The 288,358-nt window shown below is 38.5% G+C and overlaps 12 protein-coding genes and 8 pseudogenes across 35 annotated transcripts in view; 5 read left to right on the forward strand and 15 right to left on the reverse strand.

The window, feature by feature from the left end:
• Nucleotides 1-6,241: 6,241 nt before the first annotated feature.
• On the reverse strand, nt 6,242-26,475 carry parp6a (poly (ADP-ribose) polymerase family, member 6a). 7 transcript variants are annotated; one of them, XM_076877745.1, is made up of 24 exons: nt 26,413-26,475; nt 24,102-24,195; nt 22,673-22,745; nt 22,076-22,153; nt 20,328-20,437; nt 20,023-20,083; nt 19,766-19,856; nt 19,517-19,583; nt 19,165-19,314; nt 17,883-18,033; nt 17,293-17,424; nt 16,807-16,902; nt 16,435-16,527; nt 16,070-16,195; nt 15,741-15,806; nt 15,289-15,356; nt 15,002-15,050; nt 14,752-14,864; nt 13,126-13,198; nt 11,381-11,450; nt 10,482-10,561; nt 10,134-10,197; nt 9,568-9,652; nt 6,242-8,551 (listed from the first exon to the last, which is right to left on the reverse strand). In XM_076877745.1, exons 3-24 carry the CDS (start codon nt 22,673-22,675, stop codon nt 8,449-8,451), a joined length of 1,929 nt encoding a protein of 642 aa, XP_076733860.1. In that variant the 5' UTR covers nt 22,676-22,745; nt 24,102-24,195; nt 26,413-26,475; the 3' UTR covers nt 6,242-8,448. The 7 variants fall into 7 exon arrangements, with proteins under 7 accessions (XP_076733860.1, XP_004539709.1, XP_076733943.1 ...); XM_004539652.4 differs by lacking the exon at nt 26,413-26,475 and having other exon boundaries at nt 17,293-17,346; nt 20,328-20,422; nt 24,102-24,396; XM_076877828.1 differs by lacking the exon at nt 26,413-26,475 and having other exon boundaries at nt 15,741-15,803; nt 20,328-20,422; nt 24,102-24,396.
• Nucleotides 26,393-42,876, forward strand: pkma (pyruvate kinase M1/2a). Of its 5 annotated transcripts, none has more exons than XM_004539645.5 (11): nt 26,393-26,536; nt 33,431-33,612; nt 33,993-34,084; nt 35,791-35,922; nt 36,023-36,209; nt 36,315-36,585; nt 36,800-36,950; nt 37,097-37,249; nt 38,745-38,911; nt 41,316-41,497; nt 41,615-42,876. In XM_004539645.5, the coding sequence occupies exons 1-11, from the start codon at nt 26,496-26,498 to the stop codon at nt 41,719-41,721; spliced, it is 1,665 nt and encodes a 554-aa protein (XP_004539702.3). In that variant the 5' UTR covers nt 26,393-26,495; the 3' UTR covers nt 41,722-42,876. The 5 variants fall into 5 exon arrangements, with proteins under 5 accessions (XP_004539702.3, XP_004539703.3, XP_004539704.3 ...); XM_004539646.3 differs by lacking the exon at nt 26,393-26,536 and adding an exon at nt 27,954-28,087; XM_004539647.4 differs by lacking the exon at nt 26,393-26,536 and adding an exon at nt 28,040-28,160.
• A 79-nt stretch (nt 42,877-42,955) lies between these two features.
• On the reverse strand, nt 42,956-47,427 carry dhdh.2 (dihydrodiol dehydrogenase, tandem duplicate 2). Its single transcript, XM_004539642.5, has 7 exons — nt 47,272-47,427; nt 45,433-45,544; nt 45,122-45,285; nt 44,625-44,880; nt 43,915-44,039; nt 43,582-43,729; nt 42,956-43,395 (listed from the first exon to the last, which is right to left on the reverse strand). Exons 1-7 carry the CDS (start codon nt 47,359-47,361, stop codon nt 43,286-43,288), a joined length of 1,005 nt encoding a protein of 334 aa, XP_004539699.2. The 5' UTR covers nt 47,362-47,427; the 3' UTR covers nt 42,956-43,285.
• A 3,027-nt stretch (nt 47,428-50,454) lies between these two features.
• On the reverse strand, nt 50,455-54,089 carry LOC112429773 (trans-1,2-dihydrobenzene-1,2-diol dehydrogenase-like; annotated as a pseudogene).
• Nucleotides 54,090-57,103: 3,014 nt separating this feature from the next.
• On the reverse strand, nt 57,104-60,365 carry LOC101466378 (trans-1,2-dihydrobenzene-1,2-diol dehydrogenase-like; annotated as a pseudogene).
• A 14,636-nt stretch (nt 60,366-75,001) lies between these two features.
• Nucleotides 75,002-161,037, reverse strand: hcn4 (hyperpolarization activated cyclic nucleotide-gated potassium channel 4). The gene is made up of 8 exons (XM_004539641.4): nt 159,808-161,037; nt 140,079-140,502; nt 127,035-127,196; nt 123,365-123,583; nt 106,109-106,255; nt 105,501-105,741; nt 89,637-89,801; nt 75,002-87,422 (listed from the first exon to the last, which is right to left on the reverse strand). The coding sequence occupies exons 1-8, from the start codon at nt 160,497-160,499 to the stop codon at nt 85,156-85,158; spliced, it is 4,317 nt and encodes a 1,438-aa protein (XP_004539698.2). The 5' UTR covers nt 160,500-161,037; the 3' UTR covers nt 75,002-85,155.
• A 3,729-nt stretch (nt 161,038-164,766) lies between these two features.
• rec114 (REC114 meiotic recombination protein) lies at nt 164,767-174,836 on the forward strand. The gene is made up of 6 exons (XM_004539880.3): nt 164,767-165,042; nt 169,315-169,404; nt 172,471-172,554; nt 172,879-173,052; nt 174,097-174,171; nt 174,387-174,836. The coding sequence occupies exons 1-6, from the start codon at nt 164,959-164,961 to the stop codon at nt 174,549-174,551; spliced, it is 672 nt and encodes a 223-aa protein (XP_004539937.1). The 5' UTR covers nt 164,767-164,958; the 3' UTR covers nt 174,552-174,836.
• A 2-nt stretch (nt 174,837-174,838) lies between these two features.
• Nucleotides 174,839-200,944, reverse strand: nptnb (neuroplastin b). 2 transcript variants are annotated; one of them, XM_004539639.3, is made up of 9 exons: nt 200,347-200,944; nt 189,671-190,018; nt 185,066-185,240; nt 183,913-184,007; nt 181,047-181,180; nt 180,400-180,673; nt 176,374-176,395; nt 176,192-176,265; nt 174,839-176,099 (listed from the first exon to the last, which is right to left on the reverse strand). In XM_004539639.3, exons 1-8 carry the CDS (start codon nt 200,420-200,422, stop codon nt 176,205-176,207), a joined length of 1,185 nt encoding a protein of 394 aa, XP_004539696.1. In that variant the 5' UTR covers nt 200,423-200,944; the 3' UTR covers nt 174,839-176,099; nt 176,192-176,204. The 2 variants fall into 2 exon arrangements, with proteins under 2 accessions (XP_004539696.1, XP_076734301.1); XM_076878186.1 differs by lacking the exon at nt 189,671-190,018.
• Nucleotides 200,945-205,233: 4,289 nt separating this feature from the next.
• LOC101465312 (UDP-glucuronosyltransferase 2B17-like) lies at nt 205,234-207,654 on the reverse strand (annotated as a pseudogene). The gene is made up of 2 exons (XR_013094788.1): nt 207,577-207,654; nt 205,234-207,176 (listed from the first exon to the last, which is right to left on the reverse strand). The product of XR_013094788.1 is annotated as a UDP-glucuronosyltransferase 2B17-like (transcript).
• A 186-nt stretch (nt 207,655-207,840) lies between these two features.
• On the reverse strand, nt 207,841-212,735 carry LOC101465026 (UDP-glucuronosyltransferase 2C1 pseudogene; annotated as a pseudogene). Of its 2 annotated transcripts, none has more exons than XR_013094779.1 (2): nt 212,598-212,735; nt 207,841-210,078 (listed from the first exon to the last, which is right to left on the reverse strand). The product of XR_013094779.1 is annotated as a UDP-glucuronosyltransferase 2C1 pseudogene, transcript variant X2 (transcript). The 2 variants fall into 2 exon arrangements; XR_013094772.1 differs by lacking the exon at nt 212,598-212,735 and adding an exon at nt 211,274-211,429.
• An 815-nt stretch (nt 212,736-213,550) lies between these two features.
• Nucleotides 213,551-216,125, reverse strand: LOC101479754 (UDP-glucuronosyltransferase 2C1 pseudogene; annotated as a pseudogene). Its single transcript, XR_013094750.1, has 2 exons — nt 216,058-216,125; nt 213,551-215,281 (listed from the first exon to the last, which is right to left on the reverse strand). The product of XR_013094750.1 is annotated as a UDP-glucuronosyltransferase 2C1 pseudogene (transcript).
• A 1,357-nt stretch (nt 216,126-217,482) lies between these two features.
• LOC101463769 (UDP-glucuronosyltransferase 2C1 pseudogene) lies at nt 217,483-226,821 on the reverse strand (annotated as a pseudogene). 3 transcript variants are annotated; one of them, XR_013094871.1, is made up of 2 exons: nt 226,765-226,821; nt 217,483-219,815 (listed from the first exon to the last, which is right to left on the reverse strand). The product of XR_013094871.1 is annotated as a UDP-glucuronosyltransferase 2C1 pseudogene, transcript variant X3 (transcript). The 3 variants fall into 3 exon arrangements; XR_013094840.1 differs by lacking the exon at nt 226,765-226,821 and adding an exon at nt 221,049-221,179; XR_013094859.1 differs by lacking the exon at nt 226,765-226,821 and adding an exon at nt 220,295-220,591.
• LOC106676553 (GTPase IMAP family member 2) lies at nt 221,121-224,226 on the forward strand. Of its 3 annotated transcripts, XR_003021936.2 has the most exons (4): nt 221,121-221,255; nt 222,492-222,595; nt 222,775-223,402; nt 223,518-224,226. XR_003021936.2 is itself a non-coding variant. In XM_014413462.3 (3 exons), exons 1-3 carry the CDS (start codon nt 221,173-221,175, stop codon nt 222,987-222,989), a joined length of 402 nt encoding a protein of 133 aa, XP_014268948.2. In that variant the 5' UTR covers nt 221,121-221,172; the 3' UTR covers nt 222,990-224,226. The 3 variants fall into 3 exon arrangements, 2 of the variants coding, with proteins under 2 accessions (XP_014268948.2, XP_076734767.1); XM_014413462.3 differs by having other exon boundaries at nt 222,775-224,226; XM_076878652.1 differs by having other exon boundaries at nt 222,492-222,559; nt 222,775-224,226.
• A 2,111-nt stretch (nt 226,822-228,932) lies between the features above and the next one.
• LOC106675051 (UDP-glucuronosyltransferase 2A2 pseudogene) lies at nt 228,933-242,558 on the reverse strand (annotated as a pseudogene). 2 transcript variants are annotated; one of them, XR_001341729.4, is made up of 6 exons: nt 242,384-242,558; nt 241,334-241,438; nt 232,100-232,156; nt 231,920-231,974; nt 231,755-231,835; nt 228,933-231,427 (listed from the first exon to the last, which is right to left on the reverse strand). The product of XR_001341729.4 is annotated as a UDP-glucuronosyltransferase 2A2 pseudogene, transcript variant X2 (transcript). The 2 variants fall into 2 exon arrangements; XR_013094809.1 differs by lacking the exons at nt 228,933-231,427; nt 231,755-231,835; nt 231,920-231,974; nt 232,100-232,156 and having other exon boundaries at nt 239,700-241,438.
• An 854-nt stretch (nt 242,559-243,412) lies between these two features.
• On the forward strand, nt 243,413-252,471 carry chrna5 (cholinergic receptor, nicotinic, alpha 5). 2 transcript variants are annotated; one of them, XM_004539636.3, is made up of 8 exons: nt 243,413-243,916; nt 244,252-244,386; nt 246,834-246,985; nt 247,193-247,237; nt 249,215-249,324; nt 249,550-249,727; nt 249,814-250,509; nt 250,673-252,471. In XM_004539636.3, exons 2-8 carry the CDS (start codon nt 244,302-244,304, stop codon nt 250,829-250,831), a joined length of 1,425 nt encoding a protein of 474 aa, XP_004539693.1. In that variant the 5' UTR covers nt 243,413-243,916; nt 244,252-244,301; the 3' UTR covers nt 250,832-252,471. The 2 variants fall into 2 exon arrangements, with proteins under 2 accessions (XP_004539693.1, XP_004539694.1); XM_004539637.3 differs by lacking the exon at nt 247,193-247,237.
• A 1,810-nt stretch (nt 252,472-254,281) lies between these two features.
• LOC101479477 (UDP-glucuronosyltransferase 2A1 pseudogene) lies at nt 254,282-255,463 on the forward strand (annotated as a pseudogene).
• Nucleotides 255,464-255,787: 324 nt separating this feature from the next.
• On the reverse strand, nt 255,788-259,102 carry LOC101488055 (uncharacterized). Its single transcript, XM_004539633.3, has 10 exons — nt 259,022-259,102; nt 258,889-258,924; nt 258,485-258,784; nt 258,090-258,410; nt 257,879-257,971; nt 257,697-257,721; nt 257,455-257,522; nt 257,087-257,123; nt 256,908-256,978; nt 255,788-256,305 (listed from the first exon to the last, which is right to left on the reverse strand). Exons 1-10 carry the CDS (start codon nt 259,044-259,046, stop codon nt 256,187-256,189), a joined length of 1,095 nt encoding a protein of 364 aa, XP_004539690.3. The 5' UTR covers nt 259,047-259,102; the 3' UTR covers nt 255,788-256,186.
• A 7,613-nt stretch (nt 259,103-266,715) lies between these two features.
• LOC106675111 (uncharacterized) lies at nt 266,716-267,991 on the reverse strand. The gene is made up of 4 exons (XM_076887804.1): nt 267,924-267,991; nt 267,791-267,826; nt 267,387-267,686; nt 266,716-267,312 (listed from the first exon to the last, which is right to left on the reverse strand). Exons 1-4 carry the CDS (start codon nt 267,946-267,948, stop codon nt 266,978-266,980), a joined length of 696 nt encoding a protein of 231 aa, XP_076743919.1. The 5' UTR covers nt 267,949-267,991; the 3' UTR covers nt 266,716-266,977.
• A 6,405-nt stretch (nt 267,992-274,396) lies between these two features.
• Nucleotides 274,397-281,085, reverse strand: chrna3 (cholinergic receptor, nicotinic, alpha 3). The gene is made up of 6 exons (XM_004539632.3): nt 280,897-281,085; nt 280,321-280,460; nt 278,396-278,440; nt 276,902-277,011; nt 275,381-276,581; nt 274,397-275,268 (listed from the first exon to the last, which is right to left on the reverse strand). The coding sequence occupies exons 1-6, from the start codon at nt 280,955-280,957 to the stop codon at nt 275,140-275,142; spliced, it is 1,686 nt and encodes a 561-aa protein (XP_004539689.1). The 5' UTR covers nt 280,958-281,085; the 3' UTR covers nt 274,397-275,139.
• A 631-nt stretch (nt 281,086-281,716) lies between these two features.
• chrnb4 (cholinergic receptor, nicotinic, beta 4 (neuronal)) overlaps nt 281,717-288,358 on the reverse strand; it is a 10,585-nt gene continuing 3,943 nt past the window's right edge. Inside the window, exons 2-6 of the mRNA XM_004539631.3 lie at nt 288,009-288,154; nt 287,074-287,118; nt 286,738-286,847; nt 285,211-286,264; nt 281,717-283,062 (exon numbers count right to left, since the gene is read on the reverse strand). Of these exons, the coding sequence (XP_004539688.1) occupies nt 282,898-283,062; nt 285,211-286,264; nt 286,738-286,847; nt 287,074-287,118; nt 288,009-288,154 (1,520 nt within the window). The 3' untranslated portion in view covers nt 281,717-282,897. The remainder of the gene's footprint in view (nt 283,063-285,210; nt 286,265-286,737; nt 286,848-287,073; nt 287,119-288,008; nt 288,155-288,358) is intronic.

Genomic DNA, 288,358 nt, shown 5'->3' on the forward strand with positions numbered 1-288,358 from the left:
TGCCTGACAAGAGCACTGCAATCTGCACACTTTGTGGTCTGGTCATTTAATGCTCCTGCACTGCAAGTTAAATTATTTATGACTATAGGACTGAATACAAATTAAGTGACTTATTAAAATGGGCATTTTTACAGTGTGCACGCACACATAAACACATCCTCTAATATGCATCAGCATGCATCCACAGCTGTCAAATCCACACTCTCATCAAGACTTGGTTCAGTCCAACTCCACAGAGAAGTGGAACCAAGTGAAACAAAATTGAGGGTTTTCAATTCTCACCCACCTCTCTTTGAAAGACCCAATGCATGGCAAAATAGCCAAGTCATTTTAATTAGATTCAAAGTGCACCCCATGCTTTGGTCCCTGACTCCAACACATTAAAAAGAAAAATCCCACTCCCTGTAGTGACAGTGGAGAGATGGGAGTATCTGCCAAAGCAACAAACATGGCAAAACATTGGCATTCACTGTATCACTACAGAATTACATTTTTTACATCATGCTGCACTGATTGTCAGAAGAGGAACACCCATCAACTGATTTTCTGTCTGTATTCTCCTATTTATTTATTTATTCATTCAGTCATTTATTTATTTCTCCTGTGTTTTTGGTAACCTTGTGGAAAAACTGGTAATAAAGGGAACGTGATGCAGGGCGGAGCGGCTAGAAGACTGGAAAGCACAACAGATGCAGAAGAAGAGGAGAACAAGCGGAGATGCTACAGCGTTACTAGAGTGACATGGGTGTCTTTGAAGGGGGCAGGGTGCTCAGCAGAAAGAGGAGAGGTGGGAGCGATAACCAGGTCCCATCCAACAACCTGCTCTTCTGTCTCTCTACCCGTGCCAATTTTATCCCAGGGGCGCGATGAAGGTCTTTGAAGGCATCCCAGCAGGAGCTATGTGATTGTGTGTGAGCATGTGTGGTTGTACATTTCATATGCGAATAACATCATCAGTACAGATATATATGAATGTTAGAGTACAGGTGTGTGTATGTATGTATGCACAGTTCTGTTCCTGTATATGTTTGTGCTTCTGTCCCGGCATGTGCAATGGTAGAGCAATCTGCTACAGTACATCTCACTCTGAGTAGTGGAGAGCCAGAGCTAGAGAGACAGGCAACTCTTCCCTCCACACATCTCTGTTCAAAGGCGCCATCAAAGTCTGGCAGAAATGTCAGTGCTGCAGGCAGGGGACCGGCCTCTGAATGTCAGTCCTTCTCAGGTCAACACCGAGAGCCAGCCTGCCTCACACAGACGTGGTGGGGTGGGAGGGGGTAAGAGCAGATGAAGATGAAAAGGAAAAAGCACGAGGACATTGATTACGGGAACATGATAAAATGAAGAAGAAAAACAGAGGGAAGAAAGTGATAAGAGACGAGACAGAGATTGGAGGACAAAGACAATAATGGAGAGGATAAGAGAACAAAATGTTGGGTTTGGTCATTTGTGGCAAGACTGAGTCTCTTCTGATCTATCAGTGTGTGTTTTTCTGGGTGCAGCAGGATGTCAAGAGACTTTAGGCCTGAGATTTAAGGGAGGCATTGAATGGGAGAAGTAATAGGGAAAGAAACAGAAAAGCAGTGCATACAACACAAAAACCATCCTTGCTTCTGCATGCATCCAAAATGCAGGAATGCCCTCAAAGAGACAGACATAATAGCAGACACACACACACACACACACACACACACACACCAAATACAATAGAGGGAGAGAGAAAGAAAGAGAGAGAAGTGCACTTATATAAAAGACATGCACAGTCATACACGCACACACTAGTGATTGTCCCAGTGCAGGCCATGAGGAGCCTGTCAGATTACAGGAGGGTAATTGAATGGTAACGGAGCAGACAACACATCTAGCACAGCCGGACTCCAGAGGCAGCCGCCACCATACCAGAGCTCAGGGGAAATTCAGGGCCCACTTAATAGTGAATTGGAGATGGGGCATTGTGTGTGTGTGTGTGTGTGAGAGAGAGAGAGAGAGGGAGAGAGAGAGAGAGAGAGAGAGAGAGAGAGAGAGAGAGAGCGAGAGTGAATGAGAGGGTGTTCTTAGTAGATGTGGCATAAAGGGAAAACACCCATGGCAGTGGTGGAAATGGTCAAAGAAAATTTGTAGAAGGCAGATTGAAGAAATTATACATGACATGCAAAAAGAAATCAAGCCAGAGAAAGAAAGAAAGAAAGAACAAAAACCTGAGTGCCCTCTTGCCATTGACCATTTCAAAAAGAAAAGAAATCGACAAGTGAGCGTTGTGACCGAATCAAAGAGGAGCATGTGCAGCATGAAGGTGTATGTGTGTGTGTGTGTGTGTGTGTGTGTGTGTGTGTGTGTGTGTGTGTGTGTGTGTGTGTGTGTGTGTGTGTGTGTGTGTGTAAGAGCGAGACAAGCAGGTGACTTCTGTTGGTTGCCTCTCTCTATAGAGCCAGCCGCTGAGTAGAAACTAACAAGTAACTTCACTCTAGTGAGAAACACCATACAGGGAAGGACACGGAGAAGCAGATAGAAAGAATCAAAATGAAGAGCGAGATGCGTATGAACAAAAGGTAGAGAGAGAGAAAATTAAAGCATGGTGGAAGTGAGAAAGTAGACAGGAAAAGAGGAGAGAAAACAAGAAGGTCTGCTGGGTGTAAAGTTTCCCCTGGATATGATATGTGGATATGGAGATGTCATCAAGCCTGTGAAGTGGAAATAATAAAGAATTAGGATTGTCTCTGAAGACAGGGGAATTAATCCAAAATGAATTATGAAGGGGTGTTGGGGGGCAGGGGGAAAAAAATCAACATCAGCTATTTCCTTTTCCTCTGCTTCGAGGCAGATAGGGGGCGGTTTGCGCAAGTACTGTGAATCCCATAAAAATTAAATTAATAACAAAGGGAAAAAACACACACACACACACACACACACACACAAATAGAGGCGGAAAAATTAGTAGTACGGGGGTGGAGAGAGATAGTCGTACAGAGAGCAAGGGTACAGATGGAAAAAAAAAAGACGAGAGAGATTTGAGGGAACTGAGGGTGGGCACTGTTGCTGCCAGATTGCACTGCTCTTTTGTTTCCCCCCATCTTTCTGGAAAGGGCTGCCAGTGTTAAAGAGGAGATGCTGCAGAGGCCATTGTAATAAATGCCACTTGTAAATTGCGGAGTGGAATTATACAGCGTGCAGATGGATCCATACGCCTGAACAAAACGTGGCCAAAAAACCGGGAGCGATAATTAAGACTTAGGGGGTGAATGACAGAGCCATTTGTGACGACGGAATATGGCGTCTCCTAGCTCTCTGGGAAACAGAAGGGCTCGGAGAGGCTTGGTGTCACAAAACATTACCCACACAGCTGTTGGCTTTATGAGCAGCAATGGTGTGCTCCTTTCCTCCCCTCTCCCTCTCCCACTCATCCTCATCTACACTCTATCTCTTTCTAATGCCACCCTCCCACCCACCCAACATGCTCGCACACCCTTCTCCCATTGGTGACCACACAGTGGTGCTAGTGTTTTACATTTTGTGATATAAATCCCCCCCCCCCCCAAAAGGGAAAAAGACAGGGACAGTCACCATGCCATCAGCTTTTCATCCATTGTCACTCTGTTCTTCTTCTTCACCTCACACCACCATCCTTGTATCTATGTGAGACCAGACTTGTACCCCATCATTCATTCCCAGGCAAGAAGTAGAGAAGGCACTCCACAATGCACACAAATATAGAGTAACACCCAGGCTGAAAATTCGATAAAAAGCACTGACACTGACAGTGCTTGGTACTCTTTTGAATGGGAGTTTGGGTTTACTGGGGCTCTGGGCTGACTGTAAAGTAGGAAAATCGAATTCTGTTGTTTTTCTTCTTTCTCTTTGTGTTTAAAAAAAAAGTGTTTGTATGCAATCCCTGCATTCACAGCATCCACACAAGTCCGTGCATGCTGTGCTGCTTGTAATGTACAAGAATCATATCCAGGCTTTGTTCATACTGTGGCTGATGCAATTCTCTTCAAAATCATTAAATACTGACTCTCTTGCAGTTCTGGGAACTCTCCACACCTGCTCAACAAGTGCAACCACACTGTCATGTGCTCAAATACCTCTTTTGCTTTGTGTCACTGCAAAAAAATGTTGCCATGTCTCTGCAAGAACACGACCAAGAGAAATTCCTGCACATTTATCCTACTTGGCCAATAAAGCGATTCTGATTCTGATGTGTCCCCCAAACTCTGCCCTCTAGTCTCTCTCTCCCTCGATCTTAAGTCTATCTATCTCTCTGCCTGGCTGGCCATCCTGTCTTCTGGTCTAGTCTACCTCTTTGTCTCTGTCCCAGGGGCCTCCACAGCGTGCAAAGTAGCCTGCGAAGTCTTAACTCAAACGAGACCCCTTCGCGCCCCGTTAAACCACCGACCTTCTCTGTCACTCCTGTCGCCCGCTGCTGCCGACGACGGGAGCCTGAGCTGCAAGCTAAGAGACCCCGAGCTCAATAAAAGTGTGGGTGATTAAACAACTCCCTTTAATTGCTCCTTTTGTGCAGGAATCAAACGGTCACACTTATTACTGAGGCAAGAGAAAGGGAGGCTGGGAGCAGTCGTTTCCACTGAGGGCCAGACACCCTCAGTGACCCGCTGCCCTCCCGTCACTACTCCTTTATCTGACCAAACAACGACTGCGTAGTGTGTGTTTACCTATGTGTACGTGTGTGTGTGTGTATGTGTGCGCGTGTGCTAATGCCCTATGTGTATTTACCCGTGTGTAAATTAAGTATGCAAAGAAACCTGCTGAAACAAAGGGAGAGCAGAATAGCACCAGAGCTCCCCTCAGTGGTCAAAGCTTAAACTACACACCAAATCCCCTCGGTTGGATCGAAGGGATTTGGAGTTGTGTGCCATCAGCCAGCTGGCTTTGGTAATGGGGGAGAAAGCCAAACCAGAGGACCATGTCCAACATGAGGGCCGGGTTTCAGAGATCATAGTAACACATGAACCATACACATCATCTGCAAGTCACACACATATATACAAATATCAGTACAAGGGCCCAACCACAGGCCCTGTCAAATGGGTCAGCTTACCAAGGGGAGGGGCCCAATTACCTTAGCCACAAATACACACATAAAGTGCCTTTCAAGGGTCCATGAGTGCTTCAGCTTCCCTATGATTATACCCACTTTCTACACACCCAGCACTTGTCGTACACATACAGCACATCCAGAGCCAAAACAGCCATCAGACTGGACTTTTGCAGCAAAGTAGCAATGTGCTGTTTTCAACTGGTTTGAAAGTAAAGAGCTTTCTGTGGTCAGACAGAGCAAGCGAGACAGAGAGAGGGAGAACAGAGTGAGCATTTGGCTGATCAACAAATATTAGTGATCCTCTCTGAGAGGGAGGCATACCCTGCAATATTTCGAGGAGGAGAGATTAAATTTAAAAGAAATCAATAGCAACTTGAATGAATTTATGATGCCCTGAATTGTAAACATTTAGATGTTGTAAGTACTTTTGCACCGGCATGTCTGTATACTGGTATATTGCACTACTATTTAAAAAAAACTAAATCCATTGTTTTTAAGAAGCAAAGTTAGTTTCAATGGTGGTGTTTAAGGTCAAAGACTTTGTTTCTAACGAAAAAGAAACATAACACGAAATTTAAGGAACGGGATCGCACCGGTAGGCCTATGGCGCGAGATTCTGCAAAATATATGCCACTCAAGTGCCTATTCACTTCTGTTGTTTTTATATCAGCATAGCGATGTGTGATGTAGTTTGCAACTGTATGCTAATTCATCACCTATATTTTTATTTATTTGCAGTTGTCGAGTTTGGTCTTCCTGTAACTGCATAAAAACGGCAAAAGTAAATGTCATACAAACATCTCTTTTGTGTTTCTTTAGGTACAGTTTAGTATATGTTGATTCGATGGCTTCAAGCTTCTCTTTTTTGCAGCATTCTTGCTTTTTACACGATAATCATCAAAGACTGACACATTAATGACTCGGTTTTCTCAAATACGAAACCTCATTTCTCTTTGACATGTCAGTTTTTTTATATTTAGCATACTGCCTTACCTTTATATACACGTGAGCGCGAATACACAGGAAAACATGTTGATCACCAACACAGGATTGAAAAAGAACGGAGGACTCGAGCAGTCTAAGCGGTGGTGGAGTAATAGTGCCCCCTTCTGCTTAAAATGCCGCACAAAAGCTCAGCAACAATAGACATTTCAACACATATAATAAACAAAACGACGCCGAGAATAAGACTGTGCAAAACCAGGCTTTATTTTTTATTTTTTTGTCTGCATCGCCCCCTTTCATCTCGATCATAATCACCATCACTGTCATAACATCATCGTCAAAAACATTACTCACCAGTTACAGTCAGCGAGAGAAACGACTCTCAGAGACACTCAGTGTCTTGGCAAAAACAGGCATCAGCTGTTAGAAGAGTCCCAAGTCCCACAGTGGGTCAGCTGTATGTGTCCATCTTTTTCTGGGCAATACATTTCAACAAGCTCTCCAGTGTCCTTATGTACAATCTGTTTTGTTTTTGTGCCCCACAAGTCCATTCAGTGGTCAGTTTCAGAAGACAAAATCCATCTTAGTACAAACACAGTTAAGATGTTGGATATTTTAGTCTTGCTGATTCCATTAACATTTATTTTATCATATCTTTTTCACCACTTCCCGTCTACTGCAGGCCCATGGACAGTCAAATTGTCCAGTTTAGGCGAACGCTGAGTAAGTGCAATGTCTATTATAATGTCAAGAAAATACAAAGCCACACATACATACATACAGTACATGACTAACTGATAAACTTGTTTAGCTATACAACATTGCCATTCTCCAACGTGAAACCAAAGAGTTGCACATTCATGCACCTCTATATAATATCCAGTCTCAATTGCGTTAGGGGTGAGAAGGACTTGAGCTCACCTGGACTAGATAATGTTTGTAGTTAGAAAACTGTCCATGATTTTTTGTACAGGTGATTTTGTTTGTGGATCCACTGGTCAGTGTAGTTCATACACAAAAATATTCATTTTAAATTGAGATATTCATTGATGTTTAAGTAGTAAAGACTACTTAAAAAGGGGTATATGACAGACTGTGGTAGTTTTTGAACAGAAAACAAACTTCAAGTAGTTGATGTAACATGTTATATGACATCTGATCAACATTCTTTTCCATCAAGTGAGACAAGAGTAATGTGTATAATTTCACCTATATATTTTGCTGCATATTGCTGTTTTTGAAGGTCAAACCTGACAACCAAAGTCACCCCACTGGGTTTTTAAATGCTTGAAATAACTGTTTGTGTTGAAGAACTACAAATCCCATTATTCTTCAAAACAGGAACAAAGACAAAACCTTGATGGGGCGGTAAGTCATCACAACAAAACACTGTCCACTTTATCATAATTGTGAAATGAAAGGAAGAGAAACAGATCTTTACCAAAACAATAAACTGAATTCATTTAAAATGAGCAAAAACAGTGCCAATGTCTTAATTTCATAAAAATATTAACAGCAAATTTTTCAATATATGAATCCTTGAGGAAATTTTATTACATTTGTCCTTTTTGTCACTAATTTTTCCAGAGAGAACAAAGCTTTTTTTTTTTTTAGAGCTCTGACATTTGGGGGTTCTAAAGATTTAAAGTGCATCCTTAATCAAAACTGTCTTAATTGTTCTGTGAAAAATTCTAATCATGGTAAACCCCCACATCAAAAGCAAAGTGCTTAATGTGTATGTGATCTGAGTATAAACCACACCAACACCTCGTGTTTTGGATTCTGGGAAATTCATTGAGTATGCGGGGATGAAACGACAGAGCAATACTTGCTGCTCAGGGGCTAAACATATCACACACAATAATTCATACCATTACTGAAAGAACACTGTATAATAAGAAAAGGGATAAAGACTTTGCAAACACAAAAATAAAAAAATAAAAAATTCCATGTGTATGTAAATCCATCACTTACTCGTTTGCCACAAAGGGAACAATTATCATTTGGAATGGTTATTTGTTTTACTATATATTCACAGAGAGAAATAAATAAATAAATGGAGATGAAGAGTTCAAAGGATCAGTAAAAATGCAGCAAAAAAGAAACCAAGGTCAGAAGAGTGTGTGTTGATAATATATCCGATGACTACTGCCATTTTTCTTCACTTGTTTTAATGATATGAACTGAGAAAAGAAGACATTACCCCAATTAAGCCTAACTGTAGATTAAATGACCATGTAAGGTGTAACAATTTGGAAAAAGGGGGAAAAAGAAAACAAGGAGACCAGAACAAAGCAACTTCTGAAATAATGTGCTTAAGAGCTCCCTCATCCTTCATTATCAAGCCTGAGGACAGCCCAGCTGAAAACATTCGCTAAAACTGTCTGCCTGCCTGTGTGCCTTCCACAGAGAAACGTATGGATCCAAACACTGCTGGTGAACCTCCATTAGCTCGAGTAGATCTGGGTCCCAATCACACGCATGATCTCCTTCTGCACCTTAGGCTCTTGGGTGTTGATGTTAGCATCTCCTACTTGGCCATCCTCATATCTGCGCATAGAGAGAATACTTTATATTTCTGCTTAACACCTGGTCTTGATAACGTCCCTGCCCTTTCTACTCCACTTTATTTTGGATATAACTGCCCAACTTAATGGTGCTTAAGCGCAGCTTTAATAAGGAAGACCTGTATTCATTCTTCTGCCTGCAGGGCTGCTCGTCTATTTACATCACTTCCGCATTCCCACGCTGTCAAATTAAATTCTGTTGTCATCAATCAGGCCTAATATTTTTCTTTCCCTCCTTCTGCAAGCCACTTTTACATACACTTCAAATCTTAGTGAGTTTCTGTCATTCTGCCTTTCAGACTTAGATTCATGCAATCCACTTCCTCTTCATCTTCACCTGGCCAGAGCTGCTTATCCAAGTCTCCACCTGCTTCATCTCTACCATCACTAGTGTCTAGACTCCAGGGTGTCCTGCCCTACCAGACTCTTATCCCCAAATAATTAAAAACTAAAACTCTGTATTTCATTAAATCATGTTCAGTTTTTCCAAATATAGTTTACCTTATTTCATTTTAAGATTAAGATTTAATCGAGGTGTTAAGAAAATAGGCCTTTAAAGGGAACAACTGAGGTTTGGCTTGATGCTCCTGTCTGGGGAGCAAGGAAAAATGATTTTAGGAGTTCTGACATCTTTCTGTTTTTATTCTAACCACACTCTCCATTCTGGAAATAAGAATAAGCACACACATAGCACAAGAGTTCATTTATGTTTAGCTGTCATTTGAGTTAGACTGTAAGAAATCTAAAAATTATTTTCTAACTCAGAAAACAGAGAACATATTGATAAAATCTGCTATTTGATCCGATCTTTAAATCACCTGCATCTTTACGCAGTGTAGCAGATTAAAAAACGAGAAAAAACAAAACAACATAAAAACACCAACGATGCATTCAAGAGTGACAATGACAAAATTAGATGGGTATGCCAACTCGATTTTGTAATAATTCCAAGAATTCAGTTGAAATTATAAAGGCGCTGAAAGTTACTGAAATACTTACACAAAAAAGAAGCGAGTACAGACATGGTCAGAAACCGGACACACCCAGATGTTTCCATGCTTCTGCAGATCCTTTGATGTGATAACTGTTAAAATCAGAGAACTGTGTTTTATCAAAGGAACGTTATTAGAAATTGTAAACTATAACAACAGTGCTTCTTGTTCTGCTTTGATTGTAGTGTTGCTGTTGTTTTGGAATTATCTGATACAGCATAAAATGTATTATAGCCTAAGTGCTAAATGGCCTTATTATTCTAAGTGATGCAATCTAAATCTTTATTTTTATTGTCTCCTTTAATAATAGCAGTGATCATATTGCCATGACTTCATAGCAAGAGCAATTGCATTATAATATCTTTTAGTCTGTAATAGGACTCTATTTGTATTTTACTTTATCAAGGTTTGTGAAGTTTGAAAAGGGTTGAGTAGAAAATATCAAAAATGTGTGTATTAGTTGTTACATCATGTCACATTTAGTCTGTAGTTAATTTATTTCTTAAAAGCTATAATGATGTGACTCAGTTTAACCCATCTACCAATAATATTACGCCTCCTACATAATATTACCTTCACAAAGAGCAATACAGTTCAAGTTTCGACTCTGAAGAAACCTTGACTGGATAGGACGGCTCTGTTGAAAAGCAAACATCACTCAATTAGTTGTTACAGAAAAGGCGATGATGTAACTGAAGCATCCAAAAGACAAATAATTAATGTTTAGAAATACTGAAATTATATGGTTCGCCACAGGCAGGTTCAAGGTGACGATACAAGTGTTTAAAGCATGAAAAACGTCAAAAAATGCAAACTGCCTTTTGGAAACCAACTCTCATCTAACCATCAATGTTATTTTAAAAAGAAATCGGATCTTTTAAGAGATCAGTATAATAAAACTGACTCTTCACTGTCCCTCACCTGTGGTATAGTGTTCATGCGGTTGTAACGCTGCACTAGTTCATCTTTGGTGGGCATGCGGTGCTGTCCTTTCCCCATTCCTGCAAGAAGCAGCACACAACAAATAAAAACAGTCAGAACAACTTTACCTCAACTCAACCAATATGTGGGGAAAAAAAGAAACAAAAAACTTTCTCTGGTGAACTTTTGATGTCCTTGTCAACAGGTCCGACTTTAATATAAAATTCACTGCCCTAAATGGTACCAAATACATGCTACATGGAAAACAAGTAAAAAAACAAATATTCATTTTCAGTATTGATAAACAGTTCAAACAGTACTTGTTTTAGACTGTGCCTATAATTTAAAAAAAAGATTTGTACTTAGAAAATTAGCTGGGAAAATAAAACCAAGTAGATGTAATGTCAAAAACTGTAACATCTGTTAAGCGTTTTGCTTTCTTTTAAGAATTCCACATCCATTCTCCAAGTTAGCATATGTTAATAGCTGGCCCCCACTAGGAACACACTGTGCTGAAGTCCTTATTATTGCCAGCAAAATCTATAAGCCTTGAAACATCTTTGCAACCCTCAACTGACAAAGGCAAAGCCAGATGAAAACCAAAAAATGTGAAAACACACAAATCCAATGACAAACCTATTTTTATACAGCCACAACATGAAGCATGGCATGGCAGGTGGCACAGAAGCTCAGAGGCCCGAGACCCAGCACCCAAAAATGGAAACACAGTACAGCACAACAGGATAACATGGCAGGCACCCACAAGTGAAAATGGAGTGTTCCACGATGTCAATTAGGCCATGTGGCAAACACAAAGGCTACTCGGTGAACATGGTGGAAAAAGCAAGGGGGGTGGGGGTGGGGGCACAGGGGTCTGAATGGTGATGAACCGTTCCTACCTGAGTATCCAAAAGATATGCTGGAGATGGGGCTCAGATAGATGCCCTTTCCGTACGCTGCCCCATGCAGCTTGGGTTTGAAAAGAGCAGGAAGGAAGGGTCACTGAGCATGTGCACAGGACAGCCTTACACACACATATGTACACTTGGAAATGCTAACACATACAGTGAAATTCATCTCAGATCAACTGTACTCAAAATAGCCTGTGAATGTCAATGATTTTAAAATGGATGTGACAGTTCCCCTCAACAACCAAGCATACTAAATACACCCACACATGCAAAGTGCAAATCCAAATTCTGCAAAGAAGAAAGCGTCAAAGAGAGAGATTGTTCCAGGAATCTGAAGCAATTCATATACAGTTACACCTGCTAACTTCTTTCAACATTATGCATTAGAGATCAAGTGATACTCTTGATTTTTGTGCTTTGAATTTTTGCATAAGCGTCCAGGTATTCAAATAATACTTGCATGAAACTTGAAATGTAGACATAAATGGAAAGATGGCAAAGTACAAAGATAACTGATTATAAGGTGAGCCTTCTCTCTGCAATGTCTGCCGGGAGGAAAACAGAAGGGCCACATGTGTAACGACTGAGAGTCAAATTAAGAGGAAGAACAAAGAGCCACTTGACTGGGAATGCATGAGGGAGACAGCAGTCAGGACATTGCACATCTGGAAGAAATGAAAAGGAACAAGAGACAAGAGATTTTGTGTGATGGCTGGAGCTAAAGGCAGATTCAGTCATCCTCCTCCTCCTGCTGTGAAACACAATGACAGAGGAAGAGTGTCAATGCTCAAGGTGAAATAGAGAGAAGGGGGAGGCAGACGAGCACCAAAGCAAGATCAAAGATGAAGACTTCAAAAAGTTGGAGAATAAAGAAGGCATAAATGAAACACATCAGCACGATAGAGCAATCATGGCTGAAAGATCCTTGAGATTTCAGATTTAATTGTGTTTAATCTATTTTCAGGACAAGCCTGAGTCTCTCCCGAGCAGCAGTCTTTATCAGCTGTATTGTGCAAATGAGACAGTCTGTTCTCTCTGAAGATCAAATCTTTTCCCTTGTATTATTTAAGAATTATCTATGAAAGACCAGATTGATTACAACTACAACAAAATAAAAGTGAGAACAAATGTGGAAATTAATAAGAATTTAAAAAAAAATCACAAATATAATTGGGATAGGTGGTATGCCCTTCTTTCCTGGGAAACTCTATAGTTCTTATATGGTCATTTGTTCCACTTTGGTATTAACAAGTTTTCTATAAACATTTGAATGATTTATATAAAATATTTTTGAGTATATAAAGAGTAGTGACAGTTACTAACCTTTCAAAAGAGATCCCTATTCACTCTGTTGAAGGCTGTACTCACTGCCACAGAACTTGTCCTCTGCGTCCTTTAAATACAGATCTAACCTACTCAGTGCTCTAGATGGTTGACCCCAACAGGGCACACAGGCTCTCAGCTGACACCACAGCCCATTTCCTTTGTCCCACAACAGGAAGGGACATGCTGTCTGCTGTTGCCAGCAGAGAAGGCAGAAAGAGGCTGACGCTGGCAAGGAAAATCTCCTAGTGTGCCCTGCTTGCTAAAATGCCAATTGCAAAGCTGATGAAAAGGAAGCTGGCATCCATTAACTGTGAAAATGAATCAGCCGGACAGCGAGCCTGCTTTGTGCAAGGGCAGGTTTGCTGTCCGATAGGAGATGCTTCCAGCTAACTGCCAGGGTTACATACCTGCAGTTTGGTATAAGAGGCATTGACTAGTCCATTTCTCAGAACAGAGTGCCAGTTCTCTATATGGGAACCACTAGAGCAAGTGTAGAGAGGGAGAGATAAGAAGATAAAACAAATACCATGTGAATATAACAGTGTAATAGCGTGGAATCGCTTTTCTTTTTCGAATTGGCTAGATATTTTTTTCTGTTCAACACTGGAAAAAAATTAACAAAAATAAATATTTTGTTATCTTTTCATAAAGATCTTTGTAAAATATGTTATCACAAAATATTTAATCTTATAGTTTTTCTATTTTAAAATTCATCATTTTTCATGAACTGGGTAATTGAAGGTTATTACTGGCAAGAGAGAGCAGCAACAGGGATGAGCAACTGGATGCTGAATATACTTGCATTTATCACCATGTAAATTACTGCATAAGAGGATTTTTTTTTTTTAATTTTAAAAAGAAAGAGTTAAACAAGCTATAAATCTTTTGGTTTTTAATAATTTAACATTCTACAAAATCTACAACTTAATTCGTTAAAAGAAAAGATAACATCACAATCTTCCAGATTTATATTGGTTAATTAAGCCTTAAAACACGGGCAAGTAGTTTTTTTTAAATATTTTTAACTAATCAGCCTTTGAGCATAATTAAAAGAACAGTTCACCCCCAAATCAAATCTCTGTGTTTTTGAGCTGACTAGTGGTGCTGTTTATCCATCTGGATTGTTTTGGTGTTAGTTGATAAGTTTTGCAAATATCAGCTGTACGGATTTCACTTGAATATGATGAAGCCAGATTCTGCTGCTCAAAACACCAAAATACACGAATCTCAGCAACAACATCTATTTTCAGTAATCATGACCCAGTATAAGGTTACTTTTCTACTGATTTTTTTCAAATATATTATTTGGTGATTTGAGAACCATTAGGCAAGTGCCATTTAATTCCTTTATATGTGAGATGGTCTCTCTTTTTTTTTTTTCAAAAAGTCATGTTTCTATTTATATCAATCTAAAAAAAATTTGCAGTCAGGCTAAATTAAGCATTTGGCATTTATTGTTATCTGATTATTAAATTTCTAGTAGGAACCATCATGCAGAAAGACTGTAAGCCCTGTTGGTGAATCAGTTGTACCCTGCACGTGCCCAGATGGGTTGTGAGTATCTAAAATATTCAGCACAGCCCCATCTGCTACAGTACAAATCTGTATCTCATAGATATTGCTGGCTCCATGTGCTGGCTAAGAAAGGTGGTTTCTCAGTCCAGGAGAATGACCATTGCTCTGTGCTGTTATTTGTTATGGTTCCATAAAAATCTGCTAAAGTGGCCCCTTTCAGCAAATGCATAATGACCAGGTGTTACACTGAGACATATTCATGTTTGCAAAGTATAGCGCTCCAAAGCTAAAGTATGCATTCATTTTAGCAGCTATGCTTGATTTGACATCAATTATTAAAAGAATTTGATTCCTCAGAAAATATTTCCCACCAGCCACACGCTTATAAATATAATAACCACTAAGTGTTTTCTGATACTTCAGCACAGCCTAAATGGTTTTACTTCTTAAGCATTAAAGGCTTTAAAATTTTAAATTCATTTACTGACAACATGTTAAATAATGGAAATGTAACTCACTGGAAGGCAAAAGTGCTGCCGTATAACTTCTTGGCAGTGCGAAAACGAGCTTCCTTGGCTGGGGGGCTGCTGAGCAGGAGGAACTGGTGGGAGGTGTGCATGAATTTCAGTTGCTGTTACGGTGAGATCATTGAGACGAGAGAATGTCAGAGACAAGTGGACAGGGAATGAGTACGTATCAAATTACACAATATAGCATTCAAAAATGTTTATAGAAGGGACATAAGGCAATATTGCTCTGGTTTCCTACCCTACTGAGAGGCAGCTTGACGATATGAGATCTGTTACTGGAAATAATCCTGTAGAAACATAGAGAAGAGATTCAAATATGTATATAAACTATATCGTATCATAATAGCATCGTGTTAATACTACTCACAGCAGACATCTTGACTTGTCAAAGTAAAAACAACACACCACTGAAGATGCTTCCTTTTTTTTCAAGTGTCCAAGTATCCCATGGCAATATGACAGTGAGGTGATGTAGATAATACCAGAAGGTGAAAACACACAGCACAACGGATTGTCTTTACTCACCACTGTAGCAGGGGATGGGCCAAAGGGTCTAGTTTGTCCATCTGTTTCTTAATCTCCAGATATGAACCCTGGAAAAAATGCCAAAACAAATGAGTAAGCTTTTACTTGTGATGTGAATATTAGATAAGGATATCATCTTATAGATGCAGTCCAACCACAGTAGGTAACAAGTGGGTAAACAAATGTAGCATGGAGAAGACCATGCTACCACTTTGATTAACAAAACTGCATCCATGAAGATTAAACAGCACAGTTCCTTAAATTAAAATAAAATGTGAACGGACATTGTCAGTAATCTCGATACAAAAGCCTACTTCCAAAGACATTGGGATGCTATTTTTATCTGCATTTCTTTTTCTTTTTTCTTTTTTTACATGCCTTTCAACCCATTTAAAAAAAAAAAGCTGCTCTACTATTATGGCCTTTCTTTCCCGCCCACCTCCTTCTTGTACCTGGGTCATTTCCCGAATGGACATTACACTATCCAGTGCTTTTTGTAGTCTTTCATAATTCTTCTTCTGTGTTCACCGGTTGAGCCAAACATCCATTGTATGCAGTAAGAGAGAGAACAACATACAGAAATCTAAAATCACTGGAGACATACAGGTCTTAGGTTTAATCATTAGTTTGAAATATATGATATAGAAAAATGAATTGTAACAATAATTTTAGTTTGTTCTGATGGCAGAAGTTTGTTTTTAAGCATGCAGTATGTCTTTTTCAAATTAAATGTCATGATGGAATTAAATATGATCTTTAGAAATGCAGTGAGGATGCTGACCTTTGGATTAAAGGCAAGAGTCTTGGGGTCGTTGGGATCAACAACTGAAGGGTAAGGTTCAAATATGATGCTCTTACGAGGAGACTCCAGGGCAGCTCGACACATAGCTACAAGAAGGTCCACGACCTGGGAAGAGATGGATTATATATTTATATTTTGTGCCTTCAGTTTATGCTGATGAGTGAAATTGTGTTTTTTCCAATAACACATATTAGCTACAGGTAATCAGAATTGGATCAAAATGTTGACATTGGTATTTTTGTTCTTATCTATATTTCAGCACTTTTATCTAATATCTAAAGGAATGGACTATAAAATCCAAATAATGTGCATTATTTGATATACTGTCGAAGTGTTGTGGTCACCTCTGCCCCGGTGGCCACTTCCTCTGCGGCTCCAGACATTACACCCAGAGTGTAGAAAGAGAACACACACAGCTCCCTTGTGCACACAGCAGGCTGCATGAATAAACAAAGTTTAAACTACACCTATTTCGAAATCTACTACCCATACACAAAAAGGTACATTGACTCACACAATCTTCCCATTTGCTTACTCTAGTATTAAGTAAGCAAGAAAATCTTCAACCAGAAATATGCATATGTATATTACTGACAGAAAAAAAAAATCATAGATCATGTTTCAAGTTACTGATATTTTTTCCACTTATATGAGGGTTCATATTTCTGCATCTCTTACTTATACATCTATGTGTTTCTCTTATTTGCCTCTGGTACCTTCAGCATGGATCCATTCTGAAAGACATGCTGTTCGTCACAAACCACGCAGTACTCATTAAGTGTGGGGATCCTCTGTTCTGAGTACTTCATTATCTGTTTGGGGGGAAAAGCAGTTTAATTCTGAATTAATTGTCACCTTCAGCACTGCCATTCAAAGGAATGCTATTTTGGCAAAGTTGTTACAATGCCATGGTTTTGGGTCCTAGAATAACATTACATTTTAGAGCTCAACAATCATTTGCACAATACTAGGAGCTAATAGAATCTACAGACTGTATGGTGTGGGTTCACACCTAACAATGATGAAATCCCCAGAAGCCATTTATAGATTACTCACCAGGTATTATTTTTTATTTTTAAGTCATTCAAACAACATGTGGTATTTTAATGCTCAGGTAATTAGTTTACTTTCTTCTTAGCTATGACTGAGACAAAATGTAGAAGTGGCTTTGTAAGTGGAATGACATCTTTTTGAGCTCTAACCTGCACTAAGAAGCCATACTCCAAGGTAGGAATGTTCTTGCAGTGGCCGCCCGCCTGGGATGAGAAAAACAATTCAATCAGCTGCCTCGTGGTAATCTGCGCTGGGGCCCTGGCCGCTGGGACAGCCACAGTCTGATGAGTCAAGTGAAGACAAAGCATTATGGGAAAGGGCGCACCAGCCATGTTACGGTAAGGGTAGGGAAAGACTCAGGTGGGTACAGTGCAGGTGGCGGGTGACTGAGAAGGGGGTCAGAGTGAATCACAGCGGATTAAGACATAAAAACAAAAACAAAAAAAACTTAAATTTCTTAATAACAGCATTTCACCACATACAATTTCCAGAATTACAGTACTTAAAATATTAACTTCAAACATTACGGGTTTCTACAACAGAACTTTTCTGAGTGGAAAGAAAGTAAAGTTAAGAGCCTCAGAGTTGTGGGTTAAACACTGCAACCAAAACTTGACATGTGACAGTTAAAATATATATTTACTGAGAAAGAGGGAAAGGAGTAAAATTTACACAAGTCAGCATTTTAACTGAAAGGTATTTCACATTTGGGTGTTGATTTATCGAGACTTGCTCTGACCTGGCTATTTGGTGGATAGCTGAATAGCTCTCCTTTAGGGTTCTTCATGGTACAGGAGATCGAGCGGTTCATTAAGCGCGTCACCCTCAGCTCAGGGACACTCAGCTTCCCTTTTAAAACTGTGTCTTGAATCAGAGGAAAACTTGGAGACCTGACAGAGACCAAAATACAAAGAAAGCTGTCATTCAGAGTTTCAAAGGGGATATGATTCAGAGCACAAAGGATTTAGATTTTAAGGTTAAAGAACACATTTTGGTATTACTATGATGCTGCTAACAACAAAATCTTAATTTTGAGTAATCTCATTTTAAATATCATATTATCTATAATAATATATGATCTAGACTGTAATATACTTGTCGACTATAGGCTTGGACAATTTTATAGTGACATCTTCTAAAGAAGTACACACTCTGCTCTAGTGATTCACATGTACTAACAGGTAATACTAGCTCTGACAACTGAAATCTGGCAGCAGCTCAAGTCACTAACTGTTACCTGCAAGAGCCAGTGTTGACTTCTACCATTGCTCTCAGTATATAATCAATGAACCACCTTGACGTGAGACTTGTCAAGTTTTGAGGATGTCAAGACAGGCTAGTAGTTAGAGGAGCTGACCTCCACTGAGTGGGCTGGGATTTAATCCCTATGCACCAATAACTGTCAAAGAATGTCTGAGGAAGTCAGAAGCCAAAAATTGTAGTTACCCAAAGGGGAATTTGGTTGTGCTTGTCAAAGCTTGAATTTCAGTCAGTCTTCACAATGCTGAGTCAGAGCTACCATTCCTGTTTGTCTTTTTTGCTATAGTTCACCTAATAGTTTGTAGTATTTATATGGTGTATTTATCCTGTTTATGAACGTAGGTAGAGAATGAATCATTAAACTTTAGGTGCGCACAGTATTTTATATCATGAAACCTTAAGTTGCATATGATTTATGATTTGTGCTTTCAGCTTTGTTTTTATTTTGGCAGATATGCTTATTTCCTACTGCCTAAGACTGATAACTAACTTTGATAATTAACTGGAGAAACATAGCATATTAGCACTTGCCACTACAGTCTGAATCAGCTTTGACATGTTCTCAAAAAAGTCAATGTCTTCCATCACTATGCCTATATTATGTCAGTAAATAACAAAAGTACAAACAGACTACACAGAAAGCAAACATGCATTTGTGTTGAATGAAAAAAAAAAAAAGACAGAAATCAGAAATTAAATCTTACTCGGGATTCCAGTGTCATTTACCAATGGTGAAGCTAAAGTGTGAGAGAGATACCTACTTTGGGATGGGGGAGAAGATGCTGAGCCCGGCACGGAACTTCTTGATGGTCCCTCCGGCTTTGAACCAGCTGTGCCTCTTCTCCTGCTGGGCCTTGAGAAACTCATTACTAAGGTGCTTCCACTGCTGTGAGGTGAATGTGCTCAGGATCCTGTGATAATATGACAGTGAGGAAGGAAGACGCTAATTTTCTCTTTCAATCGGCGCCAAATATACCTTCTCATAAACTAAATATTACTATTACGTTAAACTAAGCTACTGAAACTAACTGAAATGTTTCTGCAGCTCTTGCTCACAATGGTACAGGTATAGATGTTTTTTAGGTCCCAAATTTAAGAGATGACATCACTTACTTTTTAAGTTGCAGGCCCAAGCTGAAACCTTCTTTATTTGACGGCTGGAACACTTCTACTGACGGCTCTAAATAAAGATGACTAATATTATTACACATAGTGTACAGATAGACACAAACTGTGTTTGTTTTTTCCCCCCATTCTCCCTCTTGTACGGCGCACAATGTACTCATCTCTCACACTCATTGAGTAGCACAAATACAAAGTCCCTTCCAGAAAACCAACATCCACAGTGACATCTTTACTCACCGGGTCCATCGAGATACTGAGAAAGAGAAAAGCGAAGTCTCAGAATAATTGGTTCTGTTCTGATAACTTTCCATGCCGTCGCAACTTCCTCCTGAGTCGGGCACAGACACACAAATATGCAGAGTTAGCATCCTAATTAAAGACATTTCTTGTAATATAAATAGATTATGATTTTATGATGCATTTTACTTTGCAAACTGTCAATATTAGAATAGTAATAGGCAAAATCAGAGGAGGTGTTTCCAGTGAAGACTCACATCTAAGAAACTGATGTTAATATGAAGATCGATGTCTACATCATCAATGGTTCCATACTCCCTGTTCATAAACACAACAACATGTAGAGTTAATTTATCATGAGTAATCAAAGTTATACTCAAACCAATTCACGTGGTTATACCCTGAGGGTGGTTGTTTTTTTTCTCTTTTGGCCCAGCTAGTTATAACAGAGTGCAAGCATGTTTAATCTTATCTCTACTTAGTTATTTCTTTCAAAACTAGTCAAAATTTAAGCAGCTTGATTGCATATGTGTGTGTGTGTGCCTTACTATCTATGCTGTACCTGACAGAGATAGCACTGTCAGTGTAGATGTCTTTTACAGCCTCAATGTCTGCATCCAGTTGAGGGTGTCGATACAGGTCAGCAGCACAACTCCCCTGCAATAAGCAGCACTGGTCACAGTTATAGCAGGGAATGAATTCTCAGTGGTTCCTAATCTTATTTTCTTTTTTAATCAAACATATCCCCACACACCCCACAGTCCCATCAGATAAAATCCAAGTACACGTTACTGTTGTGTTTCAAAACAGTTTAAGTTTTCAAATTAAGCCTTAAATTAGAGATTGCTTATCAAAATGAATGATCTAACATTTGATATTGCTACAGTTTGCACACAATTGTTTATTCACTGTTTGTGTTAGTTTGCATTTGTACCAGCTTAAGGTTTCAACTAGCTGCTCATTACTTTCATACACTTATTTTAACTAATCATCCACAGTATGATTTACTATGACCTTGCAAAGCTCTGACTCAAAAATAAAATCTTTATAACAAAGCAATTTTTTATATGAAACTATAGTTAATAACTTATATGGGATATCTGAACAATATGATATGGAGTGGTATTTAATCTTTATATTACAAAAATTAAAAAGCCTAAATAAAATGTACTATGTCTGTCATATATGTTCCTGATATCTAGAGTTGATATCTCTTCCCTTCAGCTGAGTGTGTAGAATAGATCACACAGTTTTGTTCTTATCTTCACTACACTGCTTTCATGTTCTCTGACTGCACTGAAACGAGCGTTAAGTCCCAGACTGGATTTACATTTCAATCAAAAGACTTGCAAGATAACCACAAAAAGGATAACTAACAGATTAAGGTCTTATATGAGAGTGAAGCAATGAACTTTGTGAGATGAGATGACACATTAAATATTTGCATCAGAAATGAATTTGACTGAGGTACTTGGGATTACTTGGGCTGTTTGGGGTTATGTAAGGTGTAAATAGTAAATGAAAATACTATGATCCTAATTTGAATAAAAACACAACATTCCCAGATCGTCACATATGGTAATATAAACACTTACACAACTTCACAAAACACAGCATCACATTCTGTAATTAATTAAAAATACATTTGGATTTTTTCCAGCACAGCATTAGAATGCAAATGTCAGTCATTTGGCCCATCGGAGAGAAACATGTCAAAAATGATTTACCACAATGCCGTGACATTTGGTCTGAATATTTACAGTTCCCAAGAGAATCACCCCAAATGATTCTGCTGACCTCTGACTTATTGTCTGCAGTTACTATTGGGTCAAAAATTCCTCCTGACATAAACTTAGCATACTGAAAAGTAGAGCTCTCTGCTCATGCATGTTAAATTGTTAAAAGATTACCTTTGTATCAACTGGGCTATAATATTACACAAAAGCACTGTACCAAAGATATGAGGCTTACTTTTTCCTTCATAACACTCTCTGTTATTACTGCTGAGGATTTAATAATGACAGAAGGCTTAAAATAAACACCATACATGTTTTTGACTTACCAACATTATCCTAACGTGAGGTGAAATTAACAAGTAATATATATTTCAAAACCTGTAAATTAACTGTGGTTTTGTTTGTGTCAATGTATTATAACATTGGGAAAAACTTTTTTTTTTTTTTTAGAAAAACACATACTTTTAAATAACTAGAAATAACCACAAATAAGCACAAGTAGTAAAAACACAATGCCAATCTCCTGACAACAGATTCAACAGAGATTTTGCGATGGTAATAGTGTTTGCTGTACCTGAATGCCATATAGGAATTGTTCTGATTCGTTCTCCCCATCTGACTCCTCGTCTGTCCAACACTGTCCTTTGATGTCCTGTGGGCCCACACATTGTGAAAAAGCTATTATAGTGCAGTAGGACGAAAAAGCAACCTCTTTCTATCATCCTTTCATCTCCCACTTCCCTATTTAGACTTCCTTCGTGTGCTTCAAAATACTGCTTAAATAGCATTGCAAAGAGAGAGATGAAGGGACACGATTTATTCCCGACAGGATATTCTCTCAGTTCAACCCTTTTTAAACGAATCCTCAAATGACAATGAAAAAGGATGACTTTACAAAAATAGGATTTTATAAATAAAATGAACTCTGTTTCTTATCGTTTCCAGCAAAGCCTGAAACCCAGAGGTCCAACAGAATAAACCAGAAGAATATGTTATATTTAATACTTAGATCTAGGTTATTTAATGTTTAAATGCCTATTGAAATTATTTATTTTGTCACGTCAATATAATTTAATTTAAAGCTTTTTATATCATTAACAAAGCCAAACATTTTTTTACACCATTTTAATGATAAGTAATGATTACGCCAATAGGTTCCCAGTTGTCTTACCATTGGGTCTGCTGTTATGGCTCTCTCAGACAGGTTTGGGCCTTTGATTAGTGCCAACCATGTCAGCCTGTTTCTAGGTGGAAGGAGTGAGAACACAAAAGCTTTGATTGACAGTCTCACATTACTCCTCAGTATCACAACCTCGAAAAATACAAATATAAAATTAAAAACAAACAAAACAAAACAAAAAAATAATAAAACAAGAAACAAAGAGGCCACTGCAAGTGACGCCATGCTTTGTAAACGGTGCCCTCCTCCTCTTTTCTTTAAATCTTCTGCACTTCACCTTGCCATGTATCCTAGCAACAGCCATCTCTGCCTTCTTTCAGAGTGGCATTAATCACTGCAGAGAGAATGTGTGGGAGATATGTGCAGTACGTTCAGTTCCAAGGATGTTTCCATTTTTTTGTTTGTTTGTTTTTTTTTCCAGGAATTTAACCTAAAAATATGAAAGCAGCAGAGGTTTTTATAGACCTTACCTGTTGTAGACACAAGGCTAAAGCAGCACATTTACTTATCTCACTGCACCGTTAGACTGCGATTTATTGTTATGAGTGTGAGGAACAAATGTGAAAAAAAATATTTTTTCTGAGCTAATTTCCCCCGAGCACTAGAGTTTTAAGTAATTTTTAACGCAAGAAAACAATAGCTGCCTCAAAAGAAACAACAGTCACAATGATTGCCAAAAATATCGAAATGATCCAGTCGCTCCCTTCTGTTAGATATGTAAATAATGCACTGCTGAAAATTACAATTTACATAGTCCAGCCCACATCAAACAATAAAATGAATGAAAAAATTAACAAAATAGAAAATGATCTAGGAGGGGTGTAAAATACGGCAAGGTGACAACATAGCTTAGCAGTACGAGACTGAATGCCTTGAAAAAGACAAAGACAAAAAAGAACAGACATACACAAAGCCATTCATGGGATATATAGGTCAGTATAGTAAAAAGGATACCAATTTTTCATGTCTTCTTTGACAAGGCCTATTTCAGTATGTCTACATGAAAATTATGGGTATCTGTTTTTGTGAGTCTGTCATGATCATGCTCTTCTCATTGTTGTAAAACACCCTTTCTTACAACAATAGCACACAAGTAAATTCTCATTAAACATTGCTACTCTCAAAACCATATCTTCTTCTTTAGCTTCTTCTCTTTTCTCTATATGCCTGCTGCCTTGCTGTTCTCAACCGTGCTAGCATCTACATCCTCCCAGCTCCCTAACCGCCATTCCTGGAGCCTCTGTCGTCTCACATGCCAATAGTTACTGACACAGCGCCCACCCCCACACAAACACACATTTAGCCGTCCCCATTCCTCCTTTTGATAACTATTTAGCTTAAACACAGAGGCAGTCAGGCGTATTTTCCCCTCCCCCCATGCTCTGGAACCCCCCCACCTACCCCATCCATCCACACTTACCTCCACAGAGGATGGAGACTGGGATGCTGTCCTTGCCTCAGCTTTTCTCCCTCTTAAAGGGCACACCTGCCTCTCTCTCGGCGGCTGCTTTCCACTGAAATGATAGATGACAATAAGTCCTTTCAAATAAAACCAAACCAGAGCCACAATCCTAAATTCTGAAGTGTCTATTTCTCAATGCTTGTGGTGTGAGTCCGTAGGCAAGCCAGCTAGTGTGTGTGTGTGTGTGTGTAAGAGCCTATGTGTTTATCTATTACAGATCTCTGCTCTTACTGCTCTCTTATATTTTGCCTGACAACACTGAGGTGTCTGAGCATGCTCAGTGAGACTAGGCAAGCCAGTCATGTGACCTGCAGCTGACTGCACTGCTGCTGAGAAATAAGGGGGAAAAATGGCTCTGCATGTGTATGCATCTGCATGTGTGTTTGCATGTGGTGTGCGGTTGCATAAGTCAGTGTCCATTAGTGTGCTCTTTTACTTTGGAGGCAGCTTTTGGTTGATATTTTAATGCTTCACGACTTGTTTAAATCTATTTAACATAAAAATAGTATAATTATACCACAAGCTACATTTGCAATGTATACTACATAGCATGCAGTTACATGCAATAAATATTTCATGCAACATAATATACTAACACTCCAATTATGTTTTAAAAAGTGACTTATATTATATTAACATTATAAGAAAATAATTGTTCCCATCTCCAAAATAGACTCACTTGCATGTGTGAGACAATGGCCCTTCAGCTAATCAGTCTTTAACCTCTTTATCTCCAGGTATCTATTTAAGAACTGACCTGAAGAATGGGAAGATTAATGGACAGGTGTCCATCCACTTGCCTGTTGTGAGGCTGTAGTCTGGACAGACATGCTTGGGACAGCCCCTTACCCACCCAATTGCTAGGTATTGGATAAGATAAAGGCAGATGCACAGATGATCTGCTGAAAGAGTGTGATTGTTTACACCTGAGTTTGCTGAGTGTCTTGGAAAGCTGCTTTTTGATTGGTATTTATCCTCATTTTAGTTTTTTTATTAGTGTATTCTTGTTTTTTCCCGATTACTGCACTATAGAGGCTGGTTAAAAACAATATTTTGTTTCAACCTGTGCATTTCTGTAAATACCATGTGAAATGACAATAAACTTGAATCTTGATCTGCTGTGGTGACCTCTAAAGGAACCAGCTGCCAGAAGAAGAAAATAAGACATTTATTTGTCCCACAATAATGCAAACTAAAGGGCACTGACTCCAATGAAACACTATAAATATGGGTTTTGATGTCATTCACAGTGATTTCATCAGCTTACAGAGTTTAGACTTTTTTGTACTTTATTTGTGAAGCTAAGAAGTCAATCTAAATATTCTAAATTACATATGCAGACTTATTTAGACAAGAGGTTGCCAAATTAAGGGAATCGCTTTTGATTAAAGTCTACAAAAGAAAACTGCACATATGAACCCTTTGTCTGTTTGTACATTTTTCTAATATTTCAGTTTAGGGTGGAAGTTTCTGTTGGTTTTTTTAAAAACAAGCTTTCTAACCCTTACTGAGCAGCCATTTTCCAGACAGCAGCTATATTTTTCTTCATTAGCGTTTAGTCTGCTATGATGACTAGTACAGAGGAGTCCAAATTCATCCGTCTGATCTTATTCTAAAGAGCTATATCACAGTGGACGAAGGAAATGAACAGAAGTTTGTCAAGCTTGTCAACCTAGTTGCCTGCACAAAAGGTTACCAGGTTACCAACAGCTAACACTGGGCAATAGGCCACACTTTGAAAACTCCGTCTTTAGTCTAGGTCATTATCTTTACTCCATTTTCAGCATAATCAGATTGCTAAAACTGTGACCACACCATCACTATTCTATTTGGGGTTAGGAGAAAAAAGACACAATACCATGTTTTGGTGATGGATATATGTATGTATTCACTTCCATACATGTATACGTATATATAGATATGTGTTTGTAATAACATAATGTAAAACATGTTGTTGTTTTTTTCATTTTGTAAATGAGCTCAATATTTTAAAGCAAATAATATTAAACAGTATCAACTGATTTTTATCTGTGGTTCCAAGTACTTCACATTCTGTTTTATTTTGGTAGCACTGGTGGAGGCAGTTTTACTAGAGCAGTATTAGCAGCATTAAGGTGTTCTATCTGCTCATCTCTGAGACTTATCTGAGCATATTCTCATACTGTCTTACTGTACAACATGGCACAGGCTTTAGCAGCAATTAATGCTGACTGACAGCCAAGAGCTTGGGCAGTGAACAAAGAGACTGAACAGCAGGTCTGTTCCTCACCTGGAAAGGTGTGTCAACTGGCCTTGGACGCTGGAGTAGATGGGGTCCAAGTAAAGGAAGTCAGCAATCAGAGGGACAGCAACATGGGCAGTGGGAGTAGCAGTGCTACCACAACTGTTAACAGGTGAGTTAAATATGTAACATGGTAAAAGGGGGTACACCTGCAGTGGGAAGTGCAGGCTTTTGTAGCAGTGCAAAAAAATAGCATCTGTGTTTTATTGTTGTTGTAAACTACATGTTTAGGATTATCTGCAGGTTTTGTTGCAGAGCTTAAACATTTTGTTCACTGCAGTTAAAATGTATTCGCGCCTGTGTCAAGGATTTACTTTCGGCAACCAGATAATTAATCACTGTGGCAAGCATTTTTTTTTCATAGTTATGTACTGTATGCAAGGCACAAATCCGTGTTATGTGTATTTATTGCCAAGTGGTAAAACGTAAATGTATACCCCCCCCAAAAAAGTTTACATTCTCTCTTTCTCTCTAACACAGGAAGGTTTTTAATGTAGTCCAGTGGCTTTTAAAAGTTTTATGACATTCACAACTTCAGAAGCAGTTTATGCCTAACACATTCTATCAACTTTTACCAATTAAAAATCAATCCAATTTGAATGTTATTATTTTCTTTCCTTATTTCTCCAAAAAATGTTTTTTATCTTAATTTTATGTCATATATTTACCTTGGTCATCGTTACCCCACCTGCTTCAACCGTGGGGGACAAGCCACTGTTTGGGGATGCCTGCTACGGATATGATTTAAAGTTAAAAATAATAATTTAAATAAGGCGCAAATAATATTTACATAACATAACAAATAATCGAAGTTAATGTTTATATTTTAAGAGAACGTATTTTGACAATATTCAATATTAAGTAACAAAATGCACATACTTATATAACTGACCATAACCAGACTGCTGTATCGTTTTTTATCGCTAGATGGAGTTAGAGTCTATAAAGAATTTCCGAGGCCCACGTTAGATTTTTCTGTCTACTGCTGAATGATTGGGAACTTACAAAATACAGCAGGGGCACTAAAAAGCATTTGGGTCTCTTTTTTCTTTCTTTCTATTAACAGTCTTTCATCAACTAAGTTTAACATAAAAAATATATGATGACAGCACACAAGTCGGTTACCGTATACAGCACGTCTAATGATGCTTCCCATGTTACACTAAGCAGCAGATGGTTAGCACGTCCAGGCACTAATGAAGCCAAAAGACAACAAGTAATATTTAATTCATTTAAATACTACGGGGCCTGTAAACGGAGACTGAATGCCGATGTTAAGCAAACTATTGCATTTTTCATCTTCCTCACTTTTATTCGGGAAAGCCACACATAGTCACATGTCCAGGTCCTCACGCGTCCCAACCACTACCATACGCATCTCTGTATCCTTCCGCGCTTTTTTTTATTTACCACTTCCTGGCTTTCAAAAGGCGTAAACCCGATATAAAAGTGAAATAAATCTTCCTTTTTCGTGTTCTTGATGCTATAATGGTCGCAGCGATTGATATAAGACTCTAAAGACCCCCTTTCCCTTTTTACACGTTCTCTCGGATGGATATCGTAGCATCCCTAGAAAGTAGTGCCATAGCTTGAGGTTCTAAAGAGATCACCTTGAGCTGAGCTCAGTGATACGCCAGTCACATCGGTTCAACAGCTACTAAAGGTGGGTATCCTCAACAGGGGGTTCAGCTGCATTGTCTGTCGATCCATCGGACGTGTCACAGCTTTTAAAACCTGTAAGACTTTTATTTTCAGTAGCTATTTTTTACACTCTGGTAAGATTACCGAGTAACTCTGCGTGTTGCTCACCGACATGTGGTTTCCTGTCTTTCTCATTTACCGGTATTTTAATTGATTACTATTTTAAAGCCTCAAAATGTAACAGTGTTAATACAGCTAGATGAATACAGTCGACTTAGATCAGCCATTTTAAACCCCTCATATGCGGACTTAGAATGCTTTTAACAGCCTTGTGGCAGTGCATTTAATAAACGGATAAACCGAGGGAATGTATGTGTAAATTGAGCAGCTGCTTATATTACAAACTCTCAAAAAGTAGCAGTATTGTTTTTGTAGCCAACCCAGAAAATGTATGCATACCAGTAACATTTTATTTCATTCGCGTGAAACGTTGTAGAATCGCTTCCTGTTGCCTCTTGAAGTGGGTGTGGCCCCTCCGTCTTTTCGGCTTCCCATTGGTCAATCTCCGTGATGCGTCTAGCTCAGGAAAATGTGACGCAGGATGAGAACGTGACCTTTAGCGCATCGTCTTTACTATAACTTGATGCATTTTTATAAAACACTGAAGCTTTATAGCTGATGTAGCTTTTAAATAATGAAAAAAATCTAGTTAATTTCATTGTTGGTAATGTAATGATACTTAATTAAAGAATTGCGTGGTATGTGTTCTCCTTTTCCTCCGTGTGCCCGTTACTGCTAAGCTAAACTCATCACGATGCGCATCTTCATCCTTTAATTCATCAGTCTTTCCTCTCTTAAGTAAATGCCGGCCACGTTAGATGTTGTGTATGGCATGACCGTCCTGTAGATCTAGTTTGAAATATGGGTTTTGTTTGACTACAGTAATTTTCCGCAGTGGTGGAAGGCCTTATTGACACTAGATACATAGGAATGAAGGCAGGTCTCATTCTGCCAGGTATGTGAACACTTCTTTTTTTTTCCACAAAAAGAAGTCTTTTAGCTGAATTTTTAAACTGCAGTTTGATATCCTTAATAATTGTGAAATACACCTCGTGCATATGCTTTATTTTCTGAAATGCAGTTATTTGTATAACACTAATTGTCATTGATATGACCTTCCTGGGCAAATGAGCTGTTTACAAAATGAAGTCTCATTTAGTCTGTGAAGGTTCTCAGTCATCCAGGTCATCGTAGTCAAAGGAGCTTGCAAAGAAAAGCGTCTGGACTTCTTTAGTCTCAAGTCTCATTTACAAGAGCCCAACCAAATCAGTTTGTCAGGCAACTGACTGAGTTCTGTTGAAGTGATTAACTCCACAAGAGAACCTTGAGTGTCTTTGCCACTTAAAGCTAGACTGAAAGCACAGAACTCTAGAGGCACTGTTGTAATTATTTTCTCCCATAAAGGCAGAGTAACCCAAGTTAAATTGAGCCTGTGAACTTAAACTTCAGACTCTAGAACTTTTTTTTTATTTTTTATCAACAAATACCTCAACAGAAGGTTCTGTGTGACAAACATCTGGGTCATCACTTAGTAATTTTCTGCTTTTGAAAGCATTGTAAAGGGCACCTGTTTACCAAGACCAGTGTGAGTCGTGGATGCCACCTGCTGCTACAGTTAATGAATAAAACTACAATTTCCTCTTCTAGTAGGAACTCCTGTCCTTGACCTGCTGTTTTGATAAGAAAGTTTAGCTTTAGCAAAGCTGGTGGTCAGTGTATTAATCTGGACCAAACAGCTGTTGGTCTCTCTACTGTAGATGTATGTTTGCTAATGCCGCATGGAGCCAACTCCACCATTATGAGTATTCCTCTGCCACCACCTGACAAAATGGTCACTCTAAAGGTACACACTACCCTAAATAAAGTTTGTAATAATCTGTAGATTCTAACAACCATCATGTATTCTGAGGATTAGCTTTCTGCCACTTGACTTGCCATGTTGTGTTATTATTAGCCAAAAATCCATTTTTAAACTCGGGGCTACCCTAGCCTGGTAGCAACACTGGTGTCAGAATACTCCTGTATTCTGACACCAGAAGTCAGAATACAGAATACTTCCTCACAGAAGTCTCATGTATGTCGGTTGTATTAGATCGTGGTGACTGTCTAGTCACTGTGGGTGCTCTTCATATCCTTTATCCTCATTGAATGGATTTACTCTTGAGCTCCTGGGAATGTTGCACACATGCACGCACGTTGCTGCCGCACTCAGTTCTGCTGTAGCAAGGAGAAGTTTGTTCGCTGGCATTGGAAGCTCAAGTACACTGGGGTGGCTATGGAGGTCATTTGTGTTAACATGCTTTGTCCCCAAGAAGAACAGGAAGATCTACTGGGGGTATGTAGTGTAACCTGCAAATGGTGCCTTGGTTGAGAGAGTGTGGAGGATTGAAACCATTCAAGAGCCACCTTGGATTAGCCCAGTGTTACATCACATGCTTAGCAGGTCATACAAAATGTTATGTCGCCCTGGCAGGAATGCTACTGTAACTGCTTATGATTGCACAGCTGTTTTCATAGATAAGTTGGATAAGAAATGGTTTAGAAAGACGTGATAAGATGGTGAGACAATATGTTACAAAAGTATATGTCTTACAAAATGATTATCAGCACTCTGCTCTTAGCTGGTCCTGTATCTGTGTCAGGGTTGCTGTAGCTGCTGCTGGTCTGTGACTACTGTCCACTAGGTATCCGGGGTTCAGAGATGCCTCTTTATGTAGTCATTGTGTTTCTCTATAACAACAAGGAGCATGCAAGCTGGAACAATGCATGTTCTTTGGCCAGTCTCATTCCTTCTGGTCCAAAAATAACACTTCACTTGAGGATACAGGCAGTATGTGAGTGTGAGAGGACATTTCTCCTGAACTGCAAAAGACACATGCAGATAATTCTGTGTATTTGCAGAAGAAAATCTTATCAGATCCCTATTTTATGACAGTAATGATGAGACATTCAGCACATTTTTGGTTGATGCACATTTGAAATCCCCAACCTCAACAAGCAAGGGTAAGCTAGCAATTCTGTCACTAGAAGCAAGCCTGTAGTTTTATTACTATTCCTACTCCTAGATACAGCTATGTGTGGTTTTTTTTTTTTTTTTTTTTTTTTTTTGCCAACTATGACTGTTTGTGTGTCCTGGAGACACATTATGTAGTGGGAACTACAGCAACAGGGCTTTTGAGCACTTTGGCAAGGGTCAGTATATCTGTCTGTGGAAAGCTTTTTAACACAGTAGCTTTCCAGAGATGCAAGGAACAGCCTAGTAAATATAGAAGGCTTTACATGTGTGCCCACGTGTAGCACCAAGACTGGCTGTATGGTGCAGAGAGGCCTATGGGCCTGCCCAGCTTGACGTTTCTGTCACAGTTCTAAATTTTTTATTTTATTTTTTAATGCATCTCTTTTCAAGTGAATTCTCTCTATCTGTTGTATAAATACAGAATTTTCCTTTTTTGGGGGGGGAGTTGGTTTTGGACATATTTGTAGTCGTCTAACAAACATCTTCTGTAGGAAGTTGCATAAAACTTCATTTCCACATTTCCTTCTAAATGTCTTTAAAGTTCAATACAGTCCAACATTGCAAAACTGAAGAGGTTTAACGTTAAAGATGTAACATTCAAATTAGACTGTAGAAAAGAGTGACAATGATGGCTTTGCATCTAGATGTTGCATTTTTCTCAGATGTTTTGATTGTCTGATTGTCATCGGCTGTGTTTGTTCGACATCATGCTATTGTACTATTTAATCCATTTTGTTAAAGTCGTTTTATTGCTTTTTGGGTCACACCAGGAAATCATTTAAAAACAGCATGCTGCAGTAGCTAGCATGATTACAGGCTCCTTTTGCCCCCTGAGATTTTTCCTTGTGGTTCAGCCCACTGAAGGGTTGAGTGTGCTGCAGTAGTGTGACTGAGCTCACGTACAACATTAGTCTGCCTCATTGATGGAAATGTTACATCACCAGTTAGCAGGCTGCTGGCAGTGAGGTTCTGTCTGGAATCCCCCACCATGATGCATTTGCATTTAGGATGTTATGAGTAAGAGAAAGTCAGACCACTACCACGTGTCTGCAGTAAATCTTCCACTGAGAAATTACCACAAAGATGGCTTTGGCTTCAGTTGTAGCTGCAGCATCTAAAAATTGTCTGTGTTTTCCAGATTTTTTATTTTTTATTTTTTTGCATTAGCCTTTGTATCCTGTTCTGTGTATATTGGTAGGGAATTAAGACTGGTACTAAAGGTGGCTTTTAGTGACTTGTCAGCCTGTTGCTTTGATTTAAAAAAAAAAAAACATAAAATAAACCCTTCAAATCTACTTAGAAGTGAAGTTAATCAAATCTGATTAATTTTGCTGTCTGTAAAACCAGCCTATTAAATGAAATATTTGTTTTAGTTGTGTAACCACAGCAACCAGAGCCCTAAAAGAAGCTGCACTCATAATCACTATAGATAAGTAATGTTACACCCTGCTGAGACATGCCTACCTTGTTGGATTAAGCATGATACAATGCTCATTGATACAGTACCTCTCATAACTCTGATTCGTAGGCTGAAAGGAAGGGAGTGTCCCAGCCACACATAAAAGTTCCCTGTGTGCAACTGACTATATTGAGTCACTTCCCACTGCACAGGATTTTAGGTAATCTCTGTTCTATACAGCCTTGTGTTTTACAACTAGAAAAGAGTGATGGTTTCATGTTGAAAGTACAGAAATTCCAACCTTCTAGTTGAGATGTGACTGTTGGCATCGGTGACTCAGCAAGAAGGGTGGGTGGTCTAGCAGCTCAATGGGCTGTACTACTCTGTATAAGCCTTAGCATGTCCTCTAGCGCTACAGATCAACGTTAATATATTTCCTGTTCGTTTTTAAGCTGTTCCAAAGAGGTTGGAGTTATTTTCCTTAATTATTGAAGCGTGAAACATTCATATCCTCAAATTCAAGATAGTCTTGTGCAAATTCTGTGCTCACAATAACCCAGTGCAATATTTAGATTTCATAAGGTGAGTGAGTGAGCTGTCCGTCTGTCTTAGCACTACCATGGTTCAGTTTTCCCCTTATGGCAAACTGAGCCATGACTTGTGTATATCATGACACATTTTGTTGGACTTGCGCAGTCTAATACAAAGGTATACAAAAAGGGCTTAGACTGTTAACAGTCTTACTGTTACTCTATGATATAAACTAGCCTACTAATAGCTATCCTGTTTTACAACACAAATGCAGGTATGTGGATGATGCTTTCAGTGGAATCCAACAACCTCAGTAATAGATTAATTTTATATATATTTTTTTTCTCTTTCCTGTTTAGGACTTCTCCAGTTGCACCAGGAATCACCATGCCTCAGTTAAAAGGAGATATGGGCTCGGCCTTCATCCAGACACAGCAGCTCTATGCTGCTACAGCCGACACTTTCCTGGAACACATGTGCCTGCTGGATATCGACTCAGAGCCCATCACTGCGCGCAACACCGGAATTATCTGCACCATTGGTTGGTCCAACCTACCTTTTTTTTTTTTTTTTTTTTCTTTTAACTTGTACTCACACAATAATAGATGTGGAACGAAGCTCTTTGTACATTTAAAAGAGAACATCTGTTTTTAAAGCCGCTGTTGTAGGGGCAGCTTAAAAGCTAAGACACTGCATTTCTGGAGATTTAGTTTTTGGTTTTGTGGTGCAAACGTTGCAACGTTTGGTTAAGTTTTCTGTTCACACCATTGAGTCTTCATACAGTACCGTATCTTTTAACAAAATAAGATCTGTTTGGAATTTTACATTTTGGACTTTAGTTTGTACACAATGACTTGTTCCTCCCTGCTAGTAAACGGTATCAAAATCCTAAATGTTAGAATTTTCAATAACTCTGTGCAGGGCCAGCCTCTCGATCTGTGGACATGCTGAAGGAGATGATCAAGTCTGGAATGAACATTGCTCGCTTAAACTTCTCCCATGGCACACATGAGGTGGGTCTTCCTACAACTCGGTCCGCTATGTAAATGTCTTGGGCAATGGCAGTTTACATTTCAGACAGTTAAATCAAATTTTATCTGAGCTGATGGTTTCTTCAAATATAGTTCTTTGTTTGTTTTTAAAGGTGTTGCAGATTCTGAAAATTCAGTGTAGAAATCATTAATAATTTTCTTTGAAATTTTTTTTTTTAACATACTTGACTTTAATATATTCTTGGACTGAGTAGATCTAGCTGTTTCACAAAGAATCAATGTAACTGTAGATTTGAAAATGGAAAACGAAATCAAAGCTTTGCTGTTTTGCAGTGCTAGAAAAGCAAGCAGCAACACCTGGCTTTGTTTTGGGTTTTTTTTTTTTTTCCAGCTGGCAAAACCATAATGGTTTTCTCATAGTGGTTGTGGTGTAACGCTGAAAGTCAGCCAATGTGATTACCTGCCACTTAAGTTATTATTGAAAGCTCCGGTTACCCAGGTAGGCAGCATAAGCCGTGGGCAGGCAGTAGCTGTTTATAAAACCACAAACGATACACTGCTAGTTAATTAGCATGCACTAAGGTGCAAAGCTGGATGTGTTTAATTTTCTTATAGCATTTCCCACAGCTCTGTAGCAAATGTTGGCCAGCATTGAGAAGTAGCAAGATTTCTGGGGGAAAAAGTGCACCTACATTCTTTATCTTCCTTTAAGATATAACAATGTATTTTAGTTTGTTTGCACTCCTGCTTGTGCTAGGATTTAGTTTCATTATTGGCGTACTACTTTTCATCATCTACTTGACTGAGGAATTTCCTTTTGAGAAACGCTACACTCAAACTTATCATACATGGCACAGTATCAGAAGGTGTCTGTCATAATCAAGTGTAACCTGTGTTTAAGGACGCACACAGTGGCATGTCACCCGTCCAGTTATTAACCGTGACAGCTTTATAGCCAAATACACACTTAAAAATGCAAGCCCATGTCAGTCCATGCTTCATGAACTCCTGTCTCAGGAAAACGAGACAGGAGGACGGTGCACCCCGCCCACCATCCGTTTGACCCACTGCCCTCTGACGGCGCGTCAGGTCAATCAGTTCCCACACTTCCATATTCACAAAGGGCTTCTTCCTCTGAGCCATTTGGACTGTAAACAAGCATCCCCCCTTCCCCAACCAACACACACCCCACTCCTGCCCACCCACTTTACTAATCTGAGCCATGGATTGAGTAACCCCCATCCCTCAGGCCACTCATTTAAAAATAAATAAGTTTTTTTTTTTTTTTTCTCCACTACTTCCAAGCACTTTGCAACTTGGTAGTATACATTTCTCCTGTTTGCTATTTATTCATGCTACCAACTATTTATATTTTATTCCACCACAGTGGAGCTCCCAAAATTTCGTTGTACGTGTACAATGACAATAAAGGGCTATTCTATTCTAACCCCATGATGATAACGTATAATTATGACCCAGTTTATAGTCATGTGAGTTGTATTTTTATCTGTTAATTGTCTGGCGTTACTTTTATGTCTGCTTTGTAAAACCTTTATCTGAGAATAAATGCATAAAGTAGTATTGCTCTTTAACATGTTTGCAGTCCAAGATGGAATAGAAAGAGGTTGTTAGGGACAGTTTTGACTGAAAGAAATAGTTGGGGTTGACATCTGGGGAAGAGTATTTACTGGAAATATTAACATATTGACTTCTTCCTTGCTTTACAGTATCATGCACAAACAATCAAGAACGTTCGTGAGGCATGTGAGAGCTTTGAGCCTGGCAGCATCCAGTACAGGCCTATTGGCATTGCTCTGGACACCAAGGGCCCAGAGATCAGGACTGGCCTCATTAAGGGAGTGAGTTCAGCTCCACTTGTTCTTTACGAAGCTTCAGTAGAATAAAACCCAACCAGAAAGAACAATAACTTATGTGATGATTGTGTTAATGATTTGACAGAGTGGTACTGCTGAGGTGGAGCTGGTCAAAGGCAACATGATCAAGCTTACCTTAGATGATGCTTACCAGGAGAACTGCAGTGAGGACATTCTCTGGCTTGATTACAAGAACATTACCAAAGTTGTTGAAGTTGGCAGCAAGGTCTACATTGACGATGGACTCATATCCCTGCAAGTCAAGGAGATTGGTGAGTAAAAGCCAGGCCATGATAAATGAGGCCAGCCTCAAAGTCTCTTCTTCTGATCTATTATAATATTTAAAAAATACTTGTGTTTATTTTTCACCTCCAAAGGCACTGATTTCCTCAGTTGTGAGATCGAGAATGGTGGCACCTTGGGAAGTAAGAAGGGAGTGAACCTCCCCGGTGCTGCTGTAGACCTGCCAGCTGTTTCTGATAAGGACATCCAAGACCTGCAGTTTGGTGTGCAGCAGGGAGTCGACATGGTCTTTGCCTCTTTCATTCGCAAAGCGGATGATGTGCATGCTGTCCGCGCAGTGCTAGGAGAGAAGGGCAAAAACATTAAGATCATCAGCAAGCTTGAGAACCATGAAGGTGTACGCAGGTGTGTGGAAATGGCTTGCTATATCAACATCTTTTATTTAAATGATGGTGTATTGTAGAGAAGAAATAAAAGATTAAGCTGAAACCTTTTTTTTAAAGGGCTTTAAAGTGGTCTTTATGAGTGTATGTTTATGCCATAGTCCTGACAATATATCATAACAAATGGTTGCACTTGATGAATTTGATAAGCTGGAATTTTTGTACCCGTTTTGCAGATTTGATGAGATCATGGAGGCCAGCGACGGTATCATGGTTGCCCGAGGTGACCTGGGTATTGAGATCCCCACAGAAAAGGTCTTCCTTGCCCAGAAAATGATGATCGGTCGCTGCAACAAAGCTGGCAAGCCAATCACCTGTGCCACTCAGGTCAGACAACAGTAAAGAAAATGTTGCATTTCCTCCTAGCACATCTAGTTTGCTGAGTACTCGGTGTACTAATCATCCTGTCGGCCTAAATGTGTTCAGCTACGTAAATTTTAACCAGACTGGTTTTATTTTCCTAAATTATTCAGATGTTGGAGAGCATGATCAAGAAGCCTAGACCCACTCGTGCTGAGGGCAGTGATGTAGCCAACGCAGTGCTGGATGGAGCCGACTGCATTATGCTCAGTGGAGAGACTGCCAAGGGAGACTATCCTCTGGAGGCAGTGCGCACACAGCACATGGTGAGTTAATGTATAATAACAATATCAAAAGATGGGGAAAATATCTCAAATTAGGCCATAAAGAACTGTAATTTAAAGTAATGATTTTGTGATTTGATTGCATGAATTACAATTATAAATTGGAAAAGATTATAGCTACTGGGTGGTTATGCTTTCATTCTTTCCCTTTTTTCCCCTTTCAATTTTTTTTTGTGTTCACTTTCATGCCCATTGGCATAAACTTTTTACTTTGTCACTTGGCTGACATCTTAAAGTTTCACCGACATCATCAATATATAAATGAACCATGTTAAAATTCTCAGTTGGGATAATTGACAAAATCCCAGTGATAATTCCGTCTGTGTTTGGCATTTTAAATAACTCTGACATTGCATGATTTCCAAATCATAATGCATGTTGCCTGAACCCCTTCATCTAACACATTGGCTGTTACTGCTATTGTTTACTAGTTACTAAAGTTGCTATGATTTCAGGGAAATCTGTGGAACTTTGGTAGCTGTTAAATAATTCATAGTGCAAATCACTTGTATTCCAGAAAGAGAGAAAAAAAGTGGCTGCTGGAAAAGGGAACAGAAAAAGCATTTTTAAATGATGCTACACTCAATGACCTGATTAACAAAGGACTGTGGAGATTCCTTAAAATTTGCACACTGTATACCCACATTTGTGTTGTTTAGTTAGGGACAGTCTGAATGAAGTACAATAAAAGTAAAGCACCTTTGATGAAGTCTTAGACCCCATAGAAATTTGCTCTAAAGTATGCACTTAATGCTGTGTTCATTGTTCATGCCTTTTTTTTGGCTTACTGCAACTGTTCACAGCTACTCTGCAATAGAGATGCAGTGACTCAGCAGTCCTGCAGATCTTAGTTTTGAACTTGCTGCCCCCACAGTGAAGTTGGAAGGAATGCTTTAGAATCTTATGTACAGTACAGCCTCTTAATAGCCTCTGTTTATTTAAATAAAACACTTATTTAGTAAGGAAAAGGAAAATAAAACTAACCTCTTCTAAGCCTCTGTTAAAAGTTATTTCTGTATGGTTCCTCTTTATTCCACCTGGCTGCCCTTAAGTTTCTTCAGCTTTTTGTGCAGTTTGTTTTGACTCAGTGTTTGTCATTTGTTTTTTAACCCAGTAGCTTCTTTAGGACATATTTGTGATTTAATGTTTTAGATAATTTAATTTAAAATTAATATGCAGTTCACTGTATGTCATATTTGATATCATGTAAAAGTTTTTGTAATTTAATCTTGACATTCCCCTTTTTCCCCACTTACTGCACACCTAAATTCTTATATTGCCTTTCATTTCTTTTCTTTTCTTTTTTTTTTTTTTTTTTTTTTTTTTTAAACCTCCTTCACTAACTTTTTTTTTTTTTTTTTTTCCCCCTGTTTTTCATCTTCCTTTGTTTTCCTTTTCTTGTCACTTATTCTTGCTTTACAACTGTTTGCCTGGTTTGAAAACTTTCTTCGATGCATCTTGCCCTCACTTGTGCCAGATTGCTCGTGAAGCCGAGGCAGCCATGTTCCATCGGCAGGTGTTTGAGGACCTGCGTCGTTCCACACCGCACTGCAAAGACCCTGCTGAGGCCATTGCAATCGGTGCTGTGGAGGCCTCCTTTAAGAGCTTGGCCTCTGCGATCATTGTGCTCACAGGCTCTGGAAGGTAGGCAGGTTATCTGGTCTGCCAGTTGGTGGAGGTCACTAATAACTGTATTTAAGGAGTCTGAGAGGCAGCGTAGGGCCAGGCAGGGACTTTCCAAGGGAACAACTGGGAGAGCTGGCAAACATAACTAGACTCATGGTTGGATGTTAAGAAGTTCTATAGAAGCAGTTAAATGCTTGTGTGGGGACCCTAAAGAAAAAAGACAACATATCCCCAACCCTATTACTCAATGTTCTTCTTCACTGATTTGTGTGTGTGTGTGTGTGTGTGTGTGTGTGTGTGTGTGTGAACATCTTCATTGGCTACATTAGCCATCCTTGTTTAACCAGGAGTCTAGCTACACATTTGCCAGTTAATCCCATTGGTGTGAGTAGCTCATTATATAGTGTGTGATTGAGAGTAACCCCTCCCCAACCCTTCCCTTCGGGGTTCAGATAGCACGAGAGGCCGAGGCAGCCACCTTCCACAGAAAGCTGTTTGTGGAGCTGAGGAGACACTCGCAGCTGACCAGAGATCCTACAGAAGCAGTAGCTGTTGGAGCTGTTGAGTCATCCTTCAAATGCTGTGCTAGTGCCATTATTGTTCTCACTAAGACTGGAAGGTAAGGAAAAGTGGAATAGAGGTGACATGATTCGGGTCCGCAGGTAAGGTGTCGCCAAACGTGTGCTCGCCCATTTAACCCAGCTCCTCCGTCTTCCTCAAACACCTAATGTACTTGTGAAAATCCCCATCCTTCTAGTGTGAGTGTGTGTGTGTGTGTGTGAGTGTGTGTGATAACAGTAACTAATTTTATAAAAAATGAGACGGTTATGTCATTAGCCCAGGTGCCCATCTTTTAGACTCTTGTCATTTATAGTTTTGTGAAATTTTAGTTTGGATTGTTGTATTGGCTCAAAATGTTTGAGAACTTGTGACAAAAATATTATTTTAAAACCATAACTTATTTACACACTATGGTGTAAATATGCAGATTTTAAAAAATTGCCAGCATTTTTCTCTTATCATTATTAGCTGTACAGCAGCTGGTTTATTCAGAGAACGCCAAGTTCATGTTTAACAAAGTGATCCTTTAACAGTCTTTGCTATTAGAGGATCACTTGGTCTTTAACCGTGGACATCTTGGGCTACTGACAGTGACTTTAAACCTCTGCATATCGATGCTAAAACATAAGTGTTGTCACTTATTTTGGGCTACTCTGACCACTCACTATGGAAATGTTAGAGACTCTGGTTGCTTCCCTTGCCTCTCATACCTGTTGGGAGCAGAACACTGAGAAATAGAAATGAGCCAGACTATCTGAGAACACTTGTGTGTGGGTGGTGGATTATTAATTGCACTGAATTGCTTCTTTCAGGAAACCATCAGTATGGAGATAATTTGCATATATTAAGTTGTTAGTTTCTTACTTATTGCTGAAAATCACTAAGTATTATGAGTTAAATGCTTGGATATGTCTGCTTGGTTAAATGTTTTGTACTTTTTGGAAAAAAAAAATCTAATTAAAACCTCATTGTTCTGCACAACCTTTAACTACTAATTTACAAAACATTGGGATTCTCACCCATGTTAAATGGATCACTGAAACATTGAGTGTATTTTGGAAGTAGTATGTTAACCCCTAATGATATCAAGTATAACAACTGGAATCAGAAATGAAGGAAGAGTTCCATTAATGAAACGTGACTGGAGGGCTTTATAATAGGAAAACTTTCAGCCATTTTACAAGAGGAATTTGCTAATGTGAAATCGTGTTCCAAAAAGAAGTCTGCCTTGCAATCAAAAAGCACTGAATACCATAAAGCTGTAAAGAAGTTCAAAGTCTTTTACAAAAGTTAGATAAGAAAAAATGATTTAATACTGTGGCTGTGTCCTTGACCGAGATGAGCGAAGCTTTTAGCTGTCTGTTAAAAGATGAGTTGGGTAAAGTCGCTGTTCACAGGTGTACCATATGCTAATCATGGGACACATCAATTGGTACAGTAGCACAGAGCTGGGATAACAATACACTCCACAAATAAACATCGTAAAACACTGTTTAATTCCCTTTTTTTTTTTGCTGATGAAACTTTAAATTAAGGTTACTCCATAATGAAGCAAAAAAGATGGTAGCTACAATAGGACAGATGGATATAAAATTAAACATGCTCATTAAAGACCCCATATTGCAATTATTTGCCTAAGAACATGTGGTTATCTTTACTTGATCATTTTAACTTTGAGACTTGGGCTATGATTGGACCAATCAATACAAATTTTTGGGCAGTTGTAATGGGTTCACCTGCTCAGTATGCATTAAAATCCATCCATTTCCTTTTTGGAATCTCTTCAGTAAACTTGTACTACTGCAGTCTTTACATCAATGAAATATGGATGAAGTGTTTAGTTTCCTCTGTGTCCGTGCAGGTCTGCCCACCTGATCTCCAGGTACAGGCCCCGTGCCCCCATCCTCGCTGTGACCCGTAATGCTCAAACGGCTCGTCAGGCCCACCTGTACCGCGGCATCTTCCCTGTCCTCTACACCAAGCCCTCAAACGAAGTGTGGGCAGAGGATGTAGACCTGCGTGTCAACTTTGCTATGGAAATGGGTAAGCAGCTGTTACCTTTAATACCCTGTATACTGTAAACCTAATTTAATACATCAAATAACCACTGCTTCATTTATTGTTTCATAATGATTTTTTTTCTTTCTTTTTTTTGTTTAGGCAAGGCCAGAGGCTTCTTCAAAGAGGGTGACGTTGTCATCGTGTTGACTGGCTGGCGTCCGGGCTCTGGTTACACCAACACCATGCGTGTGGTTCTGGTGGCCTGAACAGCCAGGAGGGCAGCTCTGCTTTCTCCTTTTTCTTTTTTTCCCCTTTCATCTATCTTTCATAGCGTTCCAACACCACACCTCACTCCTGCTCACAGCCTTTGGAATCCAGACACTGGGGCTCACATGCTCTACCATTCAACAACTTAGCATTTAGGAAATGATGCAAAGGATTTTTGAAAAGGTACAACCCTCATGGTCGAGGTTTTGAGTGTGAGTGGAGTGTGTTTTTCGCACAGTTCTACCTATGTTCCATTCCTTTCAATTACCTAAATCAAACCAGTCTTCAGGGCCTCAGTAACACACCCTGACCAGAAACTGCTGTATTTATTCACTCAGAACACTTGTATAACTTTAAAAGTTGAATTTTATGAGTGACTGCTTCCTGGTCTGTGTGCATGTGCGTACTGACTCATGTTTAGGTGGGGTTGGTGGTGGAGCCAGCTGACCTTACCAGAGCCCCTTGAGTCTGTAAGGGCATACTAAAAACACTCCTCAGCTGGTTAATTGAACAAAGTAGTGGCATTCTCTGGGCTCCCCGCACAGTGGCTCCACCACTCCACCCAAACAAATCCTGCTCTAGTGCTGTCTATATGAAGTGTCCTCATTCGCCAGCTTTCACTGTACAACAGTGTATATGTAAGTGTTGCACTCCTAATTTACTCCAATGTTACATTCAATATTATACTTGACTCTTGTGAGTGGTGAACTTTTGTTTTGGGACATCCAATACTACTTATATTTTGACTGTCTATAGAAAGCTAGTTTTGGATGTCTAATTCAGAGGTAGTTACTGTGTTTGTGTGTTTAGTTGTGTCAAAGCCTTTACATTTCTTTGCGTTTAGATGATATCAAAGCTGGCACCTATGGAAAAATGTGTGGTTCACTAAAGATGACTTGTGTGATTGAGTATAGGACTGATGTAAAGATATGAAGCCCTGACCCTCTAAGTCAATGGTGGTGATGGGTAGGATCCCAGATTTTCTATCTCTGTTGGTGACCCGCTGTAACTGTCTCCACGTGTGTAACATGCTTTTGATTGTAATGCTAGAGTGTAAGAACTAACAAAATGTAAAGGAGTATTATAATGCTTAGCTGGTGTACTGAGCTGTCCAACAAGACTTGAGTTCCATCAATAAAAGAGATGAGCACCTATCTGAATGTTGTGATGCGTTTGAATCATTGTTTGTGGGTATATTCAATTTCCGTGCACAAAGTAAAGGAGTGAGACTAGTGAGACTTGACTCCTTTATTAAAATTTATTTAAATGTGTTCTAATCACCAAAAGGTTTCACAGTGGTACAGGGTATTGCTAGACGCAACAGTATCCAGGAATGTAAGAACTTACAAGTACAGTTTGGCAAAGTGTTGTTTTTCCATATATGACCATTAATGACAATATTTTTAACATCTTCTGTAGTGGCTGGGTTTGGCTGAAGGATAGTCTTTATCCTTACAACTTGATGTGTTCCTTGCAGTGGTGTAGGAATAAAGGTTAATTTTGAACCAATAAAAGAAAATTATCTGGCTCCCGTTAATCACAGCATGGGTACGTGTTTAACATTTACTGGCAGTCCTGGCTGTACACCACCCCCACCTGCCTGCGGATCTCATCCTCCAATTCAGCCAGCAGGAGAGAGTCTGCATGGGACATGACAGTACTTTCCTTCAGCCCTGGGGGGAAGAAAGAATGTTAGGCTTGCTTATGTTTTTAAGTAGAGTTTCTGATGCCACCTTGTGTTAAAGGTGTGAATTACAAGTCAGCCAATAGCCAAAATATTTGGACCATTAATGATTTTTTTTTTTTTTTTTTTTTCCCCTTAGTGTGGATGCAGACTAATAATCTAAAAGTCTTAGTACCTTTGAGCAAACACTGTCGAACCTCTTCTGCTTCATAACGCATTCCTGTACTATTGATGAAGTTGAGAGGCAAATAGGGTTCTGGAACTGGGTACTCAATCTCCTTCTCATTCACCACTAATGATGTGGGGCACCACATAGCAGGGACCTAAGAAATAAATAGATTTAAATAAATAATATTAAAAAAATATAGATAGCGATATATATATATAGATATTTGATTCAGAAATTACCTTGGTTGACTTTGAAATGATTTGTATGATGTATATCCTTAATGATTAACAAAAAAAGGTTTGCTCAAACTAATAAAATTTAATTTAACCTTTGACCTACCCGAACTGTGCCCTTTGTTCCCATAATAATGGCATCATTGGGCAGTTTTACACCTGAGGAGCAGGTAATCACTGCCATTCTGTTCTTGGAGTACTTCAGAATGGCGACCACGGTCTCATCCACTCCTATAATAACAATATAATTTATATTATATATATATATATTGTTATATATTTGTTATTATATACTATAATAGCAAAGAAAGTACATTTGGTAAAGACACATTAGGATGAAGGAATATGGAGACATGGTTGGCTGAAAATATTGGACCATAAATAACTGCTGCAGTTCAACCTTTATTGTGCCTCATAAAGGCAACAATAGATAAAGACTTAAAAGAGGAATGCTGTAAAAGAAAAAAAATCTGAGTTCACACTCAGCAGATGTCATGGTGTCACTAAAGCTGGAACATTAACTTTACAACTTGAGCTTTTTTCAGATTTCAGTTCCCTATAATGTTATCACATGACAAGCTGCAACTGAAAACAGCTTTGTCACTGTCAGCTCTGTTGTGGACCACAATAATACATTTTAGTGACTAAAATGTCAACAAAGATTGTTTTTTCATTGTTTTTAAGCGAGCAACAGAAAAAAAGAACGAGTCAGCTATTCCACCATTGCCATTTGACTCAGGACAGTAGTATAAACAGCATTATCGTGTAAGTACAAAACTACATGTTAATAAGTGACACGGCTTTAAAAGTCATTACCAGTCTCCACGTGCACTACTCCACTAGCTTGGATGCTCTCTGGCTTCTCTCCATTATACACCATGGATACAAACTGCAAGCAGTAGATCCCAATGTCTAGTAATGCTCCTCCACCTAGCTCCTTCTGCATTGCTCTCGGTACATGCATCAATGGCAAACCAAACTCTGATCTGACCATCTTCACTTCGCCCAGCTCCCCCTGGGCCAGCAATCGTCTGATCTCAACTGAGACTGGGAAAAAGCGGGTCCAAACAGCCTGGAACAAAAACACAGTAGATATTTCATACACTCACATATACGTACTTGGTTCTGAGTAAATTACATAGAATCAGCTAAAAATTAACTAAATGTTTTTACATTCTCTTATTTACATGAGGGTTTGACACTTTGACGTGCACCAAAATTGAAATAAAGAAACACTTATGACTAATAGTGAAGGTGAAAAATAACACCAAGAGGAGAATTTCCTTTTTCTTTATGGTTTTCTGTACTTGTACCTCCATGAGAAAGACACCATTCTTTTTGGCTGAGGCCAGAATCTGCTGCACCTCCTTGGTGTTCATAGCCAGTGGCTTCTCACACAGCACATTCTTCTTGGCATTTGTAAAGAGCAAACAAGTGTTCAGATGGTACGGGTGGATTACTCCGATGTACACCACATCTGCAAATACATAAAGATGCCGACCAGAGAGAGCACCATAACAAGAATGATTATGGAGTCTAACAAACATCTAAGTCCTAACCGGAGCAGGAGCTTTAAATCATCAGCGAAGCAAACCGAATCAGCAAACTTTTGGCAGAAACTGACCAATGTCACGATCTCTGGCCAGCTCCTCATAACTGCCATACGCTTTGGAGATGCTGTGTTTTTTGGCAAATTCCTGTGCATCCTCCAGCTTGCGTGCTGCCACAGCCACAACCTGTAATACAGTCACAGATGAGTTCCTCCTGTCAATAACTAAGTAAGCAGGCAGTTTCTTGTTGAGTCTTGTCTTGTTTCCCGTTCCAGTTTATATAAATCTTCTGGATATATAACAATTAGGTAAGATTTTTATCTTTTGTTAGTATACAGGCTCCCTCAGTGCCACCACAAGGTCATCAGTTAAGTGTGATATGTGTTGGGAAAGTTACTTTTAAAATGTATTCCATTACAGAATACAGAATACATGCCCCAAAATGTATTCTGTAACGTATTCCGTTACGTTACTCAATGACAGTAACGTATTCTGAATACTTTGGATTACTTAATATATTATCATGCTTTTTACAACAACGTGAATGTACTATTGCTGTGTGATTTGTTACTATTACTGAAGGTCCGCGACTCCGAACTGTAGTAAAGGGACCTCTGAGTAATACGGCGGGGTCCCTGTCGGCTCGTAGCCGAAAAATAGCTTTACTTTGTTGTGTGGGTCAATTTTTCTTGCGAGAGACAGAGAGAGGCGTAGAAAGGCTGCTCCAACGGAACTTATTGTTTTCGGAGGAAAACACGAACACGGTGTACAGTCGAGTCTTAATAGCTTACTTACAACTGGGCTCGTCAGGCACTCTTCTTGGCTGCAGTGGTTATTATTATATTTACATGCTTCCAGCTCCAGTTTTTCCTCGATGACAACTCGTACCTTTCCACTCCCCTTTTTCTCCCTCCTCGCGCTCACAGACACATAACGTGTATGGCAGTCCATTCTCCCTGCAACACGGACTATACTGCCCATGATGCTACATTCTTTAGAGCTATGCTTGTAGCGTTCTGCCTGTTAGCTTAGCACAACAACAACAACAACGAAAAGGCGCTCTCTCACCCAGGAAACACACAGTCGCAGAGAGAGAGAGAGAGCGTCGCCCTGTAACCATGGCAACCATAACGCTGCCGCCTGGAACAACAGAACGTAGCTGTCAAACAAAACTCAAACAGTCCTGACCCGCGACAAAATGAAACAGGAAAGTACCGCAGTGTAATCCATTTATTTCAACAAAGTAACTGTATTCTAAATACCACCTTTTTAAACGGTAACTGTAACGGAATACAGTTACTCGTATTTTGTATTTTAAATACGTAACGGCGGTACATGTATTCCGTTACTCCCCAACACTGGATATGACACACACACACACACACACACACACACACACACACACACACACACACACACACACACACACACAGAATCTTTAACTCTCAAGGCCATTTTGTATTCACAAACCAGGAAAAGTCAGTCTCAAGTTGCTGTTTCTTTGTAAACTTCGTTGCAAATAAAACGGAAGTTTTAGGGAAACTTATAGATATTTATGTACCATAACTGTTGATTTGTGGAGTGCCAAGAATTTGAAATACCCATTTATTGCGTTATTTACGGTAAACATGTAAGGCATACATGTGACGCAACATACTGCAAACTGTAACTTGCAGTTTTCGCAAGTTCACGGCCGGAGTCACTTGTATCGGCCTTTGTTAAAGACACAAACTGCAAATATACAACATTGCGTCAATCGAATGTTGTAAGAAACTGATTTCAAAAGCACTTCTAATCAGTAGAAACTGAGCGGCAGTCAGCACGGCTACAGGAAACCACGCTGAGTGATAAGGAGAAGGTTTATGTTTGATCACTGGGTAGATTTGTGAACAGTAGTTCGCTAACAGAAATACCTGATGTTCTTCAAGTGGAAGAGTTTTCAGGGCCACGGTGAAGTCATGACTGATCTTCCCGGCGCTGCAGATTCCCCACCTGGTTGCCATATTGGACACGGCGGACTGAGACAGATTCGAAGCAGCAGTTGCTGTTCTCGGCCTCAGAGTGGCGACACAGCATGCAATGTGGACTTTCAGACACAAGTTGCATTTTCCTACATGCGTTGTAGCTTCATGTAAAGACAAATGCATATAATCTGCAAGCAGTGAAAATAAATGTAAACTAAAACAGGGAGAGCAAAGAATAAAGAAATGCATTTAAAAATATGTAAAAACATACTTTGTTCTTTAGCTATTTAAATACAAACAACCGAAATTAGGAACTAAACAGACGATTATCAGACTACTGTTACAGAAAGTCACGTTTTCATGAAATTAAAAAAATCAGAAAATAGCAGCTAGATTTTTTCCAGGTTTCCCAGAGGTGCTGCCAGCATTTCAGACACAGCACGTGGAAATTCATTGCATGCGTGAAATAAAGACAATACTATGCTGACGATGTGGTTTTTAAAACTACTGCGTCGTAACTGTGACCATAAAGGAAGAACTAAAAACGCTTTTTTTCTTCTAATTTCTTATTCCATCTGCCCCCACTAAGGGGAGCTCTTTTCCTTTAATCTTTGTAATAATAACCCCCACATTGTTTTAACTTTGATTTCCTCTTTTACAGTGTGTATACTGCTTACTTATTTTGTTAATTACTATTAATTTATTTGCCTATTATATATTTATCTTTAAAAAAAAAACAGTCTGTTATAACCTGATTCCACTACAGTCACCAAATTTTATGTGCCTTTTTTTTCGCTGACTGATTCTGTTGTGTTTTCCTCTTTATTTTTTGTCAATTATAATTTAGCTGTATATCCTGGAGTCTTAACTTTGTCCTAGGGAATGATAGGGCGTGGAACACGACCTAACTAGGCACAGTTTTTGAATGAATTCACTTGTTTGTTTGTTTTTAGGACATAAATCACATGACATGTTAGAGCAGAGCTGATATTTACTTTGTTTAAAGCTGCACAGTCCTTTTATTTAACCTGCCCATTAAATAGCATAAAGGTTTTTAGTATAAACACAGCAGATGTATAGAAAGATATATCTATGATTAAATTACCCAAAATCAAATAATAAAAATATGTCATTTTGAAGCCATGGGATAAATTCTGTATGTATGTATACATAAATGTGTGTTTTTATATATATTTAGACATGGCCCTACTATATATAATTCTATATATCCTTCAGGTTTTTATCAGTCCTGCAAATCCCAACGGTTGAAATTAAAAGTAAAAATATTAAATAAGCCATACCCTTCCCTGACTGAAAAAGCCTTTCTTAAGTCCTAACCTTGAAAATCAGACAGTACAACCTATTTTTGAATTTGTTTCTATACCAGTGCAATAGTCAGACACAACAGAACACTTCAACATGTGCCACTTGAAGTTGCTTCTTCTCTCCAGTGGATGATATTTCAAATGAACATGGCTTTCACAATTAGTCCTTTATTGAGTTAATCAATCAAACACCTCACAGTGACAGCTGTTGGTTTTTTTTCATTAAATGACTAGGACTCCATCACAGGATGGTGACACAAAAGGCAGAAGCTCTATCTGTTTACACTGCGATTTGTTTGATTTAAATCTTTTTCTTCTGTGTAATAAAAACATTGTCAATGTTTTTCAAGAAGTTTGCTGTATTTAAATGGTAGCTCTGGGGTATGATAATTATAATTTGCTCTGTCATGGCTCTATCATGAAGCTAAAAAGACTATAAAGATCAAACTCCCTAATAATGCAACCAAAATTTACATGTTCCAAAAATTTGATGACTCTTTAATTTGGTGGTTAATCATAGTCACTGTTCCCATACTTTGTCATGTGGTGCTCTGATAGATCTGCTCGTTTCAATTGCCTCACGCAGAGGGGTGGACTATGAAGCAAGATTAATGGGGTAACAATATATTAGGTTGAACTTAAAACTCAGCCCGACCGGTCAGCTATGTATAATGTATTAATTTGTGTTTGTAAATTCAGTTTAAAATCATCTGGAAGAACCATTTTTTCTCTGATTATTTTATTTATAATACATTTTAAATGCAATATAGATTCTCTATTGTTAAAAGATCTTTTTAATGAGCAACTTTTAAGTCATATCTTACAACAAAAAGCCCCTAAAAAACCTTGCAATAAGGTTACATAGACAGACAGACAGACAGATAGATAGATAGACAGACAGACAGACAGACAGACAGACAGACAGACAGACAGACAGACAGACAGACAGACAGATAGATAGATAGATAGATAGATAGATAGATAGATAGATAGATAGATAGATAGATAGATAGATAGATAGATAGATAGATAGATACTTTACAGATATTTCATCTTGTTTGATTCTATTTACAGAAAGGAAGTTGTCAAATTTTATTCACAATAGAACACAGAAGAAAAACCATATGATAACAAGCTGGATGTTACCTCCCTTCTCTAGTCTGAAGGATATGATGTTCATGTTTTGTAATAATAATTTTGAAATTCTATTAATCTGACCATAGAGCAGTTTTGCACTTTGCTTCAGTCCATTTTGATGAACTTAGCCAAAGGAAAATGTCAGCATTTCTTCTTCTATTTCTGGATCATATGGCTTCTTTACCTGATAGAGCTTATAGAGCAGCAAACTGTGTTTACATAAAGTGATTTAGAAAAGTTTCTGAGCCCATGAAGTGACACTAATGAAAGAATCATGCTCATTAAAAAAAAAAAAAAAATCCTGTCCTGCCTGGCAGCTTTTGCAATCAGAATTATGATCTGTAGGCACTGTTGTGCCAAACATGTAATAATAACGATAGAGTACAAATGCACAACGTATTGCCAACTGCCGCACCTGTAAGAAAAACAAATATACAAAACCTGGAACACAAACATTAAAAAACGCACAGGTACATAAATCAACAACCTTCTTGTGGAGTGTGTGAGTGTGAGAAAGATAAAGAGAGAGAGTGTCGAGTTTGAGTGTGCCTTTGTCACAAAATGTACTTGAAAATGGGGTAGGAAGCTGTCATAACACCCCCTGCCTGGTACCCGGCAGAAGATAGAGAAGGAATCAGTTATAGGGATAATTTCATATAGAAAAAAGTCATCTGTTGCTAAACCTGTCCTTTTCATGTGAATGTGAAGCAGAAAGCTTAGCTTAGCAGAGAAAGCTGTTAAACACTGTTGTGATATGCATTTTCTCTGGGTTTTAGATTTTAGGTTTTGTCAAACCACCCATTGCAAAATAAACCTGGCTATGTTGAACTTCCTTCATAGTACATCCCACTGCTTCTTCTGTTACATCTTAGTAGGATTTGGTCTGAAACAGCTCTGCTTGACAGTGGCTTCACTGGCTGTCTTGGTTAAAGACAACTCCCACTTGTTTCCTGATTTCAGCCATGATCTCTGACAGCAAGACAGAATCTGCCAGAGGCATCCGTGGGCTCTAATTAAGTCCTGCAAATGAAGAGAAGTTTTATCCAAATTCTGGCTTATGGACAGATGTTATATTTTATTTAATAAGTGTAACTTATGTACATATCCATAATGAACTGCAATTTATGACAAGGCAGGAATATAAAGATTGTGTAAATTATTATTAGAAGTAAAAGTAACAGTACTGTAATATTCTGTGAGCTAAAGGACATTCCAAGCACTCATTACATTCAGTCATAATCTGATGAGTATAATTGGTGTATACTTCTACATTTTCATTTGTCGCCCTGAGAATGCAAGTGATTGTCTAAACCGCAGTGTCCTTCTTACAAACTCAGCTTTCCTTTGAAGCAGTGGTTTAGGCTGTCTCTTCAGAGAGAAATACACACATTTCCTTTTATCATGACCTACCTTTAAGCAGGCGCTGCCTCACTTCTCCTGCCTCATAGCGCAGCCCGGCGCTGTTGGTAAAATTCAGAGGGAGACACGGCTCAGGCAGAGGGTACTCTGTTTCCTTGTCATTCACCACCAGTTTGGTGGGGCAGTGCATGGGGCCAAGAACCTGTACAGTGAAAAGGAAGCAAACTTTTGTTTCAGTCCCTCAATTTGCAAATTCATCAAATACAGTGAGATCTATGTCTGAATATATTGGTTTAATTAAATGTGAAATTAATCATCAGTCAGCACAGTCTTTGCATGTCCCTGTAATTTCTTAATGAACTCAAATAGTCCTGCAAAGGACCAGCATAGCATACTTTAATGGACCCTTAGTGCCCGCAATGACAGCGTCATTTGGTAGTCGGGCTGCAATTGAAAAGGCACACAAGGCCATCCTCTTCCTGGAGAATTTCATCGTCACAACCACTGATTCATCCACTCCTGTTAAACATTCAAAAACATGAAATTATTGAAAGCATCAAACAAATTAGCATTAAAATGTTGTTTTAGACCTCTGCAGATGCAAATCTTTTTATTATATATTTAAACTGAGTTTGGAATTAGGTTTATTTATTAGTTTTTTTAAGAAGATAGTATACACAATGAAAGAAACTATTTTTTATTATTCAATAAATTGCCAAATGCCTTCCATGAAGAAAAGAAAATGCTTAATACATATATTATATGATGGTTTTGCACTAAGATATCCTTCAGTGAGACATGCAGTTACATATTCTCCTGCCAGTTTTACCGTATTACTGTATTCTCTGGGGGGATTTGGATTAGTGTGACATTTTAATGATAAGTCTTGGATTTTCTGTGTGAAATTCTGTCCTGGGGTGTTTACATTTTAGGCAATTCATTTAAAAGTGATTCCTCTGTATCACACAAAGTGTGCTTCTCTTCCTCTATTTGTTTTTTTATGGCAAGGCTCAAGCGTGCGTTTGTGATCGCTGAAGCACGCCCTGTGGTAAATGATACTAACACACATCCTATTTCTCCCACATGATCTGTATCATACCTGAGTCAAGCAGCACCCCTGTGGCTTGGATGGACTCTGGCCTTTCACCATTGAACACCATCAACACAAACTGCAGGCAGTACATCCAGCAGAGCTCCTCCACCCAGCTCCTTCTGCTCTGAGCGAGGCACTTTGAGCCGAGGGGAGCCAAAGTAGGCTTTTACCAGCTTCACATCCCCAACCGCCTCCTCTGCCAGCAGCCTGCGCACCTCAGCATACACAGGGAAACAGCGGGACCAGATGGCCTATGAGGAAAAGGGCAGATCCAGATATTTTGATCCAGTCTCGCTACAGAACTAAACAGTTGAAACTGAAGTTTCACCTGAGCAGGCATTTATTATAAAGCTCCTCAGTTATATGACTGTTGTGGCAAATCTGTACTGTGAACAATAATTTTTCCTGTCAATAATGTAAAATAATAGGAATGGCAATTTCTTACAATCCATGTATATAATTTGACCATTGGGTTTCTTAGTGGTGTAAGCCAAAAACAAATACACAGTTGCATTTTATGTAGCTAACAGTTAATTTAGAAGAAGCAAGAACAGAAAAACATTGAAAGCTGCAGGTGTATTGTGCACGAAATGGGAATTAAAATGTGATCATCAAGCCAGGTGCAGATGTGTCTGGCTGTGGCCACAGGTTGCAATAGCAACCTGAATCCCATTCCATCTGAGCACAGATAATGTTAACTGCATGCCTGTGAGGCTGATAACCCTCAAATAATAATAAAAACAATAACATTTTCCAAACTGATTATTAACTTTTGCTGTGTTTTGGAAAGGCATTAGTTTAGTGACTTATATTTTCTTATTGCTGTTTTTACAACAGCTGCATGCATGACAATAATTCCTCTTTCAATTCAATTCAATTCAATTTTATTTATCACAACAACACTTGACTCAAAGTGCTTTCAATTGTAAGGCAAAGACCCTACAATAGTAGAGAAAAAAAACCCACCAATCATTTTACCCCCTATGAGCCATCTGCCATGTCCATGTCCAGACCATGTTGATCTGCATATTTGGAATTTTTTGTTGTAAAATTGAAAAATTATTGTACCTTTTTCCACTTTCTTAGTAAATTGTAAAAAAAAAAAAGAGAGATTTAGAAGATTTAAGATAATTGCCTTCGGTTTCCTCCTGAAATGGACAATTCTTTCCTTATTCTGTGGCACTGTAAAAACTGACCCTTAAGTTACCACTACTGTTAGCAAGTGTCCTCAGGGCAAAGCTATAAATGACAGCACTTCATCCCTTCAGCCTTACCACCATCAGGAAGACATGGTTTTTCTTAGCTGTGGCAACGAGGTCTTTAACCTTTCTGGAGTTCATAGCAAAGGGTTTTTCACACAGCACATTTTTCCCAGCCTTGAGGAACAGCATGCCAACTCTCCAGTGTTCTGTATGCAGCATTCCCAGATATACAATGTCTGTGGGAACACAAGTTTTTCATCCAAACAATAAAACCGTCACACCCTTATCTCTAATTGTGCAGTCAGATTATTACCAATTTTTGGGTTATTGGCCAGCCCCTCATAGCTGCCATAGGCCTTAGGAATACAATGTTTCTGGGCAAAATCTTTGGCACGGTCAATACTCCTCGATGCAATGACTGCAATCTATGCATAACATTAGAAAAGGAAAGAAAAAGAACAACAAAACAAACTCAAACAAACGCACACACTGCACACCTGTTCAGTGTATAGGGGACACTCTGTGTGACAATGTTGTACCGAACTTCCTTTAATTGAGTACCCGATGATCTCCCGGAGGCAGAGTCTTAATGGCCACACTAAAATCATGGCTGATCTTTCCAGCTCCACAGAGTCCCCATCGAGTTGCCATGTTGACAAGTGACAAATGAGTAGGCTATAGTGTTGCTTCAGAGAAAAAAAAGCCTGCGCTATGACCTCTTGGAAATCCTGCAAATCGGGAGAAGACACCTACTAAACGAGACTGCCCTGTAAAAATAACTGCCTCTTAGCTTGTTAGCACAAGTCCATTTTTAGAAACAATACATACTTTTTGATATTAAGCGACTTCTAGCGGTGGTGCAAGAAAGGGGGTGGGAATAACGTGGAAAAAACCAAACATGGATTTCATCTGACCTGTCTTTTTAAAACTCTCGGCCATTGCAAAGTATAGTTTTTTTTCACGTAGGAAAGATTCTCGCAATATTCATTAACAGTTTATTTTTGCTTCACATTATTGGGCGTATTGATATTTTTCTTAAAATCTTAAAACTGACGATAGATGTGTACTAAGACAGCAACGGTTACGCAACAGAACTTGCCCAGGATTCCGCTCATTTTTAAGATTTCATCACTATTAATGTAATCCCATGATATATATCAGCATATCACCACAAGAAACTGATATTAATTATTTTAGCGCATTAACCTTTTCAAAAATATATAAACAGTGTACAGAGTAGCGTGTCTCACTGTATCCATGGTAACATTATACTTACTGTTTCTTGTACGTGACATCTAAATCACGCCCATGAAATTCTAATATTCTTCTAATATTATTCTAATTCAATGTCATATGTCATAAATGAAATCAGGTATTATTATTATTGTTCATTTCCCCCCCAAGTAAAATAGCCTATGGTATATCATACGAGTGACCATAACGTGACCGATTACGCATGCGTAGCTGATGGGAGTTTCGGAACTTTCTTACCATACTTTGCGGATTTCTTGTCGTGTTACTCCAGATATACAACACTGTGTCAATAAAATGATGTAAGAAACTGATTTCAACAGCACGTCTAACCGCTGAATGATGAGGGAAATTTTTATGTTTGAATGACTGGGTAGATTTGTGAACAGTGGTTTGATAAAAGACATATCTGTTGTTCAGCAAATGGAAGTTTTCAGGGCCACCGTAAGGTCATGAGTTTCCCCACCTGGTTGCCATATTGGACACCGCTGATTGCGAGATTAAGTTCAACTCAGCAGCTACTGTACTCGGCCTCAGAGTGGCGACACAGCATACATGTGGACTTTATGACGTAACTTTTTAAGTTTGCCAGTATTTTTGCATCACAGTGGAGATATATGGAGATACGGGCATTGCAGTGTTATATAATATAGCTTTGAATCAATGAAAAGAAACAAAATGCTACAAAAGAAAAAAAAAGAAGGAATAAATAAATAAATATTAAAAACATTCATAAAAACAGTTTAAATGTTTTAGGATTACAAAAATGCAAAATCACCACATGAAGGTATTTAAAATACATTTGAAATAAAGGCAAAAGCTAAAAATGCAACAGCTATCTAAATTTTGAAGCCATATTGTTGCAGTATTGTTGAACGATACAGCGGATTGCTTCTGTTACATTTTTAGCAGCCATCCAGATATTTTCCAGAAAGTGCTGCCAACATTGGAACCAATAATGTGTCTTCTTAAAATTTATTGCATTTGTGGAATAAAAATAACACCATGCAGACGGAGTGGTATTAAAAACCGAATTCTAATATTAGCCATGAAAGGAGAGCATTTAAACCAATGTGCTTTTTTGTTCCAATTTCTTATCTCGTCTTACCCCACTAAGGGGAGCTCTTTGCCTTCAATCGATGTGTAATAACACTACATTGACTTTTATTTCCTTGCTTTATGTTTTGTGCTGACTAATGTTAAAAATTTGTCTTAATCAAGCTGCACTGGCATTTTTATTTTCCTTTGGATTGATAAAGTACCTATGATAATACTTGCAATATTTTTAATTTGTCTGTTATGTGTTTAGTTTGATGTAACTTTATTCTACTACAATTACATCAGTTGTAAATTAGTTGTATATTTTGCAGTCTAAACGTTGGTTCATGGCATAATAACTGCTCTAGTTATATCTTGAGCTACTGTTGATTTTAAAATGGAAAGCATCATTTATTTGTTTGTACGACATAAATCACTTGAGCTCACTTGTTTCTCAAAAAACAGGGGACATGTTAGAGCTGATATTTCTTACTACCTTGTTTAAAGCTGCATGTCACATTTATTTAGCCTATTTTAACTAAGACACACAGCACAGGATGTATAGAGAGATATGTATATAATTATATTATCCATTAATCAAATAATCAAAATCTATCATTTTGAATTTAAGGGGTAAATTTTATATCAGTGAAACATTCTTCAGTTTTTATCAGTCATGTGAGCCTATAAGGTTGAGACGAAGTATTAAATGAGCCATAAAAACCTTTCTAAGTCTTAACCTTGAAAATCAGACAGTGCAACCTATTTTTGAATCTATTTGTACACCGCTGCAAGGGTCAGACATGACAGAACACTTTGATTCAAATGTGCTACTCGAAGTCTCTTCTTCTCTCCAGCGGATGATATTTGAAATGAAACATGGCTTTCACAATCAGCCCTTTATTGGATTCATCAATCACACACCTCACAGTGACAGCTGAGTTTATCTTTAAAGGACTAGGACTTCATTACAGGATGGTGACACACAAGGCAGTTGCTCTATCTGTTTGCGTTGCGATTCATCTGGTTTAAATCATATTTTCAATCTCTCTGCTTAATCTGTGTAATACAAAATTTGGCAATGTTTCTCATGTAGTGTATTTCACGGTATTTACATGGTAGATCTGGGGTAGGATAACTATGTTTTGAGCTATCATGGGTCTATATTGAAGCTAAAAAGACTACACGGAGAGCAAACTGCCTAATAATGCAACCAACATTTACCTATTCCAAAAATTTACTGAGTCCTTCACAGCTGCCATGCTTTGTCACGTGGTGCTCTGATTGATCGGCTCATTCCAGCTGCCTCAAGCAACTCCTTCTGTTACATCTTAGTAGGATTTGGTCAGGTGAAACAGCTCTGCTTGACAGTGGCTTCACTGGCTGTCTTGGTTAAAGACAACTCCCACTTGTTTCCTGATTTCAGCCATGATCTCTGTCAGCAAGACAGAATCTGCCAGAGGCATCCGTGGGCTCTAATTAAGTCCTGCAAATGAAGAGAAGTTTTATCCAAATTCTGGCTCATGGACAGATGTTAAATTATAATAAGTATAAATTATGTACATATTTAGAATGAACTGTAATTTATGAGAAGGCAGGAATATAAAGATTGTGTAAATTATTATTAGAAGTAAAAGTAACAGTACTGTAATATTCTGTGAGCTAAAGGACATTCCAAGCACTCATTACATTCAGTCATAATCTGATGAGTATAATTGGTGTATACTTCTACATTTTCATTTGTCGCCCTGAGAATGCAAGTGATTGTCTAAACTGCAGTGTCCTTCTTACAAACTCAGCTTTCCTTTGAAGCAGTGGTTTAGGCTGTCTCTTCAGAGAGAAATACACACATTTCCTTTTATCATGACCTACCTTTAAGCAGGCGCTGCCTCACTTCTCCTGCCTCATAGTGCAGCCCGGCGCAGTTGGTAATATTCAGAGGGAGACACGGCTCAGGCAGAGGGTACTCTGTTTCCTTGTCATTCACCACCAGTTTGGTGGGGCAGTGCATGGGGCCAAGAACCTGTACAGTGAAAAGGAAGCAAACTTTTGTTTCAGTCCCTCAATTTGCAAATTCATCAAATACAGTGAAATCTATGTCTGAATATATTGGTTTAATTAAATGTGAAATTAATCATCAGTCAGCACAGTCTTTGCATGTCCCTGTAATTTCTTAATGAACTCAAATGGTCCTGCAAAGGACGAGCATAGCATACTTTAATGGACCCTTAGTGCCCGCAATGACAGCGTCATTTGGTAGTCGGGCTGCAATTGAAAAGGCACACAAGGCCATCCTCTTCCTGGAGAATTTCATCGTCACAACCACTGATTCATCCACTCCTGTTAAACATTCAAAAACATTAAATTATTGAAAGCATCAAATAAATTAGCATTAAAATGTTGTTTTAGACCTCTGCAGCTTATTTACAGTGTCATCTTTATATATTTTATATATATAAGTAAAAAAAAATCATATATTCAAAAAAATTGCTTACATTAAACTAAAAAAAAAAAAAGCTTTTTATATTATTATAGATAGCTTTTGGGGAGACATGCAGTTACATATTCTCCTGCCAGTTTTACCGTATTACTGTATTCTCTGGGGGGATTTGGATTAGTGTGACATTTTAATGATAAGTCTTGGATTTTCTGTGTGAAATTCTGTCCTGGGGTGTTTACATTTTAGACAATTCATTTAAAAGTGATTCCTCTGTATCACACAAAGTGTGCTTCTCTTCCTCTATTAGATTTTTTATGACAAGGCTCAAGTGTGCGTTTGTGATCGCTGAAGCACGCCCTGTGGTAAATGATACGAACATACATCCTATTTCTCCCACATGATCTGAATCATACCTGAGTCAAGCAGCACCCCTGTGGCTTGGATGGACTCTGGCCTTTCACCATTGAACACCATCAAAACAAACTGCAGGCAGTACACTCCGATATCCAGCAGAGCTCCTCCACCCAGCTCCTTCTGCACTGATCGGGGAATGTCGAGCTGAGGGGAGCCAAAGTAGGCTTTTACCAGCTTCACATCCCCAACCGCCTCCTCTGCCAGCAGCCTGCGCACCTCAGCATACACAGGGAAACAGCGGGACCAGATGGCCTATGAGGAAAAGGGCAGATGATCCAGTCTCGCTACAGAACTAAACATTTGAACCTCAAGTTTCACCATGAAGTACCATGAACCATCATTTTTGCTAGTTTTGCTTCTTATATGAGTCTTGTGAGCATCAAATTTGTATTGTCGTGGCAGTAATATTCAACTAATCTGCAGTGGAGAGTAAATGTAAACTCATTTATTTTTGTGCCACATTAAGCAGAGATTAAATAGTAATATTATATTTATTTATATTTAATACCTGTATTTTTTCACCTTATAGGAAATGTTTAAGATATTGAAAAATATGATTGTCTGCTATTTTCCTTTGAGTTAGATGAGAACATCATGAGCAGTGGTCTGTCTGTTAGGATGCCTAATTATGAAGCTACAGTCAGCAAACTGCTTGCTTTGCATAGACTGGATACAGCTATCCTCAATCTGTCTTAAGATAACAAAACACAATTATTAGCTCCATTAAAGTGTATTAATTTACACTTTGTATCTTGTGTTTTGTTCATCCTTTTTATAATCTGTTTTAGACATTTTATACCCTTCAGAACAATTTGCTATTTCATAAATGGTTTTGCACTGGAGTATTGCACTGACATGCCTACAAGATATAACATAAAGAAAATATAATATCCTGAACTAGCTCACAGTAGATACATTTTCAACTTTTTTACAGATCTAAGGAAGCCATTCCTCTCCATTTATAGTGTTTTTATTGTGCTAAAATAAGCTGCTTTATTTAATTTTTAACCATTCGTACATCAGTATATACTGACACAAGTCCAACTGTATCCTGAAATGTTACATTTTTGCTACATAACATTTAAAATGATTACTTTTATTTTTCATCCTGAAACAAATATTTTCTTTTGTTGTGGTAGCTTCAAAACAGCACCTTCAATTACCCCTACTATTAGCAAGTGACACCAGAGCAAAGCTGTACAGAGACCACTGCATCCCTTCAACCTTACCTCCATCAGGAAGACATGGTTTTTCTTGGCTGTGGCAACGAGGTCTTTCACCTCTCTGGAGTTCATAGCAAAGGGTTTTTCACACAGCACATTTTTCCCAGCCTTGAGGAACAGCATGCCAACTCTCCAATGTTCTGTATGTAGCATTCCCAGATATACAATGTCTGTGGGAACACAAGTTTTTTTTCCCAAACAATAAAACCGTCACACCCTTATCTCCATTTGTGCAGTCAGATTATTCCCAATTTACCAATTTCTGGGTCATTGGCCAGCTCCTCATACCTTAGCCTTAGGAATACCTTCCTTCGGGGCAAAATCTTTGGCACGATCAATACTCCTTGATGCAATGACTGCAATCTGTGCATAACAAGAAAAAAATGCACACACACCTTGCAGATCTATTTAGTTGAAAGGACATATCCTGTGTGACAGCGCAGCTGCACTGAGCTTGTTTATATTGCGTACCTGATGATCTCCAGGAGGCAGAGTCTTAATGGCCACACTGAAGTCATGGCTGATCTTTCCAGCTCCACAGAGTCCCCATCGAGTTGCCATGTTGAATTATATGGTAAGTGACAAATGAGTAGTGTGTTGCTTCAGTAAAGATCTCAGCTGCTGGCGAGATGTAACCTTGGAAAGTTTGCACGTTCAGAGGAAGGATCCCACTAAACTATTGTGCCTTTGTGATAGCAGATAGAAGGCTCCTGCATTACATGCTGGAGAGGTAGTGACTGTAACACACACATGCACACACACATACACGTATGCACACACACACACACACACACACACACACATACACGTATGCACACACACGCACGCACGCACGCACGCACGCACGCACACACACACACACACACACACACACACGTATGCACACACACGCACACACACACACACACGCACGCACGCACGCACGCACGCACGCACACACGCACGCACACACACACACCTTGCTGTTTTGCTACATTGTTGCTGATACAGGTCTTTCAATCCAGGTTGAAGTTGTTTGAACCGGTTGTGTCCAACAATCTGTAACATGGGGATCACCGGGGCCCATCATTAACATGAAGTAGTGCAGAGTTTAATGTGTATAGGCCAGGGTGAGGGATCACCTTGCCCATAGATCAGCAGTCTTCCACAGTACTTCAGGTCAAGTATCGGAACCAGGAGGTGCTTTGTTTTCCACTGGGAGAGAAACTGATTAACCTGAAATGGCTTGACAGCCACAGAGAAGCCAATGATTAGACCAGAGTCTTGTGGGGGTTGCTGGAATAAATAGATATGCTGGCTTCACAGAATGCTCATGGAGCCCAACGCAAGGTAATTTAACTGACCAGTAAGCTGAGCCAGGATGACTATGGAAAAGCATCAGCACACTTGCCCTTGAGCTAATAATTATCTATTTAGCCAGACAGGTGGTTGTGTAAACTTCCTGCAACATGCTGCCAGTAGAGGACACTATGTTGTCAGCAGAGATTACTTTCTTCGTCAAGCTCTGAGGATTTGGCAAGGCTTATCTAAGGAATTATCTACAGGTTTGCAAAATCAGGTGACTCATGCAAATGGACAATTTACTTTCAAAAGTATCTGCCAGGAGTCAATGGAGGTTACTGAGAACATCAAATCAGGTTAGCTGACAACTGTTTCAAATTCAACTTAAAAGTCCATCTTTTCCATTAATTCCTGTCATAAGTATATGATTTATTTTCCTGGAGGTACTGCATGCTGATTGGAATTCAGTGGAAGGCCAATCATCATGTCTGCAACATCCTCATTATAAAAGAAAAGGGAATTTTATCAATGGCCTCTCACTGGCTGCTTTCTTTTTGTATTTCACTTCCAAATGAATTCTGGGAGCTGTGTGCCGTTGTCATAACAATAAGGTATCAGCTGGGCAATTTGTATGCAAATGGCATTGGGCTTGGCCTGATATCCTTGCCTATACCAAAAGACCTGGTTGCCATGGGAATGCTCAACTCCTCCTTGAGTCACTTTTACATTTTTGGGGTAAAACACACATCCGCATTTCTTTAACGGGGTGATTCTGTGACATCACCACAGGTAATAAGAAAAGAGAGGTAGAAGTGTGATAGAGGAAGTGTAACCAGAATGGGAAAGTGCAAGTAGATTTTGAATTGGTGTGAAGCAATGAATTGGTTCCATGCTGTTTGACTCAGCTGCCAGCAGAAGGGCGCATAACGCAGAGGCTCAGGTGGTCAGAGAATGGTGCTTTGGTTGGGATTTGGACAGGTTCGCCCAACTGTATGGCACTTGGACTTTACCCAGTATCACCCTCAGGATGCATAAATGCCACCTCTTCGAGTAGAAAGTGACAACTAGGTCATAGTGAATCATACTTTTGCTTTTAATGAAGCAAAAGCTAAAAAGTGGCCATCATATACTCTTCAGCCACATAAACTGAAATTGCATTTCTTAACCTGCTGTGGCTGGACTGGAAAGAGGCAGATGGTAAAGACAGCTGATTTGTCAAGTTATTCAGAAAACTGGCGTGCAGGAGGAAACCAGGAAACTCATTAATTCAGCACGGGCATGACGATTGCCTTCCATTCGTATCACTTCTCACTCTCTTTATTTGATTAAGAATTCATGCATCATCTCTTGTCTGCATCGTTATTCCACTGAGACATGGAAGAATGACAGTCGATGGGTCATGTGACCAGTCACAAGTTTCCTTAGAGTGGGTGGAGAAACTTCCCTGTGAAGGTATTTGATCACAGCAGACAGCTTTGTTTCACACTTTGTCATATCATTTCATCTGTGTTGCTGTCAGGAACAACCTCTCCACCACCCAACCTCGCTGTAATACTAACAGCACAGAAGTATTAATTGAGTTTTTCTTGAATGATTGAATTATTTAGGCTTGCACGTGAAATATTTAAAATTTGTAAGACAAGCTGAATGAATCTTATCTGCTTTTTTCTTTTGTTTAACACTTAATTAATTTTAATTTAAGGTAACTTGTGAAAAGAGTAAATGCTACAGTGGGATTCTGCAAACCCGATTACCATTAAACTGCTTGATATTTCATCACCAACTTTAAGTAAAGGGGGGAAAGGAGCACAGAAAGTCACCCTAATCCTGTTTTGATTGAAGTAGATATGCAGAGGGCTTTTTACCCCCTCCTTCCTCCAGCTGGGAAAGTGAGAGCCATCTTGGTGATGCTTTTTTTTTCCTTGTAGGGGAGAGTCGGGGGGTTGTACTGCAGCAGTTATGGGAGCCCCATCACTGCTTCATCTCTCTCTCAAGGTCACTGCAGAGGACGAGTGACAGGCTAGATGAGTGCCAGCCATTTTGAGGGGAGGTTAGGAGTTTGATGAATCTAGGAAGGGAGAGGGAGGTGTGCAACGAGGGGTAATAAGTCATTTTGTCAATGCTACTGCATGTTCTGATGTGTGGGCTAGACTTTTTTTTTTTACTAGAACAAGTGTGATAGAGGGGGAGTGAGACGAGCAAGCAAAAATGGGAGCCTTTGAGCCACCCAGCATTGTGCTGGCCCTTTGAGAGTCCTATCTTTGTCTGCCGCACAAACACACGCAGGGAGGCTGAACTATGGAGCAAACGCCGACTGGACCAGAGCTGACTTACCAGCACATGATTTGGGTGTTAGTGTTGGTGAGGAGGGGAGGATGAAGACTAAATTCACACACACAAAGAGCTATTATCTCAAGTTTTCAATTTCAATCATCTTTCTTTGGGTTTTCATGTTTTTATTCCATTCAAATTCACATTTTCAATGGTGAGGTGCCTTATCTCCATATAAAATGATAATGAATATACTCAGCAGGCAGGTTATTATATGGCTGATAATTTTACATTATAGACTGCTCCAACAAAAATTACAGGAACACTTTTTTTCAGAATTTAGCATTAAATCAATTAGGCCTCAAACCCCAAAGTTGCACTAGTTTTGCATTTGGCTAGGGTCAGTGTCTCTATGGTAGCATGAGGAGAGGTTGCGCAGTTAGGCCAACACCTATGCTTTGCTGTGTCTCCCAGCACAGTGGTACCAGCATGGAGGAGATTTCACGAGACAAGCAGTTACTCTAGGACAGCTGGACAGGACTGTAGAAGGTCATGAAACCATCAGCAGGACCTATATTTGCTTATTTGTGCAAGAGGAACAGGTTGAGCACTGCCAGGGCCCTACATAGGCCCTCCAGTAGGCCACTGGTATGAATCTCTCTCACCAAACAATGAGAAACAGACTTAATTAGGGTGGCCTGAGGACCCGAGATCCCTAAGTGGGCCCTCTGCTTATTGCCCAGCAGCCTGAAGCCTTAATGGCGCTTACCATAGAATACTAGAATTGGCAGTTCCAACATATTATGCTGCCTATAATTAGTTTATCAATGAAGGCATGCACAAACCACTAAAGGCTAGGCAAAGGCACTGCTACCACTGACTAGATGCTACGCTAGCCTGACATAAATCCACTGGAACACCTCTGGGACATTATATTTTGATCCATCCAAAATTATCAGGTTGCACCCCAGACTGTCCAGGAGCTCAGTGATGCCCTGGTCCAGATCTGGAAGGAGAGCCCCAGAACACCATCTGCCCCGAAATTGACAGTGCATACATGGGGGCCATACAAACTACTGAGTGCGATTTTGAGTTTGAAATGAAATTTCATCAAAATGGACCAGCTTGCTGCCTCATTCTTTTACTTTGATTTTGGGGATGTCTTTGAATTCAGCCTCCTGTAGCTGATCATTTTCATTTCCATGAAATATTGTGGAATCCATCTATTCCTAACAAACTGTGCCGTGATGTTAATGAAGCATGATTTTTTTTCCCATTAGGATATGGTATGTTTTCAAAGTGGTCCTTTAATTTTTTTTTTTTTTGAGCACTGTATATGTAGTCACTGGTGCTTAGTTGTCTATTACACCAAATTTAGCACACTTACTGATATACTGACATAGTACTCAATCATAACCTCTGTCAAATCCTCTAATTTTAAACCCAAATTCAGTCTGAGGTAAATTTATTTTACAGTTGGACTATGCCATTGTTGTATGATATTTATTTAGATAAACAGTTCATCAAAATTTGAACTAAACCTGCAGGCAGACATACAAGGTAATTTTTCATGATTGCCAGTGCACAATTTCTTTTGCCATTTTTCTGCTACATTTGGACTTGAAACAATTGCTCTTGCCAAATAAAGTCCTTCAAGCCCATGATTGGTGAACGTTGATGTCTGTTTGAGTTATCGGTTCTGTTGTTCCAGTGGAGTTGTTACTGTCTCCATTAACTGCATAGTCAATCTAGGAAACATGACACAACACTCACTCACTTTGCTTTTTTTTTTTTTTTGTTACTGTATCTGTTTCCCTCAGACACACGTAATATAAAGAACCGAAGTTGGGTCTCCACCTTGTATCAGCAAGATTGTGTGAGGTGATATGGACTGCATCACAGAGCCCCTTCTGAGGTGAGAGTGGTAGACATGGCTGGAACTGAGATATGGAGCAGATACTAACCTCTACCAACAAGCTGATAATACCTTAGAGTGTTTGAGGAATGTCCATTGTGGAGTGTGGATCTGTCACCCCCATGATGTTCTGCATGTCCAGTAGGACAGCTACACACACACAAAGCATTCTGCTGAGGTGAAAGTGCATGTGATCTCAGATAGCAAAGCCGTTTCTTATTGTGAAACCTAGTTATCACTATCACCAGGTAGTCATGACAATGCAAAATCTAACTGCTGAACTATTGATAGGTGCACAACAGCATCCTCAGAGACTGTAGTTATTGAGAGCTTTTCTCAGAGGGACTTAAATACAGTGTAGAAATCCAAGTATCCATACCCATAATGACTTCAAAAGTAGCCTATCACTACAAACTATAAAAACTACACTCTTCATTAGTCAGATTTCTGTAAGGCTATAGCACTTTTACAAAAAGCAAATGGTAGAACTGTCTAAAGTATATGGAAATTAAAGTTATTCTCCTAACAAATCTTTAAGGCACTGACAAATGAATTATCAACTATTCATAAACCCATAAGTTACAACTCATTTATAATGTGCTACAAGCTAAAAATACAAAGGTTTTGAAGTCCAGCATGACAGGTTGAGAAATTATTTTTCTCAACCTAACCTTACCATGTGGAATTACCATATTACATTAACTATTTCAAAACAAAAGCAAACTAAGAGTACTCATAGTTACAACTCATTACAAATTAGTACCAACAAATTCTTGCTATTTTTTATGGTTTGCAATTCTTACCCTGAACATAATGGAAATGTACTTTAAGTAAATGATCTCTTTTTTAAAAATATATTTTTCAACATAACTTTACATCTAAATCTCTTTTTTTTAAAAATATAACTTTCTCTCTTTAATCCTCTTCCACCACATGACAGCATAACTGTTGACTGTGACCAATGTAGCTACTTCTCCCACCTTTTGATTTCCTACTCCATCAGTGGTCTGTATCCCCCCTGTTGGCCAGTCACACTGACTTCTCTGCGGGAAGGCCGAAGCCATTAAGCAGCCAACACACTCTGCTGCGTCTCCCTGTTTAATTGCCTGATGGGGCCTGTGATATTTTTATCAGCCACCCTGCGGCGGATGGCTGCCAAGAGGGGAAGTGCGTGTGTGTGCGCATATGTGTGTGTGCGTGTGTGCATGCATGTGTGTCTTTACGTGTCATGCCTGGGTACACCTCTGACAAGAGAGCTGCCTGCTTGCTGCAGGAAACCCTGTGCTTCTGTGCACCTGCATATCAAAATATGTGACATGGCGCAAAGCATCCACACCGAAATACAACGTTGACTTTGATGCCTCATCATCACTGTGGATCATGATAATGAACCATATCTCCAGGAATTTGGAGCTTTGTTTGTTTTTTTTACTGATAAATATTTTCCATCATACACTATGCTGTTGTTCCTTCTCAGTATGAAATTGGAGTATGTCTTTATAGCGCTGCAAGGTGAAAAATTGCTCTAGATAAAATGTTAGATGGAGTTATGGCACCAGGCTGCTATCAGTATCTCATATGGTGCTTTCTTGCCAAGCGACTTAATATATAGATATACAAGTTATCCTTGCCCTTGCACTTTCTCTCTGTTTCTCTCTCTCTCCCTCACACACACACACACACAAACACACACACACACACACAAACACACACACACACACGCAGAGGTACTTCCCTGCTGGCTGTTAGGTTTATTAACTGCATGCTTGTTCACAGTAATAGTGATTTAGGGCTTTGGGGGGAGAGAAGGGGGAGGTGGGGGAGTTAGAGAGAGAGAGCAAAAGAGACAGCACATGATCCTTATTGGAGCTTCAGAGCCTAGTAACTACCGACCAACAAAAACCAGGGGAAAACCAATTCTCTCATTTTTCCAGCTGAGTTTTTTGGAGGGGGATTAGGAGGTGGATTTCACCGTGCTGATATCTCTTTGAGCACAAGCTCAACCTTCTGTGGGAATTTTGGAATTCACTCTGCAACTCCCTCCATGTGGTTTTAGACAATTCACTGTGGTCACTGATTGCTTGGAGCTCTTCACTCACACAGTCTCACACAGCAAGCACACTGAAGCCCACTAAAGTCTTGTTGAAACCAGAAATGTATTATTGAAGAAAGTAACACATTTCATTTCAGTTATTTTTTAATTTCTCATCTGACAGCATTAGTAATAAGGTGAAGCAAATTAATTACTGGCAACAAAAGAATTACGGGATTTTAATAATAATGGATCGCATTAATATAGTGCTTTTTGAGACCCTCAAAGCGCTTTACAATTCATTCCCTCTCACATTCACACACTGGTGGAGGGAAGCTATAGTTGCAGCCACAGCTGCTTTGGGGCAGACTGACAGAAGTGAGGCTGCCATATCGCGCCATCGGCCCCTCTGGTCATGACCAGTAGGCGGTAGGTGAAGTGTCTTGCCCAAGGACACAACGACCAAGACTGTCCGAGCCGGGGCTCGAACCGGCAACCTTCTGATTACAAGACGAACTGCCAACTCTTGAGCCACGATCGCCGCTTTAATTTATACTTTGCCAAAGACTAAGAACTCTCAAAGAAAAAAATAGAAAATACTGTCCACCCCCAGACAAAGTTATAACTACAAGTTTATGTTAACAAAATGTTTTCCTCACAGAGTTTTGCAGAAACTAGTCTTAAAATCAAAGAAATGAACTACCTATTTGCATTGGTGGGTGGTTCACTTGTATTAAATTAAATCTACAATATAAAACAAGGAAGTAAATACTGCGCTCACAAATTTTTAAAGGTTTAATAAAAGGTAGCAAATAACACTACAGACATTGTTGGGGGACAGCATGCTAATTCAAATCATGAACTTTGTGGTGATCTTAAAGTCATGTGACCATTGTTGTCATGATCCTGGGTCCTTTTGACCCAGCATTTTGTGTTTTCTCTTCGATTTTGGTTCTGTTCTTCCTTTGTTTAGTGTTTACCCTGTTCTGCCCGTGTGTTCCTGTTTTATTGTGAAGGTCTGCGTCTTATGTGAGTGTTTTCAGTTTGCCTCCCTAGTCTCGTTATGTTAATCACTCCCAGCTGTGTTTCCCACCTGTGTGTAATCTCCCTGTGTTCTCTGAGTGTATTTAAGTTGTATTTTCTGTCTTAGTAATTGCTGGTTCGTCTGTGTTGTTTCCCCTCGGTCTCCCTGCGTCTCTCCGTATGTATTTCCCCGGACCTCTGCATCTTCGTTTCTGGTTTGTTTTGTTAGTTTTACCCAGTTTAGGTTTTCCTGTTTCACCTTCACCCACGCCATTGCTGTTTGTATTTTCTTTTGTTAAATAAACACTCACCTGCTCCAGAGCTGCTGCCCTTTGGGTCCTTTTCTACATTCCACACGGCTTGCCCCGGCAATCCGTGACAGTTGTGTGGTTCATTTTATCAAGATATGATCCATTTCTTTCAACGTTGGGAAAATTACTTTATTACAGCAGTTAAAAATTAAGTTAAACACAAGAAACATGTAACAAATAGCTTAAAGCAGCAGAATGGTAAAGCAGAATGGTATGTAGCTCAGCAAAACAGAATACAGTTTGACCAAACAAATGTGTGAAATAGGTTAATCAATTTAAATAAAAAATGAAGTAATAATGTGATGTAGAACAAAATAAAGAATTTCAAAATGAAAACAAAAACAAAGTTAAATGGCTTAATAAGTGTTGTAAAAACAGCATTAAAAATATCAGTAGAAAGTGTGGTGCAACAACACGGGTTAGTGTCAAGTGTTGTGAAAATACACTGTTAAAATTAAATAGATGCATAATGGCAGATGTATTGTTGCATGAGGTATAAAACGTTTCTTGCATCTGTCCTTGTCACAGCTTAGCTGAATCAGCCGGTAAAGTGGTGCAAATGTTGAATAACAGTTTGCTCAGTGACCACCGCAGCTTCAAACGTGTTTCATTGCAGATAGTTCTCAAGACTTCATTCTCTGAAAACCAAACTCACTCACAGGCAACAAATCCTGGCCCTATATTAAACAGAATGCCCTTAGCAATCCAATGACATTCACGGGGTTAGGTTAACTGTTGATTCTAAATTATTTGTTGGTATGACTGGCTGTCTGTCTCTATTTTGTTATCTCTGTAACAGATTGGTAAGCTGTCCAGGGTGGACCCTGCCGCTTGCCCTGTCATACGGTGCAGGTCCCCCCTGAGCCTGAATTGGATAAGTGGAAGAAAATGGATGGATGGTAACCTATAATCTCAGGGCTTCCCATTTTATTCAGTTGATATTGAATCATAAATGAGGTAATAGCTAGGAAAGAGGAAAACTAGAGGTCAAGAAAGAAAAACATTTAAGACTTGTGACTTTAACAATCATCACTAATTATCTAGATAACTGTCTAGATGTGTTTTGGTTGACGGGTTAAAAAAATTTTAAAAGAGAAGAAAAAATTGGATTAAACAAGGCTGTTCTGTAGTAGACAAAACATTTTTTGTCTCCTTGTCTGTATCATATAAACCTGAAGTAGTCACCCTGGGCGCAGATACACTCCATTGACTCCATTGATCACCCATCGCCTCACCAAGTCTTTTCTTTCCACCTCACGTCCTCCTCCTTCCTGCTCTATATCTGCTCTGGGTACTCTCCATCACCCCCTCCTGTAGCCCTCTTATCACCCACAAAGCACACACATTTGCACATACTGGCATATATACAGCCTTTGTGTCCTGGCAGACAAGAATGCACACACTCATAGACACAGCCAGAGAGGCGCAGTCACACATTTAAGCACACACACAAACACACACAAGATAATTTCCCCCACTCCTCCCTCCTGTTATTTGTGCTCTATTTTGCTCTGGGTGAGTTGGCGCCATACTGTAACTGTCGATTGAACCCACTGCTGTGAGCTATGTGGTTACAAACCTACACAGACAAATTCAGGCAATATAAATCTTGCACATTTTGCAAATAAAAATGATTCCCTGTGACACACCTGAGGAGGAAACATCAAAGCTCAGAAGGATCCTTTTCTTTTAATGAAAGTGAGTCATCCTTTACACAGCTGGTATTTGCCTCCTTCATGTCATATAAAGACACCTTATCAAATTGTTTGTGTTGTTAAAACTAACCAATTCATATAAGATCCTAAAAGTACATATTTACAGCACTTTTTTTGTTTTAAATGAGTGAAAGCTGTTGCGCTTTCCTCAGCTTTTTTGAAGTGTAGCTCTTCTCTGTTGACAACAGACTGACATAAATGGCACAACTTTGCAGTGCTGACAGGCAGAAGGAGAGAATCACCAAATGCCTGAATGATCCTCTCATCTCCTAGAGCGGCATGTGACTTGATTCTTTCTGAAGCCATATTGGCAATAGCACAGAAATAATTTCAAAGTGCCCTTTGCAGACGGCAGCCAAAAGAGGACCAGAGCTGGTCGATAGGAATGTCAATTAATAAGTAGGCATAATAATTTGACTGTGGAGCCATTGTAATAAACTTGGTTAACTTTGTGCACAGAATTTTTACCCACCTCTCATTCTTTTGTCTTGCCTCCGTTGCTTTTTTCTCACCGGCCCATTTTCTTTCGCCATCACGGCCCTCTTTTTGTGAATGTGCCATCAATTGTTCAGCAGTCTTTTAAGTCTCGCAGTGAGATCTATTTCTGATTCTTAAACACACCATGGGTGGCCAGTGACAGAGTTTTTTTTTAAAGTTTCATAACAAAAAAGAACTCATTCAACACAAGGCCTTTCAGGCTTCAGTGATACTAAAGGTAGCAATCACAGTTGATTTAGATATCAGAGAGTGCTGGTATATGTAACAGCTCTCCTGGGTTGTATGACATAACAATACAGGCCACTTAACAAAAGGAGGATGATTGCGTTCACCATGTGTGTCCCATCTGTTACCTGACAAATAAGAAACATTTTGTTCATGAATCTGTAGCTTGTCCCTATAACATGGCTACCTCACGAGAGGATAGACCCCCACCACCCCCACCACTACCACCAATAGCCAAGACATTCATTTGCAGGTGAGATGAAGGATGGAGGTCAGTGTGACATTTAGAACATTCACTTGCTTGAAATTGCTCCTCTTCTGTGTTCCTCTCAAGGAGTGATTTGACAAACCGGCTCTTCTGCAAAATTATAATTATGGCTGTCAGTAATGACACTTCAAACTATCATAATTATTCTGAACAATGGCAAGTCATGAACTGGTGTAATTAAGCCTTTCTAAATACATATGGTGGATAATTTGATCCTGGCTTCCCCAACTGTTCTACTTGAGTCTCACATCAAGATGACTTTGAGACACAATATGTTGTTCTGCTAAAATTTATCAGACGACATTTTGGTTTCCATGGTAACAAGAAAATAAACTCTATACGCATACACAAGGGCCACGTTTTTAAGATTTCTCTCAAGGGTGGAATGGGAGCCATTGCACAACACAAACCTACCAAAGCATGCAAGAGTCGAGATGTTCTATTCTGAAGCCTGAAAATGGTTTAGTACCTGGCCATTTACAGTTTCAATTTAAACACATAGCCAATAGTATAGTTACTGTGGTCTTTTTTTTCTCCTTAGTTCAAAGCTTGAACCTGGCAGCGAAATGCTCAAGGGCACAGGCTAATATGATAAACAGGGAACAGTGGTTTGCAGGCTTGGGGGTTGGGCTCTCTGCTTTTTACAGTTTGCCCTTGCCCTATGAAAAGTGAGCAATGGCAAAGCAAGGGATGGTTCGTCTACATAGCCAAGGGGAGGAAGAGGGACGTGAGGAAGGAAGTCCCCCACCCCCATCAAGTTTCACTGGGGTATAAGGAGACAGATGAGGAGGAGGTGGAGGAGGAGGATAGTGTTGCAGAGATCACCAGTCATGGAGGATTATAAATGATAAATATAAGGAAATAGTATTTTCCTCTCTTTCAAATGAGTTCCTCTGGGTTTCTTTTTAAACCATTATTTTTAGAATAGACAGGGGATTTATAAAATATGCAAGAGTCATCCACTGAACAACATTGCATGCTAATATAACCAGATTTCTCTGGTTTCTTTGTTAAATCCTGTGTGTGTTGTCGAGTTGAAATATCAGCTTATTGTTCCACATTTCAAAAACCACTGCTAAGCATCCCTCTCCTTTAAATTGAAAGCCAAAAATATCTACTAAAATATTTTACTGTCATGCGAGCAATCAGTTAAGCGGGGTAGGGGTCATATTTTGGAAATAAGAGATACCACATTTTGGAATTAATCTCTGCAATTCAATCTCAAGGACTGATTCAATAAACAGTATTTAAACAATTTATGAGCATTGCAAGATGGACTTAAGCCCTCGTAGTCAGAAATAGGCAGCTAACTCTGAGAGTGTCTAGAGAGGGGATTGGCTGTGCTTAGAAACAGACATTTAGGACAGACGGTTAGCAGATGGCAGGGTGACAACTTGAGCTAATGGTTCTTGTGTTGACATGGCTCAAGGCAGCACATCATCACATCAAAGTCCAACTCTCTCAGTTTCGATTAACACTCATCAGATGACCTGGAAAATGTTAAAAGCACGTGAATATTATTTTATATATTCCAGTGTAATTTATGCATGGAACATTAAAAGCTAGGAAAAATAAAATTGTGTTTAACACAATACAAGAATACCATTGTTACAAAGTGAAAACTAAAAGTATATCTTTACTTAAAAGTAGCTAATACCCTAATAGAGTCTTAATACTGAAGAATTAATATATTTTAAAGCTATTGTTACCTAACGAGCTTTCTTGCAGCTAATTTAGAAATGCAGTTTACTTTTTTCCATCGTTTGGATAGAAAGTTATCAAAGTCTGTGAGTCAATAATTCATCTCAACATTCACCGTGGTGCTAATTAAGTTTCACATGTCTTCTTCTGATGATGAAAAGCAATAGCTGACATAGAGAGATCATATTATCACCTTTTTATTTTTAATACAAACACACGCAGACTTTTCTCAACACCTTTCTCCACCTTTAAGTAGGGCACATATATCCCATTTCTGACCATAATGATATTGTAGGAGCATAATGAAGGAGTAAGCAGCAGACTGGGGGGTTTTTTAAGTTGGGTGATGGGGGTCAGGGGTTGTGATTGTGGTGGTGGGGGCATAATTGGCAGAGCAAGAGGTTGAGAGAGGACATCAGGTTGGCAACCTGTGGCCATCCTTCTGATGTTATCCATGCGTATGCTTTCATGAACCTAATCCCACGAGGCACAAACAAGCACACACACACAGATACACAGAGTCACGCACGTGCATGAGTACACACATCAGCACTGACACAAAAAGAAAACTTTCAGCCATGCGCATCAAAAGCTGGAGCATTGCAAAGTTGGCATTTGGACAGTATTTGCGAACAAACTGGCAGATGTCAAAAGGCTTTGACGGTAGGGTTTTAGCGGGGGGAAAAGCACTAATACGGATATGCTGTAGTTACTGTGTGTGTTTTTGAGTGCTGTGAGTCCTGGGCTGCCAAAAGCTATAGCCCCAAGCCAGCATGCTTGAGCATAATGCCGCAGTTCAGCATGAGTGTGAGAAGATATGGAAAGTAAAACTGTTCTCCTTCTCAGAAACAAACAAAAAAGTTTGTTGGGTTTGGAAAAACTTTAAAAAAGGATCTTTAAATGATAACACAGTTCTTGTGATATAGAAAGTGAGTTTTAGATTAAATGTGGTTGCACAGACTCTAGATGTTCAGGGCGCTCAAGTTTCATCCTTATGACCATCTGATATCGACCCTAATCCCCATGTCTTTCACACATGCCACTATTAAAATGTTTTAATTTATGTAAAAATCAAGATATGTGTTCTCTCTATTTCAGCACCAATGTCAATTTGAAAAGGGCTATCTGGCAAAAGAGGAAAAGAACTCAAGACAGATTTGTATACATTGCTTTAACCCTCAGGCTTGCAGGGTAATGGTAGGATTAATTACTGTTGAGTTTGACCCAAGGAGAACTAGAGCAGATTATCCCAGATACCGCAGAGGAAGGCTTTAGCGTTGTCTCTTCCCTCCATGATAGCAGAGTGACAGCCACCTCAACCGCTTGGATGCCACTATGCCCTCACTGATTTGGGCCATTGCACAAAATCACACAGCGATAGCATACAGTGGGCTCACGTGGCAACGGCAGCTATGCGGCATTTACACCCAGCAAAAGTGTGCGTTTTTGTCTCCGTTGGATGCCAAGCAGGCAACCATAAGCCAGCTCTTTCCTCTCACCAGGCAGGCATCAGAAGAGGAGAATAATGTGTAATTACAATAGACACTCTAAAACAAAGCCCTTCACTTTCGATGAGTTCCTCTTCTAGAAGGGAAGGTTACCTCAAGGGGGAATTCTAATGAAGCAGATGGCTGAGAGCTCACAGGGGCAGACGCCGACTGCCCTCCTTTTTACAGTCTGCCAACATTTTCAGGATTCTGAGGAGCTTCACCTGTCTCCTGACCGTTCTTTGTGTTCATCCGAGTGAAAGTGTGTGTGTGTGTGTGTGTGTGTGTGTGTGTGTGTGTGTGTGTGTGTGTGTGTGTGTGTGTGTGAAAGGCTTTTGCTTATTGACACATCTCACAAGAGGGAGGGAAAAAATAGCTGCTAAGGGATTTTGCGAATTACAATTGGGAGCATGCTGCATGTAATATACAAAAAGAGATATACAGAGAGAAAAAAAAACACTCAAAGCAGGTGTTCCTTATATTTTATTCTATACCGTTTTATTTCATCCAGTATATGTGCTTATCAACAGTTCACTCCTTTCACCGCCACACAATCTGCAAGCCACGGCTACTGTACGTGTGCTTGCTGTGTGGGTCAGCGCAATGTCCCGTAGCTACCTTTCACACCATACATTTACAGTTCCCAGTTCCCTTATTGCTTTTTTTCATAGTTCCCATGTTAAATGCAGAACAAAAAAGATATCCCTTGATCAATAGCAAAGCGATCAAAATACTGTCCTCCTCAAAAGGTTGTTAGTCCTCATAAGAAGTGTTGAATCAGTCACTGCCTTCGTGAAACAAAAAGGTTGAGCCTTCAGATAGAAAGACTTCGTCTGCAGCGTCGTGTAACGAAAATGTCCCACTCCTGCGCTGTACCAAAGTGTAGAGCTTATACAATGCAAAATTCCTTAAAAATCATGGACAGGTTATGAACTCTGTACAAACACACAATTTGGTGAACATTGCTTATCATAATCTGGCATGGAGTTGACATTACTTATTAAGTAGTCTAAAATAAATACAGAAATATAAATAGGTCCTATGGAAATAGCTGTATAACTAAGTAACTTGTCAACGTCATGATGCCAACATTAGATTAAATGGAGTTATAGTACTTCCACAAATGAAAGACAGCTTTAAGAGGCAGATTTTTCTTTTCTTTCTTTCTTTCTTTCTTTCTTTCTTTCTTTCTTTCTTTCTTTCTTTCTTTCTTTCTTTCTTAAATCTAAACCCTCGTCTCTCCCTTTTCTGTTTTGCCCACATTAATCCAGGGAGGAGCAGGCTCACTTTTGGCTTCAACACAGGATTTTCTGATGAGCTGCAACTAACAGAGAAACATATGCGACACATATTTTCCAAATCTAAGCTTCTAATTTGTATATTGTTGCATTACAGAAACAAGTCATATTTTGCAGATGAATCACTTTTAAAACTGCCTGAAAGAGTGTTTTTGTACCGACAGCTACAAAGAAGGTCTCCTGCCACGTCGCTGTACTGCGGCATTACCCTACAGAATCTGTCAGGTAATCTGTAGGTGTGTTAACCTATACGCACCCTGCTGTTCCTAAAATGGTTCATGTACAGGTTATACTGTCTAACAGCCTGCTTTGTGGTCAGAATAACCTTATAGTTCCTTTATTTCTTCTCACTAGAGAAGCAGCAAATGAGGTCAGTTTTATTAGATGCTACAATAAACAACTTTATATATATATATATATAAAGCATCATATATAGCCATCTTGTTATCATATCAAATGACTCCGTGCTACCCTGTCTTTTCAAACACCTGATTCTGGTGCTGGTGTGTGCAATATGATGAGCATTTATGGAAAGGTAGAAGGAATCTGCAGTCATGAATGAATAACGAGGGCCTTGGAAAAAAAAAAAAGTTCCTTTCTTTCCCTCGAGAAATTGCAGGTTCAATTCTGCTGCTGCTACATCTAATCCTCAATCACAGCAAATGATTTCATTAGTGTGCATTGCTTATTCACCAACCCATATTCATGGGCAGCACAAAGGGAGAAGGAGGCTGAGATTAACCAGTGGAATTGGAAATCCACCAAACAGAATCTGAGGTTGCTGCTGAACAGAAGCAAATATGAATTGTAAATGGTACAGAGATGCCGTGTGGAACTCCACCAAAGCTGGAGGTAAGAGAGGCGCAACTTACAAATCTGCTGGCCATTTCACAGCACATCTACTGTAAATAAGCAGGCCAAAAGTTATGAACATTTTTGTGTCAATAAAGTATTAAACATGTTTGTGCTATTTTATATTTATTATTGTGTTGACCTGCCCAAATAGTGTAGATGGAAATTAGCTAGTGGTTAAATCTGATGCAATTCCACTCTTCTCCTATGAGACTATTTTTGTGCATTATGCATTTGTACATTATGCTACAGAAAAACATTTTTCATGAAACCCTCCCTATAAAGACCAGGTATCCCTGACCTAGATTTGATTAAGTTATTCAGCATGAAAACAGACATGTCAGGCGCTTTTGTACTGTTTCCTCCATAGCTGGACTGGCCATCGGGCATACCGGGCATTTGCCCGGTGGGCCGCTGGCGATTTTTTGTTGTTATGGGCCGATGGATTTTTTTTTTTTTTTTTTTTTTTAGGAAGGGTATATATAATGAAAGGTGTTGGATTGGCCAATTGGTCATGATCGACTCTGGGCTGGACCAATTACAGCCGAGGAGGCCGGATGGACCCTCCCCCTTGTTTAGCAATCACGTGATTTTTGCGCATTGCATGCCGGGAACTCGTGGCAAAACAATCCAAGTACCGCATCAAATGCAAGCATTTGCAGCACCGCAAAACGTTCATTCTCCGGTTCCAATGCCTTCTTGTTTTTTCTTTGACGCACAAAAAAGGAATGTACAAAACAAAAGGAGAACAATGCTGGTCCGTACAAAGACAGACTCGACGAAAAGACAAAGAAAAGATACGAGGAAAAAATCAAAGGAGTGAAAGGGTCAGACCCTTACGAGCACACAGAGTGGACAAAAGACGTTAGCGTGCTGCCCAACTTTCACCACGCTCAGATTTATAATTATACGGTTCTTGGAGTGAGTGCATACACTCATGAAGTTTAGTAACTTCAGGTCACTGCAACAAGCCCAGGTACAGTTTACCGACGGATGGGTACAGGATCTTGAAATGCACCGTGTAGAACGAAAGACCATCGTACGAACAAAGGTAAGTTTACCAGTCTCACAAATCGTCGTCATAAATACACATTCGTTAACCGTTTATTAATAGGACCTTTGAGCTCAACGGTAATTAATTAGTAGTGGAAATAATTTCTGGTTCATTACAGAAATGTAGCAGTGACAATAATATTGTATGCTGTAATCACACTGGACAATTAGTGATACAAAACAACTGTTTTATCCTGTGAATAAAAGTATATGTTTTTGTCAATGTACCATGGTAATAACAGAAGCGAAACGCAATATTGTGTCAGGACAATTCACTATTTATGCACAATAAATAAAGGAGCATAGCGCGACAATTTCTGTTCAGCGCCAGACTTGCTTGTAACCTATATCACCAATTATGTTAAGAAAAATGACGTATTAACTACTACAAAACTCTGACCTTTGTGGGAATGCTTGGAGCAGACTAACATGTGAGCTGGAGTGTTCTGGGACGTTATATTTGGTATATCCAGACCATCCGTGGCTCTTACTTCGGAAACATGGCTTAAAAAATTTCTCTTCAACGACATAATCCGATAAAAAAAAACGATCTCTTTACCCGTCGGCTTCCCGTGGCTGTCATGCGACCGGCTATTGCAGTTAATAATACAACAGCTTCTTGCCATTTTTTGGGTTTCTTTTTATCGCTGTGTAACTGAGTTCAATTGAAAGCCTGCGTGCGCTAGTACCTCTTGCCACAAGTTCCCAGAACCCTTGGTTTTACCCCTGAATGACGTCACATTTTCAATCTTTATCCTGGTGGGCCGGTCTCCAGTCAAAATGCCCGGGCCGATTTTTTGTCCCAGTCCAGCCTTGGTTTCCTCTATACAGATTTCTGAAAAACTAGCTCCAAGAGTTTGTACAGAAAGATGGCAGATGTTGTGACGCTTCATCTGCCCCTTCATTGCTGTTTTCTCTATTGCTCTCAAACAGCCATTTTCTTCCCATGTTTGGATGGGTGACACAGGGAGACATAATGAAAATAGGTCTCTGCATGAGCGAGTGAGTCACCGTTGTTTTTCTTTATTCGCCTCAAACGACACAAAGTTTCAAAGCCTTCTAATCTAATTCCCAGACGATTCCTCTAAGAAAAAAAAAACACTGCCTCTATACTACACTATGCTACAGATGCAGCAAAAAGTCTAGCAGGATGGAAACAGAAAATCCCCTTGAAGAATAAACATCGCTGTCAGGTGAAAATCTTGTTACTCTAGTTTTGGCTATTTTCATACCTTTAGTCTGAATGAAGGATTAGATGAATGAAGCTAAACATATTTTGTGACCATAAGGATAATGAACCTCCTCGTCATTTACATTACATAATTCAAGCCAGAAGATGATTAATCAATAGCTAATTTTCTTTTACTTCACAGTAATCAGCAGTTTTCAAACCAACTTTAATAGACTCAGTTAAAAACAAACCCAGACTCTTCTTTAACCAGTTATCTGTGATAATGGAACAGACTGAGTTAGCCAATTTGTCAGTCCCTCCACAGTGTTTACCTCTCCATACAATCTAGGACCCATGTCCCACTCATGTCTGACAGCACCTCTGGCTATCAACTCTGCCTTGTAACTGAGGGGCACACTGTCTTGCATGTGCACTCACTCACACCGCTCAAAACTTTCTCTCATTTTCTCCTAATCAATGTTGAAAAACATCCACTAGCGCTCTACAATCACAAAGTGGGGGCAAGTAACCCATCAACATGAGTACCACATGGGGTGCCTGTCGGACTACTTGTCTTCCCTGTGGCTAAGTGTCCAACTATGTCATTCCTGCAGTGCATCAATGCCGCCTCACATCTACACCTTTGTCTTGCAGGCAGGCTTCAAACTATCCTCCAACTCTATACCTTAATAAGGTCATATTGTGAGAAAAAATGGGGAACTTTTTCCTGATGTTGGAGGCACAGTAGCCTGTCTGACTTTATGATGGAAACAGGTACAGAACAATTGTGGTTTTAAATGCCTACACAATCAGATAATCAATATCCCCGATGTGAAACATTTCTGTGTCTTTATTATTGTGATTTTGTTCCAGAGCTCTGTTTCCTTCTCCTTGAGCCATGAAGCCAATATAAATGTTTTAGAGCCATTCAGATAGCTGTTTACTGCTAATGAAAAAAGGTGTTAGATGTGGGAGAGGTGAACAAAGCACTGCTATAACCATTAGTAACCCAGTCTGTCTGTCTAGAGCAAGAAGACTCTTATTTTTAAACATTAAAAAAATTCATTATATTGGTTTAAATACATTGCTGTAATGATTAACGCTACGTTCTCTGTGATGCCCCTCCCCAGTCTGTCTCTATCTAACACAATATCACTCGATTATATTCCACATTTACTAGCCCCAAAGTCCCTTTGGGCTGATGATGGAAAAATATTCATTAGTCATAGTGTTTCCCATAATTCTTAAGAGGTTATAGATAAGTGAAACACATACATACTCAGTGAATGCATACTTGCAAAATAATAAAATAATAATAACAATAACTTGTTCTAATATTGTGAGTCAAACACAAAAAGAAATGTGCTTAATTCCTAATTATAAAAGTGGTTAAAACTGCTGTGGCTGGGCAGGTTGGTCGTAAAATTTGCTCAACATTTTCAACAACATGAAATGTAATTTTTTTAAAATTGGAAATCCAAAATAGTTAATTTTTTTGGAAAATGAGAATACGATCTAATGGACATGAGCATGTCAGTAAATGTGCATTTGTGCAACTGCGTGTCATGCCATGTGTACTGCTATACATTATGAGTATAACTTTACATGACTGTAATGAGGGGAGGGCATGGTAGCTTTGTATGTGCGTGACTCCTGGATAGTATTTGAGGGTCAAGGGATTACAGACATGTCTTGTTAAATTAGACTGCAGTGGCTGACTGCTGTGACTTAGTTAAGGACTCAGCTGTCTCGGTGGAACCTGGGTCTGCCTTTGTGATGAGCTACAGACAAACATGTAGAAACATATCACTGATCCTCCCCTTTGAGAGTTTCATGATACCTTACTCTGCTGTGTATATCGTTTTTTAACCACTTGAAGGCTCCCTTTAGTGCCAACAGATTTTGAAAGCATACTTTTATTCAAACAGACTCTGATACGTGCTTTTTGACTGAACACTAGTAAAAAAAAAAACTAAATTATCTAATCGTTACTTATCATAGATGATCATGTGAAAAGTAACAATATCCCATTATACTTTTTAAAAAAGTTTTCAACAAGCAAAAAACTGTTGCTTTTTGAGACGCTGCTTAATAATAATTCTAGTAAATAAAATAAAATTGAGGCATTTAATTGCCATTTTCTCAGCCATTTCATTTAAATAAAATAAACAAAGAAAAATAAGAATACCAAAATCAAAATTTTGAAAAAAGTAAGTACATCACTTATGTACCCTTCAAATCCATGAAATGGGAATCAGGTGTTCAGGATACTCTGATAATTACAAACTCTTTAGGAAGTGACAGGTTGAAATTGTCTCACTTAAACCTGTGACATAAGATCCGGTCTTCATTTACTTTCCACGTGTGTAGTGTTGTTGTATCAATATCTGAAAAGCTCTCTAAGAGCTCTAAGAAATATTGTAAAAATATTTCCAAAACAATCTGAAATAAATAATTCCACTGTAAGCTAAATTACTTATAAGTAATAATATACTTTAAATGACTACTAATTTGTCTATTAATTGTTCCCCAGAGAATTCAGCCAATCAGCAGATCATTTGATGAGATCTCATCAAAGGATCTGCAGTTAGCTTTGTTATCTGCTGGTGTCTGCTCAACCGGAAGCCACTAAGTAAGATACGAAACCCAAGTTGCTCTCTGATACATCGATCATCTTGCTTGTAAAGTGCTTGTGTGAATGGGGGAATGAGACATGTTGTATAAAGCTCAGCTGGAGTAGAAACACTGAATACAAAAAAATTATTTATTTCCCATTTACCATAATTTGTCCTTTGTCAAACTCAGTCAAATCCTCATGCTTGCTGATTTTTTCCTGCTTCTGAACTTTGAGGACAACATTTTCATTTGCTCCCTAATATAGCCCACCCACTAATTCACTTCACCTGTCAGTATGTCACAATGTTATTGTCTGTATATGCAAAGACCAGGCCTTTTGGAATAATGTGCTCAGGAAAAGAGAAATCAAATATTATTCTTTTTGTAATAATATTAATACGCATGTTTGACACAGATCAGAATCAAGTTTTCAGGAGCAAAAAAACCTTATTGTCAGTGAATGAATCACCAAATTGTGTGTTTAGAGGGAATTTGCTGCCTGACTGCAGATTTTACAGTCATTCATCCCACTATGAATTCTGCATTATATTGAAGAGTGCCTAAAGACAATGAAAGGCTGTCTGAAGTTTCACACTAGTAGTATACACATTAGGAGATGCAACAAGGAATGGCTCAAATAAAGAAAAAGGGGTAGTTATGGAATGGCTTAGTCGTAGCTCAGATTTGAATCCTGTTGAAAGATTGGGAGTGAAATAGGAAGCACATAGAAGAAAAACATCAAACATCTTGAAATTAATAGAATTTTATGTTATTTATGCTTAAAATTACTTTAAAAAAGTGCAAAATGGCTTTAGAATTGTAGTTACTTTTTCCACAAGACTATTACATCAACTGACACATTTGTTGAATAAATAATTGCAAACGTACATAAGCATACTTTTGATCCTATTTGATGCACTAAGAGCCAGGTCCTGTTAATCAAATGTATTTGATTAATGCATCATATAAGTATGACCACCTTTACAACAGCACAAGTTTTAGCAGTTTCCTGGTCTTCATTCAGGTGTGTGTTAACACAATGCTACAGTCTTCACAGGAATGGATGTCCTATTAAATTCACCCCAAGGACAGGCCTTGGAATGTTCAGAGAAGCTGACAAAAAATACAAAAATAAAACAAGAGCTGCAGCTCAGACTCTACAGGCCTCAGTTAGCATGTCAAATGTCAAAGTTTATGACAGTACAATTGGAAGGGTTGCCAGGAGAAAGCCTCTTCTCTCTACAAAGAACATGGCAACACAAAACGTAAGACTTCTGGAACAATGTCCTTGAAGAACAAAAAACACCACAGTGGAGATGTTTACCTATAATGCACAGCACCACGTTTGGTGAAAACCAAACACAGCATATCAGCTCAAACATGTCATACCAACTGTCAAGCATAGTAGTGGAGGGGTGACTTGCATTTGTTTTGCTACCTACAGCAGACCTGGGCACCTTGCAGTTATTGAATTGACTATGAACTCCTCTGTGGACCAAAGTATTTTAGAGTCAAATGTGAAACCATCTGTCCAACAGCTAAAACTTGGCTAAAACTGGGTCATGTAACAGGACAATAATCTCAAACACAGCAGCGAATCTACAACAGAATGACCGAAAAACAAAAGAATCAAGGTGTTGCAATGGTGTGGTCAAAATCCATACTTCAACCTGGTTGAAATGCTGTGTCTTAAGATCTTAGGATGAATGCTCACAAACCTTAATGAACTGTAGCAACATTGCAAAGAGGAGTGGGCCAAATTTCCTCTATAACGAAGTGAGAGACCAATAAATTCATGTGGAAAATGATTACTTGAAGTTGCTGATAAAAGCTGCTGATTCCACAAGCTATTAAATCAATGAGTGTACTCGTTTTCACTTATATATGTATGTGTGTGTGTGTGTGTGTGTGTGTGTGTGTGTGTGTGTGTGTGTGTGTGTGTGTGTGTGTGTGTGTGTGTGTGTGTGTGCGCGTGCGTGTGTGTGTCAAAATCTCTCTTATCTTTACTTGTTAAGTAATCTATGTATTGGAGATTATATTGCAATTGTACAATTTTTCTCAGGTTTACTTTGGCAATGTAGTTATGCATCAATATTTTAAGGAACACATGCAGAGGAGTAATCTGTTTTAGAGAACCTAACTGAGTAACACATCCAATAACCTCACAAACAATTTAGCAAGTACTTATTCTGTGTCTTGGTAAAGGACACTTTGGCAGTAGAAATGGCTGCTGCTGCTGCTGCTGGAAACATCTGTCAAAGATATTGAATCCATGACCTTTTCAGTGGTGGAACAGTCTCTTAACCCCCTGGAGCATTGTGCCTTCAGTTAATCTACAATAGCAAAAGTACTTACTTACATTCAACTTCATCTCCAACTCAGCAGTAGCTTTCAAAAATGTCTTTGTTGACAGCATATAACAACTAAAATAGAAGTAATTAAATATCAAGGTGTATTCTAGTTTCCAGCATTTTTCAAATACTTCAGATTGTGTACTGAATATACTGTTTTTCCTACATGAAAGTCTAGTTTGTGGGATATTAAACATCTGGCTATTTTTTACTTTAAATTGTTTGCGTGCTACACAGTGCATCATACACGCTAATGGAAGTCCTAGTTTTTGTGTAAAAAGGCTCTGATGATCATTCTAGGAAAAAGTTTTGCTTTGCATCTGACTGTTCCACTGATTCACACATATTAGCACTAACACTCAGACATTAACAGTTGCTCACAGTCAGGGGAAAAAATATGCTTTCACATGCTTTCTACACACATTAGCAACATGAGCTTGGAAGACAAAGTGAGCTTGTTAGGACATGATTGAGGACTCTGCAGAAAGCCAGTCACTCACATACTGTTATGTCTCAATATTTAGACGGAGGGGAGCTCGCTGAACCCCTGTACCCCTGCTTCAAAAACAGTAGTAATTTGAGAAAGTGGTAGAAAGCAAGGATAATGGGTCAAGAAGTGGTGAAGTATTATCCCACAGGAAAAGTCTTTTTGGTTTCCTAAAATCTCTTCTCCATCCCTCAAGGTTTTGAAAAGATTATACAGAGAATAAATAAGTACAATCTAATAGATACATTTAAGGATCAACAATATGTGATCCTAAATGAGATAATACAAGAGTCAGTCTGTCTCAAAGCATGTTTTTTCGCTAAAAATGTAGATAATTTTTAAACACACACACGCAAAAAAAAGAAAGAAAGACAAAAACATTGATACATGCAGGTGTTAGTGCATAGGTTCCTGCAGAAAACGAGTATTATTGGGTAGTCCATTGAATCACCTAAACATCACAACATGAATTTGGCATAGTTATAGAAATAAATAAAATGACTGTCTTTTAAATGGAGATCATTTTCACACCCTCCTAGTCCCTTGATTAACTTATCATTTAAATATAACTCTATCTATATACACAGTATCAATGAATAATAAAAGGAAAAAGCATAAATCAAACAAAGTGTACTATAGAGCTCTGAGTTGCCCTATGAAGTGTCTTTTAAATCACAGTAAATGTAAAATCTTGGTAAAAATAAAGTGAAAAATAGTCTGAAGACAGAAAAGAATGCCACAAATGGAGATCATTTGTGTTTTAGTTCAAAGGAGCACAGGAGGGTGTGATCAATCCTCACAAATTTGAAGGGAGTTTAGAGCGGACAGACTGAGGTTCTAGATCAGATGAAAAGGCAGCAGAGTCCCTCCGTAAAGACAAGGCTGGTGAGGCCCCGGAGGAATAAGTCTGGTGAGGGTGCCCCGGAGACATCTGGATTGGAGGAGTCATGTGCCCTGGCACTGAGCTACAGGGTTTGGGTACAAGAGTAGGAGAGGAAAATGGAGAAGGGTAATACCCAGTTTCTATTGAAGAGCAAGGAGTTTGGTGGCTTAAGACCTGGGCCACCTCCTGGGGCAGGGATGAATGGGAGCTAGATAAAAGCTTTAGGTCCTCAGAAAAACGTCCCAGAGGGGAATCTCTTCCTGTACTTTGTGGCTGGCTTGGAAGCTGTGAAGGAAAACAAGTTTGAGGCATGAGCAAAGAACTGTGGGATCCTGTGACACTAGAAGGGTCACTGTAGTGGAAAGTCCTGCCTGCCACAGGGCTTTGAACAGTGGGACTGGGTGCGACTGGAGTAAGGCAGGGTGAGGCGTTTGCTGAACCATACTGGGCCAGAGAAGCCAATGCAGACCTTTCCAGTGACATCTGGTGAGGTAAGCAGCCAGACTGGAGGCCTGCCAGGCTAGAATGGCTGAGGGAAGATGGGGAGCCCTCAGCAGGCTGCTGACTGTGCTGTCCTCTACCAGAGGATGGGGAACCTTGTGGAGGGGACTGGAAAAGGTTTAATCCACTGGTAGTCCTGCCTCCTCCAGCAAACTGCTGCAGAGGAGCCACCTGAGGAGGCTTGGCAGGTGGTTGGTTTTGGGGAAGCTGACCAGATAGAGAATTATTAGATATAGGGCTCTGACAGCGAGAGGAACTAATAAGCCCAGAAGTAATTCCTCCAAGAGAACAAGCTGTAGATCCTGCTATATGGCTTCCAATTGTGCCACTTACTGCTCTGCCTATATGTCCTCCAGTCACTCCTCCAACTGTCCCACTTGAACCTCCACCTAAATGGCTAGTTGTTGATCCACCAGAAGTCCTCCCCATTGATCCGCCAGAATTTCCTTGTGTTGAATCACAAGAAAATCCTCCAAATGTTCCCCCTGAGGCTCCACCATAAACCAGTCCCACTGATCCATCAGAAGCCCGTCCCAGGGATCCTCCAGTGGTAGTCACTGCCAGTGATTCTCCAGAAGTTCCACTGACTGACCCCCCGGAAGCTATTACCAGTGATCCTCTGGAAGTCCCCCCAATTGATCTCTTTGCCGTATCAGTTATGGGCCCACATGTATTGGGTACCACCAATCCACCTGATAACCTGCTACAAACAGTTTCCACTGCTCCCTCAGATACTCCTACCTTGGTTTCCCCTGAGATCCCTCCTACTGATCCACCATTAGCTCCTCCCAACCCAGAGTGCCCACCAGAAGTCACTTCTAACAACCCAGTTGTATAGTCCTCTCCCGCCCAGGAAGTGTCCCCACCAGTGGCCCCTTCCACAAAACCTCCAACTGCTCCACCTAAAGTCCATCCCGTAGCACCACCACAAGCTCCAGCTAAACTTCCACTTAGTCCTGACCCTGTGCTTCCACCTATAGATCCTTGGTGAAAGAGGTTTGAGAGAGGTGGTGTACCAGAGCGGAAGGATTTTTGATTTTGTGGTTGAGGGTGCAGCTGGGCCGTACTAGATGAAGGTGAACCAGAAGATGAAAACTGACCAAACGGGAACACGGAGGTTGCTCCTCCACTGGACACAGGCCCAGACCTGCAAGGTCCGCGTTGTATTCCGCTACCTGAAGCATGCTGGCTTGAACTAGTTGCCCCTGAACCTGATGTAATTTGCTGGGCCCGGAAAGACGCCAGCAATGGCATGTCTATCCCAGTTTGCAGCTTAGAAGGTGTGCTAGAAGGAGAGTCCCCAGCAGAGCCAGGTGATGTGGATGAAGGAACAAATGTGTGAAACTTTTTAAGTCGGCTAGGAGGGTCCTTCAGGGAACCGAGGACAGAAACTGGAGGTCTGAAGAGCGTTGATGGGAGGTGGGGATGGTGTGTCAGGGCTATGGCTACAGAGGTGGTGGCAGCTGCTGCCTGGAGAGGTGCTTGGATGAGTGGGGCCCAGATGACAGGGGTAGGTGAGGGCGGTGTCTGTGGTGGAGCGTTCTGCATGAGGTGGGCACAGTGGGCCATGTCCCTGTCATGCTGCACAATCTGCTGGATGATCTCATTCTCCTGGTAGTTGAGTACACCAGAGCTGAGGTCGTGTTGCACCTTGTGCTGCAGGATGGAGTTTTTCTTGCCTTTAAGAGCGCATGTCCATGCACACACAAAGACAGACACACAGAAAACAAGAGTGAAAAGTAAGAGAAGAAAGAATATTCCAAAAACCCTTTCTAAAAGAAGAAGCTAGCATAATAACAGGTATGAACGAAAAGGATAAACATTAGATTAGCTTTTAGTGTGATTCCATAAGTAAAAAGGGGAAATCGTAAAACAACCATTGTGTCATAATATTTTGGTGAACAATATTTTGGTGACATGCTTGATACAAAATAAACACTGTAAAAAAGAAAAAAGAAAAAAAGACAATAAACCTGGAGGTATCCCTCTCAGAGGGAGTGTGTAATTGATTCGTTTTTGTTTTTCAGTTTGTTAGCATTCTTGTCCATAGTTTTCAAGATATCATTTTCAAATTTTGTGTGACGGTAGATACCAATAGCAGCTCGAACTGAGTTAACTGTGATGAAAATCAGGTCAAAGTCAAGGTCACACCAAATGTGAAAATTAATAAAAACTTAAAAAATTTTTTTTAATGGATTCCCTTAAAACTTCACAATAACATACTAGGCCTTGGGGGACATGAGTGCCTAGGTTGGCTAAACATTTGACCTTGACCTTCATTGTTAGAGCCAAGGTCAAAGTTGACCTTGAAACTTTTTCTCCAGAAACCATACCAGGTTATATATCATACAATCCTGATCAAAATTTTAAGACCACTTGAAAAATGGCAAAACATCATATTTTGCATGTTTCAGCCTGTTTCAGTTTAAGCGCTGTTTTCAATAAATTGCATGTTTAAAAAAACGTTTTGTCTCACATTTCTTCTTGTTGCATGTTGAAGCTCTACTTGGAACCTTGTTAAGATCCAAACACGCAAAATATGATTTTTTTTGCCATTTTTCAAGTGGTCTTTTGATCGGAACTGTATGAAAGAGCATGAGGAGAACACATATTTTATTTTTTTTAAATATTATGTCCTAAGGCATCACAATGATGCCATAACAGGCTAACTATATAGCCTTTATTAAAGTCCTTGTCCTTCGGAGGGAGTTGTGCTCTCTGAGTGCTCTTGTTCTAAAATGCAACATCTATGCAACAAAAAAATTTATGTGGAAAAAATATTAATACTAAATCTGAAATTCCATTTTAGAATAACAATTATCCTGTGTTCATTTGTTCATTTAACTATTGCTTACTAAAGCTTTTTGTGCTCCGTCACGTTTTCACTCTGGTAATGTATGTACTTTGAAGTACCTGTGAGGTGTGCACAAGGTCAAAGAAACAAGGTGAGCGTCATTATGGCAGGCATATCAACTGCTAAACTACCCTCTTAACAAAATGTGCACAGTCTGGATGCTAGAGTCCATTAGTCATTGTTCAGTGGCTGCGCTAGCAGTGATGGGGTTAATTCACATGACTGCCATTTTCAATTTGGTGTTAACAAAAGGCTGTGAAATCTGATGATACTGCAAACGCTATAAGCCCCAGATCAATCTGTCCAATTTTCTGTTATGACTGGTGTCAGATTACTTGAGCTTTTTCTGTGACGTATTGGAACTATTTTAGCCAGCCTGACCTTGCACCTCTTGACCTTTTATCACCTGCACACTTCAAATCAGATTGTGCCAAGTCCATCAAGAGAGTAATTAATTTGCAGATTTCACCTGTTTCAGTTACTTTATTAGGAAACATGGTGTACATAGGCATCAAGCCCAGGAGAAGGGATGGACACAAGAGACCATTTCACAGAAACATTCCTATCAGCCCACCACATCTTTTTCAAAGCAGCCATTTTCTACAAAGAGACCCCCTAAAGCATTTTCGCTATCTACCATTCTAAACATAGCTGAGGATAAAACAGCATGCAGCGAAGGCTGAGTGATGATACAGGCATGCGTTTCATTGTGAATTTTTCATCTGCCTAGGCTGAGCCTGGGAACAGTGATGGATATGGAGAGAATATCAATTGTATGAGTAAGAGAAGTCACACAGGGATTTTAAAACCGGAGCTCTATCTGCATGTTTATATTCAGATGACTTTGAAAGTAATTTCAGTCACTGAGTATCACTGAGAACAGTTTTAAACCCCCTAAGTTTTGTCTAAGAGCTCCAGTTCTGGTTTGAAAGTGTTTGCTCTCTTGATGGAAAATGCTATCAAAACTCACTAAATGAAAATATGTAGTACTGGTTTGCACTTTGGCTTAAATGGATGAGACTGGATGTGATTTTCTCACCAATACGGTCCAGCCGGTCCAGAGCAACAGTCTCAAAGGCCCTTCTCATCATAGGATATTCCTCCAGTACCTCATTGAAGTTGTCAACAGACAATGAGTACAAGCGGCAGTACGTGTCAGCTCGGACGCTGGCTGTCCTTCTGCCCCGTGTTAGCAAACAAATCTCTGTAAGAAAACACAACAGATAAGACATGAGTGTTTTCTGGTGTTTAAAGCTGGAGGTCACCTGCAATATAGCCAGAATTTTTAAAAAATGTATACCCGTGGAAGTAGTACTTTTTACTAAAGGCTAAACTAGGAACGGTGCCAGATGTTTAATTATTATCAAATTACAAACACAATTTCAACTAAATAAAACCTTTCTGAAGAGATTCTGATCCAGCGTATTTCACAGCTCTCTCCACCACCATCATCAAAATGAGTCAATGTATGTTCAAGTTTAAATATATTTATAGATTTTATCTTTTTTTTTTTACAAGCCATCCTCTCTACATAAAATACACGTATTTAAAAAAGTAAACAAAAAGGTATTCTTAGTTTTTTTTAAAAAAAAAAACCCAGATATTTATTATTTTCTGAAGTATATAATTTCATGACTTTCATGTTTTTTACCTGATAATACAGCATGTAAACTGTAACATATAATTTAACAGAAAATATTTTCCTGTTTTAGCAAAAATCATTTTGTGCAGCAGTGCAATACTTATTTTTTTCACATGTCTGCCAGCCCTTATCTGCCAGAAGTACTCAGGAAAACGAATGCTTCATTTACTACTGTACAGTTCTAATTCACAGTCCCGTGTGTGGGTACAACTATGTCTCTGCTGCATGCAGGTCCTGTTTATTTAAGTGGAATATTGCTGTGGAAGAGTTTGAATTTGCAAATAATCATATATGTGCATCTGGGCTGCACAAACGCATGTTAATATAGCGTGCTATATGTGTGTTTGATCATGACAGTAAGGCAATATATGAAGACAAGATACACTATGTGCATATAAATATGCTTATATAAAAATGATGTATACATAAGTAAAATATAGTATATTCTATAACTTTATATTACATTAACTTTGACTTGTGTACATATATATTAATAATAGTCATTTATACCATGGGATTAATAGTTTATTAATATCCTTTCTGTTTAACATTTATATCATCACATCAAGCTGTCATCTCCCTTCCTGTGGTCTGTATCGCACTGCCTGTTTCTTATAAACCCAGGATCCAGCTCATTCTGACACTTATCCTCTCAATAATGCCACACTATACACTTTCTTTATATGAGATCAAATTGTTTAAAAAATCCCACTAGAATAGTTTGACTCTCAAATGTAAAATCTACTTTTCATGTGCTTTTATTTTATCTATTAATGTGTTAGATTTTCTTTTTGCACATATCAAAAGCCTCTTTCATCAACATGGAGACATGACAGAGAAAAGAAAACAAACAAAAAAACATGTAAATTTCTCTGTTGTGCAAGTTTTCATATGTGGCTCCATTGAAAGTGAGCTGTGTGTGGGCGCATGATGTAAAATGGATGCTGTCAATGATCCAGGGCTTGTTAGAGGCTAGACACAATCAAAGCTAATCACATCAGTTTCTTTCATCCTGTTAAATTAGTGCTCATATCAAAATATCAACAAAGCTATAATATGTATATTATATATATATATAATATCTAATATTTCTACCAATCACATGAGGACAGACCAAGATAAACCAAATTAGAAAATAAACAAATGTAATGTCGTTATTCATTTAAACTTATCTGCGCTAGGCTCTTTAGGCTACTGTCTCCTGCTGTCTTATAGTTGCATTAGTTTCAACTTCCTGCATCTGCTCACCTTCATGCATTGCTTATGGAGCAGTAAAGACACAGGTAAAGTCAGATAGTGTTAACCATGTTACATTATTGTTATTACATTATCATAAGTGCAATATATATATATATATATATATATATATATATATATATATATATATATTTATTTATTTATTTATTTGTTTATTTTAAAGTTACTTGAGGAAGGTTGGGGTGCAGTAGCATGGAGCAAGGGTAGCATGTTGGCTGTTTACCATGATTACACAAACATTATGCAGGAGTAGTAGTAATGGATAGTATATATTAATTTTAAATAACATGAATAACTGAAACTTAAACAGAATGTTAAACTACAGCTTGTTAGGGAGCTCATTCTCTGGACAATACTTTCTTTAAACCTATTTTCTTTAACATATTTTAATAATAATAATCGATTGGATTTATACAGTGCTTTTCAAGGCACCCAAAGCGCTTTACAATGCCACTATTCAACTTAAAAGAAATGCAGCTGTGAAGTGTAAAAGTGAGATCATTGGTCATGGTATTTGAATGCAATCTATAATGTGATATCTAGAATCCCCTATATCAGTATACTTTCCTAAATGTTGCCTGTTCAAACAAGGGCAGTAGAATTTTATCACAATTTTAAAAAGAAAAGATATTTTATGAAAGTATGACCTCGTGTAGCCTTGAAGAACAGGTCAGAAGATCAACATAATTTAGCTTAGAATGCCTATATATTATTCCCTTTATGCTTATATATTGTCAATACAAAAATGGCAGTAAGAAACAGGGTGTTAGATCACCATAGCATTAACACTTTGAACTTCAGTTCATTTTATTGACCATGACCTTGGTGTACATAAGAGCCTAATGTTCTTTGGGGGAGATTTTATTTTCCTTTACCCTGCCCAACCCTCTTATACTGCATACTGCAGATACAAAAACATTATTCTTATCACGATCTGCAAAAGGAACTCATTAACCTAAAATGAAAGTCTTCATGGTGTAGCAGTTGTCAGTGACAGATATTGGTAAGCACATATAGACTATATATAAGACATATAGCACTATAGAGAGAAAAATGTAGCCACTGTGACATTATCCATTTGTTAGCGAAATAAAGAAATAAAAAATATATGAGTGAACAGAGCAATTTTGGCTTTTATATGACAAAAACAAACAAAAAAACAACGTAAGATGACAATGAGTTTCACAAACTACTGCGCAGAGACTGCCCTGGCTTCCATTAGGCTAAACAAGCCCTTGTATTCTTCTGGTCACTGAGTGTGAAGTGGCTATGATTGTGTGCAGTGGTTTGAAAATTGAGACAAGGGAACTGATGAAGAGAGAATGCATGATTTGGCAGCGAAGCAAGTAAGAAATACACTGTGTACTAGGGCTGCTCGATTATGGCAAAAATGATAATCACGATTATTTTCACTGAAATTGAGATCTCGATTATTTGACGATATTTATTTAACCCTTTAAGACCTACTATAGAACCAAGTCCGCCAGAGCTTATATTATATTTTTACATGTTGTAGTGCCATTTGTGGGAGCATTTCAATTTGCTATGCAACTGTTATAGCCCATATTTAATAATATGTATGCATTAAGTCCATAGTAACTACATTAATTGCAAAAAAGTGCAATAAACTACAAAAAAAAAAAAATTGAAAATGGTTTTGTTTTGTTTTTTTTACATATATTACTACTTGGAGAAATTTAAGAGGTTTATCCCTCAAAACTTTAAATACAAAAAAAGTTGCAAAAAATAGTTTACAACAACAGGAAATTTATTTTGAGTGTCTTCATAGTTTTATTTTGGAGATACACCAATTTTTATATACTGCAGGAAAAGCGAAAAAAACAATCCTATGATGCAAATTTGCAAAGAAAACAGCATGTGCATCAAAATAAACTATTTCCAGCAGTGCAATTCGAGTTCTAAGCATCCCAGCAACTATTCAGAAAAGTCAAACATGACCAGTATAGGTTTTTAAGGCCTACAAGTAAAAAAAACCTACAATTTCCGCGAAATGACGTCACTTCCGGTTTCGGCCAGCAAATGGCGGACATGTGACAGTTCGTCTGACGTCTGTTTCGCTGTGGGAAGTGTTACGAACAGCTGATCGGATCGGCAAAGTGTGTTTCTGGAATATTATGTTTTTGTTGCTGCAAGCTCTTTTTATGCAGTTTTTGCAAAGCTTTATGTGGAAGGAAACCGTGACCGAGGACAAGCTGATGGCATCAGATGTAAGTACAACTCCTCCGGTTTAATATGCAAAACAAATTATTGCGCTAGCTTACACGGTTCCGGTTCTACAGGGATTTAAAAATAGTTACACAAAACGGAGCGTGCTGCTCTGATCGGCTTTAAAGGGTTAACAATGACTTTAAAAAATAATATAAAATAGTGTGCAACACCACTGAAGTTTTTTTTACCTCTCTTTTCAACCAACAGCAGTCACTCTCCTATCCAAATAACTTCTGCTTAGCTTTCCGAGCTTCCCTCGGGTCCTCTTAATCAGCGGTCTCCAACCTTTTTTGCGCCACGGACGGTTTATGCCCGACAATATTTTCACGGACCGGCCTTTAAGGTGTCGCGGATAAATGAGGGAGGGGCTAATAATCGGCTCAGTCATTTTTAATGATCGTTGAAAGCCCAGATCGTAATCGTGATTAAAATTCGATTAATTGAGCAGCCCTACTGTGTACTATATATGAAACGTAAAAATAACCTCATATGCAGTGTTTTACTGTTTGTGTGTGAGAGCCTGAATGGACAATACCTAAGTTAGCAAGAGAGGTGAGTGGATGTGAACGACTGAGTAAAACAACAGTCTATATACAAATTTGCAATGCTTGTTTGCAGATGTTTTGCGAGTGTGGGCTGGCAGGGTAGCCCTGGCTATAGCTGTGCTGGGGAAGGGGGGTCCATTTCTCACAGCACTGCTCCAGTAATCCCCTTTGGAGAGGAGTGTCACAGCTCTGTATTAAATCCTCTTGTTCTGTGGGTTTCTGCAGGAAGTCAGGTATTGAGGCACAGTTAGCTATCAGGCCTGTAACTGAGTTTGCCGAAAGAAAGGGAAGCCAAACACAGGTTCATCTGAACTCCAAGTGTTATAAAAATAACTCAATAAATATATACATGTAATAGCCACAAAATTAGTATGCTAAAAGCATATACGGTACCTTGATGGTCAGTATTAAATATTTATATGTTAGAAGCGTCTTGGGCCACTGAGGAGCTGTTTTTTGAGATATGACTTTATCAAAGTCATGGACTAATATATATCTAATTGTGATCTATTGTTAATGGTGGTAGCAACTTGATTGCAAAAGAACTCCACGAAGAGCAAAAGAATAGCCAACATAGCCTAACAGTTCGGCCATATGACTTCTCTGTGATGACAAGTCAGAAATTTCACATTAAATACAAACTTGAATAATTCTGCATTATAGTATTGCTGTATTTATGTTTTGTTCTCTATGCATATATTTTGTATTCATTTTATATAATTTGAATGCTTTGGGTCTCTATTGGAGCCTACTCTAAAATGTAAAACACAAACTATGCTACACTGATGAGCACTTCTGCACTCCATTTCAAATTGAGGCTGCTTTTGTTGATGGTTCATAAGTTACATTCAATTTATTTATGAATGTTCTATTCCCATTGCTTACTCACATCTCTGACTCATCGCAGTGCTCCCCAAATCCTGCATGAAAGCATAGAACAAGCTTAGATGGTGTCGCTCTGCCTGTGTTCTCTGAGGGGTGTGTGTTTTCTCCTCAAACTGACTTCTGCTTCTACAATTACCCTTTACTGTTTGGTCTTTACTAACACTGAGACAGTTCTTTATCGGTTCAATTTCTGGGCTTTGTTATTCATAATGAACAAAGCTATAATATTATCAACATACAAAACAGCTGACTGGTTGTGATCAATATATGACATGGTGATAGTATTCTTTTGTCATTCTTGTTTCCAGTACTGTATTTGGGCATGCCAGTGCTGAAGACACAACATTTTACCATTACCATGATACACTCCTTTTTCACACTTAACTGACAATGCATTCATTAAAAAAGAATGAGCCTAATTAAAATTGGATGTTTCTCTGCTAAAAGAGGATGAAGACATCACCCAGTGGAAGCCCATGTGTGTTCACCAAGGTCAGGATACATATAGCCTTCTGTTGGATGATGCAGCCCATGTGTCCCAGGCTCTTAGTACAGGAACGATGGCTCCCCTGAGCCCCTCCACCAGCTCTCAAAGAGGCAAAGAGGAGAGTAAATTGTGTGTGTGGGAAAAATAATAAGAAAGGAAGAATCTAGAAAAAAATGCACCTGGAAAGCTTTTTTTTTTTTTTTATATTTGCTAAAATCTTCTTTACGACAACGTTTGCAATTCTCATATGTTGGATTTTATGTGTGCGAATGAAAACTGGCTGAATGTTGTGCAGTAAAGCTTACCTAAATTGACCTTCCTTTAGTCTACTTGCCAAAATATTCTGGATACTGTAATATTATTTAAAAGCATGTATCAAAACCTGAATCATCACTGAATGGCACACATCAAATGAGAATACAGCAGAGCTGAATGCCAGTAGAAGAAATGACAAGTTCCAGCTGTCTTTTGACATTTTACAGGACAGCTGTTGTATAAAAATGTTGGCAAAACTAGAAAGGGAATATATTTTTTCTCTAAAGACAAGTCTTGTTTTTGGAATCATTAATGATGTTTTTAATATACCCGGCATGCTTGTCATAATGATTGCTACACAACTAGAGAAAAAAAACACCAACCTGGACAACATATGTCCCTGTGATTTCCAACAAATATCCAACCCCTTTTATCTTGACTCCTGCAGCTCCCTGTCTGTCTATGTGCATGTTATTTTTTCTTTCTTGGGCGTAGCTGCTCCTTTCAGCTGCTGACACGCATGCTCATTGTTATTTTATAAACTTCTGTATTATATCAAACCAAACTTTCCTGCTGGTCTTTGCCAGAATGTTCTGTAACCCACAGGTGTACGGTCAGGTTGGTACATTAGACTGTGCCTTGTGTACCAGCCAGCCTTCTTTGCTCCCAGTCACCTATTTGCCAGGCTTCACCACCTCCAGCCACATTTCTCATTAAGTTCCACTCCATTCTGCTCACTGCTCACTTCATCACCAAAATGCCAAGCTGCCTGGTCACTCCCTGCTGCCAATGCAAGCTCCCTTCTCCTCCTGCTCACCTATTGGCTCATTAACTTCCTGCAGCTTCTCCTCCCACTCTGCATGCCTCTGATTTTAGAGCTCTCTGATCTTTAGAGCTCTTCAATCTTCCCTACTTTTGCTGGCTGCGTATTAAAATTCTTAAAATGTTGTCTAAGTTTGCCCTCTAATGCTGACACTTTTAAAAGTATTTAATTTTTTATTTATTAACTAAAGGAATTCTATGATTATGCTTTTTGTTCTCACAAATGCTTTCAAAACACTGGACCACAGTGTCCTTATCCTTTGTCTGAAGCATGGTGTTGGCAATAAAGGCATTCCTGTGGAGCGGTTCAGGTTTTACTCATGTGGCAGTTTGTGAGGTTTTTGTCAGCGTATCGTCCTTTTTTCTTTTTTTTTTAATCTCAAATTTATTTGAAATCAGGCTTCTCATCATCTCCAGCTTAATTAAAAAAAATTGTTATAAGAAAAATATTCCATGGTCCATAACATGTATACACATTGTAGAGGTCCACTAATTATGTTCTCTGTGAGATTTTATAATTTTCCCATCCTTACAGGGATGCAGGAAGCTGGATAAAATGCAGTCAATTAGGGGGAAAAAACCTTTTAGATAAGACTGATACAAGTCAAGACAATAACATGTTCAGATGAGATTAAAAAAAATAGTCAATGCATGTAAGTGAATAGGTTTCATATTTAAACTAACAAAGGTTTATTTTAACATGAAATTTGTTCTGTGTTTATTTGTTAAGCTGCTTAACCTCAAATCACTTAAGCATAAAAATCATTTAAGGGATGAACCAGTGTAATACATGAGGTACAGGAAAGCTACTTAATGAATGTAGGTGAATACAAATGCTGCCCTTTGAATGTGTTTGTCTTAGTATGCATCTATCTGCATGATGTTTACATGTGTGTGGTTGTACCCGTCTTTCTCTGTGGTTACAAGTGTGTGTGTGAGTACGTGTGTATGAGTGTGAATTAATAAATATGAGCAGGCCGCCTTGGTCTGCGATAAAGAATTTGTGTCCTGCAGCCTGGTGTGGCAAAGCTCACCTGGACTCTGAGTCCTGCTGTCAGGTCCCATCTCCCTTCCCGACAGAGCCCCCAGCCTACAGAGCGGACACTCTCTAACCTTTGGAACATCCACAACGGGCTCACTGATTCCCAGTGACATGCAATGTTCGCTCCCTCACAGCATTAGCATAGCCACACGAACACCTTCTGTTTGCTAGCAACCACAGACAGGTAAAACATTTCTGGAATTTTTTCTTTTCAGTATCGTGGCTGATGCCGAGGTCCTGTCACATCTCATCATCTCTTTTTCACCATCTTGAACTTCAGCTGCATGATTTTTACAACACTGTGCAAAAGTCTTGAGCCACCCCTCTTTCCTTTTGATTATAGTTCTAAGGAACCAGACTTGTTGTAATGATAGTCCTCCAGGCTTTCTAAAGGTCTTTTTCTGTGGACACTGGCTGACTGTTAACTTATTTTCAGTCCAGTTATTGTGCCTGTTGTTGGCCATTTTTAGAAGAATGTTGTTGTTGTTTTTGTTTGCTTGCTTGTTTGTATTATTTTGTTTGTTTTAGACTAAACACTAAACCATTTAAGCATAAAAAAGACCACCTAATTAGGGGATGAACAGTTAGTGTGTTTACACATAACGTACAACTTAAGAAATTGTATCTTTAGGCACTTTGTTAGTAGGAACCTTATGCAAGTCGTATAATTTGTTCCCATTTCGTTAGAAGAATCTACAAGATATGCTGAAGATAATGCACTTTGGCAGGCAAAGAAGAATGTTTTGCACCTATTTGCAATAAGTCAACTTGACATATTTCTATATGCAGGCAATGTCCTTAAGAAATCAGAAGAAACTGGACAAATGGAGGACAAAAGAAGTGGCAGACCTACAAAAGATCTACAGCAGATGAATAATATCTGAAAGTCATGTTCTTTAGAAACAGGGAAAAACCTGAGAGAGTTTAAACTGTGTTGAAAAACAAAAGTGGTCCTACAAAGTACTGACTTTCAAGCTCCTTAGAATTGTGCAAAATCCTTTTTTGCCTTATATACAATGTATTCCCATGCATGTCTGCACGCATCAGTAAATGAATTTACATATTTTCCATTTTACAAGTAAAATATAAAGAAATGAGGACTGTCTCAAGGCTTTTTGTACAGTACTGTAGAAAATATTCAAATCTACAGCTGTTTTGGCTCAAAAAAGCCTGGTAAATAAAGTACTAAATACAAATCCTTTAAAGAAATCTAGTGCAGGAACTGCTGAAAGCAATGACATATCGTTTGCTACTGACCAGGAAATAATACAATTGGATTAATAATGCATATATTTTACTCTGCAAGCACTACTTAGTGTATACAGTGTATACTCCTTAACCACAATATAACAAAATCATTAAAAAAAACACTTTGATCCATAATGTGCGAGTGCAAGAACTGATAAGCAGGATTGATAGGCAGGCAAACTAACATTTCCATTCTACTGAGAATTTCTACAAGAATCGGTTCTCAATTCCCGTCCCCAAACAGAGGACCTCTTTGGTTGTTCTGCAGTGCCAGACACAACAGGGCAACCTAGTGATGTTGGCAGTAGATCTTTTGGATCCTGTGGGTTGGCATATCTGGCATCTCTTTTGAATGCTCTATTAGATTGGGATCGGGGGACTTAGAACGCTGGGTCAGTGCCTTGGATTCTTTGTTGCAGTCCTCAAGCCTTTCCAGGGTAATCTTTGTAATGTGGTGGGGCATATTGTCCCACTAGGTGAGGCCAATGCTGTTGGGGGTGGTGTTGCTATGGCTTTTTTTCTGCTTGGTCTGGTATCACAGTAATGTGAATGCGAATTTTGGGATCCATGGTTTCCCAGCGAAACACTGCATTATAATGAGTTAATCAGTGTTACACACCTCACCTGTCAGTGGTGTAAATGTTGTGACTGATCAGTTGTACACATAACATTGCAGCATTACATCATATTCACAGCTGACAGCATGGCACCTTTAGTGTTTGGACGATGCAGCCCAACCATGTGTCACAACATATTATGTTGTATCAAATCTTCCACTGTGTGAAAACACAGAAATATATCATCCTATCCAACCTGTTATTCTATATATAATATCAACCATTCTGTCATTCAGTCAAATAACTTCTCCAGCAGAAGAGCTGCAGAGGTGTTAGCTGGGTTATGGACTGAAGGATTACCTGGGCCTTTGCTCCTGCAAGCCCCTTGCACTGACTCACTCGGTCGAGGTAGCCATTTGGCAGCTATATAGCACAGCCACTCTGAACACTGATAGTGGGATTGGGGGTGAGGGAAAGAATTGAGAGTGAGAATAAATGGGAGAAGTATTAATTCCTTAACCTAGGATTTCACAAGACTAGGGATTTAGAGAGCACAATTTACAGAGAACCACTCAGAGTGAGTACAGCCAAAAGATGACACAGGAGATTGAAAAGTGTGCAGTCAACTCATCTCTCTTCTTCAGTCCCCTCCCTCCCTCTGACTCTGTCTTTTTTTCTTTCTTTTTTTCAACCAACTTAGAGATACTACAAGCCACTCACTGAGAGTCAAAGTGAGCCATCTTAGAGGCACAATCAAAGGCAGTTTTTGATAAGCACCTCTGACTGGCATGCACAGCCACCACAAGGTTACTGATCTTTACTCTAACCAAGTGAGACCACAGTCTGCACTGCCAACACTGCAGCCAACAAAGGATGAACTATAACAACACAATAACCTCCTCAGTCTGGTCGCTAAGTGGGTAGCAGAGATGCTATTTGGATACTAAGCGATTCAATATTGTACTATAAGGAGAGAAATAGGCAAGTGGAGGATTGTGGTGCTGGGCGCATGTTTTCTTTTTGAGCCCAGCGCAGCGTCCAGAGAGCAGCCTTGGCACCGATCCATGTGTCCCTTGGCGTTAGTACTGCAGTCACATTACATTTCCCCTCTCATCTGGATCGCTGTGTGCCCAGCAGACGCTCCCATCCAGGGCATGTCGTGTCCACTTTAGACTTTAGGCTCTCTGGCTTGAGCTAATCCAACAGCTAACAAATTGGAGTAGACTGCTGAGTAAATAATTGTGTAAATAATTCAGATTGTCCATAAGTGAATGAGTTAGGGTATGTAATTTTGTTGAGATGCAGAAGAGCAAATACATACACAATTAACTGAATTGCAAACTGGGATCCACTGATAATGACACAGTTTGACAATAAGAAGACAGACAGAAGACTGGACGGTTTCTGTTTCTCATTCATTTGCTCACACAGTCACAAAACATTACAATCTATGCAGGGTGGATCTCCATATTTTTGTTCAGAAAAAAAACACTCACTGCTTTCAGACTTCTGCTTGCTGATACTGACAGCCACACTGAAATCCACATGTGCCGCACACTCTCTGTGCTGATCCTGCACCAATTAATTTCATGAATGACTAACTCATGTTTGGTAACAAACTCCCAGTAGCTCTAGGCTTACCTCACTAGCCCCCACCCTTACACCCCAGGAGAAGTGGCACTGCCAGCAATACTCACAGGATAATGGAGTCAAAAGCCTTGTGCCTATATTACACGAAAGGGAAAATAATTACGGATCCAAGGCTTAAGATTAAAGCAAGCAAGCCAATTTTGGTTTCAGAATCAGTGCTTTCGCACTTTTGTGTGTTGTGATACTTATGTCTGTGAAGGTTCTCAATCATCCAGGTCATCGTAGTCTAAGAAGCTTGGAAAGAAAAGCGTCTGGACTTCTTTGAGTTGCTTGAAGATGTTTCACCTCTCAGCCGAGAAGCTTCTTCAGTTCTAAGCTCAAAAGGTGGAGAGTCTCAGATTTAAACCCAGTGGGAGTTTCCCCCCCAAAGAGGGACAAAAGGACCCCCTGATAGTCCTCTACCTAATCACATGAGCCAAGGTGTGAATGCGGGTGTGGGTCCCAATCAGCCAGGGTTTCGGGTGAGCTCATTGTGAAACCTGGCCCCACCCTATCATGTGATTTCCTGAGGTCAGATGGCCCAGGATGTGAGTGGGCGTTAAGGTGTCTGGGAAGGGAACTGAAAACTGGATTATAGATGGCAGACAGTTGGTGTCATAAACCACCGCCTCTGTTCAAAGATGGTCGCTCACAGTGGACATAGATGGCTTCTTTCACTCCTCTTTCAAAACATCTGTGCTCTCTGTCCAAAATGTGAACATTGGCATCCTCGAAAGAGTGAACTTTGTTCTTTAGATTCAGATGAACTGTTGAGTCTTGTCCCGTGGAGGTGGCTCTTCTATGTTGTGCCATGCGCTTGTGAAGTGGCTGTTTGGTCTCTCCGATGTAGAAGTCTGGGCATTCCATGCTGTACTGTACAGCATACACCACATTGTTAAGTTTGTGTTTAGGAGTTTTGTCTTTCGGGTGAACCAGTTTTTGTCTGAGTGTGTTGCTGGGTCTGAAGTAAACTGGGATGTTGTGCTTGGAAAAAATTCTCCTAAGTTTCTCTGATACACCGGTTACATAGGGGATGACAATGTTGTTGCGTCTGTCCTTCTTATCCTCCCTCGCTGGTGTCTGATCTTCTTTTCTGTGCATCTTTGCTGACTTTAAGAACGCCCATTTAGGATAACCGCATGTTTTAAGTGCTTCCTTTACATGTGTGTGTGTTCCTTCTTTTTCCCTTCAGGCTTAGAGGGAACATGTTCTGCCCGGTGGTGTAGGGTCCTGATTACCCCAAGTTTGTGTTCCAGAGGGTGATGGGAGTCAAAGAGGAGATACTGGTCCGTGTGTGTGGGCTTCCGGTAAACTTCAATGTTGAGGTTGCCATTCTCTTCAATGTGCACAGCGCAGTCCAGGAAAGGCAAACAGTTATCCTTTGTGTCTTCCCTGGTGAACTTGATGTTTTTATCCACGGCGTTAATGTGTGCAGTGAAAGATTCCACTTCTTGTCTTTTGATTTTGACCCAGGTGTCGTCTACATATCTGTACCAGTGGCTGGGTACTCTCCCTTTAAAAGAGCCAAGAGCCTTGCTTTCCACTTCCTCCATGTAAAGGTTGGCTACAATAGGCACAGCCATGTTTTTGTCTGTAGAAACCCTCGTTGTATTTGAAATATGTAGTGGTGAGGCAGAGGTCTAACAGTGTGCAAATCTGATCGGGTGTGAAGTTGGTCCTGTCTTCCAAGGAGCCGTCTTCTTGTAGTTGTTTTCTGACAGTCTCCACTGCCTCCGTGGTGGGTATGCAAGTGAAGAGGGAGACTACATCAAAGGACACCATGGTTTCATCTGGGTCCAGGGTAAGTTTCTGGACCTTGTCGGTGAAGTCGGTGGAGTTCTTGATGTGATGTGGGGTGTTCCCCACAAGAGGTGCTAGGATGGTAGCAAGGTGTTTCGAGATGTCGTAAGTGGCTGAGTTTATGCTACTGACAATGGGTCTGAGTGGGACACCTTCCTTGTGGATCTTAGGAAGTCAGTAAATGCAGGGTATGGCATCCACTGGGTAAAGGCGGTCAATGATTTTGTCCCTTTCAAGGTCTTGAAGAGAGAGAGAGGGTAGAGAGTAGTGATCTTTGTGTGGTAATCCGTTGTGTTTAGGACCATGGTGCACCTTCCCTTATCAGCTGGTAATATAGTGATGTTGTGGTCTTTGCTCAGGGAAGCAACGGCCTTCTTTTCTTGTAATGTGAGGTTAGACGGGGGGACTTTGGCACTGGAGAGGGTGGCTGAGACTTTCATCCTGATTTTTTCTGCTTCTGTCTGTGATAATTTGTTAATCCGTATGGCAGTTTCTGTGGCTGTGATGAGGTCCACTATGGGCAACTGTTGCGGAACAATGGCAAAATTGAGTCCTTTGGCTAATACTTTCTTTTCAGGTTCAGTAAGATTCCGGTCTGAAAAGTTCTTCACCCATTTTTCTTGACTGTCCTCAGGTGTGTGTTCTTCTCTGAGTTGTGTAGATTCAGACTGAGGAGTGAGTGTTTTTGAAAGCAAGGTGTGGAATTTCCTGCATTGTCTTTCTTTTCCTTTAGAGTGTTGGGCCCGCTGAGCCTTGTCCACAAACTTGTTCTAAAATTGGAGAGGGTAGAAGGGTTTCCAGTTCCTGCAGAGTCTGGCTAATCTTGCTCTGGAGGGCATCTATACTGAAATGGACCTGTCTTATCCTTTCACTTAGAAGCTGATTTTGTGCTCTCCGTAGAATCAAGTCTGCTCTGTATCCCCTGACAGTGGATCCAAGTTGCAGGCTCTTAGGAACAACTCTGCTTTGTCTGCATCTCAGGTTGAAACGGAGATGGTTCCTATAATCTGCTATTTTTCTTGATTCCCTTTCATACTCCCGCATCAGTTGAAGGGTGTTCCTCCCAAAATGTACGGCAATATGTCTGTGAAGGTTCTCAGTCATCCATGTCATTGTAGTCTAAGGAGCTTGGAAAGAAAAGCGTCTGGACTTCTTTGAGTTGCTTGAAGACGTTTCCCCTCTCATCCGAGAAGCTGATACCTCTACCTAATCACATGAGGCTCATGTGATTAGGTAGAGGATCATCAGGGGGTCCTTTGTCCCTCTTTGGGGGGAAACTCCCACTGGGTTTAAATCTGGGACTCTCCACCTTTTGAGCTTAGAACTGAAGAAGCTTCTCGGCTGAGAGGTGAAACATCTTCAAGCAACTTAAAGAAGTCCAGACGCTTTTCTTTCCAAGCTCCTTAGACTTGTGATACTTAGGTTCTTTCGTCCTTAAGTAAACATAAATGTAGATGCATTTACTCTAATGCATTTCAGTGAAATTGTCCTCTTGAGTAGCTTTGACTCAGCATCTTCAAGTGGCCAAGCTTTCGCCCAAACTGTGCCATTACTGGGATACATGTGCTGGGAAAAAAGCCTTTAAGCAGACTGAACATTTCTCTGAATCTGAGTCTCGCTGAAGAGGGCCCAAAGGCTGGAACATTTTGGACAACATTTGAGACAAAATGGCCCTGGAGAGAGCTGGGGCCATGTTGTTGAAAATGTTGATTAGTTTTGGCATGTGCAGAGACAGATTGCCTGCCATCTTTTCATTATTTCTGTAGAACCCCCTGGAGAGAGGGCATGGAGATGGACTTGAGCAGGCAAGGCATAATTAAACTTCCACAGGCAGGTCATGTGCTGTTAATGCTTTGCCACCACTTCTAATTACTTAACAGTATAGTCTAAATGATATGCTGTCACTGGGCAAATTAATTGGTATTTGGTGAGGGCAGTATGGCAGCATTGTCTCCTACATGTGTCATAGGCTCTTTGGGACCAAGAGAAGGCTAAGCATTATCTGACCCTGATTAAGAACATAACACTGAGTTAAGTGCATAACAACTATGGGTTATAGCAGCCCTAAGCATTCGGCGTTGATAGTGTGTAATTTCACAGATTCCTGACCTCTTTGACGTTAGGGTGCATATTTTTTAAGTTGCACTACAGCAAGCACGGTTTTTATAATTTGGATATGCCCTAAATTTAAGAGGCAGCTCATGATGTGAATTAAGGGAAAGGTCCTGCATAAACCATGAAGCTGAATATTCAAGTTAGGTGTCAAGTGGTGCATAATATACTACTTCAAGCTCACAATGTGCTAGCATTAGACCCAGAATAGCTCTATTCAAATGCTACTGCATCACAAATAAAAATTAAATCCCAGGCCAACCTCTTAAAGTGCTTAAGGATATCATTATTATTATCATCAAAACAAAGTAGACTTAAGCTCCACAGAAAGGTGTGCATTAAGGCAGGTGACCTTTGATTTTGGTTGGCTGTACCAGAAGCAGCTTATCTTACCCCCGAAGTAGGAGCCATCTGAAAGCTTGGTTTCTTTGTTGCCTTTTGTTAGAACACTGACAACCCCATGTTGTATGAAGTACATTTTCTTTCCGATGGTGCCTTCTCTTATGATGTAATCCCCAGGTTGGAACACCTCAAACCTCAATTTGGTGAGCATAGAGGTGACAAAGTTTGGGTCAGCATTGGCAAATAGCGGCATAGATGCCACCAGCTTTCGACAGTTAAAGTTGATAATTTCCTGTTTGAAAAGAAAGACATTAAAAACAGTGGTTAGTGACAGCAGCACAGCAGAGCCGTGGCTTTACAAAATGCAGTGACTTTTTAAAGTATTGGACATGAGGGATATTAGAGTAACAACAGGAAAAATGCCAACTGTGTAGACATCATTTACTGTTTTCTTCTTTCTCTAAGCCCCCCCCCCCCACCAGTTTTCTTTTTCTAAGAAAAAAAAGAGATTATTTAGTCACACTGTGCTCTTGTGTAAGGCTAAAATGTCAGTGAATGTGAATTGAAATGAAGGGAATGTCGAAAAGTGCATAAGCTGTCGAATGCATCAGAGCTGCATGTGCAGCTGTTTTAAAGCAAGACAGAAACACTTGTCCCACCTCTCGGAGCGGCTCATTCAGCTCTCCCAGGATGCTCTCCTCGTCAAACATCTTGCCCTGGTAGCGGTGCTCATAGTAGTCGTGGATTCTCTGCCTCATATCTGCAGGCAGCTTGTGGAAGGACATGTACTGTTCCACCTGTTTGTACTGCAGGGACATAGAGACACACAACAATCAGGTTATTTAAAGGCCATAGGGCTGTAGCACAAAAACACTGCTACAGGGAGTAGCTGGTACTAGGGCTGCTCGATTATGGCAAAAATGATAATCACGATTATTTTCACTGAAATTGAGATCACGATTATTTGACGATATTTATTTAACCCTTTAAGACCTACTATAGAACCAAGTCCACCAGAGCTTATATTATTTTTTTTACATGCTGTAGTGCCATTTGTGGGAGCATTTCAAGTTGCTATACATCAATACAACTGTTATAGCCCATATTTTAATAATATGTATGCATTAAGTCCATAGTAATTACATAAATTGCAAAAAAGTGCAATAAACTACAAAAAAAATGTAAAATCGCTTTTGTTTACATATATTTCTACTTGGAGAAATTTAAGAGGTTTATCCCTCAAAACTTTAAATACAATAAAGTTGCAAAAAATAGTTTCCCACCACAGGAAATTTATTTTGAGTGTCTTCATAGTTTTATTTTGGAGATACAGCAATTTTTATATACTGCAGGAAAAACAAAAAACAATCCTATGATGCAAATTTGCAAAGAAAACAGCATGTGCATCATTTCACTGTGGGAAGTGTTACGAACAGCTGATAGGAACGGCAAAGCGTGTTTCTGGAATATTATGTTTTTGTTCCTGCAAGCGCTTTTTATGCAGTTTTTGCAAAGCTATATGTGGAACGAAACCGTGACCGAGGACAAGCTGATGGCATAAGATGTAAGTACAACTCCTCCGGTTTCATATGCAAAACAAATTATTGCGCTAGCTTACGCGGTTCAGGTTCTACAGGGATTTAAAAATAGTTACGCAAAACGGAGCGTGCTGCTCTGACCGGCTTTAAAGGGTTAACAATGACTTTAAAAAATAATATAAAATGGTGTGCAACACCACTGAAGTTCAGTTCAGTTCAGTTCAGTTCATTTTTATTTCAAACATTTCAAACATGTGCCTTCACAATCATTACAAAATATCATTCCATTATTTGTTTGAAAAGGAGTAGGCTGAAGTATTTACTTATTTGTCCCTACCCCCTCAAGTTTTACCTCTCATTCATTTAATTTTTTTTTGTCTTAAATTAAACAAACAACATATGAAACATATAAACATATGAAGTAAAACAAAACATAACATACATAAATCAAAAACAAGAAATTAGCAAGCCCCACCACAGTATAGTTTCTTTCATATGAAAAATACAGAATGTGTATATTTGCAGACACACAAGTTATGGAAAAACAACAAACCAAAACAAAACAAAAAAACAAAAAAACAACCAAAAAAGAACCGCAACACCATTACCAGCAACATTACCGTCCTGGGTTAACCCCGTTTTCTTCATTCTTATACTTATTTAAAATTAGGTTTTTATATTTTACTTTAAACTGTTTTATGTTTTGACTGTCTTTTATTTCTTCTGTTAGACTGTTCCATAATTTAACTCCTGCAATTGAGATTGACATAGTTCTTAAAGTTGTTCTAGCACTTTGTATTTTTAAATTCCATTTCCCTCTTAAGTTATACCCACCTTCTCTTTCTATGAACAATTTACAGATTTCTTTGGGAAGCAATTTATTTCTGACTTTATACATTATTTGCGCTGTTTTAAGCTTCACCAAGTCTTGGAATTTAATAGCTTGCATTTTGACAAAGAGTGCATTTGTATGGTCCCTGTACCCTACATTATTTATTAATCTAATGGCCCTTTTCTGTATTATAGTTATTGTTTGTGTGTTACTTTTGTATGTGTTCACCCAGACCTCTACACAGTAGCTCATATATGGCAGTAGTAAAGCACAGTATAAAATGTGCAGTGCTTTCTGATCCAACATATGCTTTGCTTTTCCCAGGACGGCAATGCCCCGTGCCAATTTCCCCCGAACATAAGTAATGTGTGGCTTCCAACAGAGCTTGTGGTCAATGATCACCCCAAGAAATTTTATTTCATTTACTCTTTCTAAATATACATTGTCAACACATATTTCTACTTCGATGTTTTTCTTTTGGTTTCCAAACAACATAAATTTGGTTTTATCGAGATTCAATGATAATTTATTTATATCAAACCACTTCTTTAATATCGTTAATTCCTGTGTGATCATTTCCAAAACCTGTGGCAATTCCCCACCTGCACACAGTATATTTGTGTCATCTGCAAATATTACAAACTTTAAAATCTCCGATACTCTGCAGATATCATTTAAGTACATAATAAACATTTTTGGACCCAGTACTGAACCTTGAGGTACTCCACAAGCTATATCCATCAAATTAGATTTATATTCATTTATTTGTACATATTGTTGCCTATTCCCTACATAGCTTTTTAACCATTCCAAAACCACTCCCCTAAACCCGTACTTTTCCAGTTTTTTTAATAGAATTTCATGATTAACAGTATCAAACGCCTTCTTTAGATCTAAGAAAACTCCGAGCGCATACCTCTTATTATCCATACATTCCGTTATCTTTTCCATTAAATCTATCAGTGCCAAAGCTGTTGATCTGTTGTTTCTGAACCCATACTGACTATCTGTCATTAATTCATATTTTTCCACAAAACTGTCAAATCTTTTTATGAAGAGTTTTTCCAGTATCTTAGAGAACTGGGAGAGTATTGACACTGGTCTATAGTTTGTAAAATTATGTCTTTCACCGGTTTTGTAAATGGGAATAACTTTAGCAACTTTCATTTTTTGTGGAAAAACTCCTTTTTGAAACGACAAGTTGAATATATATTTTAATGGTTTTACGATACCATCAATAACTGTCTTTACCGTTACCATATCAATATCATTCCAGTCTGTACTGGTTTTGTTCTTAAGTCCTCTAACCATGTCATAAATCTCTTTCTCTTCCACTGCTCTTAAAAACATTGAGCTACTATTCCTTTCAATATTTTCACCAGTGTCCCTTTCTATTCCATCAACCTTTATTTCTTCTGCCAGTTTTGGCCCTATGTTTACGAAGAATTCATTAAAGCCATTTACTATCTCCTCCATGTTATTAATACTTCTTGTCCCTTCTATAAAGTACCCAGGGTAATCATTATTCCTTGATTCATTTTTGATTATTCTGTTTAATACATTCCATATATCTCTTGTGTTATCTTTATTGTGTTCTAACCTTTTAATGTAATACTCTCTTTTACAGGATCTCATTATATTAGTTAATTTATTTTTGTAAGTTTTATACTTCATTTCAGTTTCTATTGTTCTCTTTTTTATGAATTCTCGATATAAGGTATTCTTTTTTTTGCTGGCATTTTGTAGTCCTTTTGTCATCCATGGTCTTCCTGCATAGTTGTGTTTCCTATTGATTTCAATTACTGGGCAGTTTTTATCAAGTAATGTGTTAAATGTTCTTAAAAATCCTTCGTAAGCTTTATTAACTTCTGTTTGTTCATATACAATATTCCAATCTTGCTTTAAAAGTTCATTTCTAAGACAATTTAAGGTCTTCTCTGTTCTTATTCTTTTGTAAATAATCTTATGTCCATCGTTGTTCACTTTATAATGGCAATTATACGATGCAAAGACTGGTAAATGGTCACTTATATCATTGATTAACAGCCCACTTTTTATCTTTCCTTCTATTATATTTGTAAATATATTATCTAATAGAGTTGCACAATGAGATGTTATTCTGGTCGGTCTTGTTATCAGTGGAAATAAACCTATGCTGTACATGGAATCAATAAATTCTTCTGTACTCTTATTATGATTTGGATTCAATAAGTCAATATTAAAGTCCCCACAAATAAACATTCTTTTCTGATTTATATTTGTAAATAAGTCCTCCATATTATCCTTAAATATCTCAATCTTAGATCCTGGTGTTCTATATATACAACTGACAATTAGGTTTTTCCTTTTTTCTATAATTATTTCCACTGATAAACATTCCATCACTCCATCAATAACAGTTGTCATTCTTCCCATTCTTTTGTACTTTAGGTTTTTATCAATGTAAAGTGCCACCCCACCTCCTTTCTTGTTGATCCTGTCTACATGAAGGAATTCATATCCATTTATTTTAAAGTCTTCTTCTTTTCCAGGAGTTATCCAGGTCTCCGATATGGCTATCACATTGATTGGCTGTTCAAACTGTGTTATGTAGTCTTTGATGGATTGAAAGTTTGCATATAAGCTTCGACTATTAAAGTGAACCATTGTTATACCCTGTTCTACCTTGAATTCCTTTTTAAGTTGCTCATTTGTATAATAATTGCATTCATTTGTCTTATTGTTAAAGAAATTACAATCAGGATCTATGTTGCTGTCATACATCAATGTCTTATTTTCAATATCTATATGAGTTGTTAGTTGAAAATTGTCAGACATCTGCGTTGGTTGTGCACTTGGACGGTCACATCATATTTAGCACTGCTTTGCACTTATCGGTTATATTTTTCTAGTTCCGTCATCTCTTTGATGACTAGAACCTTAGCCTGCTCTGGTGTTCCATTTAACTTAATGAATATTTTACAGTCTGACGTCCAAGTTGACTGTATTTTCTTCTGTTTTCTTAATATTCTTGCTTGTCTTGCAATGTCTGCATTTTTCTTGATTAGGTGTTCATTTAAATAAACATTTGTACCTTTTAGCTTTCTTCCTTGCTTGAGCAGTTCTTTTTTCTGTTTTCTATTAACAAAACGAATGATAATGGCAGGTATTTGATTTTTTCTCGGAAGAGGATGGCATCCCTCAATATTTTTACTGTCCATTTCTATACCTTTGCTTTTAAAGAAGGCCATTACCTGCTCTTCCAAAGAGCGTAGCTCTTGCTCGGGTGGCTCCCCTCTCTCTGCTGCTGCTACCCGTGCGTATGTCTGATGCTTGGTTTCCAGTCCTGTCACTATCACATCATTTACTCTTGAATATTGTTCCAGATCTGACACCCGTCCTTCCAGCATAGCAATCTTCTTGTCCTTTTCCTCGCTCTGCCTTCTTAGTTCTTTAATATCATCCATTAAATTGAGTATCAGTTTTTGTTGTTTTGAAATTGTTGTTATTTCTTCAGACATAAAGTTTAGGGATTTCTTTATGTCCTCCAGTTCCTCCTCATTAACGTTGCTCCTCTTAGGCGGCATCTTAACGCTCCTGGGCCTGGTGGAGCAGGAGGATCCTGGGCCTAGTGGCTGCTGGAAGAGCCTGGGCCTGGTGGCTGCTGGAGGATCCTGGGCCTAGTGGCTGCTGGAAGAGCCTGGGCCTGGTGGCTGCTGGAAGAGCCTGGGCCTGGTGGCTGCTGCAGGATCCTGGGCCTGGTGGCTGCTGCAGGATCCTGGGCCTGGTGGCTGCTGGAAGAGCCTGGGCCTGGTGGCTGCTGGAGGATCCTGGGCCTGGTGGAGCAGGAGGATCCTGGGCCTAGTGGCTGCTGGAAGAGCCTGGGCCTGGTGGCTGCTGGAAGAGCCTGGGCCTGGTGGCTGCTGCAGGATCCTGGGCCTGGTGGAGCAGGAGGATCCTGGGCCTGGTGGAGCAGGAGGATCCTGGGCCTAGTGGCTGCTGGAAGAGCCTGGGCCTGGTGGCTGCTGGAAGAGCCTGGGCCTGGTGGCTGCTGGAGGATCCTGGGCCTGGTGGCTGCTGGAAGAGCCTGGGGGTGATGCTGGCATTCAGAGGGCACTTGGTGCACTCATCCTGATCATCAAGCCCTCACATTGTTCTGAATTGACATCACAATCTTTTGGCCAAGTTTTTTTTTTTTTAAACTTTCTTTTCAACCAACAGCAGTCACTCTCCAAATAACTTCTGCTTAGCTTTCCGAGCTTCCCTCGGGTCCTCTTAATCAGCGGTCTCCAACCTTTTTTGCGCCACGGACCGGTTTATGCCCGACAATATTTTCACGGACCGGCCTTTAAGGTGTCGCGGATAAATGAGGGAGGGGCTAATAATCGGCTCAGTCATTTTTAATGATCGTTGAAAGCCCAGATCGTAATCGTGATTAAAATTCGATTAATTGAGCAGCCCTAGCTGGTACTGAGGTCAGACACACAAGGAAATGGAGACAGATTCAGGATGGCTATCCGTGCCCTTTCAAATTTCACCCAAAAAGAGAGCACTTTTCCAGTCTTTGATCAGGTCTCTTAAAGTCTCTCTTTCTCTCTCGGAAGTCACACTGTCCTGAATATTTGTTCACTGAATGTACTAACTTCTAAAAGATAAGGGTGAGAGAAAGGAACGCTACAGTCATGAAGTACAAAGTCAAACTGACCTTTAAAAGTGCGCTACAGCAGCTAATGTGAATATGAAGTAAATGTAGATCTTAAATTATTAAATACATATTCATTTTGTTCATGCAGAGAAGAATAGATTAGAGTGTATGTTGTTCAGTTGAAACAATCAAAGTGTTTCTGTTTTTAAAGTACAGACTTGTGGATTAATATCCTCTGTTGTTGAAAGAAATAACTATTTAAGTGTGTGTGTCAAAAAGCCTTTGACTGATTCTGTAGCAGTAGCAGCAGAGATGTAGATCAAAGCACACTGGGAGCACCTTGGAGATAATAATGGGCTGAATCCTTAACCCGCTGTGAAGGAAAATAAGGAAAAAGAAAAAAAGAAGAAATTAACCATTCAGAGGGTGACGCTGGTGGTGCTCTTTGATCACAATGACTAAGCTGCCAGAAGACTTACCGCTGACTAACACAGCTGACCTCAGAAGCCTTCTTCTTTGTTTTCTCACAATACTACTACTCTTGTTGGCGCTAATCTTAAAGGAATTCATCAAAGCTCCTGCTTTGTTAAAATAAATAAGAACTGCTTTCTACAATTTACAAGAAACACATACAGGTGAAACAAATCGAGTTTCGCAGTATAGAATATCGAGCAAGACAAAATATGGTGCACGAGGCTTGACCATGGGACAAAATGTGCCTACTAGTAACATCCAGGGCTCCTGCACTATTTTAAAAATAAACTAAATTTTTAAGAGCTCTTTTAAACCTTCATTGAGTCCTTTACAAATAAAACCTAAGAAAAAAATCACAGTTAAATTATATTCAGGTTTTCATAAACAAGCAGGTATACAAGTATTGAACTGTTTAGTAATCCATACAATAAAGAACTTGATGCTTTTCTTTACCACACACAGTAGTAAAATGATTATATTTGTACAGGAAAACAAGTGCAACAATTTTAAAAGAGTGCTATAAAAATCCAAAACTTAATTAAACTAAAATTTATGTTATTCAATAATATTTCTGCCCACATAAAATGTGCAGGATATTTTAAGACCTTAGTTTGCTTGATTTTAATTTCTGACTACCACTTTCTCTCTTTCCTCCTATTGCCATATTTAGAAGAGTTATTTGACCAGGCCCTTGAATCCCTCACAGACAGAGAAGCAATCTAGAATGACCCTGTGAATATTGATGATAAGGCTCCTTTGACTGTGAACAGCTAGTTATGAACTATTACATGGCTCCACTCTCAATCCTGGACAAAAAACTGATTACAGATTAGGTAAACTGCTTGAAATATGTTTTACACCAGTTCCATCATATTAAATAGTTTATAGTTTATTCTATTTAACAACTTTTGTAGGAATGTCAAACAAAGTAAATTATATATTTTTTTGTGTAGCAACACTGTGTAATTTGATGTGGAAGGTCAAATACTTGAAAAAGCATAAACAAGATTTGGAGCTTATATTAATCCAGTCTCTCTGTCAATGTCAGGGTATGAATATGAATAAGAAATGTTGTGGGTGACAGTAAGAGTTTGAATCTTTATCCACACTATCCCTTTAGCATAAAATTAAGAAATGTACTGATCCAATGATAATACTTATTTCACAGAAATGCTGTAGGTGATGATCAAGATGTTTCCAACATAGACATCTTTAGGTGCAGTAGCAGTCGCTGCTGAGTATTGCACCAAAGGTGGCATTTCTATATGTGATGCAGGGTGAAGATGAGAGGTATCTCAAATTATGAATTAGTCTAACACTGTTGTCTTCTGCTTTAGACATGTTTCAGTACAGTGCATTTCTTTAATTAGTTTTTTTGTGCATGAAGTATTAACACTTTGAGAAACTTATTTGAACTTTCAACATCTAATTTATGTACAGCTTTGTAGCATATTGCAGTCTGGTTCTCCCAGCACAAAAGAGTATTAGTCAAGTGAACAAATGCAAGATAATGTCTTATTGCTTCTGCAGTTTTGATGAATAACTGTATTACACGGAGTAACTCGGCATCACACTTGAAAGCATTTCAAATTTACTAATCACTGTGCTGGATGCAAAGACACTGATCATCAGGGGCGCAGGGGGGCATTGAGGGATAGGGCAGGGAAGGCATTCTTTTCCCGATGATATGATGGGCTGGTAAAATCCCCTCTGGGAGGGAAATTATTCTATTGCTCAAAGATCCCTGCTCTCCTGATCTACTTGAACAAATCAAATCAGTCTGCATTTAGGTGGTAATTATTTCACCATCAGATTTCCTTGCTTCTATCTGAACGCTAGAAAGATTCTGGCTGTAATATGGATCTCTTATAATGTCTATAATGATTATTTCATGTTTCTTAGCTTTCCTCCCACCTTCCTTTACTCTGGTAAGTCCAGGATGATGACAAAAGTCTAAGGTGATGTGGCCCAAATAAAATATGTTTTAACTGTGGTACAGGTATAGTGGATTAATTAGTGATTATTTGTGGTGTTGTTTCTATGTTGACCTTTAATAAAGATTGCTACCTTTTTTGTTCTGGCAAGCTCCTTATGTTTTTGGTTGTTTATAGTAACTCTTTATTGAGAATTAAAGAAAAGAGTATCCATGTCCTGATCTAACTTGTTTCTTTTGACAATTTTACTCAGCTTTAGTTGTTTTAAAGATGCAGTGACTGTAGCGTTTGTCTCTTCTTGTTTTACAGGAAAAGAAATTCCAGACGTTTGGCACCTAATTAGTCCTGCACTGTTTGTTGAAGAAACACTGAGACGAGCAGCTCATTTGCTGCGTGTTATTACTCTTCTTGGATGTACACGTTACAGTTTCTGAAATATATGAAGATTTATTGCAAAAAAACAAACAAACAAACCAAAACGTTTCATTTTGGGGTTGAATGTTCAGAGTTAACTGTCAGAGTGGAAGAAGCAGAAAATTCTTTGGAAATATTTATCTCTAACCTGCAGCTGAGCTTACTTTATTTACTCTATAGTCTTCAATTTATCACCAAAAAAGTAGAAATTATGTCATTTTCAGAGTCAGCAAATTTACGTGCTTGATCTATAGGTAGCTGAGTGAGAGGAGTAGCGTCTAAAAGACCTACTGAGATCTAATATAAATTAACAAGTGTTTGTAAAAACAGAAATTTGCTTTTATGACATTTTATCACTAGAAACCGACACATAGACACACACAAAAAACACAGATCTGTAAATCAACTGTTTAGGGCGCTTGCAGTTTTCAAATCACGTTGTGGTTTAAAAACTGTGGTTTTGACTTCCTCCTCAGATTCCTCTGTTTTTCACATTGCAACACATCATCATAGCAGCTTTAACAGCTGCTTTACTGACACAGGAGTGAACAACTGACAGTTGATGTGCTAGCTTTCATTGATGGATTTAAAACACTTTTTATCTTTTCCTGGTTGGTGCATACTTTTGATGTATTTTCTATTTCACCCAAATAAATGAATACATCGACTGAATAAAAGATGAATGATCTGAGTATTTTTTCCTTACCACTGTAAAAAAGTGAAGCCACAATTCTAACAAAGGGAAGTTGAGCTTCCATTTTTTGGAGCCACAGTCAGTGTTTTAGTGATTTGGGATGTATCCACACACACTGTATCCACACACCACCTCAGCTTGACCGCAAGTGCAACTGCCTGCACTTATGTAGCCTGATTGCTATAATTGTAACAATCTCTGCTTTTAATAGGCTTGTTCAAATAAGTTTAACTACTAACCACATACAGTAGCACACAGCTGTATCTAAAAAGGCACACACAGTATGAACATACTACATTCCAATGTATAAATGCCATTCTGTAGCTTCTATTCTCACTGTATTAGCTATTAGAAGCTAATTAGAAGCTAGCATAAACCATCTAACATGTCAATATCTTGTAGTAAACAATTCTACAGACATGTTTTTTATAGAGTCATTAAGCTTATGCTTAATAGTTGTGTGTTTTCTTCCATCACTGGTTGAATCTAATTGAAAGAGACTTACACTGATTTTCAGTTCTGTTTTAATTGAGCTATTTGTATACAGCTTTTATCTGTCTGTCTCCCTGATTGTCTGTGTTTTTGATTGTGGACATGTAGTATGGGAGACATATTTTTGAGGTTTTCTAATTCCTGCAGTTTAAAACCAAAAGTTTAAAGCTGCCTATATTGTTAAATATCTCGATGCAGACAAAATAATGTGGTTATTATTTCTTCTAGGTCCCATTCAAAATATTCTTTTTCTGTCTGTGCCTTTTCTCTGATATAAACATTCAAATTATTTTCCAGAGTCCTTTCTCTCTCATGTAGCTAAGCAGATGCAAATTCTTACCAAAGAAATCATGAATAATTTATTCCCCCAAAGAGATATTGGTTACTTAATTATACTTTTTAAAAATGTATTTATTTCCACTGTGCTCTCCTGCCTTCTTCCTAACCTAGAGTTGTGTAGTCAAAAGATATCTGCCACACATTTAGGCAAAAATGTTCACTGACTAATATAATGATGAAAAACGGGTAACAGAGAAATTAGAGATTAATGCTACAGGAATGCTCTAAAATCACTATTTTATTTAAGAGATAACTAACATAGAAATTCAAAATCTGGAGGATTGGGTAATTATATTTTATGATCAATATACCTTTGAATTCCATGATAATGATTAAGAAATTTCAATTTTTCTTTTCTGTGAATAAGAGCAGTCCATTTGTAAACACCATGTCAAAATGATTCAAATCACCAAGATTAAATGCATGACTGTGCTGGAATCAACACACTCTCTATCACACAAAAGGAACCAAGAGGCCAGTAACACCTCTGATAGGGACATAGTCAGGAGAGTATGATTTCTTAATAGTTATTTATATTAGGAATACATAGTGATTAAGAGTGGTGCATCAAGATAAATGACAGCCTTGACAACACAATCCGAAAGCAGAAAGCATACATTTCATGTGACATAAAATATATAGTAAATTGACACTGGTTGGAGTTTTGATTTTGGTTATGCAATAAAAAAATAAATAAAAAATAAAAATTAGAGCGCCTCTGAGGCATGTCAACACTCCTTGACTCAGCAGTAAAGGCTGTGTGGCAGACAGAGGAAAAGGAATGTAACAGAGTTCAGATTAATGCCATCAGTCAGGTCCCAACTAATGGGAACAGCTCTTACTGTAAGGCAGAATTAGACTTAAGCCCCCCATCCTTTTGGCAGTTTTGTCCTTGATTGAGCTGTATGGGAAACTCATGACTTAACCTATACAGGACAAGACCACGTTAATGCTAGGATGATAGCTTAAATATAAAAAATCTGTACAACTGTCATTTTTTTAACTACTTCTCTGATGCTATTGCTCTCGTTCCTCCTTCCTCCCAAGGAATTGGACAACTCTATCAAGTACAGACACAGTCTACCACTGATGACTGTTTTCTGTATTTCCAATGGTCTTGACTGGGGGAGATCTCTAGAGCCTCTATACACACAAATAATCAGCTTTGGGTCTCTTATTAACTATTCCCCAAAGAGCTATGTTTATTTGCCAAGTGTTAATTAGAGATTTAAAAAAGGAGGGGCTGAAATACCCCATTGCCATTTGCTTCTAAAGCCATTTGGGACTGGCATGCCACAACATGCTATCTCCTGGGCATCCCTAATTTCATCACCAACTGCCAACAGCAAACAGAGCATCAGTCAGTCAGTTAATATTAAAAAAAAACAAACAAACAATCAAAAACTTTTCGTATAAAGACTCACAAGGATGAGAACATCAGAAAGTTTACGTATGGTAAGTGAGACAACAAAGATCACAAGCCACCTACAAATGAACACGATTATCTCTTTTGTTTGCTGTCTCCATCTCCGTCTCTGTGTACTATATAATTTACCACAGTAGAGAGCCAAAGTGACAGATAAGCAGCAGCTTACAGAGAGCTGGAGTGGCAGGCATACCCTGTATGCACAGTCACATGTGCAGCCATCTTGTGCCCCAAATCTGGAGAGATGTAATTCTCTTTGTGTGATAATGATTCTCAACATGCCTGAGACACGAGAGGAGAGTTCTTGTGGGATTCTGGTTGATGCTTAACCCCTCCGATTCCAACATCCTCTTAACACTGATGTTTAATGCAGTTTGTTTTATTTGATTAAAAATATAAACTTGCAGTTTATTTTTTGCCATGAATTTTCTTTAAGTGTAAAATGTAATGTGATTACACTGCATGGTGATACTGCACTTTAAAAAAAAAATGAACTGGCTGGTTGATTCCAGCGCATGTTGTTTTACAGTGTGGTATAACATAGCTGGTCAATGTATAAAATAACAAGTACAGTTAGATATACAGTTGTGGAGCACTCTCCTTCTTTATAACCCACTGAGTAAACAACAGTTAGGTTAATGACATAAAATTGCTGGTAAAAAAAATATTAAAAAGCTGTCCCATTTATCATTATTATTATTATTATTATTATTATTATTATTAATAATAATAATACTAATAATAATTTTGTAAAACTTAACATAAAGCAAATTATTCATGTTTTGATCTGAAAAACAAGCAATATTGAAACTCACTGTTGTACCAGGGAGGGTAGAGTTCAAATAAAGACACCACAGAATGCATATCCAGAAGAAACCACTCAGTGACCATCCTTCAGGTGCTGACTTGAAATGATAAAGATTGTCCCAATTTCAGCTCCAGTTGGCTGCAATCTATCTCTTTTCCACTGACATGTGATATATGGTGTGTCTGCTGAGTAGCAAACACATAATGAATGTAAACTACTTAATCTGTTTATACACAGTTAACAGCTGGCGACAAGAATATATTTTATTTTATTTATTTATTTATTTATTTATTTATTTATTTATTCATTTTTGTCTCAGTTGAAACTACAATTCAGCTCCCCCAACTCCCAGAATATGTAGTGTAATTGCTGTGCTCTCTACTTGGTGTAACAGTTAACATGCTGCCTGCTTCATAAGAGCTCATTTGAGTCTGCTTGCTAGCATCTGACAGCCCAGCCATTTATCACATGGTGCCACATTTAATAGAATTCTATTCAGAAAAGATTATACCCCAGCTTTCTGATGGTAATTTTCACCATCTTTGCAAGCAGAGCTCCCCTCATCATCCTTTCCTCTTTCCCATGTGTACACTTCTGAGAATCCTGCATAAAGTATTTTTTTTTAATCATTGTCCATCTGACCAGTTACTTGGATATCATGCCTGCATGCCAACTGGACAGGTGGCCTCTCATCTTGGACATATAGCTATATGAACAAGAGTCTGATTTTTATTTTATTTATTTTTTTGGTTTTGGTTGTTTTTTTGTTGTTTTTTTGTTGTTGTTTTTTTTTTTACAACTGATTAGCAGCTGATAAATAGAGCACATGTGGTAAATGTGGTATCAGTGCTGCTCAGCTCGACACTGATCCATTATTGCATTTCTTTCAATCATTAAACAGTGGTCAGTATCTATCTACTTCGGCCCCACTGTGAGAGCAATATTTGTGCTGTTGCCATGTGGTTGTTTGCTGGATGGCTCAGGTCCAGTGTCATCTGCAGCACAATCACAATAGCTATATAGTACAATATATCTGCTTACTAGAGCATGTATCCAGCTTTTCGTGATAGTACAACTGCATAATAGGAAGCATAAAGCACATTATGATTAATGGGACTGCATAGTGTCTGCATTAGAGATAAGTCATAATTCAAAGTACTTTGCACTGTTGGTGCATGTAAATTATGCAGTTTTGCAGTGTAGTTTACAACATCGCTGGTATATTGGTGTCAGGCTTCCAAGCAATAAAAAGAAAAGAAAAATACTAGAGGGCCTTTTCAGCTTTCAAACAATCAACACAAGTTACTGGCAACATTTTGTACTGAATCCAAATGTATTATCTTTTAGTTTTTAGGTCCAAAATCAGCTATCCAACGCTTAAATCAGCACACCAAACTAGGTATAGAACAGTGTGATTTTTACAAGAGACCAACAATACATACCTACATATCTGTAACAGAGTTTGTTTTTCAGCCCTCTTAAATGTGTTATACTCAAAGGCTTTAGAAATCCCATTCCATAAATAGATATGTAGATAGAGATTTCATAAAACAACAGAAATGGCTTCTGTAAAAATTGGCAAAGCCTGTGAATCAGACTGAAGGAAAGATTTTTTGTAAACTATCATAAATCATAACAGAAGACTGTAAAGTGTCACTTTACTTTACACCAATTCAAGGTCACAGTTGGGCTGGAGTCTATCCCAGCTCTGGGCGAGAGGCAGGATACACCCTGCACAGGTCGCCAATCTCTCACAGAGATAACATTGAGAGATAGACTCAATGTTATGGCCACTTTAGGATCATCATTTAATATAATCTCATCTCAGGCCACAGCTAGCACACCACCACGCTGCCAGTTTTTGAATAAACTGAGTGATAAAAAAAATGTGTTTCAATTACGTTTTCGAAACACTTGAGTAAAAGAGGTCCTTTTTTTGATTTCTGATGAGTTAACAAAGATGTGCATGCATGGCAATATATTTTATGCCTATGATGTCCAATTTTTTTTATTCAGGTTATAATTACAGAATATGTGATTAAAACAAATTCAAATTAGAACATGAATGTTATGATTATTGTGTTGACGTTTTTGTAGATCTTGCCTCATATATATTACAGCTGCATATTTCCAAGCTTCCATTATATTTTCTAATTTATGTTGCCTATTTCTTTCTTTCCCTTAATTCCTCTTATTTATCATGTCATACCTAACACCTGAACAACCACTTTTTATTTTATATTGCCATGTCATATGCAAATATGTAGGGCTAACACTATTTGTAATTATTAAGTTGAACCTCATCTTTGTCATATTCAAAGCCTCACACTGTGAACAGTTTTTAAAGGTCAACTAATTTTACTGAAAATGCAAATACCTTTCATCACACCCTGACCTGATTATTTAAAGGGATGCAACCAAGCTTATGGGACAGCACTGACTCACCCAGTCAAACCAAAATGTTTAGAATAACTTCCTGTATGATGGCAGGCTGGCAGTTGGCTTTGGTGATGGCAGCTCTGCTAGGAGATTTATATGAAGTCTGAGTCCCCACAGACAAGAACAGCTGTCCCTGTCATGGCAGCCCAACAGCCACCAGACTTCTCAAACCTCTATGGATTGCCAATGGATTTCCAGCTTCTTGAGCGTGTGGATTATGGTATTAAAGGGAAAAGGAAAATCTGCAGCAAGCAGATCCCATTGTCACACAATTGATGCAACAGGATATGAGAAAAAGGTTTATGTCTTTGAATGAACTAACTCTGATAAGAAGAAATGAGAAATGGGTCCAGTGCTGTGTAGTAGAAATCACTACTATCTTGCTCCCAGAGCCAAATGAGCACACAGTGACAGTGTACTCTGAGCATGCGTTATCACTGAGCCTTGTGGAAAGATAAAATGAGAGAATCTGGACTCTTAAAAATTAATTGCAGTTGGCAGTAATAACGCTTCTGCACACAGGCACTGTGGGAACCGGTGGGAACACAGGGGAAACTTTTCAAGTGGCTGGGGGATTCTTAAGGCGCCTTAGGGGGCGATCCTAGAAATGGCAGCCAAGGGCTTCTGTAGCACATGCTGACTGGTGCTGAGGCAGACCAGCTGTTCAGTCTACTTGGCAGCATGGCATCTCAAAAACAGAGGAGCAGACATGTCGTGGTGGGAGCTGGTTTGCCCCCGTTTCATTAAACAGCTTCTCAGATCAGTATTAGTCATGAACTTACAAGCTGAACTTTTTTGGATTTTTCAACTTTTTAACTGGGAAATTAATCTATTCGTTACTCATTCCCTAGAATCACAAAGTGTTAATTTATCCAGTGCAGTTTCTCTCCTTTTGAAGAAGTCCTGCTCACACATTACATTAGCTAAGCTGTTCCTCTGCCTGTGTGCCTGGTCCTGTTTTCTCTGAAATCTTTCACTTTCATTTTCCCTCTTCCATTTAGGTGCGATCTCTCGAACCTGTGCCTCCATTCCCTGGAGGTCGTTCTCTCCTGTCTCTTACTCGCTACAGACAGTGGGTAATGTGGCAGGCGAGCAGTTCAGCTCATTATCGCCCACGCTGGGCCCACAGAGGGCATGGCAGTGTGGAACATGTCTCGGGCTTCATAGGCAGCCATCAGGGCTTTCCTTTCCCTAAACCAGGGAAATCTGGGTTTCTGTGTCTATACATTATGTAGAAAATGAGGACAAATTTTTAACCAATTTGCTTTTTGCACTTTTGCTGGCAAAGAAAAAAAACACAATATATATCTAGTGCCTTTCTAAAATATACTTATTTAGGGTGATAAATGATTTAAAACCCCATTAAAGCTCACCTGAATAAAAGGCTGTTTCTGTAATGAAAAGATGATGAGACGACGCTCATTATCACTGATCTATGACATATTAGTATTGAGAGTAAAGCCTTGTCATATGTTCCAATAAAATTTGAATTATGTTTCATCAGAGTTGTTAAAAATAGGTTTTTGACTAGGGTGCACACTTCCACACAGTGAGAGAAAGAGCAGACAAGAAAGCAGAAAGACAAACATATATACTTTAGATCTGATGTAAATTCATACTTTTCAGTATCTATATTTTTTTATATTAACTATGAAGGGTTGTGGCCCACAGTGTTAGACTGTTAAACCCCCAGTTCAGCAGAACCATACTGTCATACTGTATTTGTCTGTGAGTCAGTTTAGGGCCATATGTAAATATCAATCAAATTAAACTTGCTACATTAAAAGCTAAAAACGAGTATTAAACTGAGCACAAGCCAGCATCCTGCATCCACACCACTGTCCTCTCTTTGAAGTAAATCAAGACAACACAACCATCAATAGCATGTCATCTTGACTCACCTTCTCCTGGTACTGCCGTCGAGATGAGTCCAGAGATTGGATTAGCGCAGTGGCGTGGCCCACAAACATGGCGTAGCAAGTAGCACCCACAATCATGCTGAGGATGGTCAGCCACACGTCTGTCATGCCCACTGGGGGGTACATGCCATACCCAATACACAACATGTGGCTCATAGCTTTGAAAAGTGCGTAGGAGTACTGCTGTCCCCATGTGTCATTCTAGATGAAACAGAGGAGACAGGGTGAGTTAGGGTGAGAACATCTGAACACTTCCTCGCTTGCTCTCTTGCAATCTCAACACGGCTGCTGATGGCACATTTCAGGTCAAAGAACACCCTGGCAGCCCATGAACATTCACAGACACATGCAATTACTTAAGACAAAACTAATGGCAGATGTCCATTTCAAACTCTCTCTGTCCAGTACAGAGCAGCTGGCAGGGTAAAATATACTTTTCAGTATGCAAACATTTGGAGCAAGCAGACATTTGGGTAGCTGCCTAAAACAGAGCCCTGGGAATCAGCAGAAAGAGCATGAGACACTGGAGGCTTGCATGACATAAAGTAGGTCAGCTATTTAGAAAAATGTGATTTCTCTGTGAGTTTTCTAATTTGTAGATAAATTGCCCCTTTTCCTTTAGTTCCCGGTGGTGGTTCATGGCAAATCAATATCAACTCTCTCCTGGGGGTGACATGTCCAAATTGCTTTCAAACTCATTTCCACAGTGGAAAAGCCGGGACTGATAGCAATTTTATTAGTGCCCTCCTGGAAAGGTAAGGAGTGATAACCTAGCAAGATAATAGGACAGCTACTGTAAAAAACAAAAAAAGGAAAAAAAAAAATCTGTAATCATTCGAATGAGAGTCAAACCAACCACGACTGAATCACAGTTATCAATACTAACAACCTCTTCTTCTACCAGGTAATGTGAGCAAAAACACGAGGTGCTTTCCAACAGAGAAATGCCTGCCCTGAGGCTTAAATTAATTCAGAAAAAAATATATTTGTTATTCTGTCACATTGAAAACCGTTGTACGTAATGCAATTAATTAGACAGTGTTTACTGTGTGAAACAAAACAAACTCCATTTTGATGTTAATAAGAGGCTACATCCCTCACACAGGGATTTAAAGTAAGTACATTATGAATCTTTTTCCTTCACATCTCCGGGCCTCTTTACACTGGATGCATTTGGGAGCATCCAGTGTAATGCTCTTGATGCTCCCAGAGCAACTGGCTGCTTCTTAGGAAGCAGCCAGTTGAAGTTATGGATACAGAACTCTGAGCTGTAACAACATGACAAAGAGTAAATGCCCAAAAATAATCTAGTCAGAACTGCATCAAATCAACTAGCGACAAGGAATTTGGCAGGTCATATGCTAGAGTCACTGAGATGGAGAGATAATGGTACTACTACATTTGAAAATCATTTGACTTGCATCTAAATTAGATTTGGGTAAAAGTAAGCTTTGGTATTAAGTATAATAAATAACATTTATCTAAAAATACTCACACATAGCAGGAAAATTTGATTGGTTTGTTTTACATGACTTTTAAATCTGCTTTGCTTTGTTGCGTTTTTATGTAGCCTGTGATGTTATATCGGATTTTTCTATGTATACACAGTTCAAATATGTTTTTCAGAACAAAACAAAGAGATTAGCACAGCAATCATATCCTAGTTTTCTGTGCCGCAAAGCAAGACATTAAATTGTATCTTAATGCATGCATTCTTTTTGAACCTTAATCACGAGCCACAGTTTACATTATGTATCCTGACAGCTCAGCCTTATGTAACTTAAAATAATCCGCTTGCACATTTGCTTAATGTATCAAATATCAAAGTGGGGGTGAAATGTATTTATAATTGTAGCAAAGAGGGGCTAAAAAAACTATAGAACTGGAAGAGAACAATGCAACAGAAATCTCAATCTTTTCTCGAAAAGATAATTAAACACAGAGTTTGATTAGATTGGGAGCTTGATTAAAGGTTTTTTTTCACACTGTCCACGAAATGGAGCCACTGTTTTGAGTGTGCATCTCTGCAATGAGACACATGTAGAAAACGAGCTAAAATTATCTTAAGCGTGAAACATCTCAAGGGACAGTAGTTTTCAACATCTGCTGTTTCTTATGCTTAAATATAAGTGAGGCAGATTCAGTGAAACAAGTGAGCATGTCAGGGAGGCAGCGAGGCATGCTTAACCAAATAGATCATACCTTGAGCAATGCAACTATGTGACATTTGTTCCGGCATAGAGAGCTGAACTTACAGTTGAACTGAAGCAGCTTTATATATATATTTCAAACTGAGATTTTGTGTATGATTTTTTTTGTTAGTCCTTAAATGTATGATTATTCAATATTTCCTTTTTTGTTTACTTTATTAGTAACTATTGAAGTAAATAAATAAGTAGTAAATATTTATCAAATTCTGCTGAAAATAATATATATGTCAAACCAATTTAACTTATTCTGTCTAGAAAACATATATTTCCTTACACATTAAACTTTAGCCTGCTGAAACTTGAAATCAGTTTAAACTCTCACTATTGATTCATTACTGGGGCTGTTTGGTAAGAGTGTAAGCCAACGATAGGTAGATGCTGCAATTTATTATAATTGTAATACTAAAAAAATTGTAAATGCTGAAAAGACAGACAATTGGTTTAAAAAGACACCCAGGATTAGCTCACTGACTGAACATACAGTATATCTGTCAGTACTAAAAACCACAAAACACTTCAATGAGCCAGGGGAACAGAGCTAATGCTAACTGCTAAATAATCAAATGGTATGTCACGCAGTATTACTCACTTGCTTTGTTCAGCAAGTGAGTCGTAAGTGCTGCAGTAAAAACCTTTGTGTCTAAATTTCACTGCAGTCTCACAGTCTGAGAATTTAGTGAGTACATAATCTACTAGAATTCACTAGTGTACCTATATGGGGTAGGTGGTATTGCTAATTGTGAAATCAGATTCCTTAGTAAGGTGCTGTAGAAGACTTGAGCGCACTAATTGTGAATTTTTGGAGTCAGTATTGATGTTGCCATAGGCTAATACCAAGCAATTATATCAGCTGATTGAGATATTGGTCAAGCTCCAGTGTGGTAATGAATATTCACTGAAATCAGACCACTTCTCACCCCCAAAATCTGACAATATCTGAATGACTTTATAACGTCACAAGTTGACATGAGACCATCAGTTTTGGGTGAACAGAATATCCACGGTGATGCAGCCCCCTCCCTTGAGCTAATAAAAAAGAGATCTCCGGTGACCCACTATTCTGGCAGCTGTTTCAGCAAAACAACAAAATTAAAGCTCAGCATGTGTGCTCACTGGAAACTGTCAATATCCAGCCAATATTGGATAAGGGATAGCTGTCTCCCTCAGAAAGTCAATGTTCCATGCACATCCTCCTTTCACAATAATGACAAATGTCAAGAGCTCCAAATAAATAAAAATGATCAGTAAATTGAATAAATGTGGACAAATGTAGCAGATAAACATATTTGACTTGGGGTTTAAAATGACAGATATGGAAGGCAGTCTTACCCAGGAAGCTGAAGAGTTTTAGAACAGTAATTACTGAGGCTGACAGACAAGATAAGACAGAGCATAATCTGATTTGAACAGGCAGGAGGACTGTGTGCAGGAGAAGCACTTACCACCATCTTATTTTTGGACACCCAGCAGTCAGCAGGGAAGTCCTGGAGCATGGGCACCAGGAACTGCAGGCAGCCATCCCAGTGACAGAGCAGCAGCATCATGCCGATTAGATTGACTATCCGTACCATGGCGCTGGCTAGGTCATAGGTCATGTGGAAGATCTGAGGAGTTGAAGAGGAAGGAAGCAGGAAATGAGTTAGTGAATGATGACTCAACATGCTGATGGTCAAATCCCTGAAATCTCTCTAGAACGCAAAGCACACACACATGCACAAAGAAGATTTTCTTCCTCCACAAGCATTTCAAAGATTTCTGGCTCTATTCTTCGCTCATGCCATGCAATGTGTTTGCAGTATTAGATTTAAAGGCCATTGTACTCAGCCTATAGAAACCATAGCTTTTTATTTTACACAGATGAGTTGGTGGATGCAGATCTTGCTGTTGTCACATTTCACTGGGGATAGCCAGTGAAATGAAAGCTTAAACAGATAAACTGGGACCAGAGCTTTATCGTGTGCTGCTGAATCACTCTTATCAGGCACTCAGCCAAACACAATAATGGTGCAAGGGTAGAGGTGGCTATGCTCCTGGGGTGAGAGCTTTCACAGGCTGGGTTTGTTAATCCTAATGATACTCATAAGGCGCTCCAGGACTTCTGGGCTGGTGTAGATTTTAATGGCCTCAACCATTCAAAGCCTCTTAATCCCACTGAAGACTATGTGCATTGCTAACCACTTGGCTCCTTATTAAAATACACTTGGTGCCTTTAAAGGGGTTGTGTTTAAGAGGGGATATTTCATTTTTACTTTCTTGTTTAGCAATAGGTAAAAATGTGAAATGAAGCTAAGACATGTCATGTCAGCGAAAGTTTAATCTGAGTCATTCGATCCTAAAGCACTTTGTTTGTTTATTTTTCTGTTTTCATTCGAAGGCATACGAAATGTAAGTGTATCTGGGTATTTTATCTCTGCTTTGTTAAGGAAGAAACTGGCAGGGAGTGGTGTTATGTTTGTCAGTGTGGGTGCTGCTGCACCATCAAATCACATCAATTTAGTTCTGTCAACAAGATAGCATGAAGCCAGAGGTATGCCCAGAAAATTGTACCTCTCAAAGTGGATGGAGACATCCTCACTCACGCACTCTGTCTGTCCACATGCAGATACACAGTGAAACTCCTCTCCTCTCAAACCCTGTCTCATCTTTGTTTTTGTTCTGCTTTGGATTTCTTAAGCTCATGCACTTATACATGAGTAAAGCCAAATCATTTACCTAGCTCCGGAGCCGCATGCGGCTCTTTAGTCCTTATAGTGCGGTCCTCGTGGTTTGGGAAAATAAATTAGAAGTATTTAGCTGAAGTGTGTTTTATTTATGTTAGTTCTTCTTTCTTTTTAAACTTGCACTTCTAAATTGGAAGATTATTGTGATATTGAAATATAAAAATAAAATTATATTTTATTCTTTTTCATCGCTCAAAATAAGCGTCACACTCGTGGAAGCCGGTATACCCGCCGAAACGTGCATTTATCGAGACTTTCAACCCCAGGTAGGCCAATTATGGATCTTCGGATCCACATTATGTCAGCGGCTATTCTCCACTGTGTCACAAACAAACACCGCTCACGCCTCACAGATGACAGCTTATAGTCCTGCGTAAAGATGAAAGTGACTTCATACAGCCCCGATTTGCAGACGCTGTGCTCATATGGGATATGCGCAGAGGTTCAGGAGCAGAAGTCCCATTGTAAACATCACGGCAGACCCGACGATGTTTGCATGAACATGCTTTTCAGATTCTCTTTATTGACCACGTTTCACACACGGTTGTTGTACGCACACAGCCGGCTGTAGCTTTTCAGCTCACAGCCCGACACACACCAACACAACAGCACAGATAGCACAGGCGGCAAGGCGGCGAGGCGTGATTGCGGGTGCCGCTCAGGTGCGTTCGCCTCCCCTGCAGCAGCGCTGCAGACCACGCCCCGCCACTCACCTTAACCTGGTAAAATACATATTTAGACAGAATTTTGCAAATATCTATTTTTCCCTTTTTTAGCAGCATAGTGCTTTTTTTCCAATTATTTTTTAAAAGTCAGGTCAAGGCTCCAAAAGCCCAAAGGCGATATAAGGGTGGCGGCTCACAACTGTTTTTGTTTGCTACATGGATCATTTTCGTTCAGCTGGGTGTCTTTCCTTTTGTTATATTTCTTTAAGAGTTCAAAATGTGTTAATTACATAAATAAAATGTAACTTTCTCTGTAGCACTTCATGGATTTCATAAGCAACACACCTTAGTTGTTCACAAAAAGCATAAAGGTAAAAAACAATATATACAGTGTTATCTTCATTTTAGATGTCAAAAAGTATTTGCGGCTCCCAGTGTTTTCTTTTGCATGGAAACCGGGTCCAAATGGCTCTTTCGGTGTTAAAGGTTGCTGACAGCCATAAATAAGTTACGTTAGTTAATATGCTGTGTTGTGTGATGTCAAATTTCCTGCTGGAGCTGTAATGGCTTTCCGTAACATTAAAAGTGTTAAATTCACTCTGTGTGAATGAATAAATCATGAGGAGCCCTTTCCATCTTCTGCATTGAGTCTGATATATTTTTCATTTGTGAAATGGTATTCCAGACAGGAAAAGGATGATTCATAAAACACAGGATGCTTTTAAATCTATAAAAACTCGCAAAGTCATATGCAAATTCAAACACGGAGCATGCTATTCCTAGGACATGAAGGACTGACAGAGATATGAAGCTTACAAGCATATGAACTGCTTAGACTTAGACTAGAATTGTCATGTCTGATATGATCAGGCTTCTTTACCTTCAGAGTAATTGTGAAAGAAAAGCACATTTTGGTCAAATGACACATTTTGGAAAAAAAGATACACTATAGTAGCAGATATTTAGAATGAAGGGAAACTAGATTGTCATATGAAAGATTTTCCACCATATTTGAACTGTACTGAAGTTGAACTGAAATACTATAGAGACATAACATTTACAATGTAATCATTTTCATAATTTTACATTGAAAATATACAGTACAGCCAGTTCTCTATGTATAGTTTGTGTTGCCCTCAGGTTATCCAAGCCTCAACACATTTCTACCTCTTCTAAGTCCCCAATTCTGATGACCAATAATGCCACATTTTTATGGTGTTCCCTTTAAAAACTACATGTAAATGCATCATTATAACCTTGATAAGCAGCTGTTACTGCAAGCATCTAAATTGGTGCACAATACCACTTCCTCTTGGGAAAAATCTCTTATTATTATACAGGCTGTCCTTGAATCTGTCAATATACTGAATACTATCAAACTCAGCAATGTCAGCATGTTTCTAAAGCATGACAGATTCCCTTCAGTATCTTGTGCCACAGCCTGAATGACTTATTACTGTTCAACAATAACTCCTGCTACTTTCCTACTGTAGATATGTCCTCAAAAGACCCCTGGCACTTTAACAGAATAAAGCCTATGGAAACTGTGACGGATAATGCAATGCAAATCTCCGGTTTGTAACCCAAACTGTACTGTCAGTGGAGGAAGGTGATTCCCCTATCTCCCTCCACAGCTGTAATCAATTCAAATATACCCCTGCCAAGCATGGAATAGACTTTCCAGTTATGACAAAAATTATTCCCAAGATTGGTTCTGTTAGAAGGTGGTTAAAAAAAATCATTATTCTCAGGCGCGAGAGGGAGGTCTGTGTATATATCCTCTCTTTACTTCTAATGGTTTTTCTAGATTAAAACAGCACATAGTTAAGCAAGTCTACTCTGTGTTTTGCGTAATTGTACAAAATAAATCATGTACATTTTCAGGATTTAAAGCAAACACAAATCTGCACGCACACACTCTGCATACAGAGCATTACACAACATGGCATGTTACATGGAGGATGATGAATTGCTGACCACTTCCTTTTAATTGATAGGAACACAGAGTGAGCCTGGCACTCTGGCATAAGCAAGAGTGCTTTGATTGATTAGGGCAAAAAAATACAACCCAACAGTTTCATCCCATTCTTTTTTCAGTTTTCACAATCCTCATTAGAATACTCTAAATTCATATTTTTTTGTATTTTTTTTAGCTAATGCAATACATAACCTATAGAAGGTCAACCTGAACACCTTCAAAAATACAGGAAAATGAACTGACAACACCCCCCCCCCCCCCCCCCCCCCAAAATAAATAAATAAATAAATAAAAATGTAGGTTTCCTGACAGTGAGATAAGATTTGCAAATTAGAAAGATAGTACTGCATGGCCCAACAGCTGGTGCTACAGGCACTCATCAATATGGCAGGTACAGTGGGTGAAACAATTATTTGAGCCCCTGCTGATTTAGTAAGTTTGCTCACTTATAAAGATATAAACACTCTCTAATTTTAGTGGTAGTTTCATTTTGGAGACACAGGATATCAACCAAAAATCCACAACATGTCATTGGGTGAAAAAAGTATGTGATACTCAAGCAAAATATGACTTGGTGGATAAACCCTTGTTGCAAAGGACAGCTGTAAGATGTTTCTTGTAGCTAGTTAAGAGAAGAAGTTTGTCATCCAAGATTTTACAGTACACGGTTCGGTCCACTGGCCTCTCAATGTGATGAAGTTGTCCTGTACCAGAAAAGCATCACCTAAGAATAATCTTTCCACTTCCATACCGACTATGAGGATGGTGATCTTTGGGTCATCCTCACAATTTCCCTTCCTCCAAACATAACTACTATTACTGAATTCCAAAAAGTCTAAATAGTATCAACAAAAATAAAAAACTGAATCATTTTTCATCCAACAAAACAAATACACACAGCAACTGAAATATAGCTACAAGTCCAGCATAGCCTAGGACTGCATAGTACTCCCTGGGTTGAGGTAAAGTGCTCTAAGGTCTAATGAACATTTTGAATTATAATTCCTAAAACTTGCAACTAGACATTGAGGGTCCTTGGGCCTTGCCATTGTAAGAAGCCTTCATTTTTCAGTGTGTGAGTCATTTGGGTCCTCACGATTAGTAGTCGGTGGATTACGCATCAGGCTGACATCCTCTGGAGCATAAAAAAATGCTATGGTGAGCTACCAGTTCCCCTGCATGCAAAGCTGTCAAACAGAGTTGAATGTGGAACAGTATTTTCTTACTAGATTAAGTGGCATATCATGAAACACTGAGTTCAAGGTCCAATCAGAGTTATGAGAATAGTCGAGGCTGGTAGTCATGAATTCAGTTAAATGACAGTTAACAATGGCCGCCAGACTGTTTAAGCTTTCGTTGTTTATACTCCTGCTGCTTTGGTGGATTGAACAACAGCTTAAGGCCCCTGCGGGGAGCATTCAAAGCATTAGTGGTGTAGTTTCAAACTTTAAGAACATTAGTTTTTAGAATCTCTCAGTGTACAGTGTCATTTATTCAATTTCTTTTTCTTCAGCTGCATCCATCCCATTCATCAAATTTGTCATATTCCCCAAAAAGGTTAATAGAAATGACGAAGCCACTCATTTTTCGTATTTAATTAGTAGTTAGCTTAATGTGTTGCAATAAATTGTAAACAGAGGCTTTCAGTACTCCGTGGTTTCTTTGGTTAACTACTTTCGATACAGGCTATGTAAGTAAATTGATTTAGAATGATAAAAAGATCGTTTCACTGGAACTACTTAGAAGGTATCCTTTATCAGGAATTAATGTCCACCCTGCAGCCAGATATAATTGACTATTCATCTAGATCTTGGTATAAAAGGTTGTAAGTACTCTGAAATGGAGGCTGTAATTGTCTGGGAAAAGCCACTTTAACCAAAGCCAGTGTTTCAAGGCACAAAATGAACAAGTTAAATACTCACAATAGAAACAATACTAACACCGTTAGTCAATTATAACCAATTATTTTTTTTGATTGCTGAAATCCATAATCCTGCTGAAGACCACCACTGTCAAGTACAAACTATCAGCACATTTTATCGCTACAGAAAATGGCACTTATTTACTGAGCACATATGCTTGTATACGTACAAATATAACAAGTAATAAACACAAGGATCAAATATGGCACTACAGTCACAAACAGCATCAGGCCCAGACAGGCAGGGAGAAAATGAAGGCAGCTGCAGAGTCATCTCAAACAGATGGAGTGAGAGGAGTGTGATCCAGGTGAGAGAATAGATGCATTTGTCCCATGGTGCTGATGGTAGCTGTCCAGACACAGTCATTGTAGCACTATACTGAAGCATCTGTTGTTCGCTGCTCATACTGCTAATGATGATGAATGTTTGGCATGATTGTATCTTGACACACGAGAAAAAACACAATCCTTCACTCATATTGTTTTTCGGAAGCCATGTTGCAGACATGGCATCAGAAAAACATGCCTTGTATGCCATAGACCAGGGGTGCCCAATCCCGGTCCTCGAGAGCTACCGTCCTGCAGCTTTTAGATGCATCCTTGTTCCCACACACCCGAATCAAATGAATGGCTTGTTATCAGGCCTTTGCCAAACACGATGGCATGCTGAAGAGGTAATCAAACCATTTGATTCAGCTGTGTTGGAGTAGGGATGCATCTAAAAGCTGCAGGATAGTAGCTCTCGAGGACTGGGATTGGGCAGCCCTGCCATAGACCAATTGAAAGGCACACAGTTTTAGCTACACATAAAAAAAATGCTCTATAGATAGCAGATATTTGGTGAAAACACACTGTTTTAGTGCAATCTGTCTTGTCCCTGCAAATTGTTCTAATTGTGTCCAAGTAGCCTACTGGATGTTAACAGTAGCACAGTTTATGAACTAGATCAACCCCTGCACTCCTGTATTATTTTTAATCATCCAGCATGATGGCAGATTCGGGGGAACAGGCTGTGGGCAGGGGTTAGATTTCTCACTGTAAATGCCTCGACCAAAATGTCATGCTCATGCATACTGTCATGGTGGACAAAGAGCATGAGGAGAATGCAAAGTAGGCCTGGTAGTGGACCACAGGGAACACCCTTCCATCATCTGTCTAAACAGGCCTGGAGGGCTCAGATCACAAAAAACACCCTGACTATGCTCTGTACCAAGGTGCGCCTTTGGGTTTGCGCTGAATTACACATTTCACTGTAATAGTTTTTTAAGCAAACCCACTGTGGGTATTCATATCGCAAAAGACTCATTCAGAGTGTTGAGGACCTGTCACTGTTGCTGGCAAGCCTCATTGTGCACTCAATAATAGCCCATTAAATCTATTCTTCCTGCTTTTCTTATCTCTGAAAGACCAGTCCTTGGCTAAGGTAATGGGTCAGTGAGCAGGGAGCTGATTAGTTGATTTCACTTATTTAAATATTTTTGTATAGATCTACTGAGTGGAAATGAAAGGTGCTTCGTTCCATCACCAGACCCATGGGAAAGCCACACAACTGACTTCCATCACAATGCCTGACGTATTGCTTTGTTTCTTGGAAACTGCAGCACAAAGCCACCACAGGGCTGTAAATCTTAATAATCCAAGCAGTAAATAGTAAAAGAAACTCAATTTCTGACACTTTTTGACCTTTTTTAAAAAGTCGGTCCCTCTTTCTCTCTCTCTCTAAATAGACACACACACACACACATTTCACACAAACCTACACATTTAGCAAAGCTCTACCATATACCAACAATTTATCTTGCATTTGATGCAACTGATAAACTTCACTTCCCACACTCTATTACTTTAAATTATTTTTTGCTTTCCACTCGGATGACTAAATAAATAAATAAATGATCAATTAAAAAAACCCTCTTTGACAAACAATTGTATCTTGATCCACACTGAAAGCAACATTTGCTGGGTTGCCCTATTGAAACGGTTTTGCTGTAGGCATCAGGCATCGTGAGAGGAAGCCCGTGGAGCTTTATCATTAGTGCGCTGCCTTGAATCTGATTTAACAGGATGACTAATCTCATCCAAGTCAGTGGTTCGTCAACAGGAGACAACTCCAATGAAGAGAATATCCGGTCACAGTCTTATTTTTATCCCAATGAAAAGTGATGAGAGGAAGCTGACCAGATGAGGACAGGAGAGACGAATAATGACACTCTGCTCTGTCTGTGTCTGTGTAAGTCTGATGAATATCTGCATACTGTATTGAATATTGAACACCGGCATGTAGCCACCTTTTTGTTTGTAAAATGTATTCTGTCAACATGGTAATTGTAATATCACCTTTACAGTATGATGAAAGTGTAATAATACAGAATCAGACAGCATCCTGTGAGCAAGCGTTTGTTGGCACTGAGAAGGAAAAAGACCCGTTGGGGATGAGGAGAGAGAGTTTAATAACTGATAATAACAACTATTGCTTAAATGCAAAGTGGTGCATGAACACCACTGAAAAGACTCAGGGTCACCTGATCCAGCCCTAACTACAAGCATTTCCAAAGAGAAAAAAAATACAAACTGGGAACTGGTTACAGAGAAGAGGGGGCTGAAAACTGAAGGCTCTGCCTCCCATTCTACTTTTTAATACCCTTTAAACCACAAGTAAGCCCGTAGTCCGAGAGCGAAGCGTTCTACTGGGGTACTGTGAGATCTTTAACATCAGATCGGGCCTCATTATTCAAGATCTTTTATGTGAAAAGAATAATTTTAAATTGGATTCTGGATTTAACAGGGAAGCAATGAAGCGCAGCTAATTTACAAGAAATATGCTCTTTCTATCTAGTCCCTGTTAGTAATCATGCTGCAGAATTCTGAAGAAGATGATGGGAAGCCAATCAGATGAAAGTGGGCTTACGGTGATGGATAAATAGTTTAAATGGCTTTTTCAGGACAGTGGATGAAGTTTTGCACAACCATGCAACATAAATGTTCCAGGAATACGACCACAATAATGGAGGAAATTAGTATAGCAGGTTCCTTCACAGTTTAATTATTCCATTGATGAGTGCAAAGCATGTATTTCACATTATTTCAAAGAACAACAGGAAAATCTACATACAAACCAGCAACTGTGTGAAATACATCATTTCACACAGTCATGGTTTATTGTCAATATTATATCGATCCATGGTTTATTACTTATATATATAATGTGACTTATTGACAAATAATTTAAATCCCTTTAAAAATAAAATCAACTAAAACAAACAAAGAAGCCTAAAGCAAAGCCTTTTTTCTCTCTATGTGGGGTAGTTTAGGAGTTCACAATAGACAGATTATGTATACTGACTGCACCATACTAAACCAAATATGTATTTGCACATGCATGCATGAATGTGCAAGTTAGAACTATTTCCCTGAATTGTCAAGAATTTAATTAAACCAAAGCTAAGATGACTTTACAAATTACATTTTTTCCCACATAAGAACCGTCAGTTAGATTTGGTCTCTTTAAATCTCTGAGTTGAAACCATGTCACCTATAAAATGATGATTCTGTGACAAATGATATTGAGCCATATATAGTTAACTGTCCCCAAAGGATTATGAAACAAACTTATGACGTTTATTCTATTGCTGAGAATGTGTAGGTCACAATAAAGCAAATCGGTTTTTCTAAAGGGGTGATGTGAAGCAATAAATGACTTAGTTAAGTTAGTCCCTTTATGCAATTTGTCTGGAAGTAATCTGATAGCTCTGGGAATAAGATTTTATCCATTTATTTTTTATGTCTTAAAAACACCTTACTTTTAATACACTTAAAAAAAAATTTTTTGCTGCACCCTGAACCATACCTCTGTTTATGTCCTTTGGTATGATTATATTCCTTTGTCTTCTTCTGATTCCTAAAAAAGCATCATCCACTGCAATTCAGTACATGGAAAAAAGATTCTAATTTTAAAAACTTGTTCCCCACAGTATCACTCTTCAAGGCATTAAACCATGCAGTAGAGTTCACTGAGCTGTATCCAGCACTTCCCAGAAGAAATGTCCTCTGCGTGACTTCTTACAGAAGAGGAAATGAAACTCAAACAATAACAAACCAAATGAATTTGTGCGGAACTATTTCTAGCTTGCAGACACTTGTGAAATATGAGTGAAATAAATCAGCTTTGCCTTTCGGAGGACATTGGGGCATCACAGGTCTGCAGCTTCTGCTATGTTACTACACATCTCATCGTGCCACATTTAGAGTGCCGAGCAATGCTGAATTGCATTTATTGCACTTATTGGCAAAAATTGCACATTTTCATGGATCAAAAGGATTCTGCCTCGATTCTGTAAACAAGGACAAATATTACCTTTTTTGTGGTTGTTTTGTTAGTGTTTGAGTGTGCTTCTTTCCACTTTTATAGTCTTTCAAAGTTCAATATGTAGGTAAATAGACAAAGGGGGAATAAGGTCAGTGCGATGTTTACCAAAATATTCAAATGGTGATAAAATACATACACCTTGTTTGGAATGTAGCTGCCAATAGGAAAAGTCAAAAAGTCAGTTGGGTGGTGAGATCTCGGCGACAAGTTATTCTGCAGTGACAGATGACATTTCAGTGAGATTTCATCTGGAGTACTCTGGCGCTGAGGCAAAGCTGGCCTTTCACTCTGTCTGCCTAACTAGCATTCATCAGCAAACGCTCACACACAATATCCGCACACATACACCACCTACACAGGAACAGAAAATCTAAATGGCAACTGGCTCTGTGAGTGTAATGCCCCCTTTTGTTGTTGTATTGTTTCAATGGTTTTAGATTCTGCAGTCATCAGTAACTTGCAGTGTCCTTGTAAGTTTTTCCCATTCACATCATTATGGATATTTTTTCTCCCATTAGTCTGTTTTCCAATACTTCCAGTAATGTAAAATTCCTAGATTGAGATTGTGGTGCATTACATCAGTGGCCCATGGCTAAAAGCAAGTTCTGCAGGTAGAAGGATGTTTTATTCAATCCTCCTTTATTCCTTATTCTTTTCCCTCTTCCCTCCCTTTCTTACCCCATGTTTTCTCTGTTATCTCATTGCATAGGCTGAACATGTAACAGCCCACTGTCCGAGCTATTCAAATCAAGGTTAGCTTGTAATACATGTATTCCTGCCTTCATTTTAAGTTCAGAAGCACAGCAGTAGGCATGCATAGAGACACAGGGTGACAAAGGAATCCTCCCCCAGTGATTTATTTGAACTTTTCCTCCCTTTGAAATGGCATCACAGAGGCTCTGCATGATTAATGTCATCACACTTATATACACTGTTCTATCCAGCTGCTCTATCCAGCTAAATATTTGAAAACCAGGAACTTCCCAATTCATGGTGAAAGGTCTGGATATAGATTGATGTGAGCATTTTCAGCGTTTCCAATTGCTACACAGTCAGCTGAACATACCCAACAAGTAACACTCCAGTGGTGAATTTTACAATCTATGCAAATAAGCTAATAGTGTTTATTTGTAATATTGTATTGGATAAAGTTGAATATGAAAAAAAGATGCACAATAAAACAAAAAGCGATAAACAAAAATAAAAATTATGATCTCAAGATTTTATCTTGGATAAGAAGGTGATTTCTGAAACATTCTTTGATTTACTAGATAGTTCACTAGTTAGTTGATTATGATTATTATTCTCGTTGTTGTTGTTTATTGATTTATATTGAAGCCCAAATGCAGATATTTCTGAATGAATTCGAGCTAAACAGAGTACTAGTGGAGTTGGTCCCATACATAGAGCACAAGCGGTTGCTGAATGTTTTGATGAATATGAAAATTATAGTAATCACAAGCTACAGTATTTCCTCCAGCTCTAGAAACTTGGAGAAGTGACGCCACAACTTGCCAAGCTGCTCCGATGGCACGCTGTAGCCCTAACTAAAACACTATGCTGGGATTTCCCTTTTATTCAAACTCTTAAAGATAAGATGTTCTTTTATTAACTTTTCTCGAGCAGATTTATTTTAATTATTTTAAAGTTTTGGCATTAATTTTTATGTATATGTAAAAAGAATGTTCCCAGTAACTTGCGTATATATATTCATCACGGGCATGGTTGTCGTGGTAACAGCAAAATATTTAAAAGATCCAAAATAAATTCAAACTTGTGATTCTTGTTATTAAAGATACATGCTGTACACTCATTCCATCCTGGATAAAGAATAGTTCAAAGAAACCATTAAACGACTTAATTTAATTAACAACTTAATTAAATTACCATGACAATGATGCAGATGATGAGTAGATGTAAACTTCTCACAGCAATTGTACTTTTAAAACCTAAATATAACAAGCTAAATTTAGAGTTTAAATCAGTGAAAATGCCTTATCAACTTTTCTTTACTTTAAATTAAAAAAAAAAATAAATAATAATAATTCTTTGATCAAGTGGAAAGTACCTGGACACAAAAGTAATTTCCCCAAACTAAACAAAGAGACACACTTCAGTACTGTGGAGATAATTTCATTTAGACGACACATCTGTTAAGTGTTGTTGTTCCTAGAATTTCACGGTCTGACTTGTAGCTGAAATATTCCTTTGCATGGCTAATTCCTCAATGATGCAGAGCAGCAGCATAGAGTGTCTTCCTGTTGACTCCATGCTGAGATTCTGATGCTTCACTTTGCACCTTTTACCTATGAGACTAAACAAGAAGATTTTCTAATTATTGCCACAATCATAATCATGCTTGTACTGCAGCACTGCCTCTTTGGACTCTGGGGTTCCACTGCTAGGACGGGCACACAGTGGGAAAATGCTAATCAACATCCTGCCTTCATCAACTTATTGGTGACTGGTACACAGCAAAGAGTCTCTTTTCTCTTTTCAAGGGTGGATGCAATCAGACGCAGCACCCATCCATATTTCTTTCCTGAAAGAAAAGGGGAAGCAAACATCTTTGCAGTGGCTCCCCAGGACAGAAATAGAATCTGAATTGCAATCGGACTTAGGGAAATGAATCCCTGTCTGTTTAACTATCTTCATGAACTAATATGCTTGTATGATGATCACTGCAAATGATGTAGTATGCTAAAAAATTTTTACTCCATGAAGAATACTGTTTTCTCAGTAACAATATAAAGCAGTTCACAAGATACACATTATAAACTAAACTTTCTTCAGACCTGTTCACATACAGTTTAACAGCCTGAAAATGATTTCTTACCTCCTCCCACTGGTGGATGTAGCGAATGAGTCTAGAGAGGCGCAGGAGGCGCAGCAAGCTTAGTATCTTGGTAAAACGGACAATGCGTAAGGCGCGTGCCGTCTTGTAGAAATCCGAGTCAATGCGCGTCTCCACAATGAGGAAGATGTAGTCTACGGGGATGGAGGATATGAAGTCGACCACAAACCAGCTCCGCAAGTACTTGATCTTGATCTGTTGCGGATCTAAGATGATTTCTGTGTTATCTTCCTTGACGATACCCGTCCTGAAATTAAGAACCAGGTCCATGAGGAAGAAGGTGTCGGAGACAACGTTGAACACAATCCACGGGGGGGTGTGCTCATCCTTGAAAAAGGTGATGCCCACAGGGATGATGATGAGGTTTCCAACCATCAGCAGCAGCATGGTCAAATCCCAGTAAAACCTTGTTGGTGAGAGACATGGAGAAATGCAGAAATATAATGAATAACAAAGTCAGAATATAAAAATATGAGGTAACTTTGTTGTGTTTGTCTTTCACAGAGTGAATGTTCTATAAACTGCACAATTTAACTGCCTGCAAACAAAATAAAAGACGACAACATTTTGTACATATCGATAGTGTCATTTTCTTTTAACTTATAGTGTGAGTATTAAAGTGGGCTGACATATACATATACAGCATAAGGCATAGTCAAATAAAATATGCATGTTTGATGAACTGAGGAGACCAACATTTGTTCTGTGTTAGATAAAACTTTAAGAAAAGGAATGTGTGGCCTCTTTTTCTTCCATCTGGCAGCTCCATATTTCATTCCATATTTATTGTTCAGTGTATCCACTATCAATATATCTCTACGTCTTGGATCTCCTCTATTGTACCAATTTCCCTCTTATTTACAAAATCTCTTGCTTCTACTGACTTTCATTCCTTTCCTCTCCAGAGCATACCTCCACCTCTCCGGGCTCTCTGTTCCACCTGCTTCCTACTCTGACTAAAGATCACAATGTCATCTGCAAACATCATTGTCCATGCAAACTCCTGCCTGACCTCATCAGTCAACCGGTCCATCACCAGTTCAAACAAGAAGGCGATCAGAGTTGATCGCTGACATAATACCACCACGTCTTGAACCCATCTGTTACACCTAGCACATCTCACCATTGTCTTGCTGCCCTGATACCTGTCCTATAACAACCATACATACTTCTCCGTCACTCCCCTTAAACCTCTGCACTTTCTGATTCACTAACTGTTCACAAACAGCCAGCATCTCCTCACCTCTGTTTCCTTAACCTACATGTGAAAGGAAACTGAATGGTCCAATCACCATTCTCTCTCCCTTTGGAACACTCAACTGCTTCATCCAACTTACTTATTAGAATTCCTCTTTCTGATATTAAACCTGTGGGGCATACACACTGACAGCATTTAACATCACCCAGTTCCCTTTACCTGTCAGAGTCCCTGCCTTTCCTTCTCTCTCATCACTGACCTATTTTAAGCTTTTATTACTATGTATGTAGTGTTTAGCAAGCTTACATGAACATGGTGTAATAATGGTTTAATAAACTCTGCACTTATGAACGTAGCCAATATGTATCCATGACAAAAAGGGGGCCTGATATGAAAACATGTGTGTAGGCATGCCTCTAAATCACACCTCAAAGGTCAGCGGAGGTTAACTGTTAATTAAAAACTGTACTGTGACCTCGTCAATCTTCCAAACCAGAGAGTTTGGATATAAATTGCGCACTCTGCTGGCTCAGTAATTGAATCATTGTGCATTGGTGCAGTGATTGGTGATTTACCCACCCACTTCTAACTGGGCCATAAAAATTTGTCTTTGGACAAAACTTACACCAAGAGCAAGGCTATAAAAATGAAGAAGAATGGATGCTACATATATAAACAAGATAGGATAGAGATTTTTACTGAAAGCTCGCTAAATTACAACAATAAATTACTGCTGTTTGACTTCTTTGTTGGAGCTAAAATCGGTAGATTTCATGATTTATTCTCAGTATGTTTCAGTAAATATATCCAGTGTTTACAGTGAATTGCTGCTCCACAGAATCACACAGTCACATCCAAAAAACATCCCTTGTCCAAATCATGTTAAGTTAGATATACCAATATCAAAAATGTAAGATTTGTCCTGTTATTTGTTTCTGTATTTCTTTTGATAAACAGTTACAACTAAAACAACAATTTCTCTAAGAAATATGAGACATATGTGTGATTAAGCACATATTGTCATTACACACCTGTAATATATTCACTGATCTTTCACATTGCAGCAGTTTGAGTCCTTTTAACTGTACACAAGTCAAAAAACTTTTATTGATGCAGCAGAAAAGCAAACATTGGAAATCACTGCTGTTTGCAATATAGTATCCCTATTTCTTATTCTCATTGTTATGTCTGAGCCCACAATCTCTGATGCACACATCTATGGATAGAATTTACATCAGTCTGGGTGAAAATGTTAAAATGTTTCTTCAAAAATAGCACAAGCAGTTATGAGGTTTGTAATGTGTTTAGACAGTTCTACGCCATGCAGATATGTACACTACATCTCAGTTTTATGTGCATTGCGCACACAGACACATTCACTGAGGAAACAGTGACAGTAATTGGAATTCTTCAAAGTAAAAGGGTATCTACTTTTCCAGATTGTTGTCAAGTGGAGTTATATTTAGACCGACCCTGCCACCACTGTGTGCTCACATTAAGACTGAAACCCAGAAGGACAAGTAAAACTTTGAAGGAAGAAATGCAAACATTGGTAAAGGCATTTGTGCTTCATACTGCCATGTTTCCCCAATATCAAACAATTTAAATATTATTTACATGAAATAAAGTTTTCCTTTTGTCTTACAGTATTTGTAACTTTCATTTTACTACTTATATTTGTCATGAAGGTGCAGCAAGACACACAAATTTTTCTTAAAATTCAAGATTGAGTTCATTTCCTCGACAAAGGCAAGACTGTTTTTATTATAACTGATCAAACATTATAATTTTGAGGAAAAAATAAAAATCAAGGAATGAAAGCTTAAAGGAAATGTTTTTTCTTTTTTCCATGTTTGTAAAACATGCATGAAAACTGGTTTTCATGCCATAATAACAACATTTACGACAACTTTTTGAATTAGTACCATCTAACAAATAAATTCAGTGAACACCTCTGTTTAAAATGTTTAAGGCCTTGGACTAAGATTAGTCCATGTCTGGGAAACTGAGCCTAAAGGTCTATAGCCATACTAATAAGTCTGTGAAGCTGGATTCAGCCAGAGTGGGTATGGAACGCCAGGACTGCCATAATGAATTAATTAAATACACCATTAAATAATTAATTAAATGTGGCAATAATTAATTAAAATTGGAATTAATTAATTAAATAAATAGTTATGACACATGTAATTAATTAATTATTGACACATTTAATTAATTATTTATGTATTTCACATTTTAATTAATTATTGACACATTTAATTAATTAATTATTGACACATTTAATTAATTATTGACACATTTAATTAATTATTTAATGATATATTTATTTATTTCATTTTGGCAGTCCTGACGCCTGGCTCTCGTCATGAAATAATTTTATCTGTCAGCCTCACCCATCAAACTCAGGGGGCGGGGTTAACGCTGATCGAGTCAAAACCATTGCTTTGGCCTGGTGGCCATTGTTTCTAGCACACAACAACCGGCATGTGGAAGCTAACAGAACTGAGCTTTGAAAAACCCTGTTTGTGTGTTACCAAATACCGTTTTAATATTTTTTTAGCCGAGAATGTAGTGGTTTAATCTTCATGTGTCTGGTCGGTTTGTCAAGATACAGCCTCTTTGCAAAAGTGTTTCGATGATTTCGGAGATGTCTGCCCAGTCTCACGGCAAAGCGTGGGATAGACCCGCTCGCCTCGCAAGCAATCCCACCGACAAAGCGCAGGCCCCGGTACACAGCTGTAGTAACCCCCGCTGACTTCTTTTACTGAGGTTATATTTATCGATGTTTTATTTCCTGATGTTCTTATGTGTCCTACGTGTTTCAGTCGCCAATTCTGAATTATAACTAACATTAAAAACATGTTTAAGGAGGAGAGAGAGCAAATAAATCTGTTTAACATCTGATCTTTGGGTTTTTGTTCAGTAATCAGCGTGACCTGTGTATAAACACATAAAAGAGATAACGTTGGTGTTTCCGTCATGTAGTAACTGCTGGCTTTAACTGTACAAAGGTTGTTCGACACTATGAAACACATGCAGACTTCATGATGTTCGGCTAATATTTTTATTGTGAATATTAATCATGCTGACCTCGCTCTGTACACCACGCAGCGAGGTCAGCATATCCACGATATCCTCAGCTCCATGAGTTAACACAAAGTTTCCCAGCTGACTATCTAACTGCCAACTATTCCAGAGACGTGAAAATATACAGCATAAAGAAAAGTGTAAGAGACTCAGCAGCAGATTAGAATAACAGTTATACATTTAATAAATCACCAAATGAATCCAAGAAACGAGCAAACCTGTTCCGACAATTTGAATTTGTATTCCCTCAGCTGCAGACTCGCTGCTGTTTAAATGTTTGAAAAGGAAGATTAGATATAAAAAACGTCAAACATAGACTCAGTCTGCCTTCACATTTGATATGAGGCCAGCACGTATAGTGGCCTCAGCAGGCTATTACTGAAATACACGTGCTATATCATAAACTATGATATAAACAGGGAGGTCCTATTAACATGTTTAGTTTTAAAGGACACCTTCCTGCCTTTAGTCTCATTCATGAGCAGTATTAGTTTTCTTCTAACATCCAGAAGTCTGCACGATGTGTTTCATAGTTTGTAACAAGCCTTTGACAGGTAAACATAACATGACCGAAAAAGCAAAAAAAAAGAAAAAAAAAAGAGAGAGAGTGTTGACATAAGAAGAGAAAATTCTCTCAATTATGGAGACAGACAAATGGTTCATTTATGTTTGATGTGTGTTTATTCCTCCCTAAATATCGTCGGTGAAGTTCGCCATGCATGTCAGATTTTCCTGCGCATTTTTATACCTCTGCCAACAGAGAGAGAAAAAAAATCACATTCTAACAGACAGCTGGTGCTTAGAATACAGTTGAATAACTATTAAAAAACAGATGATATTTAGATGATAGTTCAGTCTAACACATGTGCCAGTGAACCATTAAACGTCTGTGAAACTATGCAGTTATGAAACGTAACTTTAACCTCAGCCAAACCGATTTGCTCAGTTGTAAATAAAACAGCGAAGTAAACGTGACCCGACAGACAGAACCTGAGTGAATGAAGTCCAGCGTTTAACCACTGAGAGCTAAAACTCAGCTGAGGTTTCAAAGCTGTGTGCCGGTGATTGGACATCAGCCGCTGATAAAGCTGTTCGCCTATAAAGTGCTCTGTAAGGAAACGAGCTCCAGCAGCTCTGCGCTCGGGGAAAACACTATATTTACTTATCTTGTGCAGAAAAATGCGCTGACATTGCGTTATATCGAGCACCGGCTGCCCAGTTAAACTGTGACTATCACCAGGTAACTAGGCGTGTTTCTTGAATTAGCAGCAGGTGTTAAACAGCTGACAGATGAGGAGGAGGATGCATGCAGGTAAACTGAGGGTCTGTTGAGCTGATCGCTGGTTTCGTGAGAAAAATGTCAGCTCGTTCTTTATGTTACAGAAGCACAGAGACACAAGACCAGGCGGAAAGAGACGATCGTTCGGTGAAAATGAGAATCTGCGAATGCAACATGTGGAACACGGAGAGTGGAATATGTAAACAAACCGGTTAACGTAACCCCCTCGGTGCGCTCTGCATGCTAACTGTTAGCAGAGCTAGTGAAATCTCTGAAAACATCTGAGCACTTTTGCAAACATGTTCTATGTTGACAACCTGACCAGACATACGTCGCGACATTCGCGGCTAAAACACTGTTAAAAGTGTAGCTGGTGACAGAAAAACGGGGTATTTTAAAACTACACCACCACCATTGCTGCTTGTGATTTGATCTGCATTCTGGGATAACTGGCTGCCCCAAGTCTACACAAGCAATCGATTTTCTAGGATCGACCTGTTTTGACTTACTTTGCACGGCAACCAATCAAATGTTAGAGAAGCTGCATGGGCAGCGTTAACCCCGCCCCCTGAGTTTGATGGGTGAGGCTGACAGATAAAATTATTTCATGACGAGAGCCAGGCGTCAGGACTGCCAAAATGAAATAAATAAATATATCATTAAATAATTAATTAAATGTGTCAATAATTAATTAAATGTGTCAATAATTAATTAAAATGTGAAATACATAAATAATTAATTAAATGTGTCAATAATTAATTAATTACATGTGTCAATAATTAATTAAAATGTGAAATACATAAATAATTAATTAAATGTGTCAATAATTAATTAATTACATGTGTCATAACTATTTATTTAATTAATTAATTCCAATTTTAATTAATTATTGCCACATTTAATTAATTATTTAATGGTGTATTTAATTAATTCATTATGGCAGTCCTGGCGTTCCATAGAGTGGTGCTTTGCCTGTACAATGTCAATAATAACATGCTTAAGCAGATTTAAGAGCAAATATTGCTGCACAATAAATAAATCTAAATATGAGGCAAATGGACAATGGACTTTGACCAGACAAAGCAGGCGCTTTGTAAATGCACTCAGAATTTTAACTGGGTATCTTTTAGCTACAGAGAAAAGGAGAAAGCGAGCTATAGAGATATAGACGTGATAATTGTCCAAGTACTGCTGACACCTGTCTGATCAAACCTCACTTATCACTATTGATACAATCATTGATTAAAGAAAATACAAATAAAAAGCAAATCTTGACTCTGATAATTATTGATTTTGCCCCAATACAATATTTTGGGATAAGCAGTTACTTTTAAAGAGCAGTGTAAAAATCTCCATGATCTCAGTGTGTCTCTATCAATAGACTATGTTTATGTGCATGTTTGTTCATGCATGCATGAATGAATGCTCATGATTTCTCTTTTTCAGTCTTGTAGCTGCCTTCTAATGGAGGTCAGGCCACCTAAACATAGCAAGGATCCATTTACTGTGTTTTATTATGCACTAGGACCCTGACATAGGAGACATTGTTCTATAAATATAGTTGGGTGAGCCTGGGATGTTAGACGGACATTTCAAAGGCATTAAACAATCTCATATCTGTATGTGCACAGAAAATCAGAATTTTCACCTGTGTGATGGGATACCACCTGTTTTAAAATAAAAGCAAAAGGAAGTCAGCTAGTATTGCTAGGTTAGCAGTGCTTTTATTTTGTTACATGATTGTTAAGGTGCTCCCGATTGATGCTGCGGCTATTATGGACACGTAAGCACAAACAAAAATGTAAAACTAGCAAGGTGTGAAATCCATTCTAAATGTCAAAAAATTAAAAGTTTTATTCAGTAAAGAAATACTACTTCTATGTCTGGATCTGAGTCCATTACATCAGTTCTACATGAATTAGTCTTTTGTAAAACACAAAGAATAAAACAGTGACAAAGTGCCTTATAAGTTTATAGCAAATTATGGAAATATGTGGCCAGCGATCACATTTTATGAGCAATTACATGACCGCTGAGGAGTATCAGAGATTGCATGACAAAAAATGTAAATAACAGGAAGGCAGGTCTGATGGGTGTGTGTAAAACATATATGTATATTTTTTATTAATTAGTCTAGAAAAGCATTTTTTTTTTAAACTAAAAAATATAGCCGTGAGATAGCTCACACCTAGCTTGTTATGATGCTCAGAGTTCACTGTACCGATGAAGGGAGCCCTGACATTTTGCTGTCTGCAGGGACAGAGTCACAGACCACTATGCTCTCCGGTGGGGTGACCAGGGACAGCAGGAACATGTTGTCACCCTTAGAGTGCATCTGACTACACGATAAGCCTTTCTCATTCTCCTCACCCTGCCAGCCAGGCTACCTGAAAGGGACTATGAGAGCCACCACAAACAGCCTTACAGTACACACGCTTACCTTTCAGAGTAGCTTATATCTAAATTGAGGAGGCACAAGGCTAGGATACGAAAATGGAGTATATACAGTATGGGATTGAATATACAGGGAGCAAATGTTCATAATTTTGTATGTGTGCACGTCTGCGCACCTGTTTACATTTTGATTGTAGAAATATCTATCTGCTGGCTACCATGCTGAGAAAATGATGGATCCCATACAATCGGATTGACTGTCGTGTCAGAATCGGAAGGCTTTTGATCCCCAGCTACTCCAGTGAGAGTGAGTGTGATAGATAAATGGCTCTACAGTTTGTGAATGTGAATGTGGCTTGTGCTGTAAAGCACTTTGAGTGGTCAGTAAAGACAAGACAAGTGCTGGAAAAGGAACTAGCTTTAAATGTCAGTCCCTATATCAGTCCAATCTGATTACTGCAGAGCTATACACTCTTTCAATACAAACTTCAGGTGTGTAAGACAACATGAAGATTTTTCTTCCATGTGGAAATGTCAGTTTGTATGTTTTCATATACAGTATGAGTTATTTCACTGAAGCTGTTAATCTGTCATTAGCTAAGCAGTTTAAACCCACTAATCCCACAGTATATGTATTAAAACTGGTTTGTTGACCCATATAACCATTAAGATTACTTGGCTAAGGTGAGAGATTATCACTGTGTTGGTGAGAAGCGTTGAATGTATGTAAGAAGGAGAATTTAATCACGGTGTTCATCATCTAATCCTCACCACTTAACCACCAAACCACCCACTCTAACCTATTTTTCTGACTGTAAAAATTGTCCTTCTGGAGGTCATGAAAAACATTATTATTTAAATGACCATGAGTCTGAACATTCATTACTGCCATGATTTTGTTGAGGGAAAGCTTATTTCTGTATAGTTAGTCTGAAACAAGACTTGCTATCTAAAAACCTTTTCTCAATTTCTACAGACTAGACATTGGAGCACTTTTTTTTCTATCCACTTACTTAATGTTTAATTTATAATTTTGTAGGGCACATACCAAAATAAATTGTGTTTGTGCTACAGTGTCGTCTGATAAAGGAAGCATTTGAGGTGTAGTGTGAAGGATTTAATTACAGATTGTAACACACTGAAAGTCTTTCATTCACTTCTCCCTTTTCCAGAAATACAGAAAAATGACTGTCGCTTAAACATGAAAAAAGCCTTTGTGGACCAATATTTGATATGGCAGTTCTGAGTAACTGTAGAAACCTGGGACCTTAGTTATAGAAAACTCTTCAAATAAATTTCTGGAAATAGATCACCCTAAATCCTATGGTCCTTAATGTGTTTTAATCTTGGTAAATGTAAACGTAATGCAGTGTACTATGACAGATTTTTTTTTTCTGGTTTTGAAAATAATGGAAAACAATATATATATTTCTCTCCTGAACAAAAGAATTGCAGGTGTTTCATAGCAGGGGAGCTGTATTTTAGGTGTGATTAAATGTCATAGGACCAACTTAACAGAACAGTTATATATTAAACTTAAACTCACATGATAACTGACAGAGCAACAGCTTCTCTTAGTCCACTGCCAGTTGTGAATTAGTGAACACGGAGTGTGAATGCTCTTGTGAAACAGAAAAAAATCATAAGCTATGCTTAGCCAAAGGGAAATGCAATCTATGGTAAAGCCTTTCACAAATAACAGGAGAACAACATCAGCAACAAAAAAGGCCTGTTTACTGCCCATAAAGGCATAGTCCACTGGTCTTAAACAAGCCAGTTGGCAAACACAGCAAGATTTAAGTGTTTAGGAGAAAAAAAATCAGGTTAAAAGGGTTAAACCTATTTTTTGTTGTCACCCGCTCCAATGAACTGTCATAACGGTGCTGTCTTTGCTAAGCACAGCCAGTAGGCATACTGCAAGCACATCATTGACACTGGGGCTGTGCAGTTAAAAGAGGCTATATTTAGGTGAGGTACGCAGTTTTATCAGACCTATGCTAAGAAGATTCCATCAGAGGTAGAAGCAAATCTCCCCAAACTTAGGCTAAGAGAAAACAGGGATTTACTAAATGCCTACAAAGGGTAGAGGAGAAGTAAAATCAACTAAAAGGGGTCAGCATTACGCCACTAAAAGAGATCCATAAATAAGATTGCTAGTAGTGTTTCTGGTGGGACATCAAGCTAAGGGTACAGGGGGTGATTTTTTCATTCAGCTCTAAAACTATCTGGGACTGTTACTGAACACACATAAGAAAGATTATGCTTTAGACAATGTCATAACTGCTGCAGTAAACAACTCTTAAAAGAGAAGAACTATAGCCCTTTACGAGTAGACACAGGCAAATGTAACCTCGACTTCCCAAATTCTAATCAATGGAATATAGCCTGCTCTCAGAAATTGATAAACACTTTCAATAGCACTTCACAACACTTGGATATCATTTATTAGCTTTATATGAGGAAACGCACCCTGTATTGATCAACATTACCAGCAATCATCAGCTCCCAAACTCGGTGCGGACTTTTTCATTTATAGGTCAAACTCTGTTTAGGTATGTTAAGATATTTCATTTGCTCAGTTTATTATCTTAAAGTATGCAATGCATTATTTGGGAGATAATTAAAAGAGGCACTATAATAATGTAGGTTACCTCAGTCAAAAACAGCATATATATCGATCATTCTCTGTAAATAGCTCAAAAGGAATTTAAACACTTCAGTAATGCAATAATTCCTGTTTCGTTTCACTTCTTCTCCATTCAAATTCCAAAGCCTCTAACCTGGCTAAGCATCTTAGGGAAACTTTATAAATGCTGCAGTGTCAGTTTCAGACATTTAAGAATATGCCCCAGAGCCACTCACTGAGATATGTCCAGCCTAAATTTGCTGTGATGTTTCAATAGCTCTAAAGTATACTCTTGAAAGCTCTGACTAAATCACAGAATCACCAGATCCACTTTACAAACTGACCAGATGTAATCAGATAGCCCACTGAGAAAAATGCTCAGTCAAGATATTTCATACATCTGCTCTGATTTAGCCAAGTCTGTCTTTTATACTATCTTTCGGTGTCACTGGGATCAGAGTCTTCCCAAGCTCAAAAAGTTCAACCTGTTCTCTGAAAGAAGAAGAACTATACATGGGTGGTCTAAAGTCAACAAAAAAGTAGACCTTCAATGGGAGAAAATGGAGAGAGTGACAGGGATGTAAATGGCAAAGAGAGGACAGAGAGCACTCTATGAGTATGAGCTGTGTCATGAGCATGCATTTATCCTACTAGCATGTGCCACTATCTCCTTTGTAGACTGTCATCCTGCCACTAATTGCATCTGTGTTTTATCATGATGCCTTGTTATCTCCCATAGGGTCCTTAATGTCATGTCAAAGGAGTCTCCTGACAGCCAGACACAGAGTAAACATTGGCCAGTGTCCCCTTAAATGAATTCAAAACCTCTTTTCACTACAAGCAAGAACCTAACATCAATAAAGAAGTGGGACTTGGAGAGAGATGGAGCAATGGGTTTTCTCTCACCACAGATGAGATGCTACGATAATCGAGTGACTATAATACCTGTAACTGGTCACTGTGTACACCATTACTTCATGACCTTACTGCAGGATTGCACCAGTGCTGGGCCAAAGTTTTCATCACTTTGCAAGCTGCTACTCAAACATGGCGTAAGAAAAACTCGCACAAAAAATCAAAACAAAAAAACATTAGTATCTAACTCCATTCGGAGGTCAAAGGGTGAGAGGATAGGAGCATGAAACCCCCCAAAAAAAAAACACAGTAGAGATAAGATGTCAAAACAGTGACAGAAAATAAGCAGTTGGACAACCAACAAGATAGATTAACCAGGGAATGGAGCAGTTTTAGGAAACATCCAAGTCTTCAGGACATAATATAGATGCAAATTGATCACCTTATCTTTATTTTTTAAAGCTCTTGTTTCTGGAAACATAAAAAGTAGAGGTAAATAAGACCAAAGTCAATAAAGCTTTAAAGCTGTTGGAAACTCCTCAGCATGAAATGAAACTAAATCTCAGAGGCTACATTGTATCTGATTTTCACTGGTTTGCGTGAGTAAGCAAAGGCTTATGTGCAGGATTTATCCTTTTTTTGTTGTTGTTGTTTTGTTTTTTTCTTAGCTCTGTAATTTCTAGATGCCAGACATGGTCAGGACTTAGCTTTATACCTGCTAACTTTGCTGGAGCCTCTGTGCGATTGAAAACTGAGTAACTTGTTATGGCCAAAACTGGTGTGGAGAAAAAGGGGATGTGATATCTTCTGTGAGATGGTGCAGATAAATCACCCTATAGCAGAGCGGAGTGAGCAATCTGTCTCTCACCAGTGCCTGTCTCATAATCCAGCCATTTGTCAAAGTCTTTGAGACACCCAGCATGTGGCAGGGCCAGGCCAAGCACATTGATCCAGGTAAGTATTTCCTCTCTACTGTTTCATAAGCACTTTAGCCTTCTATACATTTGTGAAGCTTCAACTATATAGTGATAACTTGAAGTGAATGAGTTATGTTAGCAATGGGATAATGCCAATCGCAGGTGATCTCGATATTTGATCTTGTAAGACACAAACCCTCATCTTCTGTGACATAAAACGTATTGAATGTCCCTATAATATGTTGTATTATGGTATAACTGTCACCTTTACATGGTCATTCTCCTGATCCACCTAAACCTACTGTTTTATTTTGCATATTCTACTAATTAAGTCTGAAGTTAACAGAATTTATCTGTGTAGTTGATTCTCTAATGACTAGCATCTCTGATTAAATTATTAATCATTATTTTTATTGCGTCCATCCCCCAGAGTACTGCATTGATGACTGTTTCAATTCAATTTCAGAAGGATGGCGAGGGGTGGATCCACCTGGGACGCAGGCAGGGCTTAAAAGGTCAATCTGTATGTACTACAAATAACAGAATCTCTGTGAGGAGAAATGAGAGGGTTGGTGCTTCAACATGAATACACTGTTCATGTTTTAGTTGCCATTATATGTAAAATGATAAATAAAGTCTTTGGGTAATTTCAGGGATAAAATAAAACACCAGGAAGTCATTGAGCTTGGGGTACAAAAGGATGGCTTTCTTTTCCCCTTGAAACCTCATTGCATTGTAAAATTAATGAATCCGAAACACATGGCACTTAAATAGAAAAGCACAGACTAAGAAATGCAGTTGCAAACAGTATTTTACTCAGGTCTGTATAAAAAGTGTCCCTGAATGCTCAATAGGAGACATCAGAGAGAAGTGATAGCCTACAGGAAGTGTTTAAATCCAAGAAGTCTTAATTAGCAATTCCAAACATGCTGACATTTCCCATAAAATACACTGTGCTGTGTCTGCTTGATTGCTAGAAACCAAGTGATTTCTTGTTTTTAGAGTTTTCATTTTTCAAGGCTGTGTCACTGCATTACCTATAATCAAAGTAAAGAATGCCCTGTTGGGTTTCCTTTGAAGATTACACCTACAGTACCTAATGTGTTTTTTTTTGGTGACTGCTTTTTTGAACAGCACTGATTGCATCATGAGCACAACTGTTTGAATAATAACTGTCAATCTGCCACATTCAAAACAAAGAATGATAAAAATAATGAAGACTATAGTAAACTGTCACTGTAAATCATCAGAGTTACTATCACTTCCTAAATATTGACTTTCACCCCTTGAACATAATTCATACGTTACATAGAAGGTAGGCATTTGGAAAGCTTGTGTAAAACACCCATTTAAGAACATATTCTCTCTATGGTGAAAAGCAAAAATGTTTTACATTCACCTGACACTTTATTAGGTTTTTATTTGTTACCCCTTGCTAGCACCAGGTTGAACTCTTCTTTGCCTTTAGAACTTCCTCAATTCGTCAAATATTCCTCCGAGATTTTGGTCCATCTTGATATGATAGCATCATCCAGTTGCTCCAGATTTGTTGGCATCCATGATGCCAATCTCCTGTTTGACTACATCCCAAAGGTGCTCTATTGTATTGAGAATTGGTGACTGTGAAGGCATTCTGAGTTAAGTGAACTCACTGTCATATTCAAGATGCTAGGTGGAGACTATTTGAACTTTGTGATCTGATGAATTATCCTGCTGGAAGCCGTGTTCAGATGGATACACCGTGTTCACAAAAGGATGGACATGGTCAACAACAACAACACTCAGATAGGCTGTGTGGTCAAGTGTTAAAGGGACCCAAAGTGTTCCAAGAAAATATCCCCCACAGTATTACACCACCACTTCCTAATACATAGCAAGATGTAGCCTCGCTTTCATGTTATTTATGCCAATTTTTGATTTTACCATCTAAATGTTGCAGCAGAAATCAAGACTCATCAGACCAGGTGCAAATTGGAGCCTTGGCTTCCTGTTTTTAGCAGAGAGGCGTGTCACCCAGTGTGGTCTTCTGCTGGTATAGCCGACTTGCTTCAAGATTCAACGTGTTGTGCATTCAGAGAAGCTCTTATATAGAAGTTCTTATGAATATAGCATATGATTATTTGAGTCACTTTTGCTGTCTTATCAGCTCAAAGCAGTGTGGCCATTTTCCTCTGACATGCCACACACTGGATATTTTCTCTTTTTCAGACCATTCTCTGTAAACCCTAGAGATGGTTATGTAGGAAAATCCCAGTAGAGCTGCAGTTTCTGAAGTACTCAGACCAGCCCATCTGGCACAAAGAACCATGCTTTGTTCACAGTCACTTAAATCACCTTCCTTTCCCATTCTGATGCTTAATTTGAACTTTAGCAAAATGCACTTATAGGTCAGTGACACTACATATGTTTATTATTTTCCAAACATTTCTATTAACAACCAGTAGAATAGGTGCGCTTAATATGGCGGTCGGGGACTGTATTTACCTCTGGTCAGTAGGACAACAATCACAATTGTCAAGTCAAGAAAAACAACACTGAAATGTTAAAAGAGAAAAGTGTGCCTTGGCTGGCTAGATTTGTGCATCCACCTGGAGAGATTATAAACTGATGCTGCATTGAAGGATGGTGAACCAGGAAGGGCCCACGTCAAGCATACCAGCTGGGTCACATGTGGTACTAAGCAAATACTATTTCCAACAGGCTTTCCCATTTTCAAAATGCACGTGATGTCCAGACAATCGATATAATCTCACCTCAACAACAATACCATCACTTTGCCAAGATTAAACTCTGACTAATACATAAAGCTGAATTAAATGCCATATCAGGTGCAGAAAAAATGCAATGCGAAAAAAAAGGGCCATTCTTCCACAGTTGTGGTCATGTGTCCTGATTAAACACTCCCACACAAGTGTGCCTGGCGAGGTCATGCAGCACCGTTCAATCATTCTGCCACTATGACAGGCAACCTTCCACCCACCGGCCACGCACATCCTCCCTGGGCTCCCTCCATTAAATAAATTGTGCTGTAATAATCTCTTGGCTCCCAATATTGGTGGCTGAGCACAGAAGCCTATTTTGATTACCCCACTTTCAGGCCAAGCCAGAACCATCTGTAATCCCCATGTTTTACCATCACTACATTAAAGAAGGAATTATTTAATGGAGACTGAAAGAGAAATGGTGTCATTATCCTATGCTTTCTGAAGCAGACATTTCCCCCCACCTTTCTATGTAGATTACCACTATAAGAAAATAAGAAATGGTTGGTGACATATTATGCTTACACTTTGCTCTCTGAATGTCAAAAACATATTAAACTGGGCTACAAAAATGCAGGCCTTAGGCAACTGGCACCAAGAGTGTGACTCCCGCTCACCACAAGGAGGAGAGTCATCGTTGTTCCAATCATGTACTGTATGTTGCTCCATCTCATTTTTCAATACATCCAATGATGGAAAGCTGAAGGTCCCATGAGACCCAAACAAATCAATGGCAAAATGTAGTCTCAAATTAACTGTAGTGAACCTGTCTGAAATAGAGAATGCTGTTATTCAATCAGATCCCTTACGCTCAACACACAAACATAGTACACACAGAAATGCATGTGAGCACTCAGACTGGTACAGTAAGCATGCTGTATCCTCAACAGAAAGCCAGCAGCTGTTAGTGGCTGCTAGTGCTTGATAAGGCTGCTAATTCTTGATAAGACCTGTAAAGCTAAACTGCACAACGTTTAAAAATATCTCTGAATTCATGAAGTGAACAGTGATGAAAATACTTATTCCATTGATATCTTGCAAAGTGTAAAGACAGTTTCTGTAGAGGCAGCACAGCTACCAGCTTTACTCATATCAAGTACACTGAGTTCTTAGTTGCCAGTTTAACTGTAGCTATGATGATAATATGCGAAATTTTCTACTGTCATCAGTTTGAGGTATTGGGTGGCAATAAATTCTCACTCAAGCATTGAATCCAAAACCAGTTAACAAATAGCAAATGGTAAGATACAGCAAATGCCTTCAGCAACAACGAGTATAATTTTATCTAGGCTGTAAATTGCCTAAAAGTTGACTCCCTTTACCTTTATTTCTGCATTAATCTGCACGGTGGTTACTCTCTCTTATATGTTCTTTGCAAAAGAATATCAGAAGCAAAGTTGTAAAACATGTCAGTTCAGATTTATTATTCCTGCTGTCTACAACACAACTGAATGCACATGAGGAATAAAAGGCTGTTGCAAAAGTGGACCTTGCAGAAGAGATTTGCCTTACTGTTCCAAAGGGATTTAACTGATTGACAGAAACTGCAGGACAGCCGACCTGATTCTGAGGATGCGATGGCGGTAAAGTTCCAAAGCTTAATAATAATAATAGAAATAACGTTTGAATGCATGACATCTTCTTTTCGATTTCTCCAGGGAATTGTAGAAGAGTTTCCAACAGATGTGTCCTGTGGGCCCTGAATTGCTAGATAATTAAAAGGCTCTTCTTGATCAGAAGGTTGCATACTAATATTGCACCTCATCAGTTGTGTAGAAGTCTCCACAATGCTGTTCCATTGACAGACTCTTTTCAAAAGGCTCTATGCAAACAGGTAAGAAAATAATAATCATCTGGTTTCCATCATAAGAAGAAGACAGAAGAGCCATTCTGTGAGAGGGATGTCGTTCTGTCAGTCAAGCACCAAAATATCCTGTCTATAATATTCTATGACTTTTATTGCTCTTTATTTCAAGGACATGCTGTATTGATAGGTGTCAGCTCTATCGCTTTTTCATGATTGAGACAAGAAAAAAACTTGCAGAAGGGATATCTAAAAAAAATCCAGTCTGAACTGGAACATAAAAGGCAATAATCTCAGCACCAATCATGTGTATTGTTCAAATAACCTATAAAACTCCCACATATATTTTACAGCCATCACAACATTAATATTTTTCCTTATATAAAAGGTACATTGATAAACCGGTCTTATTTTTTTCGGTCACCCTCTGGGAAACTGACTGCATCTGCTCACTGTGAGTTGCTTGCTCAGAATCGAAGGAGGCTGTTCAGCTTTGGATCTGGAAATTAGGCTGTAGATTGGATTATGATGCCATTTTTAATCTGCCTTTTTCCCTTGCAGGATATTGCTCCTCCCCTGCTTCTTAGTGTTATACAAAACTTGACAAGAGGAGATTTTGCTGAATTCCGCTACAGTGATGACTGTGATTCCTTGTGACACTCTAATTTGAGCTTATACAGCCAAAGCTTTGATGCAGACATGGGAATAAAACTTTTAGTCACAGAGACCCTTCTCCTCTCCAGGCCCATTAAAAGGTCCCAGATATCTCCTTGTGTACTTTAATTACAGTCATCTTGCACTGTCCTTTTTCCTGATTTTGAGGTTGTAGGCATTCATGTGTCTTCTTTCAGCTTCACTTTGTCAAAAATTAAATACTAGCTCTGACTCAGTGGCAACAGACTTTCTGGCCTAATGTGCTATGTTTTCCCATATTGCTTCCAAATTGGTCTGAAATGCTTTTTGAGAAATGTGACTACTGGTTTTAAAAAAACAAACAAAAGGTTCTCTTGATATTGACTCCATTAAACAATTTAGCAAAATGAAATGAAAGAAATGAAATGTGTCCTTTGTCTTTTTCATGTTAGTCACAGCAAAATATGCAACACTCCATGCAGAGTTAAATAAAGCATAGCCTTAGCTTTTCCCTGTCCTGATTGCGTGCCACATCTGTGGTTTTAATTGTACAGTTGAGTGATTGCAAAATCATAGTGCTGAGTGCTCGTGGCACAAGCAAATGGTTCTCAGATCACCAAAATGTTTAATTATGATAATATACAGTATCCATCATCACAGCCCAAACAAGTGGGTGGCGACCTCTTTTTTTTTTTTTTAATTACTTCTCTCTCAGTGCATCTGTTTATTTTGACAGATCTCAATGACAGAGTCAAACAAGTACTTGTTTTATAAGTACTTGTAATCTTGTTTTAGGATCTTGCTCAAAGACACTTCAGAACCAGTGGCTGGTGCCAAATCTCTGACCTTTCAGTATCAGGAGAGTCTCCCCAAGCACTAAATCACCCTTCACCTGACATTTAACATGGTGAGTAAGAGAGCAGAGGGGTCAGAGAAAACACAACCAGCTGGGAGGAGCATAACAAAAATGGCAAACTGTCTAATACATATCATCCTGATGGCATGTCCTAAGTGTGTTTGGATTTACACAAAGTCATCAACAGTGTAGAGTATACCTGCAATATATATATATATATATATATATATATATATATATATATATATATATATATATATATATATATATATATATATATATATATATATATATATATATATGTGTGTGTGTGTGTGTGTGTGTGTGTGTGTGTGTGTGTGTGTGTGTGCGTGCACACATGTGTGCGCACGTGTGTGACTCAACACATTACCAAGCCCACCCAATACTCACATACACACCTGTACGCTACAGTATCATTTAGTATACATGAATGTAGTTTGGTTTAAAAGGCTATTGAAGCCAGTCTTACTTGTTAGTTAACAGCCTCTGTGTAGCCATAAATCAGGGATACTTGGCTAATAAAAAAAAATGAAAAAAAAAATGGCAATAAAACCACAGAGTAAACTGCAGGCCTGAAAGAGAGTGCTGTCTCCCTCCATTCATGTTTGCTGTCACTGAAGGAGGAATCAGACATGATCATTTCTAAACTACTCTTGAAATATGATTTACATTAACTGTAAATAAAATAAAATAACCCTATTTTTAAATTAAAGTACAAAGAAAAGTGCATTACAATAATTTAGAAATTATTTAAATGAAGACCTAATCATGAATTTTAAGCAAAAATGTCCTCCATGCTGAGATTTTCTCTAACTGCTGAAGAAACCTCCAAAAAGAATGAATATTTCATACTATATAGAATTTATTATATAAGAAGGGTTTAATCCTAATTGGGACTGGGTTGTGTCATGTGATGGGTTTTTCTGTAAGAACTAAATGTCGGCAGGCCTCTGTAGCAATATCGATACACTAAAACTAATGAATGCGGAAAAAAAAAATCTGATTTACTCTGTGAAATTGGTTCATTCTAAGAATTCTATTTTTTAAAAGTGAATGTTTTGGACTGGAGATACAGTCTTTAAATGTGAAAGAGTAAGGTGGAAAGGTGGTTAGTAGAAAATTTAGCAAAAAGGAAAAAAAATGGGCTTCTGAGCTGAGGAATGCCCCAGTAAATGAGACATACCATGAAAAACATCTGGGCCTAGTCACAGTAACATCATGTTTTTGTGAACCGTTTCCCTTTTGAAATAAGCAAGTGTGATGTGACTAAATTTACCTGAAATCACTGTAGGGGTGAATTATCCAAAATCCGGCGGATTTAACCCGCTCTTGTTCTCGTTCAACCGCCTTCTCACTTCCAAACATCCTCAGGGAGAACTTGTTGACCCCTGGTTGAAGCATTGCTCCTAACTGTCTGTGTATGAACCCAGCCTGATATAATCTCTCGTCGTCCGGCAGAATTTGATCAATGCCATCCAACTTTATAAACCCTGACTGCTGGTCTGGAGAATCATTTTGGGCACCACCGCCAGCGCCACTGCTGGCCTCCTGCGCACCTTGATCCGGCTGCCCGTCACCGATTGCTCCAGGGGGGCTCTCTTCGCTCGGGGTAACATCCCCTTCAGTGATGAGGCGTCTCTCCTCCGCAGAGTCTGAGTCGTGCACATGTCGACTTGTGATGGACGAAAGGCTGCCTCGAAATCTCCGACAATCTCCATTTGAGCTGGTCTTCATAGGTCTCCCTATGTCCGTCTCCATGATCACAGATTCCCCACTTTTGGTCTCGCCGATGCCTTTGCAGCTTCCTCCAGAGGTCGGCGACGGTGACGGTAAAGGCTTCATCCTAATGCTCTTCCTCCGGGTGTCCTTGTCTGCGTCTTCTCCTTCACCCATTATAGATGCTTTCTGTCCAATGTGCTGTGGCAAACTGTAGAGCCTTTTACGCATGGAGGAGTGCAACCTGTCCATTATGACATTGAAACACGCAGGAAATATTAAATAAATCCAGATTGTTAGCCTGTATTGTACTGGTTATTGCCACAAGCCCCGCGCTCCCTATCTGTTTGTGAGAGCGATCAGTCTGGAGCTAATCTGAATCCCTGAAAGCCTGCTACACATGACACGGACCGCCGTGGCTCTGCTGAAACAGATGAGGGATATTCTTTTTCATAATCAGACTACCTGACAGTTTGCATATGTCCTCACACACAGCCTGGGCGGTCCGCTTGGCCACTGCGTCCTCGATGTACATCTTTGTGCCGTTCCGACATTGTGCGCAAAAGTGGAAAAACTGCCTGAAAGTCACCTTAGCGTGGCATGTGAGAGACGTGCCGACGGACGGTGATACAGAGACCAGAGAAAGGTCATGCACGACGAAGGATGCTCTTTTCACAAGACGTCTTGTCAGCTTTCATAAAACAACGCAACACAATCGTGCAAAAATACAGTAAAGCATTCCAGGGACCGCTGACATCACTGTTCCATAGTCAGGGTGCGTTTTGGTGAATTGTGAATATTCATGATGCTGATCTATTGGGTTGCCATAGGAGCGAGAACTGCAAATAAGCTCAGCCCACCTTGTTTAAAGGGGAAAGCTCTCTCCATTCTTAAAATGTTCTCCCGTTCTTTTAAGTTAAGGCTACAGGTAGCCAACATGCCCATTGTTAAAAAATGATGTTGTCTTCTGTTGGAAGAGACCAAGGACCCTGCTTGCCATCGCTGTAATCAGTCTGATCTACTGCGTAATTTGCGCACACTAATACAAACGAAGCTAGAATAGACTCGTCTATAATTTGGTAAGAAGCTCTTGTATATAATTATTGGTATACGGGTGGATTCTCAGATGGAAATAAACAAATCTGTGATCTCCTAATTCAAGATTATTTTTCCAATTCCGTGTATTTATAACACGTAGGATGTCACACCCTTTTGTGCTTATTGTTCTTTTTATTTTCAGCCTAGGATGATAAAGAAAGAAAAATAGTCTAAGGGATTTTGTCTTGTGAACGAAGCCTTATGATTCTTTAATTTCATCAGTGCCTTCATTATGAATGTCCTTTTGTTTTTGTGTTCCGTTTTGTGTGTGTTTTCCTTTTTTCTGTCTCATTTCATTCATTTTCAGTGCCTGCAGCACAAGTATGACAGTTTCATTGCAAGGACATCTTTCGCTCATGTCTTCGGTACAGCTTTACAAAAGCTACATTGTTACTGTAATAGCTTAAACAAACCCAGGATAGCTGTGTGCAGCATCCTTACAAAAGCCTTTTAAAGCTAAAGCAAATTTTATCAGCAATATTTTGTAGATGATTAAAACATTAATTAAACAAGCCTTTTTTCACTATTAACAAATTATCTTATCTTGTGTCACTTCCCCAATGTCTAAACTGAGAAACATCAATGCCAGCAGTTTCTGAAGAAAGGTTATATATTCAAATTTAGACAAAAAACTTTTATCAACTATTCTAGTGGATATTGCAGAACTGCAGACACTGAAAAATAGAAGGCAATTTGCTAATGCAAAACAGCCACATTATAATTTAGGGAATCTCTTTTACTATGCTGGATTTACATAATGTAACTTCCAATACCCAAAATAAATAAATAAATAAAATGAAATGAAATGAATCCTAGCCACAAATACCTACAGCATTTGGTGAAAGCCCCCTAATTGACACACTAATACAAAGCAGTGCCTTTCTGCAATTCTATTAACAAGACCATTTACTAGGTCACTATTTTTAAGAACTTTAACTTTCAAAAATCATCCATATTGGAACAATTATGTCCTTTGAATAATAATGGCTGTGAGTTATATGGGTTGCAAATTAATTACCCAACTTAACTAAAAATGCAAGAAAATGCAAAGATGAATAATACAATTTGTAGCAAACAAAAGAATAAATTATCAATTTGTAAAGTGTGTAAGAAACGCTTCCCTCTACACCTGTGATGTCAAACTTCCCGCCGACCCAATGGGTGGGTTTGCAAACTGTGAAAATTACAGAGCAGGTACAATTCTGGACTTTTCACTGCTTTTTGTCCTTAAGAATAAATCACATCATGAAAGACTGAACTGATGATTTCATCTGAGTCATTTCATCTGAAATAGTTTTACAGCTTCCTGACTGATAAAGACAAAGACGACAAACACAAACCATTAAATAAAAGAAAAGGATTTCCATTAAATGACAGAAAAGTTATTTTTATTATTATTGATGAACAACGACTTCCTTTTTGATTTTCTGTGAAGTAACATTAGAACAAAGTCCAAGTTTGTTGTCACTTTCTTTACAAATTTTACAGTTTTATTTCTTAAAAGCTGGGCAGTGCAGTGGTTACCACTGTTGTTTCACAGCAAGAAGGTTGTGAGTTTAACTGCACAAGAGCCTTTCTGTGTGGAGTTTGCATGTTCTCCATGTGTTTGTGCTGGTTCTCTTGGGTATCCTGCTTCCTCCAATAGTCCAACTGTATGTAATTTGTTGGGTTAGGTTAATTACTTATTCTAAATTGCCTATAGGTGTAAGTGTGAATGGTTGTCTCTCTCTCTCTCTCTGTGTCAGATTGGCAACTGTCCCCAACACTCCTCTATGATAGCTGGGACAGGCTCCAGCCTGAAGAGAATGGATGGATAGATTTCTTAAGAGTGCAAGTCCATTAACTCATGCTGATGGATTCATTGATGTAGTACAGCACAATTTTTTGTAATTAGATTTGACTCGCTGAAAGAGGTAAAACACATCAGGTGGTTTGTAGGTAGGTGTTTATTTTATAGATATTAGGTAAAGTTCAAGCCGGCCCACTTAAGCTCAAATGGGGCTGTGGCCCAAAACTAAGAGTTTGGCACCCCTTCTTTACACACCGACTCTAGGGCAGAACTTAAATCTACCACAACCTGTCTGCATTACTTAGAACTCTAAATATCCATCCATCCATTCGCTTCCGCTTATCCTTTTCAGGGTCGCGGGGGGCGCTGGAGCCTATCCCAGCTGTCATAGGGCGAGAGGCGGGGTACACCCTGGACAGGTCGCCAGTCTGTCGCAGGGCCAACACACAGGGACAGACAACCATTCGCACTCACTTTCACTCACACATTCACACCTAGTGGCAATCTGGATTATCCAATTAACCTATCCCCACAAGCTGCATGTCTTTGGACGGTGGGAGGAAGCCGGAGTACCCGGAGGGAACCCACGCAAACAAGGGGAGAACATGCAAACTCCACACAGAAAGACCCCGGCCTGATGGTGGAATTGAACTCAGGACCTTCTTGCTGTGCGGCAACAGTGCTAACCACCGTGCCACCGTGCTGCCTCTAAACTCTAAATATTTTTAAATAATGCAATAGTTGCAATAATACAAATCTTATTAACCCTACCTGTGTTTTTCATCTTCTGTCTCACATCATACCTTAGCTTGGGTGTGGTCACTGGTGTATGCGGATATTTGAGTCTGTATATATACTTTTGACCCTGTGTAAATGAGAGAAAATCCAAACTAAAATCTTGTGTAACCAAATCCTGTCTTTTAAGGTAATTAAAGATGCATGCTGTACAATCATTGCTCCCAGGAAAAAGAGCAGTTCAAAGGAATCATTAAACACCCATAATTACCATGACACACATGGCTATGATCAGTGTTTGTAAACTTCTAAACACAACTGTATCTATATATCTAAGAGACACAAACTGTGAGTTACTTTCAAGCTAGGATGGCCATTTTGAAATTCTGCTCTGAGAACAGAAAACAAAATTAAAATAGAAACTGCTACATGCACTGTTGTCTTAATGTGTAGTCCAGTAGGACATATTGCCAGCTCTTATCCCAGTGAACAATGTCACTGAGCCAGCATTCAACAATACTGGAGCACTTGAACTAATGCATTATAGTTAGTATTTAGCTATCATTATAACCACACATTTAACTATTAATAATGGAACATTTCAGCAGCTCAGTCCACCTGCATCTGAAACTGGAGTCACACTCCTACTGTACACCCATACAGCATCAAGTGTTCCAAACTTGCTGGGTCACATGTGGAGACATGAGCCAGCTTCCTGCTGAGGAAGTGATGCTGAACCTTGGGTTTGTAACATACACTGTCACATGTTTCAGAACAGCTCCCTGCAAACCCACATTTTCTTACCACTGTATATATTGCACTGTAATACAGACATTACACAAGTATTGGGCAAAGGTTTGGGGCAAAGTGTTTTAACGTAATCCAAATCAGCACTGAGTGTCATGTCTCTTTAATGTTACTGTCACCTCTGACTATTTAAAAAAAAAAAAAAAGCCTCTCAGTTGACGCTGACGTTAATTTTCGCGCGCGGTCCATGTTTCGTTCAGGCTCTTCTGCTGGCACTGGATTCTGCTATAGCTGGTTGGGTTTGACAGAAAATATCAAAACAAAACTACTCCGCTGCTGGAAATGATCTCCACTCGTATTTGGAAGTTAAAACGCTATGGGCGTTTCATCCCTGGCTCCAAGGAAACAGGTGTAACACCGTGGAAGGTAACTGACCTTCATTTACGTATTACTAAAAAACCTTGCCCTAGCTAGCCAAACTTTCCTAAGCTAGCCTAGCTGTATTAGCTTTCTGCCTGACAATAACTTTAGTCAGTGCAGCGTATTGGCCAAATACACACACGAATAAAAAAACGTACTTAATATATTGTTCATTAGGATTTTTATTTAGAACCCACCTCCTAGTTAAGGAAACGTGTCTAATTTTGTGACTCATAAAGAGTAGCTTTCCCTTAGCACCATAACTGTTGATGAAACCCCAGAGTGGTGTTAATTATCTCTAATAACAACCATTTACTACGAACATTTTAAGTTATCTGCCAGCCTTAGTTAAGCTATAGTATAATACCTACAAAATTGTGAAAAAGCCCCCCCCCCCCCCCCCCCTTTCTTTATTTTTTTTTTTGGGTATTGTTAATTTTTAATATTTGCGGGACATGTTTCAGATAGTCTGACAAACTTTAGTATTAGACAAAGGTAACCAGAGTAAATAGGAAATGCAGTTTTTAAATAATGATTTAATTTTTATGCTGAATTCAATTTCACTAGCCAGGTCTGATTACTGTCTGATTACTGTCTGATTACTGTCAGACTTGCTGAATAAAAAAAAAATAGACTTAAATAGAACCTGTCTGAAAAAGTGAAGCAGGCTGAAAGATCTTAAAAAGCCACACATCATGCCACAATCTAAAGATACTCCAGAGTAAATGAGAAACAAAATCATTGACATCCATAAGTCTGAAAAGTATTAAAAAGCTTTTTCTTTTTTTTTCTTTTTTGCCTGTCCCGTTTGGCTCTTTTGCCATCAGAATTATTGTCTAAAGGCAAAGAAAGATGCCCAACGGATTTACTTTACCAAATTGACCATCCCAGCCTTGCCATAATGGTCCATTTGATTCACCTTTTATTGTTTATTTTATTTTCACTTACTGAATACGGGACAGACTTGACTGGGGGAAAGAAGGGGAGAAAGAAAGAGGGAAAGAGAAACAGCTGAGAAGAGGGACGGGGGAGAAGGGCAAAAAACATAAACCAACAGAACGGGCAGAAAAAAAAAGAGAAAAAAAATGCATATATCAATCACCTGGATCACCTGCTGAGAAAGAAAAAAGAAAACAAGCAGAAGAGAACAAGAGTAATAGAATAAACAACATCACAATGATATATGGGAATATGACAGTAAATACTAAATATTAAACATTATTGTGCAGCACATAAGATCAACAGAAAAGTGTGCTTTGAGGTAGGAGCCAAAAAGGGTGTAGTTTGTGGGTGTGATCACCCGTGTGTACACCTGTGAGCATGGACGCGCTTGTTTTTTTAAAAGGGTCCTTCATGTAATGATCTGCTAGAGGGTGTGGGGGGCCACAGCCCCGTCCTCCAGGGCATGAAGCAGGTATGGAGGAGATCAAAACTCCAGACATCCAGAGGCCCTCAGAACACAAGAGACCAAGGAAGACCAACAGAGGGGCAGCCGCGCCACTGTCCCAGAAAGAGCTGAGGAGAGTCCCAGATGAGGGCTCACTCAGCAGCCGCGGAGCAGAAGCCAGGGGGAGTTGCAGTGACGCGCCCATGAGCTCCGCCGGCAGCCAGCTGTGCCTGAGTGACCGAGCCCCAGGCCGAGAGGCCGGGGGCACCCCACCTCCGAAGTGGCCCAAGCGAGCCCCAGGCTCCAGGCCCCGATAAGCGGCCGCCAAGGAGTGAGCCGGTGTGTACCTGGACGCCCATCCCCAGACACAAAGAACCACCAACGCACCGATGTCTGAGGGAGTCCGCCACTGGCAGGGGAAGTGGTGGTGGGGGGAGATAGGCCTCCAAACCTTGGAGGGCCTGAGATGTCCCCAGAGAGGTGGCATCTGATACCCAACCTGACATATAGACACAGACATACAGGCACACACAGATACAAACATCCATTCCCACCCTCATGCTCTCATATGCACTTACTCCACACTCAACCAACGTGGAGACAGACATAAAGAGACACTGTACACACAATCACACTCCCCAAGCGTACTCTACGAACCGGGTCTAGGTACCCTTGCCCCTGGAGGGGGAACTGCACCCAGACCCAGGTGGTGTTTTCTAAGGTTGTGGTACTCTAGCAAACCACAGTGAGAGTCATTATCCACAATTGTTGGGCTACCAAAATGACTCCAAGAGTGCACTGAAGACTCATCCAGGTCAGAAAAGAACCCATAAGAACATCTAAAGAACTGCAGACCATAAAGACCATAAAGGCTCGTCTAGTTGATGGAACCATGAATTCTGTTTTCTACCAGAAACCCCTCGGTCCATCAGTTTGTGCCCTGAAGCTCAAGGGCACTTGGGTTATGCAGCAGGACAATGGTCCGAAACACACCAGCAAGTTTACCACTGAATGGCTTTGGAGTGGGCTTGTCAGAATCCAGATTTAGATTTGATTCAGATGCATAAATGCGTAAAAAATGACATTGGAGGGTTTTTCCTGATTTATAAAATTACTATTTAAAAAGTATGTCTTGCATTTTCTCTGGTTATGTTTTTCTAATATTAAAATGTCTTTGAATACCTGAAACATGTCAGTGTGACAAACACTAAGTAAATAAATATCTGGAGGTGGGAAAAAATACTTTTTAACAGCATTGTATATACTAACATGAATTTATGGATAAATATATTTTTATTGTTTTGTATGAATATAAATGAGATTACATATTTGAAAAAGCAACTTTGAAAAGTTTTTATATACTGCTTTGATTTAGGGCTCTGTACATATTTTACATAGTCGACCATCAAAGATCTTTTTTGAACTAGGGAAAAAAATGATTTACAGTATTTGGCTTTCCACTTTATAGCAGATGGAATATGTGCTGACTGGGAGCACCTTTGTTTGATGGTTTACTTAGTTCTTCCCTAATTTAAATTCAGTTTTGATATTCATATAATTGTGTGGTATAAAAACTTAGTCACATGTCCTTCAAGACATAAAATCAGATCTATGGGAACAGATTAAAAATAGAACAATAACTTAACTCAAAGTTCCTTTCCTTAATTTCTATGAGTTGCAGCATAAAACAACATTAAAACTACCTTCATTATGCTATCTAGTAGCAGGAGGTACTTTGGGTTACGTCTTGCAGTGCTGAGGCACAGAGACACTACAACTGCACCATATCTTACATTAATTTTCTTTTTGCTCTAATGTTGTCTCTGTAGGAATATAGACATATTAGCCGCAACATTAAAATCAGTGTTTCTGCAAGGAAACAAGGGGTGCTGCAATTCATGGATGTTACTTGACAGGAACCACCTACCGAAAGACCAAGCAACCCCTCTTGGCAATAGACCCTCCTGTTTGCAGCCTGGCAGTGCCTATTGCCACACTCCAAAAACTGCTGAAGAAGAACTCAAGGAGCATAACTAATAGCCCAAGGCATTGACCCAGACTCCAGACTCTCCAGATTCCCAATCAAATAGAGCATGTACTTGGGCTGTTTATGCTTTCAGTATTAAACATGAAAATGAAGTAACAAACAGCTGATGGTAGAAAAAGCCAATTTATTTAGATAATTACTGCATTTTTAAAAATAATTCTATTCAAAGTATAAAAGTATTTCACTGGTTGTACCTACTGGTTGTATAATTATCTTTTTGTTTCTGTTTCTGTTTCTGCATTTGTTTTTGTTTTTTCATGTTTGAAAAACTCCATTCCTTGTGCTGTTTTCTTTCATTAACTGCACCAGACTCTAGATGGCAAGCTAGAGCTGTGTATTTCTTAATGACACCAATGAATGAAACCAAAGTACATCTATATCATAGGGCAGCTCAGAGACATTGAGTCAAAGCATGTTATTTAAACTGAGCTAAGTCGCATTTACATTGATCACACAAGATTGCAATTGCAAATTGTAAAATTCAGTGAAAAGGCAAGTTGTGAACATTGAATTACAAGAGTTTATCTGACTAACTTTATAATAATAATAAGCTATTCCAGATACTCATGAGCCATATTGGGTAGTGCATCTCTTTTAAGAACATTTTTAATTTTCATGAAATTGTATCAGGTACACATACCTTTGGGCTGTTGAACCAAGACTTAAAATGTAGCAGAAACAAAAAAACATTACTGTCATTGTTATATTAATAAGCTACATTATTTATCTTAATCAGTAAAAAATAACAATGTTATTGATTTAAAAAAAGCATCCTTTAGAAATGCATATATCTAGTTACTTCTAGGAAAAGCAATGACTAATTCAATATTTTTCTCTTCATCAGGTACTTGAGGCAAAGGACAACAAACCTGAAATTGTCCTCACAATTGTGGAATCTGGACACTTGCTGGTCTTGCAGGGACAAGAAAGCTTGGTAAGTAGAGTAGGTTACTGTTTTTTTCTCATAGATTTCTCTGTGTGAACACAACATACAACAAAGATTACACATTAGTTTTTAGATCCCGGTACACCATATATTTTGTGGTTGTGATTCATAATTGGTTGAAATAAAATAATTAAAAAATCAGATATGTCTAATAAAAAAAAAGGTTTGAATTTTGACTTCCTTTAAATTTTTTCCCCTAAAGAATTAAGACTTTGGTTGTGTTCAAATAGTGTTTTATCTGGAAGATTTCTTATCACAGATTAAAATATACTAAATGAGAGAAAATGTAATCTGCTTGTGTTGTTTATTGTGTTGTTTGCATGTTTAAATATGCTAGTTCTCGTTTAGCAACTAATGTTTATTGTGGTGTACCTTTTTATCAAATTATGTTAATCAAAAAATGATTACACTTACAGTTGTTGAAATTATAGTTGTTTGTATTAGATCACAGCTTATTTATTTGTTGTTTGTCCTACCCCCAAATTATTGCAAGGATGCAAGCATGTTCAACTTGTTAACACAAATGTCTAATCAGCTAATTGCATGGTAGCAACTCATCACATTTAGGCCTGTGATGGTCAATCAATAGTTAATGGTCTATTAACCTGCTGAAGTTCAAGCCATACATCAGAATGGGGAAGAAAGCAGATTTAAGTTACTTTGGTGTTAGATGGGTTGGACTTAGTATTTAAGAAACTGCTGCTAGGATTTTCTAATATGACCATCTCTAAGGCTTGCAGAAAATGGTGTGAAAAGAGGAAGTATCCAGTTAGTGGCAGTTCTCTGGGCATAAATGCCAACCAAAGTGTGCTCCAAAGTGTCTCTGAATACACAACACATAAACCTTGAAGTAGATAGCAGCAGCAGAAGACCACACTAGTTGCCACTCCCATCAGCTTAGAACAGGAAACTGAGGCTACAGTCCACACAAACTCACCAAAATTGGACATTAGAAGATCGAAAAAATGTTTCCTAGTCTGATGACTCTTGAATTCTTCCACAATATTTAGATGGGAGGGTCATAATTTGGCATAAAACAACATGAAAACATGGATCTATCTTCTGGGTCAATAAACATTTAACATATTTTCAGGCGAGAATGTAGCTGTGTAAACTTCAAATATTTGCTCAATTTATCAAGACACCACATATTTTCAAAAGCGCTCCGACATTTTCGGAGACGTCTGTTACCCACCAGCTCGATAGCTAGCCGGGGTTCAAGGCTCACTAGAGCCGGTAAGAACACTGGATTCCCGGCAAATCGTTTTCAAACCCACCGCCGTCTTTTGCTACTCAGGTTAATAATCGTCAAGCAGACAACTGATTATCAGAAGTGTGAGATGCTCGAGAATATACTCCGGTGTCCTGTTATATTTTAGATAGCAAGGAGCAGACGGCTGAGTTTATTAAACTCCACCGAAACAGTCTGCAGATTTCATTAAAATTTAATAAACTATCATCTTGTCTTCATTTTTAGTTAGCACATACCTTAAACACTTAAAGCTGTAAGCTAATGGTAGTTATATAAGAGCAGATGCATGCTGGTGCAATAAGCGTTACGTTTTACTTCCAATGGATGCATGATCTGATTAGTCGACTAATTGCAAAAATAATCGGTGACTAGTCGACTATCAAAATAATGGTTTGTGGCAGCCCTACAGTGTACCTACATATATTCTCTGGTGGCTGCTTCCAGCATGACGATGTTTGCAACGGTTAGATAGTCTCAAACTGGTTTCTTGAAGATGACATTGAGTTTACTGTACTCAAATGGAGTCCATAATCACAAGATCTAAATCTAATAGAGGAATTTTGGGATGTGGTTGAACAGTAGATTAACATCATGGATGTCCAGCTGACAAATATGCAGACTCTGTGTGATGCTATTGTGCCAGTATGGAACAAAATCCATGATTTTTCAACCAAATATGGACCAATATGCACTTTTTACACCTTAATGAATATAATAGGCCATGAAAAAAGGGTCCAATTCCAGTACTGGCAAGCTGTAATGAAGTGGTTGGTTAGCATATGTACATATTTCTACATACATTTCCATATATGTATAATACTTTGTTTTGATAATTTTCTTTAGTTAAAATGGACAAGGATGAAAATGTTTACATAACATAGTCGATGTAGTATAAATGTCATTCTAAATAAACTTTAAGCATAATAATAAGAGAAAATGTGTGGAATTTCCTCTGCAGATTTTTTTGAGATCTGAGAAAGTATTCTGTTTTCCAGACAAAAGGGTTCAATGAAGGCCATATGAAATATTCTGTTGAAGAGCTTGACATTTCTGCCCAAATGTGAGGGGATTTGACTGACTTGTTTTGGATGCATGAAGCCAAATATCACTCTGAGCTTCTAAATGCAAGTTCAAAATGACCTTAATAATGTTTCTATACTATTACTACTATTCTAAAAAGAACTAAAGGCTTTTTATCATTTTAAGAAAAAGTATTTTCTTCAGTTTCTTCAAGTTTTCCTTTAATATAACAGAGTGCAGTTTTTTAAAACTTGATGCTTTTTCATGGACATTTGAGGATGATAGTTCTCCTATTGCTTGCCATGTGTGATTTTACATAATGCAGAATGATGACATTATAGGACTACAGAGCGCTTGCTCCATAATATAGTGCAGTTGTTCTAAGTCAACCTTAATTGACTAACCTACATTGTTTTGTTTTTTTTTAAGTCAAAGCAAATGTATGTTTACAGGGTTTTTAAGTAATACCAGGCTAATGTTTCCTTATAGCGTGTTTATCTGCTTTTGTGAAAAATCTTAACAAGAGCCTCAGAGCGGAAGCTTTAGGGTTATTGAGCAAATAGAGACCCCTGCAGACAGTTTTTGGTAGCATTTTTTTTTAACAGGTTTATTAAACTGTAATGCTCTTTTTGTGTACTTTGGGTTTTCTAAATAATTCAAGCATTTGGCTACAAAATAAGAGTATTTCAAATTGTATTCGTGTATATTTTTCTTTATATATTAACATGTCAGAATGATCGAACTGTTTTATGCCTCTGCTTTGTTCTCTTATCTTTTCTCAGGATACAATTCCTTTGCTGTGTGGCTCAGATTCTATTAAAGTACACCAGAAATCTGATAATCTGATGATTCGATTTATTGTGAAGGTGAGTGGTGAGATGCATTTCAATCCCACAGAATTTATCTCAACGTCCATGGCAATATCTTAAACCCCTTACAAGCTCAAGACCATTACATTCACAACATCATAACAAATTGAAGGGGAATACTTACAAAGCAACAGATTTTAATGATTAGGTGTTTTTTTTTTGTTTCTTGTTTTTTTTTTGCCTGTGACGGCTGCCTTGTTCTTTTGTTGCTTGAAGATTACATTTAAGTGTCTAAATACCCGAGCTCATTTTCCACAGATTGTGTTTTTCTTGGCGCAGTTTTGACTGACAGATACAGACTGAGTTTGTGGATTTCTGCAGGGTGAGAGCCGCATGATAAGGATGCAGTTTGATGGATGCAGCATGGCAGAGGCTATAAATGAGTGCTCAAGTGCTGTGGAAAAACTGATGGAGTACATACCTGTCACCACTCAGGATTACGCCCCACCACAGCCTAATCAGCCCCCTGCTGCGGTACCTGCACCAGCAGTACAGGTCGCCCAGCTTCTATTTCATTTAATACAATTTCAACATCAAAAACAGAACTAGTTTATGTCCATGCATTTAAAATATTTTACCAGGATGTCCACAACATAGAGATAATATGTGACTTTACTTTTTTCTGGGATAGTCTTTTATGGAACTGGAAAAGGAGCATCCTTTATTGTGTAAATTTAAAAAGTATATCAACATAATGTAAATTGCCATAATTAAAGTTGTTACCTAGGCATTACTCTGTGCATTTTAAATAGTGGTATCACAAGGGTGTAGTCAGCTCCATCTATATAAAAACCCCAGATTGCACTCACTAGATGGTGCTATTGACAATACTGTCTTATTCTTAGAGGTCACACTGCAACTACAGTATGTGAGAAAGACTATGAAATATATATCAATCATTAGCCAATAACAGTAAAAGATAAGGTTTAGAATACAGCAATTTAAACAGATTCATATACTATAATGCAGGAAAGGATTTTAAATAGTTTATGAATTTAACAGTTTGAAATGCACGACCCTTAAGCCCTGATAAAAGTACTTCTTGATAATGTCTTTAGTATTGAAATTGCTGATTAAGAAAACAAACCAGCATTTATAAAACACAAAAACAAAAAACATGCTCTGAAAACCTTTCAGCAGTTGTAAGTTAAACTCTATAAACATACTGAACTATTGTAAGGGTGAGACTATTTCTTTAACAATCATACTCATTGTCCTTCATAGCAGTAAGCCAGTCATCGTTTCTTTCTTTATTTTTAAACTTGAAATCGTTCATAACATATGATTAACCAAACCAAATTCTTCTGCTTCTGGTCTTCAGAGCATTTAACATGAAGGACTGGGAAAGGAACGGACTCCACTATGGGGTTGAATTTGACCTTTAGAAAACAGACAGAATGAAGGAGCTGAGATGAAAGGATTTGAGGGGTGGAAAACTTTCAATTAGTAATAAGGCCATTGATTGGTCTCTTAACCCTCTGGTGTCAAGCTGTGCATATCAAATCTTCTTTTCTTTTGTGTTTCATCATGTGCCAGCAGACTTGTCAGGAAAAAGCTGTGGGAGTTAAACCTGAGGTTGTCCGAGGAACTGTGTCCATCAAACGTCTTACCCAGGTATTGATTGTGACATAAGAGGCAGTAAAGCTAACTGCTATTAAAATGAAGCTTCAACTATGCAACATGTTAGTTGTAATTTTGCAGTAGGCTTAATTTGGAAATGCAAAATGATTGTTGAGTGGCTTTTCTTTTAAATTATAAAGGCTGGCACAGGGTTCGCAATCAGTTCTTTTTTTCCAATTTTACTTAAATATTTTCTGGACCTCCCACAGCACTGCTTGGGAGACACTGCTGTGACTCTACCTCGAGTATATCAACACAGTTCTTTTGGACAAGGTGACTTAGAGCATTTCCTGCGTGTTTGTCTGCTGGATCCCACCTTTTATGGATTTGTAGAGAAGGTGGAAGGGGAGCTGAGGAAACTGGTTGAAGAGTAAAGAATCTTAACAAGAGCTCAAGGCAGAAAGGTCAAGTTTGCGTGTGTGCATGTGTGCGTGTGTGTGTGTGTGCGTGTGTGTGTGTGTGTGTACGTACATGTTTGTGTTTTTTTCTTTTTCTTTTACTTGTTCGTGTAGGCAGTGCCTGTTGGTGGAGGAGTGTTTTGTTGCTTTGGTGCCAGTGTTCTTTGAAATTATATTACACATTAGTTGTTATGTTACATGGGCCAAAGAGGATGCTTTGAATATCATTACATTTGTTGATTAAAGAATTTGCAAAACAAACATTCATTTTTACATTTTTTATTTAAAAAAAAGAAGAAAAAAAAACTATTGGTCTCACTTATATGTTTGATCGTGGCTATGTACTCTGGTCCCTCGTTCCCACCTTAATGCAGGTCCATTTCCACTGCACCACACATGGATACATTGTATTGAAAGAGGAGTCATGCAGCTACAGCAGTGAATTTTGCTATGCCAGCTTCCAAGTGATCCCACAATATTAAAGCTTCACTGAGTAAAACAAACTGCCCTCCATATATCTATTTAAGAATACATATTGCATAGGATTATAGCCATGCTATACAGTTAAAGAGAGGAACAAAATAAAAATCAGTTAATGAAATTGGGAATTATAAAAAAAATATTTTTTTTTACACCTTTCCTATCATTTGAACACTCATACTTCAACATATACAAGACACCTAAGTTACTCTGGAAAGGAAATAAAAATAATACGTATATTATTTTTGTTAAGATAGTTAGACACACAGTAGTCATTTTCTGTAAGCACTCTCATTTAAATTTAAATACTGCCAGTCATTGAAGTCATTGCTTCAGACATTGAAGCCCTTGCTTCACAATAAAAGTTCTGTTAAAAGTAGACATCTTGTCACAAATCAAATATAGTTAAATGACCATGATATGCTGTACAAATTTTCAAGAATAAAATATATATGTATATATATATATATATATATATATATATGTGTATATATGTGTGTGTGTATATGTATATATATATATATATATATATATATATATATATATATATATATATATATATATATATATATATATATATATATATATATATACATATATGTGTATATGTATATGCAAGGATGACTCCATAAAAAAGGTAATTTTGGATGCAAAAAAGCCACACGAGGGATAACAACAGAAAATGTCTATTCTGAGTATCCTATTGCGTTGTAATTATCTTGCATGCATTGTACATGATATGTAATACAAAAGGGATCACCTCATTTGAGGACATGATAAAATCAAGAAAGGAGACATCAACAGCACATTAAAAATGTGTACACCTCTGTGGTGGTTTTAGTCATTATTCTTCATCCTGAAATCTCCACTTAAGACTGAATAAGGCATGCTTAAGACAGCCATTATGTTCTTTTTGTTGCCAGTGTTATGCTGATATTGTTTCTCATAAAATGAGACAAGATATGCTTTTTTCAAAACTGCCCAGAGCTCCATCCACCTCTGACACCTTCACGTAGTCAAAAAAATGCAGTTTAGCCATCTCATCTGCGGAGAGAAATTCAAGAGAAGGCGTGACTATGGATAATCCTCACAGTGGGTTCTATATTTAGCCCCAATCCTCTACAACAGTGTCTTACTTGAGTAAATTGCTTATTTCGTATTCCTCTGGCGAATGTTTTTGTCCTTGTGGTTGTTTGTTGAATTTGTTTTCCTAGGAAAGAAGCACTTACAATTTAGTGGCATAAAGGTAATGGGCATGCAGATCACAGTATCCCCATATGAATTATATTTGTGGCAATAAAGATACTTGTTTACTTACATTTGCCCAACTGGTTCATCATCTTTGAGGGGTAGAGGAGAGAAGAAGACAAAAATGGCACAGAGAAGTTAAATGCGAGATCAAAACAAAAACAAAAAAACTGGCATGTTTCTTCATATCGCTATAGTAAAAAAAAAATGTTAAAAGTTCAGAAAATGCAGGAAGACAGCTAAAAGCCTTTATGACAGAATCATGCACTGATAAGACACTGAAAGTTAGATATGGGCATCACCTGCTTAACTGCTTGAATTTCATATGCATGTATATGCTTTGTGCAATAAGTAGCTTCTTACATTAAAAGTGTTTCTGGACATTAATGTGTGCTTGGTCAGCAATGACATAATTGAAGTAGCAAAACTGAAATGTGAATTAAAACCAAGGAATTGCCCCTTAAAGAGCATCTTTAACACCCAACACTGTAAACTTAACCTCACACGCCATCTGAATCTCATGGGGTTCCTGTTCATCTCAGGCTGAGCATATGTGTAGGAGGATTGCAGATGGCTCACTTAAAGCCATCTTTTAATTACACTCAGCGATTTCATAGTGATTTTGAAGGGGCCTGGTACATGAGCGTGATAGTGTAGCTGATTTGGCAAAAAGAAAAATCATGCGCCTTCTTTAACCCGTCTGTCAGCATATAGAGAGTCTATCCAATCCAAGAAGTAGAACATAGATTTTATGGCAGTATATATTTTTGTAAAATAATTGTGTCAGTCATACAAAATTGCCAAAATTCATTTTAAGGCAGTGCAGTAAAACATAGTAAAGTAGACCACATTGTAACAATAAAAAATACCAAAAGAAGAGGAACTTGTGAAAAATAATTTGGGTTGAGTGAAAAGTTAGTTCCACAGCCTTGGGGTTGGTGCTTTGCATTCAGATGAAATGTGTTAACAGGTAAGTAGCCAGTCACAGTGAGAGATTTTCCATGCAGTTATAAGTCTGAGATTAGCAGCATTAGCAACATTCCATGGCATTAAAATGGAGCAAATTATGGCAGATCTAATGTTAGACAACAACATGGTTCTGGGAGTACTTAAAGGAGGAACAACTGCCAGCATATAACACTGTTTTAACACCTCATATGTATACACCACAAAAGCTATGTTTACTATTACAGCTTTGCAAGCACAAATGCAATAACAAATGACAGATTTTTACTGTGTGAGATTAATAATCATGGTAACACATCAAGTCTGTTGAAGTGGAAGTTGAAGTGTCATTTTTAAACCTAAGAAAATAGATATGGGTTCATATCACAACATTTGTTTCGTGACATAAAGTGGGCTGTTATTTAGCAAATAATCACACAGCATAATCTGTAATTTTAGCAGCTGGTTTCGAAACATAGGATAGAAATGTCAGCCTGCATCAGAGCCTTTGGCTGTGTAGTGAAAAAAGTGTTCAAACAGCTCAGCCATCAAGAGACCAGAATTCATAATGCACACAGACAGGGGCCAAAACCTGTCTGTGTGCAACCTCTGGGAATATGGGATGCTAAAAGGAGATTTTAGAAAAGGCTGTGTATCGTGAGCTGGAAGTCCTCATTCCTGATTTGAATGGCATAAACATGGCAAATATAATCTACCTTAATCGCTTCATTTTCCAGTAGATGAAACCAAACTAGAGGCTGTGCACAGAGCTTACTTAGACTTGTGGTTTAGTTGCATATCTCTTATGTGCTATGAGTTTGTACTTTAGGAAAATGAAATATTTTCGTGCTTTTTCTACTTCTCTAATTACTAAGCACAATATAACAGATTCTAGTTTGTTAAAGAAATAAACTCCTAATAGTATGTCATTTTAAAACATTTGGTTATTTTTATATATGCAACTGAGACATAAAAAAATATTCTTAAATGCATCAACAAATACTGTTTTGGACCCCATCTAAGGATTAATACATAAGCCTGTCACACAACACTTTCTATGTGACTTTGTCTTCACAGAATCAAGACTTTGAAAAACACTTTAATATATGTAAATTTAATCAAGTTGGCTTATTTTCTAACTATTGCTTGCACATTTTATTTGGTAAATCTAATTTTGTTCATACTATGTCAATAAAAAGTGGGATGTACCCAGAAGCAATATTTGTTTAGTCTGTGTGTAACATAGAACTGGGGTACCCAGCTGGTTTGATTCACATAAACAGGGAAACTGTTGAGGCATTGAACTTTTTTTGTGTTCTTGCCTTATTTAAAAATGAAAAGAAGACAAATCTACATGAGTAGAGGTCAGACAGAACCCGTGGTGACTGAAGATCCCTTTGAGCTTTGCAGACTTTGTCATCTTGACAAATTATTATCAAGCAGTTCTGCCTGTCAGCTGAAACAGGAGAAGCTTTTTTTTATTTCAAATTATCTTATTTATGGGGTACTATATATATATATATATATATATATATATATATATATATATATATATGGTGTGGAATTAAATTTTCCACACCACACCAGACATACGCATAATAGTCTTTTGTTTGATAATACAACATTCAAACTTGGCTATATATAAATTGTTTAGATATGCTTGTAATGTACATTGTATGATTCCAATCATTCTGATTGGGCTTTTACTTTGATTACAAATAATTGCTCTTTAGAGACATACAAAACAGATTCCATATCCATTAAAAAAGAATTGTTGCCTGTCGAACTAATAAGCCTAATGGAAATGGATAAGACTTATTTATCTGTTTATTTTATTTTACCATGACTTTGTATAAGTTCAACTTCACTGACTGTGGTAAAATTTCAAAACTGCATCAAGCATCATGATATTTTGGGATGGACAGTAGGCTTGTAAAAACATTCAAAATGACAGAAAAAAAATGTCATGCAGGATCTCTCACTTACCACCCATTTAGATTATGTTGCCATTTGGAAAGAAGGGGAAGGGGACAAGAATTAACCAGTTAAGATATACTGTGGGACTGATAATGGATTGATTACCTTACATGTTTATGAACTCCTGTATTCTGCCTTCACAAGCAAATGTTTGCCATGAGAACAGTACACTAATAGCCAACTATCTGAAGTGAGTTGTGCCCTCCCTCTGCCCCCCCTCTGTTGTTTACATGTGGATTTATGCCATATTTCCATGTGCCAACTTAATATAATCCTTATATGTTCTTCCATTCTCCGTTTGTTACACCACTCAAGAGCAAGGAGGCAAATCAGCTGGCCACTCTAGATCCCATCTGACAGCAAATGCAACATCATGTTTGAAAGTCTCCTTGTTCCAGTAACTTAAAATTGGGTGCAATCCATTGTCGATGACTTTTGACCCTATTGCAACTCATTCAATCATTCACGCATCATTCAATCAGAGATCCCTGACCTGCTGTCCATTTGCACCAAGCGGTGCAAGTCCAAAGCTAGGAAGATTATGATGGACCTCTCCCATCCCAACAATGGACTCTTCTCACTGTTGAGGTCTGGGAAGCACTTCCGCTCCCTTAAGGCCAAAACAGAGAGAATGAGGAGGAGCTTCTTCCCCCAGGCTATTCGGGCCCTGAACCAGGTGTAGGACTGGACTCTCCCACACACGTCACTATAAGACTGGACTCTCACACACATCACCACACGCGCCACCACACATTTCCTATAATCCTATAATTCATAATCTCTTCTACTATTTGCACATTCTTTACTGTAAATTCCTAAGTTAATTTGTAAATTTTGTAGTAAATTGTAAATATTGTAAAACTTTTCTTCTGTCATTTAATGGTCGGGCATTGTACAGCTACAAGCATTTCACCCCCATGTCATACTGTGTGTGGTTGTGTGTGTGTGACAAATAAAATTTGAATTTGAAAAAATTTGAACTATTTTACATTTCTTAAAATATATGGGGAAATTTTACTGATCTTCTGATTTACTGGTATTTTTAAAGCAACAACACAAATGTCTCACAGGTTTTAAATTGCAGAGTTGCACTGTGAATGTAAATAATGCGGTATCTATATTACTAGTTACTTATGGATTCTTACTGCCATTAGAAAAGCAAATGTTGTCTTACCATCGATGATGTCGTCTGGCCTCTTGCGTTTCTCATACACAACGATGATGACTACTAGGATTATAATTTCTGCCAGAACACCCAGAAAAGGCCAAAGTGGTGCAAGATGGCTGCGGACTCGAAGAATTGTAGTCTGAGCATTATTTCCAATTGCATTAGTGGCATTGCATTCATATATTCCAGGATCCGTGTTAATATCCAGGTTTAGTATGTTGAGCTCTGTGTAATTGTCTCTATTGGTGATGAAGATTCGCCCAGTCGAGTTGTCAAGCTCCTGCATTGAAACATAATGACCATTTAATTTAGTTGAACTGCAAGCATGTCCAAAAACCTACCTATCGTGCATACCTGTTGTACCTTTATATATTTGCATTTATATTATATTTATAATAACTTTGTCATCGTTCTTAAACCTGTCGGTCTGTTTCTCAGTCAATTTTTATCATTTTAAAAATTATGCAATATATAGCGATGCCAGTTTAGCTCAGTGGGTCCGCAGGCAACCACACGCTCCATGGCTGGAGAGCGGCGGCCTGGGTTGAAATCCGACCTGGGACCCTTTGCTACATGTCCCTTCCCTCTCTCTGTCCAAAAAATATATCATTTTTATAAAGATGCAATATATATGTATACATATATTTATATACCATTGGGGATTTTCCATCCATCTTACGCCATGTCCAGGTGGGATGTGGGTAACCGACAGACTTGCAGTAAAGCGTTGCATTCTCCCCCTCATTTTTGTTTTCACTTCGCTTGTGGCCAGTGATATCCGGTTTTGCTGAAAAGGTCATATAAATTAAAAAACAATATTGATGTAAGACATTCAATGCAACATTTAAACCTCTACCAGATGGCATAAATGAGGATTACATAGATTCCTATTTGGGTATTTAGAGGCTAGTGTACTCTAAGATTGGATTAATTCCTTCAGTTTCTTCTGAAATTTTCTGAAAGATTACAGGAAGACATTTGGGGAAAAAAAGTCTTACATCACTTTGTATTTTACATTTCAAGCTTGCATTTTTCTCCTTAAGTAGCGGTTGATCTGGTATGCTAAGGTAAATGGTTATCTGCAATATATTTGCCAGTTAACTCTTTTGATTACTCTTTTTTTTTTTCATACACAACATTGCCATGCAATCAAAACGTTGTGGATTTAGATTTTTTTATGATTAAAAATGTTGTTAAGACACTGGAAAATGTATCTCACACCCTTTCATCCTAAATATGGAAACAAACTAACCACCTGTGACTCTTCAGCTGGGCAAACATTGCAGTAGGATATAATTCATAAAGGAATAGGGTTATCAGTATGATATGAGTGCCTCCAGATGTTTCCATTCAAAAAACTCTTCAGTGAATTCCACAAAAAAATGTGCAAATTGGCTCTGACTAATGAATTAACTGATAATGAAAATTAAACAGGGGTTATGAGCTTAATAAATTCAGGCATATGCCATAAAGCACTGCAACACGTGCCAAGTCATACTGATATATGAAAAGAAGTCTTTCTAAAAGGTGAAACATGAACTCTCCTTTTAACTCTCCACAGCATCAAGAAAATAGCTGTTCCTTTTTTTTCTTTCACTAATCCTCAAAAATTACAATGATTCCTTCCATGCAATTAAGCAGGATAAGAGAGGCCTGGAGTGAGCATTTTTCAGCTGCGCATGGATGGAGCAGGAGGGGTCTGAACTCTTCTGTGACATCATCCCACTCTAATTATGGAGCACACGTGCTCCCTCAGCAGGGGAGTGGTTATGCTCATTTGTGCCTTATCCTGACTGTATTATGTCAGTGACTGACAGCACAGAGACAGCCCTCGGAGTGGTGCAAAAACAGACAGAAACCTCCATTTCACACTCCTGACTGTGATTATTAATCTCTGTGTGCTAGACACAGGTAACACATGAACGCGAGAGGTCTGTGTTAGAAAGAGCAAGGTCATAGAAAAATGTTAAAAGTTGGTCAGGATAGTAGATGTTAAATAGTTTTAAATCTTTCTTTAGTTCGCTTTCTAATTATAATTTTACCTACAGCACAGATTGTGACTCTCGATTTCTGCATTGTCAATTTCTCTTGAGGAAAAGGATCAGGATTCAAATTAAGACATTTCATAGGAGAAATGTGCTTAGAATTTAAGGAAATTTGTGAAATACGAGGTACCAAATATGTATCTGTGGTAAGCTTAGTGTCACAGACAATAAACTCTACTCCTGCCACAGAGATGGCTGGGACCGGATTCAGAGCCTTAATCCTACAACATCACAGAACCCTCCATCTGTTGCCTCTGAGCTGAGTCCTGCAAGGATGAGTGTGCCAAGGACACTGTAGGCGAGGGATCTCAGTGAACTGCTGCCAGTAGTGCAGTGCAAAGCTGGCTTGCTTAACAGTGGGCTTGCTACCTGGGTCACAAGAGATCTCAAACACCTCTAGAAAATCACAAAAACAGTTAAGAACTGAAGAAAATTCTTTATCCAGCAATGGTACTCACACTGGACACCAAAATGTTTGGCTGTTTAAGATATATCTGAAAATTGAATGGAAAAAATAATAATAATGAGCATATGATGAAGTCTTTTCATCAGCCCACTGATTTTTCTTCCAGGACAGATAGCAAGCTTCAAAAGTCAGAGGCCTGCAGTCCAGTGATGGCTAGGACACTTCAGTTTGAATAGTGATGTGTCCCATCATCTCACGATCCAGTGCAAGCAGAACACACACGGTCATCATCCATGTTATGCAATCAGGCAGCGCTTTAAGACAGCCACAGAGTAAGAGGCAGGGCATGCTCAGTATGCACCATAGCCATGCCACAGCAAATTGGCTTAAGCACTACACACAGGCAAGCTTCTCTTGAAGAGGGTTTCACTTGCCCTTACTCAATCCTTTATTCAAGTTGATGGCTTCACTGTCAGCTTGAATGAAAGCAACACAGTTGTTCTCTGGTTAGCTTTCCTGCTGTTACGTCTAATGACCTAGTTCATTTTCATAATTTTCTCTACTGTTGATTCCATCCAAAAAAAACCCCTCAAAACAAACAAAAAAAAAAAAACAATAATATTAACCAGTTTTTTAGTGAACTGTATATAAGGATGCCTCCAAGTGGGCTTTGTGATTTGCATGTTTTGGAGAGCATGTGCAGTGCCTGTCCATTTTTCTAGAGTGTTGTCTCAGTGAAAGCCAAGACTGACAGCAGCCTCAGGAATACTCCCTGTCATCACGACTGCACTGGATGAATGCAAACACCTTCGTAAACTTGGGCTCTCTTTACAGAGCTTTAGGTGGTTAATGTTTTTAGGTTACATTCACTCCCCCATCTCTCAATGGGAAACCACAAATGGCATTACCATGTCATCATGCAGTGAGCTAAAATGTCAGTGCTTTCTCAAAATCTGAATACACCAGGGAGGAAGTCAGCTAACATTATTCAATCATATCATGTTTGCTAACATCAAGCAATCTTATTCTTGTCTTACTGACTTGTTTTATGACATGTAGAAATCATACCTTTTACTTCAATCGTAGTGTTGGCATTTGGTGCCGTGTCAAATGTGTAAACACACATGTATTCCCCAGAATCGTCAGCACGCGGCTTGTTGATTCTGCAACAAAAATATAACAAAACCAATTATTCCATACCACCAGTCACTTACCAGTAACTTACACTTTAAGCAGTCAAGTAATGTAAAATAATTCCAGGTTAACTTTAATAATTAGTTTACTGAACTCCAGCAGTAAAAGCCCAGAAGGCCATTGGAGACAAATGTTGGCATTATGCTGTTATATTACGGAACAGCAGCTCTGCATACTGCAGAGAAGGGCACCATAGGCATTTTAGCTGTACTCTTCAGTGTATTACTGATGTAATGTGACAAGGAAGTGACCAATTGGTCTTATCTTGTGGCTAGAGAGAGTCTGTGGTATGTCTTTGGGGGCGACAGTAGCTTTGTGCTCCAATGATTATACTGTGTGACAACAGGAAGCAACAACTAGTTGGTACTTTAGGCTATAATAAAGGTTTCACTTTTTCATTTCTAAATAAACGCAGAGATATGATTTAAGATTGATTTAACGCAGTGATAAGCTTTAAATGGGAAGTCAGAAATGAATTTCAACCCAGGTTTCAATAAGTAATTGTAAAATATTTGAAAACAAGCACATACAGAAGTCTGAATTACCTGGATTCTCAAGTTAAATTGAGAATAATTAATAGTCTCTTTGTATTTTTGAGTAAGACTGTATGTACATTTTAATTTTAATGTAGTTCCTGTCTCTTCTTTTTCCACAGAAACTCATCACAAACAGTCACACTGACTGTTTTTTGTAGGACAGGAAATGTCACTACACTGTGGTTTACAACTGAAACTCTGTACAACAGTCACCTTTCAGGCTTAGACCCTAATTAGCGTAAGACTTTGGCTTTGCAAGGTGCTGCTCTTCAAGCACTGCTCAAGTCCCCTACAGAGACAAATATGACAAGGCGAGATTAACTTGGCACTGTTTTTACTGGAATAATAACCTTCAGGTTACATGAATCATTTAGATAATTTGTAGGTGAATTCTCATTTACTTTACATTAACGAAATCACTTAATCTCATTACCTATTCTCTCCTACGCTGCACGTCCAACTTGGAACTAGGAGGAAAATCTTTGTGTCACCTGTATATTGTGTCCTTCTGTTCCGTCCGTGTGTTGGGGATATCCTGTCCATTTTTCATCCAGAAGCTTTCCTTGTGGCGTGTATGGGCAGTGGTGAGGTTACACTGCAGGATAACTTGTTTACTAGAGGTGTCTGCTGTTAAGATGGTCTGATCAGAGGCATTGATCTTTGGTTCTGGAAGACAGAGAGTCAAACCTTATCCCAGAACATAAGGCTCAAATCTGTTTCTATCCTTCCTCCCATGCTGTACTTGCTGTAGGCTGTATTCTGTTTTTATATGATCTGTGTAGGAGGGTGTCTATGAAGTGAAGTTCACATAACAAATAAACAAAAAGCATAATAGGACATGAAACCACCAGGATGCTCTGCGTATAATATTAATCTTGTGTATAGCAATTATCCACAGTACTACCTGAATGTTTCATTTGTTTTAAGCAGTAAAATGAAGGCTTAACTGATCTACCAAGGTAAAATTTGAATTGTGGCTCTCACACTGTGTTCTACTAACACGGACACGTTTTAACTGACATCTGCAGTAAGGTTAATTATAAAGCTGGATGGTGTACCACCCAAATTCCTGATTAAACTACTGCCAACTTGTCTGAAAACATCATCACATTATATGTACCTGATGATCAGGGGCCTCAATCATAACCAGCATGTAATCACAAAACATAACTTGTGCATTGCACAAAAGTTTAGACACTTCATCACTGAAAAAAAAAAATCAGATTAATGATCGACAGTGAGTGTTCTCGGGCCAGTAGTGTTATAAACTGTTTGTGCTTCATGATTAACCTATTCTTAAACTTGACTTTTTCTAGAGGTAACCCTTAGTATGACTGTTTTTTTAAGAGCTGTTGCAGCTATTAGCCTCTTAAACTTTGCTGAGCTTGTAACCTAACCCATATCCACAGGAAAAAATATATACATAATTAGATGGTTTGCATTAACCATATATGCTTAATTATGGAAGTGTAACATATGACATGAGGCCACATTTTTCAGTTAATTGTGATCTACAGTCTTACAAATGAGACATCGGAGATAATAATTTACATAAGTGAACAGACCTTTTGACATTATGGAGCTGAATGTATATGTAGACGTTTAAATAGCTAACCACACTGGTTACCAAACAATACCAGGGTCAATTCTTCAAGGACAATCAGGGAAGGTGTCATCTGAGAGCGAGGTGCCCTTTGCTCTGCCTTGAGTAGTGAGCGAGAAGCTTCCTCTCCACTGCCCCTCCTCCTCCTCCTCCCGGGCTGGCCAACCATGGCAACAATGGAGCCCCCGAGGGGAGGAGCAGAGAGGAGAAGCATCATAATCCTACTACTGGCTGCTTCTGCAAGGCCACTAGCAAGGCAAAAGGAGAGAGAGGGGAAAGAAGGGCTACTGAGACTAGCAATTGACTTCTGTTAGCATTTGTGGTACCCTCTTGCTGTAATCCTGTACACTCAATAGCTAAGGGGAAGTCTCTCCCCTCCCCCCTTATCTCTCTCTCTCCCCCACCAAGCAGAGCCACATGAACTATTAATAGTATGTTCGAGTCATGCGTACAAACGCACAACATGAGGTACATAAATTAACATTTAGCAAACACAGCACAATGGTCCACAGGCAATTTAACCAGAGGTTGTTTGTAGGACACCTTGTCACTACTTAAAATCTGGTAACTACTGGATAATATATTGTCATACCAGAATGTAACCAAATCACAAAACCTAGTCTTTTCCTCTGGCAGCTACTCTAATACAGTGCTACTTTGAGGTTGGATGGTTAGATCAAACTGATTGGCAGATACTTGACAGATCTGTTTTAATTTTTAAGTAGCTTTGGAGTTTGCCAAGATTTATTAAATCAAATAATCTTAACAGCTTAGACATACTAATCAACTTAGCAGTGGCTGTGTCACAGTTGTGTTGTGTCATTTTAAAGAGCAGGGCAGGCCTCATAACTTCTTTGTAGCATATTAAAACAGGAAAGGTGCACCGTCAAGGAAAACCACATTCTGAGCATGTGGTGGAGCTAAATGCTCTTAAGAACTCAATAACAATAATAATAATAATAATAATAATAATAACAATAATAATATCTCTTTGCAATTCGTACCATTATGACAGTTAGGATGCTACCTTGCTTTCTGGGTGTACAGTATGTCTGCGCTCAAAATCCAGTGAGATTTGTTGTGTGTAGTTAGCTTTAGTGATACTCCACACAAGATCTATGTGAAGCTATCTGAGTATGAAACACTCAACCGTTGAAATGCTATGGAAAAGATTTATGTTTTGTATTTTGTTTTGTTTTTTTAGAGGAAAAAAAAAAACTTTAATTTGAATTGGTAGTGGTCAAAATTATAAAAACAAAAAAGTATTTTTATGCAGCTTTTATGCTCAAGCCACTCCAGCAGAGTAAGTCCTTTATAATGCAAAACTGATGTATTTAGCCATATTTTGGTGTGTGTGTGTGTGTGTGTGTGTGTGTGTGCGGGGGGGGGGGTTCCAGATATTCTGATATTTTTCCCAATGTGACAAACTTTACTATTGGGTTTGTAAGTTACATGAATTGCAATGTAAGTCACAGTTAAAGAACAGCATTTTGGGATATATACTCATTCGCTTTCTCATTGAGAATCAAATGAGAACATACAAACCACTTTCATGTTGGTGTAAAATATATGAAGCTACAGACAGCTGCCAAGCATAAAGATTATCTACCAATAACTAGTTTTGTAAACACACTCAGTTAATTGATGAGGTTGCAGTTACTGCCTTTTTATGTGAACTTGGAAGCAGGTGTCAGCTTTAGCCTTTCTGCTTTTGTTTCCATTTGAAGCTAAGCTAACTGGCTGTAGCATTCATCATAGTCACATGGGTGGCATCAATATTTCCCAAATGGCTATTCATTTGTTATGAACCCAAAAAATATTTGAGTGTTTCATAGCTTTGGGTACAGTATCACTTTAAACACATGTTAATTAGGCACATACACAATAACAAATGTATCTGCAGTAGATTTCGTTTTTTTCAGTAATTAAAAAAAGCCTTGTAGCTGAAATCAAATACTGCATATATATTTACATATTTAGATCTTTTTGGCATATTCTCTGGAGTGATGCACATTAACAAAGTAAATTAAGGGGAAAAGGGACCAAAATAAACAAGACAACCAGACTGTTGCACATTTCCTGAGTGACAAACTATTGCTAGGCTATAATGTATAGCCTGTAATATACATGTAATATTTGCATACTACATGTATATGGATAAAACATTTACTCCTCAGTAATGACAGAATATATTTAGGACCTGAAGGATTTGGAGAGAAAATAACATGCAAATAACCCAAGTGAACTGCTAACCACAACCCTAGTGCCCTTTTCACCATTTTGAATGAGGGCGTAAATTAAATCAGCCCCAATCCTAACAAATAGCACTCACACGTGAATCAAAATATGTCAGTCCAATCAGAAGAGCCAGCAAAAATCAGACTCATCTAAACTTTTCCGATAGCTTCACTGTGACTAACAACATTCCACATGTCCCTGTGCTCTAGTGGGCAGAGCACTGAAGCATGCACAGGATAGAAGGGTCCAGTTAAAACTCAGTTTGTATGACTGTTTGAGTGAATTGAGTAGAGGGTTAAAGGATATAATGTCATTACTGATTCACAGTCACACTCTTCATGGCTGAGAAGGCACAAGGTAACACATTGCACAGGGAGGTCCAGAGGGGCTGTTGTGTACAAGTTAAGTCTGTCTCATCTGGAGAGAGACATGCACAGCTCCCTTACATTTCCATCCTTTATTGGATTACCACACACAAATTTGAAAGCAGAAAATGTTTGCTTTTATCAGGAAGGAGTTGACAGCAGGAATCACTGTTTTACACCTTAGCAGAGCCCTCCTTGTGTCTTCTTTCAGTCCCATTTGCACCGTGCCCAGAGTGAGAAAGCCAAAAGAAAAGCACCATTACTTCAAAGCACCGCTAGATTTCCACTGCATTTAGCAGGCAGGTCTTTGAAGTAAACAAAAAAAGCCACACAATGTAAGAGACACAGCTTAATGTTAAAGCAATAAGTATCACAAATAAATTTAGGAATAGGAAATGGGTCGGAATTAGGATACAGAGAAATAGATAATGATCAAAATATTGTAAAAGGACAAATGAGACAGTAAGAACAAAGGTTTGCTGCGGGTAGAAAGAAGAAAATGCAGATTGAGACTGGGTAAAGTTCCTGGGTTTGTGGTTATTTACAACAAGATGCTCAATGGATTTTGGAAAGACAGGGAATCTAGTGAACAGAAAGAGAACAGAAATATTTACCAAATCTAATTTAATATTAATGAAAACAAAACACAAAAAGAAAGCCATTTATACAATTTGAAATTTTTTTTTTCTGTTAAGAGTTAGAAAGTTATAAATCAAGTTAAGAAAGGAATTTGAATAATGTTGGGGTTTTTTTTTCATTTTTTTCAAGCCTGGCCAGTGACTGTTGCAGTGAGGGTGAGCTCTTGAGAGGTTTTAACAGCCTTGAGTGGTTGGGAGTGGGGATTTGTAGTTTGTTGACCATCTAGATACTATGGGACATAGACCACTCACTCTGTAGCACCGAAATGGTGGCCTGGGCGCGGATCCAAGTGATGGCTGGGTTTTGTCGGAGGTCATTGCGCCTGGGGTCGTTGCTTGCCCGACATTCATAGGTCCCAGAGTCCTCCAGTGTGAGGCGTGTGATACCGAGCACACTGACTCCATTGGTGCCGTAGGCTGTGTTGATAGATACCCGACGTTTGCGGGCTCCGTCCCACAGCTGCTTGAAGGAGTCAGCTCGGTTGACCTCAGCATACCACCACTGGATCTCTGGAGTGGGGTAACCGACCACCTCGCAGTACAGCTCAAAGGTGTCTCCTGTAAGCTTAGTCTCTGAGAGTGGAGACTTGACAAACCCAGCTAGAGAGGAAAAGCGTATCAGGATGGCAGGGAAGGAAAGGGTAGAAGAGGGTTAGAGCAGAAGGAAGGCATGGAAAGGCCAAGGAAAAGAGAAGGAAATTAATAGGATCAGAGAACATATAAACAAAAGAGAGGATGATTAAAGGCAAATCAAAAAGCAGCAAGCCTGAAATTATTGATAGGTTAAAAAAAAGGTTAATGATTCTGTAAATCCAGTCCATTCAACGTCAAGGTTCCCTGGCCCACTTAAGGCCAACTGTCACACAAAGTCATAGTCAACCAGTCGCAAAACAGTGCCAGCTGCAAATAGTGCTTGATATCTTGTTTGCCTTTTCTTTTTGTCTCTTTCACACGTAACCATACGAAGATATGGGATGTACCTTTCATGTGTATATTCTTGAACAAAAAGACAACATCAGTACATTAAATGCAGTCCATAGACACAAGAATATAGAGAAGGGGAACTGTTCACCTAGTGCCATGTACCTTAATCGTTTTTTTAATGGCTTGTTTGCCAATTGAACAATGACCTAACTCTATTTTCAGCTATTGTGTCCTAGTAGTCAGGGCATCACACCTATTTGACAACATTAAGGTGAAAATATCATGTTATATGTATTTGGTACTACTGAATGCAAACACTGTAACAAATCCAAAACAGATTTTTCAAACGCAATGATCAAGAAAGGTTTACCTTGAACTCACTTTTCATGCCACCCTGTCAGAGGAAGAAATGATATTTAACTGTTGAACTCTCAAACGAAATAACAAAATATTGGAGATTTAACCGTTGCATGCAGTTATTACCTCCAACAAAGATTTTAGCTTGTTAGTTAGACAAGTATCATGAATAAATAAAAATATCAGTTTCCTATAACCATCGATTTGTTTTCCAAAATCACTGATCTTTTTTTTAGGATCATAGGTTGCTGGAGTCTATCCCAGCACATGTTGGCTGAGAGGTGAGGTGCAGCCAGTCTGTCACAGGGCTAACACATAGAGACAGACAAACATATTCACACCCCCTTTCACACTCAGAGGGTATTTACACCAGTTCACAAAACATGTATGCCACTGAACTGTAGTTCACAAAACATGTATGCCACTGAACTGTAGGAGGAAATTGAATATACGTCAGATTGTGTGTGCTCCACTCTTAGCAATGCAACAAGCACTAATGCTTGTAAATGAAATGATTTTTTTTTTGTATTTTGTAAACATTTAGCATGGAAAGTAATAAATAAAAGATCTGCCTTTGTCAATTTTCATATTGCCTATGTAAAGTACTTCACCAAAATTGTCCTAAATAAATGTAACTGTATGTATGCATTATAATCTCTTTTCATCCATATCAGCTCTTCCTGCTAATGCTAGAAATTAGGTCAGGCTGCTTACATTTTGGATAAGCTAGACTTTAAGAGCAGGTTTTCAAAATTCACATATGGTCACAGTGGTATAACACAGTCTGAGTTCAACTAGCTTTTCCATCGTAATGTGAAACTTGAATATGCCCTCATCTCTCCAATACTGGTATGCGATCTCCCAAGTCTGCCGCTCAGACAGACTGCCTGACTGTCTTTGTGTGTTATATACGAAGCATGAAATATGGTGAATTTCACAAAAAATTCCATAATCCACCCATGGCATCCATAGGCATGGATCTGTGCCTGATTCACAACCCTGTTCCATGTCAGTAGTTAGCCCAGCAAAACACTGGCAGACTTAATGAACCCGATTTAATGACAAATCACCTGGGCCACAGACACTGTTCTCTGCTGGCCCTATAGCTTTGTCAGCTGTAAACCACACGTGCTTAAATCATTAGAAAAATACGCTGCCTTAACATTGCCCTCAATTCTGGTACAGGAAATGGGAATGAAAAGCCTTAGGTCTCCCGAGTGCTAGACTGTTTGTTGTGTCTAAATACAACGGCTTACAGGCCCTCCTAGATCTGTCTGTCCTCCTCAAAGTTATGTATCTTAGGCGCACGAACAGATAAGCTTGTAGAAGCCCAAGGAAGGAGTGTAACTGCAGTATTCACCCCCACAATAAATCCACTAATATTTCATTTAAAATATTTGATTTAAGGTTTAACTAACAGGTGAATGAGTAAAAAGTCCATTTGTATAATGCCAAAACACAAAGCATTTTTCAGGGCTGTTAGTTTAAAGGAAAAATTATCAATGTTTTAAGAAATTATTAATTTAATTTAATGAAATGATTTCAAGGGTGCTACCCAACAACTCCCTGGTTACATAAAGCCAAGCGAAAATAACATTTCTAATAGAAAATACAATTTTTGAAGAGAATTTAGCAAAAATCTTTAAAAAAATGCAGTCTTCCTGCTAGAGATGTGTCTGGGGATATTAGGTGCAACAACTATGTGCAATGCCTAGAGATATGCAGAGTAATTAGCATTTGTTTCTTTTCTCTGGAAACATCTGGGCCCATCAAGCTCACCACATTATCCCACAGGGTGAATCCTAGCCTTTCCACCTACACATTTAAAGCAATATTTCAGTATAACTGAACACTTACTATCTCACTCTCAGTAACCGGCTGTGTCACATGACACATACAACTAGAGTCATCCATGCATGAGATCACAAAATTACAGTATAACTACTCAAAAAAACCAAAAAAACATAATGAATGTCCTCCAAGGTGTAAAGAAACTGACGACTCAATTTAAATTCAAGCCCAGGGAGACTCTGGAGAAATACTCATAGAAACAAACTACACAAACACCAGGCCAATGAGCAGACCAATTTTCAAGTTGTTTAAACAAGGAGCTTACACTGGCAGTGAAAACAAAACGCAAAGCAGCCAGCTGGTACTTATTCATTTCAAATCATGTTGGGAGACGAGAAGTGACAGAGAATGGTGGTATGACTGGTGGAATGATCTCAGCAGCTTGGTGATAGCTTGGTGATAAACACATTTTGCAAAGCTGATTCCATTTTTGTTGTAGTCATGTAATAATAACCAGTATTTATATTACTAAGTAGGTGCTGAGAGCCTGGGGGGATACGATTTCAAATTTATACTTCTGCCTGTCCACAACTAAAAATAAAATGCACATACATTAAAGTTCCAACAATATAAAACTGAGAGTGTGAACTGCAGTTATGTGGAAATGACTTAACTTTTTAACCGTTATTTATTAATGTTAAGTCAAACAACATTAGAATTGCAAAACTTATGAATAAAATAAGTCTAAATTAATTTTATGCATTATACACAAATACTGCCTGAGGTTGGGTGTGGTCTAATTCCTCAAAATACACAATATTGAAAACAAACTTTGGTGCAAGGGACTTGGTGAACTTGCATCACATTAGAAAGTCAGATTTGCTGTTTGTGCACAGTGTATGCAAATAAAAAACAGAATATAACATGGTGTAGATAACAGCCTGACATCTGGAATGATCTATCAAAAAAGTCTAACAAGAAGTAGACTCGTCTGTGAGGAGAGATCCTGTATGCTGCTCATCAGCTACTGAAGGCATGCAAATAAAGGCTCTGCTTATATTTCAAGCACTTGAAAGGTCTGCAGAGACTGCAGAAATGTTTACTCCAAAAATCTTTAGAGTATCATTTACATTCTGTCTGTAGGTTTTAAAGATAGCTCCGAAAACTGAGATGGTATCTGTGTCACAGTTATACTTTCATGTACCACAGTACATTTTCACGTGCTCTGTTGCTAAATGTGACTAATTTCAGTCAATCTCCCCTTACCCACACCAATGTCTTATCAGGTTGTTGTGCATTATAACAGTACCTGCAATTTCTTTTCTTTTTTGCAAATTATAAAGCCAACAAAATGGCTGAACTGACATAACTGGCTACAACCTAAGCTGTCTGCTTTTCAGCAGCAAAGTCAGCTGTGGATGTTTTTATATGCTATACCCTCAAAGGAAAACTACATTAAATGAAACAAATATGAGCAGTGGGACTCAAACTGTGGAATGGGCTCACTGATGGGGAGTGGAACCACTGCAGGTGGGCATGGATGACCAGGGCAATAATATGAATTGATACTATGTCGAAATATTCTTTTTTTTCCTTCAGGGAAAATAAAGTTTGTTATTGTGACAACCTTTATTACCTCAAATTCTACTCATTTAATCAGGAAAGTCAAAATCTTATATGATTGAATGGTTTAAATGATCCCAAACTAAAAAAATAATGAAACCCGTCATGTCATAGAACTACAGTGTCAAATGTTTTAGCTTACTTAACCTCCATTTGACATTTGTACAGTACTATCGCAAAATAACCTACAGTCGTCTGTAACACGCTCTGTCTAAAGCTGAATGGAAGTCACAGTTATTAAAGCCTACATGCTCTTTTCATGCAGGTAGAGAAGAAAGCTCCCCTGAGAACTGACAACAAGCCCCACACCACCGCCATGCAGCCTGAGAGTGAGTCAGCTGCCTGCCTACAACCTGGATCCCCGTCCACAGTCCCACAACACAGACAGAGAAAGCACAGGGTAGGAAACCCCCTAGGGCCAATGAACTAGTTATGTATAATGTGTGTGCGTGTGTGTATTTGCAAGCGTTTAAGTTTGTGAATGTGAGAGCACTTTGTTTTACATGATTGATGCTGTGACAAATATATATATATATATATATATACATATATATATATATATATGTATATACAGGTCATTTGAAATGTGTCATAGTTTTGCCCAGTGTTTGTATTTGGTTGTCTTTGTTATTGTTAAAAGAAAATTGTATATAGTGTGATCAGCTTCATGAAATGTGTTCTTTTATTGATGACTAGGCAAATGTCTATGTGACTTTTGACATGAACTCTTGTGTGATAAGCAACTAACACCTTCCTCTTTTATAAGAACATGCAGACTTAGAAAGGGGGAACCTCAGCTCTGAGTTCTTAGAATAACTTTGTGATCTTTGTACACACACACAAGCTTGTATAAATAAAAAACGCAGACAGTAATACAGCGCGAGTCTGGAGTACGAGCGCTCTATGACCGTCCTCGCGAGTAAAGACAACTGCAGTGTTTGTGTTTTCTAACTCAGGTGTCTCAGCTGAAGAACTGCGGGGTGATTTTTAGAAATCCCCTGTCAGTTATACTTGAAAACTTTCACAATAGTGGCCTAAAAGGGGATTTTTAAAGTTCAGGAAACTTCTTGGGTTTGTCACATTATAACTTATTTTGATTTTCACTTTTTCATTTTAAAAAACTGTGTGAATATATCATCTAAACACCAGTTTTTAAAGAAAATCTAGATATGATTTCAGGGTGATTTGAGGATTAGCCGTCCTCAGAGTGAGCTAAGGTCACCAATCTCCAAATATCAAAAATAATCATAAAACTGTAACATGTTCTGCCCTCACAGGTGCCACAAAACAAGTGAGGAAGATCAGGAATCTATTTGTCAAGCAAATTCTGTAGGCAATCATCAGAGATCATCAGATTAGGCTTAAGTAAGAGCTTCTATGTGCTTTGGGTATCTAGTAGGATGAATGAAAAAAACTGTTTTACAAAACGCAGAGCTAAAATAAAGTGCAGGACACAACATGGAGCATAAGCAATGGAGAAATATATTTAAAAAAAACATCAAATACAGGTCTGTGAGTTTGTGCATATTTAGATAAAGTCACTATTTAGAATAAATCATTTAACAAGACAAACGGGAAGTATCCCATTCAGGCCCCAACTGAAATTAAGTCACCAGTTCACGTTGGTGCATATTTCAACACTTCACCTAAGTTCAGTGGAGCAAAGAAATGCCTTGTAGTCAGTTTTATTGTAAAAGCTGATAATGATAGTATCCCCTGGTACTAAAATTTGCAGCACAGAGGCTATTCTTGACTGCTGTAGATATAACATTAATAACAGCTTAGCAGATGGACTCATGATATTGCATAAGTTCCATATGCCTAGATCAGCAACAGTGTCTTTACATTTGAGGACTCCACATACATATGGGATCGGTTTTATGAATGTATTTTTTCACTGAGATCATTAAAACTTTAATTAACCCTAATTCCATGTTTCTGAACACTAACGCCTACCAAATGACCAGCATATTACATCACTAGTAACCACTTCTAAAAGTTGTCCTGCTTTAAATACCTACCAAACACGAAGTGGTGTATGTATGAAACTCATCTTTAAAACGCTAGAAGCATGTTTGAGAAAAGAGCAGTACTGAAACTTAACTGTTTTTATCATTGTTGCAAATATATGGCATTAAAAAGCTTGGTTGTTAGAAAATCAAAGCTAAAACCCAAATATTAATTCTGTACATCGAGTCTGGTAAAATAACTACTACATATGAAATCTATTGCTAATTGGTTGTGGATGCTTCAGTAGAGTAAACAGAATTACTCTTAAAACCACTTCACTAAAGCTTCAGAGTCTCTAAAATATTAATATATGCCAAAATGAATATATGCATGAAATGTATATAGCTACTAGAGGGTCAGGACTAACATCTGGAATAAAAAGATGTATAAATGCTAATAAAATTCTTTCAGTGTTCACATATTTCTGAGTAAAAAGTATACAAGTTATAGAATACATGTTTTCTGACTCACATATAATTGTAATTAAAACTTGCAAGCTAGGTTTTCAGAAAAGGTAGGCCTCAGGCTCACCATTTCAGTTCTACTGGTAACACTTGAATCTGATATTGGGATCACAGACGAGAGGCAACAGTTTAATGAGATTTAAATCCCAATAAACCTTGTGCGGGGGGTAAAAATTCTTTAATCCCATAAAACCACTAAACACTTCCTACTTCTGCTCAAAAGTGAAAGCAAGGGAGTTTAAATTATTTGATGTAACAATACAATAATTCCAGAAATAAGAACTACACTAGTGTGCTCAAAGTACTGTCTACCACACAAGGTGACAAATGCTATTCCCAAGTCTCCTACTGTACTTTTAGTTAGAACTATTGTCACGATAAATGTGAGCTGAAAATCAGCTAATAGGTTTTCTGTTGTGCTATATCACTTGAAAAACACTCATGCCCATTAGAAAGTTTGGCTCCACATAAATCAAAGTAACATCCTAATTGAATATTCTCTCTGACCCTGAGTCCTTGTGCAGCACACATAGCTGGGGTTGTTCCCAGCTACGAGACCAGTAAGTATCAGAGGCCAGAAGCTAAACTGCGGAAATGCCAGGAGTGAATCTGAATGCACAGCAGGGTGGTATATATATATATATATATATATATATATATGTTGGGGGTTTTTTTTGTTTTGTTCTTTTTTAATCACAGTGTGTGTTACAGATGTGCATCATTATTTTGTATGCCTGCAATGTGTTTAATAAAGTGCAATGGTGCTCCTAATCACTACAGGCCATATCACATTTCACAGTGGGCAGGCATGACTCAGTGTACGAGTTTGGCTTCCGTCCCACAGCATATTTTCCAGACTCACAAATGAACCATCTTAAAATGCTTTGTTTGCTTCAGATGAAGATAATGCCTAAGTGACATAAAGCAGAAAAAGAAGGTCACTTATTGACAAAGAAAACTATTATTACATTTTTTGAGAGGGTTGTTGCTTACATGTTGGAATGCATTTAGGTGTGGCTTGTCAGCATTCCTATCTTTGTACGTAGATAGTAAACCCCAAAGAAGAAGCCATCTTCGATGCCATATATGCTCAGTCTTAACTGAGCCCCTCAATGACAGAAAACAGTGTTTACATTTGAACATGTAAGTGATAATATCAGTTCATTATTTAAAATATCTTAGTATGCCTTCTCCACGTTTTGATTCATGCAAACACAGATGATGCAAAAACAAAACAAAAAAAGAGTAGACTACGTGATTCGTAGGGGGAAATTATGTAAGAGGCAAAGGCATTTCCTTAGGTCAGCTCTAGTTACCTTCTCAACAGCCAGTACCTTCTTTGCATCAAGATCACATCATCTCTCAGCTTAAATAGTCCACAGCCACCTAGTGATTCTTTAGAGGGCCGGGCAGCTGTGCACAAGGAGGCCATCCATTAAGAGTTAATGGATTCACTTTCACAAAAGGACCTTAAAGCCACAGTTCTCAGTGCTGTGTCTCGGTGGTAAAAATAGAAACGAGGCAGAATGGACGGATGCTATTTACAGTCCCTCCAAATTTCTGTCACAGAAACTGTGCACCTATGTGGGCCTACTTTTCCCAGGGAATGAGGAAATGACTTGAATTCCCTCTGCTTCCTAGATACAGTGATTACATCTCATGCACTTATAATTATTATTGTCCCCACATCACTGTCTGAACTCTGTAATATCACAGGAAAATTTCGGATTGCATAAGAAGCCATGCACCGATTACCCTAAATCTGAACTGTGTGAGAGAAATTAAATGGCCTTTGCATGCAATGTGAGCAAATATTACCTTTGGTATTAACAGTAGTTTATCACTGCACTTACCAAACCTGTGATTTCTACATAATACAGATGAAACAGACAGCCTGAGTGGCATAGCTCTGCCTCTCACTGACCACTGGATGTTATTGTGTGTGTGAGTGTTTCTGTAGTGTGAACTGGACCTCAGTGAGTGGGTAATAAAACTGGGCAGAGACCAGAGGAAGTGTCTGGAAAGACATTACTTGAGCTTTGTCAAACAATAGAGGAATTATTGTGTATTTGATTTTCCAGATAGCGAGATGAGAGAATGCCTCACAGTATGCACACTCACTTCAGGCACTTCAAAGAAATTAACAATAAAGAAAGACAAGAATTTGAGTAATAATTTTGTTATATAACTATGTTGGTATTTGAGTCTCCTGTCCACCCCAAGCTAAATAAACATAGGTTGTTTTTGCACTTTTTTAAACTATCATGATTTTTGTTGCAGCACTTTATTTATTTTAGCATTTTTGTTGTTTGTATTATATAAAAATAGTGCAAGCTGTTATTCCCATGTTGATTAGACTAAGCTAATGTTGAAAATGTTCGATCTGAAATACTTGCAAAATTAGCAACCACAGAGCTGGAATTTTCACAGTGTTCTCAAACAACCATCTAAACACATGTTATATTAATTCTTGCATAGTGGGTGTTCGATTATCCCCCGCAGCAAAGCTGAGGTGGACGTTAAGCATTAAAATTATGAGTATGCATCATAATTCTCTGCCACAGTTTTCTGTGATAGCAGATTAAGTGTCACTCGTTTGTGAGCACGTGGGTTCTGACATGTGGCTACATCAGATTCGTAAAAGAGTCAGTTATGAGATTAAACACTTTGTTTCCAGAAGTATATCATCTTAATGCTGTCTTCATAAGCACGCTTACTAAAGAAATACTTAAACATTAAAAACATTAAAAATATAAAGACTCCACCTTGATTTCATGAATGGCTGCTGATATGTGAGACCCTCTGGGTGATGTGATTCAACAGAATTTGGAGTCAGGACATGCTGCATCAGAGGACGACAGCCTGGAACACCCAACAGCATGTTGCTGACATTTGTTTAAACCAAGTCATGCTAGTTTTATTATGATTAACAGACACTGATTTTTTCAAAAACTGCCAAATAAGTATCCTTTCATCTCTTCGTAAATGATACTTATCAGCCAAATACTTTTATTTATTTATTTTACTGTGGCTATCTGGTAGGAGATCTGATGTTAAAAAATGGGACTGTTATTTGTTTTACTATAGAATTTCCCACAGACAGAATTATTTGCACAAGAAATGATCATTTATGCTGGCATGGCAAAAAAAATGTGGAATAACACAGAACAGTTTCAGTCAATCAGAAGCTCAGTCACATCTTTGACACTGAAGGGCCTGGTATTTGCAGTGTTTACAAGACACATCAGGTGAATCTTTTGCCTGTGTTTGCTGCTGACAATGTCACTTGATCAGCATCCAGAGCATGTTAGTCTTGCCTGACATACTCTTACTACCAATTCCCCCTTTGACTAAACAAACTTAAAACTGACAGCCATAGGTTACTACCTCATGTGGGCAGTGAAGGTAAACTGCAAATCTTAGACCTTAGTAAAAAAAATAAACTAAAAAAAAACTTACTAGTATTCCACAGCATAATCTGCGACAGTAAATTATTCCTACAAACACGCCAACAAAACTCAATACAGCAATAAATAACATTGTAAAAACGTCAACACAGTCGTATTTGTGTTTGTTAACGTGGCATTAAGTAAATTATATATGTTGCTGTCTAATTGCAGTCTTGGTGTGAAACTATGGCTTTAACGCGGTCTCAAAATCCTCTTTAGAAACAATTCCCTCCGCGTCCTCACACAAGCCAAGTCACTTTCCCTCAATGCGATGGTAACAGTAATGTCATGGTCACAGCTGTTTGCTTACCGTTTTGAGCAGAGATGAAAGGTAGCATCAAGTTCCCCAAAAGGACCACAGCCAGCATCACTGCGTTACGATGCATCGTTGGGGCTCGATCAGAGTACCGGGGTCTTGATCGGACGAATGTGGGAGGAGAGATCGTGCAGGCTAGTGATCACAAGATCTAGAGAGACGGGCCCAGCATCGCACCGGGTTCTTTAAAAATAGCCAGCCGAGGACGGTTTCAATTTGGTGTAGAAATGTCTCCCTGATTCTGAGAGCTTTTGAGAGCAGCGATGAGTGAAAGGTCCGGAACGAGGCCGGCGGCTCAGGGATGCCGATGTGCGGCCATAAACGGCGAAGAAGCCTCGTAGGATTGCGGGGGAGAGGTCTTTGGATGTCAGGGAGATTGTCCACAGTGTGGTTCTGAAGATTCAAAGATGCGCAGACCGATGCGCATTTGCGCTCTCGCGGTCACGGCTCGGTGATTAAAATGAAAGTAGCGCACAAAAGATTCCCGACGGCAAATGATGCAGTCGAAACATAAGTCTGTTATCAGCACCGGTCTATTTTTAATACCAAAAGAGGAACAGATGCTGGTAGGACACCGACGGCAGCAACGACAGGCTGCGCGTGCCCAGTGCGCTTATGACCGTGAACGAATACACAAAATCACATCCTATGTAGCTAATTGATGGTGTTGGCAACTCAGACAGTAATTATGTGCCTCTTTAGCCATTACAGTTTATTATTATTATTATTTCTATGAGATGACAGGTGCTCGTGTTCATAGTGTCTCATTAGAAATGGATGTTTGTCCCTCTCAGAGTTATTTCTATAACTGTTTTACAGTCTGAATCTAAATGATTCCCTAACTCTGTTCCACAACTCTTGCAAAATTAACGTCTCCTATAAAGTGACAGGTCAGTAGTCAAGTGCTTGCCATAACACGAGTATGAATAATTGATTTTTTATAAATAAGTTGAGGTGTATATGAAGATCAGCTGAAAGCAATTTAGTTTTTATCAGTGGTGTTTTTCCTGACCTTTATTCATTGCGCCTAAATACTGCCAGGTTTTAACGTGAGGAGATTATGGTGATGCTCTTGAGCTCACTGAGGTCATTTATAAATTATGTCATCACATCCCTAGCCTGGGTGCTCTGGAGCTGTATGTACCACATCCCCTTGAAAGTTCAACATGGCCTCCTGTAATCCTCTTCTATCCTTAATCTGCGCTGTCCCGCTGCATGGGCGACCTCCCGTGGTCAGTAGAGGTAAAGAGAAAAGTGTCAACTTGCATCCATTTTTGTAATTCCAAACACTTGTAGCAAATGGGGGAAACGCTTGAGGACTTCAAGCACTAACAACTGTAGCTATGTGTGGTAAATTATGTGTCCTTTATTTAGCTGAATATGATTTTCATTTTGAAATCCCTTCCTTTTTGTTTTGTTGCAGTGTGAATTGGGGATTGCAAATTGATTCTTCAATGTAAAAGCCTGCCCTTGGATATATGGCTACCCCTTCATGGGTGTTTTGTTGGAAAATGCCAATCTTTGCTCAATTGCAGAACAAACTTCCCTCCACTTTACAGCCCTCCCTCCAGTTTGTCCATGGAAGACCACATTTAAAAAGTAACCCCACCTGAAACTTCACAAAGCCCAATCAGCTATAGAAATGTCAGAGCAGACGGCACACCCTCTTTTGTTCAAAACCAATCAGAGTGGAAGTGTGGCATTTTGCCTGAGGGGAAAACTTACCCCTGGATGCGTTAATTACGCATCACTTAGCTGTTGCCAATGTGTTCACAACGGAGGATCCTCTTTTGGGTTTTTTACAACGACTGTCTTCATTCTTTGGTCAATCTAGTATGGAAAGTAGACAACAATGGCTTACCAGGCTGAAAAATGAACTTAGTAACAGTCCTCTGGTATCAAATGTGGCTTTTGGCTTTATCCTCATGGGACTAGAGAAGCTGGTGGAGCTGGAGTTTGAGTGTCCTTGCAGTCCTAAATGGAACGGATTGTTTTCATCAGCATTCTTCATCATTCCTGCCGTCATGGCCTTCACTTTGATGCTGATCATTCAAGGATGCAGATGTGATATGTGGTGCAGGAAAACTGTGTCCCTCTCCAGTTTTGTTCCCGCTATCGTGTGGCTGATTTTATTGTTCCTCGATGGCCAATACTTTGCTTGTGCTATGACAGACTGGGAGGGTAGATTTGTACTAGTTGACAAGGCAGCTCCACAGAAATGGTGTGAGCCAATTAGAGAGGGAGATGTCACCACACAAGAACTAATGCTCCGCTCACAACAGCTGTTTGTGTTTTCTCAGGTGAGTAGATTACTTTTTTGTTAATAAACCACTGCATATGATGAACACAATGAGAGCACTTATCTCTGAGTATGCACTCTATAGAACATATTAATTGCTGTTACATCTGTGAACATTCTTATAGCTTTGTTAATAGAGATTATTGACCAACATGATGCCTTTTATGTTGATATTTACTAAACAAAGTGGTGCTCCTCTGTACCCTAGGTTATAGGCATAGTCCTCCTCATTTTCATCTGTATGGGTCTCATAGTGTATGTAATCAGAGAAAGCTGCCAACAAGATGTGGAGATGCAGGATGCAAATGTAGCTGAGCTCACTGTGCTCAGGATGAGCTCTCTAAGGACCCGGACATCTTGAGGGGACACACACCGCCCACCACACCTGCCCTGCTGGCACGGATACTTGTAAATACTTGGAACAGACATTTACTATAAGTTTTTGTAACTGCTGTACCATTTGAGTATTTTCCTCATGGAAGCGGGATATACAGTGCCTTTGAATAGCCACTGATGCTGCCAAATGAAGCCTCATAAATATGCATATAATATCAATATTAGTGAAAACTCTTATTGTCCTGTAATGTATTGTGTGCGTGTGTGTGTGTGTGTGGGGGGGGGGGGGGGGGGGTTTGTTTTACCTAAACTTTGTGGTGTGTTTTGAGAAATATGGTTCTCTTTTCGTGTCTTGTCTGCAAAAGCTACATAAAGTAATGGATTAGTACATCGATCGCCAATTCAGCTGATTCATCTGTTTTATTAGACTACTTGATGACAAGGCAGGAGCCAGGAGGAAGAGAAACTGTTAAGCGTCGTTACTTTCAATAAAACGTCTCTTTGTTTTTTGAATTTTTGTCCTTAGCTAGCTAGTTCTTAACCCCAGTCTTATTTTACTGCACACGTATGTGCATTTAATTTTTAGCATGTTTGTTTTTGCCCTTAAAACTGATATTTCACTTTGTCATGTAATCAAGTTTTTAAATTTTTTTTTGTTTGTGTTTTTATCTTAACACAAGTGAAATCCACCAGGCAGCTAATATTGATCCGACTAACATTAGTTGACTTGTACTATTGTTTTTTTAATGTGTGATTGCTAAAAGAAGAATGTGAAAATTTCACTTCTCTAAACTGAAACTTCACTTCTTGTTTTCCCTCCTGTAGCAAAAGATGTTAGACCCCCGTTATGTTTACTTTTTGGTAACAGTAAAAATTCAGACTTAAGTGAAATTCTTAATGTTTCACCTGTTTCCCATTTACATACTTTCTATAACAATACTTCCTGTATGTTTTTTAATCTTTTTGTAATAAAAAATTTATTTATTGAAGTAAAATACTCTGTATGGTCATTTGTCATAGCCCTTATAAACCTGCGGTCTTGAGAATTTGAGTTGTCTTTCAGTTTGATTGGCTCTTGAAGATAAAACGTAGCATCTCTCGAGCTTGCATTACAAAAATTATGTAGTGCTAGATAAAATATATTATTTGAATTAAAAAATGCTGTTGTAAAATTACTCTTTAGGACTTTAGTCAAATTTAATGAATAATTAAGCAATTGGAAAATTGTTATCCTAAAGACTGGTGCACCTCTGCAGCGTGAAGAGCTAGCCAGGTCTCACAAAGCTGATGGTAATAGCAGTAGTTTAGCTGCGAATTGTATTTTCTTTCGCTTTGAAATGTTCCCCAAGTGGCAGTTAAACCTATTAAGTGTTGAAAATGTAGCATGTTCATCCTGAGGGATGGCTTATTCAAAACTTCCTGTTTGGCCCTGAGGACGTTGTTGCCTTTATCTAATCCACTCCCCTCATTCTTAGACACAGCAGGATGTCATATTCATTGGCCAACTAATGTAGTCACACAACTAAGAATCTCAAACTACTTCATTTCTTTCCGTCTTATTTTTGTTGAAACGAGTGGTAAATTTGCCTTACACAGGATGAATGGTTTGTAACGTCTAGTAATTTCAGTGATAAAATGGCAAATGGTGTAGCTGTTTGTTATGAAACCTCACCTACAAGAGCAGTGCCGTGATGCACTGGTTAGTACTGCAAGAACTTTTCTGGTTCACTGGGGCCTTTCTGTGCATAGTTTGCATGTTCTCCTCTGAGCCTGTGTGGGCTCCCTCCAGGTGCAGCTTCCTCCCATGATCCAAAGTCATGTTTGTTAGGTTAATTGGTGATTAAATTGGCTATAGATGTGATTGTAAGGTTGTTTGTCTCTAAGCGCTTACCCTGGGTACACCCTGGTGACTTGTCAAGGGTGTACCCTGCCTTCGCAATATGTAAGCTAGGATAGGCTCCAACATCCCTTCAACTTGAAGTGATGATTTCCTTAACATGCATCCATGTTCAGAAAATGGATGCATGCGTGTTTTTCCAGATATTCCCATTAGTAATAGTTGTAGTGTGCATAGGATTCCAGACCACAGCAGGGAAAACACTGCAATTAAGAAAACCTTTCAAAGATAGCTGAACAGAGTGAAGTCACATGGAGTCACTAAACTCGTAAAGTCAGATGATTAGAAGAAAATGAGAGCAGATTCTCCACAGCACAGAAATTAATGAACAATACAAATATGCTTTGGTCACACTTTTATTTAATTCTATAGTGACAACAACTATTTGTTTGTTTCACTTAAGGGTTAAAGTAAAACCCATATAGACTGTGATTTGACTTTACATACAACACAGTATATCAAAGCCCTATAAAACCTGAAAGACACTGAAATATACCGACAGGATATAATTTAAAGTAGTATGGTCAGCCTTAACTAAGTTATTTCTTTACTAATAAAATGCACAATTTTAAAAGAATTAATTATTTGTATCTTCTTTTTCTTAATTTTTAGACATCTATCATTCCCATCAAATCACAGTACCACAAGACAATACAATATTTCATGATTTACGTGTTTAAAGTTTTACATTAATTGCCATTTTATTTCTTTTTAATCACGTTTATGCTTTGTCCTCAGGAACATAGAGCATAGGCATTTTATTAAGAGAGCAAATGTGCTCAGAATAACCAGCACAACTGCAGCTAAGAAAAGTATCACATCTATAGAGTGGTAGGAATACCAGGGCAGTTTGTAGGATTCAGTTCTTAAGTGAGCTGCACCTTTGTGTCTCATGACAAACTCTATCCAGAAGAGGGCATTGTCCAGTGGCTTTATTGGCTGATCTCTGTGCAGCCTGGAAAGTCTCTGCATGTTCACGCCGTAGGAGGGATCAGTCAGGACTTCCATAATACCTTGAAAGAAAATGTCTTCATTCATAGTAAAAACATCTATGACTTTCCCTGCTCCTCTTTCTTTGATTCTAAGTAAATTATCATGTTGATCAAAAACCAGAGGAAGTCCTAAAATAGGGACTCCATGATAAATAGCTTCTTGAACACCATTTGTTCCCCCATGAGCCACAAAAAGTTTTATTTTAGGATGCCCTAATAGGTCACTCTGTGGCATCCAGTCCACCAGCAAAGTGTTGTTACCCAGAGTGCCTGGCCTGTCACCTTTATACCGCCAAATGACTTTCTGGGGTAATTTTGCAAAAGCTGCAGTGATCGCTTCAGCTAGGTCAGGGGGTAGTTCTCCAATCAAAGTTCCTAGAGACATGAGGATCACACCATGTTCTCCAGAACTCTGCACAAAGTCCTCCAAATGTTGTGGAAGCGGTTTTGCAGGTTTGCACTGGAACCCTCCCATATAGATAACATTAGGCATGGTGGGGCGTGGAAACTCAAACACAAAATCCACTCTCATTAGCCACAGGTCAGCTTGAAACATGGATAGGTAGTCTGTGTCTGGACCAAAATATTTTTCAATGAGGTTCTCATAATGTGGTAGCAAATACTGGGCAATCTGATGTTCTGCGAAACCAAAAATTAGGACATTTAGCAGCCTCTCAAAAAAGCTCATTTTATCAGATAGCTCACTCCCTACTATGGGAACATAAGAGAGAGGAGATGGTGCAATTGAAAAATGGCCTTCACCCTGACTAGTCCATCTAACATTAAAAACAAGAGGCAACTTGAGGTATTGGGCAAGTATGGCACCTGTTGGTGTGGCAGGATCTGTCAGGACAAGATCATATTCTGCATCCTTTAGTGACTGTATAAGCTCTTTGTTTTCAAAAAGCCCTTCAATCAATTTGCTTTGTTTCTTTTGCACTTCAGAGTTTTTTTTTTTGCTAGTTCCATTTCCAGTTTAAAGCGTTTCCAGACAGACATCCCTCCCTTCTGGATGTCCAACAGTTCCGCAATAAATGCTGTTAAAAAGTCTTCATCAAACCCTGACTCCATATCGAGCGTAATTGAAGTATAGAATGGGGAGGATTCCTTGATGTACCAGCTGTCTGTTGAACGCACAACGGAAACCTGGTGGCCCCTTAGATGTAGCTCCTGAATAATGACATTCATATTTACCCAGTGGCTCCCATCCACTGGAAAAACAAGCACTTTCCCAGCATGAACCAACGTTGGGCAGAGCCAGCAGAAACTAATCAGAATGCAGGTCCAGTGCATTTTAATTCTAAAGGTTGGAAAAAAGCTCATTATAGTCTTCTGTTTTATTAAACAATTACACAATTAAACAATTGTTATTTTCATTTTATGTTAATAAGTTTTATGACTGTGCGTTTGCTGTAGTATGTGCAGCCTTCTCCAATCAGCTTAATAACAAAAATGTAAAGATCAATAAGCTTTAAAATAAAACTTTGAATGTTTTCAAGTAGCCTGTGAAGTCTATAAAGTAACTTAGGTTTTTGCATATATAAGCTATTAAGTTAAGTAACCTGTGTCCCTGAAGAGAATCCAAACCACAGGAAGAACACTGTGGTACAATTAACAATTAACTTGAAAATACATATAACTACCAGTCCCAAAAGCTATTACGTTTTTGTAGGTAAAAGTAGGTAAAAATATATTGTTACCTTTTTTAGCAGACTGTGTAATTTCAAATTCAGTTTTGCCAGAGAGACCAACATGCACCAACCATTAGAGTTTTAAACCTAAGCAGGACTTTGGTACTGCAGTATCATGTTCTTTTAAGCACAGGTGATAAGAAAGTGCAAAGGGGAGGTAACGCAGTATTTGATGTTTGTCGTATGCCCATCAGTTACCAAATTAAGACTGAATAAGGAAAACCTTGTTTTCAAAACTGAAGGGTTACAGATGTTTAATGCTACAGAGGAACATATACCATAACACATACATGGTGCAATAAGCTTTTGTTTTATTGCAATTCTGTAATTTAAATTCATACAAAAACGAAGGTAACTAGTTTTGTGGTCCACAGTCCTCAAATATGTTTTTTTCTGATTTGGAAAATCCATACATGTTATAAATAATCCTATCAGAAAAACATACAGATAAGTAGATTTTTTTCTTAGTTATTCCCAAAGTGTAGCCAGCACCACCTGATGGCCCACGAAGGTACTTCAGAAGACTACAGGAGGTCATGTAAAATAAACATACAGGATATGTATATTTGCATACATATTTGCACATATTTGATTTGGCAGATTTTTATGCCGGATGTATCTCCTACCGCTCTTGAACCAGGGATCGTGTTTTAGACAAATGTGCAAACCACTACTGATCTTTATAATAAAGAAATATGAAAAACAGTTAACTTATATGATGACTTATATGATGATCAACTCAAGTAAAGATGGGCTAGAGAAGATTTTGGGTGCAGCAGTATGAACACTGGGACTGGCTGAGACAGTACTTCTGGCAAACTGGGAATGACTGAGAAAGAAATCAGTTTTACTAACCACAGCCAATCTGACTGTGCTGTAACAATGTATCAACATATGAAAATGACTTTTAGTCAGATTTTGCTTTTCTTTTCAAGCACAATCTAAAGCAAAACCATAGTAACATGACAAAAAAAAACAATGTAAGTAGTGCACTTGTTAGTAAAAATAATATGACATCTAGAGAGTAGTAGAAATACCAGGGCAGTTTGTAGGACTCAGTCCTTAGATGAGCTGCACCTTTATGTCTCATGACAAACTCAATCCAAAAGATAGCACGATCCAGTGGCTTCATTGGCTGATCTCTGTGTAGCCTGGAGAGCCTCTGCATGTTTATTGTGTAGGATGGTTCATTAAGCACTTCCTGTATTGCATTTTTAAATATTTTCCTGTTGAAATCTGAAACATCCAAAACCTTCGCAACACCTTTTGCTCTCATTCGGGATAAGTTGTCAGCTTGATCAAAAATAATGGGAATGCCAACTATTGGAATCCCATGATATATAGCCTCATAAATCCCATTAGTTCCCCCATGACTTACAAATAGTTTAATACTTGGATGTCCTAGCAGGTCATTTTGTGGCATCCAGTCGACTAATAATGTATTGTTGCCTAGAAGGGCTGGTTTGTTACCTTTATACCTCCAGATCACTTTCTGAGGTAACTCGCCAAAAGCTGCAGCAATCTCTTCAGCTAAGTCAGAGGGAAGTTCTCCAATCAAAGACCCTAGTGACATAATGATAACTCCATGATCTCCAGAACTCTGCACAAACTCCTCTAAGTGTTGTGGAAGAGGTTTTGCAGGTTTACACTGGAAACCTCCCATATAAACAACATTAGGCATGGTGGGTCGTGGAAACTCAAAAACAAAGTCCACTCTCATTAGCCACAAATCTGCAGCTTGAAAAAGGGAGAAATAATGCACACCTGGTCCAATGTAGCGATTTGACAATACAGAATAATGTGGTTCAACTATTTGCTTGTACAGATGCATTCTCGTGATGTAAAATAACATGTTCTGGACCCTCCCAAAGAAGGTCATGTGATCCGTTAACTCTGAAGATGATAGTGGAACATAGGAAAGTGGAGAGGGCGCAATAGCAAAGTGGGCCTCACCATGAACAGTCCATCGAGCATTGAACACCAATGGCACGCCAAGGTAATGTGCCAGCAACACTCCTCCGCCATTAGCAGGATCTGTCAAAACCACATCATACTTGGCATCTTTTAAGGACTTCATTAAATCTTCATTTTCAAAGATGAACACAATCACTTCACAGACTTTTTTGTGCAGTTCATAGAATTTGTCTTTTAACTCCATTTGTAAAGCAAAGTGAGACCATGCAGACCCCATGCTTCGCTTAATTTTAATAACCTCAGAGACAAATGCACGAAAAAAATCTTCATTTCCACCACCATCAACATCCACTGTGATTACATTGTAATGTGGAGACGTTTTACTGATGTACCAGCTGTCTGCATTCCGAATCACTGTCACATTGTGTCCCTGCAAATGGAGCTCTTCAACAAGTACTCTCATGTTCACCCAGTGGCTTCCATCATGTGGAAATACCAGAATTTTTCCAGAATGTGCGACAGGAATAAAAACAGTCAAAAAAGAGAGGATGGAAGCCAGTGACAAAAACATCTTCAAATCTTCATAAGCGCTGTGTTCTGAAATAGAAACAGAGGTAAAAAACAGGACACACATATCAGAGAGTTGTTACAATGATATCACAGCAAATGTGTGCACAGTGGCCAATGATATATCAGGATAACAGAGAGCTGCAGTGATTTTATATTCAATTGTCTCTTTATTTGCATGAGAAAATTCCTTCTGACAGCCCTCACGTGTATGTAGCACATGGAGCCCTCTCAGGAAATTAGAGTGCTGTGTGGTGCCAAGAGCTCTGCGTGCATTCTGTGTCAGATCCCAGTGTCCCTGAACAGAAATTATTTTGTAAGCGTGACTATGTTTGGCATCTTCCTCTTAAGAAATTAAGTAATCTCTGCATGTTTAACAGATCAAATGCATCTGTTTTCTTATATATTTTAAAATGTTTGGATTTAGTTTAGGAGATTTATAATCTCGCCACTACCTGTCATGGCACTATCTGGCAGTGGAGCACAAAAAAAAGAAAAAAAAGAAAACACACACACAAAACAAAACAAAAAAAACTGGTAAGGGTAGTTTTCCACACTTTATTTTGTGTCAAACCAAAAACAAAAGCTATAAATGTTATGGTTACATCACAAACTTAGTTGGCATGTCAACAAAGAAGTCTCTTTAAAGTGCTGTGACCCAGATAAAAGCACTGAATGCAAGTCATTGAAGATGACTGATGATTTTTTGGTTTCAGATGTTCCTGTTTAACCAGATAAGTATGCAATGAGCCAGAGATACAGTGTTCTGAACTGAAAAAAAGACTTACAGTAGCTATGTAGATATGGTTAGGTATTTTTGTCTCTCTCACAGCAAGTGAACAGTGTCTCATAAAACCCAATGGGCCCATGTGCACTAGAACCCCCAGTACATGCATGTAAAGGAATCACTTAAAAAGTGATTCCTTTACATGCATGTCTCTAAAAATGACACTGAAATATTGACAAAGATTGAAGAATTTAGATAGCAGATTAACCAACAAAGCATATAAAAAAGGGTAACTGTTGACACTTGTCAAGCATATCTTAGCAATGACAGTTGTGTGAACACACACATACAGACACTCACTAAAATGTTCTCGGCAGTTAGTGCTGTGTGTTTGATATATAATGCGAGTCATGCTGCATGTGTTATATAAACCTACTCAATCAGTACAACAAAAAACAAACACAGCCAAATAATAGCATGAATAACAACTTAACTTACAGTTAAATGCTCTTAGTTTTGTTGTACGTCTCCTTCAAACTGACAAGGCACAGTTGGAGTGGGTTAAGTTGAAACAAGTGAAGGTGGAAGAAAAAAACAAGACTTTCTGTTTTTTTTTGTTTTGTGTTTTTTGTCTTTTTTTGGCCGCACCCCTGCAGTTGTGCAAAGCCTGTGACGGTTAAGTTCTTGTCTGTTTAAAAGGAAGTTGCATTTTGGACATTTCAACCCAAAATATATTATATTAATAACTATGCTGATCTGAAACGATGAGATTTTAACCAGTCTGCAAAATATTAACACATTAACACTAAAAAATAAACAATTATCTCTAAAATGACTATCTTGAATTTGGCTCTAGAATAAAAGGCAGGCACTGATCCAAGAATTATGTGTTCATATAGACCTGTGCACGGTTGTAAATAGAGACTCTTCCACTTGTGAAGCATGTTTATTGTATTCAATAAGTCACGCTTATAAAGTCAAAAAGGTCATTATCACTATGTCTAACCACTTAGCCTGAGCGCAATCTATCAAATCACCAACCCATCTATCCAATTAACTTTAATCAGCTTTAACTTTAATAAGAATGGGTATAAGCGCTTCAGTTTCAATTTAACAAGCCTTACTGCGTGACAACAGCCTTGCAGTTACTACAAGCGTTCCACTAAGCTTTGCACAAGTTTCATACAGCACTTCTTCTTTTTAAACTTACTTGAAATTCGTCTTGGTTAGAAAACTATGAATTGGTGCATTACCGCCACCAGCTGTGGGAAAACAAACCCGACTCAAAAACATTTGAGTCGGGTACTGATACTGAATACTCGGTAATACTCAGTAATGTAATTTCTTTAGTTCTTTTGCAAAATATATAAGGTCATATAATTATTTAAGAAATAATTAATTTTTTTATTCTTCTGATCAGTGTTCTCGCCTTGGCCGTAGTGATTACATTTTCCTATGTTGCGCTTTCTTTGTGTCACTAATACATTGTGTAATCCAAACCCGAGTCTCGCTTTATTGTTTAGCTTTATTGTTACTATTCTTCCGCGATTCGATGTTTTCATACTGAAGCTGATAGGCTTCATGTGTGTGCACACTCCTGACCAGTGCTGGGATCGTTACTCATAAAAAGTAAAGCGTTACACATTGCTCCTTATTTGTACACACACACAAACGCGCACAGAGAGAGGGAGAGAGACACACTTTCTTTACTGATTGCATGACCACAAAACCGACAACACAAAGCTGAATACCAGCCTAAAGAAACCTCAAAGCTACTATTAAAAAGACGTAGAAATGGAGGCTACAGAGTGCTCCTTACTACCTTTGTTGCCTGTTGAAGATCTTCGCTAGTTCTGAGCCAGCATGCTGTCACTGCAGATGCTTGGAACGAGCCGATGTTGTGTTGACAATCTAATACAAGTGTTTTATGTCGTCCTGTTGCTCTTAATAATCACGTGCTTGTCCTTTAACTAAAAATGAAACATATTGTCCAAACCTCCACTCCTCAAAAGTTGTAGACTACTCCACCCATGGACATACATTTATGTATGTCTATGGCTCCACCATTTCCTCCTCCCTACACAGGAACCAAAATCATAGTGTCAACGGGCAGGAAGAAGACACGTTTTGTGCTTTTTGTTGCACTTTTTATTCGCTCGGCGTACTGAATAATCATTGTAACCAAAGTAAGGCCTAAATGTTACCCGATGTGATTACCGAATTTAGTACTGTAACGCGTCACGTTAATGAGTTATGACAAAAATGCAATGTGACGAGAGGAATGCGTTACTCTGCAATGTGACATGACCGGTCTTGATTCAATTTTAAGTTACATTTACACCGACATTTTTTGTATTTCAACTGAATGCTGCATTCGATTAAAGTAAAACTGACAACCATTCAGTTGTTCATTCATTGATTCATTTTCTCTTAAGACTAAAAACACGCGTGTCCAGAGCATTATGCCAGTGCCATTCTGTCATTCTTGGCATTAATAAGCGACTGATCTGACAGCGTTTACAAATTAAATAGAACATTTTCTGTAATTCAAATGGGATCATTACTCAGATTTGCCTGGCATGAGATTATCATTTAAAGTCCCATCAACGGAGAATTCCTCTCAAATCTCTTCATTAAGAAGATATGTATTGTTTGTCAAACATAGAGGCAGTTGTTTTCCCTTTTAAACAAAGGCAAAATATAACAAAACTACATATATTCAAGTAAAGATACAAAATGGATTTTTTTTCATTGATTATGTTTATCTTGTTAGAGTTAATCCACTCAGAATTATTTTGAAACACAGACTTTTAATAATGATGAAGTTTTTTTTATAACAACCTCATATGAATGAGGTACTCAAACAAGAATGAGAAGTTAAAATGACACAATGCATTATCAAATCCATCTGTGCACTGATCATTAGTCATGTTTCACTTTACGTTTACACATCCCAGTGTATATACACCTAATAAGGTAGAAAGTGGTTAAAAGCACAAGCAGCATAGCTCCAGCCAGGAACAAAACTACATCTACAGAGTGGTAGGAGTACCAGGGCATTCTGTAGGACTGTGCTTTCAGGTGAGCTGCTCCTTTGTGCCTCATGACAAACTCTATCCAGAAGAGGGCGTTATCCAGTGGCTTTACTGGCTTATCTCTGTGTAGCCTAGAAAGTCTCTGCATGTTCGTCCTGTACGAGGGATCATTCAGGACTTCCTCTATGGCCTTCAGGAAGTTGTAGTCTTTGTCCACTGTAGCTAATGTAAGTATTTTGCCTCCTCCTCTCTCTTTCAGACGTAGCAGGTTGTCATGTTGGTCAAAAAACACAGGTATACCCACAAATGGGACTCCATGATAAATAGCTTCTTGGACTCCATTTGTTCCTCCATGTGCCACAAACAGTTTTATTTTTGGATGTCCTAAAAGGTCATTCTGTGGCATCCAGTCCACCAGTAAAGTGTTATTACCCAGATTGGCTGGTCTGTCACCTTTATACTTCCAGATCACTTTCTGTGGTAGTTTAGCAAAAGCTGCAGCGATCTCATTTGTTATATCAGAAGGAAGTTCAGTCACAAATGTTCCCAGAGACATGAGGATGAAGCCATGGTCTCCAGAACTCTGCACAAAGTCCTCCAAGTGCTGAGGCAGAGGTTTAGCAGGTTTGCACTGGAACCCTCCGATATAAACAACATTAGGCATTGTGGGCCGTGGGTACTCAAACACAAAGTCCACTCTCATCAGCCAAATGTCTGCAGCAATCATTAACTCATTAAAATCATGACCAGGCCCAAGATATTTGTCAGTTAATTTCTGGTATACTAGTCTAACTAAGAGGTCATTTTGTATTTGGGTTATAATGTGCAAAAGCATGTTTGTAACTCTCTGCAAAAAGGTCATCTTGTCAGTATTCCCTGCTCCTGTTATAGGAATATAAGACAATGGTGAAGGAGCTATGGAAAAATGTGACTCTGCAGCTATAAGCCAGCGAACATTATAAACCAAAGGAAGGTTCAAATATTTGGCCAGAATGACTCCACCACCCCAGCAGGGGTCAGCAAGTAGCAGGTCAAACTTGCTGTCTTTCATTTTTCTCATCAACTCACTGTCATCCATCATTGCTGTTACTACTGCACCTACGCCTTTGTGGGCATCAATAAATGTGCCAAACATTCCCACACTCATGTGGAGAAAACTAATCAAGGGGAGGGCTCCTCGTTCAAATTCTATGATCTCAGCTACAATCCTTGTGATGAATGTCTGATCCAAGGTGTTTTCCACTGGAACTGTAAAGGCACTGTAATAAGATGAGTTATCTTTTATGTACCAGCTTTTACTAGAACGCAGAATGGTGATATTGTGTCCTCTAGAGTGCAAAGCCTTTAGTAGAATTTCCATGTTTATCCAGTGGCTGCCTTCAGAAGGATAGACCAAGATGTTGCCTCCTTCACAGGCTTTGGGAATTAGGATGAGCAGCAGGAAAGCAGTGCAGCAGCAGACGACCCTCATCTGAAATTCAAAATCAACTTACTGGCATAAAGAAGGTCATTTGTAAAATCAGAGTGTAAATGTAGTGATATGTTACCCTACCTACCTAAAAATAAAGATAGCTAGACAGGGATGTTCTCACACAATTTGCAAACACTATCTGCAAGTTCGAATTAAGTTTTCAAACAGAAAAACAGATTATAATGTCCTAATCTTTTTAAAAAAATGTTTGAAAAATTCTAACTGTGCCTCTATAGGTTCTCTGGGTACAACAAAGGGCTTATTTTGAAATTCTAGATTGGCTGTAGGTGAGAATGTGAGTGTGAATGTTTATCTGTCTCTCTGTGTTATCTCTGTGGGTAGACTATATGCCCAGTGTGTATTCCTGGTCTCATTCAAATTCAAGTGTAGTAGAAGCCCCAACCCAAAAAAGGCCAAAAAAATGTCAAAAAATAAAGAAAAATTTAACTTTAAATCCGTGTCCAAACAATGTTATTGCTAGGCATTGTAAAACGGTTGTTAATAATTGTTTAAGATGTTTTAGAGAGCATTTTCCTACCTTTAAAATGAACATTCCAAGAAATAAAAAATAAAATCTATATTTTTTAAATTGCTGCTAAAAACATGGTATGCTTTCACTTTATTATAGCAAATGTTACTTTTTTTTTTTACTTTTTAACAACAGAATACTATTTGTATTGAAAGTCAGTCCCCCACATAAAAGGGTTAATATGTTTAAATGTATGCATAGTGCTGCATTTAAACAGTTTATTGAGTCTGAAAGCTTTTCTACTTACTGTAATATGAATAGTTTCTTTATCCAGCAAAGGTCACGGTGATAAGAGAACTGTTGTTCAAAGCACCAGTATGTTGAACGTGACATGTGTGTATTTGTACTCTCCAGAGGGGAGGAGCTGAGCCACCATGCAAAAGGCACTATTGCCCATTGCCTCAGTAGACCCTTGTAAGGCAAAGTGCATAACGGTATCAATCTGTGTGCAAAGAGCAGTGATACGATAATGAGGTTATACATTGACTGAATCATTACAATGAAATTTAGATGTGACTATGTGTGTTTTGTTCTCTAACTCTAGATCACAGTTACCCCATTTTTAAAAAATATTACCCAAAACTCCTTATAAGAAGACAATAAATTCATCTCCTTATTTATTAGCAATGAATAATGGAATACAGAACAAGCAACACATGAGATGCCATTTCAGTTCTGATTAAAATTAATGTGGCTTTATTTCACTGAACACAAAAAGAACTTGTCGGTGTGCTGGTGGCATTTTATGGACTAATCCTTCTTTTCTTCATTCAAATGCAACTGGTGACTGCGATGCTGTACAGCTATAGTTAGAATGTGTTGGAGAAGTAGCAAATTGGAAAGACGCAACTGCATTTTATGCCACTATTATGTTTTATGATGGTAATCAAATGGAGCCTCTCAGAAAACCAAGTAGTGTTTTGGTGCCGCCAGCTCCGCACACATTTCGTCTCTCTGAGCCGAAATTATTTTAGAACAACAAATTTATCATACCACTACTTCAGCCCACGAAGACAGGCTTAACCCACAATCCCATTAGGCTAGATGATAACAGCTGACATCAATTCCTCCCCATTGCCATACCAAGTATCTTTCTAATGATCTTACTGATAATTACACATAGGTTGTTCTATTCAAGCTGATTTATCTTGCCTACAGTTTCTGGCACATGTGCTGACCACTTTACAGCCCACCACCTTCCCAGCTGTTTCTTTTCATGCCTTCTAACTTGATCAGGGTCACATCTGTTGTTGATACCTGTTCCATCTCCCTGCCTCAGGCTTTCCATGTTTCTACATGGAGGGGCAGGTAGGTCAGAGCACAACAGAACCACAACACTTCACATTAATTACTGCAGTGTGAAATGTTCTTTTGACTACAGTGAATCTGACTTAAATGTATTTATTACACAAAAAATAAACCTTTGGGTCCTTCCTATAACGAAACACATTTCTATCTGTACAATGGATTAGATTCAGTAAGCCAAACAGCAGTAACAGACGATGGCAGGTGAGTGCACTGGTGAGTTTGCATTAAAAAAAAAGCTCAATTTTGTGGTTTAGCCATGAATAATTTTAAGTGTTTTATTTATTATTAAATTTGCTGAAATATCATAAGAAAATGAAATGATGATATAAAATTGAAAAAGTTAAGAAAATCCTTACTTTCTGATTACTCATATTTCTTTTTATTTGTACATAATGCAGTGTTTCATCACATTACAAGATAAACAACAGTTAAAAGCACAAGCAGCATGATTCCAACTAGAAACAAAACTATATCTACAAAGTGGTAAGAAAACCAGGGTATGTTAGGACTCTGCTTTCAGGTAAAACTATATCCAGAAGACTGAGCTATCCAGTGGCTTTCTTGTATTCTTATCTTGTAGCCTTGTAAATCTCTCCATGTTATCCTTTAAGAGGGTTTAAAGTAGTTTTGCTCAAGCATCAAAGAAAGCAGTAGGTAACCAAACTCAGGAGATATTTTAAATTCCCAGAGGTGAGCAGTTTATTTACAGTGATCCCTATGATATGTGGAACTTTGTTTGGGGGATTTTTTTTTGGTTTAACTCATGAATGCATATGAAATGGAATTTAAATTGCACTAATATCAGTTTTTGTTCTGCCTTTATTCAGCTTAAGACAAAATGGTGCCTTACAGTATGGATTAATCCTTCTTGTCTTTACTCATTGAGTGATGAGAGAAAATGAGCCTTTCCGAAACTGACAAATACAACTTGTTATTGCAATACTGTTGAGCTGAGGTTAGAATAAATTGCAGAAGACGCAAAAAAGAAAGATGCAGCTGCATTTTATATCATAATTATGGCTAATGATCAATTACAAAAAAGCTGAACATGGCATTAGTTCAGGCAAACCAGGAAGTCAAGATCAGCCCACGACCCCACTAAAATACCTGACGTTATCACTCACGTTTCACTTTATATTTACACACTGCAGCGTATAAACATTTAATAAAGAAAAAAACTGCTAAAAGCACAAGCAGCATAGTTCCAGCCAGGAACAAAACTACATCTACAGAGTGGTAGGAATACCAGGGCATTCTGTAGGACTGTGCTTTCAGGTGAGCTGCTCCTTTGTGCCTCATGACAAACTCTATCCAGAAGAGGGCGTTATCCAGTGGCTTTACTGGCTTATCTCTGTGTAGCCTGGAAAGTCTCTGCATGTTCGCCCTGTACGAGGGATCACTCAGGACTTCCTCTATGGCCTTCAGGAAGTTGTTGTCTTTGTCCACTGTAGTTAATGTAAGTATCTTAGCGCCCCCCCTCTCTTTCAGACGTAGCAGGTTGTCATATTGATCAAAAAAAAAGGATATGCCCACAACTGGGACTCCATGATAAATAGCTTCTTGGACTCCATTTGTTCCTCCATGTGCCACAAACAGTTTTATTTTTGGATGTCCCAAAAGGTCATTCTGTGGCATCCAGTCCACCAGTAAAGTGTTATTACCCAGAGTGGCTGGTCTGTCACCTTTATACTTCCAGATGACTTTCTGTGGTAGTTTAGCAAAAGCTGCAGCGATCTCATTTGCCATGTCAGAAGGAAGTTCAGTCACAAAAGTCCCCAGAGACATGAGGATGAAGCCATGGTCTCCAGAACTCTGCACAAAGTCCTCCAAGTGCTGAGGCAGAGGTTTAGCAGGTTTGCACTGGAACCCTCCGATATAAACGACATTAGGCATTGTGGGCCGTGGGTACTCAAACACAAAGTCCACTCTCATCAGCCAAATGTCTGCATCAGTCATTAACTCATTAAAATCATGACCAGGCCCAAGATATTTGTCAGCTGTTTTCTGGTATACTAGTTTAAACGCCAGGCTGTTCTGTGTTTGAGTTATGATGTGTAAAAGCATGTTTTTAACTCTCTGAAAAAAGGTCATCTCGACAGTATTGCCAGTTCCAGTCACAGGAATGTAAGATAATGTTGACGGGGCTATGGAAAAATGAGCCTCTGTACCTAATACCCAGCGAACATTATAAACCAAAGGAAGGTTCAAATATTTGGCCACAATGACTCCACCACCCCAGCAGGGGTCAGCAAGCAACAGGTCAAACTTGCTATCTTTTAGTTTTCTTATCAAGTCATTGTCATCTAGTATTGCAGATACAAAATTAGCTACAGCTTTATGAACATCAAGAATTAAGCTGATCATCCCTCCACTCATTTGAAGAAAACTCGTCAAGGGGAGGGCCCCTCGTTCAAATTGTATGGAGTCAGACACAAGTCTTGTGATGAACTTCTGATCCAAGAGATTCTCCACTAGAACTGTAATGGTATTATAGGATGAGTCATCTTTTATGTACCAGCTGTTGCTGGGACGTAAAACAGTGATGTTGTGTCCTCTGGAGTGTAAAGCTTTTAGTAGAATGTTCATGTTTACCCAGTGGCTGCCTTCAGAGGGAAAGACTAAAATGTTGCCTCCTTCACAGGCTGTGGGAATAAGGATGAGCAGCAGGAAAGCAGTACAGCAGCAGAACACCCTCATCTGAAAAAACACAAACAAACAAAAAAGTTACCGGCATGACTTCTGTCACGAAATTAATATATTGTAATATGTTTCTTTCATTTTTTTTAGCAGTGGAAATGCACTGTTTTGATTTCAAATAGCGTCTTCGGGTTTTTTTCTTCTCTAATTCAGTTGCAATTTCATTCCATCGTTGAAGAGACAATATTACTTCCTCATTTTTCACCATTGTAAACTTCGAAAGTCAGTGTGCTTGACAAAAATGCATCGCATTAAAAATATTTATTGAGGATGACCAGTCGTTAAAACAGACTAACATTTACGGTGTTTCGTAATTATCATTATTTTAATTAATGCGGTCTGTTAGTTATTAAGTTTAAATGTGATTCCCAGACTATCCGCGTTCTGAGCACCATTTTCCGCAAAGTTAACTTGTACATTTCAGCAACATTCCTCAACCGACATAAAGCCAGCCACATTCACCCAGGTTTTCTACTCACTGTGATCACTATCGTTTCTTTCACCTGGAAAGGTCACAGTGTTAAGAGGGCTGATTTGTATAGCGCAAAACCGACTTGTGTCAAGCCAGCCTCCAATTCGAGACTTGCAGCCAAGCCAGCCTCCAGTTTGTTTTCTTTTCCCTGTGTATTCAAAGCAAGGGCGTAGATTTGGCATGGACGGAAGGGACATGTCCCCACCAATATCCAGCGATGATTGAATTGTCCCCACCAATAATTTGATCTCTTCGAGTAAATAAAAAGAAAACCGGTAGAAAGAAAAAACGATCTGTCAACGTCTCATTCACCCAGCGGTGCAGAAAAAGTTAAATTACGCTCGCTACTGGAGTCCTACGTCACGTGACAAATATGGCCAATGTGATTGGCTGTGCCTTTCAGGGAGCTCTGTTTAATTTTAGCAGCAGCAAGCCTGCGCAGTGTTAACAACTTGGCGACTTTGTCTCTATATTTTGGGAGTTTTTAGACCCCCTTAGCGACTTTTTTCTAAAAAGCGACTAGCGACAAATCTGGCGACTTTTCCTGGTATTATTGGAGACTTATTTATGACGACTTTTTGACGTGAAAACGCGTATCGCTCTTACTCTCAATAAGCAGCGGTACTGCCGTGGGCACCTCACCCGTGCCAAGGCGCTCACAGGCGGAGGATAGTCCTTCCCCAGCTGCTATCAGGGCAGAAGACGTTAACACCTATGCGTCCAAACTGCAAATCCGCATAGCACAGAGCGTTTCTACTTACTGCTGGACGTTTGGTTTCTCCACACAAGAAATGTAAAGAGCCTGTTTTCCAGAGCGCCAATGAACGAAATCTGTTCAATTAATGTTGCTATGCAGGATAGAGAAGAACTGAATCACAATCCAGGATGCACGTTGAAGCCTGGAAGGCAGGAAGTAATAACCCTATCTATCTGTGTTCAAAGGTGACGGGGATACTTGGAAAGCAAAGGTGTGTTTATGTATTCTGGATCAAAGTTAGTGCGTCATTTATGAATTAACTGAAATTGTACACTTTCATTTTCACTGAATAAGGAATTAAATTCCAGTGTTTTGTCAGCACAGTCTGTAGGCGTTAATCCTTGTTGTCTTCAGATGTAGTGTTGGTGTGTTTTATGAAAAATAATCTGCATAATCTGGAAAGATGTTTTTATACTTTACATGCTATTAAGCATTAGTTATGCAGATTCTTTTTGTTATACATTTAAAGGTTTATATTGAAGCTGCATTTCTTAATGGATAAGTCATTCTGTATTCATTTTGTAATTTTGTTTGAATGATTCTTAATTCTTAGCTTTATATTTGTTTCTGTGTAATGTCATGTAAATGTTATGCGACCTTAATGAGGTTTGATCGTTTCTAAATTTGCAACCATTCTAAATTTATTGGTTTATAATATATAAGACTTTCATATGTCGATATATAGCCTATGTAGTAGTGATGGGATTTTCGGCTCTTTTTAGAGAACCGGCTCTTTCGGCTCGGCTCACTAAAAAGACCCAGCTCTTTCGGCTCCGAACCGGCTCTTCAGGTTGTTTTGTTGCTTTAATTAATTTATTATTAACAATAATATAAAATTATGCACAAAAGGAATTACTAATGTAAAAAAAAAGTACAAAATTGACGTACAAATTGTACATCTTTGTGCAGAATCTGTGTACCTGCTCTCATTTACTGTTTTAGCTGTTTGGTGGTTCTTGAAATTTTGTGAGGTTTAACCTGAGATTCTGGCGTTTCGGGCATATTATATTATATGCCCAAAACATATTATATTATATTATATTAAAAAATCGATTCAGGATTTTAATGAATCGATATCACGTTATCCAAGCCAGAATCTATTTTAATCGATAAATCGATTATCAAAACCCACCCCTAGTGGGTTTCGCGAACACCACCGTCTGTGAGGAGCCCAGTACCTCCTACACACACACACACACACACACACACATACAGGAGGCAGTGAGGAGTAGAAGGAGGTTGTTGCTACGCCTGTGTCGCGAAACCAGGGCTCATTGTGTGTGCGTCTGGAGCAGCTACGGGGGAAACACATGGGACAACCGACCAGTTTGGGGCCATGGTTTATTCAACGTGTATTTTCAGTGTGGTTTAACTTGCTAATCTGATCTGAAATACTTTCCTTGAATGTGCCTTAATTTCACCTCTTTTTTCTTTCTTCTTTTCTTAGCTTACTGAAAATGTTGGCGACCAAAGGCCAGATCCAGGGATGTGTGCTGCTTGTGCTACTGGCGTTATGTGGGCAAACTGCTCGCTGTCAACATCGATACAAAGGTAAAGTGCAATCCCAGGGTTGTGTGCTGCTTGTGGTACTCGCTTTATGTGGACAAACTGCTTGCTGTCAACATCAATACAAAGATAACAAAAGAATAGCCTAGTGTAACGTAGTGTTTTATGTTTTTTTTTTTTTCTAGAATAATTCAAATGTTACTATCATTTCCCCAACCCCGCAGGCTCTGCGACCCGTGAAGAACTGAGACTCCTTCTGGTCGGTAAAACAGGATCGGGAAAGAGTGCATCCGGAAACACCATCCTGGGGGATGCGAACGCTTTCAAAGAAGACGTTTCGCCTGAGTCTGTCACCGACGGCTGTCTCAGAAAAGAGGCAGAGGGCGAAGGCGGTAGAAATATCGCTGTGATCGACACTCTGGGGCTGTCTTTTGGATGAAATGGTGGATTTCAATGGAGGAAACCACTACACCAACGAGATGTATAAGGCGGCCCAGAAGAAGCTCGAAGGAGAAAGGCTGAAGAGGAGAAAGGAGGAAGAACAAAGAAAAAGGGAAGAAGAGGAGAGGATCGAATTGAAGGAGCGGTGTGAATTCTTCCGCCTCGCTTCCCTGGGATTATTTGGCACAGGAGCGTACTTTACATCTTATGTTCTCATGGGGCTTGGTGGAGCCCTTGGATATTCTCAGTTAAAGACGCCGAGCTTGACGGTTGGGCGTCTTCTTTACTCGTCGATACCGTGAAAACTGCGTAGGTGTATCACCTACTCAACCTAGTGATCAACGAGTACCGCACCGAAGCATGCAACGGGTGCAAGACCAATCACCCCAGCCAGAGACAACACGAGTGTCTGTGAGTCTTGGTGTCAGGGTCCCTGTGCCTACCCGGTCGGCTCAGTATGGCTACATATGTTTTTCATTTTGTTCCTGCTCTCTCCCTTCCTCTCTTTCCCTCCTCCCTCTGCCAGGGCGGAGCTCACCTGTGGGCTTCTGCCCTTGGTCCACACACCCGGTCGCCATCACGCACCTGTGGCTCATTACGAGAGTGTTCCAGCTCCTTTATAAGACGGCAGCTCTGTGTTTCTCGTCGCTGGACCGTTGCCGACCCGCCTTCCCTGGACCAACCCCTGTGTTTCCTGAGTGATTGAGTGTGCGAGGAGTGGAGTACGTCATCGTGTTTTCTGTGGAGTGTGGAGAGGAGCGTGAGGAGTGGACGGAGTGCGTGTGGACTTTCAGCGTCTTTTCCCTTTGTGTGTGGACCCCCGGAGCCCGGCTTCCCCCTCACCTCTGTAAATAGATCACCTGGTGTGCTGTAATAAAGATTCTTGTGTTTCCCAACTCAGAGCCTGTGCGTGTGTCCGTTCCATCCCGCTGTGACACTTGGAGGATGACTTTTACGCTGAACATTATTACAGCATCAGGAAAAGACTCCTCACGCCGCGTTTCATTCCTTCCATTCAACGTCTCCTGATCATGTATTCACAACCACCGAAGGCGCTGTACAGCACCGAGCACCTGAAACACGGACAGTTTGTTGATATTGTAATCAAAAATACAGCCCCAGGGGGGGAGGGGGGCATTTTAAAAACGCACCCTCCCTATTGCGCATGTCCCTAAAAGGTATGGCCTTCCAGATTGCCTCAGTTGTATCATATGTGTAATTTCAAATAAAATAAAATAAAACTCAGAAGCGTCTGTGTGTTGTATTCTTCTTTTTCTTGTTCTTCATCTTCTTCTTCATCTTCTTATTATTATTAGCATTATTGTGATTATGCTTCATTTTTATGTACTGGGGTATCAATGACCCCCACACTGCCGCAGCAGCTTCTGTGCGTGGCCCCCAAGTGCTACGTTTTCTTTCCCGATCCCCTGACGAACCCATTAGAATCGCTCTGGGGCACTCTTCGACCCCAAATGATCGTTCTGTTTTTTTTTTTTTAATTTTCATTCATCTGTCTCTACTGAGGGTGGGGTACTTTGGGACCCCCGGGGTCTGGGGCTGCCCCGAAGGGGAGCACAAGGGTTTAAGTCAAAACTCGATCCCATATCCCAGTTTTCATTACAAATGTAGTACTCTACTGTCAAACATTTAAAACTGCAAAATGGCCAGAGGAAGTTGAGATGGATAGCCTTGGACAAGAGTTTTAAACCAGGACAATATGACAAGGCTTTCAAAGAGTGGACCAACAGGGGCCGAACTGCTCTCTGTTTAATTACCAAAAAGGACAAAGTTAGGAGCTTTCAAGAGCTTAGGGACATGTTTGAATTGGAAAACCAGGATTTTTTTTTCGATATCTACAACTTCGAGATTATTACAATAAAGAGATAGCTGAAGCTGAGATGATTAACCCTCTAATTGAAACAATGTGCGACGCCTACCAGCAGAAAACTACTAAACTAGCATCCAAATTATACTCTAATTTGATGAAGAATCAAAGATTTACCTCTTTATATGTAAAGACAAAATGGGAACAGGAACTAAAACTATCAATTACAGATGAAACATGGTACCAGTTATGTGGTTCACTTCAAACGTCTACAAATTCCCTACAGTGGCGGGAATTTAATTGGAAATGTCTTATTAGGTTTTTTATCACTCCTCACATTAGGAGTAAGCAGTAGTGATGGGATTTCCTGCTCTGTTTAGAGATCCGGCTCTTTCGGCTCGGCTCACTAAAAAGAGCTGGCTCTTTCGGCTCCGAACCGGCTCTTCAGGTTGTTTTGTTGCTTTAATTAATTTATCATTAACAATAATATAAAATTATGCAGAAAAGGAATTACTAATGTAAAAAAAGTGGTTTTATTTATGTATGTTTATATATGGCCCCTAGAGACAAAGCACATACTGTCATGAACTGGCTGTGTGGAGGCAGATGAGGACCCAAACGCAAAACTCACGGAGACAGGAACTGAACTCAAAATCACTGCTTTATTGCAGGCCTTAAAACGAAACAGAACTAAACTGGGAATACTAACAGAAGACCGAGGGAACACAGAAAGACACACAGGTTCGGGGAGGAGACATTGACGACGCGACACTGAACTGAGGGAGACATGCACATAAATACACAGAGGGTTAACAAGGGAAGTGGGAGCACACGGGGAACACAGCTGACACAGATAATCGTAACGGGACAGGGCAGGAGTGAACACAACATGACGCATACTGACGAGAGACTGTCAAAGTAAAACAGGAAGTACACAGAGGTGCAGACAGGAGGAGAGAGAGAGCTCGGGCATAGTGGGCTGGGGAAACATGGAATGAAACATGAGGGGAGACGAGGGCTCACAGATACATAGAGGGGCACACAGGGGATAAAAGTCACAAGGGGAAATCAAATAAGGAACAAAATACAAAAAGACATGAATACTAAGACTGCTGGGCCAACATGGCCCAGGATCATGACACATACAAACTCTAAAGCATATACAAACTCCAAAAAGCACGTACAAACTCCAAAACACATTTCTAGCGTTAACTGAACTTCCAAAACAGAGCTACCCAGATCACTTAAATTACACAATTGAAAGCATGTGTGTATTGTTTGTGTATTTATAGACAAGCACTCATATTTATTCAAATAATTTAAAAAAACAAGTTCATTTACCTGTTACTACCACACACCAAATCCGGTTGTTGATACTTCCTGGCTTGTGTAGCCACTAGGTAACAAAAGCTCAACACTGCGCCCTAGCATCCTGGAGCACTTCTGTTGTCTTTTGTACGTGATTCTGAGTTTGTACGTGCTTCTGAGTTTTTACGTGTTTTGGAGTTTGTACGTGCTTCTGAGTTTTTACGTGTTTTGGAGTTTGTACATGCTTCGGGGTTTGTAAGTGCGTCTGAGTTTTTACGCGTTTTGGAGTTTGTACATGCTTAGGAGTTTGTACGTGTTTTGGAGTTTGTACATGCTTTGTCTCTAAGGGCCACTATAAATATACTTTATTTATTCACTCCACATAAAATGTAATAAATAAATCATATAATACAAAAAACAACTATTTACATTTTAAACTTTTAACTATTTACATTTTAAACTTTTAACTATTTAAACAAATTTAACGTGAAACAACACAAAACACTGCAAACCACAACACAATTAAATACAAATTAAAATATTAAAACAAAAAGAAGATGCACATTCTCTGTCATATGGGCCTGCATGATATCTGAATCCTTTATAATCTGCAACTGAAAATAGTGGATGATTACTATACCTTTCTAATGTGACGTCGTTGTTCCTCGCTCTTTTTCTCTCCGGCTCTGTTCCTGTGCTACTGCGAGTGTAACTAACGCCCCTCCCCCCTCTGCCCAGCGAAAAGTACAGGCCGCGCGTGCGGAGTTTAGTGGAAAAAAGGGCGAGAGAGAGGGTGAGGCTCACGTCGTTCACTTCAAAGACCCGGCTCTAAGAGCCATTTCGTTCGCGAACGACCCATCACTAGTGTTTTGAGATACTTCCCATTGCATTGAACAAGCAGAAACTAGCATTGATTTGAGTAACATGAAATATTTTTTACACAGTATTTAGTAGGGGTGCAACGATACTCATATCGATATTGAACCGTTCGATACAGTGCTTTCGGTTCGGTACGCATATGTATCGAACAATACAAAATTTTAAATTTATTTTATCAACTTTTCTTCTGACGATGCTGTCTGTGTTGAGAGCTCAGTGGATCTGCGTTCGACTACTCCGCCTAGGCTGCACTGTTGAGCGCAGATCCACTGAGCGCAGCGCAAGCTAGCAAGACAGAAGCTAAACTCGTTGCAACATGGCAAATTGAACCTCCCCCACCCTCATTCAGATCTGGCCTTTGGAACTATTTTAGTCTTCATGTGAAGTATGACCCTGAAGGTAAGCGCGTCATGGACAAAAGTAAAACAGTATGTCGGATGTGCCACGCAATGCTCAATTACATGGGTGGGAACTAGTGCGTTAGTGCAGTTAGCTCGTTAACGTGTTGACACCGTCCAGCCCCACGCATGGGGCGATCCGCCGGTAGCTCGTTAACGGAGATTTGCCGTGTTGCGGCATTAACCTCATTTCAGATTAACGCTGACAGCACTAGTGGGAACACAACGAATATGACTGCACATTCACGCTGACATCATCCTAGTGCAAAGACAAGTGGAAGCAGACAAAAACAACAAGCACGCATGCTACAAACTTTACCAGAGTCATTTAGACAGCCGTTAGCACATGATTCTCCTTATGGGGACCTGATATGTTTAATATGCTGCTGAGAATATAGCCCAGAAGAAGCATGTAGTATAGCTTTTATTTTGGAAAGAGCCATTTCTCTGTAATAAACTCTCTTTTCCAAAGATGAGTGATTCCTCGATCAGATAGATTTATTTTTGTATTATTTTGATGTTTCAGCAACATTAAATTTAAAAACTGTACTTTTGAGTTAAAATATCTATTTATAATTTTAATAAATGACATTAAAAAAGCATGAACATTTTTTTGTATCAAAAAAATATCGAACCGTGACACCAAAGTATTGAACCGAACCGTGAATTTTGTGCATCGTTGCACCCCTAGTATTTAGGTGTAAGTATCTTTTCTACTGACACTGATAATGAATGAGCTCCAGGTTTTTCTCATATACTAAACACCAACTTTTTACTACATCATTTATGACTGAGCACATTCCCAGGTTACCAATAAATCATCAGTGATGAATGTAGAATCCAGAAGATTCTCCTGCTTGTTTTTCATCTGAGCAGGATGCTGGTGACAGTGCAGAAGAAGCTCTGAGAGATGATGAATTTGCTGATCACACAGTCATTGATTGAGGCTGTTTGAAGCCTTGTCTTTATTGATCCACGCAGCCTGAGAGTGACACCACATATTTGTGGTCAGTCTTGTGGTAGCTTTGGAGCCACATTCACTATCCATAAATTGAGTTTATTACCATGGAGGTGAAGAATCAGTAGCTTCTTGTTTTTACTGGTATTCTGATACAGCAAAGCGATGCAGCAATTGTAAAACAGTTGAACCCTTAATGTGGTGGAATTGGTTTAATGCCATGACCACAATCTATGCCACCTACTCTAGAAGTGCTTTGATTATAAAGAAATTTAGTTTATATAGTGAACAAACTAGGATTAGATGAATTAAAATGGTTGTTAAACACTGAGTGTATTTTAGCACCCTGTAGTTGTTTATGTTTTAACAAGTCAGCTGAAGAAAAACTTCATGCCTAAAGATATTCTTGCCTAAAACCATTTTTCCTAAAATTTGGCATCAACAGCAATTCCACAATTCACCGTGAACAGTCCAAGTTCAAGTCATGTTTAAAAGTTCACATCTTATGTTTACTTTTGTTACATATGTAGTAAAGATGGCGGGATACATTAGAAAGCAGTGACTTTTATTGAATAGGATTATCCTTCAAATGAGAATGTCCGCATTATTTACAATCGTTGCTGCATATGACCCACAGTGCAGTGATGTGATGAGAAAGGTGTATAGACATATCAGGTACTCACACTAGTGAAGGAATGGTACAAAGTAAATAGGAACTGAGCCAAATCGCTGCAGTGCTTCCTCTGATTACATTTTAAATTGCAGACATACATTTCATCTATTTTGGCTCTCAGAGGAGGCGGACGCATCTTTCCCCCTCTCCCTTCCTTGGCTTCCCTGCTGCTTCTGTGTGTTTGTCTAGTCTCGTCTAACTCTAACCCTCAAAGAGTTTCTCAGTCTTGTCCTCTAAAGCCTAAAGAAATATGGATTTCATCCAATTGTCCTGTAGAGACGTTTGCTGCCGGATACTCGATGGTCGGTTGCATTGTGTGTCTGACGACACTCGATGGAGGACATTGAACGACATCTACCTATGTATTAGGAACCACGATAACAGAGTTCGGGCTGATTGGAGCTGGCTTGAACCTGGCTTGTCGAAGAACAAGAAGCTGCTACAGCTGTTCAAAATCCCATAAGGCTGGCCGACTTGATAGACGATTGGCAGGGCTGTGAGTACTCAGACTGTGTTTTGAACACAGTATGGATAAGATCTTGGAGAAGCTCATGGCTCTGCAATATGGATAACATCTTGGAGAAGAACAATGGGAACTGAGATAATTGGTGACCAGTGATGGACATTATACCAACTGCAAAAATTGGATGCAGTTGTTCGCACTAAACCCAAACATTCACCATCTTCACTCATGCGGCTATCCCGCTGGCGCCAGCTGAATCAAACCTGTATAAAACATTTCAAATTACTTGTGACTTGTGATTATTATGCTATTCCAAAGTATTTAAAAAGAAGTATAAGAGACAAAAGTGTAGCCTTTAGCTTTAATAAAAATTGACTTCAGTTTACCTTTAGGTCCTCATCAGCTTTTGAGTTTCTAGCATTACCATCAACATCAACATTGGCTTTCTGCATCCATAACTGCAGGTTGTGAAAATGTTTTTCGACATTCTCACCACTACAAGGACTCCCAAAAGCAACTGCAGCACTTTGAACCATGTCACTGAGGTCTTTTAAGGAAGTTGCAGTAGTGAAGACTCCAACAGTGTGCATTGCAAGATGGTAGTTCTTTGGTGCACTGCAGTTTAAGAAGAAATTATCTTTAAGTGTTTCCAAAACAATAATAAACAGTTTTCCCAAATTGAAAAATGAAATGCCATGTGAAAAATGAAATGCCATGTCACATGTCACAATAAAAAACAAACAAACAAACAAGTGAATACTGTATTAAAACGACTACACTTACTACTTTTTACAGATCTCCTTGGCATTCTTCATAACATAACTAAGGCATTTGTGAAGAATTGGAACCTCGAAGTCTTCCTTGTTTCCTTTCCCCGAAGTGATGTTATAATTATGATTTATTGTGTCCGACAGATTTTTTTTTGCTAAAGCTAAACAGACAGCTTGCATTAGGACCATAGATCCATCACACGTAAGCATTACAGCTGAATGCATGGCTTTGCGCCCAAAGGCCCTTGCAACATCAGTCAGAAATGCTTCCAGAAAATATGTGACCGAGGCAGTGGTATGGTCACATGTTAAATATGTAGCCACTGGTAGGGGAGAGCATGTTTTCCATGGATTCCTTACTACAAGTTCGTAAATACAGAAAGGAGGCAAACACTTTCTTTTTTTCATGATACTTCCTGTAGCATCCAAATAAACTAAGTCCTCCCGACAGCGGCTCTGGAAAATTTCAATGCTCTTGGAAGACCATAAAAAAACACCTTTTGGATGTAACATCACTTTCTGCAATACATCCTCTGGGTTGTTCTTCTTGTTTGCCACCATTAACTGGAGACTCATAATCTCATTATGATGAAGACGACTTTTCTTTCGGATTTCCAATGCTATGTTTCTCAACACTTGAGGAGTTGGAACTTCATCTCTACACCCCGATTGCACAACATCATCATCCATTTTGCTCATTTTTTCCAGATACATGGCTCTGGGTAATTGTTTTTCCAATTCATGGTCAATTTTATCTCTCTTATGAGCTCTTACTGGTCTTCTTTTCAGTTCATAGTGGTTGTGCACACACTCGAGATCTTGAAAATTTACTTTCGCCTTTAGATCGTCTTCTTTATCTACAGTGACATTGACAGTCACTGGACAATCCTCGAAACTGCAGTAACCCAGACACCTGAAGAAAGGGTCCTTTCTTACTGAGTCCAAAGCCTGGACTCTGTGCCCTTTGAAAGCAAAGGAACAATATGGAAACACTGTCCGTAGTCTGTCTGAAATCAGATTTGTCCACTGTAGTCCCTTGTATCTTCTTTGGGATCTCTTATTTTTTAGATTAGCCCATTCTTTCCTTTTCAAGAAAAAAAAAAGTTGGTTCAAGTGGAACCCTGATTCTTATGAATCCATCATCAGATGAGTTGCTGTTAGGCTACAAAAGAGAAAAAATTCATTTAGTGAGAAAAAGTTTTGTTCCATGTTACATAACTACTGTAATATCTGTAAATATACTTGAAATACTCGTGTATTTTAAGTATATTAACAGCCAGTGTTTTTAATTTTGGAATATATAGCAAAAATTCATGTCGAGAATTGTCATTAAATAGAAATTGCATTCTATGTTACAACATTTGATAAAATTCTTTATTTAATTGTATATTGTGTTTTTACAAATATTTTTATGTAATATAACGTGGTCATTTAAACAATGATACTAGCACCAATCATAACTTATTTGAAAGCATTTTTAATGACTGACCTGCTCAGGAGACAGCTGTCCGTCCTCCTGCAAGGAGATGTCCGGTGTCAGGAAAGCGGCAGCTGATAGTTTTTCTGGTTGCTATTACATGAGTTGAGGGGTGTAACTTTAGTGTAATTACATGTAAATGTTAAAGAGAAATTATGATAGTACAGACAGACTGACCTGCTCAGGAGACGGAGATGTCCGGTGTCAGAGAAGTGGCAGCTGATAGTTCTTCCTGTTGAAAATGACATTACCCGTAACAATATTCAGTTTAGGGATAATTTCAACAGTAATAGATTGACTAAAATGTGGTATATCAACATATTTAATAGCAAACACATAGAATTTTATTTATGGAACCTGCTCTGGTGGCTTTTGTCCGTTATCTGAATCCCCTTTGACTGGTATAGACAAGTTCTGTAGAGAACAGCATACATTTTTAATAAATTTCATTTTAACGACATAATTTAATACAATATATTTTTTAAAAAAATTTAAGTGAAAAGAACTAACCTGACGAAATGCAAATTTAAATTTGCAGTTATTATCAAAGGAACACACATAATTGGTTGATAAGAAAGATTAAGACTTAGACAAGAGACGTTCAAAAGAGAGGAAAATACAGAGGGGATGAGGGACGGTGAGACAAGACAGTAAATTCCATTGGATTACCTACTGGAAAAAAAAACAGAAAAGAAAACAAGAAAAAATATAACACAGTAGGGAGACCACAGCCACAACCTAGATAAGTATAAGTAACAGTAAATAATAAATATTGGTGTCAGCATGGCCCCTGCCGAGAAACCTTATCCACTACATGTATTTAAAATTGAGATGTGGGCACCGGCAACTTAGGAGAGGTTGAATACACAGACCATCCCTTGGACGCCATTCAGCATGCCCAGCACAAGTGATGTTGATGTATAGGTTGTGGAATAAAATTGAGGTACAGGTGGTCAGAAGGGGACACAGGAGGAATGCCTCACCCCCACCTCAGTGAAACAACTGTACCCCAAAGCCCTGCATCTGTGGCGATGTGATGGAGTGGGGATGAGGAGGAGAGGGAGGTGAAGGCAAAGTACTCCCTCGTGGGGTCAGGTCCCCCGCAGACCCCAGTAGGCACCACAGGAAGCCACAAAGGCCCATCTGGATAGGGGCCTACATTAGCACCACCACCAAGCCCCACAGAGCCTGGGGTAGCGGGCGCACATCCTAACCTACCACAGAGGAAAATACATCCACCCAAACATTCAATAATCTCTCTGACTACATAAGACAAAAGACACCACGGTTGAGTTTATTCTCCACCTCTGTACTAATTTTAAAGTTAACTATTGTCTTTTTTTGTGTGTTTTAAATGTGGTGAATACTTGACAAACAAAGTAAAAAGAAAAAAAACAAAAAAGAAAATTATAAATTAAAGGGCCTTGGAGATGTCATTCAAACTAATACCATTGCACATCAAAACATATATGTGGATAACAGAAAGAAAAAAAAAACAGTTCAGAATAATTCTAAAGTGAAATTATCTTGTGGAAATAGGAATTTTCCATTTTAGACCATTTTGAAATCGTTAAACGAGTAGGTCGTATATGGGCAATTTAAAAAGGCCTTTATTTTGGAAAGCAAAATCAGAATGACTTGAAATTGACATGGTAACAACGCATGGTTGGATTCTGTTGATCTAAAGTGAAATTATCTTGTGGAAACAGCAATTTTCATTTTTGTGGGGTTGTATACTGTCAATACAGAGTGAAATTATCCTGTGGAAACAAGAATTTTTCTTTTTAGAGCATTTTGAAATCATTACAAAAGTGAGTCAGATATTGGCAATTTGATAAGGCTTTTATTTTGGAAGGCAAAATCAGAATGATATTATATAGATATGGTATCACTGCGGGGTTGGACAATTTTGATCGAAAGTGTAATTGCCCTGTGAAAACAGGAATCTTCCATTTTAGAGCATTTCGAAATCGTAAGAGTAAGTCAAATGTGGTCAATTTGAAAGTGCTATTACTTTGAAAGGCAAAATCAGCCTGACTCAAAATTTATATGGTATAACCGTGGAGTTGTATACTGTTGATCTAAAGTGGAATTATCCTGTGGAAACAGAAATCTTTCTTTTTAGAGCATTTTCAAATCGTTAAAAGAGTAGGTCGTATATGGGCAATTTAAAAAGGCCTTTATTTTGGAAGGCAAAATCAGACTGACTTGATTTTGATATGGTATCACTGTGGGGTTGTATACTGTTGATCTAAAGTTGAATTATCTTGTGGAAACAGGAATTTTCCTTTTCAGAGCATTCTGAAATCACTGAAAGGTAGGTCTTAAATGGGCAATTTCAACGAGCCATTAATTTGAAACACAAAACCAGACTGACTTGATATTGACATGGTATCATTGTGGGGTTGCATACTCTTGATCTAGAGTGAAATTATGATATGGAAACAAGAATTTATCTTTTTAGAGAAATCAGAATTCATTGAAAGATTATTTCCCGTATGGACAATTTGAAAGGGCTATTATTTTGAAAGGCAAAATCAGAATGACTTGAGATCAACATGGTATCACTGTGGGATGGAATACTGTCAATATAGACAGTAATTATTCTGTGGAAACAGCAATTTTCCATTTTAGAGCTTTCTGAATTCATGGAAAATGCACACTGATATATGGTCAATTTGAAAGGGCCATTATTTTGAAAGGCAAAACAAGAATGATTAATATTGACATGATATCATTATGGGGTTGTATACTGTCAATATAGACTGCAACTAGTCTGTGGAAACGTGAGTTTTCCATTCTGAATTAATTAAAACAGTAGTTCAAAAATAAACATTCAGAGGGCTTTTACTTTGAAATCCAAAAGGAGATGGCTTTAATTGAGCTTTTATTTTGAAATCAGGTTTTCACATCTTTTGCCATCAGAATACACAGGGAATGTAAAACAAAGTGGAGGCTAGCTTGACTGCAATGCTGGAATTGGAGGCTGGCTTGACACCAGTAAAACCGAGGTGTATGTAGTCTGTACGGGAGGACCTAAACCTCAACGCAAGACGTAGTAAAAAACAATATTTCTGAGGTACTCGAACGCAACGGGTAATTTGTTCGTGATACTGATGTTTCTTATTGACTGAGTTCGAGGTGCATGCTAAGCATTTACGTCTGCTTATGTGAAAACTTTCTCTACGAGTCTTTATCTCTTTAGCCTTTATTTAATACATTCCCAAACTTATTCAAGTTAACAACAGTACAGGACAGCATCAAAACAGGTTTTCTGTCCTGTTGCGATGCCATGATGTTGCTGCTTCAGCAGCGTGGTTTGTCATCAGTAGACTAATTAGTTGTACCTGTCTATTTCCTGCAGCAGCTTATATTTGGTTTGAACATAGCTATAGACTGATATGGATCAGTTTATAACTTATATTCATTGTAATATTTAAATCTTGAGACAGGAGGATAGAGGGGGAGAGAAAGGGAGAAAGCAGGATGAAGACAGCAAAGAGAGAGAAGAAAAAGAAACAAGAGTGGACATGTAGTCAAATTCATCAAAAAATTATAAAACTGTAGCTTCTGTTTTACCTACTTTCATTGATGGTAATTTCACATAACTTGTGCTATACTGTTATCAGTTATAAAACCCCAGCTCTTATAATAATTATTATAAGATTATATTTTTGATATTTTCCAGCAACTGCAATTTAAGTTGACTGAGGAGGATGGAGACAGAGAAAGAGGACTGAGGGTTGTACAAGAACAGGAATAACAAGTGAGCAAATAGTGAAGTTGGCTAAAAAAAAACCCTGTATTTTTCACAAAATAATTTTCAATAATTTTTCAAATAGGGTTTTTTTTCCTCTAACTTGGCTGCAATTTCATTATATCATTAAATAGATAAAATTACTTCTTCATTTTTCCCCGTTGTAAATTTTCCGATTTCGAAAGGGGATGTCCTTGCCAAAAGGAGTATCCGAGCTTTAAAATTATGCAAATAGTAGCGCATTAAAAACACTTATTAAAAGGACTAGTCCCTAAAACACACTAACAGTTCGTGTCCTTGATAATTATTATTACTTTGATTAATGCAGCCTGTTAGTTATTAAGTTTAAATGTGATTCCCAGACTATCCACGTTCTGAGCACCATTTTCTGCAAAGTTAACTTGTAAATTCCAGCAACATTCCTCAGCCAACATAAAGCCAGTAACACATTAACCCAGGTTTACTTACTGTGATCATATCATTCTTTCTCTTGGAAAGGTCAGTGTTAAGAGGGCTGCTTTGTGTAGCGACAAACCGAGCTGTATGTAATTATGTAGTCCGTAGCGGAGGAGCTAAACCTCGATGCATCCGATGCAAGATGCACTAAAGCCCAGTATCTGTGAGTTTCCGGAAGCAACAGGTAATTTGTTCGTGATAATGAAGTTACTTATTGACTTTTATACCTAGATCGAAGTGCATGTTGACAATTACATCTGCTTATGTGAGTACTTTGTCTACTAGGCTTTATGGCTCAATGCATTGTCATTAAGCATTTTTTTAAACACAATCCCAAACTCATTCAAGTTAACAACATTACAGGGCAGCATAAAAACAGGTTTTCTGTCCTATGTCATGATGTTGCTGTTTCAGCAGCGTGGTCTGTCATCAGTAGACTAATTATACTTTCGTTGTGCTGGCAGACAGAAGATTAAGAGGTAATCTCATGAGACAAATCAGTGATGCAGTTTTGAAACAGGCTTTTACTGAACTATAGCAAAAGTTCAAACTATTCTAATAATGCAGGGACATTGCTGTATCTTATAAAGTATATGCCTATTTTTATTTATCTCTAGATAACATCAAAAGTGTTAGTTGTTGTAACTTAAATCACTAGGGATTATTAGTTAATTATTAGCTGATGTGCGCTGTTATTTTAGTTTTTTTAAATTTTCTATTCCTATTCTGGTTAGGAATTAGGTTTCAGTGTTTGTTTATAGTACAGCTCCAAATCCAGGTGACAGTAAGTCAAAATGATGGTTCCTGTCTATGTCCAGCAGCAGGCTGTAATCAGTTTGAATATTGCTAAAGACTGATGTCAAGTCAAGTCAAGTCAACTTTATTTGTCAATTCTGCCACATGTACAGGACATACAGAGAATAGAAATTTCGTTACTCTCAAACCCTAGTGATTAAAAAATGCAAATAAAATAATTAAAAAGTAAAAATTTAAATAAATACAATACAATTTTACGTATAACAAAAAAAAAAAAGCTATGCAATATACAATATTCAAGTAAGGAGGCATAGTAGTGCAAATAGGCAAATAGTGCAAATGAAGATTTAGTAGTATGCGGTAAGAGATAGTGTAACAACAAAGTCTTATGAGGTAATGGCAGTCCAATGCTCCACAAAGTGACTGGTAACTGGTGCAGGCCAGTGAGTGAGTCAGAGAGTGTGTGTGTGTGTGTGTGTGTGTGTGTGTGTGAGACAGAGTTCAGTGAGACTGTGGAGGGGAGAGGGGGCAGAATCGGGAGGGAGTTAAGCTTCCTGACAGCCTGATGGATGAAGTTTATGGATCAGTTTATGCCTTTTATTTACTGCAATATTTAACTTTTGGGTGATGCCACAAAGATTGAAAGAGGAGGAGAGAAAGGGAGAAAGCAGGATCAAGAATGCAAAAAGAGAGAACAAACAGAAGCAAAGAGTGGACATGTAGTCAATCCCAAAAGGTTGATTCTGTTCATCTGGACGTAGCGTTTTCAGTGGGAGAAACGTTTCGTCACTCATCCAAGTGACATCTTCAGTCTCAGCTGACTGCAGGTTTCCTCATTTTTATAAACAGTACATTGCACAATGACTGAAACTAGCAGCACTGAATGAAGAATGGGCTGGGAGGTCAGTTCCTTTATCATTAATATGTGACATGTAGTCAAATTCACCAAAAAATTATAAAGCTGTAGCTTCTGTTTTACCCACATTCACTGATGATGATTTTGCATAATTTAGCAGTGTGCTGAACAGTTTTAAAACCCCAGACCTGCTCGTATAATAATTATTATATGATTATATTTTTGATATTTTCCAGTGTGGGATTATAATATTATTTTATGCCATGTTAGACCCCTAATTAAAGACTGTGAATTATTATGTAGTTCTAGTTTGCATTATGCTCCTGAATTAGAAGAAGGTGATAACTATTGCTTTTGTTAAACTGATTTGCATTACATTAGACTGCTGATTTATTGTGAATGAATGATATTGTTTTATGATGCATTATACTGCTGAGTTGTAAGAAATACTGTTCGCAGAAAGTCATCGCCTTATTTGTCTGATTAGAAGAGAACAGAACATACTGGAGTATAGAGGCTATAAGAGTTTAATCAATGCTCCACCATTTTGAGATCTGATGATGTCTGCGTACGGTGTCCATCTCCCACGCGTGTGATCATTAAAATCATCGTTTGACTCAACCCGGATGGACCAGTGTTGTTATTGTGGTTTTTCCTCTTGTATCCATCCCCAATATTTGAATCCGTAACACCAGCAATTACAATTCAAGTCGACTGAGGAAGATGGAGACAGAGAGAGAGGCCCGAGAGGTTGTACACGAACCAAAAGAACAAGTGAACAAATAATGAAGCTAGCTGAAAAAAAGCCCTGCATTTTTAACAAAGTAATTTTTCATGTATTTCATCTGTGCTTTGCATGCTTTTCCAGTAGCAAACTTAAAAAATATTGATAATAATTGTAGCATTTTACAGGATTCATACCACTCTAAACATGGGTTGAACACGATGGCTGCCACTATATTGATGTGACAGAATCTTTTCTCCACTCTCAACATTGGTGTACATGATGCTCTGTGATGCCTCTGCATAATAAAGAGAGGGTGTTTTATGAATTCAAAAATTTTAATATGAAAACAACTCTATTACCAGTTTGCTCTGTGTATATGTCTATGGAATGGCAGGGTGATTTTCCAGTGTTTGTGCTGAATAATGCTACTTGAAGTGCTTGATGAGTTGGTGAACTGTGTGATCAAGAGACTGAAGTAGTGTTGTGCATGTTTTTATTCTTGTCTGCTTTGCCACAAATTTTGATTTAACTTCTTTCACAACTGAGCCTTTGCCTTGGGTTTGATGACTAAAGGCTCCACACTAAAACTGATGGAATAGATTGGAATCTCTGATTATTCACTCAGAATTATTCTTAGAAACTACAATAGGCCATCCAACTAATTAGGTTGCTTTGGAAGGTAACATTATTATGGTTATACAATTTTAAATATGACTTTTCAATTTTCAATCAGCATATTCCCTTAATATCAAATACAAGGCATGTAATAATAATAATAATAATAATGGATTGGATTTTTATAGCGCTTTTCAAGGCACCCAAAGCGCTTTACAATGCCACTATTCATTCATTCTCACATTCATACACTGGTGTATGACATTATGATTGTGAGCTGAGCCCCCAAAAAGCTTGAACCTAGAATCACACCTGTCACTGGGTAAAATGAAAATAGCTGATATCAAGTCCATTATAGTAGCTGATGACCCAGGAAATATCTCATTGTGAAATCTCATGCAGAGTACACACTTTACACTATTGAAACTGCTTTACTCTGCCTAGAGTTGCTGGCATAGGTGGAATTCACTTTACTCTCCACCTCCTTCTCAGCTCCACCTTTTGTGTTATATATTATATGGAAAAAATACCAGGCTGCTTACATATTATATTTACATGAGCTTCTCAGCCATGAAACCCATTCCAGCTTACAGTTTTGTGCTCATACTAATGTCAGAGGAGGTTTGGAAGCCTGCAGTTACATAGTCAGCAGAGTGTTGTTGACTTTTATGCACCATCCGCATCAGCAGTCAGTGATCCCACTCACATGCAGGCACATGCAAAGCTGAGGGCACTGGCTTCCTTTTAGTAAGTATTTATTACCAAAAAAGTAAATCTTGTGGTTGGAAAGTCATTTCAAGTGTTTTATTTGTGCTCATTATTATGAAATCACAATATGCATTCAGAAATATTTTAAGAAAATATAATTATGAATAAAATCTCAATAAAATACAATAGAAATACAATGGGGTTTTTGTCAAAGTGCTGCATTACTGAAATCCTCCATCACTCACGTTTCACTTTACGTTTACACATCCCAGTGTATATACACCTAATAAGGTAGAAAGTGGTTAAAAGCACAAGCAGCATAGCTCCAGTCAGGAACAAAACTACATCTACAGAGTGGTAGGAATACCAGGGCATTCTGTAGGACTGTGCTTTCAGGTGAGCTGCTCCTTTGTGCCTCATGACAAACTCTATCCAGAAGAGGGCGTTATCCAGTGGCTTTACTGGCTTATCTCTGTGTAGCCTGGAAAGTCTCTGCATGTTCGTCCTGTACGAGGGATCATTCAGGACTTCCTCTATGGCCTTCAGGAAGTTGTTGTCTTTGTCCACTGTAGCTAATGTAAGTATCTTAGCTCCTCCTCTGTCTTTCAGACGTAGCAGGTTGTCATACTGATCAAAAAACACAGGTATTCCCACAACTGGGACTCCATGATAAATAGCTTCTTGGACTCCATTTGTTCCTCCATGTGCCACAAACAGTTTTGATTTTGGATGTCCTAAAAGGTCATTCTGTGGCATCCAGTCCACCAGTAAAGTGTTATTGCCCAGATTGGCTGGTCTGTCACCTTTATACTTCCAGATCACTTTCTGTGGTAGTTTAGAAAAAGCTGCAGCGATCTCATTTGCCATGTCAGAAGGAAGTTCAGTCACAAAAGTCCCCAAAGACATGAGGATGAAGCCATGGTCTCCAGAACTCTGCACAAAGTCCTCCAAGTGCTGAGGCAGAGGTTTAGCAGGTTTGCACTGGAACCCTCCGATATAAACGACATTAGGCATTGTGGGCCGTGGGTACTCAAACACAAAGTCCACTCTCATCAGCCAAATGTCTGCATTGATCATTAACTCTTTAAAATCATAACCAGGCCCAAGATATTTGTCAGTTATTTTCTGGTATACTAGTTTAGCCACCAGGCTGTTCTGTGTTTGTGTTATGATGTGTAAAACCATGTTTGTAACTCTCTGAGAAAAGGTCATCTTGTCAGTATACCCAGTTCCAGTCACAGGAATGTAAGATAATGGTGATGGAGCTATGGAAAAATGAGCATCTGCAGTTATTACCCAGCGAACATTATAAACCAAAGGAAGGTTGAGATATTTGGCCAGAATGACTCCACCACCCCAGCAGGGGTCAGCGAGTATCACGTCAAACTTGCTTTCATTTAAGTTTCTCATCAACAGTTTGTCATCTACTATTGCTGTTACAAGTTCACCTATAGTTCTGTGAATGTCAACAAATTTGCTGAACAGCCCTACACCCATGTGGATAAAACCTGACAAGGAAAGAGCACCTTGTTCATATTCTATGAGCTTAGCCACCATTTTTGACATAATCTCCTGAGTCACAGGGTTTTCCACCGGAACTGTTAAAATATTATAACTAGAGGAAATATCCTTGATGTACCAGCTTTTACTGGAACACAGAATTGTTATGCTGTGTCCTCTAGAGTGCAAAGCCTTTAGTAGAATATCCATATTTACCCAGTGGCTGCCTTCTGAAGGAAACACTAAGATGTTACCTCCTTCACAGGCTCTGGGAATAGAAATGAGCAGCAGCAAAGCAGTGCAGCAATAGAGCACCTTCATCTGAAATGAAGAAAAAAAAATGAATTTACTGACATGAAAAAGATGTTCACAGTGGAAACGGACTATGAAAATTTCAAACTACTTTTTTTAACTTTGTCAATGAAAAGTTTGAGAGTGATGCAATCACAAGCCATCCATATATGCTCTTGCACTTTCATGATTTATTAAGCAACTTTCTGTTTCATCACCGACATTTTTGAATTTGTAATAATATTTATAATAACATATTTGAAGTTGGTACACGTTTTGTCATTGGTGCAGATAATTTATTAGCTTGAGGTAGGTTGCACGTTTTAAAAATTAGGCGTGTAACTGCATAATTGGGAGGTTTTTTATTTTATTTTTTATTTAATTAATAAAAAAGATACTGACAGCGAGCTGCTGAAAGCGGATGACGTAAGAGTCTACCGAATGTTGATTGGTTGACAAAATAGAGAAGCAGAGCCACTGAATGTAGAGAACGGAGCTACGACAGAGTTCACCGGGAACGGAAGAAGCACGAAACAAACAATAAAGATTAAAAACTGCAGTATTGAAAGTGCAGACGGTGGCTGCAATCGACACTTTTCATTGTTTTCAACGTTCTGCTTCGGCTCTTTGTATGCTATAACTCTGCTCTTCTCCGTGTCTGACTGATGGATCAACAATAGCATAAGCATGCGTAGCCCACACACCAGTTGTACCACATATTTTTGACACTACTTCTAAGGACAATAAACCCTCTCTGCAGCTAAACAGGAAGCCCCAACTACCCGGGGACTGGAGCAGAGACCCTCGGTGGTTTTCAACACCGTTTTTTGGGCGGGCGGTCCACAAAAACCCACAAAGCTTAAGAGTAGGCCACTAACTCCAGTCGCAATTTGAGCAGAGCTTTTACGTGGAGTAGCAAGGTTAAGTTAATTTCCCGTATATACAGTCACATTAACACAGAGCGTTTCTACTTACTGCTGGACGTTTGGTTTCTCCACACAAGAAATGTAAAGAGCCTGTTTTCCAGAGCGCCAATGAACGAAATCTGTTCAATTAATGTTGCTATGCAGGATAGAGAAGAACTGAATCACAATCCAGGATGCACGTTGAAGCCTGGAAGGCAGGAAGTAATAACCCTATCTATCTGTGTTCAAAGGTGACGGGGATACTTGGAAAGCAAAGGTGTGTTTATGTACTCTGGATCAAAGTTAGTGCGTCATTTATGAATTAACTGAAATTGTACACTTTCATTTTCACTGAATAAGGAATTAAATTCCAGTGTTTTGTCAGCACAGTCTGTAGGTGTTAACCATTATAAAGATTCTTTTTGTTATGCATTGAAAGGTTTATATTGAAGCTGCATTTCTTAATGGATAAGTCATTCTGTATTCATTTTGTAATTTTGTTTGAATGATTCTTAATTCTTAGCTTTATATTTGTTTCTGTGTAATGTCATGTAAATGTTATGCGACCCTAATGAGGTTTGATCGTTTCTAAATTTGCAACCATTCTAAATTTATTGGTTTATAATATATAAGAGTTTCATATGTCGATATATAGCCTATGTAGATGCATGTCGGTGCATCTATGGTGGTTTATTGCACATACTAAATCTTTGGCTGTGAAATAACTGCAAGAGATGAATGTCTTCTGCTCATCTGCAAATCCTGAAATGTTTTTTCCAGGATTTGATTTTTTTTTGTAAAGATTTGCATGTAACAGATAATTCTGATATTTTTCAGAAAGGTCTCCCATTACCGTTTCACAGATGCTATGAAAAGTATAATAGGTTATATTTAACAGGTTTTAATACTAAATAACAAGACTGCTTTTACACACATAAGCCCTGCATACTCACACAAAATTGTGTTTTGTTATGTATTTAGTATTTTATAAAACAAAAGATAAGACAGTAAAATGTAAATATGCTGCACTGACTTTGGAAAATGGTTTTCCAACAGAATTTGGTTAATATTTATCTTCCCCTTGCATGTTAACATTTCTGCATCCCACAATATGCTGTCACCATGGAAGCAAACATATTGACACAGAATTGTGGGGGGGGGACAAGTATCACAAAATACATCATCATGTGTGGCAGTGGGCACCAGGTAATGATCTGGAAACTGTTGGTTAGATGCAAAGCAGAGTGGCAGTGGCAGAGCTTACCATTAGCTGCTGTGGAGAGGCAATGAGGTGGCTGCATGGAGGGTGCAATTATTCTTGCCTGTTATTAGTGACCACGAGAATGTTAGAGAAACGGGAAGGATGGAAAACGGTGATGGTGCTGGGGGCGGACTCTCCTAAGGAACAGGAGGAGGAGGGGATGAGCATGCGTTGCCTGTTCACAATTGGAGGCAGCAGGGAGTGAAGCAGCATCTGTGTAAGGCGAGAGAAAGAACCTGCATGTAATGGAGGAGCAGTACAGCAGCACTGCCGCTGTTGTTTGGACACTAACTACCTTCACATCCACTGTTAATCACTCTTAATGGGACAACCTCAGAGCAGGTATGGATACAGCAGCTGCATGCTCACATATTAAAATGTAATTTTTATCTTGGAGAGGGTCATCTTAGCAAGGTGAAGGTAGAACATATTCTTGACTTATGCAGATGTTGTTCTGGATGTTATAAGTGTGGTTGCAGTTTATTATTTAGTGTAGATGATGCTTATTTGTTTTTCACAGCCTTTCCCCTGAAATCCCTAAATAAGATTTTATTCGGCTTTAATAAAGACGAATAACTTGGGATTTGAGCGTTTACCCAAGGCAAGATTTATTTACCCAGATGTATAAAGAAGCCACGGTTTTTAATAACTATTGTTTTGAATATTTTATTTTCCAGCTCTGGGATGCCCAAGGTACCAGCTGTGTGGATCGAGTGCCACCTCTGATATGATGTGGAGAGCAGGAGGGGCAGCCACCTCTCTCACACTGCTGCTGCCATTGGTGTGCTGGTGCTACCTGTGCCACTCACTACGTGAGTGTTTTATGACCTGGGGATGCCTGATGACAGAGTAGCAGAGTTTTCTACAGAATATTGAAAAAAAATTGCAAGAGTTCATCTACAAGGAGTGACTTGTGTCAGCATGTTAATATAAAATTTTATAATTTGTGCATTTGCTGTGAGTTTAGAAAAACAAGTTAGCTATCCTCTTACTGATCAAATATGTAAAAAATTCTAAAGCTAGTAACTAAAAGACTGTGTTCAATTTTAAATAGACTTCCTCTGAAAAAACAGAGTGCTTACTTTTTACTATGACACACGATTTTCGCCTAATACATCAATAATTAACACTCTGTTTTCATTCGTTATCATTGACTGAAAACAGAGGGTCTGTGTGGATAAGTGGGTGGAAAAGATAACCTTTGGTTATGACAAAAGAATAACTGAAGTCACTCTTGGAGAATTAACTTAGTAGAGGTTATTGGTGGACAGGTGAGGAACAGTAGAAAGTGAGAAAGGACAGGAATAATAATATAAACTATACCAACGGGAGGGAAGAAAGATCTGCTGCCATCATTAACGTATATACAAATATACTTTATTTGTCCATTATTTTGTGATCTCTTGTTATTAATGTTTTACATATTTGCCTGACTGTGGCAGCATGTGATCTTTAGAGAATTTATCACTGGAATCCTCAGCAACTCACATTATATATTCCATGTTTATTGCATTACATGCTTAGTGTTTTGAGATGCTTCCTATTGCACTGAACAAGCAGAAGCTAGCATTCATTTGAGTAAATGATTTAACATGAAATATTTTTTACGCAGTATTTATGTGTAAATATCATTTGCTGATAGAATTCAACATTTGCTGACACTGATAATGAATGAGCTCCAGGTTTTTCTCATATACTAAACACCAACTTTTTACTACATTATTTATGACTGAGCACATTCCCAGGTTACCAATAAGTCATCAGTGATGAATGTAGAATCCAGAAGATTCTCCTGCCTGTTTTTCACCCGAGCAGGATGCTGGTGACAGTGCAGAAGAAGCTCTGAGAGATGATGAATTTGCTGATCACACAGTCATTGATTGAGGCTGTTTGAAGCCTTGTCTTTATTGATCCACGCAGCCTGAGAGTGACACCACATATTTGTGGTCAGTCTTGTGGTAGATTTGGAGCCACATTCACTATCCATAAATTGAGTTTATTACCATGGAGGTGAAGAATCAGTAGCTTCTTGTTTGTACTGGTATTCTGATACAGCAAAGCGATGCAGCAGTTGTAAAACAGTTGAACCCTTAATGTGGTGGAATTGGTTTAATGCCATGACCACAATCTATGCCACCTACTCTATAAGTGCTTTGATTATAAAGAAATTTAGTTTATATAGTGAACAAACTAGGATTAGATGAATTAAAATGGTTGTTAAACACTCAGTGTATTTTAGCACCCTGTAGTTGTTTGTGTTTTAACAAGTCAGCTGAAGAAAAACTTCATGCCTAAAGATATTCTTGCCTAAAACTATTTTCCTAAAATTTGGCATCAACAGCAATTCCACAATTCACCGTGAACAGTCCAAGTTCAAGTCATGTTTAAAATTTCACATCTTATGTTTACTTTTGTTACATATGCAGTAAAGATGGCAGGATACATTAGAAAGCAGTGACTTTTATTGAATAGGATTATCCTTCAAATGAGAATGTCCGCATTATTTACAATCGTTGCTGCATATGACTCACAGTGCAGTGATGTGATGAGAAAGGTGTATAGACATATCAGGTACTCACACTAGTGAAGGAATGGTACAAAGTAAATAGGAACTGAGCCAAATCGCTGCAGTGCTTCCTCTGATTACATTTTAAATTGCAGACATACATTTCATCAGTACACGTGCATGAAGCACAGTCTAACTGCAGTGTTTTATTTGGATATCGTTCTGAGGCTATACTCTGCAAATATTAACTGATGGCATCTTACAGACTGGGAACCTAAAAGAAAAAAAACTATTGCTTAAATTTGTCTCTAGCTAACCCATCATCACCCAGAACATCCCAGCTAAACACTAAAAATGTATTTTGAATGCTATATTCAAAAATACATTTCTTTTTGATCACTCCATTAGCAAAGGCTAAGTAGAAAATATTTGCTACCATGCTTGGCACTCATTGTAAAGGCTTCATACATTCTCTTTTGATGTAGTAATCTTAATTATATATTCAGTATGAGTTTGGTTCCTAACTTTGGTTTGCAGAGGTCATAGCCAGAAGCGCTACACATAAAACTAATATAAGTTCAGAAAGGTAAATGCAGTGCTGTTTGAAAACATACAGGGAATGGTTTAACTTTTTTTAACATGCCTGTTAATAAGTAATGCTATATTTTCTGAATTACCTTAAAATAAACCAGTATAGCTAGATAGACAGATAGATATAGATAATTTAAAAATCACGTCTTTTCCATCTCTTAGGTATTCCAAAACTCTCCACCTACGCAAAAGCAGAAGACAAACTATTCAAATATCTCTTTAAAAACTACCAGAAATGGGTTCGTCCAGTGGAATACCTAAACCAGACAATCCGTGTGAGGTTTGGACTAGCTATTTCACAGCTTGTTGACGTGGTGAGTATAAATCAGCACTGATTATTACTGTGATAATGTTTATCTATTTGTTACCAAGAAATCATATAAAGGACATAAAATAGTTTGTTCAAAGATTAAATGCCATTTAAATCACTGCTCTGTTCTCTGGTCTCTAAAAATATAATGTATCACTTAATATAAAATGTGAATGTTTTTTGTACAAAATGTGTTGTTTTACAATTCTAGGATGAGAAAAATCAGTTAATGACAACTAATGTTTGGATGAAACAGGCAAGTACCTCTATATCTGTACTTACAAAATGATGTAACATCATGTTGCGCCATTAATATTTTTATAGCACCTTTCTAATCTAAACTTACAAGAAATATTAAAAAATACATAAAGCCCTTGAATAAAAAGACGGCATATAATAATAGGAGGATGCTTATTCCACAGTCTTTGGGCCAAAACAGTAAAGGTACTCACCGGCTTTGTGTTAAGGCTTGAATGTGGAAGCTGTGACAGCAATTGATTCTCTTATCTGAGAGATCTGCTTGCTTAATGAAGAGTTAAGTATTTTGAGATATAAAGTGGAGCTCTATCATGTAGTGATTTAAAAGTAATCAATACAGTCTTAAATTGGATTCTGCAGGAATTGTGAAGCCAGTGTAGCTCTGCAAGAGCTGAAGTAAAATGTTTCTTGCATTGAGTGTTTGTGAATAGCGTTGCTGCCGTGTTTCGTACTAAATGTAGATGGAAAACTGCTGCATTGTTAAATGAGTAGCAGCATTCAATTATATTATTATATTCTGTCTGACCTTGGCAATATTTATAATCTGTAGAGATTAAGATTGAAGGGTTAATAGTCTCAGGATTTTGTTGTCCAACAGCAGGAAATTACACTATTAGGAATATAGTCAGGAGGAATGGGTGGTGGTTAGTGGTTAAGTTGTGATATTACTCTGGCCTAAGTTTTAGTGGTCTTGTATTGAAGTTTGTTTGCCAGTGACAGGTGGGTCACACATGGGCCTTAACACTTTGTATTAACTGGATAGAAGTAGCAGTCTTCACTCTGGGAATGGCTGCTTTGGCTTTTTAGGATGTATTATAACAGAAGAGCATAGACTGGACAGGAAAGCTGGGATAGAGAGCCAGGAAAGTTAAGTGGGAAATGCCCCAAAGGAGATTTGAATCTAGACTACTGCAATAGCCTTGAGGCATATGAGTCACACTCTCAATCCAGCAAGCTATACTAACACCCTATAAACCTGATTTCGTAAGGGGAGGCTGAATACACGCCTGCTTCTGTGTAAATAATCATTCTGTACAATACGATAATTTTTAATTCAACACTGTTTATAACTTGCATAGTTCACATTTCTGTATAGCTGTATATCTCATATTTCTCTATAGTTTTTTTATTTCATAGTTTTTCATATTTATATCCTGTTCATACATAGTTCGTACTCACTACAGCCTGTACATACTTATAGTTATAGCATATTCATAACATACCTTCATACCGTGTACATTATAACATACCATAATAGACCCATTTCTGTAATATATTTACATATCTATATTGACAGTCATGGCTAAAGCACTTCTAGATGGATGCAAACTGCATTTCATTGCCTTGTACCTGTGACATGTGCAATGAAAATAAAGTTGAATTCTATTCTATTCTATTTTTATCATAGTCTGGTACATTGCCAGATAAAACTGACATAGCTGTTCATTGTATGGAGCCATGTTCCCAGTGTATTCATGGTTCCTTGTTTTATCTCTTAACTGGTTAAATAATAATTGGCAATGACTTATGGCTTGGATCGTATTTCTACCACCAAACTATCTTCTCAGAACCTCTTACCAGCCAAATACCAATTACCTAAAGACAGGATTTGTTGTGCTGTCATCTCCCTCCATTATGATAGCTTGAGGGAAACCAGATGTTCGTAACCGTCCTTTTTTCTTCTATCCAGTCATCTTGTTACAGTCCTTATCACTTTCCATTTTCTTTGCCACCACTACCAAATTTCTCTAGTCTAAAGAATAAGTTGTTGTCACTTCTAACTAGCGGTTCCTCCTTGTTCCCAGTCTCTGCGCTAAGTCAACCAGCTACTAGCTCAGGTGCCATGAAATTATTACAAAAACTGACTTTCAAGAAAGGATATGAATTTTCAAATAAGTTTAATATGTATTTTAGCAACCCATTGATAGATTAGTTGTGGTTTTAATTGTTAAATGGACTCTTTTCCCTCACGTAGGAATGGACTGACATGAAACTCAGATGGAATCCTGATGAATACCTGGGCATCACATCGATCCGTGTCCCCTCAGACAGGCTATGGCTGCCGGATGTTGTACTGTATGATAAGTATGTCACTGTACTGTATATAAATAGGTTATTAAAAGATATAATGAAAAGCTTTTTCTTTTTTTCTTACATTTTCCTAATTTTCCAAATGATTTTCATAGTATATAAAGCAAAGAAAAAAAGTGGGGAGATTAAAATGAAGTAAAGGAAGTTGTTGTTCTGGATGTTGTAGGAGTACTCTTAAAGAAGCTGTTAGCTAAAATGTGGGCATATTTTTCTTAATAGTTCTGATGGACGCTTTGAGGGAACTATCACCAAGGCCGTTGTGAAGTACAATGGTACAATATTGTGGACACCACCAGCCAACTACAAGTCAGCCTGCACCATTGATGTCACCTTCTTTCCTTTTGACCTCCAGAACTGCTCAATGAAGTTTGGCTCCTGGACCTATGATGGCTCCCAGGTGAATTTCTATTATATAACAGCATCTGCAGTACATTAATATTGTAATAAACACTGATTAATTAGATTCCCTTTTTGATTTAACAGGTGGACATAATTCTGGAGGACTTCCACGTAGACAAGCAGGACTATTTTGACAATGGTGAATGGGAGATAGTAAAAGCCACAGGCAGCCGTGGTCTGAGGACTGATGGCAGTTCTTCCTATCCCACCATTACCTACTTCTTCATTATCCGCAGGTTGCCTCTTTTCTACACCCTCTTTCTCATCATTCCCTGCATTGGCTTGTCCTTTCTTACCATTCTTGTTTTCTATCTGCCTTCAAATGGTGGTGAGAAGATCTCTCTCTGCACCTCAGTGTTGGTGTCGCTTACCGTCTTCCTCCTGGTCATTGAGGAGATCATCCCCTCCTCTTCAAAAGCAATCCCACTCATTGGGGAGTACCTGGTCTTTACCATGATCTTTGTCACACTTTCCATCATTATTACTGTCTTTGCCATCAACATCCACCACCGCTCTTCTTCTACACATCACAGTATGGCACCCTGGGTGAGGAAAATTTTCCTGCATCGACTTCCTAAATTGTTATGCATGCGCAGCCATGTGGATCGTTATGCCACAGCTGGAGTAGCCAGGGCTAGAGAAGCGGTGGGACTGGAAGGGATAAAGAGCTCAACACCTGAGCTCACTCAGCTCCTCTACACTCGACACAACCTAGAAGCTGCTTTGGAGTCTATTCGCTACATTACCATGCATGTGGTTAAAGAAAATCAGGTCAGAGAGGTGAGTTTTGAGGGTTTTTTCATTTGTAAAACAAAATCGCAAATTACAACAAAGACAGTAAACTTGGAAAAATTACGGATTCATTACCCTGAGTTAGCTTATATATGTGTCTCCCCATAACCATTAAGAATATAGAGACTGCCATGTGCTTCTTCTGTTACAGGTTGTTCAAGACTGGAAGTTTGTAGCCCAGGTTCTGGATCGAATGTTTTTGTGGGCCTTCCTCTTGGTGTCAGTCCTTGGTTCTGCTCTCCTCTTCATCCCAGTTATTTACAAATGGGCCAGTATCATTGTCCCTAGCCATGCTGGAAGTATCCTCTAATAACCACAGTTAGACTAACCAAAAATTGAAGCAAAGCACATAAACAGCTACTTCTAGTCATATTTGAGATATGATTATAGTCCTGCTCGGGGTTATTCTGTTTGCTATAGGTGTGCCAGAGCTGCACAGCTACAGCTTTGGGTGCCTTGTTTGCAGAGTGGAGAGAAACAGGCTTTGTCTCAAATCCATAACATGTACTGTTCTTATGTAGGCTTTCAGCATATAGTTGATTGATACTGGAATAATGAACAAACATGTACTCAGAGTAGACATATGTACTGAATACTACCAATTTGTAAATGTGTCTATGATAAACAATATTTTTCAACAAAGCACAACTGAAACATAAAAACCCTTAAAAATCTTTAGGGAAAGGGTATAATATGAGACTTAGTGTGTAGCAGAGTACATAATCACTATAGGATGAACTTGATTTTAATCTAAATTCTGCATTTGAGATTAAATATTACTTAGAAAAGATCATCTGCATTTCTGTCCACATTTCACATATAAATAAATAACAGTACAATATGATACATGTATTTGGCCTTGTCTGTTTACTGGCATCATTGAGTGGATTTATTGTTGGTTCTGGAAAAAGCACAATACAATATGGCAAGAACAAATCCCAGAGATTCCCATAAATCCCTTCATGAGGACATGAGGAAAAGCATACCCCATGAAGGCACTAGGACACGTTTTAAGCTTTATGTACTAGTTTTTGATGATCTTTTGAACTGTAGAACATAATCATGATTCTCACTTTTACACAGTATGCCCTATCAGCAATGTCAGATTCATTAGTAGTTTAAAAATAGACTATTCTTGCAGGTAAACACAAAATCTGACAAGGTGCACAATTGTGAAAGAGAACAGCTGGTCTTGGTAAATAAAAGATCAGCATTTCTCCACAATTTCCTTGAATTCCTTTGCCTTTTAGAAGGCTACAGTTATATGACCACAATAGATACAATTATTATTATGCTGACTGCATGTGTGTCAGTTATGTTCTTATATGGAAATAGGGTTGCCAACTCCCTGAAAAATAAATAAGGGACACCTCGTGGCCAGGGCCGGGCGACCCAGTTGTCTTCACCCTTCCCAGTGTGGTGAATTTTCTAGCTCTTTTTTTGTGTGTGAAATTATTTTTTTAACCATTTGACTTGAAGTTGATTTAAGTACATGCATATTCTATTCTTTGTGATATGAACACATGTGAAACAAATGATCATTTAGCCATTTATTTTTAGCTCAAAATGACAACATTAACACGATAAAACAGGTCTCTTTCTTAAACAGAAGCCTGTCATGCTTAACTTTTGAGAATATAAGTAAATCTTTCTTTAAAAGCACTCTGTCCTGCTTAACTTAAAATAATAGAAAACAATAGAAAGAAAAATATTCTTGTAACAGTGCACATTTAGTGCATTTAGTACAATTGGCTTCAGTTGAGGTATTATTTCAGCTTTTCTAATGCTAATCAGCTGCTCCTGTTTGTAAACCCGCTTGTTCCCATGATTACGCATCATAACTCATCATCATTATTCATCTATGTATTACTTTTATGTATTAGTCATCAATTTGTTGTAATCATCTATCCTTGCAGTTGTTTATTACACAAAATAAATTATATTATCACACTTCTGGCCACATAGCGCTGATATTGACTGCACATGTCCATATTAACTTTTTCCAGCCAGGTGTTTTCCTTTTCCCATTCTTCCCTTTCTCTGAGGGGAACAAACATTGCTGCTCTAATGCTGGGCTCACACTGTGCGATTTTTGGCCCATTTTGAGCCGATTTTTGAGTGATCGGACCGATTTTGGCCTTCATCGTGCGTCGTGTAGTATACGTGGGGTAACGAGAAGTGATTAACACCTCACGACCAGCTCCCGATCATCAATCGCTCGTGAGGGTGTCACCACAGGCGCTCACACTGCTCACGCGCAAACGTAAACGTTGGTGAAAAAGACGGCGCAGCACGGCTGTGCAGCGTGTGAACTGGACACAAGCGATGGAGGCACAACTTGTAGAACTTTGGAAAGCTCATCCGAGCCTTTTCGATGTGGCATCACAAAATTATCACGACCACAACAACCGTGAAAATAGTTGGATTTACACTGCTGCTCAATCACAGCTGCCTGATCATGTTTTTCATTAGCAATTTAGCAAAGTTGATGGTAGTGGTGTGTCTGTGTGAGTGAAAGACAGAGAGAGCGAGCGACAGATTTTCTGTTATAACCTTCATCTTATGGAGGCACAGTGTGAGCACTCAGGTCGCATCAGAGCATCGGGCGGTATAGTGTGAGAGTACATCGTGACATACGAACTTCTAACCCCTGCGAGTCAATCGTGCAGTTTGAGCAGGAGCTGAATAACGTGACTGAAAAAAATCGCACAGTGTTTGCCCAGCTTTAGGTGTACTGTCGTCCGAGACTTGCACCGCAGAGTCGGCGTTTGTTCCCCTGTTGGCCATGCTTCTTGTTGTGGTCATCTGTTGTCTTCCGGTATTTTCTCCGCAAGCGACCTTTCCTCGACCAATGAGATGAGCGGTAATCTGAATTGTCATACTCGAATTGTCATAAGTGTGCTGTCAGCTCATTGGTCACAAAGCAGGAGAGGGGCTGGGAATTATGTTTTCAAACAAAGTGTTAATTCCATAAACATTTATAGACTACTTTTGATTCTCACTGTATTACGGGACAAAGTGCGTCCCTTATTAGCTCAATACGGGACGTGTACTTTTGTTTCGAAATACGGGACGATTCCGTATTTTAAGGGACGGTTAGCAACCCTATATGGAAACATTGTCATTTAAATAGTTTCTTTATTCATTCTCCCTCGCCCTCTTTGAGAAAGAGCAGACTCTCTTGCCAGGACTTGAATTTCACAGCACTTCCTTTCACCTTGAGGACATTTACTGCATACTTTGTGGAGACTGTAAGACAATCCATGGTCGCAGCACAAAAGACGCTCCAGGGACGGGATGTTTTTATTTCACTGAAATTTATTACAGAATTAAAAGCTATTTGAGGATGTCTCGCCAGATTGTTTTGTTGTATGACTGATTTTTCATACCTCAGATAATTCTTTCTAAGTGGAAAAAATGGTGGGGAGGTTTACTTCACTTCTGGAAACGTTTGAAAAACCAGGAAGACTGCTTTTGTCTCCGGCCTTTAGTTGAGCCTGCACTGCCCCCGCATGGCCTTATTTTCACATTACAGCTATGTGAGCGTATTGATGAGTGACATTTGATTTTCCACTACACCACTAAAATACAGAGACTATAAGTTGAAATAATAAACATAGTTGGAGGGGGGTAAAGGATGTTAGGAATAAGGACAGCTAAAAATGCAGGTGAAAAAGGATTAATTAGCACAAAGCTAGGTTTTTAGCTTTTTGAGTTTGCAGGTTGAAATGTTTAATGATATGATGGAATCATATGCAAAATGGCTATCATGCTTGAAGATGAGAATTTGATGAGTAATTTAAAGGTGCACAAATATGACCTAGTCCTCACTGACCCAGCATGGAGTGCAGGCATATTAATCGCCTGAAATTACCTCTGATCTATAATGTACAATTCGCAACTAGTGGGGAGGGACACTTGGCCATTGCACCTTCACCATTATCGTATATCCCAATAACTGGTTCTGGGCTGACAGACAGCATGACTTTCATACAGACAGTCAAAAATCTAATTTGCTATGTCATCTGGTAAGCACAGGACATATTTTTAATCCATCCTCAGTATCAAGCTGTTTTCAATAAATTCTTTGGCTCAGATGTTACATATTGTGGCTTATTACAAGGAGCAGACCTGTGGCTCATGAGAGTGGACTTTGTGTTTGAGTTCCCTCGACCGACCATGCCTAATGTTATCTATATAGGAGGATTTCAGTGTAAACCTTCAGAACCACTTCCTGAACACTTGGAGGACTTTGTGCAGAGTTCTGGAGAGCATGGCTTCATCCTCATGTCTCTGGGGACTTTTGTGACTGAACTTCCTGCTGATATAACAAATGAGATCGCTGCAGCTTTTGCTAAACTACCACAGAAAGTCATCTGGAAGTATAAAGGTGACAGGCCAATTGGTCTGGGTAATAACACTTTATTTGTTGATTGGATGCCACAGAATGACCTTTTAGGACACCCTAAAATAAAATTATTTGTGTCACATGGAGGAACAAACAGAGTCCAGGAAGCTATTTATCATGGCGTTCCCATTGTGGGCCTACCTGTGTTTTTTGACCAGTATGATAACCTGCTTCGCTTGAAAGAAAAAGGAGCAGCTAAAATTCTTACATTAGCCATTGTGGATAAAGATGATAATTTTCTGAAGGCCTTACATGAAGTCATGAATGATCCCTCCTACAGGGCGAACATGCAGAGACTTTCCAGGCTACACAGAGATAAACCAGTAATGTCACTGGATAACGCTCTCTTCTTGATAGAGTTTGTCATGAGGCACAAAGGAGCAGCTCACCTGAAAGCAGAGTCCTACAGAATGTCCCGGTATTCCTACCACTCTGTAGATGTAGTACTATCTTTTTTAGCTGCTGGTGCATTAATTACTTTTTTTTTAAAATCTCTTGTGTTCTTTAGGCTGGTATGTCTTGAAAAATGCCTAAAAATTAAAACTAATAGGTTGAATAAGAAATGATAAGACATGGTTTGTGTTATTTTGCAGATTTCAGTGTAGTTTTCCCCAGTTATGTTACAAATCAAAGCTACTGTCAAATGTGAAAGTTCATTCAACTGAATAAAAATTACAACCATAAAACCCTGATCCCTGTGTCCACAGTCTATGTCCCCATGGTGAACAGTAGAATGTGCTTTTTCTATTTTAATTATTTAATTATGCAGGATAATGTGATAGCCTTCCCAAACCCCAACCTCAAATTTATTAAACATGTTCTGTATGGATTAGAAACAATTTATTGAATACAAATACATCTAATTACCACAATAAAAACATAATAATTGTAAATTTGAAAGCTATACACAGTGAGTATTTTTTATTGTATTATATACATATTATATACATTTTTATGATGGATTGATGGAAATAAGGGGTCACAAAAATGTGAACACATCTCTAGGAAAAATATAAAACACTAATGTCTGCATGCTCTAGAGTGAAAGCAAAATGCAGACTATTTTATAAAGCATGGTAAGTACATCTATGCCTTTGATCAAAATGTTTTATGAAGAAACAAGAAACAGCAAGTTGGAGCAAGTCTTTCAATTCCGCTGTGTTGCTGATAAACATCTGTGAATGCCGATGCTTCGCAGCCACTACACTTTCAGAAAACATTGCCACTCATTCTGAACATGATCATTGCCTGCAGTCATTAATTAGCTGAAACATAGAATGAAGAGGAAATGGGGGTGGGGACGCTGTTGTCTTTCTTTTTACGTTTCATTGATGAACTATATAGGCATTCTGGCCTTGAATCTGCAGGCACATCATCTGTGGTTGGAAAGTTTCAGTTAAATAGTGGTCGCAAGTGTTATTTAGACATGTGTTTAATGAGTTTCAACACTCATGGTCTTGCCTTTCGCCTCTTTTCCGGTAACCATCTTTACTGACAGAATTAACTATTCTAATTCAGGCAGCATGAAACACTCTTTCACACATTTCCTGTGGTCTTCCTGTAAGACTGAGTAAAGCAACAAAGACAAACCTTCTGGTTTCAAGTATTAAAACACCATTTGTAATAAGTTCCCAACAATATGTTTTCTTATTCTAATAACTTCATGCTCAATCCAGCTCAAGACTAGAAGACATAATAACTACTCTTAGGTAATACATGTTGTATTTGATAATGCAACATGTCATCATGTTGCATTCATCTTACATTGCCAATTGTGATTCACTGAATATATTAATTTTAAAGTACTTTTAGTACCGTACTTTAGTAAAATGTATTACTTGGCATGCTGCTGATTAATGTTATGGGACTTATCATCTCTTTTATGTTCATGTTAGGCAATAAAGTCACCTGAATGACTGTTAAAAGGCATCAAAACTATGTCTATTATAGCACAATGAAACACAATGTGATCGCTTACCTACAACAGTGTACGCGTCTTCAAAATTTTCAGAAGGCAATGAAACCTCAGCTGCCAGATTGTTTGGACACCTGATGATAAAATGTTGTTAATGATCAGATTTCATTACTGCTCATGCTTTTGTTGTTATTACACATTTTTTAAGTGTACAGATGTTGAAAATAAAAATATATTCTTACGCGTCATCATACTCTATGCTGAAAGAGTCTTCTTTTTCTGATAAAAACACACACACAAAAACACAGTGAAATACAGAGAAAAATTAAAGTTCATAGCAATTTCTATTTATAACAGCTGTATATAGCTCACTTTTGAAAGCTTTGAAAAATTTAGTCGTTAATGAAACAGATGTGATTTGAATAGTTTTAAATAGTTTTTTTGTTTGAAAGAATATGAATGTATAACTGTTTGTGAAATTACACAGAAATCCTTTCTTGGATTAGAAAAGAGCAGAACACAGATAAGATTTTCATTCTAAGTCATCATATGTAACTTTATCAAAAATTCCCTACAGTATGTCTTGACTGTAACTCCATTTTGACCATACCGTCTTCCCACTCTTCCTGCTCCTGCTGTTCCTCCAACATGTCTGAATTTGCCTTCTGAGTCGTTGCACTGTAAAACAAAACAAACGAAACATATTTCAGTGGTACATTCACTTTTTCAGTGATATAGTGCATTCAGTATATAGAACTTTACACACAAAGACAAAACATAAAAAAATAATTTTCCTAATAATAAAAATCACAGAAGTGTCCAAAAAATTATGCATATTGAATTAAAGCTCACCGTGGTCTGCAAGAAGTTGAGCGAACTGTTGAAACGCAAAACAAATATAATTTTAAAGCAAAATATTGCATGCAGGTATATTCGGCTATATTATGTGGTTGGTTTGATTAATCCATACAATAAACAATGACTTGTGAAAAAAATGTGAAGCCTAAAATTATTTTTAATTATACTTATTTGACCTATTTTGTTGCAAATCCACCAAAGACATGCCCCGAGTGATAGCATCAAGGTTATTACTCCAACATGGAGTAATACTGTAGACACCAAATCAACTGGAAAGTAAAATAAGATGATTAATTTATTTAAAAATATATTTCAGTATAAAAATAATACATTATTATAAAAAATACGTCTATTTAAAGCATTTTTGAAACATTCAGAGAGCCTTACCTTTGACCTGAAGAAATACTTTGTTTGTTCCATGAACTGTGTGCTCATGCTCATAGAAGCATTTTGATGGCAGCACTATGCAGCTGTAATGACCTGAATCCCTCAAAACCGCACCATCGATGATGAAAGTTGTCAGCATCTGAGAGACATTAAAGACTTGCACTTGGAGAATCGTGACATTCTTCCTCAGGTAAGCGTAGATGAATTTACATCCACCAAGAGTTTGAATATGTTGAGACACTGTGCACTGGAATTCAATATGGTGTCCCTCATGAACAGTGGATGACCCAACTATTGAAATGTCTGCTGGGAGAAAATTGGCTGCATGGAAACAGGAGAAAATGAGTGGAAAGAAATAACAATGACATCATGTGTTCAGGAGTCAAAACACTTACCTATGACCAGAATCTCAATGATGTTGTCTCCTTTCTTGGCTACTTCAGAAAGTGTATAATGATTCGGGGAATAAACACAGCTGTAATTTCCACTGTGATTAAGACTAGCTCTGGATATGGTGAACAGGGTGTCACTTTGATCTTGTTTCTGGGTGAGATTCTGGATTCCGCACTCGTTTATTAACAAATAAACATGGACACTTGAGTCTTTCTTTTTTCCAAATGTGCTGCATGTTACATAAAGGTCACTGTTTTCACTTATAATTGTCTGCTGGGCCAGGATCTTTGCAGGAAAAATATCTGTGAGACATCATAGTGATTAACATATGTAAAGATAAGTGCAGCTCAGTAACATATGGGAATACAGAAGAGACATATCTTGTATTGAGGAAAACTGAACTTACCTTCGGTTTGGCTTATGACCTGATTTGTCAGAACACCTTGAAGAAAAGAAGTGAAAAATCTAATGAATCCTGTCAGCTTAAATAGAAAACAGTTTGACTGAAAGACATAGATGTTATCTGTTAGTGCACTCACACAGAAGAGTAATTATTATGTTCATCGTTATAGACAATGAGCCGCCCTTACAGACTCTCTGCAGCGTATCTTCTGAAAGCTTCTCAAAAGTCTTGCTCAAACCACAGAGAGTAAAAATGGAGAAACTATATTGAACCACTTCCTGTTATTTGTAAGGTGACACGTGATATTTCAACATTTTTGACTGGATAAAAAATAATATCTACAAAAAATAAAATTCAGAGGAATGTGTTCTTAAACCATTTTACTTTCAAATACATCATATCACAAATTGATTTCCACTGATGTTTCTTTAGTTGTATAATAAGTCATTCTGACATACAGACAATTATACCCGATACAGGATGCTTATCTTCTTTCACTCGCACTCACTGAGGAAATATACATAATAGATTTTCACACATATTTAAACACACATATATACACTCACAAAAGTGAGGCTTTCACCATAACACAAAGCTGAACACTGATTTAAAAGTGCACTTTGACTGATTCTGATTCAGCTGACTTTAACAGATTAGACTGACTGGTTCTTTTTCTGGATATCCAGAAAAAGTACAATATTATTTGCTTTGCATTTTTGTAAAGGATCCAGTGTCCAGTGTGTCTGTATGCTTGACAATTACAGCTTTTATCCCAGGCATGCTGGGGTGTTCATAAAAGATTTATGAAAAGTTTCAGAAAAATGAAACTTGCGGTGTGTGTGTGTGTGTTTCATAAATATAATATTATTTACAGATTCACTCAAACCTATCTTCTTACAATTCTAGATCAACGTGTATTCAGGAGTGGGTCACATGCTTACGTTTGCATGCCTCAAACATTAATGATAACAACTTCAGTATTTATCAGTTCCATTCTTTAATTCTCAGGCTTGCAGCGGCAACATAATCTGCAGCACTAACTTGTTGCTCTAATGTTTTCCTTCCTTTTTCCTAACCCCCTTTCCGGCTTACATTCGACCTTTTCGAAATAAAATATCTGTAAACGTCACAATGGTTACACTACTTTTTCCAAAGGTCCTTTTTGTCTTTGTACACAATGTTTAAATATCCTCAAAATTCACAAATTACATTTTCTTAAATTATTACATGTTCCAGAAAGTAACTGCTTCAGAGTTAGGCAGGACCTCTTATAATGCATTTGTAACTTTTAATGTCCAATCAAATAAGGGCGCATGTATTGCAGCAATCTGAACAAATTAAGTTACATATCTCTTTAAAATGACTAGGAAGTAACTTGTAGTAACAAAGATTTACCATGGGATGTCAGCCTTTGAGCAAAGTGCCAAAGAGTCTCACATGAAACTCTAAATTTAAAAAAAAGTGGAATCGTTTGATGTGGTTTCTGGAAACTAAAAATAAATTAACTTACACCATCTTTCTAGGTTGATTTTATATATTTAATTTAAGCAAGGAGAAAGAGTCACAGTCTTTCTTTGTTAGTGCAGTAGATCTGATTTAGCATCTTTTTTCCAAGTGTGTCTTAGGTCAAGACAGGGAACTTTAACTCATCTCGTCATCTCATTTACAGGATAATTTAAAGATCCCAGATAAAACTCATGTAAGCTCAGCCTGCCTGGGTTTAAGCCCAGGACTGTCTCAATGTGAAGAATAGTGCTAACCACTTTGCATGTGGTACTGGGCAAATGTTTTAGCCACTATCTGTTTTGATTTTATATACTGTTGTTTGTTTGTTTGTTAATTAGTTAGTTAGTTTATTTGCTTGTGTTATTCAATTTTAAATCATGCTTTTTATTTGTTCTTGTTTCTAATGTCTCTGTAAAGCACTTTGAATCACCTTGTTGTTGAATTGTGCTATACAAATAAACTTGCCTTGCCTTGCCTTGCCTATTGAGGCCAGTGATTCCACACAAAAAGCCACAGGGGGCAATTTAGTGACAAGAATATCATAAAAGAGAGCTTATGGCAAAGGCCTGATTTCAGAATCCTAACTTCAATATGAAATTGCATTTTCTTTTTTCAAATGGGGGGTGTTGCTGTTTTTGCAGAGTATCTAACGAATGAAAGCAACAGGTTAACAAATGCATCGTCTGAACACTGCCAGCAGTCACCTTCTCAGGATCACTCTCTGCTAGGTTATTAATATCAGCCTGGCAACAGTTGGAGGTTAAGACGCATGCTTTAATCAGCAATGCATGGTAGCGGATGTTCAACAGAAAGCAGTAGATGACGAGGTATATCTGATGGCAAAGGGTAGGAGAGTCATACACATCGTGATAGACAGATACACAGTGTAACTTTTTCACCACAGTCAGAGGGCAGGCAGAAGACAAGCACTGTGAGAAAGGAGATTAGGATTCATGGGATGATCATGTTAATTGCAAAGAAAGGAGGGAGATGACGGATGCACAAAAAGTGTGTTATATCTTTGTAGATCTCCTTTCACTAGTTCTACTTAATGTTGTGTTTATAACCAGGTTCATCAACAATAACCCATTTGTCTGTCTCACAGAAGTCCTTGAGGCTTGTAGTTGAACTAATCAGCCCCAAGTTGGCCTTGGCTTTGTTGTTTGTCCAAGAATCAAACTTTTCTTCATTGTGCAGTTTAGTTGATCAAATTGGTGAATGGACTAACATTAACTGGAACATGGATTAAAGAAAATATGGGGCTGACAAAGCTGTTGCCTTTATTTTAATGTTTGAAGGAGGCGGCACACAGGCATGCTGGCAGCTTACAGGCAGATTGTCTGTGGTTGGAAACGGTCATCTCTATTTAGACACTTGTGAGGTTGCCTCTCCCCTCATTTCTGGTTACCGTTTTTCATGACAGAATTAACTATTCTAATTCAAGAAGCACACCTGTTCTGTGGTCTTCCTGTAAGACTCAGTGAAGTAACACAGACAAACTTGCTGGTTTGAAGGGACAAAAAAGGTTTATAATAAGCTGCTCGTGTTTGTTTTTGTTATTCTTATCAAACTTGTCCTCAATCTAACCTTATTGAGCTGTAAAACTCAAAATGACAAAACAGCTACTGACAGGTAATAAATGTTGGATTTGACAACTGCATTCCTCATACTGCCAATTTATGCATGTTAGCAGTGAAGTCACCTATGTAATTTTTAAAAGATATCATAACCATGAGTTTTACAGTATAAGGAAGTCAAACGCCATGCAATCATAGTATACACAGATTCACGACTGCCAAAATATGTTGAGCACTCACCTTTCTATATTGTTTTGATACTTTTTTATTTGAGTTTTGTAAAGTGTACATAAAAGTATTACCAGTATTTTTATACTGGTAATACTTTTAATACCTGTTACTGGTAATACCTGTTATAAATCACTCTATACTTCTGGTATAGAAGTATGGAGTGATATAAATGATATAAATCACTCTATACTTCTGGTATAGAAGTATGGAGTGATATAAATGATATAAATCACTCTATACTTCTGGTCCATTTGTCACCCAGCTGTAAAGAAACACTCTGAAATCACAAACACTTGTATTTATTTGCATTTATTTAAACCGAACCTCTGCACAGAGGGAACTAATGCAATTGTAACCAGCAGATCTGAGGGTCAATCCCTCAGTCCTACACATATATACATTTAGCCTCACACTTTGGGGGAGGGTCCCCATGAGCTTTAAAATATGCTATAAAACCCTGGGGATTCCCTTATATGGCAACAACAGCAACTCATGGCCAGAGTGGTGTGTGTGGGTGTGTGTGTGTGTGTCTGTGTGGTACCAGCCTGTGCTGATACTTGAGTATGTGTGTATATATATGTGCTACGTAAGCATGTGCAGAGTGGATGTTGGACGCACGGTTAGTCATGAGAAAAACCATTCATGTAACCAACATCTTACTGAAAGATTGTATACTCATGACATCTGTCTGCTTTTACCCTATTCTGTGCATACTATTCTTCATATTTCCTTTTATGACAGGCAGACCCCCACTGTCAATAAATTCCTCTCTCTCTACAATTACACACACCCAAATCCTTTCCCATTCCTCTGATCTGATGACAGCTGCACCCTACCATCTAAACAAACTTGAGCACATTTTATTCTAATCATAATTTTCTTGTACTCACAAACTTTAAACCAGCCTAACAGCTGTATATACAGTAGCTACCTTAAATGAAATTTCATTAAAGCTTTGGGAAACAGATATTATCAGGAGTAATAGTTTTAAATGTTTTCTTAAGCACTGAGCGTATGAATGTTAGTGGAATAAGACTGTTGTCTTTCTTTGGATTTGAAAAAGAACAGATCTCGGATAGATAGGTTTTCTATTTCAGTCATCGTGTGTAATTCTATTAAGAATTCCCCAGACTATGTCTTTACTGTAATTCTATTTTCACTATACCTTCCTGTGCTTCCCTCTATCTGCTCTTGCTGTTCCTCCAATATGTCTGCATTGCCTGCTGACTCATTGCACTGTAAGAAAACACATTTCAGTGGTACATTCACTTTTGCATTGGGTGTTTATAGGCACACTAACACATTAACACACACTTCAACAGTCATAACAAATAATTTTTCTACTAAAATGTCCATGTACACACGATACATAAGTATTTAAAAACATCAGACTAAATTAAAGCTCACCGTGGTGTGCACAAAACTGAATGAACTGTTTTAAAACATAAGATTTTAAAAGAAAACAAAACATGCAGGTTTACTGAAGTACAATATGTGATCTGTCTTATTACCCTGGAACGCCATATAGAAAAAATATGGAACCAAAATTTTTTTGATTATTAGGTATTTGATTACACTTGACCTTGTAACCCTAACCCTGGACCCAGAGTTGACTCAGCCTCTTCAAGTGCTCTGATTCTATTGCTGTACAGTAACTCAGTCTGACATACCGACAGTAGTACCCAATATAGGATCCTATCTTCATTCACTCTCACTGCTCTGGGAAATTATATAGGAAATCAAAATTGACAACAGCTATAGCTATTCAAATGTAAAATAATCTCTACAGAAATTTTACATGTTTTTTCAAATGTCTTTACAAGACATTTTATTTCATCAATCTGAAGAAACTGCGTTACATATCCCTTTATAAAAACAACCTGGGAGTGGCTTAAAGTAACAGAGATTTACCGTTGGATGGTACTTTCATACTTTGAACACAGTTTGTGCCGCTTGATTTCCAAACACGAACATCTAAATCAAGTTTTTTCTAAATGAAGAGTGTAATGTGGTATCTGGAAACACAGAAGAAACCAACCATACATGGTTATACATCTTTGGTGTCATGGTCTCTCATATATACATGGTGTTACTTTTTCACCACAGTCAGAGGGCAAGTAGAAGACAAGCACAGGGAGAAAGGAGATGAGGAGGCAAGGACTAATCGTGCTGACTGCATAGAAAAGAGGGAAACTGCAAATCCATAAAAAGTATGTGATAGATCTGTTCAGATCTCTTCACAGCACTTTTACTTGTTATCACGTTTATAAGCAGGTGTGTCAATAATTGTAGGGTAATTTCCAATAAACCAAGTTCAAGAAGAGAGTCTATGGCTGACGCGTGTTCCTGGTTTCCAAAAGAAATGCTTCCAGTTGCATTATGATGTGAAGACTGTTTATTTATTGCAAACTGAAGATATAACAATGAACTCCTTCCTAAGTAAGCATGAAAGTTCCAAAAAATAAGCAGTTATCCAGAACTACCTGTGCACACGGTCAGAAAAACCATGTGACTCCTAACCTCTCTGTCCATGCTCCTCCCCTTCCCCCTCACACAGGGTTTCATGCTACTATTGCACTTACATACTTAAAGTGAGAGGTACCCCTTTTTAGGTTCCAATCCCAAACAGTGACATAACATTACTTTATGTAAACACATAATTAATCCTGTAAAGATGACTTATGTAATGAATCTATGAATTATGAAACGAACACGAACTCAATTGTAAACAAAAATATAAAGCAGATGTCTGGCGCCTACAATAATAATCCGTTCGCCTTTCTCCCAGAAGTATTTGAGGTTGATAGGATCCCCTGTAAGCACCAAATCAATTTGGGCTTTGTCGTAGATCCATGAAAACACATCAGAAAAAAAAAAATCCCAAAATCATGCTGAAAATCTACATATTTTATATATACTTTTTCAAATATTTGATGTAAATGAAAATGATAAACCTACAGAGGGTGGAAATCTGTCATAGTGAGTAATCCAAACCACACAGCAGCATAGTGTGCATACTGTTTAATGACTAAACACATGTTTTGGATGGATCATCTTAGGTGACATCTTGACTGAAGTTTGGTCTGTTTTCAGTGTCTTTGCCCTGTCATATGATTGCATTTTTTCTCCCCATCGGGGAAAAATGTTTACATTCACCTGCCATCTTCATTGTGCTGATTTATTTATGTATTATTATTTCATTATTCTAACAATAGTATTGTAGGTAGCCATCAGGTAGCACAGCATTATATGCCAGATAGCACAACTTCATTAACCCTACAAACATTGACACAACCTTGTTTCTGTCTTTCTGTATTCATTGAAGAAAGGTAGCAGTCATCAGCAGCTATCTCTGTTTATACACGTATGAGCTTGACTCTTTTCTGTTTTTCAAGACAGAATTAACTATTCTAATTCAGGCAGCATGAAAGACACGCCACATCTATCCTGCGGTCTTTCTGTAACACTCAGTGAGCTAACAGACACAACCCTGCTGGCGTGAAACAGCAAAAACAGCATTATAATGAGCAACATTTTGCATTTGATAAGCAAGGGGACTTCTCATATTCTCATGTATTTGTATATTGTATTATAATGATAACCATATTTTACAGTGTTTAGTGTTAAAAATATGTTATTTGGTATGCAAACTCATGACCTCTTATTAGGTTATTGTTAGAAATCAAAGTCAACTCAATGACTGTCAAAAGGCATTAATGCTGTAAAGCAGGGGTGGGGGAACTCCAGACTTGAAGGGTCGGTATCCTGCAGGTTGTAGATGTGTCCTTGATCCAACACAGCTGCTTTAAATGGCTAAATTACCTTCTCAACATGTCTTGAAGTTCTCCAGAGGCCTGGTAATGAACTAAACATTTGATTCAGATGTATTGACCCAGAATGATATCTAAAACCTGCAGGACACCGGGCCTTGAGGCCTGGAGGTCTCCACACCTCCTGTAAAGCCTTCAACCATGAAATAATTGCCAGAAAAATCTTCTGAAATTAAAAAAAAGAGAAATTTAATATTAAATATACAAAGTAATAAGGCAAAAAAAAGAAAAAAAAAGACAGATTTCTTTTATAAATCTTCTACTATTGAAATTTCTATTTTTGAGGATTACAGTTTAAAACAACAACAACAAAAATCCAGAACTTGACAATCTGGGCAATGAGCTACCAGAACTTTTTCTGTAATTTTACATATTTATATTTTACAATTTAAAGAGTTGTGCCGATATATTTATTTTCCTTTATCACGTAGAGAAACAGTTAAATACGTAACTTCTTTACAATGAAAGGAAGGGGAGTTTCATCACTTCAGGGGCGTAATTTCCAGAGGGTTCATGACACCCCCCCCCCCCCCCCCCCGCCCCCCCCTCCAATAATCAGACTCAACCAATATACCCCCCACCCCACCTCACCTCCCCATAAAATTATGAATTATCTTGCATAAATAGGCTGTTGATTTTCTTTACTCACTTCAGGTATTACCAGCAAAATAGTTGCATGTTTAGTCATCTGGGAATCAGATTTATTTAGTCAGAGATATGCAACATAAAATCAGTTTGACACTCCTGATCTAGATCGTCCCCCTCTCTCATCCCGTCATTTCCTCAGCATGTGTGCATTTGCCTGTTTGTTTGATCCACAAAGGGACGCCACCAGTAATACCATCAAGGTTATCACTCCATAACGCAGTAACCCCAGAGAGATGAAATCCACTGGAAAGCACAAAAAGACAGCATAAACAAGAATTTAAAAAAGCATTTTTGAAACATTCAGAGAGCCTTACCTTTGACCTGAAGAAATACTTTGTTTGTTCCATGAACTGTGTGCTCATGCTCATAGAAGCATTTTGATGGCAGCACTATGCAGCTGTAATGACCTGAATCCCTCAAAACTGCACCATCGATGATGAATGTTGTCAGCATCTGAGAGACATTAAAGACTTGCACTTGGAGAATCGTGACATTCTTCCTCAGGTAAGCGTAGATGAATTTACATCCACCAAGTGTATGTAGGTGTTGAGACACTGTGCACTGGAATTCAACATAGTCTCCCTCATGAACAGTGGATGACCCAACTATTGAAATATCTGCTGGGAGAAAGTTGGCTGCATGGAAACAGGAGAAAATGAGTGGAAAGAAATAACAATGACATCATGTGTTCAGGAGTCAAAACACTTACCTATGACCAGAATCTGAATGATGTCGTCTCCTTTCTTGGCTACTTCAGAAAGTGTATAATGATTCGGGGAATAAACACAGCTGTAATTTCCACTGTGATGAAGACTAGCGCTGGATATGGTGAACAGGGTGTCACTTTGATCTTGTTTCTGGGTGAGATTCTGGATTCCGCACCCATTTACTAACAAATAAACATGGACACTTGAGTCTTTCTTTCTCCCAAGTGTGGTGCATGTTACATAAAGGTCACTGTTTTCACTTATAATTGTCTGCTGGGCCAGGATCTTTGCAGGAAAAATATCTGTGAGACATCATAGTGAGTAGTATATGTAATGATGAATGCAGCTCAGTAACATTTAGGAATACAGAAGAGACATATCTTGTAATGAAGGAAACTGAACTTACCTTCGGTTTGGCTTATGACCTGATTTGTCAGAACACCTTGAAGAAAAGAAGTGAAAAATCTAATGAATCCTTTCAGCTTAAATAGAAAACAGTTTGACTGAAAGACATAGATGTTATCTGTTAGTGCACTCACACAGAAGAGCAATTATTATGTTCATCGTTATAGACAATGAGCCGCCCTTACAGACTCTCTGCAGCGTATCTTCTGAAAGCTTCTCAAAAGTCTTGCTCAAACCACAGAGAGTAAATATGGAGAAACTATATTGAACCACTTCCTGTTATTTGTAAGGTGACACGTTCAACATTTTTGACTGGATAAAAAATAATATCTACAAAAAATAAACCATTTTACTGTCAAATACCTCATATCACAAATTGATTTCCACTGATGTTTCTTTAGTTGTATAATAAGTCATTCTGACATACAGACAATTATACCCAATACAGGATGCTTATCTTCTTTCACTCGCGCTCACTGAGGAAATATATAATACTTCTGAAGTTGCAGTCTGGGAGTGGTGGGGTGTTCATAAAAAGTTTCAGAAAAATGCAACTTGCAATTTACTGAACTTGCGCAAGGTGTGTGTGTGTGTGTGTGTGTGTGTGTGTGTGCGTGTTCTATGAATATACTCTAATTTACAGATGTGCACTCAAATCTATCTTCTTACAATTCTAGATTAACGTGTATCCAGGAGTGGGTCACATGGTTACACTACTTTTTCCAAAGGTCCTTTTTGTCTTTGTACACAGTGTTTAAATATCCTCAAAATTCACAAATTACATTTTCTTAATTATTACATGTTCCAGAAAGTAACTGCTTCAGAGTTAGGCAGGACCTCTTATAATGCATTTGTAACTTTTAATGTCCAATCAAATAAGGGCGCATGTATTGCAGCAAGCTGAACAAATTAAGTTACTTATCTCTTTAAAACAACTAGGAAGTAACTTGTAGTAACAAAGATTTACCACAGGATGTCAGCCTTTGAGCAAAGTGTCAAAGAGTCTCACATGAAACTAAAAATTTTTTTTAAAAAGTGGAACAGTTTGATGTGGTTTCTGGAAACTAAAAATAAATTAACTTCCAACTTCTCTTTAGGTTGATTTTATAGCAACAGGTTATCAAATGCATCGTCTGAACACTGCCAGCAGTCACCTTCTCAGGATCACTCTCTGCCCTGGTAATTAACAAATAATTTGTATTTTAAATACTTAACGCTGGTACATGTATTCCATTACTCCCCAACACTGGAAGATAAGCACAGTGAGAAAGGAGATGAGGAGGCAAGGACTAATCATGGTGACTGCATAGAAAAGAGGAAAACTGCAAATGTATAAAAAGTATGTGATATCTGTTTAGATCTCTTCACAGCACTTGTATTTATTATCACGTTTAGGTGCATCATTAATAATTCATTCACCTTTCCTCCAGAAGTTTTTCAGGTTAATAGGAGCCCCTATCAGCACCAAATCAATTTGAGCTTGGTCATAGATCAAAAGACAATCACAGACAAAATCATGCTGAAAATCTACATTGCATATCCTTTTTTATTATTTTAAAAGAAATAAAAATGATAAACCTACCAAGAGTGGCCATAATCTGTCATATTAGTGACTGAACACATGTTTTGGATGGATCATCTCAGGTGATATTTTGACTGAGGTTTGGTCTGTTTTCAGTATCTTTGCCCTGCCATACGATTGCATTTTTTTCTGCCCATTGGGTAAAAAAAAAAAATTACCTTCATCCCCCATCTTCACTGTGCTGATTTATTTATGTTCTATTATTTCATTATTCTAACCATAGCATTGTAGCTAGCCATCAGGTAGCATATCATTACATGCCAGCCCAACTTCAATACAAACACTGACACTACTTAATTTCTTTCTGTCTTTATTAATGTCTGACAAGCCATACGTTTTAGTTTTTTAGAAATCTCTGGGTCAGTACATGGCAAATCATCTTTAGATAGAAATGATAGCGAGCTAACTTCCTGCTTCTTCAACTTCTAACTCTGTTGAACATTGAAAATCTTTTTTTCTATGGATGCATGTATGTTAAACCTTATTGTAACACATGGGAGAGAAGCCACTACAATCATTTTATTGGAGATCTAAATTTCTGGGCTCTTTTAAACTCTCAGTGGTGCCACAGAGTCTGTTTGAATTTGGGAACAGAAGTTTGTACCGGGGAATAGCTACTGACATCAGACTTTTTAGGCAGTTTTTGCAAAAAAGCAAAAGCAAAAAACCTCTTTCACAGCTTTGTATGTGGTAACCCTACTGCTGTAGAATAAAATGGCTAGGTAAGTGGCCTGCACCTGTGAAACCTTTTGTGCTTTGGGGGTTATCTTATTGTTGCCCATCCAGCGTAGCTAAAGCCGACAACACCGGTCTGCTAATCAATTAACCAAATCAACATCCCAGAAATGTATTTGACTTGATGCTATAAGTCAGAATGAAAAGTATCCCTTTCATTTTTAATTGCATTAGCATTCGCTTCGGTCATGAATTAGCTGGAATGTGGACTGAAGGGCAAATAGGGGAAGAAAACTGTGGGCTTGATCTTGCAGGCAGATCATCTGTGGTTTGACAGTTTGAAGTTAAGTAGCAGCCATGGCCATCTCTGTTTAGACACTCATAAGCTTGCCTCTTTTCTGTTCACCATTTTTCATGACAGAATTAACTATTCTAATTCAGACAGCATGAAACACACACCATATATACCCTGTGGTCTTCCGGTGACACTCAGTGAACTAACAGATACAACCCTGCTGGTGCAAAAGAACAAAAACATCGTGATAATAAGCTGAAAATGTTAGTTTTATTATTCTTGTGAATGATGTGATCAATCCAGCCTTTTTATTCTACAGATCAAGATAAGAAAACCAATTAGTTACCCATATTTTACAGTGCCTTTAGTGTTTAAAAAAAACATGTTATTTGGCACACTGCTGATCATGATCTTCATAAGATCTCTTATTTGTGTGTTAGAAATCAAAGTCACCTCAATGACTGTCAAAATGTATTATTGCTGTAAAACCTTGAAAAAATTGCTAGAAAATTCTTCTCAAATTAAAAAAATGAAATTTAATATTAAATATACAAAAATGAGCTATTTATATCTTACAATATAAATATAAATATTTGCCCTCTAACTGTGGTGAGAAAGTAACACTGTGTATCTCTGTCCTGCTGTCTTTGACTGTTTTTCTTCTCGTCATCACAGAGACCATAAGTCCAAAGAGTTGTCCTGGGGGATTTATTTCTTCATTACAGCAGCTTTTTCTTTATCATTTAGAAAAACAGTTAAATATATAACTTCTTTCCACTGACAGAAAGGGGAGTTTCACCACTTAACTAGTGGGCTGTGTGTGGCCTGCAACATAAAATCAGTTTGACACTCCTGATCTAGATCGTCCCCCTCTCTCATCCTGCCGTTCCTCCAGCATGTGCGCATTTGCCTGTTTGTTGTATGATCCACCAAAGGCACACCACCAGTAATACCATCAAGGTTATCACTCCATAACGTAGTAACCTTGAAGAGATTAAATTCACTGGAAAGCACAAAAAGACAGAATAAACTAAAATTTAAAAATTTAAAAATTATCTATTTGAAAGATTTTTGAAGCATACAGACATTCTTACCTTTGACCTGAAGAAATACATTGTTTGTTCCATGAACTGTGTACTCATGCTCATAGATGCATTTTGATGGCAGCACTATGCAGCTGTAATGACCTGAATCCCTCAAAACCGCACCATCGATGATGAAAGTTGTCAGCATCTGAGAGACATTAAAGACTTGCACTAGCAGAATCGTGTCATTCTTCCTCAGGTAAGCGTAGATGAATTTACATCCACCAAGAGTTTGAATATGTTGAGACACTGTGCACTGGAATTCAAGATAGTTTCCCTCATGAAGAGTGGATGGCCCAACTATTGAAATATCTGCTGGGAGAAAATTGGCTGCATGGAAACAGGAGAAAATGAGTGGAAAGAAATAACAATGACATCATATGTTCAGGAGTCAAAACACTTACCTATGACCAGAATCTGAATGATGTCGTCTCCTTTCTTGGCTACTTCAGAAAGTGTATAATGATTCGGGGAATAAACACAGCTGTAATTTCCACTGTGATTAAGACTAGCTCTGGATATGGTGAACAGGGTGTCACTTCGATCTTTCTTCTGGGCGAGATACTGGATTCCGCACTCGTTTATTAACAAATAAATAAAAACCATGGAGTCTTTCTTTTTCCCAAATGTGCTGCATGTTACATAAAGGTCACTGTTTTCACTTATAATCGTCTGCTGCGCCAGGATCTTTGCAGGAAAAATATCTGCGTGACATCATAGTGAGCAATATAGGTAATGATGAGCGCAACCTAGTAACATTTAGGAATACAGAAGAGACATATCTTGTAATGAAGGAAACTGAACTTACCTTCGGTTTGGCTTATGACTTGGTTTGCCAGAACACCTTGAAGAAAAGAAGTGAAAAATTAAATGAATCCTTTCAGATTAAATAGATAGAAAACAGTTTCACTTAAAGATGTAGATGTTATCTGTTAGTGTACTCACACAGAAGAGCGATTATTATGTTCATCATTATAGAAAATGAGCCACCCTTACAGACCCTCTGCAGCATATCTTCTGAAAGCTGGTTAAAGAGTAAATAACCATATGCAAACATGCAATTATAACATACCCCTACCTGCTCCTTGTATGGTAGCAAGAGATATTTACTTGTTAGGATTAAAAATAATATCTACAAACAAATAATACTTACCACACTGTACTGTTATACTATTTTACTCTCATATACATTATATACCCATTTAGCTTTTGCTAACACTCTATTTCTCTCTTTTTGTCAGATAATTTGCTTCTTCAGTTATCTTACCTTACTCTGATTCTGTATAATAAGTCAGTCTGACGTACTGACAACTATACCCAATACAGGATACTTATCTTCTTTCACTTTTCACTTTGCACTGAGGAAATGCACCCGTCCATTTTCCTCTGCTTATGCAGTTTGGTTTGGGTGGGAGTGTAGTGGGGGGTGGAGGCAATGGCAGGGTACACACAGGTCAACAGTCTGTCACGGGGCTAACACAGACAAACAGGTGGCAATTTACACTCACACCTCTGGGCAATTTAGGATCACCAGCTAACCTCCACTAACTGTATGTCTTTGACTATGGCACAATGGAGGACATATATATACAATGAAAAGTGAAAATAACTATAGCGATTCAAATGCAATACAATCTCCATAAAAATTTAATCCACAAATTAAGCAAACTAAAAAGCAACCACACACAGAGACACACACGTTAGCTTTTCTGAAGAGTGCACTGGTTGACACTGACTAAAGAAAGATTCTGATCCAGCTGACCAAACAGATTATACTAACTTTGACCAAATCTTTACCTCTGGATTTACAGACAATAATTCAGAGGTAGATAAATAGAGAATAAACTCAAAGAATATTTCTCTTTGCTTTTAATTGCATGTAAATGTTTGTCAATGCCACTTATTTCCTACAAATGCAACCTAAAGTTGTGTGTTTGTATGTGTGTGTGTGTGTGTATGGTGTGGTCATATGGTTCCAGTATCCTCACAATTCATAAATGACATTTTCATAGGTTTTACACTTTCTGAATAGCAACCATTTTAAAGGTAAGCAGCAGCTGTTTGTAGTGACTTCAGATGTGTGATCAAATAAAGATATTTTATAGCAACAATCAGAACAAATATATATCCCTTTATAAAACGAACAGGAAGTAATTTGTAGTAACAAAGATTTACCACAGGGTGGCAGTCTTTAAACACAGACTGCACTGCTTGATTTTCAAACCTGAACATCTCCATTAAATTTTATAATGTTTGACAGTTCGATGTGATATCTGGAAGCATAAAGAACCCAACTTAGAATTGTCTGTGGCCTGATTCGATACACTTACTTTAAGAAAGAAGTAAGAATTAGCCTACAATCTTTCTTTAAATGGTGGAGAGTCCCAGGCATTTAAATCCCAGTGGCACCTGCCCCTTATCTTAAAACATGTAGTTATCCTGACTGGGCTTTCATTAAATCAGCAAAGATACACAGGAAAGAATGTCGGACACCAACTAGGGAGAAACAGAATGACAAACAGAACAATATTGTCATCCCTTATATAGCAGCTTTGTCGGAGAAACTGAGGAGGTGTTTTGTTTTGTTTTGTTTTTCCCGAGCACGTCATCCCGGTGCACTTCAAACCCAGCCAATGTTCAAATTTTTGTACAGAGAAGACAGATGGTCTGAAAGAGCAGTGAAAGAGGCCCACAACACAGGGGGTGGCTTACAACACCAACTGTCGGCTACCTACAGGGAAGTTTTGAGATCTCTTCTCAGGTGGCTCAACTCCCACTATCGTCTTGTGCCAGGTGACCCTGGACCATCACGCTAAGAAGACCATCTTATATGTGATACCCTGCAAATGGTTTTACCCAATATTGATGACAATTATTCCAAGTATACTGCCGCAGTGGTGAATTTGATTTTTTCCCCTCCCACTCTACTGTACTAACCTTTGTATGAAGTAAAAAAAAAAAAGGTTTGTTTAAAGTTGATTTTTATTGTTAAAAAGCTCAAAGCAAGTACCTGAAATATGTCTATCTATATAGACATATTTCAGGTATAATTACTCACTATTTATCAATCCAAACAAAAATCACAGGTCGATTGCAAAACAGTTCTGTAGACAGTACCTTATGAAGTGCTGCATCCCATTCAAGTCTCATTCTGAGACTGAAGCATTCCACAAGTCATAAAGCCATTTGGCTTGTCTTGACTTCTTGTAGCTGGTTTTATAATAGTCACAAACATTAGCAGAGCTTAACTACATACAGAAGATAAATACAGAAGGATACACAACCACAGAAGTCTGTCACACATGATATTATACATCACTTTAGTGAGACTATTAAGTAAAACAGCCAATCAAAACAAAATATCACAGCTATAGAAAGGTTATGTCATTTTCATGTAATAATGTGCCCCAGTCTTCACTTCTAGTGAAGCTTACCTGTTGAATGATCAGAGTATCTGAGTCTGTGTTGGCTTTGGCTTTGGGAAACATTTAGCATTTTTAAAGACACTTAAACATTTTCAGTTAAAATCACCCTAAATGCAGCCATGTCCTTAGGATTTATGAATCTATGAAGAAAACGAAACACTTCTATTGAAATACCATCAACATTTGTCATGATTTCAACTTGGCTTTGAAACTTTTTCTAAGCATCTGTGAAACATATTCTCGGAATTCAGCAGTCTGCAGTATTAGTATTAGTTTTGTCAAACTGAATCAAATATCTTCCCCAAGTAATAGAGGCTGGAGGAAAAGGCCAGCTGTTCCTAGGATGCACACGAGCACAAAAACCCATAGGAAGATCCTGTCGATAACCATGGCAACATATTTCCAGTCATCTTGAACCTATGAGAGGATCAAGACAAAAACATGTTCAATGTTACAGCAATATTGTAATTCTTTATTTGAAAGCTGTATGACATTAAATGGTTTTAGCCTTGCTTTTTTGAGTACTCACCTCCTTTGCTTCATTCTGTAGTCTCATATTTTCTGCTATGTATTTGACACTCTCAATAGCTTCCCTGACCTCAGGAGAAAGACACAGAAGAGGCATTATTCCTCCATCCAAAGACTCTGAGCTGGAGCATTGACTCCCCACTCCAACACCCACAGCACTGCCTCCACTCAATGGTCCTAGGCTGCTCAGTCCTCCACTCCCTCCTCCAGAATCTGCAGGCAACTTGCCGGTTCTCTTCTGCCAGCAGCAGTTGCAGCGGCCCTCACAGCACAAGAACCCAGAGCTAGGACATTTGATCGAGTCTCCACCCAAGTTATTGAGATTGGAAAGCTCTGTGTTATTAAAAAGTCTTTGCCGGTTTGTTAAACTTGACACCAAGCTGTTGGCAAGGGCCTGAGGTTTGTGCTGCTTTTGTAGAGTACCTAATGAATGAATGGCGCAGGATTTCGAATGCATCGTCTGAACACTGCCAGCCACAGTCACCTTCTCAGGATCTCTCTCTGGCCTGGTCATGAACATCACCCTGGGCAGCAGTTCAAGAAACACACGCTTTACCCAGCAGGGCATTGTATGTGTCTTCGGGGTGCGGTAGTGGACGTTCAACACAAAAACAGTAATGACAATAGAGAGAGTGACAAAAATCATGGTGAAGAGGAGGTACTCGCCAATCAAGGGTATCACTAGTGAGGTGGAAGGGATGGTCTCTGTGATGACGAGGAGGAAGACGGTCAAAGACAGCAGGACAGAGATGCACAGTGTTACTTTCTCACCACAGTCAGAGGGCAAGTAGAAGACGAGCACTGTGAGGAAGGAGATGAGGAGGCATGGGATGATCATATTGATTGTATAGAAAAGAGGGAGACGACGGATGTACAAAGAGTATGTGATATCAGTGTAGATCTCCTCGCAGCAGTTGTACTTAATATCATGTTTGTAACCAGGTGCATCAATGATCATCCACTCGCCTGTCTCCCAGAAGTCCTTGAGGTTAATAGTTGAGCCAATCAGCACCAAGTCGATCTTGGCTTTGTCATAGGTCCATGAACCAAATTTCATTGTGCAGTTTTGGTAATCAAATGGGAAATATGTGACATCAATCTTGCAGGAGCTCTTGAAGATAGCTGGAGGGATCCAGGTGACATCGCCATTGTAGCGAAGCAGGGCCTTTGTTTTGTCATCAACCTGGAAATCTCCAACTGCGCTGTAGAAAAAGACAAAAGAAGAGTGAGAATGGAACATTGAAAGGAAGGACAGTAAAAGACAACTGAGCCACTGAATACAAACCAGATAGATATAAGTAACTATTGAGTTATGAAAATATCAATTAAAAAGATGCCCTGGGGTTTCAGTAAATGCACCATGTGATGTTATGTATAGCTTCCCTAAGAATCTTCAAAAGAAGAAATGACCCATGCTGAATGAACAATGTAGATCGATAACATTTTGTTACTGTACAGACATCCTTTGCAGCAATAAACAATCAATGAAGACTCTGTGCCAGGTTTTTGTTATTATGCTCACTTGTTGTACAGCACAATGTCTGGCTTCCAAATCCTGTTGGACGGCACTCGGATAAACTCGACGCCTCCGAAATCTTTTGGGTTCCATTTAAGTTTATAGTCATTCCAGATCTGAGAAACAAAGCAGAAAAATTTCTTTTACATAAAAAAAAGTCTGAGAATTAACAGGTATGAGTTTCAGAGTCAATTTGATGCATGTGTAAAAGGGTTTTAAATCAGTTTTCTGGAGATCTGTTTGGTTAGATTAAAGCTTGAAACAGAATGTGACAGTTCAATAATTACCTTCCACCCTGTTCATTCAAAAATGTTTTTAAACATATTTAATCGCTAGAACATATTAGTTACAAAAACATCGGTATGTTAAAGAAACAACTAATACAAAGCAACAGTTGGCGGTATATCAAAAGAACTAGTCTATAGTTGTGTCACAGTAGGATTTTGGCATGAATGGAAATGTCAGTAAGCCAGCATGTATCATAATAAGTATTATAGCCTATCTTTGTGATAAACTATAGTGAAAAACCACAGTGTTAGCCATGGAGGTGCGTGCTGAAAAGTTAAAAAAAGTTAATATAATGAGTCCGAAAATGCTTCCTCCTGGTAATTATCTCTTGTCCGTTTTTATATGCATTTGCTTGTAAAATGCTCCACATAAAATAAAGAAATAATGTCACTATCTCCAAAGGTAGCACATAAACACAAGGATATATAGTACACGTGTGACTTGAATCACACTTTATAGTGTGTTTTATGGATCTTTTGAACACTGCTCATCAGGACGACCAGTGATCCTCATGAGGCTCATGAAACCAGTACATCAAAGCAACCCCAGAGAGCTGTAAAAAATTTGACTTAATTACAAAAACAGCATGTATCCAGAGTGTATTGCAAGATGGGATGGAGAGCAGGAGAAATGTGTCTCGCCCCTGATGAGTATTTCCCAGAGATATGCTAAAAACAACAGATGAGATTAACATAAGAGAAGCAATGCTCCAGCCCTGAACTCCTAAGAACAATTAAAGCTCAACATTTAGTAGAAGACTGGCTCTGTCACAGATGTGTGCTTGCTCAGTACATGTAAAATTGGAACAGGAGACCCGCCCTACCTCATCTGACTCATTACTAGTTCATTGCACTATGCAGCATTGCAAAAAAAGAAAAATAGCGGATAATCACTGAACTTTCTCTTCCAGATTCACTTTAACTGTACGAACCCATAATGGATGAATATTCCATATTCGGATATTCTAGATTTCTTAACTACTGTCATTGCATTAAAATGCAAATTGGTTATGAAATGTAAGTGCATTCAGTTCATTTGATTTTTTTTGAAAGAAAATATGATCACACGGATCAATGTGTTTAAAAAGCTTCCTCCTATGAATAATTCAACCTGTCAGTCTAGCTCCAAAGAATCACGCATGACAGAAGGTTGGATCTAGACTTGGTGTCCTTGCTCAAGGTCTGTTTGCACAGTCTTGAACAATAAACTTACATGTCTCAGCCACAAATTGGTCTCCATGATCTGATTGACTTCATCCTGAGAAGAGGGTAGAAGATAATAGATAATGAGGACACTGAAGCAAAGAAAACTAAGTACATGTTATTAATAAAGTTAAAACAGTAATAATAACTGTCACAGGCAATCATCCAATTCACTGCTGAGATTTTTGTCTGTGCTTCTGTAGCATCAGCGCAAAAGGTTTCAGAGATCTGCACCTGAGTCCTGCATGCCTGGAGCATAATACACATGACAGCTGGGGCTTGTAGGTCGCAGCCTTTAACTTTTTTTTTTTTTACTAGCAATTCAGTGATACAGCTGGAGCAGAGGGACTAAAGATGGGAGACAAAACAACTGAGGGTCAGATTTCTGTGTGACTTAGACCGTGAATGAACCAATCTCATGACTGAGCGCAAACATTAACCATTCATGTGACCATCTTGTATCCAGAATAGCTCTTAGATTCAATGGTTGACAGAAGGCTTTAGCTTAACCTCTTCTGAATATCTTTGGGAGAACAGTTATTTCATGTCACTTGGATAGATAAGACACACACTCTGTGGTTCATAATTAAATCACTCCTAAAAGACGCAAAATAATTTTTTGTAGTCAAAATCAGATGATTAAATTAATATTTGCAGATTTTGTTTTAACAAGGATGCAGAACTGAATGTTGGCTGTAGATCATATACTACATCTACTATCTTTAGCAGAACAGCCTCTGAGACCAAAATGCACATTGCCATTACCAAGTGATCATGTGGTTTGATCCCTGATTGTGAGATAATGTTAGTTTGCCCAGCCCATAAGGTATTGATGCTCTAAATTAGCTCATATAGCCATGTTGGAGTTGTTGAAGGTGAACCAAATGCTTCTGAGTTTGGAGCACCAGGTGTGCAGAGGGAATAACAGTCATCCATCAGCACTCTAGCTTGGCTTGCTACTTTAAATGAGTTAAGGATCATGTAACAAAATATCTCTCTCTCCATATCATCATTGTCTGATCAGACAGATCTTTAATATTTATTTAGATCCTTTGAAAAAATAAAAACACCTTGTTTGCACAGAGGCAAAAGAAGATGCATAAGGTGTCACCTGATGGTTACTAGTTTATACACAGTGAAATACTGTTACCTGTTTTTGACCGGCATTTTCTTTCTGTTAGACCATTATAGCACCAAAGTATTGTTTGACATAAAGGGTTAAAAGAGAGCAATGGTGCAATAAGGGTAACAATAAAAGAAAAAAGAGGCAAACACTAAAAAAACATATTCCTTAAAAAAGCAAATAAATAGTACATTCTGTATTTCCAAACAATTTATTGTGTGAATGAAGCTGTATTGCTTGCCAAACAGTCCTTTGCTATGCTTATTAACACCACCTGCGCTCAACCTGTCTGCGTCAAGTGACACAGTCGTCTGTCTGGAACGGCAGTCTGCAGTCAACAAACTCTAGCAGAGAAATCTAGGAGTGCCCATCTGAAGTGGCAGTGACTGAGTGATAGGGGGTGCCTGAGAGGTACTCAGACAGCTGACATTTCCCATCTTGTCTTGGCCAGAAAAACAGCCCAATTGTCCGCCCTTTCATCTAGGTCCCAGGAGCTACTGTGTAACGTGAGAGGGTATCTCAAGCTTATGATACGGTGTCTAAATTACCACCTTCCCCTAAATTTTGTTTCAGTAAAAGTCTGCAAAGCAGCACACAAACTATATCTTTGAGATGTAAAAACACAAGTTTTAAGCCTTGTATACACACAGATCTTCTACAATTTCTACTCTTTATAGGCAAGAGTAATCTAAGGTCATGTTTATTAAGCAGAGTGATATTTGTTTTATAGAGGTGAAATAGCTGCCCCATAAATCACAAACACTCCGGGCATCAGCTCCGACACTGAGGAAAAACATTTTCTTGCTACTTACCACTTTGACCAGCTGTGACATGGACACCTCAAACTGCACAATGACTGGATCAGATACATTTTCCACCGGCCGTATATACTGGTTGTAGTTGGAAAATATCCCAGAGAAGAGCTTATGCTCTGCATCTGAACATGTGCCTCCTGGACAGGAGCACAATGTCAGCCATGGGAATCTCACTGCATATTTAAATGATTATACAGTTTAACTGTGATCTATTTTTTTTCTGCTTTACCATTTACCACCCAAAGTAGAACTCTAAATTTGACAGTTTCACAACCTTTTTTGTCATTTTTTAATTTCAAGTTCTTTTCTTTCTAACTTGAGTGATTTGGCATCATTCTTAACACAGTATGTCTCTTACAGAGAACAGCAACTACATCAACATATTACTGTTATCCTGATTGTATAAGATTAAGGATTTGAACACATGCATGATTCCTTGATGCACTGCATTAAATTTTACATAACCCAATAGACGTAGCCTTCAAAAATAATTAGATCTATTGCTTTTTTTTTTTTTTTTTTACATTTCCCTAAAGCAACAAGTAGATTTCATGCTACCAGCTTCTTACTCACCTGACAGAAGACACAGAAAGAAAGCACAGGGACCAGATAAGAAGTGAAACCTGGTTTTCATCCTGTTCAAATTGACAAATGCCAGATAATTCCAGGGTCAGCTGCAGCAACGATCCACGGAGCACACAGGAGGAAAGTGGAGGAATAAGAGCTCGTCCGCATCACCCGACAGAACGAGCGAGCAGAGGGAGCGAGCGAGTGAGGGAGGCAGAGCCACACTGAGGCATACAACCAGTCACAGTCAGGAGCCATGCACTGCAAAAATAATAATACAAAATATGCAGAATATGGCGACTTAATCGGGTAAACGGGGGTAAAATGTTGAGTGGTGCAAATCTTTCACCTCCAGTCACACCATTGGATGGTCAGCTTCCCAAGACTTAACAGCCATTGTCCTTCATATCTGACACACAGTCACATCACCCCAAACAGCTATATAACAGATAAAACTGAAATTATCTCTCTGGAAATATGTGTATTTATTTATTCCATGAGTGGACTGCAGTGTATTAAATCCTCTTGGGAGACACAAGCATTAAAATAAATACTCTGCTAAATATATTTGCATATGTATCCTAATGACAAAAAACTGCTGACATAAGGCTTGGGAATGATTGTTGAAAACAAAACTCCTTTTGGTCTGAACCAGAAGAAATATTTTTTATGGATATGTGCCGTGGAATTGCAACATCCTGCTTCAATAATAAATGGAAGTTAACAGGCGCATGAAAAAAACAGTTAACCATTTGGAAAAACTGTAAACTAAGATTAAAATAAAGCCAGTCGATCCATAAACACAGATGTTTATTGCTATCTCTTGATTTACATGCATGGCTCACAAAATACCCAAAGTCTGCAGAACCTTTAATGAGCACACTCAGCACTGTTTAGTGAGCTGTAAGCATTGTGTCGTTTCATTTGTGTGTTAGTGTAGGTTGCGTTTGTCTGCTTTGTTTTATTCCATTTATGTGTGTGCTTACAATTGCCCATCTGTAAAAAATGAGCACTTATCAAAGATTTGGTGCTTTTAGTGTCAATGCACAAATGAGCCTTCATATTACTGCAGCATGAAACAAACAAATTCTAGAGTATCTCTTTTTTTCTTTTCTTTTTTTTGTTTTGTTTTGTTTATTTAGACCCTTGATATATATATAAATTTAGGAGAAATAGTTACTAACAGTTACATGTCAGTGATATGGAATGGCTATGGAAAGTACTCAACCTTAAAACACCGCAATAAAGACCAGCTCTAAAAGTTTTGTTGTGTCAGTATTTTTTGCGTTGTCTTGCTTTTTTTTTTTTGCACTGAGAGTGAACAACTGTTTTATCTATATGATAAACCATCCTAACTGGCTCACCCTAAATGAACACATTGGCACTGATCTTTATCACCAGCAGTACAGATTAAATAAGCACATTGGCAAAACCCTGACATCTTTAAGACTTTATAGGCAATTTCATGCATTTAATCAAACTAAAAGAGCACACAGCTCTTCATTGTATTTCAGTGACACAGTAACACAGATGACAGGTCACACTACATCTGAGAGCAGTCATACAGTATATTTATCACATTATGTATATTACTGCAACAGTTCAGCATACTTCAGTGCAGTGAAAGCTACACCCATCCTTTGAAGAAACAGCAGCCTCAGTGAATGATGCTGCATTTTAACATATGCAAATGTAACTATTCCTTAACATATTGGGTGATTTACTGTTTTAGGGCATATTGTTTTAAATACTATATGATAATAAGTGGCTTTTATTTATTTTGTACCATACCTTACATGTTTACAAGTACTTTATCAAACCCTCTGGGTACGATTTGGCACAGACGACATTGTATCAGTGATTCTGTTACCTGCCAGCACAGTGCTAAGCAAAAACTAAAAAGACATCAAAACTTTTACAAGCCTCTATACCCTCATACATAATATTGTCCTAATAGCACAGTTTCTTATGAAAACCCTGAAGTAGCTCAGTCTTTCTGTATGAGGATCAAATGCGAGGAATGTCCGAACTGGGCACATGGTTGGCAACAATCTGACTCTGGAAAAGAGGCTGGAGAAACAGGCCCAGGGTTCCCACCACACACACTATCACAAAGATCCACAGAAACAGACGATCCACTACCATGGCCACATACTTCCAGTCCTCTATAACCTGCAAAAACACAGAAATCAATAAAATAATTTCAGTTAGTCAATGTACATGGTTCTTCATGCTGATATTTTTTTCAAAGTATAATATTGCAGAGCAGTAAGATTAATTAATACTGTTAGAACGTGTTGAAATATAGAAACCAAATGAAGACAATAAATAAAAAAGCAAATGCTTGTTAGTTTTAATGGGAACACATAATATTCTATAAAACGTTTCTTCATGCATTTCATGGAACAAGGCAAAACCCTTAAAGGATCGGTCTCCATAGTGCTGCATTCTGTACATTGGAATATCTATTGACCCTTTCACCTCATCATCAGTGCTGTCTGTAGTGGTTCTTGAAACGAGCTATTTCTCATTCCTGGTTTCCTCCCTATTGATCTGTTATTGATTTGCTGGTATCTATTGATTTGAAGGGAGAAAGTGAATAATAAAATCAAAATCTGCCTTCAGTTTGGTGAGTTACAGCCACTACTTAGGGTTAGTAGTTTTCCCTCCTACACCTCAAGCGCCCTGGAGTGTGAGGAAAATGTTATAATTTGAGTACAAATGGCTGTGACCCAGTTTATTGTGACCAGGCTACGTGCTGGCATCTGACACCTGATATATTATATATAACAACAACAACTAAAATAGTTCCATATTCTGTTTACCTCACCTAATGAATGAAGTGGAGGTAGACTGCAATTAACTTCATAATAAATGTGGTTGAACTAACGTTATTTCCCTAGGCAAAACTGGTGATAGCAATAATGGCACTGTAGACAGATTAATGGTGATGCTATTCCCACAACAGAGGCCCATCAGGACCATCATATTATTCCAATAAAGAGAATAACAAATGCATGAGTCTTTCTATCACATGAAATCTAAGCATCCACTTCACATACACAGATTAGTATAAATTAAACTTATAAAGTTATATTTATCTGCATGTAAATTCTGTGTCATTTGTTTCAAAAGTAACACGCATATGTGGACTGTCAGAAATGTCACCTTTATATCACTCTTTTTGTTAGCATTATAAACCCATTCTGTGAACAGATCAATATCTAGATAGGTTAGCTTAGTTAGTCAGCAATTGGATTTGTGAGGTCTACGCCTGCATTATGATTTATGGTGCATGTTTTTTCACCTTTTTACTCTCTTGATTAAGAATGTTTTGAAAAAAGGACAATATAAAGCTCTTCTAGATGCCGACAACAAAGACGCTCAGCTGGTTATTAAATGCTGAAATATTAGCAGACTCGAAACAAAAACTCAACTCAGTTAAAAACATCACATTCCGTTGAGCACCCACATCTGTCAAGTTTCTCCACAGGTTGCCTTGTCACTGTGTTGCACTGTTGTTGCTCGTGACATCTTTACAGCACACGGCTTATAACCGATTGTCTCTTTTATGATATTAACATATGCAACCAGAGTAAACTTAAAAACTGCACCTTATTAGTAAATTTCTTTGCAGGTAGATATTTAAACTTTAGGGCCCAAGTTGTTTACTTCTGCTGCCACACATGGTAAGCTAAGCTAATTGCCTTCTGGGTCCAGCCCAAATGTTAAACTCTGGGGATTTTAAAGAAAAATCTAATAAGATCCCAAATGCACAAGTTTAGAGCAAAAACTATGCTTACAGTCTGGACCCAAAATAATTGGTCTCTGTCGCTGGCTAAGTTATGAGTCCATGACAAAGTATTTTCTGTATTTTTTTTAATAATTCATCAGGTTAAGTTTATAAAGTTTGCATTCTAATGGGGGAGGCCTTTGAGTAACAGTTGGATTGCCAATACATACAGTAACTGACAGCAGACGTCTGCTAGGCTTCACCTGAGTTAAGCTGAGACATTGAACTTGATCTTTTGTGTTAGAGCCTTGTTGATCCTTTTTAATTACACTATCATGACTCTTAATTGTACAAGGAAAATATCTTTTTATATAAATGGTAAGACAGCTGTAGAACTGGCAAGTACTAAGCATGCTTATGCTTAATATTTTAAGGCTCACAGGGGACTGCACAATACACACTCAAAACCCAAACGAGTTATACTGTATACGTACTGCTATAGTAACAAATATTAAAATAGCTACAGTCACTATATAGAATATGAAATAATAGCCAGGTGAAATATGTGCTACAAAAAGTATACATACACTCTGATCATCATCATCTCCCATCATGTGTTCAGCCACAAAGCACACCCCATTCACTGCCTCCTGGATATCAGCAGCCCAGTCTGAGTTGTCCCTGTGTTGGAAGTCCTGGGTGGATGTGAAACTAGTGGGAAGGAAATCAGTAGAGCGCTGGTCTCCCTTCCTATAGGAGTGACTGTATCCTGCTGGAGGAGTTATATTTTTGTGTCCTGGTGTAGAGAAGGCAGAGTCTGAAGACAGCAGCGCAGAAGCTGACATGGTGATATCTGCCTTGGATGCAACTGGATATCCCAAGCCCAAAATGGTTCTTTTAGCTCTTAAGCATCGATGCTGACGCAATCTTTGGCGTGCAGATTTGTTATGAGGGCGCCTCATGAAGAGTAAAGCAGGCAATTTCTCAAGAAATATCAGCTTGACCCAAGAAGGCATGGTATGGGTGCTAGGAGAGCGGTGGTGCACGTTGAGCACGCACACACTGGTGATGATGGAGAAGGTCACCAGGACCATGGTGAACATCAGGTACTTGCCAATCAGGGGAACATCTAATGATGTTGGAGGAACAATCTTTGAGATTAAAAGCAGGAACACGGTGAGGGCCAGAAGTACAGAAATGCACAGGGTCATCTTCTCGCCACAGTCTGAAGGCAAGTAGAAGACTAGAATGGCCAAAGAGGTGATCAAAACACATGGAATGATGAGGTTTATGGTGTAAAAAAGAGGCTTCCTCTTAATGATAAAGTCATATGTCAGATCCACATAAGTGGGATCCAGAGGGTTGACAGTCCGTCTCCCTGGCAGAGCTAAGATATCCCACTCTCCACTGGGAGTAAAATCATCCATACTAGCCATCTCAGACTTTAAGATCAGGTCAATCTCTGTATGGTCATATGTCCAAGATCTGAACTTGAGAGTGCAGTTCTGCTGGTCAAAGGGAAAATGTTTGACTTCGATTTTACAGGCGCTTTTATAGATAGCCGGAGGAAGCCATTCGATGCTGCCGTTGAAAAGGACGATGACATTAGTGAACACCGTTACCTCATAGGTTCCGTCAGCACTATGAGAAAGAGAGGAAATAGAAATAAAACAGCATATAAATTGGCCTTTAAAGCTATCATTATCAAAATTATAGAAATTTACGGTAAAGCTATTTTTAATAATGTGTAATAGTGGCATTAATTATTTTTAATAAGAAGATAATTGTTAAAGATTCAGTTAATCACTAAAGCAAATGCATAGACATTCATTAATGCAGACAGCTGGTAAATATATTGATAGAGGACAGAAACCAGGAGGGTGAAAACATGAAATATAACTTACTCTATGATATGACTGACTTTTCACTTTTTTTCATTTTATTTATTCATTTTACAATAACGCTGTTACAGTTCCATCCAAAATGTTTGATAAGGGCATCAGAGGATATTTACAAATATTTTACAAATTAATAATATCTTTTTTATTTAACACCAGCAATGTGCAGACAGAAACTCTCTTCAAAATACAAACTGAGAAGTCAGCCGAGCTTACTTGTTGTACAGGACAATATCCGGAAGCCACACATGTCTGGAGGGAATGCGCAGTTTGACAATACCTTCATACTGTGCAGGATCCCATGACAACCTGTAGTCCACCCAGTGCTGGAGAGACAGAGGGACCCAACCATTCAGTGCACTTTCCCAATAGCAGTTCATTTATAATTACATGCTACATTATCTGTAAATTATGTTTGGGGCACAATTACAGAAGCGGTTTGTTCCACATAGAGAGAGGAAGAATGGATACGGATACGATTCAAGTTCAAGATGAAGGACATTTAACACACATTCTCACTCAGTACAAAACAAAATGCTTCATCACACCTACCTGAGTGAGCCAAACATTTGTGGTCATGATCTGTTCCCTTTCATTCTGAAAATGAAATATTAGGGGGAAATTACCTATATTGGTAATACAAGTTTAAGACCCAGACACTGGCCCTAGAGAAGTAGGAACTCGTGTCTGACATTTACTCTTTTTATATTTTTGTTCTAGTTAATTAAAACATGAAGAGCTGAAGACCTATTGGGGTATATTAATGTTTAAACAAAAACTGGAAATTATATGCTTCTGCAATTTTATTTAAAAAATAAAAATAAGTCCTATACTGATTTGAGTCATGGTTGGACCTTCCTGTTTACTGTCATGTTTACTCTGGTTAAAAGTAACCTTTAAAAAAAGAACTGCACTGCACAAGAACACTCCTTTCATCTCAGATTGCTTGTTAACATGTTTTTGATTGCACTGTCATCAAACTGCCGTGACATACACTTCCAATAAAGTGACACCAAATGGTAATTACCCCAAGGGGTACAATGCAAACTCATAAACAGAAGCTGTGAACGAGCCTTGCTACTTTAGTCTGCAGCTGGGAGGACCCTCCACTGTAATTCAGAGAAGAGCCTCTATCACTGTGGCCAAAACAGTTTTATGGCCCCTTTTAATCCAATGTGCTGAAGTTTCAATCTGGACATGACAGAGGCAGAGATCACGGCTGACCAGATCTATCCTCAGCTTCATCCATCCATTTAGAGCTATGGCTCTTCAGCAGAGCTTGCTCTTTAATTAACTACTTCCTCGAAGCTCTTTTTTTTTGTCTCTTGCTGTGTGCTTTCTATTACCCGCCATCTTTCACACTTAATTTCTCTTTATATCCTGTTGTGTCACCATCACAAAGTCTCTAACAAAAAAACATAGAAATATACATAGAAATGTAAATAAGTATACATACTTCTTAACAATGGGCAAGAGTACACACTTACCACACTGATGAGCTGAGCCAGAGACACTTGCAGCTTTACTGTGACTCTCTCGGTTCTGTTGACAGCTGGGCGAATGAGGGGATTGTAGCGATCTTTTCCCAGCAGCCAGTTCATGAGCCGCTCTTCGGAGTCAGCGCTGCTGCTACCTGGTGACATCACACTTTTCTTCAACATTTATGTACACACATCCACCTCACCTCTGTCCAGACAACTTAATCCCAATAAAATGGAGAGACTATAATCTCAAACAGAGATTGGAAAACAATCTTTAACAGCTTTAGATCAATAATAAAGAGGAATGAATGAGATCACATTTTTTAAATACATATATTTTATATAGATATATTACA

Source organism: Maylandia zebra, linkage group LG1 (assembly GCF_041146795.1).
Source record: "Maylandia zebra isolate NMK-2024a linkage group LG1, Mzebra_GT3a, whole genome shotgun sequence".
Classification (NCBI taxonomy): Eukaryota; Metazoa; Chordata; class Actinopteri; order Cichliformes; family Cichlidae; genus Maylandia; species Maylandia zebra.

Excerpts from the sequence above, each read along its gene's own strand:
- parp6a (XM_076877745.1), bottom strand. Across the intron at positions 19,315-19,516 it reads TTGGGCCTGCAACTTAAAAA|GATCCTGAGCACATTCACCT; the intron begins GTAAGTGATGTC and ends ATATTATCACAG. Across the intron at positions 13,199-14,751 it reads GGCAGCACTTTTGCCTTCCA|TGGTTCCCATATAGAGAACT; the intron begins GTGAGTTACATT and ends CACTTGCTCTAG.
- pkma (XM_004539643.4), top strand. The coding sequence starts at position 30,300 with ATGTTGCACACATGCACGCACGTTGCTGCCGCACTCAGTTCTGCTGTA. Across the intron at positions 33,613-33,992 it reads CGGAATTATCTGCACCATTG|GGCCAGCCTCTCGATCTGTG; the intron begins GTTGGTCCAACC and ends AACTCTGTGCAG. Across the intron at positions 41,498-41,614 it reads CAACTTTGCTATGGAAATGG|GCAAGGCCAGAGGCTTCTTC; the intron begins GTAAGCAGCTGT and ends TTTTTTGTTTAG.
- dhdh.2 (XM_004539642.5), bottom strand. The coding sequence starts at position 47,361 with ATGGCAACCAGGTGGGGAATCTGCAGCGCCGGGAAGATCAGTCATGAC. Across the intron at positions 44,040-44,624 it reads AGTAGTGCACGTGGAGACTG|GAGTGGATGAGACCGTGGTC; the intron begins GTAATGACTTTT and ends TTGTTATTATAG. Across the intron at positions 43,396-43,581 it reads TCGACAGTGTTTGCTCAAAG|GGCTGAAGGAAAGTACTGTC; the intron begins GTACTAAGACTT and ends TCTTCCCCCCAG.
- hcn4 (XM_004539641.4), bottom strand. The coding sequence starts at position 160,499 with ATGGACAGGTTGCACTCCTCCATGCGTAAAAGGCTCTACAGTTTGCCA. Across the intron at positions 105,742-106,108 it reads TGAATGAGCCGCTCCGAGAG|GAAATTATCAACTTTAACTG; the intron begins GTGGGACAAGTG and ends CTTTTCAAACAG. Across the intron at positions 87,423-89,636 it reads GGACCGGCTGGACCGTATTG|GCAAGAAAAACTCCATCCTG; the intron begins GTGAGAAAATCA and ends GCGCTCTTAAAG.
- rec114 (XM_004539880.3), top strand. The coding sequence starts at position 164,959 with ATGATCTCCACTCGTATTTGGAAGTTAAAACGCTATGGGCGTTTCATC. Across the intron at positions 165,043-169,314 it reads CAGGTGTAACACCGTGGAAG|GTACTTGAGGCAAAGGACAA; the intron begins GTAACTGACCTT and ends TCTCTTCATCAG. Across the intron at positions 169,405-172,470 it reads TGCAGGGACAAGAAAGCTTG|GATACAATTCCTTTGCTGTG; the intron begins GTAAGTAGAGTA and ends ATCTTTTCTCAG.
- nptnb (XM_004539639.3), bottom strand. The coding sequence starts at position 200,422 with ATGCATCGTAACGCAGTGATGCTGGCTGTGGTCCTTTTGGGGAACTTG. Across the intron at positions 180,674-181,046 it reads TGGATGGAAAATCCCCAATG|GAGCTTGACAACTCGACTGG; the intron begins GTATATAAATAT and ends GTTTCAATGCAG. Across the intron at positions 176,266-176,373 it reads GATGAACCAGTTGGGCAAAT|GAAAACAAATTCAACAAACA; the intron begins GTAAGTAAACAA and ends CTTCTTTCCTAG.
- LOC106676553 (XM_014413462.3), top strand. The coding sequence starts at position 221,173 with ATGCACGTTGAAGCCTGGAAGGCAGGAAGTAATAACCCTATCTATCTG. Across the intron at positions 221,256-222,491 it reads GGGATACTTGGAAAGCAAAG|CTTACTGAAAATGTTGGCGA; the intron begins GTGTGTTTATGT and ends TTCTTTTCTTAG. Across the intron at positions 222,596-222,774 it reads CTGTCAACATCGATACAAAG|GCTCTGCGACCCGTGAAGAA; the intron begins GTAAAGTGCAAT and ends CCAACCCCGCAG.
- chrna5 (XM_004539636.3), top strand. The coding sequence starts at position 244,302 with ATGATGTGGAGAGCAGGAGGGGCAGCCACCTCTCTCACACTGCTGCTG. Across the intron at positions 246,986-247,192 it reads TTTCACAGCTTGTTGACGTG|GATGAGAAAAATCAGTTAAT; the intron begins GTGAGTATAAAT and ends TTACAATTCTAG. Across the intron at positions 250,510-250,672 it reads AAGAAAATCAGGTCAGAGAG|GTTGTTCAAGACTGGAAGTT; the intron begins GTGAGTTTTGAG and ends CTTCTGTTACAG.
- LOC101488055 (XM_004539633.3), bottom strand. The coding sequence starts at position 259,046 with ATGAACATAATAATTACTCTTCTGT. Across the intron at positions 258,411-258,484 it reads CATTGAGATTCTGGTCATAG|CCAATTTTCTCCCAGCAGAC; the intron begins GTAAGTGTTTTG and ends GTTTCCATGCAG. Across the intron at positions 257,523-257,696 it reads TCAACTTCTTGCAGACCACG|TGCAACGACTCAGAAGGCAA; the intron begins GTGAGCTTTAAT and ends TTTGTTTTACAG.
- LOC106675111 (XM_076887804.1), bottom strand. The coding sequence starts at position 267,948 with ATGAACATAATAATTGCTCTTCTGT. Across the intron at positions 267,687-267,790 it reads GGTCATAAGCCAAACCGAAG|ATATTTTTCCTGCAAAGATC; the intron begins GTAAGTTCAGTT and ends GATGTCTCACAG. Across the intron at positions 267,313-267,386 it reads CATTCAGATTCTGGTCATAG|CCAACTTTCTCCCAGCAGAT; the intron begins GTAAGTGTTTTG and ends GTTTCCATGCAG.
- chrna3 (XM_004539632.3), bottom strand. The coding sequence starts at position 280,957 with ATGAAAACCAGGTTTCACTTCTTATCTGGTCCCTGTGCTTTCTTTCTG. Across the intron at positions 280,461-280,896 it reads CTTTCTGTGTCTTCTGTCAG|GAGGCACATGTTCAGATGCA; the intron begins GTGAGTAAGAAG and ends GCTCCTGTCCAG. Across the intron at positions 275,269-275,380 it reads TACAGAATGAAGCAAAGGAG|GTTCAAGATGACTGGAAATA; the intron begins GTGAGTACTCAA and ends ATCCTCTCATAG.